The sequence below is a fragment of the Schistocerca gregaria genome, chromosome 8, assembly GCF_023897955.1.
Source record: "Schistocerca gregaria isolate iqSchGreg1 chromosome 8, iqSchGreg1.2, whole genome shotgun sequence".
Taxonomy (NCBI): Eukaryota; Metazoa; Arthropoda; class Insecta; order Orthoptera; family Acrididae; genus Schistocerca; species Schistocerca gregaria.
The window spans coordinates 264,714,814-265,003,171 of NC_064927.1; the positions used below are offsets into that span (position 1 = coordinate 264,714,814).

Sequence of the window (288,358 nt, forward strand, 5' to 3'; positions counted from 1 at the left end):
TGAAGGTGTAATGAATGCAGCCAGTGTCTGAAAGTAGTGCACAATTTTTAAGAGTAGGAGATGTTAATGATGAAGAGAGATAAGGGCTACCCTCCATTATCACAGATGGACTGAAACAAAACGTGGATCACATCATTCGAGAGATTTGACAATTCACACTTAGTGATATTCATGAACAATGTCAGGAAGTGTCTTGTACATTTGTGCACAAAATTGACACAGCACATAGGGTACCGCAAAATCTGTGCACAGGGGGTGCCATAAAGCATCAGAAAGCTGCAAGAATGGGTATTGCCTTAGCATTCTTTGAGCGTTACAAAAGGGACAGCAACATGTTCATTGACCAGACTGTTACAGCAGATGAAATGTGGGTTTCTAATAACACCCCCATAATGAAGTGACATTCTATGGAGTAGCATCATCCTAGTCAGCATAGAAGCCAATCAAGTTCAAATAAACTGCATCAACTTAAAAACTGATAGCTTATGTATTCTGGGACAGTGAAAGGGTCCTGCTTATCAATTTTATGCCCAACACAGCAATCAGTAGTGATCCACACTGTGCTACCCTTGGCTATCTTCATTGGTCTATCCAGAACCACTGAAGAGGCAAGCTCTCATGTGGAAGTGTTCTGTAGTACAACAATCCACATCTGCACACTACCTAGCAGACAGACTTTGCTGCATGAGAAATGCCAGTTTTACATCATCAAGCTTACTCCTTACAGTCTGAATCTGGCACCATTGGACTTTTTCCTCTTTCTGTAACTGAAGCAACACCTTGCTGGTAAAAGCTTCACAAATGATGGAGACTTGCAGGATATGGTTGAACAGCCAGGTGACCAAATGCTATGAAAAGGGCACACAAAAACTAGTGCCAAGGTATGAGAGGTGCTTCAATGTCAAAAGGTGACTGTGTAAAAGTCCACAAAGTTTGTGCCAAAACACGTATACTCAGCTTCCGTATTATTGTTGAAGAATATCCTGGTATTGTGAAACATTCTGTACTTTCTGGATGGCCTTTGAAGATCATTAAGGCATATCCTGGCACAACAGTTCTAAAAGATAACTTCAGAAGCCTTGAAAACTTGTGTTGAACAATTGTTTCCCCCTCAGATTTAGCTTTTTGTAAGTGAATAAGTGGTCAAAATTCATATTCCCTTGATTCTGAATTTGTTATTACCTTAGTCTATGGACTAAGGGACTGACCGGAGTTGTGTAGTGCTTCATTCATCAAAGTTAAATTCTTCCCTAGAATCTGATAGTGTGAATTCTTTGAAACATAATAGTTTTAAGAATGGTACCAAATTCATTTTTATGCTTGCAGCTCATCTTTTCTAATAGAGGCCATTATTCCACACTGGCTGTTCTAAAAAACACTTACTTCACTGTAACTGACAGTGAAGGCACATGTGATAAAGGAAACTCAAACTACTTGCCTTGAAATTCTCTCTCCTGTTATAAATCAAACTCACAGAGGAAATTGAAGGCAACAATTGTAATCAAAGAACTTTTATTAAGATGAAGTGGTACAACAACATTTATAAAACTGTCTAGTAATGCTGCTTTCATTTCACACCTTTAACATGAGTACAAAGTTAAAAATTTTCTCTACCAAGAAGGCAGTCAATAAAATTTATCATGCACACAATCTTGTCAGCCATTAGTAAAACAGCAGCAAGATATAAAATATTACTTTTTGTAAAAACATGTGAAAAATCTGCTAATCTTTAATACTGTTCACATAAAGTATACCTATATTGCACACATCAGTTCGTAAACAGCAATAAATATTGCCTCCTAGGTAAGCAATTATGTAAAGGAAACACACAGAGATATAAAATGATTGGTGGTAGAGGCACACAAACAATAGATTTCATTGTCCATGTATTTTTAAACATAACTCTTCATCAGAAGATGACTGATGTGTAGAGATTTACATCAGCAGGTGAAAAGCAGAGCGAATTGAGGGATTGGGAGAAAAAAAGGGAAATGGGGAGGGAGGGGGTATTAGATAGATATTTAATATTCATTTATTTTCTTCATGCCTTTTGAAGTTTCCAATAGTTTCATCTATAAAATAAATATATTCTGAAATAAATTTTTTTGAAGCTTTAGGTTTCCTCTCATAAGATCTCAGTCAGGCGGTCTCTGACAGCTGACAGTACCTTCTTTCTTGGGCCCATAGTCCTGAAATTGCACCAGATTTTCCAGATTTACAAAGTGAATAGTTTACATTCCAAAAATTTCTTTATATCTTTAGCTAAACATTGAATTCACAAGTAATTTACAATCTTCAAGAACTGAAATCAATTTTATAATTCACTTAATTGTTGAATCTTCCATTGCATACTGGGACATAAAACATCTGATCATGAATTCATATCTTTTTAATTTTTTCTCTGTACCTCAGAAGTGGCTCTCTCTCTCCATAGTTATCAACAATTGACACACTTAATCATTTTTGTTTTGGGAAATTTGACATTTCCATTTTTGTCTACAATACTTTACCTGAATTTTATTAAAATCTTGCCTGTCAGTGCTAGAGTATAACAAGTCGGTGTGAAAAGGCAACTTCACATAGAAATATGGGGTATGACACCAAGACCATCACACACATAACATTGTTCATGTAAAACATTACAAGATTAGTATTTGAAACACTGTGTGAAAAAATCAAATTGTCAGATCAGCTGGAGACACCATCAGCCATTTTGAGATAAATCACATGAATTTACAAAACCTGCCTTTGCTACATTATAGTATAGGTGTCAGAATTTGCATGACACACATTCAAACTTTCACATTCCAGTTGAGTGGGATCCATCTGTTGGGTACATCAGAGGAGATTGAAAGAGGAGATGTTGATGAAATAATGAGGACAAACATAATATATTGGTAAGTACTGTGCTAGTTTTGACCTGGAGATGATAAAAATACAAGCTCAGAAGTAAAGATGAACTGAGAACAAGAGAAATGAGAATTGTAATTAGTGCAATTTATGAGGAACTAAGAGGGGGTGGGGCATCACAGGGAGGGGGTTAACCTTTAATGGAGACAAAGACCATATATATGTGCTGGAGTATGTACTTATCTCCAGAACTGTTCAGGGAAATGTGCACTTGATGGGAGAATCCAAATGGTCAGTGTGGTGTGGCAGGCACTCAGTCCCTTGAGTTACACTTCAGACCAAGTTCAGCAACTTGGTGTCCCCAAGATGAACTGCTTTTCTCTATCCATTCATGTGCTCAACCAGTTTAGTGGTGCTCATTGCTACATAAGAATCCATGCATTGAACTCTTATCAGTTGAGAGGCAATGTGTGGCATATATGTTCATTCCACAGCTTATTATATTAGAAGACCACTAGTATACTAGCTAAATACATAAGTGAACACAAAAGAACTCTGCCTTGGGGACAAGTCAGTCAGTCCCTAGCAATGAAACATAACAGGTTGTAAATTCTACAGTTCCTATGTTAGGAAAGTTTATACAGAAATAAAAATGAACAAATATTTACCCATTATTTGCATTCAAAATTTGAACACAAAAGGAAATTAAAACCTAGACTTGTTTGTTATAAAGCACTGCACAACCATGACACACAAACAAAGGCAAACACACACACCTGATGAATGAAAGATAGAGCATAAGTCATGATGGGTGTGAGGAATGAACTATTCCTATCGGTAAGAAATAAAACACACATCTGTACTAACAATGTAAAGAAAATGCCATGGAAGTGAAAAAAATTCTTCTACTCATGTATATCTGAAGGTGCATTTTTGTTTCTTCTTCTAGGCATTAATATTCTAATTGCTCTGTGTCTTATATCTGTGCACTAAGAAGTAGTTGGACCAAATATAGAACTTATAAAGGCATTTAGCAGAAATATATTTAAAAAGGTAGAAGTAGTCAACATTAAGCAGGTACCATTTGCTCAAATTCACCAGTTTCGTATGTTATAAATTCTTCGTCGTCGTCGTCGTCGTCGTCGTCCAATTTGATCACTTGGTGATATGGCTTCTGAGTCTGAGTGTAATGTAGGATCCCTGCAGGTTCTTTCATTTCTGTCAATCTTGAGCTTCCCATTGCCAGTCCATTCTGCCTGGTTTTTTTTTTTTTTTTTTTTTTTTTTTAAGTCTTTGTCCCATCTGTCCGGTAATGTTCCCCTTTGTCTCTCTTGGTAAATTGGGCTCCAATCTAGTACTTGTTTGACCAAATGCCATCTTTTTGAAAGACATAACCAGCCCATTGCCACTTCAAAGTGTTCACTCTTCCATTATGACACTGTCTGATATCAACTGCTTTCTTCCCTTCCTTCCTTCATGTAGCCCAACATTGATCTTTTCATTCCTCTTGGACTACCATTAGTTTTCCAACAATGAACTCATTTAATTATCTGTGTCTCACGGCCATAATTTATTACAGGCAATATACATTGGTCAAAAATGGTTTTCATCAACTCAGCCAGCATCTTTGACTTCAAAACCAAGGCTTACCCTCCATAAGCTTGCCAGCCTAATTTAATATATCAAAATGTTTGTGGTTTTACGTTTCCTTTCATATTCAGAAGCTGACCAAGATAAACATTCTGTGGACCTTTGCCTACTTCCAACAGATGTATTACTCTCCAGTGTCCATTCATTCATAATTATCTTGGCTTTCTCATAGTTCAATTTTAGGCTAAATTCATAGCAGACTGATGCTGGTTCACTAATAAGTATTCGAAGTTCTTCTATACTATTTGCAAATGGTATGATACTGTCAGCAAACCACAGGTTATTTCATCTCTTTCCCAGTATTTGGATTCACTTTGTTTTCCTCTCTAAATTAGACACTTATTTTCCAAGGACTACTAAAAATAGTTTGAGAGACCTATAAAGTCACTTTGCTTGACACCCTTTTTGATAGGAAATTCATTGATATCTTCAACTACATTTGCAAATGCTATGGATGTTTTCTATATGTTCTTTGTAACTTTAATATAGGCCTGTTCTACTCCTCACTCTGTTAGAGCCTCAAACACAGTTGGATGACTCATCAAATCTAGTACCTTTTTGAAATCTATGAAGGCAAGACAGAGGTAGATGACACTCATTTGCTGTTCTAATTGTTTCGTGCCGAGTGAGGATATGATTGATTGTACTAAATTCTGTTTGGAACCCAGCTTGTTCAATGGGGTGGGCCAGGCCCAGTGTAGTGCCCAATCTGGTAGTCAAAATTCTAGTAGAAACTTCATGCAGTATGGACAGAAGACCAATAGTGTAGTAATTCTTTGTATCTTTAGTACTACCTTTGTTATGTATTATGATTATTTTGGCTTTATTCCCATCTCTTGGAAATTTACCACTGGGCACACAATTTGAAAATATTTTAGCTAAATGCTTTCTAGATTTGTCATCCATCAGCTTTAAAATATAAACCAAGAGGTCAACACTACCTGGAGTGGTTTCTTTTTTTCATCTTGTCAATAGCTTGTTTGACTTCTGAGGGTAGTATTTACGGGATTTGAGAAACAGTTTACCAGTTGTCTAGGATTAAGATATCAGCACAAACAAGGTTATTATACAAGTTCTCAATATATTCGAGCATTTCTTTCTTCTGTGATTTAGCTTGGTCTGTGTCCAATGCTATTAGCTGAGTTTTCCCAGTCATGAGCTTCTGCTTGGCTATATTTAAACCGTATTTATTTTTAAAACTGGCTTTTGGTTTATCTTATTTATACGTCATTATGTAATGTTTCATGCTCTTTCTCAGAGCCATGCACAGTTCTGTATACTCTGCCTTATCTTTATCCATTTATACTTTCATTTTTCTTCTCTTGTTCACCAAAGTAATCATTTTGTCAGCTACTTTAGTTGGTTTCGAGATTTACACAAGCCACCCAATTCCTCAGCTACTGTGATTAGTATTTTTGCTACTGTTCCTGCTTCACATTCATTTAATTACTCACTACAAAATAAAAGCACAAAGTTATCCATTAAGTGAGCACACAAACAATGCCCTATCTTTAGGAGAAATGCCTTTTAGGCGCCACTTAAAAAACTGATCACATGAAAGAACTTAAAGCAATAAATCATCAAAAATTGAACTTTTTCCATATCTTGTGAAAGTACAAGTTAAAACTAATACTGACTGTAGTTATTTTCAGCCAACTCAGGCCTTCTTCAAATTGGTAACAATGTGTACCAGTTGCAACGGCAGCAACTGACCACCTGTATTTCAGATCTAAAGATGATCTAATTTGGCCAAAACCAGTAATTACAGTTAAGGTTAAAAATATTTATCTAGGCTATTTTATTCTGAACACTGTCTGGCAGAGTAGGCAGGACTACACAGCAGCAGGATAAGGCTGCCAGGCACAGTGTTGGGTGGCTATGGGGGAGGGTGGGGGATGAGGAGCAGAGAAAGAGAGCATTAGAAGTAAGTGATGCACAATCAGGGTGAAGAGACGTGAATTGGGGAGGAGGTAACAGGACACAAGGTGAGAGTCTGGGAACACCAAATTACTGTAGGTTGAAATCAGTAAATATCAGTAACACAGAGTGTTTTGCAATGGTAGCTCCCATTTGTGGAGTAAGAAAAGCTGGTGTTGGAGGAAGGATCTAGATGGCATGGGTTGTGGAACAACTACTAAACTCTAGTTTGCTATTCCTAGGGTGGTCCACTTTGTTCTTGACCAGTCTGGCAGTGGCCATTCATCCTGATGGACAACTGGTTGTTTGTCATCCTAATATAAAAAGCTTAACAATGACTGCAGCAGAGCTGGTATATGACATGGCTGCCTTCAGAGGTAACCTGGCCTCTGATGAGGTATAAGCTTATGACAACTGGAAAAGGATGTGCTTGGTGGATGGATTTGGCAGGTCCTGCACCTGGGTCCTCCACAGGGGTATGTTACCTGTGCCAAGTATTTGGAATTTGGCGTGACGCAGGGACAGACTGTGATGCTTTGAAGGTTGGGTCAGTGATGGAACACCACTTCAGGCAGGGTGGGAAGGACCTTCACTATATCCTTCATATCAAAGCATGATGATAGATAATTAAAGACCTGATTAGGGATCTGGTACAGCTGTTCCACTCTGGGGTGTTATTAGGTCGGTTTGTTTTGTTTTATGCCACAATAACAATTAGGGTCATACGCACCCATGTCAGAACCATAGAACATAAACACAAAAAAGGAGTTAAAACAACTACACATTAAGCCCAGTCAACTGAAGGAAAGACAGCTAAAAACAGGGACTTGGTGAAAGGTCCATGAAATATGCCATAGACACAACAGAGGTCCTGATCGAAAGATTAAATGCCCTTCACCACATTGCTATGACAGATAAAAAATAAAAAGCAGTCAACAGCCCATGGGTCATTTGCTGAAACATCCAATAATTGAGATGACAAACATAAGTGGTTAAAAAAAGGGCATTCCATCATGAAAAGGCAAACCATCAAAAGTAAAGGACAATGAGCACAAAGTAGTGGAGGATCACAACTTAACAATTGGAGATGGTTAAAGAGACAGTGTCCGATACGCAACCTAGCTAAAATGGCCTCCTCAAAGCCGGAGAGCTGCCAGGTGGTCATCCAAGCCACTGGGAGACATTTAATTCCCCAGAGTTTGCTTCCATGAAGGTAAGACAAGTGGTGGCGCCAAAGTGACACCATCTGCTGACAGATGGCAACACAGAGCTCATCGGAGGGAATGCACAAACTAGTGGGCTGAGGTACAAGGACTGCAGCCTTGGCAGCAATGTCAGTAGCCTCGTTTCCAATAAGACTAACATGGCAAGAGACCCATATAAACATCACAGTGGCTCCATCACAAGTGAGTTGTGAGAGCTTTCCTGGACCCATTGCACTAATGGGTGGATGGTGAACAGCACACAGAGGCTCTGAGGGGCATACAGTGTCAGACAATTGGAAAGCCTGTGTCGCCAGATGTACTGCATGGCCTGATACAGGGCAAAGAGCTCCGCTGTAAATACTGAGCAGTGTTCTGAAGGCCAATACTGAAAAATGTTAGTGCCAATGATGAAGGCACACCCGACACCACAGTCAGTCCAAGAACCACCACTGTACGCAAAGGTACTGTCACGAAGTTTGGTGTGAAGTGTCCAGAAACTTGCGGAGATAGAGTGAGTCTGGAGTAGTGTCCTTAGGAAGTGAATGAAGTCCAAGGTGATCACAGGCCACCATGCAAAGCCAAGGTGATGATGGTTCACACACACTGAGAAAGTGGCAGGTAGAGTGAAATTAAGCTGCTAGGGCAATGGCCAAAAGTGAACTCCAGGAGCTAACAAAGAAGAGGGAGGTGCCCCATACTGGTGATCAAATAATTTATCACAGGAAGAGGCATAGGATGGATGTTCAGGCATGGCAGACAAATGGCATGTGTATCTGCTGAGGAAAAAACCGCAGTGGTAGTTCTGCAGCTTCTGTTTATGGACTTTCAACTGTGTAAAATGTGCCAGTGGCCAAACAAATGCCACAATGGTGGATTGTATTGAGACGGCATGAGATGGACGGATGTGCAGATGCATAAACGAAACATCCATAGTCTAGTTTCAGATGGACAAGGAACTGGTACAAACAGAGGAGGAAGGTCTGATCTGCTCCCCAGGAAGTACCGCTAAAGACATGTAGGACATTGAGGACATTGAGGGATCGCGTACAGTTGGCAGCCAGGTAAAGCAAATGGGAGTACCAAGAAAGTTTCCTATCAAGAATGAGCCCCAGGAATTTCACAGTTTCACCGAATGGAAGAGCAACAAGTCCAGGATGTAAAGATGGTGGATTAAACCAATCCACCACCAGAAATTCATATAAATAGTTTTTTCAGTGAAAAAGCAAAAGCCATTGTTGATACTTGATCAAGACAACACTGATGATGCCACCCAATGAGACAAGACCATGGACTTAGATGACAAAAATCATCAATGAAAAGTGAGCCGGAGATACTGGTGCGAGACAGGCCATAGTAGGATTAATGGTAACAGCAAAAAGGATTATGCTCAGGACAGAACCCTGAGGCACTCCGTTTTCCCGGATAAAAGTGTCTGACGAGGCAGAGGGTATGCAGCCTTCGAAGCACCATGTGTAGAGTGTATGGAGGATACCAGTCCTCCAGTAGGTGTTCTAGGCTTTTTCCAAATCAAAAAACATGGCCACAGTCTGGTTTCTGCAGAAAACAATTCATGACATGGGTTGAAAAAGTGTACGATGCTCAATTGCAGAACAGTGTGCTCTAAACCCACATTGTGCAGTGGTTAGTAAATTGAGACACTCGAGCCACCATATCAGCCATGCATGACTCGTACATTCCATCACCTTGCCCACACAGCTGGTGAGAGAAATGAGGCAGTAGCTATGTGGAAGGTGTTTATCCTTACCAGGCCTGGGTATGGGTCTCACAGTGGCTTCATGCCAGCTTCTGAGAAACATGTCTTCACAGGTCTTCTGCCCAGATGCAACTGTACCAGTGAAGGAGAAACTGCTTGTCCACAAGAGAAAGATTCTGCAGCATCTAAATGTGAACATCGTATGGTTCTGTGGAGCGGGATGAAGTGAGAAAATGATCTAGCTCCCTTACAGTAAAAGTGGCATTGTAGCACTCATGATTCTGAGAAGGGATTGGTATTTTCCAAGCCTCCCTCACTCATTTCCATTGGAGGAAGGCAGGGTGATAGTGGGCGGAGCTCAAAATCTCTGCAAAATAGCGGCCCAAGGTGTTGGAGATAGCAAGAGAGTCCACTATGACATCATCTGCTATTATCATGCCAAAAATTGGGGAATGGACCCCTGCCCCTTTCCCTTTCTGTGTCTCTTGTCCTCGATCTCTCATTGGTTGCAGATTTTAGTGTGTATTCGGATGGTTGACTCTTCCACTTTTTTTGTTCTCATCGTCAGTCAACCAGTCTCCGGCCCCCTTCTTTTCTTCCATTTCTTTCTGTCCAGTGTTCGTCTGTACTCTTCTTGTCTCTAGCGTTCGCTGCCACATTGGTGTTCTTTCAGTGACTGGGGGGAGGGGCATCTCCTCCCCCCTTAGGATTTTACCTGCTCCGTAAATTTTCACTCGCCTGTTTTTGGAATGGGGGACTGATGACCTTAGCTGTTTAGTCCCCCTTAAACATCCCACCAACCACCACCTCAGTCCCAGAGAGCTGTTGGAAGTTGGCCCACACAATGGAAGGGGGAGTGGAACTGTTTACTTAGTAAATGAAATCCACCTAGCTTTTTTGTTATCCCGAAGAATGCAGCAACAATGTGTATGTAACTGTTTGTAACTAATGCATTTTACCATGGTAGGATGTCAATTAAAAATGTAGAGATCATATCTCCATACACAAATTGTATCATGGCATACCTCAATCCACTAAGGGACTGGGACACATCGTGGTAAAGATGAAGAGTGAAGACTGGAATGTTTTGTGGTGGTAAGGATAATGTTCATAAGGTATTCTACCTGGTCATCACAAATGGGGAACTAACATGTGTCAAAGGTTGCCAGGGAGGAGTAAAGCCTCAAATCAGCCTTAGAAAGCTGCACATAAGTGGGATAGCAATCAGCAAACTGATATCACATGGGAAAAGATTGTATGAGTAAGTGTCAGAAAGAACAGACCACTCGAGACAACTGGCAAGCTGGTCAGTGCAAAAAAAGAGGCCCAAATGGGAACAGATGTGGGTGGAGTCTGAAAGGAATGTGGGTGCTTCCAAGTTAAGACAAAGAAGGTGAAGCTGACAGAGGGCTGGCCAAGAGAGAACCTCTCATAGGTCTCAGGAAAGCCTCAGAGGTGATGGTGTGCATAAAGTCATTGAGTAACAGAAAGGAGTGAGGGAGTTGCACAATAAGCTGGAGGGATGTAAATGGTACAAAGGGAAAAAGGTCACGTGAGGAAGGTAAAGATGAACTGCAACAGCTTGAAAGCAGGTATTCAGGGAGATGGGCTTATGTAAAAGCGAACCAGAAAGAAATGTGAGAGATCAAAGCGGTTGTGAGGACAATTTTGTTTCCTGGAGACAGAACAAGTGGGTGCTGAAATTCCTCTTTGTTGGATCTAAGGAAGCAAACATTCCGTTGGAGGACAGTTGTGAAGAGGAAAGTGGAAAAGGCAAAAAATGGAGGGGTACCACCTCAGCAGCTGCAGAGTGCCAGCCTTCGAAGACTCACTGCTACAGGTGCCAGAGGCTGGAGGATCCTGTTCCATCAGATCTTTAGAGGCATCATCATTTGCACTCTGTCAGTCTGCAGAGTCCAGGGCAGAAAACAGTTGGCAGTTCACACACGTGGATGTCAGCCACGTCACGTGACGACACCAGTGAAGAGGATCTATGAGTCAGTGAAGGAGAAGACTGTCTGCCTTTGTTTGATTTTTTGGAGCCTTTGTGGGTGGTAGATGATTCAGATGTTTGTTGGCTGGAGAGACATAACAAGTTTTCACACGAGTACTAGTCCTGTCCTTTCCAGACTGCTGGTTGTGTAGCAGGTGACTTTGCCTCGTGTAGGCAAAAGTTTGTTGGCATGTTGCACAGCATGAGGAGGCGGCAGAGATGCTACCATAACACTGGGTGAGTTTACAACAACAATGCTGAATTTGAGGTTGCACGTCTGCATGGCCATGTCCTTTGTGGAGCAAGATGTATCAAGAACAGTACCATAAGTGCTGGATGGTAAAACACAGAGTTTCTGACTAGCCAACAACTTGCAAGCAACACGGTAAGGCACTTTTCCTGTCACTTGGATCTCCTGGACAGCCTGCTCATTGAGAAACATGGGACAATCTTGAGAGAAGGTTGCATGGTCACCATTGCAATTGATAAAGTGGGGAGGAGGAGGCAGACAATCACCTTTGTGAGCATCCCTAACACAGGTTACACATTTGGCTGGGTGTCAACAGAACATTCAAGAGTGGTTGTAATAATGACACTGGTATCAATGTATCAGGTTTGGAATTTATGGTCAAAGTGTAATGACTTCACAGTCTGCTTTGACTTTTTTTTAATGGAAGACTACTCTATCAAACATGAAAAAAGAGTGGTGTGGGTATGAAGGATGCATCTGTCTTTCATCACCAGTGCAGCAGCATCTTGATCAGTGTGGTATGTTTGGATTTCTGCCTTGGTCAGGCCATCGAGCAGCCTAGTGTAAATAACACCATGTGAAGAGTTCAGTGTTCGATGGACCTCAACATAAACAGGATAGTCATGGAGGAGTGAAGCTGCAAGCACTTGTGCTTGGGAATCTGGCATAGTCTCCAAAAGCAAAGTGCCATTATGTAAACAAGAGCAGGATTTCACAGGGCCAGCAATTCCAGCAACACCTTTCTGAATAATAAACAGATTGACCATCTTCAGTATGTGAAACCACGAGGAACTGCGGTGCATTTGGGAGGATCTTTGAATCATTAGCCTTATTTTGTTTATGCTTAGTAGATGTACACTGAAGATGATGATTGGCTCATTGCAAGAAAATCCCCATGATCGTCCACATGTTCCATGACATGCTCCTTCCAACTGCGGACCCCTCTCAGAAGGGGCACACCTACTGAACACCTGACAGAGGGACCAATTGGCAATTTGGGAAAGTAACAGCTCAGGCAATCACCCTCGCTGGGCCTGGCCTGTACCAAGGGGAATGTGCGGGCCCTACCTGTCAACCCAGGGTTGGAAAATATGCATTACTCATTCACCTGTTATGTGTCAGTCACGTGGGCTGGCCTGCAGGAGTGCACAGGGAAGGAGAAGAAAGAGGAACCTCAAATGACGAAGTGGAGGAAGGATAGGCAAAAGGGAACAAAGAAAGAAAAAAGGGAACAAAGAAAGAAAAAAAGGAACAAAGAAAGAAAAAAAGGAACAAAGAAAGAAAAAAAGGAACAAAAAACAATGGAGATACTATTCTTGTAAGAGGCTACTTAAAATGCACAACACATTCCCAGACATCCTTCCCCAAGGGAGGGGGAAAAAGGATAGCAAGAGGACAGACATGCAGCAAAGGCTGGGGCCCCGTGGTAGTCAAGCACAAACCCACCAAAGAGCGGCGAGCCCCCTGTGGGAGTCGTATTGGCTGATGAAGGGGAAGCTTCTTTGTAGTTAGTTCTTGGTGGTGGTGGGTTGATTGGGGATGTGTGGAGATTTGGCACGGGAAAGCTGTATTGTGGATTAGGTCTGGGAGATACTTCTGGGCTGTGAAGGCCTTGGTGAGACCTTCACTATGCTGGACAATGAAGCGCTTGTCACTTAAGATATGCCATTCCCAGGTGGCCAGACTGTATGGGAGGTATTGTTTGGTGTGGAGGGGATGGCAGCTGTCAAAAAACATACTGATGAAACATGCATTTTTTATTTGAAAATGATATCTGTAAAAAGAACAGTTTCTCCACATGTTCTTTAATATACTCTTGGATGCATCTGGCAACAATAGTTCTCAGCACACATTAACTTTGCATCACACATGGTAATGTTTTTAAGCTTCCATACCTCAATCGGTAAAAACAGAATCTTGTCTGTCCAACTATTAACATCCCTTTTCATCATTAACAAGTAGATATATCAAATTCAAATTTATGTCCCATACTAAGGCCTATGGTTCCTTGGTGGTGTAAACATTTTAGATTCTATGTCAATACAATCAAAAAATATGGCCATTTATGTCAAAAACTATGATACTTGCAAACCTACTCATCAAAACCTAGAGGCGGTAACAGAAGTACGACTTCAAACAGCCATGATTGTTACTGTACAGCCTTTGTTATGATTATCACAAAGGCTGTACGATAGTGATATTGGGTGTTGTACTTTTGTTTCTGCATTAATCTAGATCACACACTAAAGTGACAATGTCAAGCATATACAAAACCTACAGGGTACTTCCCACAGACCAAGAATCATTAAATTTGACATGTATGAAAACAGAAAAAAAAAACAATGAAAATTGTTAATTTGTAATTATATAATATGAAAAAATATATATTTTTCATCATTTGTTATCAGATTTAAAATTAAAACATTCTCAGACTCACTGAATTCCCCAGACTGATATCTTGTCGATGCCAACATCGAAAATAGGCAAAAATCTTTGAGCTTCTTGATTCCTGTAATGGATGAATTATCTATACACACAATTATGTTTGTATGATACCCTCAGAGTGTCTGTCCAACTTACACTTGGCCTTTTTAATAGGGGTCAGATAGTTTACCAGTAAGGAGAATTCCAAACTTTTACAAAGTAAATGGCACTGCCACAGATGCTTCTCTTTCAAATTACAATTAACTGTAATTTAAAAACCTGATATCTACATCTACATTTCCAAACCACTTAAGTGCATGGCAAAGGGTATGTCCATTGTACTAGTTAATATGACTTTCTCCCATTCCATTCACATACGGTCTGTGGAAAGAAATGTGTGTGCATACTGTAATTAGTTTAACCTTGTCTGATAAGCTCAGCTTGCTTTGAATGAAATAGAAAAATCTCTGCTTGTAAGGCAGTGTCTCCTTAACAATCACAGTTATATGAAATTCATTTTTTTTAAGGATCTATTAACTGCTTTTTGTCTTAATTAAAAAAGAAAGACCTTCAGGATATTGAACATTGCAAAGGTTACTCAGGTAAGGGGAGGCACAGAGATGCATATACAGAGGAAAAACCTCTGATAGCATACATATGAAAGGCAACAGGGAGGGAAACACAACAGCATCTCAGATTTAAATAGCATTGTAACAGCTGTCTGTACAACAAAGTCTACTGAAGCTGATATGAATCTTGCAGGAGACACACTATGACAGTATCCATGATGTTGGCAACCTCTTCATCACCCAAGAGAGAAACTCTTCCTGTTTCAACAATGAATCTGAACTTCACAGCTGTGTAGTTTCTCTACAACCTGTTGGTTGTTCCAGAACCCATTGGAGCTTAACACCATTGTCTGCTTTAGGAATTATTTCTTTCATTCTTTGTTTTTTCCCCCTTACTGCTTTGACCATGCCACTTTCGCACTCAAATAAGCAATGAAATGTTAAAAAATACTGCCTTTCATAATCTAACCATCAGTTTTTGTTGGGGAGTCCATTCAAAGTAAACGAAACTTTAAATTTAAACACCCTATATGTCAATCAAAAATTTTGCACAAGATATACAATTAAGATCTGTATTGATACACACAAAACATATTCTTTATTTTATTTTTATTTCTATGTCATATTTATTCTATGACAAGTATTTATACATACAATATGACATTTGATTGATTTTAGAATTATTGTTGTGGAATGACATACTTCCCAATGAAAAAAGTGAAGCACCTGGAAGACACAGTTGGATGTCAGTGTACCCATGCATAGCATCAGAAGGTATGCAGATTGGTATATAGTAAGAGTGGCAATTCTCTGTAACAGAGTGGCCACCAGAGTGCTTCAGTGTTGGACATGAACAGCATCACATGTTGGCTGATCACTGAAGGACACAGATGCAGCATGCTCTTAGGAGAGCATTATCAGCACCTGACATGGCTTTAAAGGAGCTTCACTGTGAGTCTACATTTCTTTGGTTTGTTGAATTGTACAACATACTGATTTGTCGGGACTATGGCTATGATAGTTACCCAACATTTGACATCACGGGAATGAGAGGGGAAGCTTATCTTGGGTCTGGTCGACCACATCTGATTATCACACTGGAGTTTCACCATGTTGTGCACCAATCCCACCTTAATCCCATTCACACCTGCATCTGTAATCTGAGAAAAGGTAATGGACTCCCTGAAACATTCTGTATGACCCCATACTATCGATCAGAGAGTAGCTGCAGCCAAATTATGGAAATACCATCCTATGCATAGGCTGCCATTAATACAACAACACAAACAGCTGCATTTTGGAACAGGAAGCATGGAATGTTGATAAATGGCATCACATTGGGTTCAGCAATGAATCATGGTTCTGCACTGCCATGGATAACCACCAGAGAGTATGGTGGGGACATGGAAAGAGTCCAATTCTTTCCATGTTTTGGAGAGGCACAGTGGTGTTACTCCTGGCTTCATATTCTGTAGACATACTGGGTATGACTTCAAGTCAGAACTGGTAGCAATTGAGGGAAGTCTGATGGCATAACAATATGTCATGAACATACTGCTTCCTCATGAGTTACCTCTCATGTAACAGTACTGCAGTTCATTTTATTTAGCATAAGGCTACACCACTAAAAGTACTTATAATTGTCTCAAATTACAAACTAATATCCTGGCCACAAATGTAGTCTATTGATCTGTGGCACCAGCAGGAACTCTGCTGGATCACCAGGAAAGCTCTTAAGACATTCTTGAATTACATGGTGAAGAGTCAGGTTTTCAGTGCCACAGGCACAATGTGGGGAAGTCATTTTCTCGTACTTGTACAGAGAGTTGGCATGCCTTCCAGTGTTGGTTCCTATTAAGTTAATAACTGACCATATCCCACATGACAGTTCAAAGCCAGGTAGTATGATTGGTATGCAAGGCATCTTTAGTTGTTCGACAGTATTATTAATCTGGCATCTGTGTCTCTAGAAGTCATTAATATAGAAGCTGGTGAAATCCTTTCAATATCCAGGGGTATGTGATGAGACTGAAGCCTTCCTTTGCAAATGGTTGGAATGTCTGTGTGAATAGGGTGGGGTGGGGTGGGGAGTGCAAAGAGGGATTTTTCTTTTTCTTTGTTGTTGTTATTATGGTTTTAGGGCACAAGACTGCTATGGTCATTAGCACCCATTCTGTGGCTTAGGGAAGGGTAAAAAGAAAAAAAAAAACAAATTAGAAATCAGAAGCAATGGGAGTGAAACTCAGAAAGTGGGGAACCTAAAAAACAGTAGGAAAGCTTAGATAACCACTATAGGAGGGAGGGTTATTTTCCTGAAAAAGAACTTCAAATGACCGACATCATCTCTCACTGACACTGATAAACTCTAGGACGTGACTGGCTGAGCGCGTGTCATCTGCTAAAATGGAAGAGATATCAGGCGACAGCAGTAAACTGGCATGTAGCAGAGTAAAATATGGGCACTGAAGTAAAAGGTGTCTCACCGTCCACAGTTGAGAGCAGTGTGGACAAAGTGGAGAAGGATCACCACTTAAAAGATGTCTATGGATAAAAAGACAGTGCCCTATCTGAAGCCTAGTTAACATTACCTCCTCCTGATGATGTGTTCAGGAGGAAGAGGTCCAAGCACAGGGAAGAGCTTTCACGTCCCGCAATTTATTATCGGGAAGTGGGGACCAATGTGCATGTCATAAAAGGGCAACACAATGACATAAAACACTCTGTAGATCAGCGAAGGGAACCATGTAAACAGCAGGCTGAGGAAAAAAGAGAGACTGCAGCCTTGGCTGCTATATCGGCTGCCTCGTTTCCACAGATACCAACGTGTCCTAGAATCCAGAGGAATGCCACAGAGGCACCCAGCAAGTGGAGGCAGTCCTGAATCTGGTGGACCAGAGGGTGGACAGGGTAAAGAGCGTGGAGGCTGAGGAGATAGCTGAGTGAATCTCAGCATATAATATACTGTATCTGCTGAAGGCGATTGATGTATTGGACAGCCTGGAGAACAGTGTAAAGCTCTGCAGTAAAAACCGAACACTGGTCTGAAAGCCAAAATCTATTAGGGGTGACGCCAACAATATAGGCACTCCCAACACCAAATGATATTTTTGAGTCATCAGTGTAAATAAATGTGGCATCCTTCATTTGTGCGCATAGAGCACCAAATGCCTGATGATAAATGAGAGGAGGGGTACCATCCTTGGAAGCTGACAAAGGTCACGGAGCAGGCAGGTCCAGGGGTAAGGCCGAGGTGGTGCTGTACCCCCAGTTGTCAAGAAAGTGGAAGGAAAGAGAACATAGCAGTTGACAGAAGCGGCCTCCCTGTAGTAGTAGAGAGGAAGGGCGGCCTGCATACAATAAATCCAAGGTCATGGGCCTGATTTGCAGGCATGGAAGACACAAGGCTAGCTTAACGACTAAGGACAGCTCACCGATTGGACAGCAGAGGTTCAGCAGTCTCAGCATAAAGGCTTTCCACAGGGCTGGTGTAAAAAGCTCCAGACACTAAACACAATCCACGGTGGTGGACAGAGTCGAGACGCCAAAGAATAGATGGCCCAGCAGACGACTAAACTATGCTTCCATAGTCCAATTTTGAGTGTACTAAGGCACAATATAGGCAGAGGAGGACCACTGTCCGCTCCCCAGGAGGTACCATTCAGAACACAGAGTGTGTTGACAGATCACAACAGCGAGCTGAGAGATAGGAAACAAGGGTGGACAAGCACAGTTTTCTGTCAAACATAAGTCCCAAGAATTTAGCAACATCCGTGAACAGGAGGTCGGCAGGGCCTAGATGTAGGGCGGCAGAAACTCCATACAATGCTAAAAATTTACACAGATGATCTTATTGGGAGAAAAGCAGAAACTGGTTTCGGTGCTCCAAGAGTGGAGGCAAACAAGACATCCCTGAAGACGTCATTCAAGAAGGCTGGTCTGTTGAGAGCAGTAGTAGATCGCAAAATTGTTGACAAAGAGGGAGCCCGGGACATCGAGAAGGAGACAATCCATAATTGGATTTATGGCAATGGCAAGTAGTACAACACCTAAGCATGGAGCCCTGGGGCACCTTGTTTTCTTGGGAGAAAGTATGGGAGAGAGTAGTGTTCACCCGCACTGTAAATGTGCGCTCTGACAAATTCACAAATAAAAAGGGGGAGCTGACCTTGAAAGCCCCAAAATGCCTGTCCTCCAACAGGTATCGTACGCTCTCTCCAGATCAAAAAATATTGCTACCATTTGGCGTTTCCTGATAAAATTGTTCATGATATAAGTGGAGAGAGCAACAAGCTGGTCAACTGCAGAATGATGCTTTCGGAAACCACATTGGGTAAGTGTAAAAAGGCTTTGGGGCTCCAACCACCAGGCTAAACGGTAATTCACCATATGCTCCAAAACCTTACATACACTACTCATGTTCTTTCCAGGTTTCAGAACAGATACGATGATAGCTTCCCCCCACCTTTTGGGAAAGGAGGTACTTGTGGTCCATATTCGATTATAAAGGCGAAGGGGGTAACACAGACTATGGTATGATAAATACAACAACTTTTGGACGTGGACACCATCCGTTCCTGGGGAGGAAGAAGAGAGTGCATTTTGACATTCCTGCATGGAGGAAACAGTATTATAGCTTTCGCTATTTTGAGAGGAGAAAGCAAGAGGTCATACTTCCGCTGCACGTTTCTTTGGGAGAAAGGCTGGCAGGGAACTTTAAGAGCTCGAAATGTCAGCAAAGTGTTGACCCAATGAGTTAGAAATTGCGACTGGGTCCAGTAAGGTATCGTGTGACAGTGAGCCCAGAGATCGGGAAGAAACTAGACACACCAGATAACTGTCTAATTCGACTCCAAACCTCTAAGGGGGCAGTGAAGGTGTTAAAAGAGCTAGTAAAGAAGTCCCAGCTTGCCTTCTTACTATCATGAGTGATGTGATGGCATCATCCACGTAACTGCTTATAGCAGATACAGTTGGCCAAAGTAGGATCGTTGCGGAAAATGTGAAGAGCATGTATCCGCTAGTGTATCGTGCCACGGCATGTCTTGTTCCACCAAGGAACTGGGGGGTGCTGGGGAAGGTATTGAACGTTCTGCGGCTGTAAGAATAACTTCCGTAACATGAGTGACCTGGTCGTCGACACTAGGTAAGTGATGGTCATCGAATGTCACTAGAGAGGAAAAAAGTGTCCAATCAGCTTGGGCAAACTTCCAGTGTCTCAGGCGCATAGATGGCAGTTGTGGCCACAATGTAAGGACACATGGAAAATGGTCACTCGAGTGTGTATCAGCAAGAGCGAACCAATCAAAGCCCCAAGCTAGCTGCACAGTACCGACGGAAAGGTCCAAATGAGAAAAATTTGTCATGGAGCCAGATAAAAATGTAGGTTCCCAGTGTTGAGGTAAACAAGATCCGCTTGGTGGAAGAGGTCAATCAATAGAGATCCTCACGGACTAGGAAGCAGAGATCCCCAAAGCGGGTGGTGAGCATTGCAGAGTCCAACCAGCAAATAGAGGGGGAGGGAGCTGACCAAGTAGATGGAGATCAGCTCTTGCCATCTGTGTGGACAATGAAATGTATACAGTATAAAGAGGGAAGGTGTATCCAGAAAGGGGAAAGACTGACAGTGACAGCTTGGAGGGAACTATTTAAGGGGATTGGATGACAACGGACAGTATCATGGAAAAGAATCGTAAGTCCCCCATGTGCTGGAGTGCCATCAACAGAGGGGAGGTCAAAACCGGACTAACTGGAAATGAGGGGAAAACAAAGTGATTGTGGGGACGTAGCTTTGTTTCCAGAAGACAAAAGATGACCGGGGAGTAGGATCAACAATTCATCCCGATAGACTAATGCTGTGATATTGCAATGGATAATTGACATAAGATGGACAGAAAAGAGAAGAATCTTACCACAGTTACTCTCAACTCAACAACGGCTGAGAGCCGGCAGTCAACAGCACGGAATGGCATTCAGCCAAAGGCAGAAGATCCTGATCCATAGGTTGTTTGTGGGCTGCTCCTGCCACCAGTGATCGCAGGTTGATTGGCCGGCAGTAGTGTGCCTTGGCGACACGCAAGACTGCCTAGGGTGGTTACCGCCAGGTGGCACTGTAGATGAGAGGTGTTGTGGCGAAGGAGGAGAGGAACTTAGTTTCATTTAAGCCTTCTTGGAAACAGGATGTTGAGATGAGGGAGGAGTCGATGGTTGTGAAGTCAGGGTACATAAAAAAAATCTTTTGAAGTATGCTCTTTTTTTGGAAGTCCAGGTGTCTGATACTGGGGCTCATGATTTAGCAGGAGCCAATAAAGGGTAAGCCATAGAGTGAGCAGGTGATAGTGGGGAGGTTGAACGGGCAATCTTTGTGCTGGCCAATCAGACTACTGTGGCACTAAAGGTGAGATCACAAATCTCATGGGTGCCTCCTTAGTAGGCCGAGGAGATGCAAGGACAGTGCTACATTTACGTGCTGGGGTGGTGCAGTGTGCTTTCGACTAGCAAATAACTTAAGAGCAGCAAATGTAGAAACCTTTTCCTTCACTCTGATTTCCTGAATAAGTCATTCATCTTTGAAAATTGGGCAATCTGTAGAGGAAGCTGCGTGGTCAGCCACACAGTTGTAACGAGGGGTTGTAGGTGGACAAGCACACTCATGGACATTCTTGCCACATGTAATGCATTTGGCCAGATTGGAATACGAATGGGTGGTATGATTAAACCACTGACACTGATAGCAACGCATAGGGTTGAGGATGTAAGCGTGAACGGAAATTACCTCATATTCCACTTTAATGTTCAATAGAAGCTGAATCCTGTCAAATGTCAAGAAGATAGTATACAGCTGTTATGCCCTGGTCAGACAGGTAGTTTTGAATTTCCTCGTTGGACAATCCGTCGAGTGAGCATGTATAAACCACCCCACTTGATGAATTTAAAGTTTAGTGTGCTTCCACCCATCTGTGTAGCAGTGGAGTTCGCAGCAATTTTTGTGCCTGGAGGGCACCGACTGTTTCTAACAACAGGTGCCATTTTGTAAACACGCGATCTAGTGTCAGGGAAGCGTCCTGGGACCTCTACTGTTCCTCATCTATATAAATGACCTGGGTGACAATCTGAGCAGTTCTCTTAGGTTGTTCGCAGATGATGCTGTAATTTACCGTCTAGTAAGGTCATCCGAAGACCAGTATCAGCTGCAAAGCGATTTAGAAAAGATTGCTGTATGGTGTGTCAGGTGGCAGTTGACGCTAAATAACGAAAAGTGTGAGATGATCCACATGAGTTCCAAAAGAAATCCGTTGGAATTCGATTACTCGATAAATAGTACAATTCTCAAGGCTGTCAATTCAACTAAGTACCTGGGTGTTAAAATTACGAACAACTTCAGTTGGAAGGACCACATAGATAATATTGTCGGGAAGGCGAGCCAAAGGTTGCGTTTCATTGGCAGGACACTTAGAAGATGCAACAAGTCCACTAAAGAGACAGCTTACGCTACACTCGTTCGTCCTCTGTTAGAATATTGCTGCACGGTGTGGGATCCTTACCAGGTGGGATTGACGGAGGACATCGAGAGGGTGCAAAGAAGGGCAGCTCGTTTTGTATTATCGCGTTATAGGGGAGAGAGTGTGGCAGATATGATACACGAGTTGGGATGGAAGTCATTACAGCATAGACGTTTTTCGTCGCGGCGAGAGCTTTTTACGAAATTTCAGTCACCAACATTCTCTTCCGAATGCGAAAATATTTTGTTGAGCCCAACCTACATAGGTACGAATGATCATCAAAATAAAATAAGAGAAATCAGAGCTCGAACAGAAAGGTTTAGGTGTTCGTTTTTCCCGCTCGCTGTTCGGGAGTGGAATAGTAGAGAGATAGTATGATTGTGGTTCGATGAACCCTCTGCCAAGCACTTAAATGTGAATTGCAGAGTAGTCATGTAGATGTAGATGTAGATGAAGGTGCCATTTTGTAATTGAGAACAAGACTTTACAGGACCTCCAACTGCGTCGACACCTTTCTGAATAATGAAAGGGTTGACTGTGGAGAATTCTTGACCTTTGTCTGACCAAGAGACAACAAGGAACTGTGGCACTGATAGAAGAATTGTCCCGGACTGAGACTCGTCTAACTTTTGCTTGTGAGCAGAAACTGTAGATGTAGAGGAAACCATTGTGAAAGTATCCCCCATGATTACTGGCGTCTCTGATAGTGCACTCATTCCTTGTTCACATCTCAGGTCACATATCCTGAGAAATTGACGGAGGGACCAATCAGCAAGTTCAGAAGGTACCAGCTTGGGTAATAGCCCATCCCTGGGCCTGGCCATTACCAGGGGGTACGTATGAGTCCTACCTATCTACCCGGAGCGGGGAATTACATGCTACCCCGTCACCGGCTACGTGTGGGAATGTGTTGGTCAGCCTTCAGACATGCACAGGGAGGAAATAAAGAAGAGAATTCTTAAATGCCACTGTGGAAAAGAGGGTAAAAATGGGGTGACATGGGGGTGGGGGGAGAGAGGGTAAAAATGGGGGGGAGAGAGAACGACAATGGGGAGAGAGAGAGAGAGAGAGAGAGAGAGAGAGAGAGAGAGAGAGAGAGAGAGAGAGAGAGAGAGAGAGAGAGAGAGAGAGAGAGAGAGAGAGAGAGAGAGAGAGAGAGAGAGAGAGAGAGAACAACAATGGGGGCAGAGAGAGAGAGAAAGAACAACAATGGGGGCAGAGAGAGAGAGAGAGAGAGAGAACAACAATGGGGGCAGAGAGAGAGAGAGAGAGAGAGAGAGAACAACAATGGGGGCAGAGAGAGAGAGAGAGAGAGAGAGAGAGAACAACAATGGGGGCAGAGAGAGAGAGAGAGAACAACAATGGGGGCAGAGAGAGAGAGAGAGAACAACAATGGGGGCAGAGAGAGAGAGAGAGAACAACAATGGGGGCAGAGAGAGAGAGAGAGAACAACAATGGGGGCAGAGAGAGAGAGAGAGAGAGAGAGAGAGAGAGAACAACAATGGGGGGGGGAGAGAGAACAACAATGGGGGGAGAGAGAGAGAGAACAACAATGGGGGGAGAGAGAGAGAGAACAACAATGGGGGAGAGAGAACAACAACGGGGGGGGAGAGAACAACAACGGGGGGAGAGAGAACAACAACGGGGGGAGAGAGAACAACAATGGGGGGAGAGAGAACAACAATGGGGGGAGAGAGAACAACAATGGGGGGAGAGAGAACAACAATGGGGGGAGAGAGAACAACAATGGGGGGAGAGAGAACAACAATGGGGGGAGAGAGAACAACAATGGGGGGAGAGAGAACAACAATGGGGGGAGAGAGAACAACAATGGGGGGAGAGAGAACAACAATGGGGGGAGAGAGAACAACAATGGGGGGAGAGAGAACAACAATGGGGGGAGAGAGAACAACAATGGGGGGAGAGAGAACAACAATGGGGGGAGAGAGAACAACAATGGGGGGAGAGAGAACAACAATGGGGGGAGAGAGAACAACAATGGGGGGAGAGAGAACAACAATGGGGGGAGAGAGAACAACAATGGGGGGAGAGAGAACAACAATGGGGGGAGAGAGAACAACAATGGGGGGAGAGAGAACAACAATGGGGGGAGAGAGAACAACAATGGGGGGAGAGAACAACAATGGGGGAGAGAGAACAACAATGGGGGGAGAGAGAACAACAATGGGGGGAGAGAGAACAACAATGGGGGGAGAGAGAACAACAATGGGGGGAGAGAGAACAACAATGGGGGGAGAGAGAACAACAATGGGGGGAGAGAGAACAACAATGGGGGGAGAGAGAACAACAATGGGGGGAGGGTATAAAAGGGGAGAGGCAAGAAAAAGAGAGGACAAAGGGAGGTCAGACACTTTCCAGCATAGAGAGCAAAGAAGAGAGACTATGTCTTACAATTACAAATGCCCGTCTCTGGACGTAGGCACAAAACATACTCCCAAAGAGGGAGAAGAGGAAGAATGTGGAAAACGAAGGTAAAGAAAGGAAAGAGCCACACTAGTTCAGGTCCCCATACGCGCCACACACGTATCCATAAAGGAGTTGTGGACCTCTGGAGGGAGGGATTTTTTTGTAGTTTTTGTACTCTTGTCACAGATATGGATATGGTATGTGGCTAAGTATAGGTAGCCAGAAGGTAGTGCAGGTGTGATTGTACCAGTTATAAGATGCGTTGTATGATTCAGTGGCATGTCAGGAATGGAGAGAGTACTATTCATCCAACCCGGGGAGAAGTATCCCACAACTGTGTAACCCAATTTCAGAGCTAATGTATGGAGCATCAGTGCAGAGTACCCCAATGATGAGCCCCAGAGTTTCTGAAGAATGTCATATCAGGTTTTGATTTTGGCAGCAGATCGTAATACACTGAAGCACCAAAGAAACTGGTATAGGGATACATTTTCAAATACAGAGGCACGTAAACTGGATGAATATCATGCTGCGGTCGACAATGCCTATACAAGACAACAAGTGTCGGCACAGATATTATATTGGTTACTGCTTCTACAATGGCTGGTTATAAAGATTTAAGTGAGTTTAAATGTGGTTTTATAGTCAGCGCACAAACGATGGGACACAGTATTTCCGAGGTAATGATGTAGTGGGTATTTTCCTGTAAGACACTTTCACAAGAGTATTGTGAATATCAGGAATCTAGTAAAACATCAAGTCTCCAACTTCACTGCAACTGGAAAAAGATCCTGCAAGAACGGGAATAATGACAACTAAAGAGAATCACTCAACGTGACAGAAATGCAACCCTTCTGCAAATTGCTGCAGATTTCAATGCTGTGCCATCAACAAGTGTCAGTATGCAAACAATTCAACAAAACATCATCGATATGGGATTTTGGAGCTGAAGGCCCACTCGTGTACCCGTGATGACTGCACAACACAAAGTTTTACACCTCGCCTGGGCCCATCAACACTGACATTGGACTGTTGATGACTGGATACGGGTACAGAGACAGCCTGCATGTCAGCAGGAGACTGTTTAAGCTGTGAAGGCTCTGTAATGGTGTGGGGCATGTGCAATTGGAGTGATATGGGACCCCTGATACATCTAGATACGACTTACAGGTGACATGTACGTAATCCTCCTGTCTGATCGCCTGCATCCATTCATGTCCAATGTGTATTCCGATGGACTAGGGTAATTCAAGCATGACAATCCAACACCCCACACATCCACAAAGGCTACAGAGTGATCCCAGAAACACTCTTCTCAGTTTAAACACTTACACTGGCCAGGAAGCTCCCAAGACATGAACATTATTGAGCATATCTTGGATGCTTGCAATGTGCTGTTCAGAAGAGATCTCCACCCTCTCATAATCTTGCTTATTTATGGAGAGCCCTGCAGGCTTCATGGTGTCAATTCCCTCCAGCACTACTTCAGACATTAGTTGAATCCATACCACATTGTGCTGCGGCACTTTTGTGTACTCGCATGGGCCCTGCACAATATTAGATTGCTGTACCAGTTTCTTAGCTCTTCAGTGTACATGTCTTTTGTAACAGTGTTCTATCAAGTGTAACCCCTAGATATTCCTGGTGCCTGTTATGTTCTGAATAGCCTTCTTTCAAAGTAGAATGTGGTGCCATTTTTCAACAGGACAATGCTCTTTACCACACGACATTTGCCTTTACAGCCTGTATAGTACTGAGTTACTCCCATGGCCAGCAAAATCCCCAGATCTGTCCCCCAATAGAACATGAGTTGACTACCTTGGACAGACATCAATTCTGTCCCTCTGTGAATATGGAGGATCAGTCATGCATGTAGACCACAGGGGTATAAGATCACACTTTTAAACTGGCATGTTCTTTGTAAATCTAATTTGATATTTTAATCATTGAATTAACACTCAGTACACTGTCAACCTGTGAGGCCCCATTTTGTTTTCTCTTCCTCTCCGGGGGGGCCTTCACTTTTTTTTTTTTTTCCTTCTCAGACAGTGTATGTAGGCAGGATTGTGAAAGAGCAGTCATAGTTGAATCTAAACTGAGTAAAAGACCCATCCAAGAATAGAGAATTACGTGAATGAAGTATACTAAATAAGTGCCACAACTTAAGGGATGGTAAAAAATGAGCAAAATAACTTATCTATGTAACATAATATATTGGTAATTCAGTGTGGAAAAGAAAAATCAGTAACATGATAAGTCATTTACCTGTAGCTGACTGATATGAGGCAAATACACACAACAGTTTGGAGATATAACTGACCATTTTTGTTTAGTGATCACTGTAATTCTTTTCACTGAAATTTTAACTAATAGGCAATAATGAGACTTATGTGAATCATTTGATGGATCTACTACAGTAGTTTCTGGCTGAATGTTTAATTCAGTCTCTTTTTGGCAGCATTAATAATCCTCATAATAATATTGCAAACAGTTATTGTGTATGTACATTTGACGTCATTGAAGTATTTTTTCTGAAATTTTATGATTAATGTACAAAGAACATTCTTGTTTTCTTCCAAAAAGTGACTTACTGAACAATCATTCACATTTCTACACACTAAATTACCATGAAAATGTACTAAATAATTAGGAATAGCAGAATATACAAAGAGTTGGAGAGAAACATTAAATTCTCAGAGAAACAGCCATTATTAGAACACATGATACTTACGTCAAACCCAGATCACGAAGGTCATCCTCAGTCAGCTGATTGAACTTGTTTACATCAATGTTATGTTCAATAAAAGTTGGAATATACTTGCGGAGATCAAGACCAGCAAGTATGAGGATGACAGTGCGTAGACTCGCATTCTTTAACTTTGATCTGAACTCTAAAATAGAAATAAGCAGCCAGTTTGTTAATATTTTTGTGTACTTATTCTCAGCACAATGTAATGTGTACCCAGCAGTAATATTTTTCACAAAAGTGCAATTAACCTCTATTCTTTCAAGCATGTCATGCCTTTGCAGTGCATCAGAATTAGAATTTTATTGTCTTGTTACATACAAATTTAAATCATTGATACAATGTACAAAAACTCTTCATACAAAATGGCAAATTCCATATTGTATTTATGACATTTTTAACACAAGTGATACAACTAAGACATTAACCATAACCTCAAATACCAAAAATAATATTTAATTTATAACTTCCCATAAACTTTAAATATTACTGTACAAAGATAAGGTTAGCATCACTTAAGATAATTTTTAATGTATAATATCACTTCTGCACAATTATAGATGGTAATTTTCTTTTAATCAATACTAAATCCATGCTGTGGTGTCAGCGAGTAGTATCTTCATCAGAGAAATGACACTAAATTTGCTTCACATCTTACTGTACTTATATCTGAATAATGTTTCTTACAAATAATCCTAGAATATATGTAAGATATGTACCTCATAAACACAGAGTGAGGAAAAACCTGTAGGCCTCTAAACCAAAGGAAAGAAGATGAGATTTTTGTCCCATTAATGTCAAGATCATTACAGGGAAAAAAAGTACTATCAAGTAGGGAAAGGACACAAGCTGTGCTCTTTCATAGGAATAATCATGTCATTTGTCTTAAGTGTTTTACAGATCACAGAAAACCAAAGATTTAACTGCTACTCTCTCAAATACAAATCAGTGAACCATCTTACATTTTAAAATCCATATCTTAGACATATTACACCTACACTCAAACAGTGGCTTTTCAAAAATCCATGTGTTTTATTTTAAACAGTATTTCACTTTTCTTTAAAAGTTTTATATTCAATTTACAATATTTTTATTCCTCTAAAAAACTTCCAACCCTTAAATCAGAAAAGTGCCTAAGTTGAAGCTACATATGTTCAAAAATACAGGACTGTAGCTGACTGAGGTCTTCGGCGACCAGCAATATTTCACACCGTGTGTGTGTGTGTGTGTGTGTGTGTGTGTGTGTGTGTGTGTGTGTGTGTGTGTGTGTGTGTGTGTGTGTGTGTGCGCGCATCACAGAAATCACACAACCAAATACGATCAGCATCAGAAGTTATCGATAGTGAATATTAATTGTCAATGGGTGAGCAAATAGCATTAACTATGTCCTTCTGTATGACCAGAAAGACTGCAGTATTTCAAGCAGAAACCTCTGCATCCCTAACAAGGGCTGTTCAAAAAGTATCTGACCTTATTTTTTATGCATTAAATGTATTCGCAATTACTAATAATGGCTACCATCAGCTTTAGAATGGATTGAAGACAATGAAAATTCATGCCAGACAGTGACTTATGGAAGTTTGGGTCTAGCAACGAGTCGTGCAAGGATAGCCAAATGGTAAGGTGACCACTCGCTACAAGCAGGAAATTCGGGTTAGTGTCCTGGTCTGTCACAAATTTTCATTGTTATGCCATTCTACAGCTGATGGTAGTCCTTATTTGCTATTGTGAATACAATTAGTGTATTTCATAACAGCTGTAGTCGCCACAGTACCTGTTCCTTTTGATGTGCTCGCATGTCCAAAGGAACTTTGCATCGTAATCAGAACAAACAGACACAGACACTGCAATATTGTATTATTTTTTTATTGTTGAAACCAACAATGGCATCAGGACATGTGTGCTCTCTATGTTTGTAGGCCTATGCAGTGGGCAAGCACAATTCTTTCCATGGTTGCAAAAACAGTCAGTCGCTGGCTACCCATTGCCAAGTGAACATGTGTAAGTGGTAATAATCAGATTCTGAGTTGTGGACAAAATGACAAAAAAAGAGGAAGAAAGCTTGACAATCCTCAAGCTGAAACACACTTCAAGTTTCGACAAATATTTTAGGGAAAAGGAATCGGTACCACATTGATACATAACTGGTAGAACTGCTTCAAAGGTGGCCACTCATCAGTCAAAAGAAAATCACATTCAGATAGAGATAGACCCTCAACACACAAATGAGGTAGGTCGTTAATGATCACTTACGGATCCTGGTGATCCAGAATAGTTGAATTATGATCAGATAACATGCAGATCAGGTTAAAATTAGTGTTGGACCATTCGATCCATTTTAACAGAACATTTGGACCTATGGAGGATATTAGCAAAATTTGTACCAAAGTTGCTAACAAATCAGCAGAACAACTTCATTTGGAGATTGCACAAGAAATGCTGGATACTGTGAACAGTAATTCCAACTTTATTAACACAATTATCACTGGTGCTGACTCTTTGATTTTTGTGTATGACCAAGAAACAGTGTTACAGTTGTCGCAATGAAGGCATCCACCAACCCCGAGACCCAAAAAAGGGAAGCAGGTCCACAGCAATGGGAGTCATTGCTGACTGTGTTACTCCAACAGTGTGGCCCATCATAAGTATGGCCCAGAAGATACTGTTGTCATAAGGAGTTCTACCAACAAGTGCCGGCCGCAGTGGTCTCGTGGTTCTAGGCGCGCAGTCCGGAACCGTGCAACTGCTACGGTTGCAGGTTCGAATCCTGCCTCGGGAATGGATGTGTGTGATGTCCTTAGGTTAGTTAGGTTTAAGTAGTTCTAAGTTCTAGGGGACTGATGACCACAGCAGTTGAGTCCCATAGTGCTCAGAGACATTTGAACCATTTATACCAACAGGTTCTGTGTCACCTTCATAAGCAGTGCACCACAAACAGCTGGACTTGTGGGCAGCAGGCAGTTGGCACCTTCACTGAGATAATGCATCTGCTCATCTTTACCAGAGTTTTTTTTTGACCAAACAACTCAGCTGTGGTTTGTCAGCCTTCCTATTCCCCTGACCTAGCACTGACTGACTTTTGGATATTCCCTCAACTGAAAGAGACTCTGAAAGGGACCAGATTTCAGATCTGGGAAGACCTTATGCAGAATTTCATGGAGCAGCTGCACATTGTACCAAAGGAGAATTTCCAGCAATGCCCCCGGCAGTGGCTGCAACTATGGGAGAGATGTGTAGAAGTTGAAAGAGACTACTTTGAGGGTGACTATTGTCAAACAATTGTGTCTGAATAAAAATTGGTTTTATATATAAAAGCTGAATACTTTTTGAGTAGCCCTCAAAAGATCACATGTTAATTTAATGTTACTTGTTTTCTTAATAACACCATTCCAATAGCTGAAAGTGTGCCAATAACTCAGTTATATTGCACAACATGGCCAGTGCCAAGGCAATATTTCACAGCAACTGATTTGCTTGTCTGTTGTAAGCAAGTGTGATGAACTATTCCTCCATGACCCTGCAGCTCTGACCAATGTGTCACATGCCATATCTTCAGAGTATTACATCTGCCTTATGCAAACCAAGAGATGAAGATTGACAACATTCTGAAGAAAAGTATTTTGCCACAAGAGACTATCAAGAGTCTTAAACCTTATTGTGCTTTGTCTCTTTTGCCCCCATGCCCCTCTTACTTCCCTTCTCAGATTGTATGGCCTTCAAAACACCCACAAGGAAAGGTGTTTCTCACAGGTCTATTGTCAGTAGCATTGGTGCTCCAATGAACAGTTTAGAAGATCCCTTATCTCCAACAAGCAGTAGTTATTCAATGACCAGTTCTATGAAAGCCAGCTAGAACAGTGATAGGGAACCCTTTGCGACTACTGTGATGTATCTTTCCTTTCTAGTAGATATAGGAGAGAGACATTTAAATTTCAATAAAAATGTGCAATGGATGAATAAAGGTTTGCCTGGGGAAAGACACACTACAAATGTGATAGCACAATGTGGTTAGTAAATAGTAATATTACACACATCAAGATACAATCAAACGTTCTACTGTATGGAATTGCCCTCATTTAAGATTGTATGCCATCACACATGATCTTTTGAAGTATCTGACCCTGGTGGCTATCCAGTATCATTATCGTTTGGAGGCTCATTGACTTAAAATATCCTGACGTCTGTGTAAAATGCGGTAATGAATACTAATTTAGACATCATAAGATAGATCCACAGGTTCGACCTGTGGAAACCACAGGTTCGACCTGTGGAGAACAAAACACTTTAACAACATGATATGATAAACAATTGGTCAGTCTGCCTTCAAACAATGTGACAAAATTTCCTGATATATCTGCCTGAAAAATATAAGATCATCAAATAAAATTAATGTCATAGCAGCAATAGTTTTCTGCAATAATTGCAGATACCACTACTCAATATTAAAATTATTAGATACTACACAGAAATGACAACACCTGCCTCTTAATCTATCAAGTGACAGAACAAATGTGAGTAGCCAGAAGAGGAAACCTCAGCTTCCTAATATGTCATTTATTTCTAAGTAAAAAAGATGAAAGCAATGCAGATGTTACTTATTACACGTTACGCATATTGTTTGTGACTTACAATTAACATTCATTCTTCAATCATTGATACTACATACATTTTGTGATATAGTTTCTTACAGGTTGATGGTTTCTGTGTCAAAGTAGTAAGAAAAAAGCTTTTTATAGGATATGTTTCACTGGTCCCCTGAATTCTGAAGTTACAACTGAACAACATTTCACTTCCAGGATTCAGTTTAAATTAACTAAATGGAAATGGGGTATGTCCACTTGACATATTTACACAGTCTTTTGTTCACACATTTTCCCCAATTAACAAAATAGGACTTTCTGTGCAACAGATCTGAACATTTATTGATTTACTTGGGAAGTCTGGAATCATTTTTATGGTAGCCTGGGCAGATATTTTGTCTTGTTGACCTATCTTGGTGTGAGATTGAGGAAAATCAGATCTTAAAACCCCAATCTGATCCTTCAAATTACCTCCATATTTTCAATACCTTTTGATTACAATGTTTTCAACAACTACAATCCTTTATGCAACACCTGTATATGGACCATGGCACCAGGCCATCAGCATGCTACACTTCAAGTAGTCCACCAATGACAGCTGAGTAGACCAGCCACCAGAGGCCACCTATGGTGGGTCACAAGACTAGTTCACACTGCATGACATTTGCTGTGCTGCCTACCAGAGCCCTACTCTATACAAAGGCTATGCAGCTGGCTCTCCCTCTCAGATTGTGTTGTTCTACATATTTTACTGTTCCTAGGTTTGTAGTTTCCTTGAATGTGGATCAGTAAACTGTTGCCCTGCTTTACAATTATATTGGTGACAGGTGTGGCTTCCACTTCTGTGTGCTCAGTCTAATTGATTGTTCCCCTAGTTCTCATGTTCATGGAGGCAGTGCTCAAATCTCTTCTCAAACAGCAACAGGCTCCTGCAGTTGCTATCGCAAACTTTCATCCAGACTAACTTCACTGGCTCCCCTGCCATCAGCATTCCCGTCACCCTTTCCCATTTACAATTATGGGCCAAAGACTGGGAAGCTTACAAGAAGTGGCTGCAGCAACACTTCCTCACATTTGGTATCACTGATGCAAACATATGTAATGCTTTGCTCCTTTCTTTTATTTCTCCTCCAGTTTACCACTTGCACCAAAACGTTCTGCTCCAGGAACATGTGTTGCTTTCAATCAATGAAATGTGTAGGTTGTTGTCAAATTATAACTACAAATGCATGCATACCAGTGCAGTGTGTATAGAGTTATATCATTGTCAAACAGGCCCACCATTCCTATGACTTGGGAGGCTGAACTTCATACTCTCAGGCACAAATGTCATTTACCAATGTTGATTAGGATTCCTATGCTGATTATATAGTCCATGACAACATCATTCAATTAGTTGCTGACTAGGAGATGCACCAGCACACACTACAGTGAGAGAAACCATCTTTGGCTAAAGTGTTAAATACTGCTCAGTCTTTCAAGGTACCTTGTGCTGTTGGTGATCAATTGAGGCTTGGTGGAAGATTGCTATAGTGGCTCTTGCTCCTTTTTATGACGCATCAGTCATGGCTCAGAGAGGAAGATGATGTGGCAGCCATACAAACATGGCCCCCACACTGTACTGGACAGTGACATGACAAAGAGGAGGAGGAGGAGCAGCAGCAGCAGCAGCAGCAGCAGCAGCAGCAGCACTCCCATCTTACCCATACTGTTTCATGCAACATGATAGGGCTACATGCTCTATGCACTTGGCGACCTGCAAGAACAGGACTTGCAGCATCTGTTAAGTTCCTGGCTCTCTCCAGCAGATATGGAAATGGATGGTAATTGTGTGTCTTCATTGCTTATAAATAATAGCAACAGTTTATTGAAGTGCAAGTGATGGGCAAAGGGCTCTGACTACAAGTGGACAGAGGTGCCAAACGTATGTGAAATTGGGATCTCCAGCATTGTCTCCAGTTACTCAACACATGGTGAGTTATAACAGGCAGCACATTCCAATTCTGGGGATATTTACAGCTCCCACTGTGTATAAATCTGCAGTTCATGCCTTGACCTTTCTATATGATACTGGCACTGACAATTTGTTCACACTGGATGCTTTCAGTGCTTTTTGTTTTTCCATTGGGAACATATACACCTAGTGTTCAACTAGATCCCTGGATTCTGTGTGTTCTGAGTTCTTGTTTCTTGTTTCAGATGGGTCAGATTGTGTCATTAACTTTATGGCTGACATTATCCTCAAAGCTAGGGCCTTGTTGCACTATTTCAATGTATGACCTATTCCAGTGGCCTCACATAATCAGCTGAAATCAGAATTAGACAGGCTGACATCACTGGGGGTCATATGGCTTATTACATAAAGTGAGTGGTCCCCCCCTCCCCTTCATGACTGTTAGAAAACCAAACGGTTGGCTTCACCTTTGTGGTAGCTTTAAAGTTTACATTAATTCTATTATTCACACCTAACCTTTGCCCCTTCAGGGTGCGTTATCAGCCAAATTCTCTGTGGGCTAGTTTTTCTCTAAAATTGATTAATCTGAACAAATTTATATGTTCTCCTTGTGATTAACATGCCCTTTGTGCTTCATCAATATCAGCACCTCTCATTATGTGTTGGTAGTACCCCTGAAATTTTGAACAGTTTTTTTTAACAACTGACAATGTCTGTTCTGTGGTACATACACTATCTTGATGTTGTTGTTGTTGTTGTTGTTGTTGTGGTCTTCAGTCCTGAGACTGGTTTGATGCAGCCCTCCATGCTACTCTATCCTGTGCAAGCTTCTTCTTCTCACAGTACCTACTGCAACCTACATCCTTCTGAATCTGCTTAGTGTATTCATCTCTTGGTCTCCCTCTACGATTTTTACCCTCCACGCTGCCCTCCAATACTAAATTGGTGATCCCTTGATGCCTCAGAAGATGTCCTACCAACCGATCCCTTCTTCTGGTCAAGTTGTGCCACAAACTTCTCTTCTCCCCAATCCTATTCAATACTTCCTCATTATTTATGTGATCTACCCATCTAATCTTCAGCATTCTTCTGTAGCACCACATTTCGAAAGCTTCTATTCTCTTCTTGTCTAAACTATTTATTGTCCATGTTTCACTTCCATACATGGCCACACTCCATAAAAATACTTTCAGAAATGACTTCCTGACACTTAAATCTATACTCGATGTTAACAAATTTCTCTTCTTCAGAAACGCTTTCCTTGCTATTGCCAGTCTACATTTTATATCCTCTCTACTTCGACCATCATCAGTTAATTTGCTCCCCAAATAGCAAAAATCCTTTACTACTTTAAGTGTCTCATTTCCTAATCTAATTCCCTCAGCATCACCCGACTTAATTCGACTACATTCCATTATTCTCGTTTTGCTTTTGTTGATGTTCATCTTATATCCTCCCTTCAAGACACTGTCCATTCCGTTCAACTGCTCTTCCAAGTCCTTTGCTGTCTGACAGAATTACAATGTCATCGGCGAACCTCAAAGTTTTTATTTCTTCTCCATGGATTTTAATACCTACTCCAAAATTTTGTTTTGTTTCCTTTACTGCTTGCTCAATATACAGATTGAATAACATCGGGGAGAGGTTACAAACCTGTCTTACTCCCTTCCCAACAACTGCTTCCCTTTCATGTCCCTCGACTCTTATAACTGCCATCTGGTTTCTGTACAAATTGTAAATAGCCTTTTGCTCCCTGTATTTTACCCCTGCCACCTGTAGAATTTGAAAGAGTATTCCAGTCAACATTGTCAAAAGCTTTCTCTAAGTCTACAAATGCTAGAAATGTAGGTTTGCCTTTCCTTAATCTTTCTTCTAAAATAAGGCGTAAGGTCAGTATTGCCTCACGTGTTCCAGTATTTCTACGGAATCCAAACTGATCTTCCCCGAGGTCGGCTTCTACTAGTATTTCCATTCGTCTGTAAAGAACTCGTGTTAGTATTTTGCAGCTGCGGCTTATTAGACTGATTGTTAGGTAATTTTCACATCTGTCAACACCTGCTTTCTTTGGGATTGGAATTATGTTCTTCTTGAAGTCTGAGGGTATTTCGCCTGTTTCACACATCTTGCTCACCAGATGGTAGAGTTTTGTCATGACTGGCTCTCCCAAGGCCGTCAGTAGTTCCAATGGAATGTTGTCTACTCCGGGGGCCTTGTTTCGACTCAGGTCTTTCAATGCTCTGTCAAACTCTTCACGCAGTATCGCATCTCCCATCTCATCCTCACCCACATCCTCCTCCATTTCCATAATATTGTCCTCAAGTATATCGCCCTTGTATAAATCCTCTATATACTCCTTCCACCTTTCTGCTTTCCCTTCTTTGCTTAGAACTGGGTTTCCATCTGAGCTCTTGATGTTCATACAAGTGGTTCTCTTTTCTCCAAATGTCTCTTTAATTTTCCTGTAGGCAGTATCTATCTTACCCCTTGTGAGATAAGCCTCTACATTCTTACATTTGTCCTCTAGCCATCCCTGCTTAGGCATTTTGCATTTCCTGTCGATCTCATTTTTGAGGCATTTGTATTCCTTTTTGCCTGCTTCATTTACTGCATTTTTATATTTTCTCCTTTCATCAATTAAGTTAAATATTTCTTCTGCTACCCAAGGATTTCTACTAGCCCCCGTCTTTTTACCCAACTTGTTCCTCTGCTGCCTTCACTACTTCATCCCTCAAAGCTACCCATTCTTCTTCTACTGTATTTCTTTCCCCCCATTCCTGTCAATTGTTCCCTTATGCTCTTCCTGAAACACTGTACAACCTCTGGTTTAGTCAGTTTATCCAGGTCCCGTTTCCTTAAATTTCCACCTTTTTGCAGTTTCTTCAGTTTTAATCTACAGGTCATAAGCAATAGATTGTGGTCAGAGTCTACATCAGCCCCTGGAAATGTCTTACAATTTAAAACCTGGTTCCTAAATCTCTGTCTTACCATAGTATATAATCTATCTGATACCTTTTAGTATCTCCAGGGTTCTTCCATGTATACAGCCTTCTTTCATGATTCTTAAATCAAGTCATATTAATTGGTGCATCCATGGAAGAGTGTTTACACAATGTATGCTCCTTGTTTACAGTCTTGGGTACTGTGGGATTAGTGTGCAATTTGGCTACGCCACACTTCTTTCAGTGATCCATTGTCTATTTGTGGTTTGAGGTTTATCGGGATGGTGTAAATCGCTTACATCATCATGTCACCTCTATCACAGCTCTGCCTCACCCTTCCATCGCCAAATAACTCCAAGCAATTTTAGGTAAAATTGCATACTATCACAAATTCATTCTGGATACAGTCACATTGGTCCATTCTCTTCATGAATTCCTCCACAAGGATGTTCCTTTTTCGTGGGTCCAGTCTGTGAGCAATTGCTGATAGTACCACCTGGTCTTTGTTTCAGATGCCTCCATAGTGTTTTTTTTTTTTTTTGTTATGGTTTTAGGGCGCAAAACTGCTACAGTCATTAGCGGCCGGTCTGTGACTTAGGAAAAGGTAAAAAAACGAAACTGGAAACCAGCAGCAATGGGAACGAAACTCAAAACGGAAGGAAGCTTCAAAAACCACTATAGAAGGGGGTTGGTTGTCCCCAAAAAGAGCTTCAAATGACTGACGTCATCCCACTGGTACTAAAACTCGAGAACGCGATTGGCTAAATGCAAGTCATCTGCTAAAATGGAAGATATATCAGGCGACAGCTGTAGATGGGTGTGTAACAGAGCAAAATAGGGGCACTCAATTAAAAGGTGTCTTACCATCCACATATGAGAGCAGTGGGGGCAGAGTGGGGGAGGATTGCCACTTAAAAGATGTCAATGGCTAAAAAGACAATGCCCTATCGAGAGTCTAGTTAAAATTGCCTCCTCCCGACGCGTTCGGGAGGAAGAGGCCCAAGCACAGGGAAGAGCTTTCACGTCCTCCAATTTATTATTGGGAAGTGTCGACCAATGTGCGTGCCATAAAAGAACAACACAACAACATAAAACACTCCATAGACCGGCGAAGGGAATCATGCAAATAGCTGGCCGAAGAAGAGAGACTGCAGCTTTGGCCACTATATCGGCCGCCTCATTTCCACAGATACCAACATGTCCTGGGATCCAGAGGAACGCCACCATGACACCCCCCAAGTGGAGCAAGCGTAGGCAGTCATGAATCTGGTGGACCAGGGGGTGGACAGGGTAGAGAGCTTGGAGACTGAGGAGAGCGCTGAGAGAATCTGAACAGATAACATACTGTATCCGCTGATGGCGACGGATGTATTGGACAGCCTGGAGAACAGCGTAAAACTCCACAGTATAAACTGAACAATGGTCAGGAAGCTGAAATAGATTTGGGGTGTCGCCAATAATATAGGCACTCCCTACACCAAACGATGTTTTTGAGCCATCAGTGCAAATAAATGTGGCTTCCTTCATTTGTGCACATAGAGCAGAAAATGCCCTACGATAAACAAGTGAAGGGGTACCATACTTGGGAAACTGAAAGGTCACGGAGCAGGCAGGTCCGGGGATGGAGCCAAGGCGGTGCTGTACCCCAAGTTGTCAAGAAAGTTTTAGGAAAGTGGAAGGAAAGAGAATGGAGCAGTTGACAGAAGCGGACTCACGGTGGTAGTAGGGAGGAAGGGCAGCCTGCATACCCTAAATCCAAGGAGGCGTCAAAAAAATGTCATGGGCCGAATTAGCAGGCATGGAAGACAGATGGCTAGCAAAACGACTTAGAAGAACAGCTTGCCGATTGAACAGCGAAGGTTTAGCAGTCCAATAATCCACCGTGGTGGAGAGTGTCGAGACTCCGAAGAATGGACTGCCGATCAGAGGAGTAAACTATGCTTCCATAGTCCAATTTCGAGCGCACTTAGGTGCGATAGAGGCAGAGAAGGACCACTTGGTCCACTCCCCAGGAGGTACCCATTCAGTATACAGACGGTGTTGAGGGATTGCAGACAGCGAGCTGAAAGATAGGAAACGTGGGAGGACCAGCACGAAACTCCATACGACGCCAAAAATTAACACAAACGGTCTTACTGGGAGAAAAATGGAAGCCAGTTTCGATGCTCCAAGAGTGGAGGTAATCGAGACAGCTTTGAAGACATCGTTCAAGAAGGCTGGTCCGTTGAGAGCTGTAGTAGATCGCACAATGGCCCACAAAGAGGGAGCCCGAGACATCCGGAAGGAGACAATCCATAATTGGATTTATGGCAATAGCAAACAGTACAACACTTAGCACAGAGCCCTGGGGTACCCTGTTTTCTTGGGAGAAAGTACGGAAGAGAGTAGTGTTCAACCGCACTTTAAATGTGCACTCTGCCATAAATTCGTGAAGAAAAAGGGACAACCGACCACAAAAGCCCCAAGAGAACAGTGTGTGACGGATACTGTCCTCCAACATGTATCATATGCTCTCTCCAGATCAAAAAATATTACTACTGTTTGGCGTTTCTGGAGAAAATTGTTCATGATATAAGTGGAGAGAGCAACAAGATGTTCAACTGCAGAACGATGTTTTCGGAAACCGCATTGGGCAGGTGTTAAAAGACTGCGGGACTCCAGCCACCAGGCTAAATGGAAAGTTACCATACGCTCCAAAACCGTACATACACTACTCGTGAGAGAAATGGGGCGATAGCTAGAGGGAAGATGTTTGTCCTTTCCAGGTTTCGGAACAGGGATGACGATAGCTTCCCGCCATCGTCTGGGAAAAGTACTGTCAGTCTAAATTCGATTATAAAGGCGAAGGAGGTAACGCAGACTATGGTACGATAAATTCAGCAACATTTGAATGTGGATACCATCCAATCCTGTGGCAGATGAGCGAGAAGAAGAGAGTGCATGTTGTAGTTCCTGCATGGAGAAAACAGTATTGTAGCTTTCGTGATTTTGAGAGAAGAAAGAAAGAGGTCGCACTTCCGCTGCACGTTTCTTCGGGAGAAACTCTGGCGGGTAATTTGAAGAGCTCGAAATCTCAGCAAAGTGTTGACCCAATGAGTTAGAAATTGCGACAGGTTCCACTAATGTATCATGCGTGACTGTGAGCCCAGAGACCGGGGAGAAACTAGGCGCACCTGATAAACATCGAATCCATCTCCAAACTTCCGAGGAGGGAGTGAAGGTGTTAAATGAGCTCGTAAAGAAGTCCCAGCTTGCCTTCTTGCTATCACGGATGACGCGATGGCACCGTGCACGGAACTGCTTATAGCAGATACAGTTGGACAAAGTAGGATGGTGTCTGAAAATGCGAAGAGCACATTGCCACTCACGTATTGTGTCACAGCATGCTTCGCTCCACCAAGGAACTGGGGGCGCCGGGGCAATTCGGGGGTGCGAGGTATTTAACATTCCGCAGCTGTAAGAATAACATCTGTAATATGAGTGGCCTCATCGCCGACGCTAGGAAAGTGACTGTCATTGAATGTCACTAGAGACGAAAAAAGTGTCCATCGGCTTAGGCAAACTTCCAGTGTCTCGGGCGCATATATGGCAGTTGTGGCTGCAATCGAAGGACGCATGGAAAGTGGTCACTCGAGTGTGTATCAGCAAGGGTGAACCATTCGAAGCGCCGAGCTAGAAGAACAGTACCGACCAAAAGGTACAAATGAGAGTAATTTGTCCTGGAGGCAGACAGAAGTGTAGGGTCCCCAGTGTTGAGGCAAACAAGATCTGCTTGGTGGAAGATGTCTAGCAATAGTGCGCCACGCAGACAAGGACGTGGAGATCCGCAAAGCAGGTGGTGGGCATTGAAGTCCCTAACCAGCCAATAGGGGGGCGGAAGCTGACCTAGATGATGAAGGAGATCAGCTCGTGCCATTGGTGTGGACGATGGAATGTATACAGTACAAAGAGAGAAGGTGTATCCAGAAAGGGAAAGACAGACAGCAACTGCTTGGAAGGAAGTGTTTAAGGGGATTGGGTGATAATGGAGAGTATCATGGAGAAGAATCATGAGTCCTCCATGTGCTGGAGTGCCTTAAACAGAAGGGAGATCAAATTGGACTGACTGAAAATGGGGGAAAACAAAGCGGTCATGGGGACGCAGCTTTGTTTCCTGAAGACAGAAGACGACCAGCGAGTAGGATGGTAAGATCGTCGTCAGTTCATCCCAATTGGCTTGAATGCCGCGGATATTCCAATGGATAATGGACATAGGGTGGGCAGAAAATGGAAGAATGTGACCAAGGCTGCCGTCAACTCAACGACTGCTCAGAGCTTGCGACCGACAGCGTGGAATGGTACTCAGCCAAAGGCAGAAGATCCTGATCCATAGGTTGTTCAGGAGCAGCTCCTGCCACCAGCAATCTGCTGGTTGATCGGCCGCCAGAAGTGCACCTCGGCGACACAGAAGAGGGCCAAGGGCGGTTACCGCCAGGTGGTGCTGTCGACGAGACACGCCATGGCAGAGAAGGAGAGGAACTGGGTTTCTTACTAGCCTTCTTGGAAACATGATGTTTAGATGAAGGAGAAACCGATGGTTGTGAAGTTGGGGTATGTAAAAAATCTTCACGAGTATGCTCTTTTTTGGAAATCCGGGGGTGTGACTTTTGGGCTCGAGATTTAGCAGAACCCGATGAAGGGTGAGCAGGCAAAAGTGGGGAGGTTGAATGGGCGACCTTTGCGCTGGCCGATCTGACGACCATGTCACTAAAGGTGAGATTACAAGTCTGCATGGCCGCCTCCTTTGTTGGCCGAGGAGAGGCAAGGACAGTGCTGTATTTTCCTGTCTGAGGCACACTGGCCTTTCAACTGGCAAATAGTTTTCGAGCAGCAAAGGTTGACACCTTTTCCTTCACTCTGATTTCCTGAATGAGCTTTTAGTCTTTAAAAATGGGGCAATCTCGAGAGGAAGCAGCATGGTCACCCATACAGTTGATGCAACGAGGGGATGGAGAGTGGACAAGCACCCTCATGGACATCCTTGCCACACTAACACATTTGGCCGGGTTGGAACAGGACTGGCTGGTATGATTGAACTGCTGACACCGATAGCAACGCGTAGGGTTTGGAACATGGGGGTGAACGGAAGTTATCTCATGGCCCGCTTTTCTGTTCGATGGGAGTTGATCTCTGTTAAATGTCAAGAAGACAGTAAGGGTTGGAATGATGTTCGTGTCAACTCTTTTCATGATTCTATGAACAGCCGTTATGCCCTGGTCAGACAGGTAGTGTTGAATTTCCTTGTCGGACAATCCGTCGAGGGAGCGTGTATGAACGAGTCCACATGAGGAATTTAAAGTGCGGTGTGCTTCCACCTGGAAAGGGAAGGTGTGGAGCAGTGAAGTACGCAGCAATTTCTGTGCCTGGCGGGCACTGACTGTTCCTAACAACAAGGTGCCATTCCGTAATCTGGAGCAAGACTTTACAGGACCTGCAATTGTATCGACACCTTTCTGAATAATGAAAGGGTTGACCATGGAGAAGTCGTGACCTTCGTCAGACCGAGAAACAATGATGGATGAACTGTCTGTGGCTGAGACTCAGTGAACTTACATTGCGGAAGAATCTCCCATGATTATCGGCCTCTCCGATGACGCGCTCCTCCCTTGTGGGGGCCCTCTCTGAGGGCACTCCTGCCTTAGGTGATTGTTCACACCTCCCAAGAAACGGACGGAAGGACCAATCGGCACTTTTGGAAGGTATCAGCTTGGGTAATCACTCCTCCCAGGGCCTGACCGTTACCAGGGAGTACGCAAGTGTCCTACCTGTCTACCCGAGGCAGGGAATTACACGTTACCCCGTCACCGGCTACGCATGGTAATGCATGGGTCGGCCTTCAGACATGCACAGGGAGGAAAAAAGATAAAGGGAAAAACAAAGAAAGGGAAAAACAAAGAAAGGGAAAGGAAAGAAAGGGAAGGAAAGAAAGGGAAAGGAAAGAAGAGAGGTCTCAAACGGCGCAGTGGAGAAAAGGCTAAAGAGAAGAGGTAAGGAAAAGAGAAGGACAAATGAAGGATGAAGACTTTCAAGCAGAGAAAATGAAGAATGTGTTACATTCTCGAGCATCTGTCTACATACATAGGCATAAAACATACTCCCAGAGGGGGAGAAAGGGAAGGAAAGAGGTGGAGGTGAGATGGGGGGGGAGGGAGGGGGGCGAAGATGGGGGATGGGGAAGGATGCGGAAAAGGAAGGTATGCAGCCCGGAAAGGAAGGAGGGCCACATTAGCTCTGGGTCCCATGCTCGCTACGCACGTATCCACAAAAGAGTTGTGGACCCCCTGGAGGGATGCCTCTTAGTGTGGCTCAGGGCCATTCTTGCACATTGCTATGAGTATAGTTCTGAATGTCTGATAGCTTATGCACCTAAAATGCTTTAAGAATGTACTTGCTATCATCCATGCCCTCAAGAACTTTAATTTATTCTCATATGGGTCTAAATTTCATCTCAATACAGACCAAAAACCCTTGGTTTCATTGTTTAATATTTCTGCTTCATTGCCTGACAAAGCAGCACATTGCATCCTGTGTTGGGCCTTGTTCCTGTCTCAATACAACTATGAAATATATTTTTGGCCTCTGCACAGCATGCCAAGAATGATGATTCACTGTCCTGGCTTCCAATGGGGCTGGACCCTACTTTTGATCAGGATGAGCTCTTTTGTTTTCACTTAGATGTTGAGGTGCAATGTACATTGGAAGGGTTCCCTATTATGGGCTACCAGTTCACAGTTGCTGTTGCCCCTGCCAATTCAGTTTTGTACCAGGTTGTTTGGTATTGTCAGCAAGGTCAGCCTCCAGGCACGGCTTCTGAATCTTTATGAACAATTTCCACCTTGTGGATGTCTCCGTCGTCTGTTCTCCTCCAGGACCTAGCACTTTAACACATGCTGTTGGCCCTTCCCATGATGCTTTGCTGCCACCTGTGCTTCCACTGCTGTCTGGGCCAACACCCTCAGGTCCTTCACCAGTGACAACCCCAGCACCCCATCTGAGCAGCCAGTGCCAGCCCAGATATCAAGATGCTGACAGCATCCGTATCACCAGTCCTTCCTGATGGTATTTCGACGGAGGGCAGTTGCTGCGTGTCTCTGCAGATTTGCCATTTCTGACCGCGCTCATCAGTTCTGGTCTGGAAACTCACTCTGCCACCATCATCACTATCTGCAGTGCCCACTACAGCACCCACAGATGTGTCATTGTCATCAGTTGCTCTGATGCCTGCATCAGAGGAGTGTCCTTTCCAGAAGAGGGGAGGGGTACTATTGCAATGTACACAACACCTAAATACGCATTGTGACATCGGGCCAATGGCACTCTACACTTCAAATAGTTCGCCAATGGTAGCTGCACAGGCCAGCCATCAGAGGTTGCTTGTGGTGTGTTACAAGACTACTGTGCACAACTTGACATCTGCCACACAGCCTACCAGAGCTCTCTATATATAAAAACAGCACAGCTGGCACTATCTCAGAAACAGTACAATAATCAGTAGAAAACAAACTGTTGGTGGTTTACTTGAACGTGGCTCAATAAATTGTATTCCTTAGTGGCTGCACTATTGGCCATATCTAGCTTTATGATGAGTGCATTTACATCAAGTGAATAATAATAATAATAATAATAATAATAATAATAATAATAACAATAACAATAACCAAGTTCTTGATCTGTAAAAAGACAAAGAATAATTTTAATTCTCCACTTGCCAGGCAGCAAAAATTTAGCTTTTGCATGGGTTTTCTTGATATTTTGAAATAGTTCATTGGCATTTAATGTTTATTTATAGTGTGGTCATTAAGTTTATTACATTTTGAACCATGTCTTTCTGTTTTAACCTACCCATCTATTAAAAGTTAATGTTTCAATTTAAGTGTCTTATACAATTTTGATTTCATTTCATATTTATATGAGCATGGTTTACATAACAAGATTTTATCATTGTATTTCCATGTGGCATGCATGCACAGAATGCTGTGATGTCAGCAAGATGGGACAGCTGTCCAGCTGTCGCAGTTGCTAGTACTGCAGAGTCGTGGTCTGCTAACATCAGCATGCTTGGTCACTCTTCCCCATAGGATTAAATAGCCTCTCATCAGGATTGGTCACAAGCAACCGTTGTACAGCAGCACCAGTTTTCTGCAGCATATGATCTGTTTACCATACACTCAGACTCAATGGTGTTAATACACCAATTCTTTGCATTACAATATGTCACAATTCTTTCTTTTGTGTGTGCACCTCTCATCAAGTTAATGCTTCTGCTTTTCAGTGAGGAATCGTCTTTAATCTAAAGGCATTTACATTCAGTCCATCCACTGCATAACCTGCCATTGGATATGCTCTACACTTCACAGTTCGAGATCACAAAAGAAGGTGACCCCTTCACAAATTTTTCCATCAGTTCTCTGTGCAATTGCACATGCATTAACTTTCAATTGTCACTGACATGAGCCTCCACAATTGACCTATGTGCATTGACACAAATTCCTTCTCCATATTATCACATTCACAATGACTTTTTCCTGCCTCTGTTCTGACCCTGATGTTCTAAACACTTTTTGTGTTGTCAGTCCCTGTTTTTATCCCCAGTAAATCAGAATTTTACTTTTATTAACAATAAGTTTGAAGTTTTCTTATATATTTTAATACATAATAATTTTAACATTAATATTTACATGGAAATTTTGGTATCTGAATATTTATTTCTTTGTCTTTCATATATGACCAAGGACCAGATATACACAGATTGATTTTCATATTCCCTTTCTTTTACTTTTAACCTCCTTTTCATTGTACACACACCAAAAAAAAAAAAAAGTTTTGCACCACCCCAGTTCCCAGAGCTCCTGAAGATAGACATTGACTGTGGGTATTGTATCACAGACAGTCCCTTCGACGGTTCAGAGACATCACTAAACCTGCCCAAAAAGTAAACAACCGTGCATGAGCAGCACCTATTAGACGGAGGGGTCCAACAGCCAATCAGTTCCAGTCATTCCACCAGGCAGGAGGTACACAGTTTGTGTTTTCTGCAGCTCAACCATGCTGAGACAGCCAATACCACAGTTCGATCATACGCGCATTGTTACTTTGTGCCAGGAAGGGCTCTCAACAAGGGAAGTGTCCAGGCACCGCTGAGTAAACCAAAGCAATGTTGTTCGGACATGGAGGAGATACAGAGAGACAGGAACAGTCTATGACATGCCTCGCTCAGGCCGCCAAAGGGCTAATACTGCAGTGGAAGATCACTACCTATGCATTATGGCTGAGGAACCCTGACAGCATTGCCACCATATTGAATAATGCTTTTTGTGCAGCCACAAGATGTCTTGTTACGACTCAAACTGTGCACAATAGGCTGCATGATGCGCAACTTCACTCCGAACATTCATGGTGAGGTCCATTTTTGCAACCACGACACAATGCAGTGTTTTACAGATGGGCCAGAAACATGCTGAATGGACCGCTCAGGATTGGCATGTTCTCTTCACCGATGAGTGTCTATGTGCCTTCGACCAGAAAATCGTTGGATACGTGTTTGAAGGCAACCCAGTCAGGCTGAACGCCTTATACACAATGTCCAGTAAGTGCAGCAAGGTGATGGTTCTCTGCTGTTTTTGGGTGGCATTATGTGGGGGCCAACATACGCCACTGGTGGTCTTTGAAGGCACCGTTACAGCTGTACGATATGTGAATGCCATCCTCCGACCAATAATGCAACCATATTGGCAGTATATTAGTGAGGCATTTGTCTTCATGGATTACAATTCTCACCCCCATCAAGCATATCTTATGAATGACTTCCTTCAGGATAACAACATCACTTGACTAAAGAGGCCAGCCTGTTCTCCAGACATGAACCCTATCAAAAATGCCTGGGATAGATTGAAAAGGGCTGTTTATGGATCATGCGACCCACCAACTACTCTGAGGGAGTACACTGAATCACCATTAAGGAGTGGGAGAATCTGGACCTACAGTGCCTTGATGAACTTTTAGATAGTATGCCATGATGAATACAGGCATGCATCAATGCAAGAGATTATGCTACTGGGATTAGAGGTACCGATGTGTACAGCAATCTGGGCCACCACCTCTGAAGACTCGCTGTATGGTGGTACAGCATACAATTTGTTGTTTTCATGAGCAATAAAAATGGTGGAAATGATACTTATGTTGATCTCTATTCCAGTTTTCTGCACAGGTTCTGGAACTCTCTGAACTGAAGTGATGCAAAACTTCTTTTTATATGTGTGTATATACATAGTTATCCATACAGTTATATTACAATTCTATTGGAATATCCTTACTCATTGCCACAGGTAACAAACACTCTACTTCTGTGGGATTAATGCATATGATAAATGCAAAACAAACCACACATCGGAAGTTTCTGCAGTATCACAAAGGTGCTTGCCCTATTTGTAATTTGTCCCTGAATCTTCAAGCCCAAAAGAAGACCATCATAACCCATTTTGTTTGTGGAAATTTTAAATTACACAGACATGAAAATAAACTTAGAAAGTCACTAACTAGTTGTAAAATTTCCTCTCCCTCATGTATTTGTGTAGATTATGTACGTGTTCATTTATAGTTATCTACATTTGTTTGTTAATTTTCTGGAATTCTCTCGTTATTCCAGCCTTGTGATTTTACTCTTTTGAAAGTATTTAAAACGTTAAATTAAGCCCATGTCTTGAGATGCAGTTCATCAATTTCTGCTTTATACTCACAGAGTGACAAGGTCATGTCACATTACTGACAACTGTATATTACTACATTCACTCAGTTAGAAATCCATGTAAAATACAAAATTAGTGCAACCAATATTATTTTTACTTCTTGGTACTGTGCTGCTTGCACTGCATCTATAATCTTCTCTACACTTACATACTAAGACAAATTCTTACAATAAATTACACAAGAAACGTATCCTTAAATTTCAGAAAGTTCATCTATTCATTAATCTATTTGCAACATAAATTACTTAATATGGTTTAAATAAACATCATCCTCACAGGTCTTAAGTATTTGTACCTTAAATCACAGTGTTCAAGAAAACACGATCATCTGTTGTTGGTAACGTATTTACACATTGATGCATCTGTGTTTTGGTAGTCATTGGCATGTGAAATTCTGATATATACTCTATAAAGTTTCATCTCTAATCCTTGTAAATATTTACAATTACAAATAAAAAATAAAGAAATTATAAAATTTTGTCGGGACTACATAACTCCTTAGATCTTTATGAAGATATAATCCTTTTATTTTTTTAAGTCTGGATATGCTATCAGGTAACATCCTCTATGAGAGATTCTTGCCACTCTAAATTGACCATTATACATCAATTGCCATTTCTTATCCTCCTCCATCCTTAGTAAAGGTTTTGGAATAGTTCTAAGGAGCATGTTGTCCCATGGGTTAATCTCTCATGTTTTTTAAACTTTGTATCATAAGAATCTCTTCTTTTCACCCTCCACTGCACATCTTTCTATGGGATTTCTTTAAATCTTGGCACTTCATCCACAGCGTACGGTAAGTAGATAAACAGATTTCATTGGAAGCTACCTCCACATCTACATCTACATCTACATCTACATCTACATGACTACTCTGCAATTCACATTTAAGTGCTTGGCAGAGGGTTCATCGAACCACAATCATACTATCTCTCTACTATTCCACTCCCGAACAGCGAGCGGGAAAAACGAACACCTAAACCTTTCTGTTCGAGCTCTGATTTCTCTTATTTTATTTTGATGATCATTCCTACCTATGTAGGTTGGGCTCAACAAAATATTTTCGCATTCGGAAGAGAAAGTTGGTGACTGAAATTTCGTAAAAAGCTCTCGCCGCGACGAAAAACGTCTATGCTGTAATGACTTCCATCCCAACTCGTGTATCATATCTGCCACACTCTCTCCCCTATAACGCGATAATACAAAACGAGCTGCCCTTCTTTGCACCCTCTCGATGTCCTCCGTCAATCCCACCTGGTAAGGATCCCACACCGCGCAGCAATATTCTAACAGAGGACGAACGAGTGTAGTGTAAGCTGTCTCTCTAGTGGACTTGTTGCATCTTCTAAGTGTCCTGCCAATGAAACGCAACCCGTTATAATGTTAACCATTAATGATCCCAGATTTGTCATAAAAGACATTAATGTGTTTCATTTGCAGATCAGCCAATTTGGCTTCTTGTATAGCATTGAGGGATCATGATTGTGCACAATGGTCTGAATGTGATCCAGTTAGATTCCACAATGATGTTATAAGCCCATGATATTGATTTGCCAAAACAGTGTGACTGCGTGTCACTGATTTACTGTAGTTCCTTCTGTATAATGTTTATCCTGTTTCCTTGGCTGTATCTGTTGTGCTGTGCTTTAATTTCTAACAGATCTACAATGATTTCCTCTCCATCAATTGTCAAAATACATTTACCATGTGAGAGACCAATGGTACAGATCCTCTCACAAATTCAAACCCAATTATGCAGCTCACAATTAAGCCTTTGATGAGGAATGTGCATTTCTTTGCTCCATTACCTGTATTCAGTTTACCTGAACCTGCCATTTTATTTTACATTTGGCAATTTTGTGCCAATACATCCCAAAAACACGCAGTCCTGCAACATCAAAGTGGATATCCAGTGAGTCTCAGTGATTCTATTGAAAAAATTGCTACTATAACATCTACCGTAACTCCTGTGTGTATCACAATAACAGTGGAAACCTCCTTCATGATCACACTAACAGCTGCCTGGATCAAATCCCTTGTCTACTCTCTGCAAGCACAATGTCATTGCATAACTCTTCACAAATGTCCACGTCATCATATCTCAGCATACCTACGCTGCAATTACATCTGCTGCCTTCACTCCACCTCGTGACATATACCAGAGAGCCGAGTACAGTCACGTTTTGTTTGTGAAACCACTCGGGCTGAGTGGAGTGTAACGTTCTGACACCTCCACTATTCTAACTGATTGGTTTTGTGGTGATGACCTGTTTTGATTGTCTGGTTGTGACCATTTTGGTTTACCACCAGGATTAGGCATCTGTCTATCCCCTATGTTTGTGTTGCAGGGTGATCCAGTGTTATGTATCCTGTGATACCCCCACAAATTACCACTTGTTTTCTGAAAGTTCTGACTAATATTACCAAGTGGATTATTTGCATATCCCTGGTTAAACTGGTGATCATTTCTACTTTTTTGTTGAAATACAGAGTACTATTTTGATGCCGCTGCAGAACTGCAGTAGGTTGGCGCAGTATTGCTGCACCACTCAGCATCTCTACCATGATTGTTGTGACTGCTGCCTGCTGACCAACATCGTTGCCAGAGCAGCACTTTAATTTATCATGCACTAAATCCAGCAAATCAACAACAGACCAACTGCTCTAGATTCACTCCTGTGCATGGATTAATTTTTCCTTTATATGGGCTAGTACTTAGACTTTAAAAGTTTAATAACATCCTCTGTGACACATGACCATCTCAGTATTCATTTTTTTTTTAATATCACTCTAAATACTTTGATGAACACCCCTGTCTCATGTTATAGGACCCAGAATTTTACACCTCCTTCCAAAGTCACCCCAGCGTGGATGCAGAGCATTATTTGTTTAAGAAAGCTCTTTTAAATCCTTCATCACTGACACCTTTCAGCTGTTTCTATAGCCTAAAGGGCAGCATTCCCTTGTATGTAAGCTGTCACAAATTGTATTTTTTGCTGATTGACCCATGTTAGGGTAACACCTCTAAACCATTTTATAAATTCAACAGGCTTGGTGGTACTATTCTCCAGAAAAAAACATCTGAAACTGCCTATGTTTTAAAAGCCTCTCTTCTGCAGAATAGCGTCAAATGCCTCCTTAACTCTACATCTACATATATAGTCCGCTAGCCACCAAGCTGTGTGTAGTGGAGGGCACAATTAACACCAAAGTCATATTTCTCCCTCTGTTCCACTCGCAGATCGCGTGAGGGGAAAAAACAACTGTCTGAGCGCCTCAGTACGAGCTCTTATTTCCCATATCTTTGAATGATGATCGTTACACGATTTGAAAGTTGGTGGTAATAATATATGCTTTAAGTCCTCGGCAAAGATTGGATTTTGGAATTTAGTGAGCAAACCTTCTGTTTAGTGCGTCATCCATCTACAAGTGTGTCCCACTTCAAACTTTCTATGTGATGTGTAATGCTCTTGCGATGGCTAAATGTACTTGTCACAAATCTTGCCACTCTTCTTTGGACCTTCTCAATCTCTTTAATCAGACCCAACTGGTAAGGGTCCCATGCAGATGAACAATACTCTAAGCTATTTCCTTTGTTGAAGGACTGCATCGTTCAGGATTCTACTAATAAACCGTAATCTAGAAACATAGCATCAACCTGTGCACCTATGTCTACAGTGCTATGGATCTCATGGAGGAGCAAAGCAAGGTAAATATCGCAAGATCTCTGTTTGCAGAATCCATGTTGATTTTCATAGACGAGATTTTTGTTCTCTGAAAATGTTATAACATATGAGCTTATAAAATGTTCCACACTTCTAGAACAGATTAACATTAATCATATGGACCTATAATCACAGTACATGCATCTGTCTTATGATGCTTCTTGAAAATTGGAACGATCAGCACTTTTTTCCAGTTGCTAGGTACCTTCCATTGCTCCAGTGACGTACAGTAGTGCTTCAAGAATTTCCGGATAAATTCTAGAACCAATCATCCTTCTACCATCTCAAACAAATGATATTTAAAAATAACTGTGAGAGAACATTCATACTGCGCACACGGTCTTGCTTGCGTGCGTGCGTTTTGGAAGTAAGCGTTTGCCGCTCACGCCACAGAAGTCATATTGGAAGAACAAGGAATGTTTATGTATCTTATGATGTTTTATGTTGTTGACTATTGTAATGAGAAAAAAGAACAGTTGAAAAATTGTTAATTATACTTCATGTGTTGGACTTGCTAGAAGCAAGCCATGTTCGTAAATTATGTGGTTGTAAAAACAATGTTATTGTAAATCTATTTAATGAAGTCTAATGGTAGATGAATCTCTTGACTTGCAAACATTTGAATATTTATATGAGAAGTGATGAATTTGTTTTTGTGGAAGTTGAAATATACCAAGACTAAACTAAAAGTACTCTGCGAGTTTCCACTTTATTTTATGAGGGAGAAGGGGGGGGGGGGGGGGGGGGGGGGGGGGGGGGGGGGGAAGAGAGAGAGAGAGAGAGAGAGAGAGAGAGAGAGAGAGAGAGAGAGAGAGAGAGAGAGAGAGAGAGAGACTCTGATAAATTCCGCTAATCAGCAGCATTTTTGGATAAGAAGTTTTCTGAGATCGATGTAGCCGGCTATCCAGAGAAGAAAGTTGGCTGTGCAGATCAAGTCAGTTAACAGATGTGAGAGAGATGTGAATTTTGCTTGCAATCCAATGTCACATCGCTTCTTATTGTCACACAGCGTTAGAACGTGTCTACCAGTGAAAAGGACTCGAAAAAAATGGGAATTCTGAGAGGAAATCAAAGCATTGCAACCAGGTATAACAAGACAACAGAACTGTTTCATGGAATTGGATTTGGCCTAAAAGTTCAAATGACGAAAATCAATAAATGCAATAAAAGAGAAGACATAAGAAAGATATTATGGTAAAAGAAAAGAGAAGAGAAGATTCCAACATATTTGACTAAGAAGAAATATGACGAGAATAATTCATCAAAGAATATCTGTTGTGGGGAGTAAGTGGCTGTGTCTCATCGCAGGGACGCAGACATGGAAACCAGCCTATGTCCAACGACACCAGAACCAGTCTCTGATCACTGGTGTTGATTCCACGTATTCTCACCAACGCCGAAATCAACACTGAACACCACCGGCACCAGTGCTGTTCACTGGCGCTGATTACACATCCACTCACCAACGCAGCTCGAACTCTATGCTGGGTGAGCGCAAAACAATAATTGTTTGAGTGTGAAGTTAAAGAAACTGTTGGATAATAGACTGTTAGTATAGTTATTATGCTCAGTGTACATTTTTTTTATGATTACTAGATCTAAAACTAATAGGAATATGGATAATACACAAAGAATTTGGGGAGACTTCCAAACCAGCCATGGCTAAGGAAATTAATATAGCAGTGCCAGACTGGGTAATGGAGGAGGTGCGAAGGCGTTCAAAGCCCAGACTGAATTGTGTAATGCTTGTGAGAAAGATTTAGATGATCACTTTGCGATCTTGAGTAAAACATTAGACAATCATTTCAAAGCTCAGAATGAATTTTTTAATGCTTTTAGAAAAGATTTAGATGATCACTTCAAGAAAAACCTACACTTGATGAGCTCAATAAATTCTAAATTGAATGCTTGAGGTGAGATGTTAAATAAAAACCTAGACTTAATAAACTCAATGAATTCTAAATTAAAGGCTCAGAATGAAACTTTAAATATTCAAAACACAAGTATAGGTTTGTTGTACGTCAAAATAGATGCTCAAAGCAAAGAATCTAGTAGTTGATGCAAAGGCATAGTTACTTGTGAGACTGAATGTGATGTCAAATATAATAATAATAAAGAATCCAATCCTAATGAAAAGTTAGAATCTTTTGACAATATGTGTAATGTTAAATACAATAATAGTAATTTGAAAGAAAGTGTAGATAAGCCTAATAAATTATTGTCTATTTTTCAATTGCAAATTATACGTATCAGTACAAGAGTTGTCAGTACATGAATAAATAATGTAGGATGGAATTTCAAAGAGAATATATCCAACTTGGTATTATAAATGTATGTAATTTGGAGGAAACATTCAAACAAATTATAGATCAGAAAGTTAGTTACCAAGAGTATAACCTCCAAAAACGTTTCAACTATTGCTTCTTCCAAACTTAATAATACCAGCAAGGTTATTGGAGACTTGTGGAACGGATTCTAATTTATTCAGGATAGGGTAGAAAACAGAATAACTTTACCTGATGTCACGTTACCTAGTAAAGTGGTGATTATTTTGCCATAGGGAGACTTTCACACAAAATTTAACAAGAAGTATTGGTTTGCATTTGCTCATGTGAAGTTAATATCAAATCAATGGGATCCGGGCGGAGTCACATCTGTCCCCCAGGGATGTTAATATTCTGAGTTAATGGACAGATTTATGACCATAAGATCCTGAGTTATTTTGGGTGTTTCTTCCAAGATAGTTTTCCTGCACTGAATTCTCTTCAAATCTTAAACTATTCTATAATCTATTCCTAAAATCTTGAATTATCCTATAATTTATGACAGTCGAGTAGAAAACTTAAGCGAATCACAAATGAACAGTGATATCTAGACATGAAATGAAATTAATAGAATGTTATATTAGTGAAAAGTATAATTGGATGGTACTATTTAAACAGAGTAATGTCAAGACAACATAAAATGAATAGAAGATATTATGTGTGTATAAAAAATAATATAAAGTGACTGACTACACAGCTATTTTATCATAGTGTATAATTTTCTATTTGGTATAAAATATTTTATACCTTTTATGAAATGTGATGTAAATGGGAGGGTTTGTATAATTTCACAAACAAGTGTGACTGATTCTTCACCATTTGCCATTCCATAGGGTTTGCTAACATTTACTTCAGGGACCTCAAGGGTGAAAGTGAGAATGTCCGTTCTGTGGGAGACTATTTAATACCATACCTCCCTGGCTTCTCACACAGGTACTGGTGAGGTAGGGATCCTGGGGAAGGGGGATGGGAAGGGTTTCTTGTCTTTGGGTCTATCTTCTCTCTCTTTTTGATCTTAGTAAAAATTTCAATTTTTTTCCTTTCTAACTTCTTTTTTTTACTACCAGCCTATTTTTTCCCCTCTTTCCATATTCATCTACTTCTGTCGCAGAAGTCCTTCATATTCTCTGTGGTTTCCAATAACCTATAACTTATCTCCAGATAAGAAGGCCAAAGAATCAGGCTGCACAAACACACATCATCATACACACAAAGATATACAAGTATGCAAACAATGAAACAACTAACTAGAAACCTGTCAAGAGGTATGAACTAAGTTACAGCATCTTTGTTGATTGGAATGACTCTTTACTCTCTCCCTTAAAACCCACATCCTTTCATCTTTCCCTCTCCTTCCCTCTTTCCTGATGAAGCAACCGTGGGTTACGAAAGCTTGAATTCTGTGTGTGTGTGTTTGGTAGTGTCTCTATCAGAGGGAAACATTCCACATAGGAAAAATATATTTAAAAACAAAGAAGCTGTAACTTACCAAACAAAAGTGTTGGTATGTTGATAGAGACAATATAAACAATAAAAAACACACACAGAAATTTCAAACTTTCGCAACACATGGTTTCTTCATCAAGAAAGAGGGAAAGACTAAAGATTGTGGGTTTTAAGGGAGAGGGTAAGGAGTCACTCCAATCCTGGGAGTGGAAAGACTTAGCTTAGGGGGGGAAAAAGTACAGGTATACACTCGCGCACACGCTCACACACACACACACACACACACACACACACACACACACACACACACACACACACACACACCATATTTAAATGCAAAGAGGCTGGGCAGAGATGTCAGTCGAGGAGGAAGTACAGAGGCAAATATGATGTTGAATGACAGGTGAGGTACAAGTGGAGGCAACTTGAAATTAGTGGAGTTTGAGGCCTGGTGGGTAACTGGAAGAGAGAATATATTCAAGGGCAAGTTCCCACCTCCGGAGTTCTGATAGGTTGGTGTCAGTGGGAAGTATCCAGATAACCTGGACAATGTAACACTATGCCAAGATGTGCTTGCGGTGCACACCAACGCATGTTTAGCCATAGGGTGATCCTCATTACTAACAAACACTGTCTAGAGAGAGAGAGACAGAGAGAGAGAGAGAGAGAGAGAGAGAGAGAGAGAGAGAGAGAGAGAGAGAGAGAGAGAACTATGATGCTTTCATATCACATCTATACATACATAAGTGTATATAAACTATGGTAATTCTACATCAGGTATCTCTCTTCATCATACTGCCAGTCATATTGATGTGCATTTCTGAACATGTCACCCATGCATGTGCTTATTGGTGGTGATTCATGTCTGGCACCCTTTATCACTACTCTCTCTTGCTGCAGACTGTTGACATGATCATTTGCTTGTTCATGCCACAATGATATGTTGAGCTTTAACTCAGTTTTCATCTGCATCAATTCAATTTTTACTAAATCATTAGAGGCACTGTACACTTGCATCACTTATTTACCCATGCTTTGTGCAGCAGCACATAATTCAGTGTTGAGTGATTCATTAATTTGCATCTCTTGTATCCTTAACCAGGATGAAAAGACATTTGCAAGTTGTCTGTCAAGACTTACGTTGATCTTACCCTCTGGCTCCACAACTAAATTCTGAAACTGAGTTGAGGGTCATTGTACTGATGTTTCCATTGCAGTTTGCACTATCTTGAGCACACCCATATTGTTCGTTATTTCTTGCATTGGATCTGGTGTACCTTGATGCATATAGTAATGCTGATATTTCAGAAAGTATACTCACAAAATCCTCATTGATCTGATTTTATCTGATTGTCTTTGGCAACTTGATTAAAATTATCATTCACCTGTCCATCTAAACTTTTCACACACAGTCAAAATTATTTTCTAATTGTTTTGATCATCCCTTCACAACCTGTTCAAGTGTTTTGGTATTTTGTTTGATTATCCCTTCACAATATTGCTTAGTATGGCATTCATTATAGTTTCTAATTTTTTATATAACATCACAAATGGATTTAAAGATTTTTGCTGAATTCTCATTTGGAGGAGGTTGTACTAGTACTTCATTTTTGATGGCAGCTTTGTCTGGAATTCCTACCTTTGGCTCTGCCATATTTCTGTTTTTGACATTTTCTTGACTCTGTATTTCTTCTCCACAATTCATATTTTCTACCTTGCCAATTTTCATCATAACAGTTAATAATTCTGAGAACTAACTTAAACACTTTACTTATGTTTGCATGGATGTAAGTAACGCAGTTAACAACAAAATTCTTATTCAACTTTCAAGATGATTCACATGACATTACAATGCAAGATTGAGCCGATATCTTAACTACATGGAATGCAATAGTAGTCATCTTAATGTCTTGACGACTGAGAACCAAACAGTTAGTATAATTAAAATCTTAAAATTGTAAATTGAAAAATGTATCAAGGGATTTGATATGTCCACTGGGAAACCTCAGTATTCATCACATATGATAGGAACAGATGTCTTCACCTGATATTTTTGTTATTTTCTCTTATGACTATATAGTATTTTTAATTTCATATAATTATTATTATTATTTCCAAATAAATAAAACTAATATTCCTTTCCTAATCCTTTCTTCTCCTTTGACTCATTTCTTTGTACACTTCTCCTCCAGTTAGGCATTGGATCAGGCTATTACATTCAACAAGGAAATTATTTTTAACACCATGTTGAAATATTTCCTTGGTCTTTATTTCCCTAAAGGAGGTGTTAGGAATAGGCTGTTTAAACAGTCTGGTAGTTGATCTCTAACTTTTGTATCTTGCTTACGTTTCTTGCTTCTCTTACTTTTTCTTGTGGTCACCATACAATACCAATGCTGCAAGGGTCCTGCTCTTCAGCACCCTTTAACTGTGGCACAGCTTCTTCTCCATGGACTTCAATCCATTGTGCTGAACATGCTGAAAGAGACTTTTCTTGTTCCAGTGGAATAACATACTCAGAAATTAAACTCAGCATATTTCATATAATATACAACTCTAATGCCTCTTAATGACTCTTACTGCATATGCATTACATTCCAGCTACAATTTGTCATGTGTCCATTTCCCACCCAACTCAGAACAGTAGTACAGTACATTTGAACCAATGCTGCGATGTTTTCTTTGGCATTATGGAGGTCATGGGTGCTTCATGCCTCGCCTTCATGGCCTCATGGAGAAAATGACGCCACCTAACAGGTAGAAGTGCCAGCCATGGCCTGCATCGCCAATAGCACAGGATTGCTACAATTATGATCTGTACAAACTGTCTGCTAACCTCCCAAAAGTAGGATGCTTCCTACTTATTGAACTACCTTAACCCATGAACATCTTTCATTATCCAATGAATATCTATGACATGGAACATCTCATTCTACAAATGGTATGTTGCAACTAAATATACATTCATTAATTTTAATATTTTCACAAGAACCATCCCTGTTAAGGTTTCCACTTGTAATATAGCTTTCTATCTTTCCTTTCTGACAGGTAAAGTTGAAAAATATTTAAATTTTGATAAAAATATGCAATGCCTGGATGAAGGTTTGGCTTGGGGAAATACACCCTGCAAATTCAGTTGCACAGTGTGGTTAGTAATTAGTAATATTACACACATTGAGATACCATCACCCTTTTACTTTACTTAATTACCATCATTTAAATTCATAATCCATCATACAAGACCTTTTGATGGATTAGGCCCAGGTGGCTATTGAGTATCATTGTTTGAAGGCTTGTTGACCATGAAAATCATTACCGACTTCAACTTAAAAGTGGCAATGAATATTAATTTGGATTTCATAAAAAGCATATCAGCAGGTTTAACACAGGAAGGATAAGGTACTTAAAACATGCTGAGCGATAAACTCATTTTGTCTCCAAACACTGTGTGCACAATTTCCTGATATATCTACCATAAAAATATAAAATCCTCAAATAAAATTAACCTGGTAGCAGCAATAGGTTTCTACAATAACTGCAGGCACCACTATTAATTAACAAAATATTTTTTATAAAAAAGATATAACAAAGGAATGACAACACCTACATCCCAATCCAACAAATAATAAAAAAGAAGTGAGTATCCAGAAGAGGAAGTTTCAGTTCCTAACACAGTACTTTTTTTAAAAAAAAAAACAAGTTATGTATGATCAACATATGTTCTTCAATCACTGATGTTACATATACAGGGTGTTACAAAAAGGTACGGCCAAACTTTCAGGAAACATTCCTCACACACAAAGAAAGAAAATGTAATGTGGACATGTGTCCGGAAATGCTTACTTTTCACGTTAGAGCTCTTTTTATTACTTCTCTTCAAATCACATTAATCATGGAATGGAAACACACAGCAACAGAAGGCACCAGCGTGACTTCAAACACTTTGTTACAGGAAATGTTCAAAATGTCCTCCATTAGCAAGGATACACGCATCCACCCTCCATCGCATGGAATCCCTGATGATCTGATGCAGCCCTGGAGAATGGCGTATTGTACCACAGCCATCCACAATACGAGCACGAAGAGTCTCTACATTTGGTACCAGGAGCTTTCAAATGCCCCCATAAATGAAAGTAAAGAGGGTTGAGGTCAGAAGAGCATGGAGGCCATGGAATTGGTCCATCTCTACCAATCCATCAGTCACCGAATCTGTTGTTGAGAAGCGTACGAACACTTCGACTGAAGTGTGCAGGAGCTCCATCGTGCATGAACCACATGTTGTGTCATACTTGTAAAGGCACATCTTCTAGCAGCACAGGTAGAGTATCCCGTATGAAATCATGATAACGTGCTCCATTGAGCGTAGGTGGAAGAACATGGGGCCCAATCAAGACATCACCAACTCAAGACATCACCAACAATGCCTGCCCAAACGTTCGCAGCAATGAGTCGCATGTCAACACAAGCACTGAAGTCAACATTACCTTCCTTCAATTGGGCCAACTGGCGGTGAATCGAGGAAGTACAGTACATACTGACGAAACTAAAATGAGCTATAACATGGAAATTAAGCATTTCCGGACACATGGCCACATAACACCTTTTCTTTATTTGTGTGTGAGGAATGTTTCCTGAAAGTTTGGCCGTAACTTTTTGTCACACTCTGTATGTTTCATGCTATAAGAGTTTGATAGGTTGTTGGTTTCCTTGATAAAATAATTTAAAAGTAAAGTATCTTTTTATATGAAATACTTCACTATTATTGCCAGTCTGTTAATGGAAGATTTTGTAGTACATGCCATGGAGTCAGCAATACTGAAATCTGCATGCTTTTTTAGATAATCAGATGACACTTTTGTTGTTTGAACTCATGAAAGTTAGCAGTTAAACAGCTTTTTAGAACATCTGAATTCAACCCACATTAATTTTCAGTTTACTATGGAGAAGGAAAAAGGGTGGCTACCTTCCCTTCCTTGACGTGTTGGCCAGGAGGAAGACTGATGGTACATTGGGGCTTACTGATTTGTATCTTCAGGCTGTCAACTGTCACCATCCAGCATAGCATTGAAGGATACTTCATAATTTGGTTCATATAGCCCACTTTATCTCAGACCCTGAGAGTTTGTAAGCTGAGTTAGCCCAACCCATAACTATTATAGCGGAAGGCAGATCAGACACGTGTTGCACTATCAAACCACCCTGAATTGATGAATGATGAACAAAGTGGCACCATAGTCTACACCTTTTTGTCTTATGCAGGTAGCGTTTCCAACAGAATTGGTCACATCCTGCAAAAACATGATGTTAAGTAAGGTTTTTAACTATTAAGATAGGGCCTTTTTAGTGTTTGTAAAGTATGATCTCTTTTTGTGTAAGCTGGGTTTTTACATTATCCCTTGCAATTGTGGCATGTTATACATTGGCCTCACCATCAGGACTGTGGTGGACCATTGTGTTGAGCATAACAGATACAAACACTTACAACAGCCAAGGCAACCTGCTATTGCAGAGCAATGTCTTGGCACCAGTCATATTATGGAATAACACAGAGATTCTGGTGTGCACTTCCAGCTACTTGTGTAGACTGAGTAGCAAAAAAAGTTCTGCATTTTTTAACAAGGCAGGGCACTGTGTCAGCTGGGCAGACTCCCTGAAGTCGAGGGATGCAATGGTAAAGCCGTTCTCGCATCTGGCAAGAGTGATGAAGAAGAGTGATAGGTAGAGGAGGAAGTGAGGGGGTGGGGGAGGGGGGAGGGAGAAAGTTCCCCAGAAATTCTCTACAACTACAAACATGCATATATTCACATAATTATAAAAAAATTTTTCTCAAGATTATTAGATGTAGTTCCTGATGTTCAGCAAGGTTGATAATTTCATAATAAAACTCCAAAAATCAAATTCTCAAAGCTGATGCATTATATTTGAGTCCTCTGACTTACCTGCAGCAGCCTGCACCATATTAACAATGCCAGGATACCCATTATATACCTCAGCATAATCAACAGCTGTTCGACCTTTCTTTGTTTTAGAAGTTGGATTCGCACCAGAATTCAATAAAGTGAACACCATATCTTCTCGTGAACACTCTATTGCCACTATCAGAGGTGTCTTGCCAGTTATGTCACTGCACAACCAACAAATATTACACAAATGTATTATTTGTAGTATTATGATATTACAATTACAGTGGAACATCATTTATCTGAGCATCAGCTGATCAAATGATCACTTAACTGAACTATTATTCAAGTGTGCATGTTTTCATCCTCCTCTCCCATACCAACGCTGAGTTTCCAATAATAGTAACCATTCGCTGTGTCAACGTTTTCCTGTGTAAAGTAAACTTGTGGTATAGAATGCCTAAACGTAAATATTGTCCTTTCTATGAGAGAGAAATATGTGATTAATAAAAGTTTGGAGAAAGGTGAATCTGCAACCACATTATCTAATGATTAAAGGTTTGGCAAGTTAGATAAGTTGACAATTATGGATATAAGAAAACAAAAGGACCATATTTAAATTTGTTTAAACTGATGGATTGACATGTTGAAAGAGCTCACCACAAATACAGATCCAGATGATGCTGTTTACCAGTGGTTTGTATTAAAAGATCACAAGCAGAACCAATCTCTGGTCCAATTCAGTTTAAGAAAAATTTTGGAGGTCCATAAATTTTGAAGCAAACATGGGTTCATTAAAATACTTTAAGTCAAGACACAGCATTCATGAATTTCAGAAACAAGGAGGAAAACCTGTTTATCTGGTGATTATTCAGCAGCTGATTCTTTCACAACACATTAAGGGGTGTACTGATGGAAGAAGATTGTGCGCTCTAAAATTTTTACCATTCCGTTGAAACTGGGCTCAACAGGAAAGCTTTACAAAGAAAAATTCTTGTTTCATGTCACAAATAGCAGCAACCAGTTCTAAAACAAGCAAGGACCATATTACTGCTTTAGCTTGTCCTAAGGCTACTGGCAGCCACCAATTGTCTACACTCATCATTTGTAAAAGTAAGAAATCATATTGTTTAAAACACATTAATATATCTGTGATGCCACAAAAGAGTGCCTGAATGGATAGTTCAATATACACACAATAGTTTATGGAAGTTTTTGTACCTTCCGTAAAAGTTCATCAGTTAAAGAATGACAAAAGGGAGAAAACATTGTTCCTTGACAATGCACCAACTCATCCATATGTGATAACTTAAATGAAAAGGATGAGCTCATAGTAGTGATGTTTCATCCATACAAACTAAACTACTCATTCTTGCCCATGGATCAAGGATGAGACTTTAAAGCAGTATTACAGAAAAGATTTGTTACATAAGCTGCTATTAGAAAAAGAAGAGGGAGAGCAATGTCTGTTAAGAAATAATAAAAATATTTATTGTAAGATGCTTTCAACATGATCAGAACAGTATGGGATAGTGTAAAGGAACACAAACTGAAAAAAGCATCTAATAATGCATTGGGTATGGCACACAACTGTTAAAGTCTGACTGAAAACAATTAACAGAGGACATGTCAAACATGCTCAATATGTTAAAAGAACTTAATTGCCATGAATCTGATGAAGACATTCAAAAATGAATAAGCATCATCAATACAGGCCAGGACACCGAATCATCAGGACAGCAAAATTGTAAACCTCATCACTGATAAAGCTGACGTTCATCGACTACTAGTCTGGAAAATGAAGATGAAAATCTACTGGCTGCTTCTGAAAATTTACGTGTTTAGATACTGGCTTATAACAGGTTGAAGCTTAAGCTGAAATTGTGCATTTTTGTTGCTTTTAAGGGGATAGGCTTGCTTAGGCAGACCACAATTAGGGATTTTTAAATGTTAATTCTATACATATATGCTGCACATAGAAAATGCAAATTTATGGCATATTTTTGTTTACTAGGCTGTACTACATATGTTCCTACTATACTTGCCTTTCTAATAAGAGAGATTTGGTGTCGCAAATCTATGTAATTTTTATTGGTAAATGAAAGCATACAATTCAATTATCTGAATAAACTGATTTTTCCAACATCCATGTCTTCCAATTAGTTCAGACAATTGATGCTCTACCATACTTTTACTACTTCTCTAAAGCTAGGAATCCTCTCAGATAAAATTGCTTTAAAAAGGATAACATGCAAATGAATCTATTTTATATTAATTTTTTGAAAAAAAAAGCAGCAAACTATACTTATCACAAAATCTTGCCAATATAGGAGCTTAACAATTATCAAAAATTCAGGCCCATGGGGTCAAAACAGCAGAACAGAGTAAACTTCTATGTTAACACTGTGATGGTTTAAGGGTTTAGCTTCCATTCAAAAACAGATTTTACAAAAATCAGCACTTGTGACATTGTCAAGTGAATGAGACTAAGCTTATAATTTTTTTCATTTATTTATTCAATCTGTAATTTTATTTTTACTTAAGAAGTTCATTCACAAGACTTTTGTTTTTCTCCAAAAATTGGACACTGAAGGAAATATTCTTATATAATGTGTGGGCAGGTGATGAGTCATGCCTGAATGGCTCAGATGGTAGAGTTGGTGGTGTTGCATACCATTCCACAGGAATGATTTATATCCCACATTCTTATCAATTAATAATACTTATAAATGAAAATCATAAGTTATTGTAGAAGAGAGTACAAATATTGTGCATATCTCTTATTGGCATGTGGAGAATCATACCAAGGGATGACATCTTCAAGATGGGACAGTGACTGCAATAGCTTCTTGAGAGGAAGACAGAGATGAACTTCTTTCTCTGTGGTTTCTTCCCCCTCATAACAAAATTGTATTATGTCTGGAACATGTCATCTTCAACTCTCACTAATGAGTTGGTGAAACTAATGCTGACAAGGGGAAATGCCTCAAACACAGCCAAATGATTCGGCCCATAGTTATCAAATCACTTGCAAACAACCTAAAATTAAAGGCTAAGTTATTTTGCCTCAGCATAATTTCTCAAAAACTGTAGTATGTTAAACCAAAATATCTTACAGTCTTTCATTTTAAGTTATATACAATTGACTTGCCAAATATTAGCCAAATCTTTCGGTCATGCTCGAGGCCTTTCCCCTTGTGAGATATATCATAAGAATACTCACTTTTAAAAAATGTTTCCACAACACATGCATGGAGTTTGTATGACTAAAGCTCCATAACTATTGAAATCAAACAACAGAAAACCCAGGAAGGAATGTAACAGTATTATGAAAGGAAAGTTGCTACCCACCACTCATACACATCTGCAGTCTCAGGCAACTGAAACCACACTGCGAGCAGCCAGGACCAGTGAATGATAGGAGTGGTGACTGGGTGGGGGTAAGGAGGAGGCTGGAGCAGGGAGGGGAAGAGAGAGTATGGTGGGGATGGTGGACAGTGAAGTGCTGCAGATTAGGTGGAGGAAAGGGGGAGGTGAGGAGGGGGGGGGGGGGGGTATTAAGTAGTGGAAAATGAGTGTGATGGTGGAATGATGGCTGTGAAGTGCTGGAATGGAAACAGGGAGGGGGCTGCATGGGTGAGGATAGTGACAAATGAAGATTGAGGCCAGAAGGGTTATGGGAATGTAGGATGTATTGCAGGGGAAGTCCCCATCTGTACAATTCAGAAAAGTTGGTGTTTGTGGGAAGGATCTGTGTGGCACAGGCTGTGAAGCAGTCATTGAAATGAAGGATGTCATGTTTGGAGCATGTTCAGCAACAGGGTGGTCCACTTGTTTCTTGGCCGCAGTTTGTCAGGGGCCATTCATGTGGACAGACAGCTTGTTTGTTGTCATACCCACATAGAATGCAGCAATGTAGTTGCAGCTTAGCTTGCAGATCACATGACTGATTTCACATGTAGCCCTGCCTTTGATAGGATGTTGATATATGTGACCGGACTGGAGGAGGAGGAGGAGGAGGAGGAGGAGGTGGTGGTGGGAGGATGTATCAACAGGTCTTGCATCTATGTCTGTTACAGGGTAAGAAACATGAGAAACGTGGTTGGAAGCAGGGGTTGTGTAAGGATGGACAAGTATATTGTGTAGGTTCAGTGGATGGCAGAATACCACTGGGGGAGGGGTGGAAAGGACAGTGGGCAGCACATTTATCATTTCAGTGCATAACGAGAGGTAGAGAAATGTCCTGTCCACTATCCTTCCCACCCCTCCCACAGTGGTATTCCGCCATCCACCAAACCTACACAATACAAGGTCTGTCCAAAAGTATCTGACCCTTAATTTTCCCCCACAAAATAGAGATAACATGATGCCACTGTACACAGTAAAGGAAGAGATCTTTATGTGCAAGCATTAATTTTGTACCCACCTTCCAGTGCGCCAGTCTCTGCCTGTCGGTCACTAAATGAGGTGCTACACAACATGTTCTCACTCAAGTTGATTGAATGTTTTAAGGAAAGACACTGCATCAAGTTGTCTAAAGCTTGGTGACTCTCAAAGCGAAACAATTCGTAAGATTCAGCAGCTGTTTGGAGAAGATGCGATGGGTGTAACACAAATTAAGCAGAGGTTAAACCAATTCAAAAATGGCTCAGAGACTGACCAGCATTCTGGCAGGCTCCAAACTGCTCGGAGTGCAGCTGTTGTTGAGAGGGTGCAAATTTGGTGATGGCAGATCATCGTCTTACTGTGCAGGAGACTGCACAAGAGGCTGGAGTTAGCAAAGATTCTGCACATGCAATTTTGCATGATGATTTGAACATGCGCTGAGTGGGTGTGAAATTTGTGCCCAAGTTGTTGTCACAGGAACAAAAAGACCTGTGTTTTTACATTGCACAGGACCTTCTGGACACCAACAACACTGATCCTGGGTTTCTGAACACTGTGATAACTGGAGACGAGTCATGGGTGTACAGGTATGACCCAGAACCAAAAAGACAGTCATTGCAATGGAAACATCCTGAGTCTCCAAGGCCGAAGAAAGTGTGGCAGGTGCAAAGCAAAATCAAGCTGATTGTCAACTTTGATGTTTGTGGAATTGTGTATCACAGAAGGACAAACAGTGACAAAGGAGTACCATCATGATGTTCCATTGACTCCACGACACAGTTCGGTGCAAAAGATCAGACATGTGGACGGCAAAAAACTGGAAACTGCATCACAACAATGCCCCTGCACATTCATCCCACGTGATCCAAAATTTATTGGCCAAATATGGACTTACAGCTGTTCACCAACCTACCTACTATCCAGACATGGCTCCTTGTGACTTCTGGTTGTTTCTAAAATTGAAGATACCACTGAAAGGATCCAGTTTTGAGAGTAGATAAGAGATAATGTGGAACACAACGATGGAACTGAACACAATTCCAAAAGAAGATTCCAAAAGTGTTTTGGTGGGCTAAGTGTGTGCAAGCACAAGGGGTCTACTTTGAAGTGGATTAAGGTCCCAACCCCATCAAGCATTTGAAATATTTTTTTCTGGCCGAAGGTCTGATACTTTTTAGACTGGCCTTGTATACTCATCCATCCTTACACAATCCCTGCTTCCAACCCCTTACCTCATAGCTGTAATAGAGCTAGATGTAAGACCTGTCCCATACATCCTTCCACCACCACCACCACCACCACCACCACCACCACCACCACCACCACCAGACCAATCATGACCACCAAAGGCAGGGCTACCTGTGAAAGCAGTCTCGTGATCTACAAGCTAAGCTGCAACCACTGTGTTGCATTCTGTGTGGGCACAACAACAAACAAGCTGTCTGTCCACACAAATGACCTCAGACAAATTGTAGCTAAGAAATAAGTGGACCACCGTGTTGTTGAGCACATTGCCCAACACAACATCCTTCATTTCAATGACTGCTTCACAGCATGTGCCAAATGGATCCTTCCCACCAACACCAGCTTTTCTGAACTGCATAGGTGGAAAATTTCCCTGTGATACATTCTACATTCCCATAACCCTCCTGGCCTCAATCTTTGTTAGTCACTATCTTCACCCATCCAGCCCATTCCCTGTTTCTATTCCAGCACTATACAGCCATCATTCCACCATCACACACAGTATTTTTACTTATCTCCTTTTCTGCTATTTCCCCCACCCCCATCTCATCTATTGTTGACAAATGATTTAGTTGTGACAGTCTTTGTTGTGCCTATCTGCAACTCAGCATCTCCGCTATAGGGTGAGCAGCAACTTTCCTTTCTTTTGAACCATTAATTTTGGCAAAATATGCATTTTACAAAAGATTTAATTGTGGGGATATAAGAATATCATGATTGCTACCCTTGCCAGCAAGTCACCTATTAACAGGCTTAACTTCTATAGCTGCCTTTTCTGGCGAACAGTGCACTGTCATGTCACACTGACAATGTAACTTTAGTAGCAAGCATGAAAGTCAGTGGTGGAGTGAGGTTGTCATCATTTCAATAGTTATAATATTATGAAACCATATTAAATTTACAAACATCCTCTCTAGGCCAAAAGACAACACTAAACCCAAAATCTGTAGCTTTTCCATATTTTTCAGTAGAACCACAGTCCAACTCATTCACACTCTGAAAGTTTACAGCAATTTAGGGTTTGACTTGGCATGATTTTGGTTACTGATATCCAGGAAGCTACATTATTGTAAATATAAGTCAGGCTATCATGAAACACAAAACACACACAAATTGGCTGTATAACAAGCATGTAAAAAGATATAACATCTGTAAAAAGTCAGTAAATATACAGTAGTACATTAAGAAAATGAGAGGGTGTGTTCCATAAAATTTGGGTCGTGCAGCCACATAAATTTCACTTCTGGTATTTTGGATATATACTATGCAGCCACCTTCAGAGATAGCCAGGTGACTTGACAGTCAGGCACTTGCTCTGTCCTTTTAAACTTCCTGTCTGTGGGTTTACAAGCATGGAACAAGTGCTAGTGTGTTAGTCACTTGACTCATTCTGAAGGTGGCTGGAAGGCATACAGCCAAAATATCTGAAGAAGTGAAATTTATGTGGTTCCACACCTGAAATTTTATGGACCAATCATTGCACTGTGAAAATATGAAGATCTATATGAATTGAGGTGTGTGTGTGTGTGTGTGTGTGTGTGTCTGTAATTATGTTTAGTATTATCTGCACTCATAATATGTCAAGTGTAAATAAAGTAGTGTTCAAAGTCTGCTCAGCAAATTTTTAGAAGACACACAGTGTGTAAATAATCAAGAGTGGGACATTGTAAGCACAATGTATGTAGGTTGCAAACAAAAATACTGGTTTTAAAGCTACAATTTTTCAGGTGTTCAATGCCTAGAAACTATCCAAAACAAGATTAAATTTAGATTTTTCTTTCCCCAAATCATGTTAAAATATTCCCAACCAAAATACTATTAATAAACAAGATGTATATAAACCACAATAAATTAGTAAAAGTCTCTGCACTTGCATTCATTAGTTTTGTTTTAATGGGTGATATTAAGTAAGCGGTTGTCTGTGTGGTAATACGAGGGGCGGTCAAAAAGTAATGCCTCCCATTTTTTTTCTACTTAAACAAATTAAGTTAAGTGAAAAATTTGAATTTGGCGCCATTCCTCAAACCTTCTTCTGCAATCCACTGCAGTAGTAACTTTCTGTGTCAACAGGTGGCAGCACAGCAGAAGTTTGTAAGATGGCCGACATCGATGTTCGTTTGAGACAGCGTTGTGCGATTGAATTCTTGAATGCAGAAGGTGAAACGCCCATACGCATTCATGAAAGACTGAAGAAGGTGTATGGTGTTGTGACAGTGGATGTCAGCATTGTTAGACGATGGGTTCGTCGTCGTAAGGAAGCTGAAGGGCAAACACCGTTGACTGACGAAAAGCGGAGCGGCAGGCCGGTTAGTGCAGTGACTCCACACAACATTCAGCAAGTTGATGACATCATTCGTGGTGTACGTCGGGTGACTGCAGATGAAGTGTGTCGCATTATTTCTCTTAGTAAAGGCAGTGTGATCACGATTATTAAACAATTGGGGTACTCAAAAGTTTGTGCACGGTGGGTTCCAAGAATGTTAACCGATCAGAATAAAGAGGCAAGGAAAACAATAGCCTCCCAACACTTGCAGCGCTTCCGTTTGGAGGGAGATGAGTTTCTGAAAAAAATTGTGACCGGGGACGAAACATGGGTGCATTTTTTTGAACCCGAATCAAAGAGGCAGTCAATGGAGTGGCGTCACACAAGCTCGCTGAGGAAGAAAAAATTCAAAACTGTGCGATCGGCAGGAAAAGTTATGGCAACAGTTTTCTGGGATACAGAGGGTGTGATTCTGGTTGATTTTTTGGAGCTGGGATGCACAATAAATTCTGTTCAATACGTCACAACCCTCAAAAAACTTAAAGCACGTCTTCAGCGAGTTCGCCCAACAAAATCAATGGCAGATGTTCTTCTTTTGCATGACAATGCAAGACCACACACCAGTCGTCACACCTCTGACGAGATTGTCAAAATTGGATGGGAAGTTTTGCCTCATCCCCCATACAGCCCTGACCTGGCACCATCAGACTTCCATCTGTTCGGGCCACTAAAAGAAGCTCATCGTAGGATTCATTTTGAAGATGAGGAGGCCGTCAAAACATCCGTGCGTCAATGGCTTAGGAAGCAGAGCTGTGATTTTTACCGTGCTGGGATACATGCCCTTGTTCAAAGATGGACCAAAACTGTAGAGATGGGCGGAGATTACAATGAAAAATGAAAAAATGATCCTCAATGTTGTGGTTTTCAACCTATGTAATAGCATTTATATTTCCTGACAATTAAACGTAGAAAAAAAATAGGAGGCATTACTTTTTGACTGACCCTCGTATCAGCTGCCCTCACATGTCTGACTTGTTAGGGTTAGCATGTAACTTTATCTGCACTCTCCCAAGCTGTACCAACAGCATAATCAAGAAGGGATGTCTTGTTCATAGAAGTAAAACTCATCAGGTGATACTGAAAATAGTAACAGTCTTTCCAAAAGAGGTACAATCACATGATTTAAATTGATTTCTACTTAATATGGTTCATGGCTGGGTACCACTGCGATCATTGTGATTTCACGATACACATGATGTTAGATTAGATACCTAAAAATTCTCTTCTCCAAAGCAGCATCCTTTTATTAAAACACACTGAACTAGTCCATCTTTGTGTTTTTATTACTGGTGCAACACAAATACTGTAATTTAACAAAAATACACAGTAAACTTACGCTACATTGACGTTGCAACCATTCTCCACAAGCATTTTTACAATGTCAGGTGTTCCAAAGTAAACAGCATGCATCAGGGGAGTCCAACCATAAAAGTCCCAACTGTCAAGACCTAGATTCTGAAATTCACATCCATTTCATTAAATTAATTTTGCATAAAAATTGTACAGAAAAAATCAATTTTGGCCACTTGAAGTCCATATTCTAATATGTTTAAGGTACAGGAGTTTTGTTTCAGTATGTATCAGTCTCTTCATTTTACATTACAGTGCAGAGTTGATAAATTAAACTTATCATTTCTGTACCATAAATTCCGATGAAGTTATCTTAGATTTACTACAGGAGTGGAAAAAAAGCTACTAGTAAATTTCTATTCCAATTAAAATGTGGACTGAGAAACATTTCAGTATAAATTTCATTTCACGAAACTAATTCTTATAAACCATAAATTATTGTAATTGTAAGAATGATTACTATGTGTTTCTTAGATACTTCATTGTATTGTATGTACTTTGCATAAAATAGCATATCTTTGGAATGTGTGGTGAATGTTTGTTGCACAAGCAGAGTGGAAAGATTTGTTTAAAACATTTTTATGCTCAATAGATCGTGAGTAATCCCAAGACTTATGAACACTTGATGCAGTGCTTCATTCCTAAAATTTGAGGTACTGGAATGACCTCCTCAACACACTGAAATTTAGATTTTAAAACAATTTATTACAATCAAAACAATAAAACATAAGTTTTAATGTAAATAACATGTGCTGCTGTCTGTCCCCATAGCAGTGTCATTTTGCTCTCCAGTTCTGCTCAATATACAGGGTGTTACAAAAAGGTACAGGCAAACTTTCAGAAAACATTCCTCACACACGAAGAAAGAAAATATGTTATGTGGACATGTGTCCAGAAACGCTTACTTTCCATGTTAGAGCTCATTCTATTACTTCTCTTCAAATCACATTAATCATGGAATGGAAACACATAGCAACAGAGCGTGACTGCGTGACTTCAAACACTGTTACAGGAAATGTTCAAAATGTCCTCCATTAGCAAGGATACATGCATCCATCCTCCATCGCATGGAATCCCTAATGCACTGATGCAGCCCTGGAGAATGGCGTATTGTATCACAGCCATCCACAATACGAGCATGAACAGTCTACATTTGGTAGCAGGGTTGTGTAGACAAGAGCTTTCAAATGCCCCCATAAATGAAAGTCAAGAGAGTTGAGGTCAGGAGAGCGTGGAGGCGATGGAATTGGTCCGCCTCTACCAATCCATCGATCACTGAATCTGTTGTTGAGAAGCGCACGAATACTTCGACTGAAATGTGCAGGAGCTCCATCGTGCATGAACCACATGTGTCGTACTTGTTAAGGCACATGTTCTAGCAGCATAGGTAGAGTATCCCGTATGAAATCATAACGTACTCCATTGAGCGTAGGTGGAAGAACGAAACTAAAATGAGCTCTAACATGGAAATTAAGCATTTCCAGACACATGTCCACATAACATCTTTTCTTTATTTGTGTGTGAGGAATGTTTCCTGCCTTGTTGGAGAACTACTTAGGACATACAGTTTGGAAGCCCACTCATGATTGAACTACGTTAGATCTAATGGCAATGAATGGACCTGACCTCTCTGAAGCTGTATGTATTGAAACCAGTATCAGTAATCATGACAGGGTTGTAACAATGATTACTGAATTACAAAGATAAAGAGGCAGTAGGAAACTCTTAAACATTTAGCTTTGGAAGGAGAATGTAGAGGAACAGGGGCTCAAATTTGATATAACACCTAATCATGTGTTTTATACATATTACTAGGAATAATTCATGATGAGAGATACCCTCCTTGGTATACAGTCACTATAAAGAAACTTTTAACCAGATACTTCCGCATACTAGACATAAAACAAAGCATATGGCTATAGACAGAGGAAAACTGAATGAAACACACTTTACTGTCAAGAGGGCAATGTATGAAGAATTCAACAACTAAAGCAGTATTATCGAAAGAAAGAAAGAAAGAAAAACCTTCTGGTTGTATGCAATGGTTGTTAGTGGTACCAAAGTTGGTGTCCAGACCGTCCTGGACTGAGATAGAAAGTGAAACAATGTGACAAATCAAAAGCAGATGTGCTGAACATTTTCAAATTGCCCTTTACAAAGGAAAGTCCCAGTGTATCGCCTCAGTATAATTCCTGCACCTCTGCAAAGATGAGTGATACAGATATTAGTGTCAGTGGTGTTGAGAAGCAACTGAAATTGTTAAGACTGAATAAAGCCTCAGAAACATAATAAAACCCCTGTCAGATTCTGCACCAAATATGTTGCTGAATTTGCCTGTATGTCAACCATAATCTATCATTGGCCACTTTAACAAAAAATCATGCTAATGTAATTGGAAAAAAGCACAGGTCATACCTGTCTACAAGAAGGGTAGCAGAAGTGAGCCATAAAACTGCTATCTAATATCCCTGACATCTATTTCTTGTAGAATCTTAGAGAAGATCATTCTGTCAAGATCTCATTATGTTTGAACTCAGAATATATTCTAAGCCAACCAGTGGAGATTCAGAAAACCTCAGTCATTTGTAACTCAACCTGCACTTCTTTCACATGACAATGCAAATATTATGGATCAAGGCAGTTAGAGACAGTATTTTTTGATTTCTAAAAAGCATTTGGCACAGTTCATCTATGGTTATTATTGAAACTATGATCATATGGTGCATGAACTGAAATTTGTGACTGGACTGAACAAAGGGGGATGCCTTGGACAGAGAACTGACAGATGAAGTAACTCGAGGTGTGCCTCAGGGAAGTATGTTGAGATCTTTGTCATTCATGCTGTATGTTAATGAACTGGCAGGCAATAATAATAATAATAATAATAATAATAATAATAATAATTTGCAAACAACAACTGGAAACAGTAGATCACATCACAAGCGGATGTACAATACTAGCAAATACAGAATACACCAGAAGACAATGTAGGAAAAATAATACATCAACAACTTGCCATACAACATAAACTAATAAAACAACATGTTCCCACATACAAGTATACACCACAAAATGTACTGGAGAATGATGAATACAAATTATACTGGAACAGAACCATTATAACAGATAAAAACACCACATAAACCTGACATCATACTCACCAATAAAAAGAAGAAATTAACAAAACTAATTGAAATATCCATACCAAATACAACAAATATACAGAAGAAAACAGGAGAAAAAATTGAAAAATACATACAACTGGCTGAGGAAGTCGAGGGCATGTGGCATCAGGATAAATTTGACATTATACCAATTATACTATCAACTACAGGAGTCATACCATACAATATCCACCAGTACATCATCGCAATACATCTACATCCAAACGTATATATACAATTAAAGAAATCTCTAATTATTGATACATGTTCAGTTACCCAAAAGTTCCTAAATGCAATGTAACATATACTGCACAGTTAAAAGGAAGTCACTCTTGATCAAGATCCGCGTCGCTTTCCATTTTTAACCAGACAATGTCTGAGAAAGGAAAGAAATAATAATAATCTCATACTTTTTTTTTTGCAAATGATGCCATTATCTATTATACAGTACTGTCTAACTAAAGCTGCACAAATAATCAGCCATAAATCGATACGATTTCAAAGTGGTGCAAAGATTGGCAACTTACTTTAAATGTTCAGAACTCTACTACTGTGCACTTCACAAAATGAAAAGCATAGGATAATGCGACTACACTATCAACAAGTGACAGAATTGCTCAACTCATCCAAATACCTGAGTTAACAATGTGTAGGCATGTGAAATGGAACAACAACAACATGACTCAGTTGTTAAGTAAAGCATGTGGCAGACTTCAGTTCATTGGTAGAATACTACATTAATCCAATCAAAGAATGCTGCTCCAGTGCATGGGATTGATACCAAATAGGATTAAGAGGGCATATTCTAACATTTTTTGGACGACAAGAGACAGTGTGGTATTGAGTTGCAAGGCTCACATTCTCTCCAATCAGTTAACTTACACATTGTGTGTAGCTGATCCTTTTCTCTGGGTAATCAGCTACGTCGATCTCCCAAAAGCTACTTCTTTGAAGACCATAGCTGGTTAAAGGAATTTATTAAACTACTACTATATTCTTGAAATAATTTGGGTACTCGTAGAATACTTTTCAGTTCAATCACTTTATATTTTCAACTTTCACAGACAATAACTTTAGCAAGCTAACTTAGGCCTAAACATTAGACTCATTTATATGCATTCAAATAGCATACATGTGTCTTGCTTCATTCGTAGCTAAGACATGAAGTAGTTCCAAAGTCTCTAGTCTCAAGAGAGTCCAATAGATGAATGTACATAGAATCTATATTCAATTGTTCATTAGTCTTTTTACTATCAACACAGAATACTACATAAACATATTTTGTTGTTCTCTACCTGTACATGGAAACTCTGTGGACCATACAGCAGGTATCTGTCTGCTGCTGTTTAGCCACTGGGTCCATCGTTTTCTCTTAACTGTTTTTTGACCTGCATATACAAATAGGTGATGCGCAGTAGGGCATATCCATTTCTCCCACTCATCTCTAAAATAATGCGTGTTCAAAATGGTGGAAGGCCAAGTGGTTCTAGAATTTGCTCCAAAATTCTCTAAGCTGTACATATTCCGCCCTTAAATTGAACACACAATATTTTATATGATCATTATGTAAATTTATATCACACACTATTCTAACAGTATACATACCAACACAGCTCTTTGTACTCATTTAGAATGAACTCTAGCTAATCTTTCATTTATTCTACTCTCACTCTATTTTGACATCAAACTCGAATATTCAATGGTGACCTGGTAAGTTTTCCTAATATTTAGGATTCGTTAGGAAACATTCTCAGTTTCCAATTTTAAACTCCAGGTGTTCATGACACTTGAGTACTTTATTCTAAATCTCTGTACTGCTTCTTTAGTATGCAATGGTATCATTGTTCATAAGCTTTTTAGTCTGGAGGAACTCTGTCAATAGGAACACTTCTATTTTGTCCAAACATAATAATGCTATTGAAGTATAGAATTCAAACTTACCAGAATAATTTCTACAAAATTTTGTGACTTGTCACAATGCTGCCCTTTACCCTCTAGAAACAGTACCGATACCTCTCATACGGGGTGATCCTATGAGTACCATTTCTCCTTCTGTTTTGGTAGGTATGCCCCATTTTTAAAGCCCTTTTCCTATGGTACAGGTCAATCCCCTTCTTGGTACCCCTGTCCGCACAGTATAGGTCAGCCTTTCTTAGGTCTGCCTATCTGCCATTTTCATCCAGTACATGCTGGGTGTGCCTCCCCCTTATCCTCCTTGAGTAGGTCTCATGGTTCATTGCCCTAGTATACACCTTTGTGTAGACTACACTTAAATATTACCTGATAAAATTAAAATGTACATCACACTTCATGCTAACTTTTCACACTTCTCTTTTATGCTCTAGAGTCCTCCATTACTCATCCACTTCTACATTTCCGGTGTCTACTTCATCCCTACATACATTATTCAATATACAATATGCTTACTTAGGTTATAATTATAAGAGTCCCACTATCCTACAAGTCATCAGAATATTTGTTAGACTGACCTCTCTGGCTTATGATCTCTTTCCTTATTCACACTTCCTCCTAAGGTATACCTGATGTAAAATTATCATAGTTTTTATATCCTTATGTACCTATGCAATATAGAATCGTCACTGTTCTTATACATATATTTCCTATATATGCATATTAATAAATATTTACATGATAGTTTTTCCAAGTAATTCGGCAATGTAGAACCATCACAATAATCAAGCGTAAGTGCATATTTCTCTATGTGCACGTTCTTTCCACCTACAACACTTGACGGTTCTCACATCCTTTTAATCTGTACTTTCATTGTTTGAGTCTTTGTTTTATGGTGTGTTTATGTGGAAGTGTTTTTGTGTAGCCTGATTCTTCAGCCTACTTATATGAAATAAGTTGAAGGTTTTTTGAAACCACGGAAAAAATGAAGGACCTCAGCGATAAAAGTATATGCATATGGAAAGAAGGAAAGATAGACTGGTACTCAGATGAGAACTAAGAGAGGAAAAAGTAGAAATGGTTGCTAAGATCAAAGAATAGAGAGAAGATAGCCTCAAAGACAGGAAACCATTCCCACCCCCTTTCCTCAGGATCCGTACTTCTCCAGTACTTGAGTGAGAAGCTGGAGGAGGTATAATGTTAAATGTCTCCTACAGAACAGTCATTCTCACCTTCACCTTTGAAGTCCCCAAATAAAAATCTTAGCAACCCCTACGGAACAGCAAATGGTGAAGAACAAGTCACACTTACCTGTGAGGGTTGTCCGACAGGTGTGGTATGTGTTTAGTGTTAGTCATGCTTGTACTTGCACTACCCACCCCTTCCAAAACTAATATGAACCCTACCCTATACATCAGATCTCATAAAAGTTATAAAATGTTCTAAAAAAGATAGAAAATTATACCCTACCATAACATAGTCATTTGAAACTTCCTGGCAGATTAAAACTGTGTGCCAGACTGATTCACAAACTCAGGACCTATGCCTTTAGCAGGCAAGTGTTCTACCATCTGAGCTACCCAAGCATGACTCTCACCCTGTTCTCACAGATTTACTTCCACCAGTATCTTGTCTCCTACTTTCCAAACTTCAGAGAAGCTCTCTTACAAACCTTGCAGAACCAGCACTCATGGAAGAAAGGAGAAAGGTTCGCAGGAGAGCTTCTGTGAAGTTTGGAAAGTAGGAGACGAGGTACTGGCGGAAGTATAGCTGTGATGATGGGGCATGAGTCACGCTTGGGCAGCTCAGATGGTAGAGCTCTTGCCTGCGAAAGGTAAAGGTCCCGAGTTTGAGTCTCGGTCCGGCATGCAGTTTTAATCTGCCAGGCAGTTTCATATCAGCGCACACTCCGCTGCAGAGTGAAAATCTCAGTCTGGAAACAGTCATTTAGTCATTCAGTTTATACTATACTTTTATACACACTTAAAATCCTCTCTTCAGTTTATGTTGTCTCAACATCACTCAGTTTCAATAGTACCATCATATTATACTTTCCACCAATATAACATTCTATTCGTTTCACTTCATGTCTAGAGATCTCTGTTCATCTGTGATCCTCTTAAATTGGTCTCAATCTTGTAGTCATATACGGTTTCCTACATACTAAAATTATAGGATAGTTTGAGAATTCAAGAAGAGATTACAGAATAGTTTAAGATTTGAAGGAAATTCGGTGCAGGAAAACTTGCACAGAAGAAACACTGAAAACAACTAGGGATCCAACAGTCATCATTCTGCCTGTTAACACAGAACGTTAACATCCCTGGGAGACATATGTGACTCCGCCCACATCCCATGGATCTGACCTTAACCTCACTTGAGCAAGCGCAAACCAGTACTTCTCATTAAATTTTGCATAGAGTCTCCCCACAACAAGATCACCACTTTACTAGGTAACATAACATCAGGCAAAATTATTCTCTGTTCTACTCTATCCTGGATAAGTTTGAATCCTTTCAACAAGTCATCTATAACCTTGCTGGTATTACTAAGTTTGGAAGAAGTAATAGTCTAAACATTTATGGAGGTTACTCAAGTGGCAATCCCTCGATCTATCATTTCTTCAAATGGTTCTGCCAAACTACTTACATTTATAATGTCAAAGTTGACTATTTTTTATTTGAAATTTTGTTCTACATTATTTACTCGTGAACTGACAGTGTAGTAACAGCTCTTATACTAACACCCAGAATTTTTGATTGAATAATCGATATTAATTCTTTAGGCTGGTCTGTGCCACCTTCCAAAGTATTGATTTCCTGTCTTACAGAACTAAATTTAAAATTACACACATTCACCCAAGATCCTAATTTTCCATTAAATTCAGACTCTACACTATTACATTTACCTTCAATATCAAATTCTAGTTTCTTTGCCAAATCCTGAAATTGGCTACTCTGTGTCTGACTAAAGTCAGTGAACAGCTGATTGATGTGACTACTTAAAGGGCAAGTTAATTCGCCTTTCAAATCTATATTAAAATTTTCCATCTTAGTGGTTAAAATAGCAAGTTCAGTCTTCAAACTTCCCGTACCTTCATGCAACTGGCTAAATTCCTTATTTTGTTCGCCTGCTTTTGCACTTAACAATCCTAAAGGCTTATTCTGAACGTTCAATTTATTATTTATTTGAATATTCATTGTGTCTATTTCTCTACTTAAATTAGCACACTGTGCATCTAGCTTTTCGCTTAAAGTTACACTTTGTGCCTCTAGTTTTTCACTTAAATTTGCACTCTGTTCATCTCTCAAGGAAGCATTTAAATTTTTACTTCAAATAGTAATTTGAGCATTTGACTCTGTGCTTACTGATTCTAAATTTAGACTTAGTTCTTTCATTAAATTTGATACACTAACACAGTCAGGTGTTTCCTTAATCACTGTCATAGCCATGTCTGGTTCTGCTAATTGCTGTTCTTGATGCATAACTTTATTGATTTTAGAACTAGTAATCATCTAAAAGAAAATTCACCACTGAGTACAATAACTACACTAACAGTTTATCATTCAACAGTTCCTTCAGCTTTACCAAACAATTACTGTTTTTCACTCACCCAGCATAGAGCTCTAGCTGCATTGCTGAGCAGATGTGTAATCAGTGCCAGTGGACAGCACTGGCACCAGCAGTGTCGAATGTTGGTTCCAGCATCGTTGTCGGTGAGTGGACGTGGAGTCAGCACCGGTGAGCAGCAGCTGGTGCAGTCGGCATCGGTGGCTGTTTACTGCGTCAGCATTGGCACAATGTACATGTGTGAAAACTACTTTTCTCCACACCCAATCTTCTTAGTTGAAAAGGTGAGTTGTTCTCTCCTTTCTTTTTTTGGTCACTATTATTTTCTCATGCCTTTTACTGCATTGCACTCACAACTTTCTTTGATTGGTTTATTGGACTCAGTACAATTACTGGAAACAGTTCTCATATCTTGTTAGGCCTGTTTGCTATGGCAACTCCTAATTTCTGCTTCCCATTTCTGTCTTGAAATTCCCATTTTCCTCGGGTCCTGTCACTTGGGTTGCCACATTCTAATGCATTTTGCTAACAGAAAATAATATTTTCTAATTTCTGTAATCTATTGAGCACATATATGAACTTTAGTGTCAACATACTATATTAACGATGTACTAGAACTGCTATGCAGAACATAATTCTCTTCTTAGCCATATAAATATCTTCATTGTCTCACTTGTATCTCAAGCTTTAGAAATAATAAAGACATTGAGACATAAGACATGTGTCTTGACTTCTCCAAGACATGAGAGTCAGTTCAAAAGTCTCTAGTCTCAAGCGAGTCCAATATGGAATGTACACAGAAATCTACATTCAATTGTTCATTCACCTTTTTACAATCAACACAGACAGTAAAGAGCACAGAATACTACATAAACTTCTTGTTCTTCTCTACCTGTACACAGAAACACTGTGGACCATACAGCAGGTACTTGTCTGCCACCGTTCGGCCGCCGGGTCCATCTTTTTCTCTTAACTGTTTTTTTGACCTGTACATACAATTAGGTGATGTGCAGTAGGGCATATTCATTTCTCCCACTCACCTCTAAAATATCGGTTGTTCGAAATGGTGGAATGCCAAGTGGTTCTAGAATTTGCTCAAATTCTCGAAGTACTACAATATTGAATGTGTGCAGTGGGAATGCAACGCAAATGGTCACAGGTTTGTTTGACCCATGAAATTTTATTGGTACAGCTGACCAGCATCTTCAAGTGCAATGAACACACTGCTGAGCTATGACTGATGCCAGTCTGAAGGATGAGGTATCAATAAGAAATGACTCCCTGAGCCATATTCAAAGGCTGGTGAGGAGTAATGGAAACCAGAATGTCACCAAGATGGTCACAGGCATGATGGGCCGCAGATTGGGCAGCAGAAGTAATTTTGATCAACGGCAAAATCAATTTTATTAAAAAAATATTGTTCAGTGACTGAACATGTCCCTGCCAGTCTCAGTGCAGGCCAGGTGGTGGAGAAAGTATTTCACCCCAAGCCAGTGAGCCTTGCCCTCTTCCCACAGTGTAGCCAGGGAAGGGAAGGCTACACAGTCATAATAATCAGCATTAAGTGATCCGTTAGCAACTAAAGGGATCACCATGGAAGAACTGCGAGTTTTTTGGAGCTTAATATGTTTCATACGAATCCTGATACCACCCAGTCCAATCAGGTGCTCTCCCCATGGGCACCATCTAGCCATTGCAAGGGCCATTGCCAGGAGTTCCAATGCTCCAAAATGACAAGCAATCAATCCTAGGCAAACATGGGGAGGCAACAGCTCATGTATCTGAAGTGTAATCCCTATGTTGTCAACGGGCTCAGCCAGATGGGTACTTAACAGCCCCACCACACAGACCGGCTACTGGCTACATGTGTTAGTGACCTAGTGAGGGAGGGGGGAGGGCTATGGCAGATGAGGAAAGGGGGGGGGGGGAGGAAGGAAGGGGAGGAGAGGAATCCATAGGGAGGGAATTCGTCCCCAAATGAATAACACTATAGAGAGAAAATTTAGAAGTGGAGGTCAAATCCCAGAGGAGGACCAAAAATTCTAAAAAGGAAGGATGAAAAGGAAAGGGTGAGAAACAAAAAGTAATACAAGAAACCAGGTGGATAGGCAGGTTGACATAAGTAAGAACACAGAGTGGAGGGAGGGAGGGAGGGAGGGAGGGAGGGACACAAGAGAGGAACTGCACAGCCCAGGTATGCAAAATGGGCTGCAATAGCTCGGGGCCCCATGTGCACCACACACAAACTCCCGAAAGAACCTTGAGCTCTCTTTGGGGACAATAATACCTACAACCATAATCTTCTTAATTTGTATTGTTGATACCAATGATAAGTGTTCTGAATGGAACATTATTTCTTTAGCATAAAATTATAAGGAGAAAGTTGCAGAAATCTTACAGTAAACCGTAAAAAGATCAAAGAATTAACTTTTTCAAAATTAAAGTTGTTCATTCAATAGCGAAAAGGGTTTATTTTAAAAGGTGCATAAATTTCCATCTCCTCAAGGGTATTAAGTAGTAACCCCTTAGGTATGTGATGATGAATCCTCAAGGTACTGCCAGTGGAATCTTTTGAATGCTTATCCTACATCAAATATTGACTGAACAGTAATTTTTTGCAAGAGGTTCCTACTATAGTTTCCTTAAACCACAAAGGAAAACTTCGTTCAAATGCCCACAGAGGGCAATCTACACACAAAAACAATCAAATCATGTGTTATTTCATTTCCTTACTTTAAATTAATTATGGTAGAATTTGTTGAGAACTTTTATGCACATAATTCTTTTATATATTTGTACGTATATTTTGTTGTAAATTCAGCTACACCATTCAATGTAACATACATCATGTAGGAAATATGTGATTGGTTGTCGATGATATAATGCTATATGTGAAGGGCAAAGCATACAGCATATATTTTTGAGTAATACTGCCTTATTCAGCTATTGACATTCATGCTCTTACGGATATTGCTCCATCCACAGACACCATCTGTCACCACATATATGTTATTATTGTATTTTTATTTTACATATTTTCACTTAAATTATCCTCTCTTTGCAGAGAAGCCCCTCTGAATACAAATTACTATTGTACTGTAGTGCTTATTATCTGAAGAGGGTCTGAATAATCGACTGGAACCAGTAGCCAAATAAACATCTTTTGCAATTAAGACAGTTTTACTGTATTTTAACATTTTATACAGATCACTGTTTATGCTCCATTGATAGAATGCTTTCTAAAATTTTACAAAGTTAAGTGATTGTACAATATTCCACAGGGAAACAATCAAATACTAAGTTCAGAATTGCAGTCTTCCATATTCCATCTTAGTAAAAGTATGATCATTGAGGAACTAAACAGATGTTTTTTATCCGCTAACTGATTTCATGTATTAGTAACTCTTCACAGTATTCTTGACCAAATCTGTTTACAAAATTTTATTTTTGAATCCAATAAACAATCCCTATATTGCTCTCCTTGTGTTTATTTTGGTTTTGTTCACCTATCTATCTATAGGACTGGCTTCACTTAAATCTTTGCATTCATAGCAACTTTGTAACATGACTACTAAACTGCAGTGGGTCTTTCTTATCCACATACTCATGTATGGTCTATTGCGTAATGCTTTTGAGTGTTATCCATTTTTGCTCCACACCTTCATCCTTGGACCTGAATATTTGATGCTTACTACTTGGATGTACGAGGACAATGCATCCATGTCATCCAAGATTGTACTTTTTTGTATAAATTGTGTTATGATTTGCAACATTCCTGTTGATTCTCACAACCTATGCTGTCTACAACTTTTGGAACTAATTTATGGAAGAGATCTTACCTTCAAAGAAAATAAAATATTTCAAGCAAACAAGAAACAATTTTTTTTTCTAAAAGTGGAAATAAAACAGATTGGGGAAACATTTGATGTGCCTCTGAATGAAACTAACATTTACAGCAAATGAGATGTCGATGGAGAATTTAAAGTTCAATGTTTAACTAAAGATCTTAGAATTATTGAAGAGCACTGGAGGATATTTGTCTTGAGGATTATGTAGATTTCTGGACAAAACATATGGCCACTGTCTTCTTAAAAAAAATTACCCTGGTCACTTTCAAGATTCTTCTTAATCATCATCATCATCATCATCATCATCATCATCAATAAACTAGACCTTACAATGGTCAATCTGTTTAGCTATGAAAGTTCAGACAAAAATCCATTGTGTATTTTCTGAGAAATCTTGTTTCCACTCAAACATTTGAGCAATAACATTGTATTTCTGTAATACACAGACCCAAAAATAGGTTGGTAACTGCAGTATGACGTTGCTAGTCATTCCTTGGATAATGAATAGTTCATAAAACACTACACGTTTTGTAATCTTTTGTGAATACAATATGCAGAATACAGATCACAGTCAATGATTTCATAGCCTTGGCTACACATAAGCACTATAGTACATTTGTATTTGTGTAGTAAATGCCTTGCAGTAAATCAAAATAATTTTTGGCCTGATGCCGAAATTCACCACAATCTCTATACATATTATCTGTCAGACTTTTCCACAGCATGCACAACAGAGTACTTTATCACAAAGGTAAAGACAAAACCATTCTCACCTCATCTCCACATAAGCTTACAAGATCACGGGAAACTTTATCAAAGTCCCGTTGGAGCCAAGGCAGTATTTTCTGAAGTGACTCATCATTGGCTTCAGAAATCAGATTTGACGCAAATTTAAAACCAGCACCTTTCTTGAAAAATAGAAAAAGATGCAAATACATCATTACATCATTGGTCAGTAACTATTGCAGTCATAAGTGTAAATAATGAGATTTCACATAATGGGAAATCCAAGATGGAATAATGACAGTATTATGAGGAGGATAGATTGCTAATCATCATATAGAGGCCACTGTGAGCAACTGCACATGATAGGAGAAGCAACCTGAGTTGTGAGGGTAAGGTGGTGACTCAGTCAGGGAGTGAGAGGGATAACATAGTAGGGGTGGGAGATGATAAAGCACCACTTGTAGGGGCATGCTGGTACTTGGTGAGGGCGGAGTACAGCAGGGCAGCTAGGTCCAATTGGAAGGTTAACACATGGGAGCAGGGGGAAGGAGGATGGGGAAAATGAGAAAAGTAGATGAAGAGGAAAAAAGGCTGTGGGGGTATTGGTGGAATATAAGGCTGTGTAATGCTGCAATGGCAGCAGGGAAGGGGATGGGTGAGTGGAGGACAGGTGTTGCCAGAAAATAGGATATACTTTTCTGAATTGTGCAAGTGCGAACACTCTACAATATATACAACATTTCTGGAACACTCCCTCCCCCCCCCCCCCCCCCCCCCCGCCATAATTTTCATTATTCCCCATCCTTCATCCACCTATCACCTACCCTTCTCCAGTTCCAGCACTACACAAGCTTCTATCCCACCAACACACCCACAGTCCCCCCCCCCCCCACCCCCCACCCCCCCCAACACCTACTTCTCTCCTTTTTCATGCCTTTCCATGTAAGCTACTGACTGCTTCTAGCTGCCCACCCTGTCCCCATCACGCCCCTGCAAGCTCTTGATGGCTCCCAACTCTAACCTACCTTGCTATCCCTCCCTCTTCTCACCTTAGTCTCCTCCTTACCCCCTCCTCCCCATCACCACCCAGACTGATTCTCCCCTCATGCACAGTTGTTCACAGTATGGCCTCAGAGGCCAGAGGCCAGAGGCCAGAGAGAGACCTTTCGACCAAAAGCTTGTATGTTTAGCAGTCTTTTTGTTGCTCCTGTCTATGAATCATCCTCTCTATGGGGAGCAGCAATCTATCTTTCTTAATACTTACAAAATTTCACTTAAGTTTTTTAAGGCTGTAAAAAATTACTGTAGAGATTGTGTATGCAATAATGTGATGAAAAGAGAATTTGTAACATCAGAAACCACAAGTGAATATAAAACCAAAAATGTCAGTGCTCCTATATAACTGAGTATATCTGTATTGCATAGTGTAACTAAAATTTTACAGATACAACTCAGTCCTTAATTACTTTGAGTACAAGGTATTTACATACTGTTTCCATCACTAGGTTCACATACCTTTGTACTGTATACAGTTAAGCTTCATCAGACACAAAATTTAGCAATTTCAGGAATATAAAATTATGATAGTGAGGGAATAAGATATTTTGTTGTTGTTGTGGTCTTCAGTCCTGAGACTGGTTTGATGCAGCTCTCCGTGCTACTCTATCCTGTGCAAGCTTCTTCATCTCACAGTACCTACTGCAACCTACATCCTTCTGAATCTGCTTAGTGTATTCATCTCTTGGTCTCCCTCTACAATTTTTACCCTCCAATGCTAAATTTGTGATCCCTTGATGCCTCAGAACATTTCCTACCATATGGTCCCTTCTTCTAGTCAAGTTGTGCCACAAACTTCTCTTCTCCCCAACCCTATTCAATACTTCCTCATTAGTTATGTGATCTACCCATCTAATCTTCAGCATTCTTCTGTAGCACCACATTTCGAAAGCTTCTATTCTCTTCTTGTCCAAACTATTTATCGTCCATGTTTCACTTCCATACATGGCTACACTCCGTACAAATACTTTCAGAAACGACTTCCTCTTCTTCAGAAATGCTTTCCTTGCCAATGCCAGTCTACATTTTATATCCTCTCTACTTCGACCATCATCAGTTATTTTGCTCCCCAAATAGCAGAACTCCTTTACTACTTTAAGTGTCTCATTTCCTAATCTAATTCCCTCAGCATTACCCGACTTAATTCGACTACATTCCATTATCCTCATTTTGTTTTTGTTGATGATCATCTTATATCCTCCTTTCAAGATGCTATCCATTCCATTCAACTGCTCTTCCAAGTCCTTTGCTGTCTCTGACAGAATTACAATGTCATCGGCGAACCTCAAAGTTTTTATTTCTTCTCCATGGATTTTAATACCTACTACAAATTTTTCTTTTGTTTCCTTTACTGCTTGCTCAATATACAGACTGAATAACATCGGGGAGAGGCTGCAGCCCTGTCTCACTCCCTTCCCAACCACTGCTTCCCTTTCATGTCCCTCGACTCTTATAACTGCCATCTGGTTTCTGTACAAATTGTAAATAGCCTTTCGCTCCCTGTATTTTACCCCTGCCACCTTTAGAATTTGAAAGAGAGTATTCCAGTCGACATTGTCAAAAGCTTTCTCTAAGTCTACAAATGCTAGAAACATAGGTTTGCCTTTCCTTAATCTTTCTTCTAAGATAAGTCGTAAGGTCAGTATTGCCTCACGTGTCCCAGTATTTCTACGGAATCCAAACTGATCTTCCTCGAGGTCGGCTTCTACACTTGCTTTCTTTGGGACTGGAATTATTGTATTCTTCTTGAAGTCTGAGGGTATTTTGCCTGTCTCATACATCTTGAATAAGATATAGTTGTAGGTAAACAACTAGAATTCTCTCAGATACAGATTTATTAGCACTTTGCTTCTACACAGGTACAATTCTGGAGGCTAACTGCTGTTAGTGGCCAACATCCTCCCAAAGCCCTCTCCTCAATGATAGTACACTTATACACTGAACAAATATCGACATTTATGGCACACTACACCACAATAGCATTATATGAACTCCACCTTCAGCTGAACAGAAAGCATACAGTCAGCTACAAAATTACTTTTTTCCTTTATTTGTGAAAAACAAAATAGCGGCAGTTCTTCATAAGCGCAATCACAGCCAAACATCATATAGATTATTCATACAGTATTATGCAGCACCACACAAGAAGGTATATGAAGTACCAGAATTTTGATCTCATAATTTCAACTCCTGAAGTAGTTAATAAAAGGCAAGTCTTCCAGCCCATACTATGTCCCATTTAGGTTTCCTTCAGAGACTGCTAATCTAATAGCTCCAACCTCAGCAATAGTTACTGCCACTCGCTCAATGAAAAATCTGTACCAGAATACAGCAAAGTTCCTTGGGTCACACCAATACTCAGAAAAGGAGATAGGAGTAATCCACTGAATTACATACCCAAATCACTGACATTTATTTGTAATGGAATTTTGGAACATGCCTGTTCCAACACTATGAATTACTCTAAAGAACACTACTGACAAAGAGTCCCTATAGACTCAGAAAATATTCTTGTGAAACTCGTCTAACTCTTGTCATGAAGTAATCAGTGCTACTGACAGGGAGGGGGGTGGGGGGAGATCTCAAATTGATTCCATATTTCTATGCATCCAGAAAGCTTTGACATTGTTCCTCACAAGTGGCCTCTAACCAAATTGTATGTTCATCGAGTATCATCTTAGTTGTGTGACCGGATTCATAACTTCCTGTCAGAAAGGTTACAGTTATAGTAATCAATGGAGAGTCTTCTGTACATATAAAGAATGTGTGTGACAATTTGTGGATCCCTCTCAAATTGTTTCGAGATAATGCTGTCATTTGCCATCCAGGAAAGTCATCAGAAGATCAAAACCAACTGCAAAATTATTTAGACAAGAATCTGTATGGAGCAAAAAGGGGCAATTGACTAAAGAATGAAATGTGTTAGGTCATCCGCATCAGTACTAGATCAAATCCATTAAATTTTGGTTATACAATAAATCAAACAAATCTAAAGGGTGTCAACTCAGCCAACTGCCTAAGGATTACAATTAGGAACAACTTAAATTGGAACGATCACATTGAAAACGTTGTGGGGGAGGGAAACCAAAGATCGTATTTTATTGGGAGAACACGCAAAAAATATATTAAAGAGAATGGTTGCACTATAATTATCCATCCCCTTCTGGTGTATCACTGCGCATTGTGGCATATTTACCTGATAGGATTGATGAAGAACATCAGTAAAGTTCAAAAAGGGGAGCTCATTTTGTATCATTGCAAAATGGGAGATGAGTGTCATGGATACAATATGAGAGTTCAGATGGCAATCATTAAAACAAAGGCACTGTTTGTTGCAGTGAAATCTTTTCACAAAACTTTGGCCACCAACTTCCTCCTCTCAACATAAAAATGTTTTGTTGATGCCCACCTGTATAAGGAGAAATGAGTATCATAAGAGGAACCAGAGATTTAAGGGTTCATTTTTGCTGCATAATTTTTGAAAGTAGACCATTAGAGAAAAAGTCTGAAGGCAGTTTGAGGAACGTTCTCCAGACACTTAAGTATGAACTGCTGAGTAGCTCCAAACAGTGTAAACAATTTTTATATACATTCATTCATTCAACAACTATTCTGCTTCAGTTACAGTCAACACAGCTTTCATCATCCAGTCAACAACACTTTGCAAACAAATTAACAATTACTAACTGAAAGAATGTAATCAAAGTAGTTTTGTTGTGACTCGCTGATCATTCAAAGTGCCGCCACGCAATTACGCGCGTCCTCTACATGCGGTGCTGCCTGCCAGCCATGCAGCGGCCACACCTCCTAAGCGGCCAGCCAGCCAACAGCCACTAGACTTGGACTCGGTGCTCATTCGAATGTTACCATGTTCACATGTCTTGCTTTGTCCACTTGCTCAGTGACATATGTGTTGTGTTGTTTTGAAATGTGACATTCAACTTGATGTTATAACAATTGGCGACGAGGTAGTGGTTTTTTCCTTTTCATCATTGACCCACAGGTTTCCACAGCTACTGCCGAGCAACTACTGAAAGGTCTCATTGAACAGCAAACACTTCTAACATCAGCCATTCACGATTTCGTCATGGCATCAAATGCAAGGCGTTTCTTGTCATTGTCTATACCTCTTTTTCCTCCTTAGACGAGACGGCGGAAGATTGGTCTGATTATGAAAAACGTCTGACAGCACTTCTTGGCATTTCATGTCGTGGACGAACAAACCTGTAAGCCTCTGTTCCTTTCATGGATTTCACCTCAAATGTATTGATTGTTGTCACAATTGGCTCCTTTGAAAGATCCTGCATCTTTGTCCTTTGCTGAAATGTGCTCACTTCTGTCTGTCTATTTTCAAAAGCAAATGCATGTGGTAGCCTCACGTATTGCTTTTTATTGTTGTCAAAAACAACCGCATCAATCCTATCGCCCTTTGGCTGCTGAACTTACACGGCCTCAGTCGAAAGTGTCAATTTGTTACTGACATTCACAAAGAATCCTATGCCGATTCCATGGTACGGGACACAATTACCCGGTCAGCGCCCGACAAAGCAATGAGGCAATGTGCCCTTCAGTTGGCAAATCCAACTCTAGATTAAGTCCTATCCATCGTGCAGTCTTGAAATTTCTCACGCCTCTGGGGTGCAAATAGAGGCGTGGGGTGACGTCGGGGAAATACAACCTCTGTGGGCTGTTGACGATGCGTGTGGTGCGGTGGGTCCCTGCCAGACAACGTGGCTGCAATACGCTTCCACGTGCACCCTCGGCCTAACCGTAAACAACCCCCTCAGAAACTGCAGCAAAACCCCAGACAACTTCCTTCATGTCCGCAGTGTTTTACTAAACATTCACGGGAGGATTGTCCCCAACATTGGGCCGTGTATCACAATTGCAAAAAGAAGAGTCATGTGTCTGCTGTTAACAAAACCGACCGCATACATGATGTTCATGAACATGACGATGATTCTGATTCTGTGTTGTCTGTCAATTGCACTTCTTCCCTTTCAGAGAAGTTATTCCTCACTGTCCAAATCCTTGGTCGGGATGTTCGCATGCAGGTGGATACTGAAGATTTATCTTCAGTTGGGTTCTCCACTCCTATCACCTGTTACTCAGCAATTACAGTCATACAATAAACAGAAGATTTCTCTCTTGGGACAATTTAATGCTGAGGTATCTTACAAATCCGTCGTTAGCACTGTTCGCATATTTGTGGTCGACCAGAGTAATGCAGAGAATCTTTTTGGTTTCGATACCTTTCACGTTTTTGGGTTCTCCATAGATGACTGTCAATATCGTATCTGATGCTAGTCCCTATGCTCAATTGGATTCCTTGTATATGACATTTTTGTCCCTTTTTTCTCCTGGGTTAGGCCGTGCAAACGACTTTGAAGCTCATATCACACTCAAACCCACTGCTCGGCCTAAGTTTTTTCAGGCTCGGCCCATTCCTGTGGCCCTTTGTGATGGGTCAAATGGGAGCTGGATCGTCTCACTACTTCAGGGGGTCTTGCTTCCTGTCATTTCCAGCGAGTGGTCCTCTCCTGTCCTTGTCGTTGCTAAGCCCAATGGTGATACTCGTCTCTGTGGTGATTTTAAAGCCACTGTAAATGCGCAATGCCACATCGACACTTACCCTATGCCTCGACCTGAATAATTGTTCACTAAACTTGCTGGAGGCCAGTATTTTTCTAAACTTGACCTGTCAGAAGCTTATCATCAACTTCCTCTCGACACTGCTGCCTGGCAGTTTCTGGTCCTTAACACGCCTTTCGGCCACTATCAATACCAACAATTGCCATTCCAGGTTGCCAGTGGCCCTGCTCTCTTTCAGCGATTCTTGGAACAATTATTGCTCCCTGTCCCTGGGTGTATAATTTACATGGACAACTTTGTTGTCACTGGCTCCACCACTGAAAAACATCTTCAGAACCTCCGCACACTTTTTCATGTCTTACAGACTGCCGGTCTTAAGTGTAATCTTCACAAATCACTATTTTTTCTGACATCTATCACGTAGTTGGGGTTTCAACTCTCTCGGGATGGTATTCGTCCACTTCAGCAAACTGTCGCTGCAGTCGATGCCCTTCCTTGCCCTACATCTGTTAAAGAACTGCAGGCTTTCTTGGGGAAAATAGCATACTATCACAAGTTTTTACCATCTGCTGCTTCGGTGGCTCAGCCGTTGCATCACCTGTTGCATAAAAACGTGCCTTTTCACTGGTCCACGTCATGCGATGCGGCTTTCCAGAAATTGAAGACAATGCTGAAACAGACCCCATGCCTGGCTACTTATCAACCAGGCCAACATCTTGTTCTTGCCATGGACGCCTCAATATGGGATCGGCACAGTCCTTGTGCACCGTTTTTCTGATGGCTCAGAACAACACATTGCTTATGCCTCCAAAACGCTCATGGATGCCCAACAAAGGTATTCTCAAATTGAAAAAGAAGCTTTGGCCATTATTTATGCTCTTCATAAGTTTGGTGTTTTTCTCTGTGGATCCAAATTTCATCTTGTTATGGACCACAAACCACTTGTTTCCTTGTTTGATCCATCAGCGTCACTTCCCGACAAGACTGCACACCGCCTCCAGCGTTGGGCTCTTTACTTGTCTCATTTCAATTATGAGATTCATTTCCGGCTGACGGCTCAACATGCGAATGCTGATGCACTGTCTCGCCTTCCCATGGGTCCTGATCTGGCATTCGATAGGGACGAACCTTTGTGTTTCCACCTGGATGTTGCCGAGCAGTGGGTTATGGATGGATTCCCCATCACCGGGGACCAGCTGGCAGCTGCTACGGGTTCTGATCCTACCCTTTCCTGGGTTTTACGCTGTATTGAGAAGGGTTGGCCATATCGTCCATCCGCTAAAACTTCTGATCCATTGGGGAACTACTACGCTTTGCGCTACCATCTCACAGCTAGGAATGGTGTTATCCTCCTTTCCACTGACAATGCTTCACCGCGCATTGTGGTACCTGCGTCTTTGCACGCTTCGGTCTTGCACCTCCTTCATCAAGGGCATTGGGGTGTGCCTCACACAAAATCTCTGGCGTGCTGTCATGTGTACATGGTAGCTGCCTGCGGCCCTTGTGCATCACAGGCCGCCGCTTCAAAGTCATCTTTGTCACAGTGGCCTTCGCCTGACACGCCCTGGGAACACATTCATGCTGACTTTGCGGGACCTTTTAGGTACTTATTGGCTCCTCGTAATTGATGCCTACTGTAACTTTTTTTTCATTGTCCATTGCACATCGCCTACCACCTCAGCAACCACAAGTGCTCTCGCCCGCATTTTTTCTTTGGAAGGCCTTCCCTCTACTCTTGTTACTGATAATGGTTCGCAATTTGCCTCTTCCAGTTTTGTGGAGTTTTGTGCTCGTCATGGCATTATGCATGTCACGGCTCCTCCGTTCCATCCACAATCAAACGGTGAGGCTGAACGACTGGTTCACACATTTAAGGCTCAGATGCGGAAACTCCTGACTTCTTCTGCTGCTGCTGCTGCTGCTGATGCACTTCTCCAATTTCTGGATTCTTACTGTTTCGCCCCCATGGGCAACCATAGCCCGGCTGAGCTCTTACATGGCCGACAATCCCACACGCTACTTCATCTTCTGTGGCCTTCCACCTCATGGCCGCGGGTGCCTTCGCTTGGCCGGTTCACCGCCGACGACCTTGTCTGGGTACAGGCATATGGCAGGCAGGTAAAATGGAGTCTGGGCCACATCTTACGACACCGTGGCCAATGCCTGTATGAAATCCAGATGGACAGGGGTGTTGCAGTGCATCATTCGAACCAGCTTCGGCCTCAGGTGCCAGCAACGCCTGCTCCGAATGCCACTACACCACCTTCGGCTCTACCTGACGCTCGGGATCTTGACATCTCTCATTACTCACAACACAGCCCTCTTACCATCATCTCGCTGCCAGTACAAGAACAGAAGCCACTAGGAGACGTGCCCATGCAGGAATCAGATGACAAATCATCTGTCGGAGCCAATCTACTCGCCTCCTTCTCCTACGGACACTGACACATCGCCCACGTCTCCTGTTATATCAACTGGGCTTACCGCAATGGGCAGATTGCTGCACGGGGCCCCAGCAGATTTGACCCCTACGTCTCCTGTCATCTTGACCAGTTATCATCAGGGACACCTCCGTCTGTGCGGGAAGCCTCCTCCTCGAGACTTTACGGCCAGTCAAACAACGCCTATGGACGTTAGCAATCTACAGGCCACCTCCATCAACACCAGTGCAAAAATTTCAAACGGGGGAAAAGTGTTGTGACTCGCCGATCATTCAAATTGCCGCCGTGCAATTACACGCATCCTCTGCATGCGGCGCTGTCTGCCAGCCACGCAGCAGCCGCGCCACCTAAGCGGCCAGCCAGCCAGCCAGCGACCGCTAGACTTGAACTCAGTGCTCATTCGAATGTTACTGAGTTCATATATCTTGCTCTGTCCACTTGCTCAGTGACTTATGTGTTGTGTCATTTTGAAATGTGTGTGTTCAACTTGGCGTCATAACAAGTTTGAATTCTTATGTTGAAATTGAAATGTTATTTTTGCCTTTAAAATCTCCCTGCCTAAGATACTTATGCACCACAGTTGCATTTTTTTTTATCTTACTTTGGTGTAGCCCTCCTTTGTTTATTCATGGTCTGTCAATCGTTCAACACACTTTACTTTGTATTAAAACTTAATAAAAGTTGTTCCTACACATTCCCATGCCAGAATTCGAATTCCAGAAACATTTATAGGCCATGGGTGCAATTTATTTGAAAAAATTCAGCACAAATATTCATTATGAGTTTTATTTGATATGCAATTTGATTGCCTCATGTGCCATTTTTTGTGCAATGTCAGACGAAGGGATCTCAAGAAACACCACGAAATTCGACAGACTGAATTTCCAGCTACGTAAACTTCAAATTCAGGCTTTGTTCAACACCTACAGCATTCAAGATGTGGTGGACATCCAGAGAGCAAAACCTAAGGATTTGAAAATGTGTGCTAGAAAACTGGGTTAAGGCAATACTTCTGTCACATGTTGCATTTCAACTGGGACCGTGTAATTACAACTCTTATTTTTGATAACATGCACCCATGGTTCATGAACAAATATCCAGCATGAACAAATGCACTCTCATCAAAAATCCCCATGAGTATTGAATGGATGTGAATGTTTTAGTGTCACAGCATATCGCAAAAATCATTAACATTGTGATTCAGCTCATGGGCATGGGAGAAACCATGTCAGATGTAGCAATCGTGGCCAAGATCCTCATAAGCCCTCAGATGAAGTTCCACAGCCTAGTAATGGCCTGGAACACTGTGTCCAGCAATCAAAAAATGGTTCTAAAACGCCAGGATTGGCTCCTCTCAGAAGAAAAAGCAACTGAATTACTTGAAGATGGTGTCCACTTTCCTGGAAGTGACTTCATCTCAAGTCTCGAAGAAAGAGCATACAGATGCAATAAAGTAGAACCTGAATCACGTGAATTTAAAAGGAAATTTACTTGCTGGACCTGCAGGAAGGAAGACAATCTGTCAAGACATTGCCCTTCTGAGAAGAATGTAATCGATAATAATGAATCCATTTGTGTTACCTCTATTTTGGTTGCAAAATAGAGGTAACATAAATGCATTCATTGTTACTGACTGAGTGTCACATGAGAGAGTCCCACACAATAAAGTGATTTGTGAGAGTATGCCGAATGCTGATACAAGAGACATCTGGATTACAGGGCATTGCAGCACACCACTTTTTCGGTGAGAATTGTTCAGTCGAATCTGCGATGTCAACACATTGAAATTTCACTTGGAGGTAATGCAAAATGCAAAGTGAAGGGATAAGATCAATTAAAATAAAGAAAATTGGAAATGAGCATTGCAAAGATGGATAAATTTATCATGTACTGTACATCCCAAAAGTAAGGAAGAATTTGTTTTGTTAGAATTTACATGGCAAAAGGTTTTGAGGCAACCTTTGTAAATAAGTTTGTAAACATTTATCATGATGGATGTGTTGTCAACCAAGAATAAAGCAAGAAAACAAGATTTGTACAATGTTTTTGTTTATCAAACTCCCAAGTGAGGTGAATTTGTTACCCCTAAAGTGCCTCAAAACTTGACACAAAAGATTGAATCATATAAATGTCAAATTGGTTGTGACAGTATTATGAAAAGGAAATTTGGAGGTGCTAAGTCAACACCTCACCTGGTTCACATTCATTGACGACATCTTTGCAATCTGGATTTCCAGAACCTCAACAACTTCTCCCCCATTTGCTTCACCTAGTCCTACTCAACCCAACGAGTCATGTTCCTAGACATTGACCTCCAACTCAAAAATGGCTACATCAGAACCTCCATCCTTATCAAACCTACTAACCACCAGCAGTACCTCCACTTTGACAGCTGCCACCCGTTCCATACCAAGAAGTGTCTTCCTTACAGCCCAGTCACCCATGGTACTTGCATCTACAGTGACAGTCCCTCTAGAAATATACCAAATATCTCCCTGAAGCTGTCACAGACCATAACTATCCTCCCAACCTTGTACAAAAACAAATCTCCCATGCCTTATCTTTCCAGTCTCCGACCAACTCCCTAAGTTCTGCAGTCTGGTCACAGAGGAGCATTCTCCTCATTATTCAGTACCAACCAGGATGGAGCAACTGAATTACATTCTCTGCTAGGGTTTCTACTACCTTTTGTCATGCCCTGAAATAAGTAATGGCCTGCCAACTATCCTTCCCACCCCTCCCGCAGTGGTATTCTGCTGTTCACCGAACCTACACAATATACTCGACCATCCTTACACAACGCCTGCTCCCAACCCCTTACCTAGACCTAGATGCAGGACCTGTCCCATACAGCCTCCCACCACCACCACCACCACCACCACCACCACCTACTCCAGACTGATCATGATCACCACCTATCCCATTAAAGGCAGGGCTACCTGTTAACCAGTCATGTGATCTACAAGTTAAGCTGTAACCACTGTGCTGTGTTCTATGTGGATATGACAACCAACAAGCTGTCTGTCCGCATCAATGGCCACTGAAACTGTGGCCAAGCAGCAAGTGAACCACCCTGTTTGCTGAGCACATTGCTAAGAATGACAATATGGAAAGTCTCACCATTTACCTTTTGATAAGAAAACTGAAGTGAAAAATTCAGAAAGTGGTTATTTAATACAGAACAATGTATGTGGACCAATGAAGGTTGAATCACTTGATAGTTCAAAGAATTTTATAATGTTCACCGAGGATACATCTGCAGGTGCGTGCATAATGGTGAAACTACATGTCTGCCCTCTGTCAGAATGCATGCACTTGTTGCCAAAAATAAACGTCAGATGTCACCAGATGTGTCATTACGACTAAGATGTTCTATCTCTGAATGTACTAAAGAGATCACCGGGCGCCAAGCCAGAAAGCCACAGTCTCAATTTGTGCTAGACGAATTTCCACAGGTGCTTTAATTAATGAACCCCAAAAGGATTTAGCCAGGGCCAAGATTTTTACAGCAGAATAATCCATAGAGTGTTCTGTGGTAATACGGTAATAAAGTGCTCAGCTACAGCCAACATACTGGGCTGCAAAAGGTGAGTATGGCACTCATGTTCAATGCATCTTTCATGTACTGTGTGTAATATCTGGCCTAAATAAGCTTTGCCACACAGGCAAGTAATTTTGTAAATTTCGGCCTTCTGCTGACCCAGCTCATCTTTTGCAGAATTGAGAAGGGCACTAGTCTTCGCCAGTGGTCTGAAGATTACTTTAACTTACCTTTCCTTAACCTTTTAAGTGGGCATGATGGATATATCCGTCCATTCTCTGCTATTGCAGAGTGGGTTTGATGGATATATCCATCCACGCCATTCTGTGGCTAGTAGCTAGTGGGAATGATGAGTTATCGGCCTGCCTTTGACACTGTGGTATTAGTTGAGCTATGTCCACTAGATGGCAGTTCTTGCCATGCAACACACATGTTCTAGGCTATTTATAACATTGTCCACCTGAGCACGCGTCGAGAAAATGCATCCTGTGAAGCAGCCGCAAAAGTGCGCCTTTTTCGTCCATGTTTACCACAGCGTTAGTGAGTGATCTTTTGCAATGGCGAAAAGAAGTCATTTATCAGATTCAGAGATTGAGAAGCTGCTTTTAGAAAGTGATGATAATTTCAGTGACAGTTCTGAAAGTTTTCAAGATACAGATGTTGAGGCTAATGAAAGTGACTTTGATTCAGAAACATCTGACGACGAGACACTACTGTAGCAGATGGTACCTAGTGAATTTGTGCATGCTAGTTCAATTTGTACTCAATATTTGTTGTAATAGTGGTACAGTTGTGCCTCTAAAACAAAATGATGTGATGAGTTATTTTATGTGCTTTGAGGATGATGCTTTGTGTACAATGATAGCTGAACAGCCGAACTTATATTCAGAACAGTTCATAGCTTCTTATCCCAACTTAGCAGCATGCTCCAGGGTTCACAGCTGGAAGAATACTACACGTGACGAGGTAAAAACACTTATTAGAATGCTTGTACTTCAAGGAATTCTTCACAAACCAGACCACAAAATGTACTTTTCAAAGAGGGAATCAGTTGACACACCTTTCTTCAGGAAAGTGATGAGTAAAAAGTGGTTTCATCTTCTACTGAAATTCCTCCACTTTGCTGACAATACCTCATGTGATCCACTAGGCACTATCAGCAGAAAACTATTCCAAATTCATCCCATTATGGGGCATCTGTGGTGTAAATTCAGATCAGTGTACATGCCAGAAAGGAACATCACCGTTGACGAATCGTCATCGCTCTGGAAAGGGCGGCTTGGATGGAAGCAATATATTCCATCAAAGTGTAGCAGATTTGGCACCAAATTGTACGAACTCTGTGAAAGCAGTTCTGGGTATGTATGGGACTTTATTGTTTACACTGGAAAGGACACTAATTATGGTAGCCACTAGCCAGATTTAAAAATAACCTCTCCAATTGTTTTGGAGCTTCCACATGATCTACTCAGGAAAGGCCACTGTATTTATCTTGTCAACTGGTACACCAGTACAGATTTGGTGGACAAACTAACCAGCAATAACACCGATGTTGTCGGCACAATGTGGCAAGACAGGAAGTAGTTCCCTGACTTCGGAAAAAAGTAAAAACTAAAGAAAGGCGAGTACGTAACAGGGTACAAAGGCAAGCAGATGGTAACGAAATGGAAAGACAAAAGAGACGTTGTTATGGTCAGCACCTTCCGTGACAATACATTTGTAATGTAAACTCGAAGAAGGGAATCGTTCAAAAACCACAAGTTGTCGTTGACAACAACAAGAATGTGGGGGGTGTGGATAGGTGCGATTCTCAGTTACAAAGCTACCAGATGGCCAGAAGCAGGCTAAAAAAATGCTATCAGAAGCTTTTCCGCCACTTGTTGGACGTTGCATTCTACAATGCATACATTCTGTCCAAGAAGCCTGGTGGCAAACAAAGTAGAATGAGCTTTCTGATTAGTCTTGGTGAACAGCTGACCATATCTTCACCACATCAAGGGACATCAGTAGGACACCCACCTCTAACACCAATAGCAGGCATTTTCCAGACCTTCTGCCACCCACAACAAAGAAGAGACCAACAAGGAGGTGTGTGGTGTGTACGAGAAAAGGCCTTCGCAAAGAGACTTCATAGTGGTGCACAGAATGCAAAGTTCCCTTGTGTGCAGCATCTTGTTTTAAAATGTTTCACACTGAAAATGATATGTAATATCGTGAAAATACAGTTTTGTTAACTTCTGCAATATATTTTATTCATTTCCACCCAATATCAATTTAAATTCAACAATGAAAACGCAAAGGAAAACATGAGAACAGTGCGCAGCACCACCGCGAACGGGCGCGCTGGCGTATATTACCCAGTGTAGAAGAGGTGTGTGCATGCGCAAACTACCCACTTAACAGGTTAAGATGCTGCCGACTTTACACGAAAGGCTGCCGACGGATGGAAGGAATGCCATGGAACTGAACTGCTCCGTATCTTCTCTATGTTGTGGCTGGTCAAGTTTCTTCCTCTTTATCACTGTACCAATCTGATTCAGAGAGTAACCATTATCTTTGAACACCAACTGTAAATGTTCTGGCTCCTTTGTAAGGCCATCTCCATCATAAATAAGATTAGCATGGTACACCAAAGTTCTAAGGACACCAGTCGATTGTGAAGGGTGATGGCAGCTCAAAGCTTGCAGGTAAAGGTCCATATGTGTGGGCTAGAGGTAAAGAGAATGTCTTAATGACCCATCCACACACTTAGTAACCAAGATGTTCAAAAATGGTAAGCAACCATCATTCTCTATTTCCATTGTAAACTGGATGTTGTTTTGTATTGCAAGAAATATGACAGTTGTTCTTCACCATGGAGCCACAGGACAAAAGTGTCCTCTACATATTGCCTGAAGACACTTGGCTGAAGTACTGCCAAATCAAGAGTCCTCTCCTCAAAGTCTTCCATAAAAAAAAGTGTGCTACCAGAGGGGAGAGAGGACTGCCCATGGCAACACCATAAATCTGCTCAAAATATTCATTGTTAAATAAAAATTAGGTTGAAGAAAGTGTATGATGGAAAGTGCTGCTATATGGGCCATGAACCTATTGCTTATGAGTGACAAAGAGTCCATAGAGTCACCATAGTGAAAAGTGAAATTACATCGAAGCTCACTAGCACGTCAGTTTCACCGAGTTAATGTGACTTCAGCCTACTCAAAGTCAGCAGAGCTGTAAACATGATGCATGTGGTTCCCACAAAAGGTCTCAGTAGAGAGGCAAGGTGTATAGCCCAATCATACAGGGGGGAGCGGGTAGGGGTTGATATTACTGGCAATCAGCCATAATAGAACCTCTTTTTTATGAACCTTCAGAATATCATATAACCAGGGTGACAAAGAACTATGGCTTTTACACTTTTGGCCAGTTCTTGTGAAATAGAAGAATTCAGACGTGCTGATGTTTTCCTTTCCACTTTCTGTGTGAGGTCTTTGTCAGTCTTCCAATACAGTGGTCCACTCAGCAAGCTATAAATCTCCTGTCCATAAACCTCGTGTGGCAAGAGCACCATTGTGTTTTCCTTATCAGCTGATAAAACCACATTAGAGGATCTTCTGGTAGCTTTTGTAGTGTGGCCCTTTCCATGGCATAAATGTTGCTCTGAGGTGGATCTTTTGTGAGTAGATGGCATATTCTACATCTTATTTCTTCTGCAGCATCACTAGGCAGACACCCAAGGGTTTCCTCAACAGCACTATTAAAATCAGTCAGAGACGGGGTTCTTAATGTAGGGGTGAAGTTCAAGCCTTTCCCAAGCACAGAGTGTTACATTGTCCAAAGCCTTACCTGCTAAATTGGCCATGGAGTGTCAAAAAGCATCTTCTTATCATAATGTTGCTGACAGCTGGGTGAACTTCAAGAACTGTGTCAAAGTAGACTCCTTATGGAACCAGTCAACTTCACCCATGTCATGCTGTCGACTTATACCCAGGAAAGTAATGCAGACTGGATGCAATCTCCATATGCAGATGAAACAGCTGTTTCAATATGGTATCCAATTCATAGCAATATGATCTCACGTTTTACTCAAGTTCGTCTTATGGACTGTCACTCATCAAACAATAATTTCATGGTCGATATAATAGCACTTTTTCGTCCTGTCCTTCCCTCAACTTACTTTTAATTTAACAACATACATCTTGAGCAGATTGATGGTGTTACCATGGACAGTCCTCTCTCCCCTCTGGTATTAAACTCCATCTAAACAGACCATGAAGGCCCAATAGCACCGGCCAGCCACCGTGTCATCCTCAATCCACAGATGACACTGAATGTTGATATGGTGGAGCATGCGGTCAGCACACCACTGTCCCAGCTGTATGTCAATTTACAAGCCCAGAGCCACTACTTTTCAATCAAGTACAGCCCAGCCTGACAGCTCTCAACTTCGATGATCTGACGGGAAATAGTGTTATCACTGTAGCAAGACTGTTGGCTCTCTCCCCTCTGGTAGCAAACTTCTCTATGGAAGACTGAGGAGAGGACTCTTGATTTGGCAGTACTTAAACCAAGAGTATTCTGGCAATATGTAAATGACACTTTCCTCGTGTGGAACCGTGGTGAAGAAGAACTGTCATGTTTCTTGTAACATCTGAATGCAATCCACAAGAACATCCAGTTTACAATGGAAATAGAGACTGTTGGTTGCTTACCATTTTTGGACAGCTTTGTTACTAGGAGAGTGGATGGGTCATTACTGCATTCTCTTTACCATAAGCCCACCCATACATACCTTTACCAACAAACTTTGAGCTGCCATCAGTCAGCGTTCAGAGATAATGGTTACCCTCTGCATCAGATTAGTACAGCGCTGAAGAGGAACCAATCACAACATCAAGAAGATATGGAGCTGTTCAAGTCCAGGACATTCCTTCCATACATCAGCAGCATTTCATTTAAAGTCAGCAGGATCATAAGGAAACATCAAGTCAAAGTTCACAGTATTGCTGGCCACCAGCAAAGATTAGTGCACTTCTCACTTCGGTAAACAATGATCTGGGTTAGCAGAAGGCCAGAATTTACAAAATTCTGTGCCTGTGGGATCCAGTAATTAAAGAACTGGTGGAAATTCATCTAGCACAAAATCTTATTAATTGGGACAGCAGCTTTCAACTGGAAAAGGCTTGGGATCTGGTGATTTCTTTAATATCTTCTGAGAGAAAACATTTTATTCATAATGGCAAGTCTGGTGACATTTGATGTTTGCTTTTAGTGACATGAGCACGCATTTTGCAGACACGTTGTTTCACATTTTCAGATGTGCCCATGCACAAAGGGTGGAACAGTATTTGCAGAGGGATCAGATTTTGGCAGAGGTCACTCTTGTGATGGCCACCAATGCGCATGTGTTTCTGCACCAATTTTTGTTATAAAGCCAATATCATGAGCTAGCTGACACTAGTGATGGTCACTCAACTGAGGATGGCTGAACAACTGCCAGTCGAAATATTGTGGCAAGAAGTCAACATGATCTGGCTGCAATCATGAAATCTCAGAATATTCAATACACTGGGAAAACTTCAAGAATCACATATGTACACTGCCTTCCACCAAAATATTTTGAAGAGACAATTTTGGGTAAACACAAAGAAAAATGAAAACAAGCAACTGAAGAGGAAATCTAAGCACTTCACTTGAATAAAACTTTGGTGGTCATGCCAAAACAAAACCCAAAGGATTATAGAATCAAAGTGGGTTTCCAAAACCCAACCATCAAAAACGGAAAATGACAACATTATGAAGTCTGAGTTGTCACTCAAGGCTTTACTCAATACTCTGACTGGATTACAATGAAACGCACTCAGCAGTAGCGAGGTACAACTCATTACACATCTAGAGCTACATTTATACTCTGCAAGCCACCCAATGGTGTGTGGCGGAGGGCACTTTATGTGCCACTGTCATTACCTCCCTTTTCTGTTCCAGTCGCGTATGGTTCGCAGGAAGAACAACTGTCTGAAAGCCTCTGTGTGCGCTCGAAACACACTAATTTTACATACATTCGTGATCTCCTCTGGAGGTATAACTAGGGGGAAGCAATATATTCGATACCTCATCCAGAAACGCTCCCTCTTGAAACCTGGCGAGCAAGCTACACCGCGATGCAGAGTCTGCCACTTGAGTATGCTAAACATCTCGGTTACGCTATCACAGTTACCAAATAACCCTGTGACGAAACGCGCCGCTCTTCTATGGATCTTATCTATCTCCTCCGTCAACCAGATCTGGTACGGACCCTATACTGATGAGCAATACTCAAGTATAGGTCGAACGAGTGTTTTGTAATCCACCTCCTTTGTTGATGGACTACATTTTCTAAGTACTCTCCCAATGAATTTCAACCTGGCACCCGCCTTACCAACAATAAATTTTATATGATCATTCCACTTCAAATCATTCCGCACACATACTGCCAGATATTTTACAGAAGTAACTGCTACCAGTGTTTGTTCCGCTATCATATAATCATACAATAAAGGATCCTTCTTTCTATGTATTCGCAATACATTATATTTGTCTATGTTAAGGGTCAGTTGCCACTCCCAGCACCAAGTGCCTATTCGCTGCAGATCTTCCTGCATTTCGCTGCAACTTTCTAATACTGCAACTTCTCTATATACTACAGCATCATCCGCGAAAAGCCGCATGGAACTTCCGACTATCAACTAGGTCATTTATATATATTGTGTAAAGCAATGGTCCCACAACACTCCCCTGTGGCATGCCAGAGGTTACTTTAACGTCTGTAGACGTCTCTCCATTGATGATAACAACATGCTGTATTCTGTTTGCTAAAAACTCTTCAATCCAGCCACACAGCTGGTCTGATATTCCGTAGGCTCTTACTTTGTTTATCAGGCGACAGTGCGGAACTGTATCGAATGCCTTCCGGAAGTCAAGGAAAATAGCATCTACCCGGGAGCCTGTATCTAATATTTTCTGGGTCTCATGAACAAATAAAGCGAGTTGAGTCTCACACGATCACTGTTTCCGGAATCGATGTTGATTCCTACAGAGTAGATTCTGCGTTTCCAAAAACGACATGATATGCGAGCAAAAACCATGTTCTAAAATTTTACAACAGATCGACATCAGAGATATAGGTCTACAGTTTTGCGCATCTGCTCAACAACCCTTCTTGAAGACTGGGACTACCTGTGCTCTTTTCCAATCATTTGGAACCTTCCGTTCCTCTAGAGACTTGCAGTACACAGCTGTTAGAAGGGAGGCAAGTTCTTTCTTTTACTCTGTGTAGAATTGAATTGGTATCCCATCAGGTCCAGTGGACTTTCCTCTGTTGAGTGATTCCAGTTGCTTTTATATTCCTTGAACACTTATTTCGATGTCAGCCATTTTTTTCGTTTGTGCAACAATTTAGAGAAGGAACTGCAATGAAACAGCTTTGGAAAAAGGTGATTAGCATTTGAGCTTTATGCGTGTCATCCTCTGTTTCAATGCCATCATCATCCCGGAGTGTCTGGATATGCTGTTTCAAGCCACTTCCTGATTTAACGTAAGACCAGAACTTCCTAGGATTTTCTGTCAAGTCGGTACATAGAATTTTACTTTTGAATTCACTGAACCCTTCACGCATAGCCCTCCTTACGCTAACTTAGCATCGTTTAGCTTCTGTTTGTCTGAGAGGTTTTGGCTGCATTTAAACTTGGAGTGAAGCTCTCTTTGCTTTCGCAGTAGTTTCCTAACTTTGTTGTTGAACCACGGTGGGTTTTTCCCGTCCCTCACAGTTTTACTCGGCACGTACCTGTCTAAAACGCATTTTACGATTGCCTTCAACTTTTTCCATAATCACTCAACATTGTCAGTCAGAACAGAAATTTTTGTTTTTATCTGTTAGGTAGTCTGAAATCTGCCTTCTATTACTCTTGCTAAACAGATAAATATTCCTCCCTTTTTTTATATTCCTATTAACTTCCATATTCAGGGATTCTGCAATGGCCTTATGATCACTGATTCCCTGTTCTGCACATACAGAGTCGAAAAGTTCGGGTCTGTTTGTTATCAGTAGGTCCAAGATGTTATCTCCACGAGTCGGTTCTCTGTTTAATTGCTCAAGGTAATTTCCGGATAGTGCACTCAGTATAATGTCGCTCAATACTCTGTCCCTACCACCCGTCCTAAACATCTGAGTGTCCCAGTCTATATCTGGTAAATTGAAATCTCCACCTAAGACTATAACATGCTGAGAAAATGTATGTGAAATGTATTCCAAATTTTCTTTCTGTTGTTCTGCCACTAATGCTGCTGAGTCGGGAGGTCGGTAAAAGGAGCCAATTATCAACCTAGCTCGGTTGTTGAGTGTAACCTCCACCCATAATATTTCACAGGAACTATCCACTTCTACTTCACTACAGGATAAACTACTACTAACAGCGACAAACACGCCACCACCGGTTGCATGCAATCTATCCTTTCTAAACACCGTCTGTGCCTTTGTAAAAATTTCGGCAGAATTTATCTCTGGCTTCAGTCAGCTTTCTGTATCTATAACAATTTCAGCTTCGGTGCTTTCAATCAGCATTTGAAGTTCCGGTACTTTACCAATGCAGCTTCGACAGTTTACAATTACAATACCGATTGCTGCTTGGTCCCCGCATGTCCTGACTTTGCCACACACCCTTTGAGGCTGTTGCCCTTTCTGTACTTTCCCGAGGCCATCTAACCTAAAAAACTGCCCATTCCATGTCACACAACCCCTGCTACCCATGTAGCCACTTGCTTCATGTAGTGGACTCCTGACCTATCCAGCGGAACCCGAAACCCCACCACCCCATGGCGCAAGTCGAGGAATCTGCAGCTCACACAGTCGCAGAACCATCTCAGCCTCTGATTCAGACCCTCCACTTGGCTCTGTACCAAAGGCCTACAGTCATTCCTGTTGATGATACTCCAGATGGTGAGCTCTGCTTTCATCCCGCTAGCGAGACTGGCAGTCTTCACCAAATCAGATAGCCGCCGGAAGCCAGAGAGGATTTCCTCTAATCCATAGCGACACACATTGGTGCCGACATGAGCGACCACCTGCAGATGGGTGCACCCTGTATCCTTCATGGCATACGGAAGGACCCCTTTCCACATCTGGAATGACTCCCCCCGGTATGCACACGGAGTGCACATTGGTTTTCTTCCCCTCTGTTGCTGCCATATCCCTAAGGGGCCCCATCACGCACCTGATGTTGGAGCTCCCAACTACCAGTAAGCCCACCCTCTGCGACCCCCCAGATCTTGCAGACTGAGGGGCAACCTCTGGAACAGGACAAGCAGCCAAGTCCGGCCAAAGTTCAGTATCAGCCTGAGACAGAGCCTGGAACTGGTTCGTCAGACAAACTGGAGAGGCCTTCCATTCAGCCCTCCGAAATGTCTTTCACCCCCTGCCACACCTCGAGACGACCTCCCAATCTACCACAGGTGAGGTATCAGCCTCAATGTGGGCAGTATCCCGGACAGCCACAGTCTTAATCCGATCAGGGGATGCGTGGGACCAGCTGGCCGTCCCCGACAAACCCCCCATCTGGACCCCCACACTGATGCCCATTGGCAACAGCCTCAAACTGTGTGACCGAAGCCAACACTGCCTGAAGCTGGGAGCGAAGGGATGCCAACTCAGCCTGCATCCGAACACAGCAGTTGCAGTCCCTATCCATGCTAAAAACTGTTGCGCAAAGAACGTCTGAACTAATCTACAGAGAGCACAAACAAATCGACACAAAATTTAAACGGTTATTAAAATACAAGATTGCCTAGTAAATGCAGTAATGCTGTTACTTGCACACTGCTGACACACTGCTCAGCGGCAGAAGGAGACTATGCGATTTTACACTATTCAGGTACTAAAACGCGATGCTACAACTCTCAAATACTATAATACGTCCAAAAACACACAAAAACACACAAAGAAATTAAGAATTAAACTATGTAACAAATAAGTGAGCTAGGAGTATATCACTTTCTGCTGGCAGCTGCTTATCCAATGGTGGCAGGAAGCACACACTCACATTTTGCTTGCAATTCTGGCCTAAGAAGATTTTGAAATGTTACTATTTGATGTAAAAATTGCATTTTTGTATGGAATACTGGATGAAGAAATTCATATGTTGGTGCCGTGAGGTGTGATGCTGCAGGAGAACTAAGAAGTACAAAACATTTTAAAAGACCTCTTCCCATTGTTGGAATCAAACTTTCCTAAATTATTGAACTAGTTGAGTTTCGAAGAGAGCAACATAGATAAATGTATCCTCACTGCGAATGATGGAAATTATCTGGTCTTCTTGGCTTTGTTTGTAGACATCGAGTTAACGATTGGGAAAAGCAAAGATTCTATCATGCTCATTGTAAACGACATGGCAAAAAAATTTGTGACAACTATTTCCAAAGGGAAAGTATTTTGTGGAATGGAAATTGAACAAAACAGAGAAGAAAAAACATTGTTTGTACACCAAGTAGTATATGCAATGCGAATCCTGAAATGTTTGGAATTTGAAAACTTGAATCCTATATGCATTCTGGCACAGAAACATGTGAAACTGCACTGAGCAGATGAAAATGTGTCAATTGTAGAGAAATATCCATTCAAGGAAGCTGTTGGATCACTTATTTCTCATAACTTTTAGTACCAGACCTGGCTTTCACAGAGAATGCAGCAAGAAAATACTTTAACAGTTATGATGACAGTTATTGTCAAGCGCTTTTGTGCATTTATATATGTGGGCACAAAATTCTGATCTACTGTACAGAAAGACTGAAGACATGATGATTCTGTTTGAGTATAGTGATTCTGTTTATGCAGAGGATGTTGCAACAAGGTGGTTGACTTTCAGTTTTGCTTTTCTGTTATTGAATGGACTGAAAACATGGTCCTCTCTCCATTAAAGAATAGCCCTGAGCACCACACAAGGAAAATATATGGCAGCCAGCATGGCTGTAAAAGACTTAACATGGCTGCAAAATCTGTTAAGTAATTTTGGAAATCAGTGCAATCAAGCAACAACACACTATATGGATAACCAGAGCTTTATAAGACTCAAAAATTCTGAATCTTGTAAAAGATTGAAACACGCTGATACTGGATATCATTTCACGAGATAAAAGTGTGAAGAGGGAGCAATCATTATCAAATATGTTTTAAAAACAGTATGTGGACATTTTAAACACCCACTGATCAAAGGTAGGTTTGTGGTGATGTGCACAAGCTTTAACATTGTCAGAAACATATTTTAAAATGTTTACACAGTATGAGTGTTGAAACTGAAATGTTATTTTCACTTTTAAAATCTCCCCACCTAAGATACTGATGGCACCACAGCCACACTTCTTTTGATGTTCCTTGGCCATAGCCCTCTTGTTGATTCACTGTGCATTTGCCATTCAGTACACTTTGTCTTGAATTAATACATAATAAAAGTTGTTCCTTTATATACCTGTGTCTAAATTTGATGGTGGTGGTGGTTAGTGTTTAACATCCCGTCGACAACGAGGTCATTAGAGACGGAGCGCAAGCTCGGGTTAGGGAAGGATTGGGAAGGAAATCGGCCATGCCCTTTCACAGGAACCATCCCAGCATTTTCCTGAAACGATTTAGGGAAATCACGGAAAACCTAAATCAGGATGGCCGGAGACGGGACCGAACCGTCATCCTCCCGAATGAGAGTCCAGTCTGCTAACCACTGAGCCACCTCGCTCAGTCTAAATTTGAATTCCATAAAACAATAAACAGTCTAGTCACATTAATGTGGCCACCACCTATGGTTGATGCAATGTGCAAGAACTGCTATCAGACAGCAGGTGGGAGCACTAGCAGTGGAGGGTATATACAGTGTGATGGGGGATATGGAAGACTGTGCAATCATTATAATGTGGGAATAGAGTAATTTATATGATGTCCAAATGAGCATGATCATTGGCTTTCAAGGCCAAGAGTGAAAGCATTTCCAAAATGGCTAAGTCCATAAAACGTCTGCATGCCACCATAGTTAAAGTATACTGAGTCAGCTGTGGTGCACCATGGGCCACGCATGACAAGGGCAAGTGACAGTGGCACAGATATGTACAGCCAAATGGGCATGCAAATCTTTAGCAACTGACTGGCCACATGAACCACAAGGCTACCAACAATATCTCCTCAATTACTATTCAGCATATATTACTGCATATGGTGTTCTGTAGCAGGCACCCAGTTCATGCACCCATGCTGACTGCTGTTCATCGGTGATAAAGACTGGAATTTGCACACGAACACCACACCTCGACGACCAGTAAGTGGTGACAGGTGGCCTTTTCAGATGAATCACATTTTGCACTCCATTGGACAGATGGCTGTGGGTGCATATGGCATGACACATCTGATGGTAAATACCATGCAACAATCGTCTGAAGTATCCAAGCTGGAGGAGGGATTGTTATGGTCTGAAGTTTTTCTTATGACATTCTCTGGGTGATATAATCATAGAAGGCACAATGGATCAACACAAGTATGCCTCTATCATTGAAGACAATGTCCACCACTACAAGCAGTTTTTTTTTTTTTTTTTCTTCCACGGCACAATGGTATCTATCTGTTGGACAATGCCATGGGTCACAAAGCACAGAGTCTAAGGGCATGGTTCAAAGAACACTAGGATGAGCTTACCATACTCCCAAAGCCACAAAACACCCCAAATTTAAACCCAATCAAGAATCAGTGTGAGCGCCTCTATCAGGCCATAAGCACCAAAAAGCCTAGCATAGCTGTCCATAGCACAAGAGTCAGCATGGTACCACATCCCAATCAGTACTTTCCTAAACTTTGCCAAGACTCTTCATGGACATCTCTCAGCAGTCTGCACTTCAAAAGCTGGTTATTCAGTCTTTTGACAGGTGGTCACATTAATGTGACTGAACAGCGTACTTTGCAATACCTAAGAAATCTATGTCAGCTCTGAATATTGGTTTTGGAAATTAGCATTTTGTTTGCAGTTGACATTTTGTTTTCAGTTTAAAGAACAATGAAAGGACAAAGCATGTGATAAGTCTGCTACAGAAAGATAAATCTTTGTTCCCACATATTTAAATAGTCTTTTCCTGTCCTAGTACTCATCCAATGTGTTACTGTATCCATTTAGTTCACTACTGACTTTAAAGGCTTTTCATTTAATACCCACATTTTTATTATGTCAACAAGATGCTTACCTGCCTAAGTGTCTCGTCAGCTATTGCTGCAACTGTCTCACGGCTCCCTCCAGAAACTGCTAAAGCAAACGCTGTTCTGCCATCTTCTGTTGAATGAGTGCACACGTTTGCTCCCTTCACAATCAAATGTTTCACAGCAACTACGTGGTTTCGGCTAGCAGCAAACATTAGAGGTGTCCAACCAGAAAGGTGACTGCAGAAGTTGATATTCTCACCTCTGAAATGCAAACATGATTTTATTGGCGTTAAAGATCATAGAAATAAGCACAGTTACCAGATTAACTTGATTTTCTATAAATATAATATGCATGACAAGTGGGAAATAACTGAGAATAGATACTAACCTAACATAATACTTGTCACTTTATCACCTGATAATTTGCTCAGTTATTTTCATCGCTATCTGTGAAACTATTGCTAATGCTGGCTGATTGATTGTTATTGATTTTTATTCCCTTTAATGAATTTTACGAGTCTGCTTGATTGTGTTTGTGTGTCATATTGGTACCTACACTTTTTTTATTTGAAATAAACACTATTTCATTGTTCATTATTTCATAACCAGCAATTAACTGATTTCACTCCCTAAGGCACTGTCAAATTACAATACACCAGGAATTATGTTATGTTTATAGTCAATTATGATCCAAAAAATGCAAAGTAGGAAAAATCATGTGATGGCACCATTGTTAAGATTTTTGCATAATCATAAAAGGTATGGGCACAATCATCACAGATGTTAATTTCATATTTAAAATGAAAAAATGCAATGCATATGTCAGTTATGTCACTGAACACTAAAATTAGGGAAAAGATAAATTCAGGAAGGAAAACACGGGCAGCAACTGCTTGCAGGTGGGTGTGCAAGGGGATAGGACAATGACAAACATCATCTCGTAGAAGCAGCATGATCCCACCATGAGTAGGAATCCCCACTGTAAGGGCAAGGTCCATCCATAGCAAAGTAAAATGGGAAAGAGCAAAATGGTCATGAGGATGTAGCTTGGTTTCTTGGAGACAGACTACAAATGGACATTGCGATGCCAGGAGCCGCTGGAGGTCTGCCCTGTTAGACCGAAGGCCACAGATATTCCATTGTAAAAGGAATTTAGGAACACCAGAGAATGAATAAGACACACTCACATCGACAGCCACTTAGGGCAAGCTATTGAGGGAGGACGGCCACTGGAATCCACAGGTGGAGGATCTTTGTCCATCAACTCAGCAGGATTAATAGTGTTTCCCCGATGTCAGTCAGTTGACAAAGACCAACGAGTCTCAGAGGGGGAAGACTGTTTGCCTTTGGATGATTGTTTTGATTTTTTGGTGATTTGCAGAAGAGCCAGATGGCTGCGAACTCTAAGGACGCTAGAAATCTTCCCGGGAATAATTCTTTTTGAATCGACAGTTCGCTGGCTGCATTGCAATCGTCTTCACCGGTGAGGGCGAAGAGCAGGTAGCAGAATCTACAGCCCGGGAAGCAGGAGATGGAGTATCAGCTTTAAGGCAAAGCATCTTTGCCACCCTCAAACTGAAATGTAAGTCACAAGTTTGTGTAGCCATGTTTTTTGTGGGACGGGGAAAGGCTAACACAGCACTGTAGCTTCCAGACAAAGGGACATACAGTTTACAGCTTTCCAACAGTTTCCTTCTCCCTTATCTCCTGAACAGCCTGCTCATCATGATAGATGGGACAAGAATGAGAAGCAGCAGCATGGTCTCCATTACAATTGATGCAGAGGGGGAAGGAGGTGGACAGGCGCCCTCGTGTGCATCCCTGAAACAAGTAACACATTTGGCTGTGTTTCTACATGACGTGCTGGTACGATTGAACTGGTGGTATTTAAAACACCTCAGTGGATTGGAATGAAAGGGCGCACAGAGATGACTTCATAGCCTGCCTTTGTCTTGGTAGGAACTGTTATCCGATCAAACGTCACGAACAATGTGCGAGTGGACACCAGATTGGCAGCTTCCTTCTTCATAACTCTATAAACAGCAGTAAAGCCCTGATCTGACAGATAATTAGTTATTTCATCCTCCATCAAACCATCCAACAGCTGGGTGTAGATAACACTGTGGGATGAGTTAAGTGTCCTTTGAGCCTCCACTTTTATAGGATATTTGTGGGGGATTTGGGCCTCAAGTAGTTTCTGGGCCTGGAGAGCACTATCAATTTCCAAAAGCAGAGTTCCACTGTGGAGATGAGAGCATGACTTCACATGGCCAGTGATGCCATCCACACCTTTCTGTATAACAAAGGGGTAAACAGTAGCAAAAGTCTGGTTTTCACCTAAACATGAGACTACTAGATATCGAGGCGCAACAGGAAGAGACATTGAGACAGGAGCCTCATTCTACTTTCTTTTATATGAAACACACTGAGAAAGAGAAGGAAAAATCAGTCACTGGGAAAAAGCCCCATGACTGCCAGCATCTCCAATGGCATGTTCCTTCCAATCAGGGGCCCTCCAAAGGGGAGTGCCCTGCCTTAGGCAATTTTCCGCAGTTTAGGTAACACCTCCCAAATGACAGACAGAGGGACTACTCAGCAGAGGAGGAAGGTAACAGCTCAGGCAATCACCCCTCCCTGGGCCTGGCCTGTACCAGAGGCTACGTGCAGGTCTGACATGCCAACCTGAGGCTGGGAATTATCCGTTACCCAGTCTCCTGCTACACATCAAACATGTGGCTGGCCGTCAGGCACACACAGGGACGAGGAGAAAAGATAAGAAGGAAATGAAGAAAGAAAGAATGTCCTCAAACACCACAGTGGAGGGAAAAGGGGGCAGCACAGGGAAGGGAGCGGCACAAGAGAGAATATTCCAATAAGAAAATCAACACAAATGAGCTTCAAGAGCCCATGGAGGCACAAGACCTCTCCCCAAGAGAGGGGAAAAGAACAGGAGAAGAGAACAAACAGCACAGAAAAAAGTGCTATGAGGGCTGGCACCCCATGGTCACTAAGCACATACTCACAAGCGTTGAGCCCCTTGGTGGGGTGGGAGTGGAGGGGGTGCATCAGGCAAGGAATGGTGTTCAATATGTCCTCCATGTACATAAGTAAAGCCAATGTGAGCATCAGCCATTAAGATGGCAGTGTAAACCACTTTGTGACCTCGGTACACGTCAAGTATCTAGAGGAAGTGGCAGCAGAGAGCTGTGGGGTTAACTGAGTCCTTAGGGCCATGTGAATGGTCCAGGCAAAGCCGCGGACTAGGTGTACACCATGGAGGTGTACGTGAATGGACCTCAAGGATAGGTGGTTAACGCAAGGACTCCAGTTAGGAAAGAAGGGAGGGATCAGACACGAACTGCAATTGGAAGCCCTGACCTGGGCCGCCGATGTGGGAGATGAAGTGCCCTGGGTGGGAAAAGTAGATGGTGATTCAGATGTGCAGGAGAACGACAAATGTGTGCAGCATAACTGACCAGCAGTCGTGCACGCCTAACCTGCAATGGAGGGACTCTGGCTGCCACCAGGATGCTGGTCACTGGACTCGTCCTAAAAGGGAGTTGAATCAGTGCAGCCAATGCATTCAGGGGTACTGCACCTTCTGGAGGAAGATATTTGTTGCAGACAGTTATTTCCTGTGTCATCCTTATACTGACAGCCACAGATTCGAGAGGGGTTTGAAGGGGCACTGACTCACTACATACTGAGTTCAGGACATAGATGCAAACTCCACCTATTATATTTGCTATGATTCTTTTAATATCCCCTGTAGCTCTGAAGGGCAGGGGTCCACATTTCAGGGAACCACATTTCCTGGAAGGCAATGCAGAAAGCAGGTATAAAGCTTAACAATTGCTGTAGCTCAGCCAGGTGGTGCAAAAAAAAAAAAAAAAAAAAAAAAAACATGAGTGAAAAGTGTGGGCTCTCGTAGGTTTGTGAGTAGTGGATTATGGTGTGGGATTTGTTCAAAGTATTTTCATTGGGGGGGGGGGGGGGGAGGGGGGGTGCAGTGGGGAGGCCAGTGGTCATTTTAGGGAGATCCTCTCCTGGAAATGTAGAATCTGTAGTAGAAACAAGTTAATAGAGGAGCAGGAGTGTAAGATCTGTGCCCTTCAGGTGCAGTTAAAATGTGCAAAGGAGGAACTAGATAGGTTGAGGAGGGTGAAGGGTGGTGGGGAATGGGAACTGGCAGTTGACAAGAAGGTAGCTAGGAAGAGGTGGTATTCAGACAGTTTTACTTTGCATACATGCAATAGATACAACCAACTGTCAGTTGAGTGGAGAGGAGCCTCATGTAGCTGTAGATGTAGGTAACTTGCAGCAGTCCTCAGCAATTAGGCGGCCTAGGTTAGTTTCAAAGTCTAGCAGAAAGAAGATTCTGCTGCTAGGTAGTTCCCACAGTAGAGGTATGGGCCAGCAGTTGCAGGAAGTGTTGGGGAGTGAGTACCAGGTCACCAGCATTGTGAAGCCCAGTGCAGGGTTGGCTCAGGTGACAAAGCATAGGGGAGTTATGTAAGAATTTTACGAAGGAGGATTAGGTAGTGATAGTGGGAGGAGCAGGGAACAGTCTCGATAGGGACGGGGAATATGATTTCAGTGGAGACTTGGTTAAGATAGCTACTCAAACTGGTGGCACTAATGTGCATTTTGTGCAACTGTTTCAGGGTCATGAACGGCCTCACCTTAAAGTGGCTGTTAGGCGCGTTAACGGGGGGCTGGGGAGGGCACTGATGGCGGAGGGCATGGATCACATCTCAGTGGTGCCAGTTGGATCTATCAGTAGATGGGATGGTGGTGGTGGTGATGGTGGTGGTGGTGTCTCTCGTGGAAAAATTTCTGTAGTAGTTGGTGCTAGAGCTGCACCTTTTTTAGACTGAAGTCAGCTGATAGGTACACCTGCTTAAAGACAGTGCCTCTAACTAAGGGCTCACCTCCAGAGGATGTCATGTTTCCAAGTAGAGAAGGAATTAGCATATTTCATCAAAATATAAGAGGTATTAGAGATAAAGTTAGCGAACTGCTAATAGATGTTAACTCTGAAATTATTGTTATATCAGAGCACCACTTAAATAATTTGATAATTCAGAGGCTTCCTTTACCAGGCTACAGATTAGCTGGCTGTTTCTCAAGGAGTTCCTTGCGGGGTGGGGGAGTGGCTCTGTACCTAAAAAACAGTATATCATTTGAGTCCATAGACATATCACGGCACTGCACTGAACAGATATTTGAAAATTGTGCAGCATTAGTTCAATTCAGTGAAACTAAACTTCTAATTGTTGTTGTTTATAGGTCCCCTAACTCCGACTCAGCTTAAGCTAGAGAGGGTTCTTTATTCACTTTGCAGGAAGTACCAGAAAGTAGTTATGTGTGGTGACTTCAATATTAATTTTGTACATGATTGTGCAAGAAAAAGGATGTTGGTAGATCTCCTAAATTCATATGATCTGGTGCAAACTGTGTTTTTCCAACTAGGGTGCAGGGGAACAGTAGCACAGTCATAGACAATATTTTTATTCATTCTTCATTACTAGATGGGCATTCTGTTAGTAAAAGGGTGAATGGCCTTTCAGATCATGATGCACAAATTTTAACACTAAAAGGTTTTTGTACTCAAACCAATGTCATATTTAATTACAAACTACATAGGAAAGTTAATCCAACAGCAATAGAAAGCTTTTGTAAAAACTTGTCAAGGAACAAGAGTGGCAAGATGTTTATAGTGCCGATAATATAGATGATAAATACAATGCTTTCCATAACACATTTCTCACGCTCTTCGAGAGTTGCTTTCCATTAGAACATTCTAAACAGGGTACTAGCAGTAATGTACAGCCCGGTTGGCTGACTAGTGGGATAAGGATATCATGTAGAACAAAGCAGGAATTATATCAAAATGTTAGAAGTAGTCATAATCAAGCTACAGTAGCCCATTACAAACAGTATTGTAAGGTGCTTAAAATGTTATTAGCAAGGCAAAAAGTATGCAGTATGCAAATAGAATAGCTAATTCACAGGATAAAATTAAAGCCATATGGTCAGTTGTGAAGGAAGGAAGGTCGGTGATATAAAGTCAGTTCACAGTAATAATATTTCTGTTACTGATAGATCAGATGTATGTACAGTATTTAACAATCATTTTCTGAGCATTGCTGGTGAATTAAATAAAAATTTAGTTTCTACAGGAAATCTCAATTTCTTAGCAAATGCCTTTCCGAGATTGACATCTGAAATACTCCTCTGTGATACAGACAAGAGGGGGATTGAGTCAATAATTAAATCACTGAAGACTAAGGACTCTTATGGTTATGATGGAGTGCCTAGCAGAATATTAAAGTACTGTGCTGCACATGTTTGCCCTGTATTTAGCCATATTTGCAATTTTTCCTCCAGGAATAATCAGTTTCCTGAGCGGTTTAAGTTCTCAGTAGTAAAGCCACTTTATAAAAAGGGAGAAAGGGATAATGTAGATAATTTTAGACCTATTTCTATGCCATCAGTATTTGCAAAAGTTATCGAAAAGGCTGTATATGTAAGGTTATTTGATCATTTTATATCACACGATTTGCTATCAAATGTAGAGTTCGACTTTAGAAGTCATTTGACAACTGAAAATGCTATACTCTCTTTTCTCTGTGAGGTACTGGATGGGCTAAACAAAAAGTTTCGAACGCTTAGTGTATTTTTTGATTTAACAAAGGCATTTGACTGTGTTGATCTCTCATTGCTCCTGAAGTTGGACCATTACGGCATAAGGATAGTAGCTCATAATTGGTTCACCTCTTACTTTAGCAACAGGCAGCAAAAGGTCATTATTCACAATGTTGATAATGACTGTGATGTGGGATCTGAGTGGGATACTGTCAATTATGCCCTCTAGTATTATGAGTAACTCTAAAATATTTCTGTTTGATGATGACACTAGCTTGGTAGTAAAGAATGTTGTGTGCAACATTGACTTGGTTTCAAGTAATGCAGTACATGACCTCAGTTCATGGCTTGTAGAAAATAAACTAACATTAAATCACAGTAAGACTCAGTTTTTATAGTTTCTAACACACAATTCAACAAAACCTGACGTTTTAATCTCACAGAACAGCAATATGATTAGTAAAACTGAACAGTTCAAATTTCTAGGTGTTCAGATAGATAGTAAGCTGTCGTGGAAAGCCCACGTTCAGGATCTTGTTCAAAGACTTAATACTGCCATTTTCATTATTCGACACATAAATTAGTCTACTTTGCTTATTTTTATTCACTTATGGCATATGGTATTATGTTTTGGGATAACTCTTCCCATTCTAGAAGGATATTTTTGGCTCAAACAGGTGGTTTGGGCAATAAGTGGTGCAAGTTCACGAACCTCTTGTCGACCTCTGTTCACGAACCTGGGTATTTTGACATTGGCTTCTCAATATGTATATTCCTTATTGTCATTTCTTGTTACCAATATTAGTTTATTTCCAAGAATAAGCAGCTTTCACTCGGTTAACACTGAGCAGAAATCAAACCTCCATTTGGATCGGACTTCCTTAACTCTTGTGCAAAAAGGTGTGCAGTATACTGCTGCATCCATTTTCAATAAGCTGCCACTCGAACTCAAAAATCTTAGCAGTAATCCACGCACTTTCAAATTGAAACTGAAGAGTTTCCTTATGGGTCACTCCTCCTATTCTGTCGAGGAGTTCCTTGAATAATTCTTATTGTATTGCTGATAGTGTTTACTTAAACTTATGGACTGAGTTTTTTTTCAGGTTCATGAACATTTATTTTTATCTGTTATTACTTTTATGTTGTAAGTTCTTGTACTGACACGTTCCATGACCTTGGAGATTTGCTTCTCAATTTGGTCCTACAGAACATGACGTGTAAATAAATAAATAAATAAACAAACACCAGAATTTCCACCCCATCCTCAGATACAGAGCTTGTTGGTAGTGGCGGTGTAGGTTCCACTGCAATTCCCTTGTTCTTGGGGGTGGTCTTTTTAGGTTTCTCTCTCTTCTACTTGGGTTTCTCTGGCTTGGAGCTTCACTGATTCAGTCTCAGAGACTGAGGATGATCGTGAAGCCCTAGGACCAGCTGCTTTTGGACACTTCAGCCACTGGCGGGTGTCCTCTTTCCCACTAGCAGAAACCTGGGAAGGGAGTGATCCTTGGGATCCCTTCCTAGCAAGCGGACCTGAAGAAGACTTATGCTTCTCCAGCTAAGAAGTGGGGACTGGTGTCCTCAATGGTTGGGGGAGCAGTGCTCCCAAGGTAGGTGGTGCAGGAGCAACAGGAAGGGGAGTGTCCGCCACCATCAAGGGGGTAGGTGTAGTCTTCCGGCTCTGAGAGCTGACTGGAATTTGTGGAACTGATGAGGCTACAACTATTCTCATAGTGGTGGCATAAATAGCCACAGGATGGAGGCACTACAATTTCCTCTTAGCCTCAGTGTAGGTCAGTTGGTCCAGGGTCTTATATCCCATGATTTTCCTGTCTTGCTGTACAATCCTGCAAACTGGTGAGCAAGAGGAATGATGCTCTCCACAGTTGACACAGATGGGAGGCGAGGCACATGGAGCATTGGGATATGAAGGATGTCCACAATCTTGACATGTGACTCTGGAAGTAAAGAGGGACGACATATGGCCGAACTTCCGGCACTTACAGCTCCACATCAGGGGAGGGATATATGACTTGACATCACAGCAGCAGACCATCACCTTGACCTTCTCAGGCAATGTGTCACACTCAAAGGCCAAGATGAAGGCATTGGTGGCAACCTGATTATTCCTCGGACCCATATGGATGCACCAGATGAAATTAACACCTTGGCACTCTAAGTTCGCAGCTCATCATCAGACTGCAAAAGAAGGTCTCTGTGGAATATAATACAATGGATTATATTTAAGCTCTTACATGGTGTGATGATAACGGAAACAACCCCCAGCATGTCACAAGCAAGTAATGCCCGTGACTGGGCAGAGGATGCCGTTTTTATCAAGACTGACCCTGATGGCATTCTGGACAAGCCCTCCACCTCCCCATATTTGTCCTATAAATGCTCAACAAAAAACTGAGGCTTCATTGAAACAAAGGAGTCCCCATCAGCTTTCATACATACGAAATACCTGGGTGACTAAGGTTCGTTGCCATCCTTAACCGTGTGTTCCTTGTGGCCACGGAGGGGAATGATTTAGGGTCATACTTCCTTGCATTGTACTGAGACTTGGAATGCTTAGAGACCGCTGGTGTGTGTGATCACCAGCAAGTGGTGACATGGTATGCTTCACTGCACGTCATCCACCCTGATGCCACCCACTCTGACCAGGGTCCCTTCCCGCAGGTACCACCCAGCTGCAGAAAGGCCACCTGGCAGGATGGCTATTGCCGGGAGTCCCGATGCCCCAGGATGACAGGCGTCTACTCCTTGGCATACATGGGGAGTCAATGATGCAGGCATCACCGCAGCAATCCCTGTGTGGTCAGGGGGCTACAACCAAAAGGGTACATGGCAGCCCGACCACAACAGACTGTCTACTGTGCTGGATATCAGATGCAAATGAGCTAAGAAGTTCATTATCATCATCAGGGCAGAAAGAAATACTACTAAGTGGATGGAGGAAAACACATCCAGGAGGGCAACCTCGCTCAACCGCTGGAGAATGAGCGGAAGTGCAGTTCCACATCGACGAAGGATGCGAGAGGTCTCGGCACATGATGGGCATGATGCACCATGTAAGGTGCCATTCCCCAACTGGCTCTCTCTTGGACCATCACATAAAGGCTGAAACCTGTGAGACTCCTTTTAGTCACCTCTTATGACAGGCAGGAAAACCTCAAGCCTATTCTAACCCCCAGACCCGCAGGGAGGGAGGGGGGCAGATTTAGTAGTTTAGAAAGCATGATGTCCAAAGGTTGATTGATTGATTAATTGAGAGAGAGAGTATGGGACCAAACGGCGAGGTCATCAGTCCCACAATTCCAAAGGGGGTTAAATAAGGAAGAGTGCTAAAAGTGAACGGATTCAGTCAGAGGAGTCAAATTATAGAAGAATGAACATTAAACACACACAGTATAAGCATAAAATGTGAGACCAAATCTAAAAACTGGAAAAAGGCAGGGGCGGTCATGGTGTCACAAACCGTGAAGACTGCAGGAGTCGCAATCACAACCACAACCAACCCACCCCTGCTCCAAGATGAAAGGAGAACCTTATATATGGAAATAAAAACCACTTTCACAGTGGAAACTGAGGACCAGGTCTACCATCCGTGGATCATCCGCTAATATTAAATTTATGGAAGCAGGAAGACTATACTTAGCACAAAGGGTCAAAAGAAGGGGACATGCCACCAATGTCAAATATAGACAGCCTGGCACCACAACCACGTTGTGGGGGTGGGTTGTTATGCAGGAGGAAACAATAGTGTGCCAAGTATGGCCAATGCATAAATGACATAAAACAGTAGACTCCTTCTGAGAGGGGTGGAAAGAAGTGCCTCAACCTGCAGTAGACTCCCCTCCAGATGGCATTCCACTGCTGGGCAAAGAGAGATTTGATGTATATCCGCAGCTGGAATCGTGAAAGGGAAAGGGGGAGAGGGTGGGGGGTAAATATCCGCTGCTCTAGCCAAATGGTCAGCCAATTCATGTCCTGGAATTCCCACATGACTCAGGACCCAGAGAAAAACGACTGAATAGGCAGCACACTCAAGGACAGAGAGAAGATCATGGATAGCAGAGACCAAGGGGTGACGAGAGTAGCATCGATCGATAGACTAAAGGCTGCTCATGGATTTGGAACAAATTAAAACACACTGGAAAGAGGCCTGAGAAACAAAGGAGGGCCCTCTAAATGGCTAGAAGCTCTGCTGTAAATACACTACATGATCCTAGCAACAAATGGTGCTCAAAGCTGATAGGAGATGTGATAGTGTATTTCACCTTATCAGTAGTCTTAGAACTATCAGTGTAAAGGATGGTGGCACCTTGGAACTCTGCAAGGATGGCACATACAAGACGCTGGTAAACCATAACAGAGACCTTCGGACCCTGGAAGAGAGAGGCCCTAATTCGTGATCTAGGCACCATCCGAGAAGGGGTATGGAAGGAAAGACATTGGGCGCAGTCCAGTGAGTGCAGATGGGGATTCCGGCAAAGGGTAGCAAGACTCGTTCCATCCAGCAATCCCACCCACGGGCGGGTGTTAGGAGGGAGTCTTCCCTCATTGGCGAAGAGCACAGGATGGTCAGAAAATTGGCGAATGGCAACTGCATAAGTAACAAGGAGTTAACTCCTCCTAATGTGTAGATGGGGGGAATCCCTGCTTCTGTGAGGAGACTATCAACAGGACTAGTGCAGAAGGCACCAATAGCCAGACGTACCCCACAATTACGGACAGGGTCACGGAGTTTCAAAGTGGACAGAGCTGCTGAGCCATAAACGTGTCTACCATAATTGAGTCTGGAGAAGACCAGAGCACGGTAAAGATGGAGAAGAGTGGAATGGTCTGCACCCCAAGGCACGTGGGCCAGAAGGCAGAGAGCATTAAGCTTCCACATTCATGTAGTCTTTAGCTGACGAATGTGGGGCTGCCATGTCAGCTTGTTATCAAAAATAAGGCCCAAGAAATGGGACTTTCACAGCATCAAGGAGCTGGTTGCCTAAGTAAAGTTCTGGACCAGGGTTTACTGTGGGTCAATGAGAAAAATGCATACCGGTAACCCTCGTTTTGGAGGAGGACAACTGGATGCTGTGGGCTATGGCCCATGTAGAGGCCCGTTGGATGGCACCTCGGAGCTGGCACTCGGCAGACGCCATCAAGTGGAAGCTGCACCAGATGCATAAATCGTCAACGTGCAATGCCGAGGTAACCAGAGGCCCAACAGAGGTCAGAAGCCCATTTATGGCAATGAGGAAGAGTGTGACACTTAGCACAGAACCCTACGGGATACCATTCTCCTAAATCTGAGGGGTGCCGAGTGAAGTGCCAACTCGAACCTGGAAGAGCCGGTAAGATAAAAACTCTCGGGTAAAAACCTGAAGGCAACCACGGAAGCCCCAGTCATGGAGGGTAACTAAAATGTTATGGAGCCAAGCCATGTTGTACACCTTATGTAGGTAAAAAAAAACTGCGATAAGGTGAACAGCAGTGAGTAGAAGCCTTTCGATGACTGATTCCAGTCGGCGTAAATGGTCAGTTGGAAATCGCCCTGCCCAGAAACCACACTAATATGGTGACAAAAGGCCCCAAGATTCGAGAACCAAACATAATCTGGAGTTGACCATCCTTTCAAGCAGTTTACAAAGCACATTTGTAAGGCTAATGGGGCGGTGGCTGTTTAGAGATGTTGGGATTTTCCTGGGCTTAAGGTTGGGGATAACTATACTGTCATTGTGACAGAAAAGCACCTGTGAGCCAGATGTGATTGAAGACCCTGAGGAGCTGTTGCCTCTGGGGAACGTCCAAGTGTTGAATCTTCTGATTGTGAATGGAGTCTGGCCCTGTGGCTGTCTCGTGTGAAGAGCTAAGAGCCTGCACCAATTCCCATTCAGTGAAAGGAGCACTGTAGGGCTCAACTTGGTGCAGAATGAAACGGAGGAGGGTCTCTTCAACTCGGTGTTTCTGCTGGAGAATGGCCGGAGGATAGGAAGTGGAGGACAATTTCAATCACAAAGTGTGTTGCAAGGTGTTCTGCAAGGACCAATGGATCAGTGCACAGAGCTCCTTGGATGTTCAGACCCTGGACAGTTGACTGTTGCTGGTGGCCCAGAACGCTATGGACCTTCGACCAAACCTGCGACAAAGAAGCATAATGTCACCAGGGAGGAAACACACCACTCTCGGCATTTCTTTTCATTCCACTTAATAAAGTAACGAACCTTAGCACGAAGAAGCTTAAAAGTGAGGAGGTTGTTCTGGGAGGGGTGTCACTTAAATTGCTGCATCGCTCGTCAGTGGGCCTGCACAGCAACTGCGACATCCTTGGTCCACCACAGTACAGGCCAATGATGAGGGAGCCCTGTGGATAGGGGGACAGCAGATCCAGCAGCATGAAGAAGAGTGGCAGAGATGCCTTGCATGACTACATCAATGGAATTCGAGAGGAAGGTGTCAAAGCAGACAGCAGACACGTATAAAGGCCAATCGGCCCTGAAGAATGCCCAACATGGGGGCCTGTCTGCCTAGCAGAGAAAGGAAACGATACTGTCATTGGGATGTGGTCACTGTCACTAAGGTCATCATGGGATGACCAATATAGGGAAGCCACAAGGACAGGGGAGGAGATCACAAGATTGACAGCAGTGAAGGTGCCATGAGCAGCACTGAAGTGGGTAGGGGAAACATCAGTGAGGAGACACAAATCTAAGTCTGTGATAAGTTGGTTGATTAGGATACCACGAGCCATTGATGTAACACTCCCCCACGGAAGATGGCGGGCATTGAAATCACCAATGAGGAGAAATGGGGGCGGGAGTTGCTCAAGTAAGGTAGTATAAGGGGGTAGCTTGTGTTGCCCAGGATGACGATTACATGAATATTTTGTCAGGATTTGTAAGCAGTGAGTCCTTGAGGTACGGCAATACGCAAACACGAGAAGTAAGTTTAAACAGTTTTATTAAAGAAGGCAGATTATAAAACACACACACGCTACGTGCACCCATCATCACTTCGTCTGACATCCTAACACCGGCTAATTACTGTCGTATCTAAATGCTCCATGGTGAGCTAAGAAAAGAGATATATGTGCCTGAGTCTGTGCTAGTTAACACTGCACGGTGTGGACAGCAGCCAGAGGCGTTACTCTGTCACAGTGTGACTAGACGCGAGTCTACTGACAAAGCAAATTATCAGCACTCCAGATAGGTTGGATGGCGCGTGTGTTTGTGTGTGTGAATGTACTGTACAACTGCGTGCAATCCATAGACCCTTACAGTAGATAGCGCAACATAAGCAAGTGGGCTACCTGGAGGGAGGTAGACATTGCAAGTGCTCTGTACTCTAACCGCTATCACTTCCAAGGTGGTACGTAAGGGGATCCAGTCACTAAGGACATCGGAGCAAACCAAAGTGCAGACCCCACCAGATTTTATCCCAGGGCCAGCACAGTTCCGACAGAATGTCCGATAATGTAAAGTGGGAGAGTGGTCGTCACTTAAACGTGTTTCTTGGGGAACAAGACAGAACGCAGAATATGAGGAGCCAAGATGTTGCATTTCCGGCAGGTGATGATAGTAGCCGTTGCAGTTCCACTGGATGATTGTGTAGTGCGAGTCCAAGGTAGGCATGAAGGAGCTGAGGAGGAGGTCAGCTCACTTGGTCAGTAGTTGTCACTGACAAGGATGAGGTGACATCCATAAATAAGATGTCAGACTCAGGTTGCAAGAGGGGAGTTGGCACCTCTGGGGGCACCAGTGATGCCTTCTCTTGGGATTTATGTTTCTTCTTCTCTTTCTGAGGTGGAGGAGGACAGAATACAGGGGGAGTACAAGCGGCTGCAAGATCAGGAACTGAAAGAGAGCGGGCAACCTTAGGGCCCACAGGCGGTGCTCATCATGGCCGAGTTGTGGTAACAGTCTTCTGGTCTGAGAGATGCTGGGGAGAGGGTTCACAGGAGGGAGCCCGATCACTGACAGATGCTGAAGAAGGGGAGCACTTCTTCAGCTGGGGTGGGGGAGCCACTCCCTGATGGGAGGTCGTGGGAACGGCATGGGAGGTGGAGGGGAGAGGAGAGCAGGGTGGGGCTGGTGTAAGGTCGAGGAGGAGCAGGAGTAATAGTAAAGGAAGCAACAGAGGCAAAAGTTGAAGATAGTGACACAAAATGGAGTCTCTCATACCCTTGGCGAGCCTCAGTGTAAGACAGGCGATCCAGGGACTTATATTCTTGTATCTTCTTTTTTCTCTTGTAAGCCTGGCAACCTGGTGAGTGGGGGAATGGTGGTCAGCACAATTAACACGCACAGGCAGCAGAAGACAAGGGGTTCCCTCATGAATGGGGTGGCCACAGTCACCACACAAAGGGTCCGCTGTACAGCAGGAAGACATTTGCCCTAAACGCAAGCACCAAAAGCAGCAAATAGGTGGAGGGATGAACGGCTTCACGTCACATCTGTAGCACATAACCTTGACCTCCTCTGGGAGGGTATCCCCCTCGATAGCCAGGATGAAGAGGCCAGTATCGGTGCAGTTGTCTTTGCAACCCTTCTGCACACGTCAAACAAAATTAATGCTGTGCCATGCCAGATTAGTTCGGAGTTCCTCATCAGTGTGCAGGGTGAGGTCCCTATGAAAAATGACTCCGTGGACCATATTCAGAGATTGATGAGGAGTGATGGACACTGGGACATTGCCAAGACAATCACAGATATGAAGAGCTGTGGATTGGGTGGCAGAAGAAGCTTTGATCAACAGGGAGCCCGATCGAATCTTGTCCATGAAAAAAAAAAAAAAAAATGGCTTTGTGGTGGTGAACGTGTCCCCATCTGTCCTAATACAGACGAGGTAACGGGGAAAAGGTCTCAGCCCAAGATGGTGAGCCTGGCCCTCCTCCCATGGGGTAGCCAGGGAAGGGAAGGCTGACAGGTCGTATGAGACAGCATTTAAGGATCCTTCACCATTCAAAGAGACGACCGTGTGAGAACAGCCAGATTTTTGCAGCTTGATATGCTTCATGTGCCAAGTATCCATCCTGATACCACCCACTCTAACCAGGGGCTCTCCCCGTAGGTGCCAGCCAGCCATAGCAAGGGCCGTCTGGCACGGCGGTCATTTCTGGAAGTTCCAATTCTCCAAGAAGACAAGCAACCACTCTTTGGCATACACGGGGATAGGCTCAGGTATCACTAGTGTGATCCCTGTGTTGTCAGGTGGCTCAGCTATATAGGTACATAACAGCCCCACCACATGGACTGGCTACACGTGCTGGTGACTTAGCAAGGTGGAAGGGGGCTACAGTGAGAAAGGGAGAGGGGAGAGGAATCCACACCATAGATGCTAGGGAGGGAGTTATTCCCCATATGGAGGTCAAACCTCAAGTAGGAAAAAAAACATCAAAGGGTGAAAGAACCGGCAAAAGGAACAAAATTGCAAGCAATACAGGAAACCAGGGAAATAGCCAGGTTGACAAAGCAGAACACAGAGAGGGAAGGAGGTGGCAATGGGAAGGAGTGGGGATAGAGAGGGAGGGAGGGAGGGAGGAGGCAAAGAGAAGGAAAGGCAGCTAGGAAGTGAAGAAAGAGCTGCAATAGCTTGGGGTCCGTATGCGCCACACACGAACTTTGCGCCCCATGGATGGGTGTGGGGGGGGGAGGCCAAAAAGGTTAATGAAGCACAGTAAAAGGCCTACAATTTACTAAGAGTAGTGGTTTCAATGACGAACTTCATTACTGCTTATAACTGTTTTTATGTAAGTAAGTAATGCAAGGCTGTCACTTTCAATTTAATGACAAAGAGGAGAGTTTTTTAAAAAAAAGCTTTGGTGGAAGTTTTAGTTAAATAATTTTATTGTTAACACAAGTGCATGTCCAGATTGACCCAGTGACCATTATTAAAGTGCTTTAACTTACATGAGGGAAGCTGTTCTGCTCATTTTAAACACACTATACTTTCTTCTTTATTCTTCACTGTACTGAGCTTTCAAATCACTATTATAGTATAGTGATCATAGAGGAAATTATGTTAACATTATTACTAAGTATGATAACTTCTGCACATTTAACACTTTCATGGTCAACATTCCTCTAATTTTACTGAAAGTGGAAGGTTTAGTTTTCAGTAAATTTAACACATTTAGCTTTACTGTTGTATAACCTCACACTGACTTCTCTATGACAAAAAGATTTCCAAATACATGCAAGTATTGAGTGGTACCCTCTGTCCACTTATCTAGCCTCTTGGGCATTTGCAGAGTTGACGAACATGTGGTTACAAGACAGGGGGACAAGCAGAACATTAAAAATCATCCACACACAGAGCACATTCCACAAGACCTTGTAGTATGAAACTCTTAAAATACAACAGGAAAAGTAGCACTTAAAATACATCCCAGTGCACATCATTTTCCTGAATAAACTGATCTGAGAAGATGCATCCCACTTTGCACCTAAACTATCAATCACTTAGAAAGAATAATAAAATGATGAGCATTACAAACCCTCTGTTGCATAGTTGTCTTAAGATATTGTCCCTCCAAGTATAAGGGGCGATCAGAAAGTTTCGCTTGAGGGCACTGCTGCAGTGTATACGCAATGTACTGTGACTTCAGTGTGGGTATATAAGTGCCAACATGTAGGCATGGGAACTGCATGACATTCATTCATGTCTTTCTGGCACACGTGCAGTAAATGTTGAAATGTGAACCACTGCAATGTTATTAGCAAACGCATCCAAATAGGACCAATGTGCTGCCAAAAGACAAACACGCCAAAGGAGAATGTGTATAGGGCAGCATATCTGGTGGAAACCACCAAGTTTTGTGCTGGTCACAATTCGACACAAGACGCCGGTCAATCTTGCTTCATCCAACTCAAGTGGGAGACATTCACGCACCCACCCTATAGTGCTGATCTCTCCCTACATGATTTTCACATCTTTGGTCCCTTGTAAAAGACCTTGAGAGGTTGATAATTCGTGTCAGACAAGGATGAGCAGCAAGCAGTTGAATTGGTCAGGAAAACCAATGTAATACGGAATTTTGAAAAAATCTGTTTTAGAAGAAAAATAATAGGAATTAAGGAAGTCTGTTCATATGAACTAGTAGCATAGATGCCCCTTGATTGGTATATGCATTAATTATTACAAAAATACTAATAGATGCAGTGTTATGGATGTTTAAAATGTGAAAACATCCACCCCAAAAATAATTGTTTCATACGAAAAAGGCACAGAACAAAATGTTGATTTTCGCCACATTAGTGAATTAAATGTTACAAAAATGACCCTAAGCCACAGAAAATGAAAACAACACTTTTAAACTCATAAAAGAAACATGGATATATCAGAAAAGCTACATAAATGTGTTTTCACTTGTGATGAACTGTTTCTCAGTCATCATCATGTGCCGTGCTACTGTCAGTAGCGCAGCTCAAAAGTTCCTTGTAGAATTTCATATGCTCATTTGGAATGTAATGCTGTATCTTTTCTAAGTCTTAAATTTTTGTACTTTAATTGACACTTGCCTTGCTAGAGAGGCAGGGTTTTTTGGTGAAAGAACAGATTTTCTCTGATGCGCAACAAAGAATGTGTGGTTCACTGACCAATTAATACAATTGATCCCTTTTTAGGAACCCAGCTCTGGCAAGTACCCAAAGTGGAAGAAGCTGCTGATAGAGTTATAACTGTCAACTCTTTGCTTGTTCCTTGTTTCTTCAAAAACTGTCATCTTACAGTATTGTATCTACCAGCCTTTAAAGTCTATAATAACAGATTTGTCAAATTCTATAACTATAAATTTCCAGGTTTTGTTCTACATTTTAGAATGCGACTTATTTAATCAACAGTGAATATCCTGTCACTCTGTCCAAGCTTCTTTGAACTGACACCAGTCTTGATCGTATGGCATAAAGTTGTGTCCTCTTACTGGGAAATATGTTGAATAAGTCTGAAATGTCTAGAATCTATCAAACTAGGAATCTAGACAGTGTTTGGTTTTTGTTCTGTCCCTTGCAGTTATCATAGAACAGTCGAAGCTCTGATATTTTCGGGATAGCCTTCAGATAATCAAAAAGGAACAGACTTCACAGGCATCCTTTCAACCAGTTCCTTCAAAATAAATACACAAAGTGCTTGAGCCCTTATTTGCGTCCTGAATGTTTGCACTCACTGGACCACTGGCTACTGTTCAATTTCAAAAGGACGTATGTCAATGACTTATGCATATTTAAAACAAAATGTAATTTTCAGTTCCATGTTAGAAGGCAACCAAATATGTGAAAGATGCCCTTTAAAACACAAATGATAGATCTGTGCTTATAGTTCATGAATCACTATAAAACATGCTGTGGCCAAAGTTGTGACTTACACCCTTTTAAAAAAGACCAATTCAGTTACAGACTTCTTCACACAGCAGGACATGTGTTTTACCATATGGGTATATTCAATTTGCTATGTCAGTGGGACTGCCTCAATGCTCAAGGCAATTTCCCTGACTGGCATACTGATTCTGGGCTGTACAATCTTCAAATGGAAACTTTTTGATTGCCCCTTGCAGTAAAATGGTCGAAAAATGTATCAATGAGGAATCACAAAGGAAAGTCTTGTACGGTCACTTGCAGGTGAATGAGCTTAGTTTGTCAGCTACAGAGAGATACCTTCTTAATACACACTAGAAGTGTCTGAAGATTTGTTTTTCCCAGAGTTTAAAAGAGGATGCTGTTGATAATGTGTTCAAGCATTTTTCTGCTACAATTGGCGAGAAAAACACTTAGCACTTTGAGACATGATGCTTCTGATTTTATTAGAGGGATCATGATAGCTTCACTCCGCTAGTTGTGATACAGTCTTCACAATCTTAAAGGCTGCTACATTCTTTTTTGGTAGCCACGATGTTACCATTCACTTTGGCACAAATGCATCTAACTGTTGACATATTCATTATTTCCAGGAGACTGGCAGCCTCTTTGCTATTCTGAGGTCTGTGGGATGCATACTTCAGCAGTGCAATGGACAACACTTTCAATATTGTTAGATGTCTGTACATTGCCCAATTTTCAGTGCTTAACCATATTGGCAGTTTCCTTTCAGGAAACTGCCCTATGAGGTTTAACAAGATTGGTAAGTGGCCATTCAACTATAAATTTGTAAAAACTTACCACTCAGCTGTGGCCACATGGGCAAGTAAACAAATGGAAAGGTCTGTGGCAGAACAAGATTCTGTTGCATAGTTTAAGTGCATCGCTTGGTCTCTAAGATGCATATGTCCTCTGACCAGATGAGAACCAAGCATTTGGCCACTAGAATAAGTGCTTTGGAGTCCCAGAGATCAAAGAAATTAAATTCCCAGGGAGGAGGAATAGATGAGGTAGTTCTCTAATTTGCAGAGCCTCTGTCAAGTGGACTTGATTGTTATAGACTCACTGACTACACTGATCTCATCCAATGTGTGAATAGCTAATGGAAACAGATCGCCTGATGGCTCCCACAAGAGCCTCCAGCCAGTAAATCCACTATTACACCCAAGATTGTATTTCAGCTGGTCATTCCATGAAATACAATGAAACAGAAACTTTGGCCCATACTACTCTAACTTTTGCAACTCCTATCAATGAATCAGTGGAGATTCAACTGGATGTGGCCCTTGTCAATCAGGATGACCGTTTCTAATTGCATAATTTACGGAGTACTGTTACAGGAAAACATCATGCTCTGTGTAGTCAGCATCATTCTGCAATTTTACAATCTGAAGCAACTGATTCAATATTGACAAATCAAGCTTTCATCAAGGACAGCACTCAGCAGTGCACAGACTTTCAGCAGATGCACATGTGCTCTAACAAACTTACACAGTGATAGCTTTGTAAACCATAAATTTTAAGCAGGAGACCTCAGTACTCTTTCACCTGAAGATGACACAAAATCAAAGCACAAAATATTGAGGCAGCAAATTACCCCATCCTGCAGTGTGACCAAAATTTCATTTTACTATAAAGTTATTTTCACAGTCTGACAGCAAAAATGCTCTAATCCACCAGCTTTTAAGGGATGGTCTTTGTCTTTGCTGCAATTTAACTCCATATTCTTCTGATGCAATAGAAAAAAATTGCCTTGACTGTATGGTGTACATATCATTAGCTTTGGAACAGGTATGGGCAATGGTACATTTATTACCTTGCATATATTGGTATTTGTGCATTTCCTTGATCTCAGCAGAGACATTCTCTTACGTTGCCATTTCTTCAGGATTTCGATGAAAGATGCTATATAGGTTTTGAGACTGCATCGCCTGCAATGCTCACTTTATTTCACTGTAGTGGATTTCCTTTCAGCTGCTTGGCATATACCATGAATTCTCAGCTCCAAATGGATTACCTTACTGGTAATTAATATGGTTGACTGCTGCACACTTAATATGGATGTTTCACTGCCAGGCCAGGCACACAGCGTGAGTATCTGCTGTGGATGCCGGCAGCATTCAGTGTGTTAATATAGTTTAATTATGCAGGATTACATGGGGATTCTGTTTCGTGAATTGCTGATCCACATCCGTCATAGGTTAGGTCACATGTATATGAAGCAGTGCTGTGCCCAAATCTCTGGCATTTGAAGCATCTCTTTGGCTTTTAAATATAGGTCACAAACTTAACACATAGCTCCAGTATTTGTATGCCATGGAAATGTATCTGTTTTAAGTAATAAGTAAATGCCTCTGTTTTCCCCAGTATGACATTTTCTTTTCATACTTTTTTATTTCTGCAACATCCACTTCTGACCACTCTTCATGCAACTTTCACAGCTGTTTTGATGGTATCACAGCACAACACATTTGTAGGAATTAAAACTAGGAGTACCAATTTTGATTTCCAAGGGTAATCTAGTTTTGTAATTTATATTGAAAATTTTGAAAAAATTATTTATGATTTTTTACTTATTTCTAGAACTGTTTTAAGTTTTTTAGCTGAACTTAATCAAAAATTTTAATATAATAGAGGTGTTCAAAGTGACTTCCCTTGACTTCCCTCTTAGCAGATGAAATTTTTCACAACAAATCTCATACTCAGTATTTTCAGGTTCTGTGCCTTGCTTACCCATCACCAATTATCTAAAAAGTATCTCGTTAATAAAAGCCAACAACTATTGATAAAATTTATGTATTTTTTTTATTTTTGTGATGCTGATGATTTAAAACCCCACCTTCTAAAGGCTGTATATGTTTTTGAAAATGTGTTTGTATTGCTGAACTCAAGTGTCGTGCAATTCACAGTGGGATTGAGATCCAGCTTATTAGTTATTTGTAGCTTGTTGAACTGATGCAGAAGGGTGTCCTCACTACTTCCTGATTTTAAGAAAAGTCATGTCTTTTTTTAAAAAATGAAGAGGACTACTTTTTACCTAGTAACAGCAAATTTATGTTGCCAAAGATGTGCTCAGTTATTATTCATAGTTTTACTTCGTTTGAGACCTGATGAGATCGATATCACTCTTGAGTTCACTTGGTTGGGTGTTCAATGAAATTCCAGTAACTAGTTAAGAATATACAAGTTAACTCAAACAGAACCCCACTTGCCTGAGCAAGCCTTGTACAACTAAAGTGGAGATTGCCCAGAGACTGTCCATGAAAAATTATTTTGTCTCAAGTCATCCATCCCACTGGCATACAACACCATCTTGAGATTTTATTTAATGGAGGTTTGTTCAGTCCTCCTGGTCCAGGCCAACATTTCAGTGGTGCACCACATGATTGTTGCTGAAGAATGCCCATAGCTCAAGGTTACAGAAGAGACAACCACAGCCACACCGGTTCATCAGACCCATACCTGAACTAGACTTGCCAAGTTCCCCTGGGGTGCTCACCATTTAGTACAACTCAGGAGGCACCTGAAGCTTCCCGCGTATAATTCATATTGCATTATGGACTGCTCTTCTCATAAAACTCAGATTCCTAACCAAAGTAACATACCGGTACATTAAAAAACTGCCTGGCTACTTGTCACAAACTATAATCATTTAGTGAATATTTCATTCCGTTGAAAACAATGAGCATGTTCTGCCTTACTATTTCTCCAGAAACAATTCCAATATTTTACACTCTCAGTCTGTTATTTGTACATCCACACTCCCCGTTGTAGAATATAATTTTTTAGTTTTACTTTTAATTACTCCTCAGATGTTTAGCAATTTACAAAAAAGGATTGCAAAGACAAGGAGTCTACCGTGACATTACAAATGTCACGATGTTGCGCAATAATACACCATGCGCCCGAGTTGCCAATTCGTTTATTCCATCATTCAGTATAAGATTAACCACAGTTTACACAAGAGAATGGAAGCCAACACAAGTTGATGAGCGTCTGTGGGCAGTATACCAGTGTGCGCTGCCATTCGTTTCTACACTGTCGCCCATATAGACTATATAGGAGGCTAGTATTTAAATAAGATTATTTTGTATGGCGAACGTGCTGTTTTTCGTGAAACAAACAAAATAGCATACGAAAAGGGAATGTACCGTACTGCCGATTTGTACGTAAGCATAAAACGCGTGGAGACAGTGCACTTGATATTGAACTGTAGCTCCAGCAATATAATTCCAAAAACTTTGTACGTATTTCCGATGACGCTTCTTTTATTACATTTGAGGACGGAATTTAAAAGCATTACACTAATTTGCAACATAACCACAAGGACATATTAGATTTTCTTATAAATCGTAAGTTATGGCCACACGACGATCTCTCCCACGCGCGTACTGTATCAGCACAAGTTTGCCCACACGTTACGACATTGCTCAAGCCATCTGCTCTGGATTCCCATTTTTGCTTGTGCTGCGTTTATTGCGATGAAAAGGCGTCAGAAAACTAAAATCAAAAGCGACTGTAGGTAAAGAAGAGTCTAAATAACAGATGTACGAGACGAAGTGACGACGTTTAGTTTGCAAATTTCAGAAGGGTGCTACAGCGAGATTAAGATTTTCTACTGGGGAAACTGCAGCGATATGGCCAGCAACTAAATTTCTTTACTAATTGGCTACTTACATACAAGTTTAAACTATTTCTTTCAAAACAAAGCAAGCATTTCAATGATTAACCCTGAAACTAGGAAATACTTAAGGGAAGTTCTTAATCTTCATGTGAAGGTTAATTAACTTTAGACGAGTCTTTGCACTTCATAACAAATTTGTTTACACATATTTTATCATGAAATATATGAAGATTAACATCCTCGGATTCGACAAATTTGGGAGTTTCACAGACCGCGGAATCCACTAGAACGGAGGTTATGTTTCCCAATTTCGTATTTTTTTTTTTTTTTTTTTTTGTCATCAATGCTCTCCATTCCTGTTTCTAGCAGTTTGTTGAAGAGCTACACAAACCCTATAATTTCTTGTTCTCAGATGTCAAGCTCTTAAGTGGCTGTGCTATCAAGTCGCCAGAAGATAAATATTCGTCCACAGTTTTCATACAACCTCTTTATACAATTCTGGCTTAGTCCTTTTTTCCACTTAGAATCTTACGGTATCTTATACTTCACAGCAATACAGATACTTTTTATCTAATAATTGGCACCAAATCCCAAATTTTTATTTAAATTTTTAGAAGCGGTATGACAAAGCACGCTTTTCTTTGAAACTACAGACACTAGGCCAAACTGCTCATAAATCGCATTACAGCAATAACTTCACCACACTAGCCAGACAAACACCCAACAGGCCCTCTGCCTGTCTGCATCTAACTGGATACTTTTATGTAACTGTTTCGCTTTTCACTAGTTGCTACATCTCATAGTTTGTGTTTTCTATTGTGGCATATGCTATGCACTCAGTGATTAAAGTACGGTACCGGTATGTAATAAGGAAGGTGTCAAAGTACAATTAATGAAATGTGGAATGTACGTACAATTCCTTACAGGTTACTTGATAAAAATCTATTAAGTAGTTTCATAGACGGGCGTTAGCGTGGCTCGCTGGTACCTACCACAAAATACCTTTACAAGCCAATGATATTTCCATGTAATCACTGGCTACCATGGACGTAAGCAACGAGAATGATCAGGTGTTTTGTACTTTATTTTAATCAGCATAATATACATTCGTAATTTTACGTTTTTATTCTCATGGAAATGTATTATGCTGTTCCTTTCCAGTAAAAACCAGTGCAAAGCCTGAATTTATACGTTCCGCTTCTCCTTGATTGAACTACCTTATTGTCAATCACGTCCCTAGTTCAACCTTTTCAATGCTTTGGCAGCTAACTTTTTTGTATTTGTGCCCTGGATCTCTCTTCTCCCCAAAGCACATATGATATCTCATTCTTCTGCTGCCAATTCATCCTCATCCGGATCACTCCATTAGTCACTTAACTCTTGCTCGCTCTCTTCGATCCGTCGTAGCCCACTCCATCCGGCTATATTAAAGTGCGCGTTTCGCAGCTCTCCTTGAGGACCTACCATTCGGGACAGGTCGGCGTAGGGCTGCGCTGGCGTTGCCAATTGGCTAATGCTCATGATGTCAAGTAAGATGCAGTCTGCTCACTGGACCTATATGGTGCTGTGAGCCTTTGTATCTACAGTATTCAAAACTAATTTCGTAGCATAGTGTGTCAAGTGTTTCGCATGTTTTCAACCAAGTGACATACTGAATGAATCTACGAAACTCCTCATTGTCACGAGAGCATTGTTGTTGTTGTTGTTGTTTCCGTGGTGCATTTGATCAGAAAATTCAGGTTTTTTCGGTACACGAAGACAACGCCTGTGACAAAATCGTGCCCAATTTCCAGGTGCAAATTAAATATGGAAACCCTGTAGCATTGCGAGTTACAAGGGATTACTATACAGAGTTCGAAATTAGACACTGAAACCTTCTGAAAAATAGGGAAGACTAATTGGACGAAAAATTTTAGGATTGTAAAGTAGTGTGTATTGAAAGAATGCTTCTATAAAGGAGACTTACTTAGCAAACGCTCGTGCGTTCCGTCCTTTAATATTTCTCAAGCATGTGAGATTTACACCAATTAGTCTTAACAGACCGTACTAACTATAGACCTGCCCTATTCCAGTTTAGCGCAGACTCCTGTACCAGGGTCAAAGGGGCATTTGCCACGTTAACAAGTCGTTGTCAAAAGTAAAGGTGCCAATACATTTTTAAAAATCATGGCATCAATGTGGAACTCAACCCTAGAAAACGTGTTAGAAGAGACTTATTTACTGAGTGCCAACTAACCCAATAGGTACTACCCATTTAACACGCACAATCAGCCGTTTACAGGTTGGAGAACTTACTACTTAAAATAAAAATTAAAAGTAATTCGCGAGAATGACGTTTGCAGGTTCTGAGCTATGAAAGAAAAAAAAAAGCAGCAATACAGCCCAAAATTGCATTGAAAGTGTCACTTTAAGATATAAAGAGCTCTTTCCGTCATCTGCTAGAATAGCTACCATCGTGTAGGATCAGGGAGAAGTTATTCTAGATCACGGTAACTCGACTACAGACAGCTGTGCCTTCGATAGTCCAGGATACACAGTAAATCGCTACCGAACTGCTAGTTACCATGTTTGGTATAACCTTATATTTATCTCTTTAGTAGCATTAACTATATAAAAATTCCAGCAGAAAAAGTAAAACAACAGCAGTAGAGACAGGAAGTAAAATAGGAGTAGGCAAGTGTTGGACACACGTGAGCAGCTACTGCCACAATTTTAGAAATTGTAAGTAGTTCTCGGAAAGCGGGCGGGTGGATGTAGTCACGTGATAACTTCAAGGCCGAAAGCCAGCGCGGCTGGGGGGTTTTTACTGGCACGAAACACTCCTTTACGTGATACTAAGATAACTGGTACATCCACCACATTAAATAAATAAAAAGCCGTAATGCGCGGCAGACAGAGGATATCGTTATCGCCACAGAATAAACCACGTTCACTGAGCATGTGATTCGAACCAATATTTATTAAAGGAACAGGTAGTTACTGTTTTGTATTCTTAAAATATTCTAGAGTCATATTGAAGCAAGTTGTGACCGTTATCCTGTTTGCTGCTTTCAGCAGTGGCGGGGAAGAGGCTTATTTCCAGTCTTAACATTAGCAATGTACATGGAACGCCATCATCTAGATTTCCCCAAGGTTTACCTAAGAACTAGTCACCTATTATGTCACTTTTAATCGCAGAAAGGGATTTATGCACTATGCATTTATCCATGTATTCATGTCTAATAATAATAATAATTATTATTATTATAATAATAAACAGCTGGCAATTAACCAAAAACAGATCGAAATATGATGAAAGTCAAGAAGGAAAAATAAACCATCAAGGGAGTGAAAAATTCCCTTCAAAAATAGAAAACAAGCACCAGTAATTACGCATAATTTCCATGAATTCTGTTACGAAATCAGTTCTCAATAATCTGAAACTGTATGTTATATTTCAACGAGTAACAAATATCAATAAAATGCGACATGTTCTGGCACTGTTAGAGTAGCCCAATAACCATTTTACTTGTCTTATTACTGCCCCCAGGAATATCGCAGAACTTTTGTTATTCTTTGTTTTCAGAGTCGTGATTCAGTGGAATGGGTAATACTTTTTTCATGGATTAATTTTTATATAATATGGAGCCTCTTCGTGCAAAACATTCGTTTTAGGAAGTTAGGGCTTTAGTACTTTTCGCTGTAGAGTGTCTGCAGGTACTTTCAGAGCCGGCCTGTTTGATCACAGTGCGGCTAGGTTCACATTTTCTGACTATAAAACATTTATCAGCTTCTGACTTCAGCGCATTGTTAATTAATATATAAAAATCCAACTTTTACTCAACTGTAAACAAAATTCAAAACATTTTTGTTGAGCACCGATCACTTGGTAAATTCGGAAAGATATTACGCAAACAGGGTGCAAATTAGATAGTATAGCTGCAAATGTTTTAGTTTCTTTATGCTCAAGACGTCTATTTTACTCTCCAGCTTTTTTTTTAAAAAAAGGAAAGGCAAATAAAGAATTTTGTTGTTTCAGATAAGTACAGTATGTCACTTTTTAGTTTGTACAAGTAACCTACCAAATTTACATTTTCAATAACGCTAAAAATTCCAATGAATTGACCCAAATAATGCATATAGAGATGATTTTCGCACCAAGGAAAGGAGCTGTATAGTAAAAGATAACTAACACTGGTCGACGTTTTCACCCAGCAGAAAGTAGACTTCACAATTTCCTGATACAGGTTTTTGACGACCACCAGGGACTAAACTAGAGTCTTTGCCTCTGGCATACAATTTTAATCTGTCGAGATGAAATTCAACTGGTACAAAGTACACTCTGCACTCCACGGGTTTCTATATTGTTACTGATCACGTTAATCATTAGCGGTGCTAATACCTTTCTAAAGCTGCGTCAATCCCACCACAGTCACCAAGGCTGGCCGCTGTATGAATGTCCATCAAAACTACTTCTTCTGAAGCGAGCCAGTAGTTCTGAACACAGCATTTAAGCGCATTTGACATATCGCTGAAGAATTCCCTGCATATGTTTACATGAATGTCACGCCTATGTTCCTTTCTCTTCTCACTTGGCTGATCTTCCAACGATAAAATTCTTGGTAGATCATGAGACACTGTATCTGTTTCCTTCGATGTATTCAAGCTACTCACTTTTGTTCTCATATTATATCGTATCAAGTCTACATGAGAAATTTTTTTAACATTTGCAATCATAATCTGACAGATTATACGACCGGGCTGACGTAAATAAAGTTAAACTGGCACTAACTTGTCGGGCAATTTCTTCTACCGCGTAATCTCTTATTTTAACTGCCAAGTAGGACTACAACTCTAAACACTCGTAGACATTCATACAAAATTATCTATACTAAGCTGCAGCGAAGAGAGACTACTGCTTCAGATGTACTAGAGCCACTGAAATGGAACGGCCCATTGGTCTCCTCGGGCGTACAAATGTGTGGAAATGATGGATACTAAATTCTGAGAATCGATCGTTAATTAGTGTAAGAATATTAAAATTTCAGAAGTTTTGGGCATTTATTTAGCAATTCGTTATGAAATAGGTAATGAAAGATTCCATGTGAATAAAATTGTTTGCCTAATGACATTATTGACTCTATGGACTATGAGTATTGGGAATATTTTAGCACTTATTTGCTCTGGCTCAAATTGTCGATATGTGTTGATGTCGATATCCAGTGCTTACACAGTTCAAAATATGCAACGTGATTGTTAGAAACATGGCGACTGTAGCTGTGAAAGATGTTAGTAATTACTTATCAACCAAACAACGAGAAGAATCTAGTAAAGAAGTCGCGTCAGTTTGGGCTCAGCTTGAGGATTTATACAACAGAAGGTTAGAACCGACCTATACGAGTCTTAAATGTTGTTATTACTCAGTGACTTGGTTAGAATTTTTGATGCTTATCGATGCTACAGTGAGCTCTAATATTGAATGATGTTTTTTTGATGTCAGTGAGGGGAATGTAAAATTAACTGAATTTCAGATTATGGCATCAGATAACTCTTCTGCTGGAATCTTTTGTCACTCATGACTCCTTGCAAAAGAAGGACAGCCTAATTCAGCTGTACAACAACTTCATACAGGTGTTTGAGAATAAGTAAGTAAACGTATTGTGCATCTCTTGAACATATTTCAAGTCAGTCTGCTGTCATTGATGTATGCACTCTTACAGGATAAATCCACTGTCACTGGTAGAAATCGTTGCCCATGTTGTGGTACAGTTCGAAGATAAAAGAGAAGCGATTTCATTTTTGGAGAAAATCGAAGCCAAAGTAAAAAGTAACAATGAAGCTGTTGCGTTGTGTAAAGTGTTAGCAGGTCAGATACTACTTGACAAACTAAATGATCAAGATGGCACCAAGGTAAACAGAATTTTATACCATAGTAGTTGTAAGTAAAAGTTAATGAAAGATATGATTGATATTTATGGTGTGAACTTGTGTGTTAGTCAGTTCCTTTAGGAACAAGTGTATTGTGTTCAGCTTTCTAGGCGTTTTAAAGGATGCTATTTTTCAGTTCAGTGAATGACTTCAGTAAAAAAACGTTTTTTGGAAATGAGTTGAGGTTTCTGTGGCCCTGTCTGCAGCTAATATAGGCAAAGTTAAGTTTAAATGTTGTCTGTAGTCTCTAGAGTAAACTTGAATGCATGTAATTTATTTATATTTACTTTATTTTGTGCAGAAATTGATAGATGAAATTGAAAAGATGCTCGATGAAGAAGATGGCATAACAACAGTACACGGACGTTTTTACCTATTGGCTAGCCAGCTGTACAGATTGCAAGGGAAACATGCAGATTATTATCGCACAGCTTTACGTTACTTGGGCTGTATTGAGTTGTCTAAATTATCTAGGGAACAACAGGTGCAACATGCATTTTTTCTTGGACTAGCTGCTCTTCTCGGTGAAGGAGTGTACAATCTGGGAGAGCTGGTGAGTATACACAGTTGAAAGTTCAGTTCTGAATGTGTTATTGGAAAATTGTTTTTGTTATGCCTAAAATTTTACCCTAGACTGTTGGCAGCATAGTGTGCTTACGTTAATGAAGTAAATAATTAATGCAGTTCGTGCTCTTTCATTAACAGGTTGTTGTATGTGTCCTTGTGTGCATTAATATGAACATTACATAATTTGCAGCATTCAGCAATTCGTTGCTTACTACTTGTAAATTTTTATCCATTCATTCATTCATCTGTTTACCATTTCCATTGTGTAGATGTAATTGGGACAGGCACAAATTACACACATCCTGATTATGTCAAAACTATCACCCCTAAGATGTGGCCACATGATACATCTTTTCTGGTGCATAGTCATGGCTGCACAGGAACAAAAGAGCATGAAAATAATTAGTAGAAAAAATACATGCAGCCATGCATGTTCTCATGTTCATTTGTTACTTCATTGTTCAAGCAGTCTGCTGTGTCTTATTTCTTTGCTTTGTTGTTTGTGCTGCATTTATTGTGATGAAGGATAATAGTGGAAAAAAAGAAACAATGGCAATAATGAGTACAATAGTATCTAAATAATAGAGTTTTAATTAAATACAAAGTGACACAATGTTTTATTTACAAATTGCAGACAGAGCTTACATCGAGATTTTAGATTTACTCCTTCGGAGACTACTGCAGTAAAGCCGGGAATAACATTTTGTTAGGTGGCAACACACTTCTTTTATACCAATTTTAGCTTGTTATTTCATGTTTCAAAACATTATTATTCCTGCAACTGAGAAATTCTTAGAGGCGGTTCTTAGTAGTTACATGAGGGTTAATTTACTTCCAGTACATCATTTGTATTTAACTTTTTATAAAGTCATGTAAATAGATTGTCTAAAAAGATTGCATGCAAATGAATATCATTGCTCAAAAAATTTGGTAATGCCCCAGAATCTCATAGAGGTTGTATTCTCCTACTTATTATTTTCTCCATCGCTGATATACTTCATTTCAATTACTAGTAGTTGTTAAGGAGGTCTATCTATCCTAGCTTTTCATTTATTCAGTTTTCAAATACAACAATTGTGTTATTAAGTTGTTGTGACATCAATATTTATCCACTTTCGGAATACAGAAGTGTGACCCATGACATCACCAAATAGCAGAAATGGCCATTCTCAATGTCTCCACTATGGCGCCTATGACGTCATTACATAAACGGCAACAAACATGAAAATACATATAAAACCAACACACACCTGTCTCCAAAAAATATACTCAAACTAATGGGACCAGTGTGGGAAATGGGGATTTTTGGGTGGAGACAAACTAAATATAAACACATTCAGACACATGCCACAATCCCAAACCACAGAAAACGATGACATAAAAACACCACAAACTCCCAAGTTCCGCTACAGTTACAATATCAACAGAAATTGGTCACTTCCCTTCACCTACATAGCTCAAACGCAATTGTTGATACCACAAAATAAAAACAAACTATCTCAAACATTATAATCACACCACAACTGTTGATACCACAAAACCTACACCTAAAACAACAAAAGTTGGAGTCTGGCGCTACCCTTGACCTATATAGGTCAACAACAGCTCGCGATACCAAAACACACATAGCTACAATGACACATTGCAATCTGTCACTTCCCATGACCTATGGAACTATACATAAATAAGCCACTAGTGCCGCTACCAAAACATCAACCACCAACACGTGCAGTAAATAACACCGACCCAGCCGCACATAAAAACCCCACCGAACATCATAACACATGAACAACAGATCGAAAAAAAGACTGCTTACCATTACAAAGTTCTGGCGCTACATACTAACCCCCAGCTCACATATTCTGCTTGCATACGCCGCATGTCGCTATCCTCCTCATTTCGGCCCGTAGACCTGCGCTATTAAACTTAGAAGTCATATCCATACCTAACAAAAGAAGCCACATATTGAATTAATCGACTTACCGCACGACAAACAGAAAACCAATAACATCAAATGACACCACAATAACACCACAGAAATTTAATTCTTAACTCAGTGAAACTAATTTACATTCTACTATAACAGTCACAAGCGATAAATTGACACCTCAAGCACCGACATCCGGCCTCAACTTTACTAATCATGAATTTTATGTTGCCATTTCACTTCAAATTGCTCCACACACACTGATACTAAGGAGGACACAGCTCCCCTTACCAGGTGCCCAACACTTGCTGTAACAGACAAGGGAGATCCAAGGGTATTCATGTCTTAATTGCAAGTGCCAAGGAAGGAAATACCAGTTTTATAATTTTTTTTAGGTTTTGTTGAGTTGGCAGCTGGAATATAGTGTTTAGATTTTAATCAACATTCAAGAGTGCCAAATAATCATGGCAGGTTTTGACATAAGTCTGACCATTCTCATGTAATAATGCATGACAGCAATCCACATCAAATTCAGAATAATAGTAATGAGACTGCAGTAGCAGATTTCTCAGTTTTATTGTATTCATATAGACATTAAGGACCGAACTAGAACATATATGATGGGGAAACTGAAATTCATATTTCTAGGCAACATTTACCATGCATTGTATTATTTTGAGTATAGATATAAATGAATGTTTGTCAAAGCTATGCCAAAGGTAATGTTTTTTAGAAATAGAAATTTGACATCAATGGATTCAGTCTGAAAAATTAATTTCCCATAGAAAGGCTGTTAAAAAAAAATGGTGATAAATTAAGCATAAGGAGAGCCTTGCAAATACTGTCTTAATGTCAATAGCTTATTTCTTCTTGTTAGGAGAAGTTTATTCTTGTTACATTTCCATTCTGAGAGTATTTTCAGTATAGTGCTCATAAATTTTATTTTATATGCCTCCTTAAAAATGTGTGTGCTTGTGACTGAAAGCAAATATCTCCGTAACGATACTAGAGAAGGAAAGTTGCTACTCACTATATAGCAGAGATGCTGAGTCGCAATAGGCACAACAAAAAGATTCACACAGTTATAGCTTTCTATGCCATAGGTGTGTAGCAACTTTCCTTCTCTAGTATTGTTACATTCCATCCTGGATTTTCCATTGTTCATTATATCCATAACGAGTGTTTCAGTATGTTGTCTCTCCAATTTTTCAGTTGGCACATCCTGTACTTGAGACCTTAAGAGATACAGATAAGGCATGGCTAGCAGAATTGTTGTCTGCTTTCAATGCAGGTGACATTGCACAGTTTGAACGTATGAAGCCCCAGTGGTCTGCTGTCCCTGACCTGGCAGCTGAACAGTTACGCCTACGCCAGAAGATCTCATTGCTCTGTCTTATGGAGGTAAAGTCATTACATGGAAACATTTGGCTTATCTAAAATATGGTTAATACATAAATAGCAACCAGTGGCTGACTAAATCATCTATTAAAATCCAATACAGTATTAAACAGCTCCAGAATAGATAGAATTTTGCAGAACAAAACTGGTTTAAGCATTTGAACTTGTAGTTGCTCTGTTTTGTGCTTGAGTTTTTACATGGTTCTTAAAAAATCATATTGGTGTTTTAATTGTTGGCATAAATAAATTGAAGTGCCAAAGAAACTGGTGTAGGCATGCATATTCAAATACAGAGATATATACACAGACAGAATATGGCAGTGCCTATAAGCTGTTAGATTGGTTACTGTTGCTAAAATGACAAGTTATCAAGATTTTAAGTGATTTTGAACATGGTGTTGTAGTCGGCGCATGAGCGATGGGACACAGCATATCCGACATAGTGATGAAGTGGAGGTTTTCCCAAATGACCATTTCACAAGTGTACCATGAATATCAGAAATCTGGTAAAACATCGAATTTTTGACATCACTGTGGTAGGAAAAAGATCGTGCAAGCACAGGACCAACGAAGACTGAAAATAATAGTTCGGTGTGACAAAAATGCAACACTTCAGCAAATTGCTGCAGATTTCGATATGGCTTTCAGAACCAAAGGCCCACTTATGTACCACTGACGACTGCATGATACAAAGCTTCAAACCTCACCTGGGCCCATCAATACCGACGTCAAAATGTTGATGACTGGAAACATGTTGCCTGGTCAGACGAGTCCCGTTTCAAATTGTACTGAGTGGATGAACATGTATGGGTATGGAGACAACCTCATTAATCAGTGGCATGTCAGCATGGGTCTGTTCAAGCTGGTGGAGGCTCTGTAATTGCATGGGATATGTGTTGGTGGAGTGGTAGGAAACCACTGATACATCTAGATGGGACTCTGACAGGTGACACATATGTGAGCATTCTGTTGTTCATCTGCATTCTTTCATGTCCATTGTGCATTCCAATGACTTGTGCAATTCAAGTAGGACAGTGTGACATCCCACACATCCAGAATTGCTACAGATTGGCTCTAGGAACATTCTTCTCGGTTTAAACACTTCCACTGGCCATCAAACTCACCAGAACATTATTGAGCATACATGGAATGTCGTGCAACATGCTGTTCCCAAGAGCTCTCCCCTCCCCCATACTATTGTAGATTAATGGATAGTCTGCAGGATTCATGACAACTCCCTCCAGCATTACTACAGACATTAGTTGAGTCCATGCCAAATTGTGATGCGGTTCTTCTGCATTTGTAGGGGCCCTGCAGGATATTAGGTAGATGTACCAGTTTTTTTGGCTCTTCAGTGTATGTGAATAGTAACTAGTAAATCGTGTACTGTGGCAGTGTGTGATTAAACTTTTCTACTGACATCTGTATGAAGCTGGATTAAATCGCAAAACATTGGGCAGTGTGTGTGTTTCAGAAGTAGTTGGCAACCAGTTTTAAATTTAAAAATGGAAGAATACCTTCAATTTTTGCAGCTGCACAGATGAATGTAACCATGCTGAAATGTTGTCAATATTCTAATGTTAATCACCAGTTTGTTCTGTTTACATGTTTTATTAATAGTGCTATCTGTACCTGTATGTGCACAATCACCTGCAAATCTTATCGGTAGTGAAATAATGAATTTGGAAGCCATTAGTGAGCCACTCTCTTCACTGTCTGTAAATATGTGCTGCTACATTCAGTTAACTGAGTCTGTTCTCTTAAAACTGTACTACAAAAACAACGTCCACTGTTACAGAAAAAAATTTCTTTATTTACAAGGGGACATTGCTTTCCATGCATTATAGCCATGAGGGACGGTGTGTTGGGCAAACAATATACCACAAATAATGATGTCCAAGGGCAAGCTGAGTGATATGGTACTCATGTTCACTGGTCACAAGATAAAATACTGCCCAGTAACATTGGGCTACCAAAGATGATAAGAAATAATGGAATTTTATGTACCTATGGAATATCGTAGGACGATTGCATTATTAAATTTGTGTATGATTTGTGGTTGTGCAGAATGTGAAAGTTTGTACACAGAACTGATACCTCAGGGTGCAACAATGACTCTTAACACAAATAAACAGAATTGAACTGAGCTTGGATGACAGATACGGGTCTGTCACTCCATGCTTCGTGAAATGTATGCCAGACTTGATCAGTTGTAGTGTCAAGTGAATAGAATATTGTTGTGCCAATTCCTCTAAACCGCGCGCGCGTACACACACACACACACACACACACACACACACACACACACACACACACACACACACACACCTCTGCACATATACAGACATAGGCAGACATGTGTAAATCCAAAGAGGTTGGGCAGAGATGTCAGTCGAGGCGGAAGTACAGAGGCAAAGACGTTGTTGAATGACAGGTGAGGTACGAGCGGCGTCAACTTGAAATTAGTGGAGGTTGAGACCTGGTGGGTAGTGGGGGGAGAGAATATATTGAAGGGCAAGTTCCCATCTCCGGGAGTTCTGATAGGTTGGTGTCAGTGGGAAGTATCCAGATAACCCGGACGATGTAACACTGTGCCAAGATGTGCTGGCCATGCACCAAGGCATGTTTCACCACAGGGTGATCCTCATTACCAACAAACACTGTTGGTCTATGTCCGTCACGCGAATGGACAGTTTGTTGCTGGTCATTACCACATAGAAAGCATCACAGTGTAGGCATGTCAGTTGGTAAATCACGTGGGTGCTTTCTCACGTGGATCTGCCTTTGATTGTGTACACCTTCCGGGTTACAGGACTGGAGTAGGTGGTGGTGGGAGGGTGCGTGGGACAGGTCTTACACCGGGGACGGTTACAAGGGTGGGAGCCAGAGGGTAGGGAAGGTAGTTTGGGGATTTGATAGGGATGAACCAAGAGGTTACGAAGGTTAGGTGGACGGCGGAAAGACACTCTTGGTGGAGTGGGGATGATTTCATGAAGGAGGGATCCCATTTCAGGGCAAGATTTGAGGAAGTCGTATCCCTGCTGGAGAGCCATATTCAGAGTCTGATCCAGTCCCGGAAAGTATCTTGTCACAAGTGGGGCACTTTTGGGATTTTTCAGTGGGAAGTTCTGGGTTTGAGGGGATGAGGAAGGGGCTCTAGCTATTTGCTTCTGTACCAGGTCGGGACGGTAGTTGCGGGATGAGAAAGCTGTTTTCAGGTTATTGGTGTAATGGTTCAAAAATAAAGATGATATAACTTACCAAACGAAAGCGTTGGTATGTTGATCGAGACACTAACAAACACACACACAAAATTCGATGGAGCAACCATGGGTTGCGAAAGCTTGAATTGTGTGTGTGTGTGTGTGTGTGTGTGTGTGTGTGTGTGTGTGTGTGTGTGTGTGTGTGTGTGTGTGTGTATCAACATACCAATGCTTTCGTTTGGTAAGTTACATCATCTTTATTTTTAGATATATCCCCCCCCCCCCCCCCCCACACACACACACACACACACACACAGAGAGAGACATATTTAATCTGACGTATGTTCACCTAAGAACCGTCGTGGATAGATACATCAATGGTGTTACTGGCTGCACCACCATGGACATTTCTCCCTCTCCCACCCCCCTCCTCTGTCTCTCTTCCCCCTCCCCCACCCCTCCCTTCTGGTGTGCCAAGTGCTGCTTCTAAAAACCTCTCTATGGCTCCATACATCAGTACATTGCTGCAAAAAAAAAAAAAAAAGGGGGGGGGGGGGGAGGGCAGCACATTTCGTGGCTCAGGGTATGTGTTATCTGTTTGATCCTGTGCAACCAAGCAAACAATATCTCTCCTTTCAGTTGCTAGTCATGCAGGACTGTTTGGATCCTGCTTGGCATTGAGGATCCTCATAAACCCCTTGATTCTATGTTCACTTGACAGTCGGGGGATCCTGACCAACACAATCAGCAATATTGCAGAATGTGAAACTGTAGTCTTTGCAGGCTACAATCTTGGTGCTGTCTAATTCTGACAGGCTGGGCCATATTTTTCCACATTCCGAGGCATAACACACACACAAACATCATTCAGATGTGATTATTGAATAAGAAACTTTCAACATCTTTCCTCGCATACACACAATATAGATTGGATTACTCTTACCTACTTTAGGCTGAAATGCTAGTAATTTACATATCCAAGCATGCAGTAAACTTGACGCCAAATTGATGGTCTTTGCATACCAACATCAGTGGTTTCAACATTTCAAAACCCAGCAGTGTATTATATATACTGCTCGACAAGTAAGTGAAGCTCCTGAAAGTGGAGGATGAAACAAAATAAAACTTCACAAATTGAGAGAATATGTGATGGTAAGAGGGTTGAATGAAAAGTAATGCCTCCATCTTTACTAATTGGGTTTGGATGGGAATATTTTAATTAGTCAAATGCAGAAATAATCCTTATAATGTGATCTTTAGTTACCAATCTTCACTTTTCCACGTAATCACCAGCCAGTTGGATACATTTCTGCCAATGATGAAAACGTTTTTGGAAACCATTGCGGAAGAAGTCGACACTCTGTTTCTGCAACCACAATCTCACAGTTCTCTTAACGGCTTCATCAGAAGCATAATGATGTCCCCGCATATTGTCTTTTATTATCGGGAACAGATGGAAGTCTTTTTGTCGATATTCTATAGACTGAAGTTTTGTCTCCGGATCGTAATGGTGTACCCACATTATGTCATCTGTCACAATTGAATGGAGAAAGAAGTCACCTTCATTCTCATAACACGAAAGGAGTTCCTGGCAAATTTCAAGTCTGTGCGCTTCATTTCAGGAGTCAGCATCCGGGATATCCATCATGCACAGATCTTAAGATAGTCAAGCAAAGCAGTAATGTGACCCACATGTTCTTGTAAAATACTGATTGTGCTTGCAATTTCTCTCTTGAGTGATACGATGATCATCCTGAATCAATGTGTCACAAGACGTCCAGCTCTGTTTGTCACGAAGGTCAGATGTTTCCGCCTCAACATCTTTAACCTTACTTGCCCAACAATGCACAGTACTCACATCAACACAATCACCGTAAACTGCTTTCATTCTCTGATGAGTCTCCTTTGGGGGGACACCTGCTGTCAAGAATTCAGTGACTACGTTGCTTAAATCGCATTGCTTGACCGTCTATGCAGGATTCCATACTTTACAGTGTAACAATACAACAGTTCAATGCTAAGGCTTCCTGCCAACTGGAGTTGTAGAGAAGAGGCTACGGAACAAGCCATTACCTGCCACATACCAATGCTGCCAACTGTTGAACAGTTATGTAGGTGGAGGCATTACTTTTCAGTCAAGCCTCGTATTTTGGTGATAGCAAAATAGTAAGTCTTATAAAGAACTTAGCATTATGAGACCACTTATCAGTATGACATTGTGTGCTTTCCAATCTGGATGCACACACCGACTCAATGTGCACTTGTAGTTACGTAACAGTCAATCACTTCCCCCCCACCCCCACCCCACTTGTTGGATACTGTACAACAGAATTGTGAATTGTGCTGTTGTGTTAGAATGAGTACACATTGCACATCCTACATAATTCAGATAAAGTTCAATTGAATTAATCATTTGTATTAGAAATATTTGTATCCAAGTAAAATATCTGAAAAATGGTCTGCGAACAGAATATTTGACCCAAGTACGTGATATAGAGTAAGTGCTATTCCTTGTGAAACACCCATTATATAAAACTCAAAGTCAGTGTAAACTTGTATTACTGTGACACAGGAAGATTAGTTATTTTGAGTTTCCATTGATCTTTATAACAGTTTCTTTCCCAAGAAAACCATAAGATGTGATACTAATAAGGCATCGAAAGTGCCCTGAATTATGAAAGGGATCAAAATATCAAGTGTAAGGGGAAAGAAGATTGTTCAAAATGGTTAGGTCTAAATGAGAAGCAGGGCTTATTGCACATTACAAGAAATGCTGTGCTGTCTAAATTAAAGTGATTGAAACATCTGACATTAATAATTTAGAGAGTGATATTAAAATCTAAAGGCATTAATTAAAAGAGAAACCTGGAAATCAGTTACATAATGTGAGGTTTTTGCTGTGAAAGAAATGATAGCAGTCAAGTAGCCAATATATTTAGTAACAACTTTAAGTTACTCATAAGATTGACATGAACAGTTAAAGGAATGCAGCAATAGAATGCATGCAAGAAGCAGTGTCACATAGATTCAACCAAATCATAATTACTCCATGCTGTGCCAATAAAGGAAGTATGTTTAACACCTTCAAAAATATCAACTCCAAAAGAGTTGATAATATCTCAAGTATTGTATTAAAATCCTATTCCTGGCATATATTCATTGTATCCAGTCGCATACACAACACATCTGTCGCAAAGGGTATTTGTAGGCAGACAGAAATATGATGATGTCGGGCATCTTTCCAAGAGAAGTAGTAAGACTGTTCATTAGTGATCACCAACCAGTCCCACTACTTACTTCCTCCTCAAAAGGACTCTAAAAAATAAAATACTGAAATCTGTTCGGATTTCAAAGGGGACTCTTCTCAGAGCAAACTATTTTTCTATTCACAAACCAGTTATACGAAATTTAAATAGCAAAATAGTGGAAAATATTGTCAATAACATTCCATTTGTGCTATTTCATGTATTCCTTTGGAGAAGTTTGAATATTGTAATTTTAGAGACCGTGCAAGGTAACTTGGCCCTTGTGTAGAAACCGATTCTCAGTGCTGGACAAGTTCACCCCTCTGTTCCAAAGGGGCGGCCGCCTCATTTGCTTGTGGCCTACAGAGCCATGTGCTTTGTCAATTATGGTCAATTCGTTCTCTGCTCGCCACATCTACATTGCGGGAATGGAGGTGTGCACACGCCGGCTGCACTGCAACCTTACTCAATTGGTTTTAAAAGAAAGTATTTCATAAGTTGTTGACCTTGTCCTCAATTTAAGAGTAAATTGTTTCATGTTTTATAGTGATTGCAGCTACATAGGCATGTTAATGAGGTGAAATTGTGTAAACTCTGCTTTGTTTTGGGTAAAAAAGCAAATTTTAATATGGAAACCAGAGAAAGATAGTGTGTAAAAGGTGGATGGAAATAAATTGCTCTCGATGGTGCGGTTTCACCATAAATCTGTAGCCATAGTGTATTTTAATAATAAACAGTTGACTTTGTGAATTATTGGCTTTACTTTAATGGCCTGTTTAATATGCTTGTTTATAGATTCGCTTCCAATTTCCGCATGACAGGCACTTATGTGAAGGTTTCAGCTGTAGAGTTAAGTTTCCTGTATCATGCTGTGCTGTCCGCAAGGGAGCCCCTACCACCTCTGTTGTCCCTGCCCCTGTAGCGTCTTCTGCGCAGTTGAAAGCCAAGTAATATTGCATGCACTGTAAGTGGTTTTTGTCTTGTCTAAAAGGGTGCACAGCATTGCATTAAGAAATTCGGAGGAGTGTATAGTGAAATAGCATCTTCAGAATCAGTGCAGGTATACCACAGGGTCCACACTTCCAAGAAATTGAAGTCGTCATCTTTGCTGGCAATGCAAGTATCACAGTAAAGCCTAACGGAGAAACTTCAACATTTGCCAATGTAAATAATATTTTCATGAAAATTAACTGGTTCTCTGCAAAAGTACTTTCACTGAACTTGGATAAAGCACAGTACCTGTAATTAGGTACTGTATAAGGCCTGACGACAACATTAGAAATAATGAGGGTAAATCAGTAAATGATACAGGATATTCTAAATTCTTAACAGCAAATATTGATAAGATTCTGCATTGGAAATCACATGTTACAGATCTTATTAAACATCTAAGACTTGCAACTTTTGCATTGCAGATTTTAGTGTGGAAAATTCAGCAAGTTGACGAACTTTTCCTATTTTCTTTCAGTATTTTCAGTCATCATACTCTGGAGTAACTTGTCATTTAGGAGAAATGTGTTTGTTGCACAGAAGTGTTTGAGGAGGAAGGAGAAATGTTTGTTGCACAGAAGTGTTTGAGGAGGATGGTATACATTGTCCACTCCAGAACATCTTATATAGTCCCACATTGCACATACAGCATTGTTTCTTTGCAGTTTTCGTACATGCTGCTCATTTCTGTGTGTTTGAGATTTTGCAGATGTCAAAAGGAACACGAGTGTTTGAGAAGTAGTGAAAGACTTTTTGGGCGCCTTATTTTTAGTCAGATATTGGTATAGACATAGCAAGATATGTTCTGGCAACCACCCTTCTGTAATCCAGTAAGGAAATTTTAGTTTTTGAGACAAAATAGTACATGAGAGTTCACCAGTACGTCAATGGCATTGATAAGAAGATGGAAGTGCCACTTTGCCCCTTATTTTGATTCTATATTTTTGGACGGTCCAGTCCGTCTTGTGTACTACTCTTTAATGCTTGTGGTATCTGGTAGAATTGAACATTTATTTCCACGTAAAACGTGTCTATAAAGTATAGCTTGCAAGTGTAGAAGGCTGAACAATTAACATGAAATTGTCTATATCTCTAACATCAGAGAGTAACTATAGTGACGAATACTAGTCACATGGAATTTTTGTGCACCACCATACTATCGCATTTCCAGGGACATAATGAGATGTTCACGACTACTAATGTTAATGATATCGCAGATTGAACTTGACACGCTGCTGTGCACATGTTACCACTGCTTTTTTGAAATATGGCATTGTGCCACTGGAACCAGTGGTTCCAGCTGGATGTGAGGTACCAATTTTCGGCATCGTTTTCTTCTTAGAGACACCTGTCATCCGTAGTGTCTCGTCATGGCTGTGGGGTACGGGGACATTTTCTGTTGTTACATTCGTGTTTTCTCGGTCACCTCGTGCAGTCCTTGATGTGTTCAATCTGTCAGGAAATGTGGCTGGAGTCGGTCTAGTGGGATGGTGGTGGGCATCCCATTTACTCTAATCTGGAATGTGTGGCCAACCCTCGTTTTACAGAAAAGGCGTATGTTAGCAGCTTATGATCTGTATAAATAGTGGAACTATTACCCTCCTAGAAAGTGCGTGAATTTCTCGACTGATACATAAGGTGCATACAATTTGTGATCATAAGTTGCCCAACGCTGCTGTGAAGGTGACAACTTCTGACTGCAGAAGGCTGTGGGCTGCCAACAATTCTCGACCTGTTGTTGCAGTACAGTGCCAACGGCTGTAGACGAAGCATCAACCATAAGTGCAAGGGGAGCATTTGCGACGAGGTGTGCTAATTGTGCAGCTTCTGCATTTACTGTTTTTACAGCTTTGAAAGCATCCTCTGCGTCACTTGTCCAATGCAACTTGTCATTCGGCTTTGGTGTGCCCTTTAGGGGCGCCGTAATCGATGCGTAATTTATACAAATCTTTTGTAAAAACTTATGACCTCGTAAAAACTGGTGTAGCTCTCTGATTGTAAAGGGTCGAGGAAACTGGTTTATGGCTTCCACACTATCTTGGGAGTACCATGTGCACCTACTGTGTAACCCAAAAATTGCACTTCCCTTGCTCCAAAAGTACACTTTGAAGGATTAATTACTAAGCCTTGTGTGCTTAAAAGACTAAATATCTGAGCCAGATGACGTAAATGTTCTTCTTCAGCTGCAGACAACGCCAGAATATCATCTATGTAAACATAACAGAAGTCCAAGTCCTTATTACCTCATCCATGAAACATGGACTAGATCAATAGTTTTACCATGAATGTTGGCAGAGCAGTCTAGAAGACTTGTGGCACCAGGTACCAATCCAGGATGGTCATTGCATTGAGCTGTCGGCAATGACCACATAGACATCATCTGTTCTTCTTTGGTCCCACATGGATAAGGACTGCCCAACTGCTAATCAAAACTCTGCAAATGCTCATTGACAGCATGCTTCGGATTTCCTGCTTCTCTGGCATCGAACGTCTAGGCCTAGTGTGAGATGGCGTATCTGGCATGGTCAAAATGTGATGTAGCATTGTATGTTTAACCATTGGGAGAGTAGGCGACTGCTGCATGATATTGGGAAATCCTTTTCGAAATCATGTGTTCGGTGTATCTCTTGTTACCGTATGTACTGCAGTCGAATGTTACCGTATGTACTGCAGTCGAATTGAGGCAACACACCTTCCCTCCCTGGAGTATGCAGGTTTGTAATGGAATTGATCAGCTGCATGCATTGGAGGTCGGGAATCGGATCATAAAAGGATAAAAAAAATCAGCTCTTATGATAGGCCTCAATATATCTGCTACTGTGAAGTGCCATTCAAATGTACAGCATAGTCAAAGGTTAAGCAAAAATTGGACCTCACTGTATATTTTAATCTTAAGAGCTGTAGGCCACAAACAGACAAGAATTGTCGCAGCTCTGGCGCAATACTTGAGTTACAGACACTTCTGACCCTTTGTCCACTGGGTATTGTACTTCCGTGTTGCAATCTGTGGCAAAAAGACAACATGCATTACAAGGGTGAGGAGTTGTTACTGCTATGCCTTACACTTCATTTCCACTTGCCTGGTGTTGTACGCTTTCGCACATCATTACCAAATTTCTTGTGGTACCAACACAGATTTTGTGCCAATGGTGAGTGGTTAAGACTTCTTGACGACTGGCGGTGTGATCTATGATGTGTGTGCATCGTCTGTAATGTGGCCACTTGCATGGTAAGCTCTGCTAATTGTCATTGAAGGCTTATTCTCTTGCCATGGTGCCAGTGTTGACATGTTTGTTTTGGGGTGCGGCTTGACGATCCTGTGTGCTGTTTGCGCTAGTGCATTTAAATCACCCGCGCACACTGTCAGAATTTTTCAAGTGTCAGAAGGTAATCGGGACAAAGAAATATTGTGCATCATGTCATCACTGACAGTGTTGCATGCCAGAGAGCGCGAATGGCGTAAGTTTTTATAGGGTTCAATCGCCGAGCTCCTCAGTCCGTAAAAGTTGTCTAGTCATTTCGCTTCCAGTTGTGTTAGGTGCGTCACTAGCATGTTCTTAATTAGCGCATACCGTTCAGCGTTGGATTATGTATCAAGTGTATGTTGTACGTCAGCAGCTAAGTTTTCTGTTAGTGTTACGACTACATAGATATACTTCACTTCATCTGCTGATATCTGTGCACGGATGAACTGGCTTTCGAGCTGTGCAAATCACAACACCAGGTTATGTTGCCAGAATGTCTGGGGTTTAATTGTAACCCTGTTAACTGTGCTGATGGTGGCTGGCTCTGTATTGACTGCCGGATTGTCCGTTTTCATGTGAGAACTAGAGCAGTGCAACTGATGTGGACATAAGGAACATTCATGTTACTTTACAATGCGAAACGGAATGCTACAGCCGACGCTATCATGTTGTGTTATTGTCAGGGTCACCAAATATGTGGTATTTTGTAAAGTTGAACATTTCTGCATAAAACACATGTATACAGGATAGCTTGCAAGCGTGGAAGGCTGAACAGTTGCCTGTTAAGCGCTGCATAGAATTGTCTATCACTAACATCAAAGAGTAACTATAATGACAAATACTAGTCATATGGAATGTTTATGCACCACTGTACACTTGCGTATGTGGGAACAGAATAAGGTGCTACATACTTAATCAAAGAATGGAAAGTCCAGGATGGAACAACAACAATATTATGAAAAGGAAAGATTGCTACTCATCTTATAGAGGCAACACTGAGTTGCAGGCGGGCACTACGAGAAAGCTGCTGTACATTGTAGCTTCTGGCCAGAAGGCCTCCTTCTGAAACAGAAAACACATGCTTACGCACACACGTGTAGGCACACACATTTTTTCCCTTCCAATGGTTCTGGCCATTGTGGCCATTCTACTAGTTATACTCTGGGATCAGCGTAGGCTGGAGGATGTATTTCATCATGCTCCATCTCTTCACTTCTGGTTTCATGGTTGGATAATAGCTTCATGTTGTTGTTGTTGTTGTTGTTGTTGTTGTAAGTGTCAGCCAAAATTTCATTTTGTAAATCAAATCTGTTGTCAGATGTACCACACTGTTCTTCATCTCCTTGTCTGTTGAAATGGAACACCCATTCATTCTGTTGAATTGAACAGTTCATATTGTTCTGACATCAATATCTTGGAAATGTTTCATCACAGAGAACCTTGTGAAGAAATTGTCAAAGTGAAGTTTGTCAGTCTTTAGTGTCTGTAAAATAGAAAACAGCAGCAGCAACAGATGTCCTGTCAGACTGGCATCATCATCTCGAGGTTCCATTGACTTGCGTGCATCTCATAACAAAAACCTATTTCTAAGCAGCTGGTTTTCCATTGTTCAAAGCCAAACCTGACAAGCTTACTATGTTTAAACTGCTTAAGGTACTTGTGCGCATAATATCGAACCATTTGTTCATCAGTGCACAAATATTAAGAGAACATGGCAAATTTCAGAAAGTTTTCTTTTAGTTTATCAAGGGGCAAATATTGGAAAGTTTGTTTTGGAATAAGACTGTGTTCAGAATTGTTGTTGAGAGGAAGAAACCACTTGATTTCAGGATACCTGTGTCAGCTCTTGCACTTCCTCATGCACTGAATATCCATGTTATCATCTTCACACCAATCTAAATCATCTTGGGGAATGATAACCAGTGAAAAGAGTAATTTACATTTCTTGGTGCAGTTGTTTGAAGGAGGAAAGTGGTAGGCATTGCACTCGTGGCATTGGTCGTATTCTGCCGGACAACATGTCCTTTTTCCTTGGAGTTTACTAATGAGATCATTCCCCTTGTCATTGCAGCACTTTAATTTATGTAAACCTTTGAGTAATTGAGTTAGTTTTTTTGTGGACTTCGAATTCAATGACAATTCTCTCATTTTAGCAGGTTATGGGGATGCAACATCACCTCTTGGTATTCTTAGATCGTACAGTCGATGTCCACCATAGGGGGTTCATCGCTCCCTGTCACAAATGAATTTCAACATGTTCAGGGACGTCTGCTGGTTTTTCGTTATTGTTAATATCATCGTCAGTATCTTTACATTGTCAGAAACTGTATTAGACCCATTATGGAGGAAGTTCCACAATGTCTACAGAACAATTGTTGCCATCATCTTCATTGTCAGAAACCCAAAAGTTTGTTGAGGAATTCATAGCTTTCACCAAGCTATGTCATGTAAAATGCAACTTACAAACTGTTGGCTGAAATTCTGGTCAGTATCAGATGTGATCCCCAAATAGGGCGTTGGGTCTGTTGTCCCCGTGTAAATTATACCGACATGAAAAAGTGCTGTTACCTTAATCAGCACTCACCAACAACCAATAAAAAATCAAGACGACCAAAATTAGCCTTGCTTTGCCGTCAGAACTCGCATTTCAAATTTATGGTAATGCAAGGTGTTTGGAGGAGGGAAAATGAGCAAATGTTCACAATACAAAGTACGCACATAATTGCTTTAGGTTTGCTGCTATACGATATCCTGTGGAAGAAGTGTACATGCTAGTTTTCTCATATGTGGTCCCTGAAAGGGTACCATGGCAGCTAATAAGTTAATGCATCCTTGCAGTCACATTGTGGTTTACAGTATAGTTGGATGGAGAAATGAGTAGTGATGATCTGCAGTTGGAATGGTTCCGTGCCCCCCACTGGGCTATCTTACCATGAAATAGGGGGGGGGGGTGGGTTCAATTGGGAGTTTCCCTTAGAAATTCATGAGATGTGTAGATTTTTCCTTAAATCGCACATTTTACAATACATTTGGAACAATTTGAGAGTATGGTGGAATGTGCCTTATTAATGTAATGATGAGGTAGTGAATTTTGCAGGCTGGCAAAGGATGTTAGCCAAAAAATGTCAGAGTACTTTGCTTGAACAACCTGTAAATGGTGTACTTTTGCTAAACAATTGCTATGGAGAGTGCTTGGAACTTGTTTTATCAGCATCAAAGTTTTCAACCTCATTTTCTCAAAATGGGAGTTGGATTTTGTATTGTCTGCAGCAAAATGCACCAAAGTAGTGTGTGTCACCTCACAGGAAATTGTAATGGAATACACCATACTGTTTTAATTTTAATGGAATACACCATACAGTTTTAATCTGCCAGGAAGTTTCATATCAGCGCACACTCCGCTGCAGAATGAAAATCTCATTCTGGGAACATCCCACAGGCTGTGGCTAAGCCATGTCTCCGCAGTATCCTTTCTTTCGGGAGTGCTAGTTCTGCAAGTTTCGCAGGAGAGCTTCTGTAAAGTTTGGAAGGTAGGAGACGAGATACTGGCAGAAGTAAAGCTGTGAGTACCGGGCGTGAGTCGTGCTTAGGTAGCTCAGTTGGTAGAGCACTTGCCCGTGAAAGGCAAAGGTCCCGGTCGAGCACACAGTTTTAATCTGCCAGGAAGTTTCAATCCTTTCTTTGTTGCAACGTTATAAGAACAGGGACCAAACAATGAAATTATATCTTTTTTGATTCATCATAATTAATTTGCATGACAGGGAAGACTAATTGTCACTGTTATCAGTTCCTTGGCTGGAAATCTGAAATTAGCTATGGCCCACAATTTGCTAGGAGAATATTCGTTTAGCAGTTCTTTTACTGTGAAGAGAGATAACGTTTTTTAATCAGAAAGTTTTACCTAGAAAGATTCTTGGGCTTTGTGAAATAAATATGATTGCAGATTCTAATGAGTGTAACAGTTAATTGATATTCACACATAAGATGCTGCATAAAAAGATCACGAACCAAATGAAAAGTTTTCATATTTAAATGTTTCACTTTTTCACTGGTATGCTTTTACTGTATTTTCCATTGACAGGATGATTAAATAATGAAGTCTGTATGTTAAAATAATTTTTTTTACGTTTTTTTAATGCCAGTCACCTTCACAACCTTAATACAGCCCAGTGTTGATCTTGTATCGGCAATGATAACGGAGACAGTAGCATGTGAGAAAAGAGAAAATAAGATAGCAGGAGATTTTTTCACACTAGTATTCATCTTTAATACAGTACGTGAAGATTTTTTTATTTTATTTTATTTTTTTAAAGGGAAGAATTACGAAGTTCATGCTTCACCACATTATAAAGATGCTTGTCAGAATACAATTAAATGTTATTTCACTTAAGCATACTACATGCTGTCATGTAATGATTCTTTCTCTTGATATGGGGAAAAAGTCTTGCGACACTGGCTGTGATGTCACAGCCCCATTGTCTTTTCCCCTGCTCTCAATGCATATGTGTTATCTTTTCCACTGCTGTGCTATTAACTTTACAGGCTCTTTCCATTTTCTTGTGTTACAGTTCTTAATTTTTTCTCTAATCTCAGGTGCCAGTTTTTGCACAATGTCTTAAACCTGTTTAGTGAGTGTTTGAAAAAATAGATTTTTAAATATTCATTGGTGCTTTATTATACTTATTGTTCTTACAGATGACTTTTAAGCGAGCTGCTACGGACAGACAACTCACTTTCGAAGAAATAGCACGAGAAACTCGCCTTCCTATTGGAGAAGTGGAACTTCTAGTAATGAAGGCCCTTGCCCAAGGATTGGTCCGAGGTGCCATAGACCAGGTTGCAGCCACCGTCCACATGACATGGGTCCAGCCCCGTGTACTTGATAAGCAACAGGTTCTGTCAATATTATAATTGCACAGCTCTGTAATAGTAGAGAGAGATTGGAGAGGAAACATATCCAGTAAGCACAGTCAGTTATGAGTGAGGTGAGGCCAGTCCTCCCTACAGCACTCGCCTTCTCACATGCAACCGCTAGTGTCTGCAATTTGTACCAGTCACTTATTTTAGCATAAACAGTTTCAATATAGCACTCAAAAACTAGAGAGACAAGGCACCAAGAAAAATAAGCCCATCATTCTTAGCTGTGACAAACTCTAAAAAAGTATATTCTGATTCATGTTCATTTACAAGCATTAAATTGTTACATTGTATTGAATGTACTCCATCCCCGTGGGAACAAAGATACCCAGTAGAAATGTAGAAGATTTAATTGAGAAGAACATAGGTGCATGCTGTTGAAAATTTATGTTATTGTTATTAATCCTCTGACAATTGCATTTCACAGGTAGCATGTCAGCCCAAGGAAAAGGGAAGTACCAATATATATAGCTGACGACAAATAAATATTCTGCCTAAGAAATCTCTTGTAAAATAACAACATCAAAGACTGCATTTTATTGGCAAAAGGTGCCAATAAGCACAGTTACTTTAACAATAAAGTTTATTGCAGTCAAGTGCTCACATAAATAATTTACTAGTGAAACTGGTTTTGACCTACTGTAACTTTCATTAGCTCATAAAAACTTCCGTTTGAAGCCTCCACCCCTCATGTATAATGTCTCAATTTCATCATCTGTAATACCTTGCTATTGGAAATATTTCAGAAGTCACAGTTGAATGTTGTGAATATAAATTCTAAGTAAGTGTGAAACTAATGATAGAGGTATTACATACAAAGTGGTACAGTCTTGCACTTAATGTGCCTTTCAGGCAACAAAAGTGTCAGCAGTATAAATGTGTCAATGTGCTGAATAGTCTAAAATGAGATTTAAGCATAAAAATTTGTGTAGTGGGCATTAGACAAGTGTACATATAGATTTGTAAATGAGTACAAACATGACAAATGAGATACTAAACAAACATCAATAGTGCTGTTGGACTAAGGAATGTTCGTGGAACCTGAGTGACCACCCATAACAGCCTACATGAGTGGAGGAACATATGACAGAATACATCACATATCAGACTAAAAACTTAGAAAGCAAACAACCTACCAAGATATAACAGTCTAAGCTACAATCAGTTAAAAGGACACAGGGATGAAGTGATGTTTGCTGCTTTGTGTCATAAAATGTACTGTATTTACTCAGTTATAAGATGAGCTTTTCTTCCCGAATTAGTCATTCGAAAATTACAGGTCTTATATTCACAGAGTAAACTATTGTTGCTGAGGTTAACATTTTTATGATTTAATAGACCATATAGGAGTTATCTTACATTTACAGATGAAGTTTTGGCAACTGAGGTCATATGCAGATTTATTTTGAAGAATTCAGAAGGGCGGAGCTGAGCAAAACAATATTTACGTTGGACGAGGTCAAAGATTTCCCAGCACACCAAAGTATCAATCTCACTCAGTAGTCACATAACGTCTGACTAGTATTACACCAGCCACTGAACTAGCAACTTCAATGATCTATTGCTGTGCTTAAAATTTGACGATTTTGTGAAACACAATAGGAAATAGCACAAAATCCTATCATCGTACTAATTCTTTTCTGTGGATGCCGACTTAATTTTAGTTTAGATATTAATGATTCGTTTGATCATGGTAACGGATGGTTTACTGTAGCCATTGTCCGTGGAGGCTCTGGAGTACCCAATGTTGGTGGACTCGAAAGTTTCGTTGACAGAGACATTATTGCCTTTCGCACCTATCATATGGTGGAACTTGCTAATAAAGACTTTGGTAAATCTGCTTATATGTCGCCTTCTGCTTTGTCTTTATATACTCGTAATAGGCAAAAATTATCTGTATATGAATCTGTATTCGTTTGGGTAAAAGGTAAAGGAGTATGTGAATATGTAAAGTTCGTTGGTGACTGTACTTTATATTTTCATAAATAAAGTTATATTTCTTTAAAATGATCTGTAACATCAGCCATTAACCGAACAAGGGTACATCTAGAACCGGGGGGGGCTCAAGGATGTAACAGCATGTTGCGCCTACAAAGGCGGGTAACGCAATCCGCCGAACCTCTTACGCAATCTTGGCAGCGGGCCAGCGGGGTATCTCTCATACATGTATTGGTACCTTATACAACCATTTTTAAGTAAAGGTAATATTCAAAAGTGGAAATGTTGTCCTTCAAAAACCATTACTTGATCTGAAACAAGATCAACATTTTATTTGACTATGAGAGACTGTAATGAATTACTAACTGGGTTCCAAATGAGAAATTCAATCACTGTTCATCACGGTTCACATAGCGGAATACCATGTAAAAATGTTGCAGCTTTTCATCAGCTTTAGAACTTGATGGCTACCTTTAGATGAAACGAGGATGAAAATTAATCCAGAATGATAGGGTTAACAGATGAAATAGATAATATTAAACTGAGTGCACTTGTTGTCATGAGAATAAATTATGGCAGCTAGACGTGTCACAGAGATAGTACCAAAGGACATCAGTAGATCGTAGGAAGAATAAAGTTTAGTAACTGGACTGAATCATGTATGTATTATTTGCTGTTGTAACTTACACACTAAAAGATACTGCAATCTTTGTTTCACCGTTGCTTAAGCACAGCACTAGAGAAGGGTTCGAGGGGGAACAGTGATACCAGCTAGGCTGAGAAGTAGATGAGTGTGGGGAGGGGAGTAGTGAGTGGGCAGCAACTTACATCACATTGTCAACCATGGGAATCTGTACCGCATACTTTGGCTTTTTAGGAACATTTACCATGTTTAAACTGCAGTTTGCGTGAATATATTTGTATTTGGAACTGAATTTATTTAAAAATTGGTCAAATACTCAACAATGGTATTCATTTCTGAGGGAGACAGTAAAAGTCTAGATAGGGGCCAGTGGTGTACTTGTGTGTTTCATGCTGCAATGTTGTCGACACTTGCCGTGATGTATGACAGGAATGGGAGGGTTTGTGTCAGCGGCTGGTTATACACAGCCAATGAGAGAGTGGTGGGCAGACAGTAGGTTTGGAAGCAAGAGATATTGTAACATTCTCATGTCAGTATAGAAGCAAAATTTGATTTGTTTTCAGGTGTTCTCAGGTCTCACAGTAACCACAACCTCTGGAGCAACATATTCTAAAGAAACAGCCAAATATTTGTGACGACAGAAATATAAATTTCATAGCTGTGCTATTATGATAACGATGATTTTAAAAATTGTGATACCACAGACAACTGAGCTGGTACACAGAAAATGTAGAAAAGAAAACAAAATAAATTTTTCTTGAGAAGCCTCTAGGGAAAGAAAAGAAGAGGGTGTCTTATGCTCAGAATTGTCTTATTCTCAGGTAAAGCAGTAGGTCTTGGCGTCATAAAAAATTACAATTAAAGTAATAAGACCTAAGAAAGTGTTTTGGACATAAAGGAATGACTAATTAGTATCATTATAATACATTCACACTTGTGTTCAACTGAAAAAAGGTTGCGAGTGGTTAGAAGGGCATAATTGCTGATGTCAACTAATAAAACACCATTCTATTCTAGGGTGCCTACAGAAATAGAAAAATCTATATATAAATTTGGAATGTTCCATTTTAGAAGATACAGGTTGAAAATAAGTGACACTCACTTCACACAAGATACATGTGAACATCACACACACTGCATTACTTCAGGTCTGCAAAGACAATTTAATTGGAGTTAAACAATGCAATATGGTTACCAGTAAAATGCCAATAAACACTTTGGGTGAAGGAAAGAAAGAGCAAAAGCTCTCAAACTCACCCCAAGAGCCCTTGTAATAACTACAGTAAAACATCATATTAATGAACTAGCTTTCAAGAAATTGCTGTATTTAATGAATATTTCCATCAGTACCAGTACAACTACTGTGAGTACAGCATTACTGTTACACCTTTTAGATAAAAATGCCCTTTTAGGGAGTAAATATGAAACAGTTTGCAAAAAGACCAATTTTTATAAAATCCTTAACATGGCTTATTGTTTTTTCCTGATCACTTATTGCTAAAAATTGAATCAACAGTAATTTAAAACTGCTTCTTTGTCGTCAGGTAGAGCACAAGTTTTTTGGTCAGTAATTTCATACTCCACAGTGAGTGCACTGTGAAGCAAAAAGACCACAACAAACAGTCAAATAATCATTAGGATGTGAAGTGCTTTTTTGTAGCTCAGTCATGTCGTTGTTTTGATTTGAAATGTGTGCTTTCTTAGAATGTAGATGTGTTGGAAAAAACGTACCAAAAGTCAATTTTTTCTGTTGGCAAAAATCTCCTGAAAAAGGAAAGCATGGTCCAACTGAGGATGACAAATGTTTAGAATACAAGCATTTATGTAATAATTTTCTTCTGCATGTGCCATGTAACATAGGTCAAGCGATATGATGCTGCAGACATTGCCTTGAAATCTAATAGTGGAACAGAACTTGTAGTTTCCTTTTGAAAACTCATGTTTAAATCTGTAACTATAAACAGTGGTTGGTTTTTTTTTTCCAAATGCCAAAAGATATCTGACAGCTGATCATGATTTTAATTTAATACAGTCGGTGCATGAATTACCACCTAAAGTATGTTCTTCATTAAATTATAATTGTCAGTCCTCGCTGTTTGAGATTTGTGACGTATTGCACCAAACTGCCTTCACTGTAATGCAAGCAAGCAAAAAATGGTAGAATTTCTGTTTCGTGTTTCATAGTATCTGTGGGGCATGGGGTGTCAGTAAGTATAAATTTTTACATGTTTAGATTATAGTGAAGTTTCCACTATCATGCAGGCTGTTGACACATTGAACATGTCATTCAACTGTCTGTAATATATTAAAAATAACTAATGTGTAAGAGAAATTAAAAATCATTTTCCAGTAACAAAACATTTTTATGGTAAAAAGGAAATCTTAATCAGATCCCATTTATTGAAATGTCGAATATTGTTGCTGTCTCTCCCTCTTCCCCCCCCCCCTCCCTACCCCCCATCCCTTTTTTTTCTTATATATATATATATATATATATATAGAGAGAGAGAGAGAGAGAGAGAGAGAGAGAGAGAGAGAGAACATTCCATTCTGTTCAACAGCAGTTGACCTATTATTGACAAAATCAGACAAAAATAATACAGGATGTTTTCAAAAAGGACTGTACATCTTTGATAATTTGTATAAATTAGTTCAGAGTACCTACAGAGGTGACTGTAGTGTCAATTTGTAGGGAAATATATCAAGTTTTGTCTAGCGTAGTTAGCTAGTGACGGTCGCACCATAAGGAACGCTAGCAGCAGTTGCATTAAAGATGACTGCCTTCACTGGGCCTGAGCATGCTAGTTGTATGTTTTGGTTTGAACAATTGAAGTCAGCGACAACAGTTAAGCGTAATTTTCATATCATGTACACTAAATATCCTTCTAGTAGGTGTACAATTTGAGTGGTATAAATAACCAATAAGACGTTGCAAATAATCAGGTTGTCCAAGCACATGCATGGCCCAAGCATTCCCCATACCTGACACCATTCGAAATTATTATTATAATTTTTTTTTTTGGGGGGGGGGGGGGGGGATTCATTAAGGATATTGTTTGGACCTCCTGTGGCGGCTTCTCTGCCTAGGCTTAGATCAAGAATTTACACCACCATTGAGCAAGTTATACCCACAATGTTACAGTGAGTTTGGGAAGAAATTGACTTCCGATGGGATTGGTGCAGGATAACCAACGGAAGCCACATACATCATCTCTAGTTTGGGGGGAGAGGGGCAGAACTTGTATTTCCCCACAAAGTAACATTAAACCCAGCTCTATATCTTCTTTCAATAAACTTACATGAATTTTAAAGTTGTGTAGTCCTTTTTGAAACACCCTGTATTAAACGGAAGATTTTGCATTAACTTCTTTTTGCCATCTATTGAAAAACCCCTTCCAAATACTGAATCTAAATGCTCTTCTACACTGAATATGAAAAAAATATTGTGTGTGTTCATTTTGAGATTTCTATCCTCCTAAAATGTTTCCGTCGAATGAGGTGGGGAAATACTTCTTCATATGGGAACGTCTTCAGAGAGAAGTAGCAAGAAATCACACTGCACATTGGGATTGAAGAGTGAGCATACCAAACATCTGTGTAGATTGATTTAAAAAGTGTTTTAAATGTGAGTGGAGAAATAAGGCTGTGGAATACTGGAAGAACAACAATTTGTTCGGCCTGATATATCTTAATCTAAAAACATTCTCTGTTTCAGTGGCATCAATATCTTCTACAGTTTAGTCATAAATGTAATCTTGCCAAAGAGAAAATATATTGGAAGCAAAAAGTACAAAGAAATTAAATATTGTTGTGTGATAATATTGATGCAAATGAGAAGTTAACACCATTTTCAATTGGATAATGTAAAATTATATGTTTTAAGAGCATATAAACACTAATTTACATTTAGACTTAAATAGCAGTGCTTGGATGATGGCAAAATATCTATGATTTACTTAGTAGTTCAACAATACGAATTAATGAAGATTGTTACTCACCACATAGGAAGGCATTGAGCAGTGAACAGGCTCCTATTGTTTAAGCTGTGAAACAAAGCCCTTCATCTGATTCATGTGCACGTGCATGTTTCCATACGTAAGTGTGTTGTGATCTCGGCAGGAGTGGGTAAGTGTGGTACAGAAGAGGTGTAGGGTGTGGAGGGGAAGGATACCTGGGTAGTGATGGATGAAGTGCTGCCTGTGGGAGTATGTAGAGATGTGGGCTGCTCAGTGCAGCATCAGGGATCTTTGCTATGGATAATAAGGTGAAAGGAGAGAACCAGAGAAGGGGAAAGGACTATGTAAGTGCACTGGGGGTTTCATGCATGTGAGAGGCTGGAGTGGGAGGGCACAGAGTCAGTTCGATAGAGATTGCTAAAGTTTGGAGGGGGCGGGGGTCGTGTACAGAAACAGTGTGTTGTTTATAAAGTTCTCGGCTGCTCAGTTCAGAATATATAGTGTTTGCGGGAACAGTTCATATGGCACAGGCTGTGAAGCAGTCTTGAAGTCAGTACACCACAGTGTGACATTTTGCGGCATACTTGGCAATTGGTGGGTCTAACTGTCTCGTGGTCACATTTTGCCAGATGCTATTTGTATTGGCAGACAGCTTGTCTGGAATGTGGCACAGTGATTGCAGCTAAGTTGATAGACTACATGGTTGCTTTGGGGCGATGGGAAATGACCATGGCAGGACTGGAATAGGTGGCAGTGGGAGGATGTATGGGATAGGTCTTCCATCTAGGTAAACTACAGGGATATGACCCATGTGGAAGAGGGGCAGGAATAGGGGTGAATACAGAATACAGATAATGCATAGGTTGGGTGAGTGTGGGATACTATTGTTGTGGAAAGGGTAAGGTAGCTATTTCCCACCTTCGGACACAAGGGGAGGTAATCAAAACTTTGGAGAATGTGATTCATTTCGTCGTGTTCTGGGTGATACTAAGTGGGGGGAGGGGGGGGGGGGGGCAGCAGGTAGGGTGTGGCCAGTCAGTGGGTACGTATGAGATAGTAGAGGTGTACACGATGGGGAGGGTAGTTTGTGTGCAAAGACCTCAGTGAGATACACTTGCTTATTCAGAGAGGGACTACTCATCAATGCAGATGACTAAAGGTTGCTAGGGTGTATGTAAGAGGCTTAATTTGGTGTGGAAAGAGTGACAGCTGTTGAAATAGAGATGTTTTCAGTTAGTAGGTTTGATGTGGATAGAGATACTAAAGGTCCCATGTGTGAGTTGAACCTGATATTGAGAAAGTTGGTGTGGGGAGGACTGAGTGCAACTAATGGGGAGGAATGCGGATCAGAGGTCCTTATTGATTGATTACTTTTTACTTTTGATGCAGTAGTTGGTGTGGAGATAGGATTGTTCTTATTACTGGTAGGTGACCCCTACATCCAGAGGAAACTTGATTTCAAAGGAATATTAACATTCTGTTTTCCCTGGTAACTGTAAAAGTCAGACACTCCTGGACCTAGGCATAACTTACTCTGTGAAAGCAGAATACAGAGCAGATCTTGTGCAGAGGTAATTTTTCACTCCACTAGCAAGAAGCATTATTGAAAGAGAAAATTTGCAGGATACATTCCATGGTGTGACTTGATTGACAGCTTCAATTGTTTTTCAAGTTCTGACTGTGGTAAATCATCAATTGTAATTGAAGCTGATTTATGCACTAAGAATGACTGGAAATCCATCACAAGTGTTTTAGTAATTTAGATACTTCAGGATTTTCTCTTGTAGTCAGATTTCTATTCCCCAGGTGGATGTAAGTGAGGTGTGTGATGATTTTGTGAAGGAACGCAGAAAAATAGATCATTATGGAGGTAGTGACAGTGGTGAAAGTGACAGTGGTGATGGTGACAATGAGGAGAATTCACCTGCAGTAAGGGTTGCTGTAGTTGTGCAAGGACTTCATACTCTTAGCTCTTTTCAGTCGAATTCTTGCAGTGTAAACCAGTTGGAGTGATGACTCTTTGTTAGTACATTATCATAAAAGAAACAAAGATCTTAGTTTAATTCTGTCACAGAAGATGATGGGTTTTAGGAAATTTTTCTTAACTTCTGTGACATTTTGTGGGTGAAGTAATGTTTCAATACAAACAATGTTATCTTCATTTTGAAAACTTACTTTAATTCACCAGCAGCTGATTTAACATATGACCCGAAAGTGAAAACATATTGTTCATTTAAACTATTTTTGTTTCTAACTCGTGATAGCTAGTAATTAATAAATAGTTACATTATATAAGAAGTTCGAATTCATGTTCTGTTGCAGTCAGTTGCTTTTGTAGACATTTATTTTTAGATTATGACATTTCTAAATGCCTGCCATTCCATCTTCAGCTGTGCACATTTGCTTACGTATCATGAATGTTGTTTCTTTACCAACAACATTGTGAAATTTTGCAAAAGTAGTTTTTAAGACAGTTGTTGTTGTTGTTGTTGTTGTTGTTGTTTTCTTCAGTCCTGAGACTGGTTTGATGCAGCTCTCCATGCTACTCTATCCTGTGCAAGCTGCTTCATCTCCCAGTACCTACTGCAACCTACATCCTTCTGAATCTGCTTAGTGTACTCATCTCTCGGTCTCCCTCTACGATTTTTACCCTCCACGCTGCTCTCCAATGCTAAATTTGTGATCCCTTGATGCCTCAAAACATGTCCTACCAACCGATCCCTTCTTCTAGTCAAGTTGTGCCACAAACTTCTCTTCTCCCCAATCCTATTCAATACCTCCTCATTAGTTACGTGATCTATCCACCTTATCTTCAGTATTCTTCTGTAGCACCACATTTCGAAAGCTTCTATTCTCTTCTTGTCCAAACTAGTTATCGTCCATGTTTCACTTCCATACATGGCTACACTCCAAACAAATACTTTCAGAAACGACTTCCTGATACATAAATTTATATTCGATGTTAACAAATTTCTCTTCTTCAGAAACGCTTTCCTTGCCATTGCCAGTCTACATTTTATATCCTCTCTACTTCGACCATCATCAGTTATTTTACTTCCTAAATAGCAAAACTCTTTTACTACTTTAAGTGTCTCATTTCCTAATCTAATTCCCTCAGCATCACCCGATTTAATTTGACTACATTCCATTATCCTCGTTTTGCTTTTGTTAATGTTCATCTTATATCCTCCTTTCAAGACACTGTCCATTCCGTTCAACTGCTCTTCCAAGTCCTTTGCCGTCTCTGACAGAATTACAATGTCATCGGCGAACCTCAAAGTTTTTACTTCGTCTCCATGAATTTTAATACCTACTCCAAATTTTTCTTTTGTTTCCTTTACTGCTTGCTCAATATACAGATTGAACAACATCGGGGAGAGGCTACAACCCTGTCTCGCTCCTTTCCCAACCACTGCTTCCCTTTCATGCCCCTCGACTCTTATTACTGCCATCTGGTTTCTGTACAAATTATAAATAGCCTTTCGCTCCCTGTATTTTACCCCTGCCACCTTTAGAATTTGAAAAAGAGTATTCCAGTCAACATTGTCAAAGCTTTCTCTAAGTCTACAAATGCTAGAAACGTAGGTTTGCCTTTTCTTAATCTTTCTTCTAAGATAAGTCGTAACGTCAGTATTGCCTCACATGTTCCAACATTTAAGACAGCTATTGTAAAAATAGTTAGTAGAGAAACAATGTTCATGGAACAAATGTAAACATTTGAAGATGTAATGAGTGCAAAATGAATGTACTCCCTAAAATACATTTTTTGAGGCACAATGCATACCGTGTCAGGAAATTAGTGTTTTTCATATCATTGCATTTCCCCATTGTATTAACGTCACTGACTATAGTTTTGACTTTACACACTAGGAACACTTCTGTCATGTTGTGTGAGAAGATGGCCCATGAGTTAAGCAAGTAGGTGAATCAGGCCTGTGGGTTACGAAAGGTTGCTCATGTCTGACCTGTAGCAATCCCTCATTATGGTGAAAAATATTTACTACTGAAGTAGTTCAAGAGATCATATAAAGTCCAGTAAATCAACGAGCTCATTCCACACTCTAGCAGTAACCTTTTGGATTTCAAGCAAATTTTGTTTAGTAATATTAATAGCATCTATGATTAGAGAGTTAGTCAATAAATTAACAATGTCACATAATACAAATTTATCATATATATTTTGATCAAAGTTGTTACATATGTTGAATTATTCACTGTGTAGGCAGTTCCATACACACTATATACTGAAAATTATACTTCAGTTCATTTATGACCTTATAGATGGGGCTGTCTGTATATTTAATGATACTTAAAATTTTAGTAGGAGTGCCAATCTTAAGAATTTTAGGTTGTCCCACAAGTTTGGAGTGTGAAGATTTGTAACCATTTTACTTATTTTTGTGATGGTGATTATTTTTTACTGCTTTCTTAATTAGGGTATTAAACATGTCAGACCTTTAATCAATTTTATAACACCTTGGCAGATAAGAAATCCCAAATTTTAGTGGCATAACCATTTTGATTGAAAACAGACATATCCTGTTAGTTTGGAGGATGAAAGTGTTGCCATTGGCTAGATACTTGTTAATTTTTTAATTGTACAATAAATTTAACTGTGGAGTTGTTTCTTTCACTATTCTGACCTACTGATTCTGCTTCGATCTTCGTGATCTAAGCTGTTCTCTTCAAGGTATGCTAACGGCGTCAGTTTTGTGTTTACATTTATGCTCTTTACCACTTTCATGGTTGGCAGTGAAGACCATTAGTTAAGGTGCAACTATTTTGGAACATTTAAAATTTCTGTTGCTTCTATTTTGTTCAGGTGCACAAATTTCTGGCTGTATGTTCAACTTAACATTTCATTGAAACACTATATTGAATGCTAGCCAGCAGCATTTTGAATTAACACGTGCACTTTCGAACCAGGCTTGACTCCACTTTAGTTATTTTGTTTCTATTTCATAGTAAAGTTTTTCGTTTCATCAGATCTATTTATTCATTCCCTTCTCCCTTTGAATCTAAACTTACACATGTTCACAGGTGTGCTGGTTTCTACTGGTGACTATTCTACATTTACATCTACATCTACATTTATACTCCACAAGCCACCCAACGGTGTGTGGAGGAGGGCACTTTACGTGCCACTGTCATTACCTCCCTTTTCTGTTCGTCGCGTATGGTTCGCGGGAAGAATGACTGTCTGAAAGCCTCTGTGCGTGCTTGAATCTCTCTAATTTTACATTTGTGGTTTCCTCGGGAGGTAAGTAGGGGGAAGCAATATATTCGATACCTCATCCAGAAACGCACCCTCTTGAAACCTGGCAAGCAAGCTACATCGCGATGCAGAGCACCTCTCTTGCAGAGTCTGCCACTTGAGTTTGCTAAACATCTCCGTGACGCTATCACGGTTACCAAATAACCCTGTGACGAAACGCGCCACTCTTCTTTGGATCTTCTCTATCTCTTCCGTCAACACAATCTGGTATGGATCCCACATTGATGAGCAATACTCAAGTATAGGTCGAACGAGTGTTTTCTAAGCCACCTCCTTTGTTGATGGACTACATTTTCTAAGGCCTCTCCCAATGAATCTGAACCTGGTACCCGCCTTACCAACAATAAATTTTATATGATCATTCCACTTCAAATCGTTCCGCACGCATACTCCCAGATATTTTACAGAAGTAACTGCTACCAGTGTTAGTTCCGCTATCATATAATCATACAATAAAGGATCCATCTTTCTATGTATTCTCAATACATTACATTTGTCTATGTTAAGAGTCAGTTGCCACTCCCTGCACCAAGTGCCTATTCGCTGCAGATGTTCCTGCATTTCGCTACATTTATATATATTGTGAAAAGCAATGGTCCCATAACACTCCCCTGTGGCATGCCAGTGGTTACTTTAACGTCTGTGGACGTCCCTCCATTGGTAACATCATGCTGTGTTCTGTTTGCTAAAAACTCTTGAATCCAGCCACACAGCTGGTCTGATATTCCGTAGGCTCTTACTTTGTTTATCAGGCGACAGTGCGGAACTGTATCGAATGCCTTCTGGAAGTCAAGGAAAATAGCATCTACCCGGGAGCCTGTATCTAATATTTTCTGGGTCTCATGAACAAATAAAGCGAGTTGAGTCTCACACGATCACTGTTTCCGGAATCGATGTTGATTCCTACAGAGTAGATTCTGGGTTTCCAAAAACGACATGATATGCGAGCAAAAACCATGTTCTAAAATTCTACAACAGATCGACATCAGAGATATAGGTCTACAGTTTTGCGCATCTGCTCAACAACCCTTCTTGAAGACTGGGACTACCTGTGCTCTTTTCCAATCATTTGGAACCTTCCGTTCCTCTAGAGACTTGCAGTACACAGCTGTTAGAAGGGAGGCAAGTTCTTTCTTTTACTCTGTGTAGAATTGAATTGGTATCCCATCAGGTCCAGTGGACTTTCCTCTGTTGAGTGATTCCAGTTGCTTTTCTATTCCTTGGACACTTATTTCGATGTCAGCCATTTTTTTCGTTTGTGCGACAATTTAGAGAAGGAACTGCAGTGCGGTCTTCCTCTGTGAAACAGCTTTGGAAAAAGGTGATTAGCATTTGAGCTTTATGCGTGTCATCCTCTGTTTCAATGCCATCATCATCCCGGAGCGTCTGGATATGCTGTTTCAAGCCACTTCCTGATTTAACGTAAGACCAGAACTTCCTAGGATTTTCTGTCAAGGCGGTACATAGAATTTTACTATCAGATTCACTGAACTCTTCACGCATAGCCCTCCTTACGCTAACTTTAACATCGTTTAGCTTCTCTTTGTCTGAGAGGTTTTGGCTGCATTTAAACTTGGAGTGAAGCTCTCTTTGCTTTCGCAGTAGTTTCCTAACTTTGTTGTTGAACCACGGTGGGTTTTTCCCGTCCCTCACAGTTTTACTCGGCACGTACCTGTCTAAAACGCATTTTACGATTGCCTTGAAAGTTTTCCATAAACACTCAACATTGTCAGTGTTGGAACAGATATTTTCGTTTTGATCTGTTAGGTAATCTGAAATCTGCCTTCTATTACTCTTGTTAAACAGATAAACCTTCCTCCCTTTTTTATATTCCTATTAACTTCCATATTCAGGGATTCTGCAATGGCCTTATGATCACTGATTCCCTGTTCTGCACATACAGAGTCGAAAAGTTCAGGTCTGTTTTTTATCAGTAGGTCCAAGATGTTATCTCCACGAGTCGGTTCTCTGTTTAATTGCTCAAGGTAATTTTCGGATAGTGCACTCAGTACTATCCGAAAATTACCTCGAACTATATGAAAAAAGAATGTAAATTAATAACTAACTATGGTGTGCACACACTTTATTCAACATGTAAATATCACTACAGATATTTGGACTTAGGTTATGATGTGTTTGATATGCCTACCATCACTGACAATGATGTGGTGCAGAAGATTTGCGAAATTCTGCATGACCCGCTGGAGTGCCAGAACACTGATGCTGTCGATGACCTCCTGAATGGCTGTTTACAGCTCAGAAATGGTTTTGGGGTAATTGCTGTACATATTGTCTTTAATATAGCCCCACAAAAAGGAGTAGCATGTGTTCAGATTTGGAGAATATGGCAGCCAATTGAGGCCGATGTCAGTGGCCTCCGGGTACTCCAGAGCCAGAAAGGGGTCTCCAAAGTGCTCCGCTAGAACATCAAACACTCTCAAGCTTCAATAGGGTCAAGCTCCATTATGGGTGAACTTGATTTAGTCGAAATCACGATGACTTTGGCCAATGGGGACGAAATCATCTTCCGAAACCTTCACGTACCGTTTAGTAGTCACCGTGCCATCAAGGAATATCACACCGATTACTCTGTGATGGGACATTGCACACCACAGAGTCACTAGTTGAAGGGTGAAGAGACTTGTTGATTGTAAAATGCAGATTCTCAGTCCTTCAAATGTGTCAATCTTGCTTATTGACGAACCCATCCAAATGAGTGGTCTTCATCGCTAAACCAAACCATACCATGCGCATACTAATTCCCATCATGCCCTGCAGCCAACCGTGCAAACCATTCAGCAGTTACGACGATTTTCTTTCATACAGTCATATTTTTTTTTCATTCATTCATTCATTCATTCGTTCATTCATGTCTTCCACTGTGTTTTCTTTATGCTGCTGGTACTCGTTTGTGGTTTGGAATTACAGATATGTTTAGCATTATATTTTAATTTAGGCCACCATCAGCTGTAATTTGGTTCACATAGTTAACAAACTATGTTAGAAGTTGCGCTATAGCATCCTATTTGTAAGTACTGTGTTTTCTATAATTTGAGTCTTGTTGAAGATTAATGTTTCTTGCTTCGATTTCTTTTTATAACCATCACTCACATAGATAATGCCTTCAGATAAACAGTAATGACAATTTGTTGAGATTGGAACAGCAGTCAGTAAAATCTGTTGGGAGCCATATGCATAAATAATTTTGAAGAACTAAATGTGACATTTTCTAATTTTTGCATAAAGAAAGTGGTCACTGGTTGTGAGAATCATTGATTATGCCAGAAGTCATTAATAATCTATTATACATCATAGTGCCAATAAAGCTTTTTTGATTTTAGAAAGCAAGTTGTGGGAGACTCACTGCAAATCATCTGAAGTGCTTCAAATGCATTAAAGAGACTGACGAAATTGCAGTTCATAGTGAAAACTTTAATTGGCATTGAAGGAAGTGGCAGTGTATGGACATTAGTATTCTGAACTTATTCTAAATTATTTATTGTGCTCTACATCTAGTATTAACACCACCCACAATATTTCACGTGTACATTCTTACAAATATGACACAAGGATATCAATGCCATAAACATTTCTACTGCTTATCATTAACAACTGCTGTGTTTCTGTGATATCTTTTTGCCATATAAATACTAGAAATGCTTCAACCTAGGAATCCTCAAGGTGTATATTCAGTACTTGAGAGCAAGGAAATGGCATTAAAGGCTTCAATTTAATATAAAAAATTGTATTTTCTCCTTGAATTTAATTGTAAGAATAATTAATGTTGATTCTCATAAAGTTCGTGTAGCCATTGTAGTAAATAACACCATAACAATTCAATAACCTGCCATATTAAGATGTAATGTGTGTGTGTGTGTGTGTGTGTGTGTGTGTGTGTGTGTGTGTGTGTGTGTGTTTGTGTGGTTTAGTCATTTATACATCTTTCTCCTTCATTTCATCTATTTCAATTCTAAATTAATTAGTGTTAATGCTTTAAGAGAAATTGTGAATAATGTTGTACTAACCTAAGTTTTCCTTCTGCTTCACAGATCTCCTCCATGGTTCAACGCCTCGATGTTTGGTGCAATGATGTTAGTGCAATGGAAACACTCTTGGAAACACGTGCTCATGAATTTCTTACTTTGTAACAGCAGTGTTAATTGTTTTATAACAGTTTTGATTTAATTTGCTGAAATGTGTGTATGAATGAGAAGTGGAAATGTGTGATAAATCATCCATCTGTAACATTTTTCATAGAGTTTTAATGATTTTCTCCTCTGTCACTCCACCTGTATACTAAAATACTGCTCCAATACATGTCATAATCTTTCTTGTGATAAGTTTCTCAGAAAATTAACTGTTGCTGACAAAGATAGTTAGTAAATTTGTATATTGAACTAGTTATTTTCCAGAAGGCCTCATAGTAAACACTAAAATTCCTTCTTCATGAGAATACATTTTACAAATTCTTACAATGTAAACATTTTAGGAAGAGCAGGTTACTAATAACAGGGATTGAATTATTCCATAAGGTACCATCTTACTGTAAACACCATCATAAGCTAACTTTTTGAGTTCAGGGTAAACTGTCAAAACCTCACAGGGTAAACCTTTAAAAATTCATTGGATTGTTCTCTAAAATTGTCACCTTGCATCACATGAATACATGTACTTATTGCTTTCTGTATGTGTTACAAAACTTTGGTAAACTATTAGGTTATAATTGAAACTTTCCTGTATGGTGGCATCCATGAGATGAAACTTAGGAGTTGGCATCATAGTTAGCATTTTGGCAAATATTTTATTTGTTCACCCATAATTGGTGAAATCAGTTTGTTCTGTGCCCATGTTCAAAACATAAATTGTAAGCTCTTCACTATTATTTATTTTGTGTGTAATTCCTTGATTGGGTTGGAAGTATGTGGGTACTATATTAGTGAAATCATTGCCCTTTCACAAACATATAAAAATAAACTAGGCATTTTTAATTGTTTGCTAAAATCTTTTGCCTAGCCATAACTGGAATATTACAAACATTGTCCAAATTTATGCCCATTCCTTGTCACCAACAAGACAATAAATATAGTCATTTGTACAGTAAGCTTTGTTACATTAAGTTGCACAAAGTCAAATTAATTTGTCACATTCATCTACTGAAACATTATTAAATTAAAACTCATACCATAAAAAATGGCACTTTGTATTGATCCAAATTGATTCTTTTCGCAATTTGGATGTGTTGTGTGTCTTTCATTTTGATGTGATTATAATCTATACACACATAGTGGCATCATGACAACACTATAGGTAATAATTACAAAAGTGCACTCATGTAATAGAGGCTGATTCTGAGGTGAGGCCACCGCACAATAAAATACTTTAGGAAAGAAGGATTTTTTGATTCCCCATTTTTTTACTCTGATTCTCAGGTGAGGCCACCACACAATAAAATGCTTTAGGAAATAAGGATTCTTTGATTCCCCTTCTTTCTTCCTTTTTTTCTCCCCCCCCCCCCCCCCTTCTTATTGCTACACTCTCATGCACTAAAGGAAATTTCAGAAATACAAATATCCCAAAGGAATAGATTTTTAATTATTTGTTTGGGTTAATCTTAAGAGGCGTTAGGCATTGTGAAGCAGGACCTTGACCATCTTCTGTCGCATCACCACCACTCCCCGCAGCTGCCACAGTTTCTCAAGAAGCAGTCACAGAGGACAGTCAACAAAGGGGTGGACAGAAGTGTGACCAAATTGGATGACTTACATATTTTACCACAAGAAGAAAAGGATGACTTGGTAATGTTACTGTGACTCCTGAAAAGGAAGAAGAAGAAAGATAATAGATTTTTTTCTGTTCATGATTATGAAGGTTGTCATAACATTTAGAAGAATAAGCACTATCTACATGATGACCCAAAGTTCAGGCTTTATGTTAACTGCCAGTAAGTTTGTGAGCTAAAACTATTAAAAATAAGTTTTCCTTTTGGCACAGTTGTAATGGTCTAATAACTCAGTATTTTTACACATCATGGAACTTTACATTATTTGTCATATCTTATTAAGAGTGAATGTTTTCATATGGTAATTGAGCCCCATTCTGTTATGTGCTGCCATATTGCTCATTAAAAGTGAAGACAGTGAAACATTTGAAAGATAGCTATTTATTGATACTTTTGCATATTATTTAAGTAATAAGTTATGCATAGTACTGAATCACTGTGATTAAAGTCCTTATTTTTTCTTCTACAATGGACAGATAATATAAACAGTATTGATTAAAAGGCATGGCTGCTTTTAAGAAACATACAAACTGCAGTACAAAATTAACCAACTCTTCAATTCTGTATTGAAAGGAAATACATTGTAATCTTAGGATCATGAGTCTCAAATAATCTCTGTCCTCACCACTGGTATCAGGACCATCTTTTATCCGCATGGAATTTGTTTGTTCATCAGAAATAATCTCTTATAGATCAAGTGACATGGGTTCAACTTTTGTCTTGCCTCTGGTATTTGTCAAAGTTTGAAACAAAACTGTAGGTATTTTCTTCCGACTGTATGCATCACAATTAATGATGGAAATTGACACAGGTGAAAGTGTAAGAGACAGAAGGGGGGGGGGGGGGCTGCCAAATAAGGAGATCATGTGAAAAAATTTCTTCAACCAGCCCTGACCCTGCTGGGAGACATGCCTTTGATAGTACAAAGGGTAATGCAGCTACTGCATGATGATGCTGTAGCTTACTGTCATCTTGAGTGTGCAGCTGAAACACTAGCAAAGAGAGAACATTTCCCCTTGCCTGTTGTGTTCTTATGTTTGCTTTCAGTCATTAAAATCTACACCATCAAAGATCTTGTAGTTCCACATTCAATTGGGTGTACCTCCCTTGGAACATATAGGATCTTTTGTGCTCCATATCCTCTCAGGGATTGTTACTTGCAGTTTGTCTCTATTTAGTGTATCATTCTGTGTAGAATTAAACAATCGAATATGATTCTAGTGCTCATGTAGGAGACCATGCATTATAAAATTAAAACTTACTCTTGATAGTAATAAAACTATGGCACTATAAAATTAAAACTTCCAGTTGACAATAGTAGAACTGTAAATATACATAAGAAATTCATACAGCACTGTCTGTGATTTTGATATAGTTTCTTAATGTTTCATTTACTGTCAGATAGAATTTTTAGCTATACGTAAAAACCCCGCAGAAAATTGTGAGGGAGTGTTCATGCTGTTGAAGCCCAAGGCGTGCTGTGCCTGGTGTTGACCTGCCAAGATATCAAACCTGTTGTTTTCCATTGTGGTCTTCACACCGAACCAGGCCAGGCTGTGCCGATGATATACAGGATGTTTAATATTTTGGCAGGAGCGAAATGGCATTATCTCAAGAATTTTTGCCTGTCATTCAGTGCTTGCCACAAGATGACCATTATGAGATGTCATAATTTTCTCCAGTCAGTGAACCATTGCCACTACGAAGCATCACATTGATAAGAAAAAATTACTGGAAAATACGTTGAGAAGAAGAGCAAAGTACCTTTAATGAAGGCACAGCAAGATCTTACTGACGACTACATTAATTAATTTTCTTGTGTGTCTCAGGAGTCCACCAAAGGAAAACGTGTAAAATGTTATGTATAAGAACTTGACGATAATGAATTGGAGAGTTCTTTAAAGGTCTACCTCAAAACAATGATTGGCACTAATTTATATTTCCTTATCTTTATGCACAATATTTCTTCTGCTGTTATACTCCTACGTAAATTTGCTTTTTTATCAAAAATTTTGTCTCAAATCTTCTGCAGCACATACTGAAATTTATCATGATTCATTCTGTAAAATTTTTCAGGAAAGTGTTTTGTTCATGTAAAGAAAAAAAAAAGTCTGTAAGATAGTGTCTTCAGTGCTTTAAAACTTGTTGAGCCATTACACTGTTGAAACAATACCAAAAAAATAATACGATAACACGGATTGGCTGGCGACCTGCTTATGCGAGCTTTCAAAGAATGGGAATTCCCTTACTGATGGGACTCAGCTGCCAAAGAAAAAAAACACAAACACACACACACACCTGCTGTAATCAATACTAATTCGTAATTTTTACAGTGTTCAAAGGTATGCTGAACCTGCCCATTCTGTTAACCTTCTCTAATGATCTCAATATTGACGAGAGGTTAAATCTTAATCTTCCAATCTTCCTTCCGTCTTTCTTTCTGTTAAAATAGAACAAGTGAAATGGAAACTCCTTAGAGACAGCAGAAAATTCAAAATTGGCAAGTTGAGCTTAAGCGATTCGGGGAAAAGTACAGTGAAATGCAGTTCCACTTCCCTTTGGTTTCCATCTATGTACAATTGCCCGCCTTCATACCGTAGCTGTAGTGTTACCACCTACCAAACCGGGGGCCCAGCAGGGGACTGGGTGTTGTGTGTCCATCATCATCATTGACTCGCAAGTCTCCGAAGTGGTGTCAATTAAAAAGGACTCGCAATACGGCGGCCGAACTTACCTGAATGGGGGCACCCAGCCGACAATGCCATATGATGATTTCCATTTTAGTACAATTCTTTGAAGTGGAGATAACGTTGATCTAAAGCAGATAACAATTCGCAACTTGTTATACTACAATCTCACAGAAATATGAGAGAGAAATTCAGTAACGACTGTCTTGCATAAATGTGGAAGTAGAAACAGCTATGAATGTGTAGTGATTCCAACGTTGGGTGGGGGGGGGGGGGATGATGGGATGATGCTAACAGAATACCAGTACTTGCAATTAATACACACTTTGTTACTGACTGGATGTGCAGCAGAAATGCATGTGCACAGGACCCTTGTTCATTGTGAACTGAGCAGGCTAGTGTGTGAACGATATTCTTCCCTCTGTGAAGATTAAACACTGCCATGAAATCTTATTTATTTTATGGCACTGATGATGAGATCCACACAAAGCAATCCCCCACCCCATAGTGTAGGGCACTGCAGAAAGAGGTTGACAAAGGTCGCGGCTGCTGACATGTTCTTCATGCAGTTGCACATGACCAGCCATGCCTTAGTCACCTGCGAGAAAGGACAAGACTGGACTGTTTTTTCATGAAGAAGTGCAGTGATGGTGCCAACCCCAGTTCATGGCTCATGGTGGCAGAAAGGTTGGTGTTGATGGTGACGAAAGTGGTTGTGCAGTATTATCCTCCTTTTCATGTGTGCTTGCTGGAGGCAATTGTTTCCAGAAGCTGTGATTGTTAGGAAACTGTAGGCTGGATAATTTCACCTCTGGTTCAATGCCATTTGGTAGCTTATAGCGGCAAGTGAACTGTCTGAAACTAAAATCATTCTCAACCTGTCATTCCTCATGCAGTCCTTCAACAATGATTGAATTTTCCACCAATGTTACAGTTATTTTGTTTGGCTTTGAATTGATGCACATTGAGGTTCACCTTGAATGTGTTATTAGTGTTCTGAATATTGGATGTTATATTGTGCCCCATGGCAAAATGAGTGTTGTCTTCTGTCTGAACAGGCCCTGCATCAACTGTGCTGGATGCATCTCCCAAAATTGAGGCAGGTTTGAGGCAATGTATGGATACAATGACTGGCTTACCATGTAGTGGTATGTTGAATGTATTGTCTCCTTGTTTTAGTATCCTGATGCAATCCATAACATCGTTGCTGCTTTGTTGGTCTGATTGTATTGTCTCATAAGTGACATACTTGCAGTGTGCTAGAGCAGTGGTTCTTAACCTATCTCAGCCCATTACCCCTGAACAAGATTGTGCAGAGACCATTACGCCAATAAAGTTTAGTGTCTAAATAAAATTTACATTGGAAAAAAAAAGTTTGAAGATATCTATTTTTAAAATTACAAGAAAAGTTCTACAAATAAAATTCTAATTTTTTGGTTGGTGTTATGCCAAATCAAGATATAATGGATGTCAGTGAGCTGGTCAGTATTGCTTATTTTTAATTTCCCCCACCCTACCCTCTTCCCTACACTGTAAATTGTGTTCAAAATTCAGTTGGTTCCTTGCTTTAGTCTTCATTGCCACCATAGTCTCAAATGCAGTTTCACACCTGTAAGTTGTGCCAAATGGAATCCGTATTATTAAGGCTTTTTTCTGGTAACAACAGGTACTCACCACCAATCTTTCTCCATAATGTTGCTAGTTCTGCTTTTGAGAAATCTGTTTTGAGTGTGTCGTCTTCATTTAGCCCAAGAAATTCTGCTTTGGGTTGAACTCCACTAACTTGGGGGGGGGGGGGGGGGGGGAAATCTTTCATTTGCAAAAGATGGTCTTGAAACCCAAGTATTTACCACCTGCTGATTCTCCAGTTCAGGAAAAGTTACTCATAAAATTTATTACTGTGATAAGTGCTGACTTATTTGAAGTGTTGCTTAATGTTATTTGCTATTGACATTGAATCACTATCAGTTTGGGGACAATTAAAGTGCATTGAACTTCTGTCCTGTATTGTGAAAGCTCCAGTCCGCAAGGAAATCTCACAACTTTGTCTTCCGCTGTCAAAATATTTACTATATTTCCTGACAAATCAAGATTAATCGTCCGAGAAATCTCAAAGGTATGCCACTTTGCAAATAAGTATGTTATCTGTTATTTTGGTATGTTAAGTCTTTCTCCTTTTTTATCTTCACACTTTCCAGAAACATAGCACTTTTTTGTTGAATCTCAAGTGGTCTGAGACCCTGCAAAGTTAGATTCATCATACTTCTATGTGGAACAAGATCACTTCAAATTTGACTCTAGCCTCTTTGCATAACTTTGAGAACTGCATTTGTTGCACTACCTCAGACGTAGTATAAAATCTTCACTGCATGAGTTAGTACATTTAACACATTAAGTGGAAGTGTTTTCCAAGTCAAAGCATGGAAGGTGCTTTGTCAGTGCATACATCTACCAACTTTGACTCATGCATTTTATTGTCCCCAGGAAAATCCTTCACTGATTACAAACCATGTTCACCATGTGTAGTAGTGTCCAGTGATTCTGAGAACAAGTGTTATTGTTTCAGGCTGTCATCTTTTATGTACTTCACATTGACAAGCAGCTGGAAACAAGATGCAATGTCGGTTGATTCAACCAACTGCAGTGCAAAAACTTGATTTAATCTTATTTCATTGACTATTATGCCCCAATATCTAACCTCATGTCACTGATACTATTTCTGATAATGATGTTAGAAATGAATATCTTATTTACCTGTTTCACATGTTACTCTCGTTGAACTAGCTTTCCCGTATCTAATAAGCGAGGCTTGATGAGATCCTCTCATGATGTACGAGGTTCCTCAGTTACAAATAATTTGGTATGAAGCTTCAGCACCAGCCTCTGTTGATTGGGGAAAACAACCTGCTGAATCTATATGTGAACCCTTCAGTGCAGTTTCTTCCAGTTTGAAAAATTCAATGTTTTTTTCCAGTGAATTCTGCATAATTTCTTCGAAAGTGGTATTTTAATTTGCTGGTTTTCAAACTTTCTGCAGTTAGCACTTTACTGCCAATCTTTTTTTTCTTTTTTCAAATGGCATATCTTCTGAAAGAAGAAAAAATTGCCTAAATGGAAATATTTAAGAACAACACACACTCCATGAAGCATTTTTGAGGGGAAAAAAAGCTATAAAAATTGTTAGCAAAGTACATAATGCAACTGATGTTTGCTATATCAATGAGTTTGGAGTTAACTGTTTTCAGCTGCATTAATGCAATTTATATTTTACCATAAATGTTTCACCTCAGTTTGTTATTAAGTACCTCCAGCCTGAAGTAAATAGGTATATGAGGGCCAATCAAATGAAAGAAGACAGATATTATATAATGAGCATGGCTCGAATGTTGGTAAGGCAGGTGTGTGTGTTTGTGTTTGTTTTCACTATGGAGGCCAGGGAGGAGGAACAGAAAAGTGCAGTTTGCGACTGCAGAAGGGGTGTCTGGAATGCTGTTTAAGGTGAACACAGTATATCATGCATGTAGGTGTCTCCATGGATTAAACAATTTTGAGGTCAGGTGAATTGAAAGGCGGCAGTTGACTAGGACAGGCTCATTGTGTCATAACCCCCTTTGTGGTGGATCTTGCCATCTAGGCAGAGCATTTGAAGTTTAAGAAAATCTGTGTGCTGTGGGTTTTCCAAAGCTTGACGAAGAAGCAGAAGTTGAACAGAACACCAACATCACTGCAACGCCTGACATGCTGCCGTCATGAAGAATACTGTTTCCTGTCCATTGTGGGAGATGAAACATGGTGTCATCATTTTTAGCCAGAGAGTAAGCATCAGAGCCAACAATGGAAGCACGTGGATTCACCACCACTAAAAAAATCCAGGGACATGCACACCAGTTCCAGAAAAGTCATGATGACCTTTCTCTTCAACTGAAATGGTCTTCTGCTCAGTGGCTTCCTGAAACATGGTACCACAGTTAATACACTGAGGTATATGGACAGTTTGCAAAAACCGAGGCAGACCACTAAGTCCAAACTTTCAGGAATGTTGACATACTGAATCATCGTGTTGCAGGAAATGCCCACCCACATTTTCCCAAAGATGTGTCAAATACAATGCAGAAGTATTGCTGGGGATCCCTTACATACAGTCCCGATCCCTCCGCTCGTGATTCCCACATTTTTTTAGCTCTGACAAAAGGCATTCTTGGTCATCAGTTTGCTTTGGATGAAGAGGTGCATGTCTGGATACAATCATGCTTCTGTAGGCAACCTAAAACATTTTTCCATGATGGCATTGACAGTCTTGTCTCTCAGGGCTATAAATGTATTAACAGTTATGGCGATAACTTTTCCATATGTCCCATTATCATTTGACTGCCTCTTACAAATAAATGCTGCTCATGCCACATATTAGACAATGGAAAACCCAGGTTATTTCAGAGAAGCTAGTATTGATCAGGAGGATCAATTTGGTGCAGGCTGTGAAGCAGTCATTGAAATGAAGAATGTTATGTTGGGTGGTGTGATCAGAAACAGAGTGGTCTACCTGTTTTTTGGCCACATTTTGTCGGTAGCCATTCATTAGGATACAGCTTGTTGGCTGTCATGCCTTTATAAACAACAACAGAGTCATTGCAGCTTAACTTGTGGGGTCACTTGACTGGTTTCACAGGTCGCCCTGAATTTCATGGAAGTATTAATCCTATATCTTCAAACTGATCATTCGCGTGTTATTTCCCGTACCTTTCCTGTGCCACATGAACTTGTACCTCATCCGACCAACCCCTCCCCACCTTCCAATGCCCCACTCTTCCTCGTCCTCTCTGTTCCAGTTACTACTATCTTCAGCTAATCTTGTCATATCTGCTGTCCCCCGTCTTCAAACTTATCCACCTACAGACCCGCAGCGCACATTAAAACCTTTTTATTAATTTTATCTTTGATCTCATTGTGCCTCCACGCCTATTACAGTTGGTTTTAGCCTTTCACTATGGCCTACTCCCTCAGATTTCATCTTGTTTTCCCTTATTTCATTCTTTCCGTGATTTTTCCCACATGTTTGGGTGTATCTTAATGATTTTTTTTGGACATAATTCTACATTATTTACGTATGCATTTTTATCCACCACTATGGACTCTTGGTCCCTCTATCTGCATAAAAAGAGCTTCCTTATTCCTAGCCAGAACTCAGCCTCATATACTGTTCTCATATTGTTGGTTGGCTCATGGAAATTCCCCCAAATGGCCTTACCAACAAATTACCCGTCTCCGGCAGCCACCTTTCCTTCCACCATCTGTTCAGATTCTGCCAATTCTTAACCCACACCAACATAGTCCTGCAAAACCATATCAAACAGGCCCAGACCTCGTCGCAATACCTTCTTTCCATCTGTAAAATTCATCTGCTATGCAATCCCAAATTCCTGGATCCCAGAACGCATTGAAATTCATGTCCTCCAGGAACTAGAGCATCACGCAGAATGCCAACTCAAAAAATTCTCCATCCTGTTCACTACCTATTCCCGCCTTGGACTACCACTTCTACAACCACCTCCAAACCTTCCCCACTTCCCCTCATAGCTGACAAATCCTGTCTCAGAAACCTTCTATGCTTACCCCACCCTCAAAATCCCACCACCACACATCTACATCTACATCTACTCTGCAATTCACATTTAAGTGCTTGGCAGAGGGTTCATCGAACCACAATCATACTATCTCTCTACTATTCCACTCCCGAACAGCGAGCGGGAAAAACGAACACCTAAACCTTTCTGTTCGAGCTCTGATTTCTCTTATTTTATTTTGATGATCATTCCTACCTATGTAGGTTGGGCTCAACAAAATATTTTCGCATTCGGAAGAGAAAGTTGGTGACTGAAATTTCGTAAAAAGGTCTCGCCGCGACGAAAAACGTCTATGCTGTAATGACTTCCATCCCAACTCGTGTATCATATCTGCCACACTCTCTCCCCTATAACGCGATAATACAAAACGAGCTGCCCTTCTTTGCACCCTCTCGATGTCCTCCGTCAATCCCACCTGGTAAGGATCCCACACCGCGCAGCAATATTCTAACAGAGGACGAACGAGTGTAGTGTAAGCTGTCTCTTTAGTGGACTTGTTGCATCTTCTAAGTGTCCTGCCAATGAAACGCAACCTTTGGCTCGCCTTCCCCACAATATTGTCTATGTGGTCCTTCCAACTGAAGTTGTTTGTAATTTTAACACCCAGGTACTTAGTTGAGTTGACAGCCTTGAGAATTGTACTATTTATCGAGTAATCGAATTCCAACGGATTTCTTTTGGAACTCATGTGGATCATCTCACACTTTTCGTTATTTAGCGTCAACTGCCACCTGACACACCATACAGCAATCTTTTCTAAATCGCTTTGCAGCTGATACTGGTCTTCGGATGACCTTACTAGACGGTAAATTACAGCATCATCTGCGAACAACCTAAGAGAACTGCTCAGATTGTCACCCAGGTCATTTATATAGATCAGGAACAGTAGAGGTCCCAGGACGCTTCCCTGGGGAACACCTGATATCACTTCAGTTTTACTCGATGATTTGCCGTCTATTACTACGAACTGCGACCTTCCTGACAGGAAATCACGAATCCAGTCGCACAACTGAGACGATACCCCATAGCTCCGCAGCTTGATTAGAAGTCGCTTGTGAGGAACGGTGTCAAAAGCTTTCCAGAACCTAAACACACCTGAAACACAGTCATGAACCGCTCCTCCGCCTTTACCTCGCAGAAGTATCGGTCCTTTCTAAAGGCCTCACCTTTCGTCCCACTCCCAAATTCAATCATGCAGGACTTGTTAAAAGTGGAAACACTTTTTCACCACCAACCCTACCCATCAGACTCAACCAAAGACCAATGTTGAACCCTACCTGGCTCAGTTCACTCTGCCAACCAACCATGATCCACCCCCATTGCCCCAATTTACCCCCTGTTAACTATCCAGAATTTCTTAACCTCAAACCTTGCCCCACCATCATTCCCCAAATCCCTCAACATGAAAACTAACCTTACATCTACAGAAAGAACTGCAATCCACTGCGTAAAGACTGGCCCTGACCATATAATCCTATCTGCAGACAAAGGGTGCACCATTGTTGCTTTGAAAGGCAAGGATTATCTGGCAGAAGGACTCCACCACCTTTCAGATTCATCCACCTAAAAATCCTGCCACAGTGACCCAATTCCAGGAATCAAGCAGGATCTCTCCTCAAATCCTTAGGCCCATCCCAGAACCTCTTCCCATAATCCACCTCCCTCCTCACCCCTTGCACTCCCTGCACTTCTATTGTCTACTTGCTTTCTAAAATCTGTAAACCCAACCACACACAATGCCCCATTGTGAACGGGTACTGTGGCTCAATTGAGAGTATCTCTGCTCTCATAGACCGACACCTTCAATCTGTTACCCAAAACCTACCCTACTATACAAAATATATCAACCATTTCCTCCTCTGACTCTCCACAGTTCCTGTTCCTGTTCCTTTACCACATGGTGCACTGTTCATCACTGTTAATGCCACTTCCCTTTACTACTAACATCCCTAATGCCCACGGCCTTTCAGCTGTTGAATCCTGCTTTACCCAATGCCTGACAGGTTCCGGACTAACAACCGCTTTCCTAGTCATGATGCCCAACTATATCCTAACCCACAATTACTTTTCCTTTGAAGGCATTACCTACAAACAAACCTGGCATAAAGCTATAAGCACAAACATGGCACTATCCTATGCCAACATATTCATGGACCATCTCGAGGAATCCTTCCTAACACCCAGAACCCCACATCTGTCACCTGGTTCAGATGATACTTTCATGATCTGGATTGAAGGTGAGGACACCCTATCCACATTCCTGCAGAATCTCAACACATCTTCCCCAGTTGCTTCACCTGATCCTACTCAATCCAACAAGCAGCCTTCCTCAGTGTTGACCCCACTTCAAAGATGGCTACATCAGTACCTCTGTCCATATCACACCTACCAACCACCAGCAATACTCCACTTTGACAGATACCATCCATTCCATACCAAGCAGTCCCTTCCACACAGTCTAGTCACTTTGGCTGTTGCATCTGTAGTGACGAGCAGTCCCTCTTAAAATATACTGGGTGTCTCAGTAGTGCCTTCATGGACCGTAATCACCCTTCCAACATGGTACAAACACAGATCTCCCATGTCTTATCTTTCCAGTCACCCACAATCTTCTGAAGTCCTACCATGCAGCCACAGAGGAGCACTCCCCTCATGCCTTTGTACTACCTAGGACTGGAGCAACTGAACTGCATTCCTTGCCATGACCTGAAATGAGAAATGTCCCACCCACTATCCTTCGCACCCCTCCCGCAGTGGTATTCTGCTGCCCACTGAATCTACATAATATCCTCACCAATCTGTGCATAACCCCTGCTCTCAACTGCTTGCCTCATGGCTCATATCCCTGTAACAGGCCTAGATGGAAGACCTGTCCCATACATCCTCTCACCAACAACTATTCCAGTCCAGTCACAAACATCATCTATACCATCAGGGCTACCTGTGAAACTAGTCATGTGAACCACAAGTCAAGCTGCATCCCCTGTGCTGCATTTTATGTGGGTGTGAAAACTAACAAGCTGCCTGTTCTAATGAATGGCCACCGAAAAACTGAGGCCAAGAAACAGCTGGACCACGCTGTTGCTGAGCACACCGCCGGACACAACATTTTTCATTTTGATGACTACTTCACAGCCCATACAATGTGAATCCTTCTGGCCAAACCAGCTTTTTTGAACTGTGCAGATGGGAACTCTCTCTGCAATATATCCTATGTTGCTGTAGCTCTCCTGGCCTCAACTTTTCCCTGTTCCCATTCAAGCCCTACACAGCCCTCTATTTTACCAATGCACCCAATCTTTTTACTTCTCTCCTTTTCCGCAACCCCTCTCCTCTCCTCCACCCTCTGTCTAACCTCTCTACTGCACCTAACTGAACTACCCTCTCTCCATCTCATCCCTGCTCACTCCTACAAACAGCACTTTACTGCCTCCCACCCCTACCCTGCTATCCCTCCGCCTCCCTAACCCAGCCTTCTTCTTAATCCCACCGACTGGTTGCCTCTCCCATCATGCACTGCTGCTCGCAGTCTGTTTCCAGAGACTGTGGTATATGTATATGTGTGTTGGCTATTTTCGACAGAGGCCTTGGTGACTGAAAGCTCACTTTCCAACAGTCATTTTATTTTCCCTATCTGTGACTCACCATCTCCACTATATCATGAGTAGCAATTACCCATTTCATATATTTGTATGCATATGGACATAATCGTAAAATCTTCCATATAGCATTGCTCTACTTTGTTCATCGTAAATGTAACACTGATTTAACATTTAAGTCAATTAAATAAAAATTTAAAATTGCACAGTGTGTTACCCGTCAAAAGAAAGATAAGACTACATCGAGGTAGCTTCATGATGATGATGTCTGAGAAACAGAGAGAGAGAGAATAATGGAAGTGTATGTTGCAGTGGCATTAAGTCTGATAGGCACTGGAATGCAAAGGTGCAGCTCATGTCACAGAACTGTGCCTGGACTGCAACTCGAGTGAGCCCACAACATTGTGATTTGAGTCCATGACGCGGCATACTGAATCCGGTGCTTGCAGGACAGTAATCCTACTTGAAATGAGATTCTCAGACTAAAAAATGTTGCAGAACATTGCTAGTGTGGATGTGTGCCAGCGACAGGAGAACAAGTTTGAAAGGATAGATCTGTTTGAGCAACATTTATTTTGGTTTGAAGCATATGTGGAATTCATTTCTGTTCTTACTGTACAGTAACTTTTAGATTGTAACTTCTATATTTTTTTACCCATTAGTTGGTACTAAAATAGTAAACATTTAGCTACCCTTCTTCTGGAGGCACCAACAGTGCATTCCATTCATTTGTCCATCGACTTAGTTGGTGAGTGAACTATTGATGAAACAAGAACAGTGAGTAAGCCGGTAACTCAGTGGAACCAGTGATGGATGTGCCTTACCAAGGCTGTAGCCAACTGTGGCTAGTTCTCATAAGTGACAGTGCACAAATTTCAAATAATGTTGTTAAAACATTTCACGTATCCTCTGCTGCATCCTCGGGCATTAGTGCTTATACTTGACAGTTTTAGAATTAATTACCTATCTAAAAATTACAAGTTGAACAAGTTAATAAAAATGAACTTTTAAAACAATTTAGTTTTGTAACTAAACAACATTGAACCCTTCCTTTGTTTACTACCAGAAAATTTTATTTCGCCCCTCAGGGAGTAAATACTATCAGATAGCGAATGATTGTTCTGGAGCCTCCTGCAAAAAATTGTTTGGTGAGCTGCATGTCGGGGGCAGCAGTATTCTTATTCATGCAACATGTTGTTTCCCTCTCCAGATTACAGCTAGTAGCACCATAGTTGCCTGTGGTTGTACTTGGGAGATAAAATTTGAAGGTAAAAAGTTGTTTGGTGAGCTGCATGTCGGGGGCAGCAGTATTCTTATTCATGCAACATGTTGTTTCCCCTCTCCAGATTACAGCTAGTAGCACCATAGTTGCCTGTGATTGTACTTGGGAGATAAAATTTGAAGGTAAAAAGTTGAGCAGCTCGCCATATAAAATCTCTGCCAAAGAGGCTGCAAAATCTTCCCTTAATGCAGAACAAACCGAGAGTAAGTACTCTGTCAATTGGTCTCCATGACATGTAAGTCCTGTCCCGAGTGTTCGATGCCAGTGTTGCACCAGTCCTTTGCTCTGCGGATTGTAGGCTGTTGTGCAGTAGCACTGAACACCGCAAAGGTTACATAGTTCAGAAAACAGTATGGGGTCAAAGTGGTGCCCCTGGTCAGTAGAGATGGATGCTGGGTTGCCAGAATGTGATGTCCACTGGTGTACCCCTGCCAGTGCAATCTATCAAAGATAGGCATCCTCATGTTTAGCAGGACTAGTGGGTTTAAGCATTGTTGTGAAATGTCACAGCACAGTTACAGGATGGTGCGCCACTGTAGTTTCAAACCGCGGTGTCTGTCACGGGTGGCAATTTCAGGGGCCACCAAATCCATGTTCTTGACGAAAATAACCCTGTTTCGCGCCTAGCCTACAGCGCATGAGGTCTATCAATTATTCATATCCTTTTACACTCATCCTAGTTGGTTTTGATCATTTTTGAACACGTTCTAAGTTTATTTCTGAATGACTCAAGTTTATTTTTGTATGCGTGCATAGTGTATGTGATGTGTCTGCCAGGGGAATTCCCGTCCCATCAAGAAATGAAAAACCTTCCCGCAGACAAAAAGGGTGGGGCTACAAGAGCTGAGCCGAATAAACCTGATCAGGTGAATGCCAATTGATGTTTGTTTATGTGATTGGTTGGGTGTGCAAAATGATCATTATTATAATTACTACTGAAATCCATAGATTCAGATCACCAGAGTGGAACTAAATGACTAACAGGTAAGAAAGATTACACATAATCTTCTCAGTGTATCAAAGAAAATTAAATTTTGAAAGGAAATTTTTGCCAGAACTTCTATTTTCGGAATAACATGGAAAATGCATTGTACAAACATGTAATAATGCCTAACTGGAGAATAAATGCAGGATAACTGAACTGGTGATTCTGCTGGGTTATCAAAGTTAACTGGAGAGTAAGTTTTGACAATGGCAGGAACAGTTACAGAATTAGTGATGACAAGATTGTTTGTTAGAATGGGGAAGGAGAAGAAATGGGGACGTCACACAACTTATATGGAAGGATATGACAATTCCAAATTTACATAAAAATTTTGTACTACTGATTCTCGGTCTCATGCTTGAGACACTGGAGTATAAGAATGAAATTTGAAACTATTTCCTAACATAACACTTTTTGTTTGCAGTAGGCCTAATAGGCATTTATATTGGAACTTCGTGAATTGTGTACTGTCGTATTATTTATGTTAATGAGGTACATAAAAATGACCATTTCAAAACAGTCTCTTTTATTTGGCGTGTTACAATTGCTGCAATACTAGAAAGGCCGATTCATTTTACCTAGCAGACAGTGGAAAAAACAGGCGTAATCAAACTGAGAAACCACACCAGTCTTTAGTACTACTCATATTCACGGCATCTCAGTATCAGACACAGTGTGTATACGGTACGGGTGATCCGGGAAAAACCCCGGATTTTTTTTGTTTTAGTTTTCAGTAAAATTTTTGTAAGTTTCACTGGTAAGAAACAATACTGTAATAAAGGATATTACTGTATCCTGTCACTGCATAAAAATGCCGTAGCAATAAAACATGAACGAGAGAAAGAACGAAATTAAAACTTAAGTTGCAAAGGAAATGCGCCATATACAATAACAAAACGCAATCCTCATACAAACGTCTGCCAACAGCTAATGTGTGTAAGGATTAGGAAGATTATGCAATGCTTCATAACTACAAATTGTCGCCGTGAGTGTCAATCATAACTGTTTACATTAGATGTGTTTGAGCAGTTGCGAGCGAGCTCATCGACATGCGCAGTTGAGTCGCGTATGTGTACCGTCTCCCGCTTCTGGCTACAGAAGTGTGGCTGTAAGCTGTATAAGCAGCAAGCAGCTAATTCATATCCTTGAGGAAAAAAACCTTATTTCACAAAGCGCACGTCGGTCTATCGATTACTCATATGATTTTGAAACGCATCCCTGTTAGTTTTTGGACATATTCTAAGTTGATATCTCAATAAATCATAAGCTGATTTTTGAATGTGTGCATCGTGTACGTTATGTGTCTACCAGGGGAATCCCCGTTGCATCTAGAAATAAACTTTCCAGCAGACAGAAGGGGACGGGGCTATACGACCTGACCGGAATAAAGCCAAATGGGTCAATGCCAATCGCTGTTAGTTTTTGTGGTTGACTGGGTTTGCGAATGATCAGCGTTGTTACTTGTTATAACTGCAAGCGAAATCCATAGATTCAGACTACCAGAGTGAAAAAAACGACTAACAGGAATAACAGGTAAGAAATATTACGTATTATCTTCTCGGCGTATCCAAGGAAATGAAATTTTGACAGAAAATTTTTGGCCAGACCGCTACACCAGGTAGGGCCAGTTGTACAGTCCCCGGTAACAGCCGCCTAAATTCTACTCTGGGAGTAGCGCGGAAAATGCGTTGTACGAACACGAAATAACGCCTAACCGGAAGATAAACGCGGGATAACTAAACTGTTGATTGTGGCTGGGTTAGTGAAGTTAACTGGAGAATAAGTTTTGACACTGGCAGGAATAGTTACAGAGTTACTGATGACAAGATTGTTTGTTAGAACGAGGAAGGAGAAGAAAAGGGGAAATTATGGAAGAATATGACGATTCCAAATTTATATGAAGATTTCGTGCTACTACTTTTCAATCCCATGCTTGAGAAGCTGGGGTGTGGGGACGAAATGTAAAACTATTTCCGAATTTAAAGCTTTTTGCTTTTAGTATGCCTAATAGACATTTGATATTGGTACTTCGTGAATTATATTCCGTCGTGTTATAAAAATGACCATTTGTGCCAAAACAGTCTCGTTTATTTGGTGTGTGTTACAATTCCAGCAATATTAGACAGATCTATTTCGTTTTATCTAGCAGACAGTGACAAAATGCACGTAATCAGATCGAGAAACCACATCAGTTTTAGATACGATTTGTACCTACTGGCCATTAAAATCGCTACACCAAGAAGAAATGCAGATGATAAACGGTTATTCATTGGACAAATATACTGTATTAGAACTGACATGTGATTACATTTTCACGCAATTTGGGTGCATAGATCCTGGGAAATCAGTACCCAGAACAACCACCTCTGGCCGTAATCATGGCCTTGATACGCCTGGGCATTGAGTGAAACAGAGCTTGGATGTCGTACACAGGTAGAGCTGCCCATGCAGCTTCAACACGATACCACAGTTCGTGAAGAGTAGTGATTGGCATATTGTGACGAGCCAGTTGCTCGGCCACCATTGACCACACGTTTTCAATTGGTGAGAGATCTGGAGAATGTGCTGGCCAGGGCAGCAGTCGAACAATTTCTGTATCCAGAAAGGCCCGTACAGGACCTGCAACATGCGGTCGTGAATTACCCTGCTGAAATGTAGTGTTTCATAGGGATCGAATGAAGGGTAGAGTCACGGGTCGTAACACATCTGAAATGTAACAACCACAGTTCAAAGTGCCGCCAATGCGAAAGAGGTGACCGAAACATGTAACCAATGGCACCCCGTACTATCACGCTGGGTGATACGTCAGTATGGCGATGACGAATACACGCTTCCAATGTGCGTTCACCGCGATGTCGCCAAACACGGATGTGACCATCACGATGCTGTAAGCAGAACCTTTTTTTTTTTTTTGCCATTCGTCAAGGGTAACCGCAGCCATGGTCTCCGAGCTGTATCCATCTCTTGGTCTCCCTCTACGATTTTTACCCTCCACACTGCCCTCCAATACTAAATTGGTGATCCCTTGATGCCTCAAAACATGTCCTACCAACCGGTCCCTTCTTCTTCTAAAGTTGTGCCACAAACTCCTCTTCTCCCCAATTCTATTCAATACCTCCTCATTAGTTATGTGATCTACCCATCTAATCTTCAGCATTCTTCTGTACCACCATATTTGGAAAGCTTCTATTCTATTTTTGTCCAAACTAGTTATCGTCCATGTTTCACTTCCATACATGGATACACTCCATACAAATACTTTCAGAAACGACTTCCTGACACTTAAATCTATATTCGATGTTAACAAATTTCTCTTCTTCCGAAACGCTTTCCTTCTCTACTTTGACCATCATCAGTTATTTTGCTCCCAAAATAGCAAAACTCCTTTATTACTTTAAGTGTCTCATTTCCTAATCTAATTCCTTCAGCATTACCTGACTTAATTCGACTACATTCCATTATCCTCGTTTTGCTTTTGTTGATGTTCATCTTATATCCTCCTTTCAAGACACTGTCCATTCCATTCAAATGCTCTTCCAAATCCTTTACTGTCTTGGACAGAATTACAATGTCATGGGCGAACCTCAAAGTTTTTATTTCTTCTCCATGGATTTTAATACCTACTCCGAATTTTTCTTTTGTTTCCCTTACTGCTTGCTCAATATACAGATTGAATAACATTGGGGACAGACTACAACCCTGTCTCACTCCCTTCCCAACCACTGCTTCCCTTTCTTGCCCCTCGACTGTTATAACTGCCATCTGGTGTCTGTACAAATTGTAAATAGCCTTTCGCTCCCTGTATTTTATCCCTGCCACCTTTAGAATTTGAAAGAGAGTATTCCAGTCAACATTGTCAAAAGCTTTCTCTAAGTCTACCAATGCTAGAAACGTACGTTTGCCTTTCCTTAATCTTTCTTCTAAGATAAGTCGTAGGGTCAATATTGCCTCAAGTGTTCCAATATTTTTATGGAATCCAAGCTGATTTTCCCCGAGCTCGGCTTCTACCAGTTTTTCCATTTGTCTTTATAGAATTTGTGTTAGTATTATGCAGCTGTGACTTATTAAACTGATAGTTCGGTAATTTTCACATCTGTCGATGCCTGCTTTCTTTGGGATTGGAATTATTATATTGATCTTGAAGTCTGAGGGTATTTTGCTTGTCTCGTGCATCTTGCTCACTAGTTGGTAGAGTTTTGTCAGGACTGGCTCTCCCAAGGTCGTCAGTAGTTCTAATGGAATGTTGTCTACTCCCGGGGCCTTTTTCGACTCAGGCTGACTACATCACGAAAATATGCAGTGTACATATTGCTGCACTTCAAAGATCGTTCCCAAATGTGTTTTATTATTTTTATTGAGTTTCGTTTTTTAAGGGCTGGGAGATTCTACCTTTGCTGTATAAAACCATAACGATTCAAAGGATTGATAAATTTACAGTTCGGAGGAAAAGTATACTGTCACTTAACACGGAAACTATATTTTCATCTGGGAGAAAATGTATTTTTAACCGGGAAATCCTGGAAAAATTCGGGAATTTTTTTTCTTGTTCGCGTATACACCCTGAGACAGAGATATCTTGATTTTTCATGTAGCAAAATGTTTGGCGACCTTTGGTGAGGCAATAGATTCTTTCACAAGAAGGAAAGCACACCATGTAAAGCTGTAGCAAGATTAGAGAGCGAAAAATGCCGGAAGCTAAGGATTAAAGAAATATCTCTAGTCTTTGCTCATTTTATGTTTCCTACATTTAATTTTATATCACACAAAAGAAAAGATACTAGCTAATAGACAATAAAGAGTGCAAGTTTTCTGAAGAGTTCTAATTCTCCTGAATAACCCCCCACCCAGTATTAACTGTGAGTCTTTTTAATGAGAATAGGACGTCAAACCGGTTGACTGGGAGCAGGAAAGGCACCACTGTTCTAAACATAGGGTTGATGGCTTCCATTACAAAATACGCATGTCTAATTCCAAAGAGTGAAATAAAGGTGGTGGTTGTTGGGAGGTTTAAGGGGGACTAAACAGCTAAGGTCATCAGTCTCCCAGTGAAATAAAGTGGCCGGCCAGTGTGGCCTAGCGGTTCTAGGCACTTCAGTCTGGAACCGCGCGACCGCTACGGTGACGTGTGGTAGAAGAATGCTGCTTGAAGAGGCAGGGCACTGCACTTTGGCACACATAAGTCCAAATAACATTCTTACATTGGTCCGCCTGCTTAGCTGGGTGGTAACTGGCTTCCCTCCCATGCTCTCGGCCCAGGATTGATTCCCGGCCAAGATGGAGATTTTCTCCACTCGGGGACTGGGTGTTGTGTTGTCCTCATCATCATTTCATCCTCATCACTGGCCACAAGTCGCCCAATGTGGCGCCAATTGAAATAAGACTTGCACTTGGCAGCCAAACCCTACTGGGACATCCCAGCCAACAATGCCATATGACAATTTCCTTTTTTTTTATTCTTGCATTTTCTCAAACATATACCGGGTGATCAAAAAGTCAGTATAAATTTGAAAACTGACTAAATCATGGAATAATGTAGATAGAAGTTACAAATTAACACACATGCTTGGAATTACATGGGGTTTTATTAGAACCAAAAAAATACAGAAGTTCAAAAAATGTCCGACAGATGGCACTTCATCTGATCAGAATAGCAATAATTAGCATAACAAAGTAAGACAAAGCAAAGATGGTGTCCTTTACAGGAAATGCTCAATATGTCCACCATAATTCCTCATCAATAACTGTAGTCAAAGAATAATGTTGTGAACAGCACTGTAAAGCATGACCGGAGTTATGGTGAGGCATTGCCGTCAGATGTTGTCTTTCAGCATCCCTAGAGATGTTGGTCGATCACGATACACTTGCAACTTCAGGTAACCCCAAAGCCAATAATCGCACGGACTGAGGTCTGGGGACTGAGGCCAAGCATGACGAAAGTGGCGGCTGAGCACACGATCATCAAACGATGCGCGCAGGAGATCTTCCATGCATCTAGCGATATGGGGTGGGGCGCCATCCTGCATAAACATCGTATGCTGCAGCAGGTGTTTATCAGCCAGGCTGGGTTCAAAAATGGTTCAAATGGCTCTGTGCACTATGGGATTTAACATCTGAGGTCATCAGTCCCCTAGACTTAGAACTACTTAAACCTAACTAACCTAAGGACATCACACACACCCATGCCCGAGGCAGAATTCGAACCTGTGACCGTAGCAGAAGCGCGGTTCTGGACTGAAGCGCCTAGAACCGCTCGGCCACAACCGCCGGCCCAGGCTGGGATGATGCAATTCTGTAACATATCGGCGTACCTCTCACCCGTCACGGTAGCAGTTACAAAACCAGAATCACGCATTTCCTCGAAGAAGAAAGGCCCGATAACGGTAGACATTGTAAATACAACCCATACCATGACTTTCTCGTCGTGCAATGGAATTTCCACGACAGTTCTAGGATTTTTGGTAACCAAAATTCTGCAGTTGTGGGCGTTGACAGACCCTCGGAGAGTGAAATGAGCTTCGTCGGTCCACAACACGTTACTCAACCAATCGTCATCTTCCGTCATCTTTTGAAACGCCCACACCGCAAATGCCCTCTGCTTCACTAAATCGCCAGTTAACAGTTTATGATGCCGGTGGATTTTGTACGGATAGCACCGGAGGGTACGCCGAAATGCCAACCAAACAGTAGTGCATGGAATGCCGGAGCGACGTGCGACTGCACGAGCGATGACTTCCGCGTGCATAGACGAACCCGCTACAGTCTCCATTTCTTCCCGAACTGTCTCAGCAGCATTACGCCTTGTGCTCTGTCGGCCACTACGGGTCTATCGTCTGAACAACCCGTCGCTACGAACTTCGAAATCATTCTCGCCACAACTGCATTTGTCAATGGACCTTTACCTGTTTGAATCCCCATCCTATGGCGATAGGATCGTAACGCTGAACTAGCACATTCCCCATTCTGATAATACAGCTTCACTAAAAGCGCCTTTTCAGGTAACGACAACATGCTGCGACTGCTGGCGCATCTGATTCTCTCTCTCATGACAGCTCCTTTTATACACGATTGCCAGTCACTGACTTTTGCTGTCCAGCGCCGTCTGTCGGACACTTTGTGAACTATGTTTTTTTTTTGTTCTAATAAAACCCCATGTCATTCCAAACATGTGTGTCAATTTGTACCTCTCTATCTATATTATTCCATGATTTATTCAGTTTTCAAATTTATACTGACTTTTTGATCACCCGGTATGTTTCATATAAGAAACTCTTCAGAAAGATGTGCACTACAAAATGAACCTACTTTTGGAAAGTCGATTTTTTCAAATTTTTAATAACTCACCTCAAATGCTTAATTGGAGATGGGGGGGGGGGGAATAAAGGGATTACCGCTATCAAGTTTTTGCCCTGGTTCAGAAATACCCTACAGCCAGGGCTGCTGACAGTCTGCATATGATCTGTATGTTCTGTCTTTCTTAGGGACTAAATATATGGAGAAACCCATGGGCTATCCAGTGCCCAGACTATGCTTACATGTAGTAATTTGTCAGCAGCAGTTTTAGCTGCTCACAATCTGTCTGGTGCCAGTCTGCATGGTTCGTGGTAGATGGGCGGACCTGGCAGAGTTAATTTTGTGCACATTGTCATGACTAATGCCTCTGTGTTTATAAAGTGCACATGTATTAGTAGTAGTAGTAGTTTATTCATCCAGAGACGACGTAAATTGCATGGATTTCGTCAAAAAATACATAGTATATATATACACACATGTAGGGTGAGCAATACTATACAAAATACAGATGTGCATAGTAGACTACATAACATCAGACCACATTGAAATAGCATGTACAACTGTGATTATTTACGTTGATGTATGAGAAAGACTTCTTACATGGAATACACAGTTGATATTTAGATATAACACATACAATTCTAGCACTTTTGTACATATTATTTATTTAGATCATAGCAACAGTCAGATAAAAATTACTATTGGCAAAGAGTACATAAATATAATTGTTTAGTATGAAGCTATTCCAGGTATTCTTTTACACTTTAATAGCAGTTGGTCATTAAAAATTTGAATACTGCTTCTTTAAATGAAGACAATTTTTTTTATTTCTTTTATCTTTACCGGTAGTTTGTTATACAATCTGCTTCCTTGTATGTTTGTTTGTTCTGCACCAAAGCCTTGTTAACTCGTTTTATATGAGTGTCATTGCACCTACTTGTGTTGTAAGTATGTAGATCCGAGTTGGATTGGAAATTGTTAATATTTCTTTTTACATTAATTACGCTTTTCTGTATATAGAGGCACAGTAGGGGTAGAATATTCAGCTGTTTAAATAATTGCTTTGAAGGAGTTAGCCTTGAACTGTTGGTAATTATTGTAATAGCTCGTTTTTGTAGAGTGAAGATGGTTTTGAAGTTTTTCTTACTATGACCCCAGAAGGTGAGGCTATAGGTAATAGCAGAATGTATATAAGCAAAGTAAACAGTTCTGCTACATTCCCTACTACATACAAAGCTAATAACACCTAAAGCAAAGCAAACAGAGCTTAACTTATGCGAGAGATACAGGATATGGGATATCCAGTCTAAATTTTCGTCTATGTACACCTAAGAATTTTGTGGTAGCAACTCTCACAATTTCTTTATTTTGTGCACATGTGGGGAGAGCATGCACACTAATCTTTATCTGTGATGGGTAGTGCAGTGCGGTATGCTTCGATTGTCTGTGTTTGGGCTTTCTGCCTGTTGGGTGCTGTCTCATTTACGCTTGCAGACAGTGGTAATACAACACCTGTAGGTAGGATCATGTGGCACCCAGCTCCTTTCCTAATGAAAGTATTTGAGTTTTCAATCAAAAATTCTCATTGTGTAACGCAATCTTCTCCTTTTTGCGTCTTCACAGCTCTGTCACTGTTTATAATTTAGATTTCAAAGGCTAACAGACATTAAGTAGCTAACGGTCATTGAGTAGTTGCAGACTGAAAAGGATTATACCAGAATAGTCCCTTTTGAAGATGCCTGTGAATGTTCTGGCGAACTGCCAGTGATACAAAGTACTAACTCTGCAGTCCTGGTTTGCCTGAGGATATCTCACGTCAGGAGAGATGTGAAATCGATGGAGAAAATCCGCACTCAAGATCAGTTCATGAACATCTGTGACCCCAAACTGCCACGGAAATTTCTCATACAACCATGATGTGCATGACAGATTCAAATAGATTGATATGAGTGCCTTTTGTTGTGCACATTTGCACTGTAGATATTGTAAGTTCCATTCGTAGTTGTTCTCCAGGATTTTTGCTCACTACAGAGACAGTGTTGATAAGGAAGTATTGATTCGTTGAGTTTTCTAACATGACAATCTACTACTGTCACTTGTAAATGGGGCATAAGTAATTTTATCCATGTGCTTGAGCTGTAGGGGACTTTGTTGAGTGTAGTGATCCAGAGGACCTATTGCATACCATGTCTTGTGTTTGGACGGTTGCTCAGCGTGGAGCAGTTGCCAAAGGGGACGTGAAACCAACGCAACTGCAGCCATCCCAAATCGCTACTGTGAGGAATGTTCGTTGTCAGGTGTACGTGCGACAGTCACAAAAAGCCGAAGGACATTGTCCACATGTTGGGTGTTAGTGTTGTCACTCTCGTGGTGCAGCAGGGCGGGGTTTATTAAAAAGTTTTATTCTTTCATCGTAATGTTCACCTGCCTCAGCACGGCGGCAGATAACTAGCCCGTTCCTCTGCACACATATGTGCTGCGCTGACGTAAAAGCAGCGTTGAAGAAAACGCAGTCACTACCTACGTTGCAAAGTCCGTGTACACTCTGGTAGCTAACATGTAAATTCTTATAACACTTTTCAGGCGCAGAGTGGTTGCTTCGTTCTCTCTGTAAAATGTCAAAATTTTGAAACGAGTCTTTTATTCCATTTCAGTTACCTGCCACCAGCACACAGCGAACAACCTGAAGAATTACGCGATTTCACAGTCAATACTCCGCTACGATACCTGAGTTTCACAGTCAGTCCTTTTCAGTGGATTTTTATTAAAGAAATTGCTCGCGAAATGTTCCATATACGGATACGAAACATGCTACTCGGAATTTTACACAGGCCGAAGTTCACACGCGTTTATCTTTCCAACAAAACAATTCTAGAGATTCCAAACTTCACAAAACTGTCCGTAAATGCAACTGCTTGTACGGCAACACAATATGGACGCGAAATTCCAATAACTTCTTCATTTTACACATTATGCAAATGGCCACGTTCAGCATGACCTGCACGTTCAATAGCCACCTAGCGACTTTTGAATGCTGCTCCTTCCACAGCCTATAGCTTACCTCGCCAATCACTCTTCCCAGTTGCATTCACGTCATTTCAATATACGAATATTAATATAACGTTTAACAAAACCAAGCGAAAGGAAAACTAATCTGGGAATTTATTTAATAAGCTATTACTCTGCAAACGGCTATTCTGGCTGCCTTCTTACAAAAGCAAGTACTCTTAGACATACGTCATCTGCAATGAGGGGGAAACACAACTTTCCCACTACACAGTTACGTAATGTGGTACAATATACAATATTGAATTTTAACGTATGTCCCACATACACGCTCTCATTTATTCCCACAACAATGTAAGACACAAATAAAATTTTGTGTGAATTTTATATTACGAAAATGAAAAATAATTTAAGTTTTGTAATTAAATCTTAATTAAATAATTCTGCACACTGAAAGTTCTGGTTATGTTTTCAAATGATACCAAAAGATAAACTGTTATAGTTCCTAACTGAATTTAATTTCCTAAGTGTCGGTTTTTGACTTTTTAAGTAATTTTCTCTATCTCCAAAACTATGACAAAAGGCTGAAATTTTTACACAGTCTTCTCCTGAATAACTAAACCTAGAGTTTGAACAAGATTGAATTATATTTAATATAGTTTAGTTAGATTCATAGGGGGTTTGAATATAACCTTCTGATAAATGACACGCTGGCACGTTCACACGCTCCAGTAGCAACAGGTGCACATGGCATTGCTGGGACAACTTGCCGTCTCCTTCACAGCCTCCGGCTCCAATACTGCAGGCTGTACTGCAATGTAACTTACTGCAATAATTGTTATAGCGTATTAACTCGCGATGACACAATGGGTGTATGTAATCACTTTGGTATCATTAGCTCTTCATGGTTGTGGGTGGCAAGTTGTACTAGGACCATGCTGATGGTGGTCATTGGTGTCCCTCACAGCCTAGTATTGTTGTTGCTGTAGGATGCCAAAAAATCTGTCAGTTGGTAATAGTTTGTGTTTGCTCATTTCGTTTTTGTGTGGAATCATCCCTGACTCTGTCTGAGGTGGTAATATGATTTACCAGATTGTGCTGTCTGGCATGAGAGTCAAGTTGATAGATGCACGCTCAGGATGGCGTCCTACTGCCTAATCTTCCCTTGTAAATTACTTATTGCGCCTTTCTTGGCAAGGCGGTAGAGAAACGCTGCCTGTTTTGGTGTCGAATTTGCGTTCAGCTAGAGATGCGTTTATCATGTTTCTATGTACATTGGCAGGGAGAGGGAGGGGGGAAAGGTTAGTCAGTTTTACTTACGACGAGCATGTGCAGGAAGACAAGCAATCAGGAGTTGTGAGTAGGCATCTGGGGTTGACATTAAATGACAGAACAAGCATTTAGGCTCTTACCACTATGGGACTCAACTTCAAGCATTTAGGCAAAATAAAGAGAATATATTTCAGTGTACAGCATGCAAAGTGCGCACTTAGGGTCAGAAAGTACCAGGTTTAGGCCAATGTAGGAGGTCGAACAATTAGCTGAAGTGCGCAACAGAAGGGAAGGTGGTTCATGTTAACTGATGTCGGTGGCCGGTCATGGAACGCTAAGCTAGAGGCTCTGCCTCCTAAGAAAGGCGTCTGTTCTGCTCCAGGTTTGGATCACCAGAGAGTGAAGCAACCATGTTCTGCACTGCAGAGTCCTCCTGAGTCCACAGTCGTGACCTTTATCCGATGCACACCGTTGGCTAAAACCGATGGCATGAATTTGCTAGCAGTTTCAGCAGAGGGCTAAAGGCATCTCTTGTCAGCAGCTTTAACCGGACAGAACTGCCTCAGTTCTGACAGTCAGGCAACTTGTGTCATATAGGCACATCCGAAGTTGTTATGGGAGAAAATTTTTAAAGATTTGAGTGGGCATTTGAAATAAACTTTTTTGAACCAATTTCCTAAAATATTCCTTGACTGGCTGCCACCATGTACAGCTGATGATGTAAGCATGATACCCTATCTTGGTTCGTACATCCATGAACTTGAAAGTATCATCAAAGATCCCATAGTGAATTTGATGATAATGAAACATGTTGCCTGGTGTTATGGTTGAAAAGTTGGCAATTTAAGATGGAAACTCGGTCATATATATGCACAGAACCCATATTCCTGATGCGCTGTAATATGTAGTGTGAGTACAATAGCAGATGAGAGTCCTCGGATCACATGCGGCATAGATGCCAAACTAAGAGTTTATCATGGCTGGGCCCTGCTTGGGGTTACAAACAAATTGAACTGGATCATTCCCACCATAGATAGACTAGTAAAACTGTACAGGTATTGTCGTGTAAACGTAAATTAGCTGGTGGAATATTGTCTTGTTGGTTTGAGGAAAGATTGGCCCCCTGTACTGAAATCAGAGGGGCTAGAAAATTGATAAACTTTGTTCATGCACAAGATCACAGCTGTTATTGTTCACAGTAGGACACAGCAGAGAGTCACTTTCATTTTTCACATGAGCCAAAGATAGATCTGAGTGGCAGAAAGCATTACATGAATCATTTTGAAACTCGCCACTTTGTCCATGTTGTTGGAAAAGATGACGATCATGAAACTGTTCCATTACTGAAGTGGAAATAATCTTATGAAGTACTCTTGTCACTTTCAAGTAGATGCATCATCGTGGCGTCATCATGTAGTGACTTCAGAGGGGAATGCTCTCAGAATGAAACAGAATGCTAGTAATTGCAGTTAACACTCTCTCTCTTTATTACCTACAATGGCTGCCAGCTTCCATCTTCCACTAGAATGTTCCAACCTTTTATTGTAGTCCATCCACAATCAAGTTGCATCTTAGATTAATTTATTATTCTCTTCTAGTTCCAGATATGAAATATGCATTCCACTAATTGTGGGATGTTGACAAGATATAATTTCTCGTCTCTTATAACGTAAAGTGTGGCCTGTTGTGAAGCCATGATATGATTATTCATTGTAACTGGTTGACATCGAGGGAAAATGTACACGTATATTTAGAGTTTTTGAACACAAATAATTAAAATAACATGGTGGTCCAATACTAGGCCTGCATTGGTTACTAGTAGTTCATATTTCTACCCTGTAGTATTTGACAGTATGTTAAAGACACAGACAATCCATAGACTTGTGACTGTGTTGGACTGGTCCATCCCAAGCCAGTTCAACCAAAATCTACTATTGGCTCAAGCTGCTGTCCAGGATGCATGGTGTACACACTCTGGAAAAACGCTGGACATAGTATAAAAGGCTACACCACATCACTTGGGGCACTTATATTTTTCTTAAAAGCTTTATTTTCCTTGTGAAAAAAGAAAAATGCCTATTTTCACATTTTACAGGATTGTTTTGTTCTGTAATGCCTCTCAATCATTTTGAAGAAAGTGTGCATTTAAAAATCTGATATTTGTACAGCATCTTAGCTTCTTTGTAGGCCATTAGACTTTCTATAATTTATAAGAGTCATTCTGAAATGATACTATTTGTCAGGCCAAATAGACTTGATTTAAAAGTCTTGTGGTGAAAAATTGTGATAACGTGTAATTTGCATTCAATACATTTTAAGCCATACATTACTGCAAGTGAAATATAGCTAAAAGTACAAACAAGTTATTGAAATGATAGTTACACTGATATCTGTCTTCTTGCACAAGTAAAAACACGTTCTTGAGTAGAGTCAATGCCACAATTACAGACTGAGTTCACAGGGAATTAGCATTATGTCAAATACTGCAGGAAAGAAAAATAGTTCTTAAAAATTTCCTTTCATTTCTTCAGCATTTATTTTTTTCAATTTTAATGTGATTGGCTTAGAATGAATAACATCTTCAGTTTAAAAAAATTCTGTTGACCAGTCTGCTGTATATTATTTTTTAAAATTCTTTTTAACTCACATATTCTGCACATATTCTTAATTTATCACCAATTTTATAATTAGCATTAGTATCTAATAAATTTGATACATAAGCAGTTTTTGCAGTTTCTTTGTTAATCTCTTTTTGTTTCATTTTTATTGATGAATGTTTTGTGATATTTCAATCATAAATTAATTTAGAAATAAAATAACCCATTTATGATTTCCTGGTAATCAAATTATTTCCATATTTGTTCTTTTAATGTCCATCTTTCTACCCCCCCATGAACCATGGACCTTGCCGTTGGTGGGGAGGCTTGCGTGCCTCAGCGATACAGATGGCCGTACCGTAGGTGCAACCACAACGGAGGGGTATCTGTTGAGAGGCCAGACAAACGTGTGGTTCCTGAAAAGGGGCAGCAGCCTTTTCAGTAGTTGCAGGGGCAACAGTCTGGATGATTGACTGATCTGGCCTTGCAACATTAACCAAAACGGCCTTGCTGTGCTGGTACTGCGAACGGCTGAAAGCAAGGGGAAACTACAGCCGTAATTTTTCCCGAGGACATGCAGCTTTACTATATGATTAAATGATGATGGCATCCTCTTGGGTAAAATATTCCGGAGGTAAAATAGTCCCCCATTCGGATCTCCGGGCGGGGACTACTCAGGAGGATGTCGTTATCAGGAGAAAGAAAACTGGCGTTCTACGGATCGGAGCGTGGAATGTCAGATCCCTTAATCGGGCAGGTAGGTTAGAAAATTTAAAAAGGGAAATGGATAGGTTAAAGTTAGATATAGTGGGAATTAGTGAAGTTCGGTGGCAGGAGGAACAAGACTTCTGGTCAGGTGACTACAGGGTTATAAACACACAATCAAATAGGGGTAATGCAGGAGTAGGTTTAATAATGAATAGGAAAATAGGAATGTGGGTAAGCTACTACAAACAGCATAGTGAACGCATTATTGTGGCCAAGATAGATACGAAGCCCACACCTACTACAGTAGTACAAGTTTATATGCCAACTAGCTCTGCAGATGATGAAGAAATTGAAGAAATGTACGATGAAATAAAAGAAATTATTCAGATAGTGAAGGGAGACGAAAATTTAATAGTAATGGGTGACTGGAATTCGAGTGTAGGAAAAGGGAGAGAAGGAAACATAGTAGGTGAATATGGATTGGGGCTAAGAAATGAAAGAGGAAGCCGCCTAGTAGAATTTTGCACAGAGCACAACTTAATCATAGCTAACACTTGGTTTAAGAATCATGAAAGAAGGTTGTATACGTGGAAGAACCCTGGAGATACTAAAAGGTATCAGATAGATTATATAATGGTAAGACAGAGATTTAGGAACCAGGTTTTAAGTTGTAAGACATTTCCAGGGGCAGATGTGGACTCTGACCACAATCTATTGGTTATGACCTGTAGATTAAAACTGAAGAAACTGCAAAAATGTGGGAAATTAAGGAGATGGGACCTGGATAAACTGAAAGAACCAGAGGTTGTACAGAGTTTCAGGGAGAGCATAAGGGAACAATTGACAGGAATAGGGGAAAGAAATACAGTAGAAGAAGAATGGGTAGCTCTGAGGGATGTAGTAGTGAAGGCAGCAGAGGATAAAGTAGGTACAAAGACGAGGGCTGCTAGAAATCCTTGGGTAACAGAAGAAATATTGAATTTAATTGATGAAAGGAGAAAATATAAAAATGCAGTAAATGAAGCAGGCAAAAAGGAATACAAACGTCTCAAAAATGAGATCGACAGGAAGTGCAAAATGGCTAAACAGGGATGGCTAGAGGACAAATGTAAGGATGTAGAAGCTTATCACACTAGGGGTAAGATAGATACTGCCGACAGGAAAATTAAAGAGACCTTTGGAGAGAAGAGAACCAAGTGTATGAATATCAAGAGCTCAGATGGCAGCCCAGTTCTAAGCAAAGAAGGGAAGGCAGAAAGGTGGAAGGAGTATATAGAAGGTTTATACTAGGGTGATGTACTTGGGGACAATATTATGGAAATGGAAGAGGATGTAGATGAAGACGAAATGGGAGATACGATACTGCGTGAACAGTTTGACAGAGCACTGAAAGACCTGAGTCGAAACAAGGCCCCCAGAGTAGACAACATTCCATTAGAACTACTGACGGCCTTGGGACAACCAGTCCTGAGAAAACTCTACCAGCTGGTGAGCAAGATGTATGAGACTGGCGAAATACCCTCAGACTTCAAGAAGAATATAATAATTCCAATCCCAAAGAAAGCAGGTGCTGACAGATGTGAAAATTACCGAACTATCAGTTTAATAAGCCACGGCTGCAAAATACTAACGCGAATTATTTACAGACGAATGGAAAAACTGGTAGATGCAGACCTCGGGGAGGATCAGTTTGGATTCCGTCGAAATGTTGGAACACGTGAGGCAATACTGACCTTACGACTTATCTTAGAAGAAAGATTAAGAAAAGGCAAACGTACGTTTCTAGCATTTGTAGACTTAGAGAAAGCTTTTGACAATGTTGACTGGAATACTCTCTTTCAAATTCTAAAGGGGGCAGGGGTAAAATACAGGGAGCGAAAGGCTATTTATAATTTTTACAGAAACCAGATGGCAGTCATAAGGGTCGAGGGGCATGAAAGGGAAGCAGTGGTTGGGAAAGGAGTGAGACAGGGTTGTAGCCTCTCCCCGATGTTATTCAATCTGTATATTGAGCAAGCAGTAAAGGAAACAAAAGAAAAATTTGGAGTAGGTATTAAAATTCATGGAGACGAAGTAAAAACTTTGAGGTTCGCCGATGACATTGTAATTCTGTCAGAGACGGCAAAGGACTTGGAAGAGCAGTTGAACGGAATGGACAGTGTCTTGAAAGGAGGATATAAGATGAACATTAACAAAAGCAAAACGAGGATAATGGAATGTAGTCAAATTAAATCGGGTGATGCTGAGGGAATTAGATTAGGAAATGAGACACTTAAAGTAGTAAAGGAGTTTTGCTATTTAGGAAGTAAAATAACTGATGATGGTCCAAGTAGAGAGGATATAAAATGTAGACTGTCAATGGCAAGGAAAGCGTTTCTGAAGAAGAGAAATTTGTTAACATCGAATATAGATTTATGTATCAGGAAGTCGTTTCTGAAAGTATTTGTTTTTGGAGTGTAGCCATGTATGGAAGTGAAACATGGACGATAACTAGTTTGGACAAGAAGAGAATAGAAGCTTTCGAAATGTGGTGCTACAGAAGAATACTGAAGATAAGGTGGATAGAGCACGTAACTAATGAGGAGGTATTGAATAGGATTGGGGAGAAGAGAAGTTTGTGGCACAACTTGACTAGAAGTAGGGATCGGTTGGTAGGACATGTTTTGAGGCATCAAGGGATCACAAATTTAGCATTGGAGGGCAGCGTGGAGGGTAAAAATCGTAGAGGGAGACCGAGAGATGAGTACACTAAGCAGATTCAGAAGGATGTAGGTTGCAGTAGGTACTGGGAGATGAAGCAGCTTGCACAGGATAGAGTAGCATGGAGAGCTGCATCAAACCAGTCTCAGGACTGAAGACAACAACAACAACATCTTTGTACAACAGTTGCTTTTAATTCACTAAAAGTGGAATACTTATATATATATTAAAGTTTTATTAATACTTGAAATTCTTTATTATAAATTTCTTTACCATTATTTGTTCGTGAATATTTTGATTTTCTCAAATCTAATACTTTTTCAAAATAGTTTTACCTGTTTTATCTTTAACTCGAATAGCCAAGACAAATTTTGAAAAAACAGTTAATAAATATTCATATTCTTTATTTATTTTTTTAATTCTTCTGAATTTACCAGAAGCCATTTTGATTAAATCAGCTTGCCATAAAACATCTATTTCAAAGGAAATTACATTTTTTCTTTTTAGTTTTTCTCAGTGTTTCATGTCATTCATTAATAATTTGCTCACAAATACTTCATCCATTCCATGCAATATTTTTAACAAATTTACTTTTGTATGAGGATTATGTCTGTTCAGTAAGATTTTCATACTTCACACAGTAGATATCATTATGATACTCCACTTATATTGAATAAAAAATAATTATTTCACCATATATAATTAACTTCACATTAACTGAAACAATTTAACAGCAACTTTTAATCTTACATTCAGCAAATTTGATTTATGTTTATTGATTGGATAGAATTAATTATTTTGTAAAGTTTGTCAAAAACACTCATCAAAATCATTAATTGGTAAATATCTTTATACTTTTATGAACAACAACAACGACGTTATTAAGAATAAAATCATATACACAGAAACTGTGGTTTTTTGTTCATCTACAGTCATAAACCTCCCCATGAACCACAGACCTTGCCATTGGTGGGGAGGCTTGCGTGCCTCAGCGATACAGATAGCCGTACCGTAGGTGCAACCACAACGGAGGGGTATCTGTTGAGAGGCCAGACAAGCGTGTGGTTCCTGAAGAGGGGCAGCAGCCTTTTCAGTAGTTGCAGTGGCAACAGTCTGGATGACTGACTGATCTGGCCTTGTAACACAAACCAAAACGGCCTTGCTGTGCTCGTACTGTGAACGGCTGAAAGCAAGGAGAAACTACAGCTGTGATTTTTCCTGAGGGCATGCAGCTTTACTGTATGGATACATGATGATGGCGTCCTCTTGGGTAAAATATTCTGGAGGTAAAATAGTCCCCCATTCGGATCTCTGGGCGGGGACTACTCAAGAGGACATCGTTATCAGGAGAAAGAAAATGGGCGTTCTACGGATCAGAGTGTGGAATGTCAGATCCCTTAATCGGGCACGTAGGTAAAGAGACGAAGGCTAGTAGTAATCCTTGGGTGACAGAAGAAATATTGAATTTAATTGATGTAAGAAGAAAATATAAAATGCAGTAAATGAAGCAGGCAAAAAGGAATACAAACGTCTCAAAAATGAGATAGACAGGAAGTGCAAACTGGCTAAGCAGGAATGGCTAGTGGACAAATGTAAGGATATAGAGGCTTATATCACTAGAGATAAGATAGATACTGCCTACAGGAAAATTAAAAAGACCTGTGGAGAAAACAGAACGACTTACATGAATATCAAGAGCTCAGATGAAAACCCAGTTCTAACCAAAGAAGTGAAAGCAGATAGGTGGAAAGTGTATGTAGACGGCCTATACAAGGGTGATGTACTTGAGGACAATATTATGGAAATAGAAGAGGATGTAGATGAAGATGAAATGGGAGATATGATACTGCATGAAGAGTTTGACAGAGCAATGAAAGACCTGGTCCCAGGAGTAGACAACATTCCATTAGAACTACTGACAGCCTTGGGAGAGCCAGTCCTGGAAAAACTCTACCATCTGGTGAGCAAAATGTATGAGACAGGCGAAATACCCTCAGACTTCAAGAAGAATATAATAATTGCAATCCCAAAGAAAGCAGGTGTTGACAGATGTGAAAATTACCGAACTATCAGTTTAATACTAATGCGAATTCTTTACAGACAAATGGAAAAACTGGTAGAAGCTGACTTTGGGGAAAATCAGTTTGGATTCTGTAGAAATATGGGGACACGTGAGGCAATATTGACCCTACGGCTTATCTGAGAAGAAAGATTAACGAAAGGCAAACCTAAGCTTCTAGTATTTGTAGACTTAGAGAAAGCTTTTGGCAATGTTGACTGGAATACTCTCTTTCAAGTTCTGAATATGGCCGGAGTAAAATACAGGGAGCGAAAGGCTATTTACAATTTGTACAGAAACCAGATGGCAGTTATAAGAGTCGAGGGACATGAAAGGGAAGCAGTGTTTGGGAAGGGAGTGAGACAGGTTTGTAGCCTGTCCCAATGTTATTCAATCTGTATACCTAGCAAGCAGTAAAGGAAACAAAAGAAAAATTCGGAGTAGGTATTAAAATCCATGGAGAAGAAATAAAAACTTTAAGGTTCGCCGATGACATTGTAATTCTGTCAGAGACAGCAAAGGACTTGGAAGAGCAGTTGAACGTAGTGGAATGTAGTCGAATTAAGTCGGGTGATGCTGAGGGAATTAGATTAGGAAATGAGACACTTAAAGCAGTAAAGGAGATTTGCTATTTGGGGAGCAAATTAACTGATGATGGTCGAAGTAGAGAGGACCTAAAATGTAGACTGGCAATGGCAAGGAAAGCGTTTCTGAAGAAGAGAAATTTGTTAACATCAGGTATAGATTTAAGTGTCAGGAAGTCGTTTCTCAAAGTATATGTATGGAGTGTAGCCATGTAAGGAAGTGAAACATGGACGATAACTAGTTTGGACAAGAAGAGAGTAGAAGCTTCCGAAATGTGGTGCTACAGAATAGATGGGTAGATCACATAACTAATGAGGAGGTACTGAATAGGATTGTGGAGAAGAGGAGTTTGTGGCACAACTTGACTAGAAGTAGGGATCGGTTGGTAGGACATGTTCTGAGACATCAAGGGATCAAAAATTTAGTATTGGAGGGCAGCGTGGAGGCTAAAAATCGTAGACGGAGACCAAGAGATGAATACACTAAGCAGATTCAGAAGGATGTAGGTTGCAGTAGGTACTGGGAGATGAAGAAGCTTGCACAGGGTAGAGTAGCATGCAGAGCTGCATCAAACCAGTCTGAGGACTGAAGACCACAACAACAACAACAACAACAACACTCATAAAAGTAAATTCAGTTATTTATCATATACATTACCTTTCAGAGTAATTAAATTGTATAAGCATGGAGTTAAGACTGTTTTTCAGAAATAGTCTGAAAGAGATAAATTCTGTTTTATTTTCAGTAAATGAGTTTTATTAAGTTGATTAAAAATTCATTTTACTTATATAACTATTCAATGGTGTTAAAAAATTGTATATTCAGGTTTTGTGATATATGATTTTTCTAAGTATTGTTTAGTAACAGCATCATAATCATTTGCTATATCTTTTATATCCACTATTCTTCTAACTTTAAAATAAACATAACCTTGCTTTAAAAATGTTACATATGTTCTTATGAAATTGTTTAATTATGTTTTCTATTTTTGAATTAATTAATGTTTTTATATTAACTGCTACAACATTTTTTAATTCTCCATTAATTAGTTAATTTCCCCCCCCCCCAAAATATCCATTTATTAAACAGAACTGTTATTTTACTTATAATTTGTATAATTAAATTTAATAACAAATAAACATAAATGCCTTCAAATGAATTCACTTAAAATTTGTATCCATTCAACGTTATAATATTAGTCATTTTTTCCCAAATATTTTACTGGATGTTCTGGTATTTTTCCTCCAAATGAATCCAAAACAAATTTTATATCTTTATACTTTTAATAACAAATCCAACAAGTACCAATAGATATATCTAATTTTAATATTTCACATTCTAATTTTTTCGGTTTATCAATATGTAAATGCTACAAAAATATTTAATAATTAACTGTCTAACTAATTCTTCTGTGTAAACATCAGATAAACGGTTATTATATATTTTTATTATTGCTTTGATTTTTTTACTTTTTTATACCTGGTATTCACCATTGCTTGATTATGTCGCTTTTTTCTAATTCTTTATCAGCTTTTTTCTTGTTTGTAACTGATTTTGCAATAGATGCCACTGTTGAAGTAACACCAAATAAAAAAGCTGAAGCTGACAATCAGATAAACGGTTATTATATATTTTTATTATTTCTTTTAATATTTTTACTTTTTTTATATCTGGCATTCTCCATAGCTTGATTATGTCGTTTTTGTTTTTCTAATTCTTTATCAGCTTTTTTCTTGTTTCTAACTGAATTTGCAGTAGATGCAGCTGTTGAAGTAGCACCAAATAAATATGCTGAGGGTGCAATAATAATGGTAAAAATCCAACTTCATGTTTTGTTGCTTTCTTATTCATTAAATACTCAACACATTTTTTCACAGCAGGAGTACTGAATGTAATAGGCAAATTTCCACCACTTTTTTTATCATTTCCTTTTAGTGCATCATTTAAAATTGCTCATTATTTAATTTAACTTTAATTGATTTTGGTCTCATTACACTATTTGGAAGTTTATTATCATTTATATGTACTAAAAATTAATAAGATTTTTTTATAATCCCCATCCATTTTCATCAACATTTAATCCAACTTTAATTTTCGTTTTCCATACATTATTCCTCAACTGCAGTTGCAGCCAATTTTTCGCCAATTGAAACATCTGAAGAGTACATTCTTTCTTTTACTCGTAAATGACGTTTATGAAGTTTTTTGTCAGCTTATGTCTTTTTTCTAACTCTTTATTATCTCTATAAAAATATCATGTTCTTTACATACCTCATCTAATGGATTTATGCCTTTATCTCCATGTATGCTACTCCCAGGGTCACACCATTTGTAAGCAGGTAAATGCGTTTCAAAAGCTAAATTATTAATTGGATCATTAACTAAGGTTTTCCATATTCACTTTCCCAAAATCCATGTGGTAAATTACTCAAAGTTCAAACAAAATAAGGAATTTCTTTTGGATTATTAATTATAAAATCATTAATTTATCGGTAAACATTTTTGTTATCCCAACTTCTTTGTAATAATAATTTTTATTTCCAGCTAATTCTACAGTATACATAACTGTTAATCTATCAATTAACTGATGGAGTTCTATCATCCAAATAAGTTCAACTGGTCTTTCTGGATATTATTTTAGTAAAACTTCACCAAGATTTTGGAATTAATCATTAAGATTCCTTTCAGAAATGACAGGAAAATAATCTTCAACAATCGTTTTTATCAAATTATTATATTTCTTTCTTGCACCTGATTTAAATTTATTTGGATTGTTATGAGCATGTACAGCATTTGTGTAGAATAAAATTCTAGCTCAATTTGGTAAATGAAGATAACGAAATTCGTTACCTCAATCACCCATAATAATTTGTTTTTAATTAAGATTCATTGATCCATCAGTACCTTTATATTGTTTTCAACAATTTCTCATTTAGCACCATTGAATCGAACTGGATATTTACCAATATATTAAAAATTTAGAATTGGTCTGAATCCAAAAACAGTATCTTCACCATGACATAAATTTACCATTCTTGCAAATATATATATATATATATATATATATATATATATATATATATATATATATATATATATATATATATAACCGTATTTGTATTGTAATTTGTTCCTTTCTTTATCATAAATCTCTAATAATTTATTTTTTCTGTTTGACTTAATGTATTACCTCTTTTATCACTTTCCTTTTTGATATAATTGTTGGATCTCATTAAATTCTTATAAATAATGTCGATTGTAAGGAATATAATTTCTTCAATTGCTTTTAATACATTATCGCCTGACCCTTTGATTCCTTGTTTAACTTGTTCAATTGTATCAATAACTAAATGTTCTTTTTAAATTGCTCATAATATGTCCTAGTTTTTTCTTAATTCTTAAACTCTTCTTTTAATTGTTCTTCTTGCAAACATTTATCATCGATAAAAGTAAAATAAGTATTTATGTATATTCTTCAAACTTTATGTTTAATGTTTATATTCAGTGCTTTTATGGCAAATGTTTTCTTGTTTAAATTTTGTTTACTGTTTAAAAAATTCTTAACCTTTTCCCTGTATTTACCATCATTAATTTTTTTTCTCATATCAATTGTAATAATACCAAATTCATCTTTATTCCAACATCTACTTCACATTTCTTTAAAATAGCCTAATTTTAAATCAGCACCAACAAATTCATGGTGAATAAGATTAGAGTTCAGATTTTACATATCATTTTTTTATGGTGCCTGGTGTATCTTTATGGATTATGATATATTTGAAGTACTGGGATACTTTAAATTCAAATATAAAATACATATATTTGCATATTTTAAGCGTTTGAGCAGACTATTGTCATATTTAGAGGAAATGGCCGTAAAGATACATATCTTTGACATTTATATGTCATATCGAGGTTCATTTCATGCCCTGACAACACAAGAACCTCCCATAATATTAGGCCAATAAATTTCCAAAATGAGACAATTCAGGACGAGCCATCAGAGTAAAAGCCTTTCAGGTAAATGTGGGTAGCTTTCCTCTTAGGTAGTCTCTTGCATAAGGATGCTAAAGACTTGTGATGGTTCATTGTTGCAAGATGGATTATTGGAGTAGAAACATGCTTTGGTATTGGTTGCCCGCAGTTAATGTGTGATCGGGTCACTCACCTGATCTCAGCACTGCGCCAACAATGCCCTACTAGTTATTGTTGGAATTTCAGTCTATAAATCATTACTGCGTGTTTTTCCATCCTGTTCACATCGACACCTTCCTACCATCTTCAAGTTACAAATATGCCCAGGCCAAAAATAAATAATTTATGGAAATTGATGGGGAGCGATTTTGCTTAGACAACAGACGGATAAATAATATTCTGTCAACTAGGTGCAAAAGAGGTAAGATTAATTTTTTTTCTTTCTCGGTAATTTTTCCAAGAAATTAAATAATTTTTAAGTTCATTGGTAATTTGCGTGCATGTTTTCTATGTACAAATGGCAAGGAACAAAAAAACTTTAGGAATTACCTTTGGCGTTCTTGAAAATTAAAAAAATGCGGTATGTTGAAATGGGCTCGAAGTTCTAATTTTTAGAAACTTATTTGTAGTCTTAAATTACTATTTTGAGTAACCATCTCGAAAGTACACACTGTCCTCATACATTTTTGTACAATTGTATGTACTTATTGGTATTTATTCGCTTCTCCAACGCTTTAGGTCAGCATTGAGAAAAAATTTCAACTGGATCAGCATAAAAAGACATCTCAGCAGCAGAATAACGTAACCAAGGCATGGTTAGAAACGTCACAGCAACCATGGATCTTCTCATTTTCGGACTATTTGGACGCTAAAAATGAGTTCAATGAAGACCTGTGCAGGCTATAATAAAAGCAAACATCCTCTTGAATAAACTGGAGAATGAAGTATTAAGGACCTTCTTGAAAAAATTTGCAGGAAAAAATATTCCTCACATGTCAATGCTTAGAAAGAACTATGTGGACTCATTGTATGAAAAGGTAAGGTTTTTCGGTATGTAAAAGTCAATGGATATAATTTGGTATATACATGGTCCAAAATAATAGTTGTTCAATTTAAAAAAAACTCAAGACATAAATTTAAATTATGTCTGAATGTTTACTTTTGTAAGGACTTGAGAAGGAGACAGTCTGTCTCGAAACGTCCACTGCAAAAAAGAAAGTAAATTAATTTTTAAAGAATATAGTTTTTTGTGCAAACTAAACAAGTATTATTTTGGTCAATGTATATACATAAGGAAACAGTCAAAATATGGGTAAGTGCTAAAACGTCTCTTACATAGTGTTCTCATTTTTCTGTGTATTTTTTAATTTAGTTCCCCTATTACAGACATTGTAGAATATTAGGAAAGACATTAGCTATTCTCCAGTTTGGCTAACTGTTGACAATACCACTGATTCTTGCAGTTGGTATATGGTGCACGTCGTAGTTGAAAAACTCTCTGCTGATGAGGTTGGACGAGGACACCTCATACAACGCAAGGAAGTGGAATGAACAACACATGTCATGACTGCACGCACAGTGTGGGAAGCATTGTGTAAGTTCCGCCAATATTGAATAGTATAAAATAAATTATAGGTAATATAAGAGTGCAGTTTTCCACTTCATATCCGGTGCCAAAAATATTTTTCAAATCATGTCCCAAGCCAATAATAAAATAATAAAAACGATTTAAAATTTTCGGTATGTGAATTTTTTTATTTTCTTTCAGGCATGCTATGGAGAAGTGAAGATCAGGATCATGGGGAGTAAAAGGTTTTAGCCACTGTGATGGATAGTGCTGCATATATACTGAAGGCTGCAGAGTGTCTCTGGGTGTTTTACCTTAAAATTATTTACCTCATGTGTCTGGCTCACAGCAACCATTGAGTCTCTGAAGAGGTCAGAGCCACATTGCCAGAGATCAACAACAAAGAAGGTTTTCATCAAGGCACCAAGTCGAGTGAGTGTTTCCCCTGACTGTATACTGCAACCTGAACCAGTCTTGACGATGTGGGGAATATTGCTTTCAGCTGAAAACTAATATGCAGAAAGCCACAGGAAAGTTCTAGAGATATGGATGTGTATATAGATCTGGATAAATTGAATAAGCAAAGAAAATGAGCACAACGTAGATTTCCAATATTAAGCTTATTTCTCTATACAACAGTTTTAAGCTTGAAATCGACATTCACTAGATTACTACATTCTTGTTCCTGGTCCCAAACGGATTTGAAGATAGTGAAAATTTAGCCACAGCAAAAGCCAAGGACACCATAAAAAAATTCGAGCGTGTTACACAGCCTACCTTTCATCTGAGCACACTTGGATGGCCTTCCAGACCTAATTGACAAACTTGAGACTCGTAACATGGAAGTTATGAACGCAGTGGCTCTCGTCGAAGGACTCAGGTTACAGAGCAAGAGCTGGTGAGAGACTGATAAGGAAAATGGATGCAGTTCTGCATAGAAATCCTGTTTGGTCTACGATTCGGAAGATTGCTCAGTTACTAGAAGGTGAGAAACACTCTGAGAATCTAGATGTTTGTATGTCGTTTGTCACTGCTCTTAAATGTTTTGCCTGTAGTGTCATGTGATGTTGCTCAATCAATTTCAAGATTGAGAATATTATTATCTGACCATAAGAGAAATTTTCATGTAGAAATAATGGAAAAAGTGTTGGTAGTTCAAACAAGCTGTAATATTTAGAATTTACCAAACTTATCATGGAAGTAGCTACGTTATACTTCATTTTATTCATTGAATTATAGCCATTATTGAAAAATATTTGATGGTTATTCAGTAAGTTTCCCAAGTAAGATGCATATTCTAAAGAATTTATCTAAGAAAAATGTATAATTAAAGAATTTTAGCTGTATATTTGAAGGATTATACTGGCAGTAAGAGCATATTTTAACTGCATATGTCGACACGTTTTGGCGCATATTTCGTGAGTTTTAAGTGCATGTCAATCCAAACACTAGATATGATTTAAATTTATGTCTTCTTCTCACAAAATATTTTAAAAATTTAGATTATCTCTAACTAATTGTTCTGGTATTTTTTTTATAAGACTGAGTTAAGTAAAAACAATTTATACTTTTGTGTCTAGCTGCAATAAAATGATCTCATACTATAACTTGATTTTCAAGAATGAAAAAGTCCAAAACAACAACTGAATTATTTTCATATTCATCTAATGAAATAATTTCAACATTATCTTCAATAATTTTATCTTCAATTCCATCACGTCTTTTTATAAATTCTTGATAAATTTTTTGTTCTAAACTTTTAGAATAAACATACAATTGATTAATTTTTTTTCTAGTTGAACCATCTTGGAGGTAGATTATAATTATCAAACATTAATGTAATGAAATTTAGTAAAAGTTTACCACATTTGGTCTTTAATTTCTGTCAACATTTCTTATTTTTGGGTCACAATTTGTTATTAATTTATATAATTATACTAATATAAATGAGCAGATTATTGTAACTGAGTTATAGTTCACCTATACTTTAAAAAATTAACTGTTCCAATAAAAGAAAATTATGAAAATGTTTCACTATCTGGTTTTTGAAACAAGTCTTTTAACTCCAAATATTAAATTGAAAAATATTAAATTTAACATTGATGGAGAAACAATAGAAATACTTGTTGCTCAATATAATTTAAAAAACTTAGGAAAATTTATTCATTCGAAAAATCCAAAAATTCATACTGAAGGGGATGAAATTTTAAGTAGAGTTGCTATTGAAAATGAATTAAAATTACACATTTATGTACAAAATAGTATTTGTAGTATATTAGTATTTAATAATCAAATTACTGAAGCTAATAAAAAACTGTTGTTAAAGATGCTCCTAAAATTATTCCATTTGAATTAATTAATACAAATTTTAATTTGGCTGATGGAATGTTTGTTAAACATAATGATGATTTTCATAGAGAAACTAATATTAATGCTTCATTTTAACCAAATACTGAATTTGGAAGACCAATAATTTATGAACCATATTATCCTGTAGATATTCCTATTTTTGATCCTATTCAAGATTTAGAAATTACTGCAACCAATGAAATTGATAATTTGATTGACTTTAATGGTGCTTATGTATCAGTTACTTTAAAAATGTCTAAATAAATTTTTCCTTAATGGAAACGAAATGAGCATACTGCATTTTTGGCCACGAGGCCCCATCTGGGGAAGTTCACCCACCAAGTGCAAGTCTTATTTCTGTCGATACCACATTGGGTGACTTGTGTGCCAGTGATGAGGATGAGATGATGATGATGAAGACAAACAACACCCATTCCACAAGTGGAGAAAATCTCCATGGTGGCCAGGAATCGAACCTGAGCCCACAGTCTGGTAGGTAAGCACATTACCACTCAGCCAAGTAGGCAGACTTATCCTTAATAAACCATAAATAAAATCGGGAATTATCAGTTCTACTCATTCACTGTGAACGAGAAAACAAAAATTGGAAATGCATGGCATCATCCAAATTAAGCACAATTATACATGAAGTTAAGAACTCTTATAGCCAATCCAGATTCTTCAGAATCATATTATCCAACACATGACACAAAAATCCAATAAAAATTAATCAATAATTATGTACCAAAACTGTTTGATTTTGTGACTGTAAAGAAGGGAAATAATACTTTAACTAGATTCGGACATCCTTTTATTTCATCAACAGCTATGTTATATTTGATGTCATCTTATACTGATAAAATAAGTTTGGAGGGCCATATTCTTAATAATGGAAAAATAACGAATAAGAAAAATGAAGTACTTTATCCGTTATCAATGCTTCGTGAATTCTTTGGATTATAAAGAAATTATGTGGGAAGTAATTTTTACTAGATCTTCTATATCTGCAGATGCAATTCTTTGATGGCCTGATGATAATGATTCTGGGACTGAAATTAAAGATACACTTCCTAAGGAAGGAAAAATTGTGGTAGACTCGTTGGAAATTCGTGTACCAATTGTTAAAACGAGAAAACAGTCTGAAAAATCCAAAAAATTGCAATATCTTTTTATGAACAACAAACTGTAAAAGTTGCAGGGTGGATCTGCAAAAAAAATTTTAACTAGAAATCAGAAATTGCTATAGTTCAGTGGAATTTAATATGCCGAATTTCGTATTTGTTACATTTCAGACAAATTGTAAAAATTATGAGTTACTTACTCTGCATAATTCGACTACGTTATTATATAGAACTTATTCCTAAAAATGGAAGAAAAGAAATTTTTCCACAGGAAATGTCGAATTTTAATCCTCCAAATAATTTTCTCAAAGCATACATTGCATTTCTAGATTTTAAACGAGTAACACTACTTAAATCAGACACTGACTAATTCCATTTTATTTCATAATGAACTATCCTATCTATGTGTTTAACATGACTCATGGGAATATTGTGTCTTCACATAAAACGACTATGAAACTTAGTACATCTTTTAAAGAAAAAGTCCTGCAGATGCTTTAGCGTATACAGGGTGTTACAAAAAGGTACGGCCAAACCTTCAGGAAACATTCCTCATACACAAAGAAAGAAAATATGTTATGTGAACATGTCTCCAGAAACGCTTACTTTCCATGTTAGAGCTCATTTTATTACTTCTCTTCAAATCACATTAATCATGGAAAGGAAACACACAGCAAAAGAACGTACCAGAGTGACTTCAAACACTTTGTTACAGGAACTGTTCAAAATGTCCTCCGTTAGCGAGGATACATGCATCCAACCTCCGTCACATGGAATCCCTGATGCGCTGATGCAGCCCTGGAGAATGGCGTATTGTATCATAGCCGTCCACAGTACGAGCACGAACAGTCTCTACATTTGGTACCGGGGTTGCGTAGACAAGAGCTTTCAAATGCCCCAATAAATGAAAGTCAAGAGGGTTGAGGTCAGGAGAGCGTGGAGGCCATGGAATTGGTCCGCCTCTACCTATCCATCGATCACCGAATCTGTTGTGGAGATGCGTACGAACATTTCGACTGAAACGTGCAGGAGCTCCATTGTGCATGAACCACATGTTGTGCTGTACTTGTAAAGGCACATGTTCTAGCAGCACAGGTAGAGTATCCTGCATGCAATCATGATAACGTGCTCCATTGAGCATAGGTGGAAGAACATGGGGCCCAATCAAGACATCACCAACAATGCCTGCCGTAACGTTCACAGAAAATCTGTGTTGATGACGTGATTACACAATTGCGTGCAGATTCTCGTCAGCCCACACATGTTGATTGTGAAAATTTACAATTTGATAACGTTGGAAGGACTTGATACGCACAAAAATTCGTTATTATTATTATTTTTAAGTAAGTGGATTGTTCAGTGGGTTCTGGGTAAGTTTTTGTTTTCTAGTGAAAAGAACGAGTGCTGTGGCTTAGCAAGGCACCTTGTGCAGAAGTTCAAACAAATTACTTTTACTGTCAGGAGCCAAAATTTGTCTCTTCTTGTATTACTTCTTTCTGACACTGAAATAGTTTCAATTGCGCCAACAACGTCCTTTTTCCTTCTAAAAGTCCCACGGCCACATCCAACATACATTTTTTTCTGTCTCAGAATCCGAAAATGGTGTTTGGCGTTTATTAAGCATCCAACACACACACATTGCTGCTACTGCGTGTTTTTCTTGTGAAGTAGGAAGTAGGAAGGCACACATTTTTTGTACAAAGCTAGATATGCCTGGAGCTTTTCCTTGACAAGCTTCACTACCCAGAGTAAAATTTTTATGGAATAGCTGATATCTTGTTTTGTAGTGTCGCCTTAAATTGGCACTTTTAACAATAGTAACACTTCTCTTGCATATGAGGCAAACTGGAACAGCTCCTGGCCTATCAGGCAGCGTAAAACAATATTGTTCAGTCTTTTCAGTGAAAAACTTAGTATGTTCACAATAGATTTCACCCTCTTTTAGGATCCATTGATGCAAATGGAACGTTATAAGCCTCGGTAATAACTAAATGCTCCGTTCAAGTGACTGCTGACAACCTGGTGGTAAAATTTGTGCACTTTATTTAGATAGATTCCTTTTAAAATTATCAGCGCCCAAGACACAGCACGTGTAGAGCCACAGCAGAAGATCTACTTCCATGTCAAAGCGCATGCTGCCACTCACCAAAGGCACTGCACTGCAACGTAAGCGCTTCGTTATCAAAGATCGATGCCACAGAGTGAACTTCCCTGAAGTTTCATACACTATACTCCATTCATCAGAATCAACCTGAAGTAGATACACACAAACGCGATGATTGGTCAGCAGCGGTAACTTCAAATGGTTCAAATAGCTCTGAGCACTATGGGACTTAACATCTGAGGTCATCAGTCCTCTAGAATTACTTAAACCTAAGAAACCTAAGGACATCACACACATCCATGCCCGAGGCAGGATTCGAACCTGCCACCTTAGCGGTCGCGAGGTTCTAGACTGAAGTGTCTAGAACTGCTCAGCCACACTGGCCGGCCAGCCATAACAAAGTCCCTGTAAGAGCTACTTGTGCTCTGATTGCTTCACTGTCCATATGTGCCTCGAAAATGGATGACACTGCTTCCTGTTTCATAATTTAACAGGTCATGCAACACCATTAATGGCTAGAAACAATTTGTTCTTAATGTTGTTCACAACATTACAGATAAAAATCAGCTTTCATGTTTCTCGAGAAATATCATGTAAAAAATATATGAGATAGTTGTTAACTATATTCATAGCGTTATCGGGAGAGTCGTAGGTTTACAATCGAATGACCAAGTGAGCAGCAGTTCGAAACGTGCTGGCATTTTATCTCAACGTGTTCAGTCAGAGGGTTAATGGATCAACAATGAACTTGAACATGTGTCATGGGACGTCCGCCCCGAACAAACATAATAAAACAATAACAAACTAAATGCGATAAAAAACCGTTATGATCTACAATTTCTTTTTGTTCAGTTTTAATACCTAAATGCCTTAAATGTGAAATTTATGAAATGTGTGGTAATTTACTCATGCTTAACCATCAGTTTTTCAAGAAAAACCATATGGTCAGTTGTGAAGGAAGTGTCTGGTCAGCAGCACACGAAGTCAACAATATAAAGTCAGTTCATAGTAAAAATATTTCTGTTACTGGTAAATCAGATATATGTACAGTATTTAACAATCATTTTCTGAGCATTGCCGGCCAATTAAATAAAAATTTCGTTTCTACAGGGAATCATATAATGCTCTTGTCAAATGTCTTTCTGAGATTGATGTCTGAAATACTGTAAGTACTGTGTTGCACATGTTAGCCCTGTATTTAGCCGTATTTGTAATTTTTCCTTTAGGAATTGTCAGTTTCCAGAATGATTAAAGTACTCATTAGTAAACCCGCTTTATAAAAAGTGAGGAAGGGATAATGTAGACAATTTTAGACCAATTTCTATGCCATCAGAGTTTGCCAAAATTATTTTCTATTAAATGTACACTTCGGCTTTAGAAGTCGCTTAACAACTGGAAATGCTATATTATCTTTTCTCTGTGAGGTACTGGATGGGTTAAACAAAAGGTTTCGAACACTAGGCACATTTTTTATTTAACTTAGGCGTTTGATTGTATAGGTCACAAAATATTGTTCCAGAACTTGGACAATTACGGACTGCAGGGAGTAGCTCACAATTGGTCCACCTCTTACTTCAGCAACAGACAGCAAAATACCATTATTCATAATAGGTCTGAGTGGAGTGCAGTCAAGTGGGGGGGGGGGGGGTGCCCCAGGGATCAGTGTTGGGGCCACTTCTGTTGCCTATTTATATTAATGATATTCGCTCTAATATTACGGGTACTCTAAAATATTTCTGTTTGCTGATGACACTAGCTTGGTAGTAAAGGATGTTGTGTGCAAGATTGGCTCAGTTTCAAATAGTGCAGTTCATGACCTAAGCTTATAGCTTGTAGGAAATGAACTAACGCTAAATCACAGCAAGACTCAGTTCTAACACACAATTCAACAAAAACCTGACGTTTTAATTTTACAGAATGGGCATGTGATTAGTGAAACTGAACAGTTCAAATATCTAGGTGTTCACATAGATAGTAAACAGTTGTGGAAAGCCCACGTTCAGGATCTTGTTCAAAGACTTAACTATGCCATTTGTGCTATTTGAATGGTATCTGAAGTGGTGATCGTTCGACACGAAAATTAGTCTACTTTTCATATTTTCATTCGCTTATGTCGTATGGTATTATAATCTGGGGTAACTCCCTTCATTCTAAAACGATGTGTTTGACTCACAAACGGTTGGTTCGGGCAATAAGTTATTTTGACACTGATCTCTCAATATATATATTCCTTACTGTCACTTCCTTTTAACAATATTAGCTTATTCCCAAGAATAAGCAGCTTCCACTCAGTTAATACTCGGCAGAAATCAAACCTACATCTGGATTGGACTTCCTGAACTCTTGTACAGAAAGGTGTGTAGTATATTGCTGCATCCATTTTCAATAAGCTACTACTTGATTTCAAAAATCTTAACAGTAATCCATGCGCTTTGAAATCGAAATTGAAGAGTTTCCTGAAGGGTTACTCCTCCTATTCTGTCGAGGAGATCCTTGAAAAAGTAAGCTGATTCTTGCTGTATTGTTGACTGCATTTACTAAAACTTATGGAGTGACTTTTTTCGGGTTCATAAACATTTTATTTTTATCTGTTATTATTTTTCTGTTGCAATTTCATGTGCTGATACGTTCTGTGATCTTGGTGATTTGCTCCACAATTTGGTCCTACTGAACTTGATGTGTAAATAAAAAATAAATAGAACAGAAATGACGTGATGTCTTCAGGATTTCTATCAGCAGGAGTGGTGCAGATGGGGGGAAAGGGGGGCGAAGGTGCGATTACAAGAACAAGCTGAAACTCAGCATTGCATTGACAAGTTAAAGAAGGAAATGCATAAAGGGAATAAAGATTTTTTTAATTTTTGAACTGGCATCACACAACTGACTTCTAAAATAATTTTCTATAGAGCTCTTGGATTTTTTCTTGGTTGCATCTGGCTCTCAAGTTGATCCCACACCTTTCAGTTCTGTTAGTAATCCATGATTCTCTAGTTTTTCATTACACTTTCTTTTTTATCTCTCACATTCTTGAAGAAATTGCACATACATGATTGACTTGTACGATTCACTTTCAAAACAATAACAAAACTGTTTATGCACTACTCACATAAAGAAAGCAATCTTGCAAGCGAAAGATTTTCTCAGTCGACAGAGACTATCGGTGGCGTGTGAAAAGTATTGATCGTTTCACGTCAGAACCATTGGGAACACATTGTGGCGACTGGGCTCTGACTCACTGCTGCTAAAGACGTCGATTCAGCAGTTGTGGCACTGTAGTTGTGTGACAAAGAATAATCCTGTTGTTGCGTGGTGTTTTCATTATTAATGGGCAAGAGCTTAAGAAATATCTACAGGATTAGCAGTATTTGCAAAAACATTACGAATCATTCACCGTCAACTCTTGGTAAGAAGAAATTAGTTTTGTCTCACATCCATTGAAAGATCCACACTTCACCCTAATGCCTTGTTGAATATGCCTTGCACTACTGTGAAAGCAGATAATATGTAAGTACAGCTGTATATGTTAATGATTATGGGCCGGTTGTAAAATCTGTGGACAAATTAAGGAATAACTAACCAAGGAATAGGTCAACCAGGAGTTAACTTGTAGTGCGCGTTGCACGACGCCACTTTATTCCCCCATTAGTTATCCCCGAAATAGCGTTCGTGTTCAGTTAAGTTGGGAACGACGAAGAGCACTCTGGGTATTTTCGCGTACGTCATTTCAAATTTACTTAGTCGTCGTCTGCAGAAATAGCCTGTCGGAAGTTAGTGGTTAGCGTTCCAGATCGCAAAACTAATACCTTGACGATACTTTGAGGCTGGTAGACACTATAAATGAGTTCAAGAGTGTAGCGGAAATCACTAAAACTGTTGCAGTCTCATATTAGTGCAAAACATGCAACTAAGTCGGTAGGGTATTTATACTAACGATCTGTTTGGAAATTACTTAAAGTATCTGGTATTTACTGTTTGACCATTAAGAAATATGTTTAGATTTCCGAATAAAGGATTGGAAAAAATCTTCAGCAGTTTCCACTCAGAAACAACTTCATATAGATCGACAGGGTAGCTATAATAGATGTAAGATATTTTTTTTTCCTTTGTAAGGAAGAAACACATAAATATTATATCCAGAAAACGTAGCAGAGGCTACAGATTTACGGTGTCCCAAACTTGAAATGTTAATTCCAGATTGTGTACAATGAAATAGACGATTAGATAAGTTGTCGACAGGAGGACACCACAGTGATTTTGATCCAGGTGTAACATTTCTGCTTAAAATAGTATTCCACTAGATGTAGCTGTGCAGTAGATGGTGAATTGTAAGTAGGCACATTATGTAGAAGCAACTGTGAAATGTGGTATCCTTTGTGAAATACTTGGTGTTTTCGGTCTCTCCAATAAACAGTGACTTCATGGAGACTGATTTAACTGAAAATTCTGAGAAATGTTGCTGGCTAACTTGGTGATGTATTCACGTCAGATGATTAATTCATCACAGCAGCAATGTGTGCTCTACAGAAAATACCTTTGCTGAATTTCTTAACAATATTTGTGCATCCACTTCGCAGTTCTTTGAAATGTATAAATTCTGTTTCTATGATGTGGTATTTATTTGACGGTTTTTATGAAGAATAAGATGCCAGCATTTACAATAAGCAACCATTATATTTTTTATAATCCTGGAGTAGAAATGTACCTATGGCACACATCAGACTGAAGGCAGTTGTTATTGTATCTCACCCTAATTGTTTGAGGAGTAGTGACAATTTCATACATAATTTTGGCTTGTGCTGTCTTCTCTAGCACTTATAGTAATCTGATGGTTTTGGTTCCAAACCAGCATGACAAGAACCAGAGAATGGAGGAAGAACTGTATTGGTTAAAAAGCTCAAAAATTTGGATCAGAAAATAAAAATTGAAACAAATGATTTCACAATAAAAATATATGAATCCATATGCATTGGTTTATTTTATGTTCATTTAATTGCATCAGAGAAGTGAAATAATTTTAAAAAAACTGTCTCTCATGCACGTTATCCAGTGTCTCATGATTCCTCTTAATAAAGCTGCTGGCTGCTCCCTTACCAATACCAATGAAGTCTCCAGTGGACAGAAGGAAATCACCAGAGGCCTAATATCTGAGTGTCAGTAGTAGTTGGTTCATTGGTGGAACAGAGTCAGTTCTCAAAGAAAGAAAAGAATGACATGAGACAGTTCAAGAGAAATTTAAAAACATAGCTATCCAGCCACACTTTCCACTGTTCTGCTTCTACAGAGTCAAAAACACTTAAGGTAACAATTACTTTATGATAAAAATGTATGTAGTTATGTGGATAACACTAATAACTGAGAAGTATAACAGCTAAAAAACTGACTTTCCTATTAATTTTATTGTGTTAAACTTAGCTTGAGTAAGTGCAAATAATTTACGTGTTTATGGGAATAAAGCCAGATGGTAGACAATTTTGTTGCTCTGAAGCATTCATTAAAAGATGGAAAAGTGGTATCAAACTTTTTGTTACATTAAACAATTATAATAAGCCATGAAGTTCAGAAAAATGGTATTTCACACAAGTACAATATAAGGTATTTTAATTTAAGTTACCTTCAACTAGCTACAATTTGACATAAAGGAGGACACTGAAAATAACTTGACATATAAGGAAAGTTATAAACGTAGCATTCCATGCACTCCTCCTACATGCTACAACTATGCAGATTCAATAACTGGATTCCTGTTCTGCTCTTATAACATACATAATATATAGCTGCTGTCTTGTGAAAACGTGGATGGGCATCTGTGGATAATACTAATAACTGAAAAACACAGTACCTGTGTTCTATTGTGCAGAAGCATCACTTTTTATAAAAAAGAAGGTAATTTTCCTCTTAATCTTACTATGTCAAACTTAGCATGAGTATGCCCAAATAGTTAATAAGCTTCAGTGAATAATGGTAGATGGAAGACAATATTGTTGCTTTGAAGGGGTAATGGACCTGTAATCCCAATATTTTTACTAAAAGGCCGAAAGTTGCTGTGACACTGCTGTAGTGTTTGCGAATAGGAGCATTTCCAATAGAAAACTGAGTGTAACAATATTTTCTGCTATTGACGTAATACGGATGTGTGAAACTGGGACACTATTGTTTCATCAAAGCGTTTTGCAGCACCAAAATCGATGTTTTGTCTAAAACGGAAAAAGCTGTTATAACAGATAGTACGCATAACTGGGGTGGTTTCTCGAGTTGTTTAAGTCTATTATGACACTATCTGCTAAATAAAACGAAATCCTTTCCACTACTGCAGCTATTGTAACACACATCAATAAACAAAAATATTTTTGCACGAATAGTCATTTTATTGTGTATGATTTACATAAATCACATGGCGGAATTAACGCAGTACTGAAATCAGATGCATATTATAATAAATAAGCGGTATTATTGAAGAAAACAGAGAAATAGTCTCACCTATCCTTCATATCCTCCATTTTCTTACGTACGAGATTGAAAACACGAAGTATGGCTTCCTCTGATAAGCGAAATCTGAATATAAATTCGGAATCGGCGTCGTCTCATTTTCTTCTCCTTCCTCGTGCTCATGAACACCTCGGCCAAAACATCGTCATCGTTTTTGCATCTGTCAGTACTCCTGCCATCTTGAAAACTTATCCCCCAGTTAAGCTCGCTAAACGGCCAGAACTGGCCGGTTAAGTCATCTCGAGTTTATTCTCAGGTTGGGCGTTATTCTTGTTTCGTATAACGCGTTTCTCGCGATAGTCCCAGACGAGCGCTTCACCAGCTGCTAACCGGAGATCTTACAACCGTCATGATTAAGTTGAATAATTCTTTAACCAACTTTTCTACTGTCTGTCTATTGCTGTAACATTTACAGGTGAAATATAGCTTAGTCACTGAAATTCAAGAAACGTGTGAAGTATTTTTGTGTAATGTGGGATCAGCGAAAATGTCAAATACCAGTACCTCCTGTGAGTAGTGGCGGATTTATATATAGGCTCACTAAGGACAGATATAGGGGCGGCCCGTTAACGGGGACGGCATTTTTTGCTCTGTACTCATTTTAATCTTTTACATTTTAAAACAACTCCACTTACAAACGACAAAAATTTTTAATCTTGTTAAACAACTTGCTAGTTTAAATAAGCCTTAAGAACGAAATTCGACAATACAAGCTTGGATATATACATAGTTTATTTGGTAACTGAATACAAATTTATCATTGTGTTCCTGCCTGGTAGCATCTTCGTGACTGTTCAAAATATTTTGAAGTAAGCAGTCGGGACGGCAATGGCTCTGAGCACTATGGGACTTAACATCTATTGTCATCAGTCCCCTAGAACTTAGAACTACTTAAACCTAACTAACCTAAGGACATCACACAACACCCAGTCATCACGAGGCAAAGAAAATCCCTGACCCTGCCGGGACAGGACGGCAATCTACAATACAATGCTTGAAACATTATTACTCCGAGAATGTTGTCGGCTTCTGCTTAAGCCTACCATACTTTCCCTGTGAAAACACTGGACCCCTGAGAAGCTGTGATAAAGTAATCAGCAGTTTCTTAAATACTGTAACATGTGTGGGCCTCAGTATGTAATACCCAATGCTATCTAAATTTATTGTAGAAATTACAGGGAAGTATCAAGTCAGTCCTCCATTATTGTAATTAATATGAAAGCTCTGTGGTCTACAAAATCTGAGCTACGATTTAATGACACATGTTTAACAAAACAAATAATAATGTGTGAAAAACACTTCACAATAGTTTAAATATTTTATTTATTTATTTAGTTACCTTTTTGGTGAAAACAGAAGAAGAAATCAACTTTCATTTATCTCATTTATTGTGCTGCAGCCTGCGTGATATCAATGTCCCAACTCTGTGCAATCGAATAGTACGTGGCTCCGCAAAATTTATATCAAACTTCTTAACTTCGAGGACAGGTTATTTTTATTTTATATTGGGACAAAAGGTGCATTTGTGTTAGACATGCAGTGTCCACACAAATGACAACACACCACATCAACTGCCAACAACACTACTTAAACTTTGTAGTCTGCCTTCTCTGCCCACAGAAACGGCTAAAATGTTATAAGAATAAGTGGGATAAGAGTCGATCCAGCACACCACACTGCAAGAAATTGCAAAAATTATTTGCTTTTTAAATTAGAAAGACAGTGTCAAGAATATTCAGAATATATATGCGGCACAGCTGAAATTCCGGAAACAGAAGCCAAAAAAGGGACTGTCCCATTTTCTTTGCGAGACGAATTCCAGCTGGCAGGTGGCAGGTGTGCATCTACTGTTCACAAACAACAGAGAAACAGATCATAATGAAATTAAATTATTCTGCGTTGTCGTTCTTTCATAGCACAGTTACAAGTAATCCGATTTGGTCAGTTCATTGTTCCATGTTGAAAAAAACAAACTTTGTGCTCAAACAAACTTTGCAGGAAAAAGGTTTGTGCTCATGTGCGGTGTAGCACGATTGGAACTGGATAGTCTTTCTTTCTTTCCTTTTACAATTTTTTAAATTTCGTTTTGACTGTTGGTTGACAATTGTGTACATGCCATAACATGAATAACAACGAAAAAAGCAAACGTGCAAAATTAAGTGGGGCGGCATGTCGGAAATTATCGAAAGAAAGGCGAGAACGAGAAGCCAATGTTCTAAAAATTGGCAGAGTAGATAAATTTTTCGCAAAAAATGGTGCTGGTTCGACTGCGAGTTCAAGTAGTACGGATGATATTTCTGGCACGGCAGCTGTTGTAAAAGAGTTAAATACAGGCGAAATGAAAGTTAAAAATGAGGGAAAGCAAATTGTTCCTGATTTCGAGTTTCACGAAAAACTAAGTGTCGAATCAGACATAACAAAAAAAAATAACCTTGTTAGCGATGATCCTGCAGAATGGTGTGTCAATGAATCAACAATCGACATTCTTTTACAACATGGCATTCATCAAAATTGTAACAGTAATTTTTCTAATTCCACAAGATCCATAGGCAATAAAACCAGATTGTCGTCGTTGTTCGTGTTGTGGTCTTCAGCCCTGAGACTGGTTTGATGCAGCTCTCCATGCTACTATATCGTATGCAAGCTGCTTCATCTCTGTGCACGTACTGCATCCTACATCCTTCTGAATCTGCTAAGTGTATTCATTTCTTGGTCTCCCTCTACGATTTTTACCCTCCACGCTGCCCTCCAATACTAAATTGGTGATCCCTTGATGCCTCAGAACATGTCCTACCAACCGATCCCTTCTTCCAGTCTAGTTGTGCCACAAACTCCTCTTCTCCCCAATCCTATTCAATACTTCCTCATTAGTTATGTGATCTACCCATCTAATCTTCAGCATTCTTCTGTAGCACCACATTTCGAAAGCTTCTATTCTCTTTTTGTCTAAACTATTTATCGTCCACGTTTCACTTCCACACATGGCTACACTCCATATAAATACTCTCAGAAACGACTTCCTGACACTTAAATCTATACGCGATGTTAACAAATTTCTCTTCTTCAGAAACGCTTTCCTTGCCATTGCCAGTCTACAGTTTATATCCTCTCTACTTCGACCATCATCAGTTATTTTGCTCCCCAAATAGCAAAACTCCTTTACTACTTTAAGTGTCTCATTTCCTAATCTAATTTCCTCAGCATCACCCTAGTTAACTCGACTACATTCCATTATCCTCCTTTTGCTTTTGTTGATGTCCATCTTATACCCTCCTTTCAAGACACTGTCCATTCCGCTGAACTGCTCTTCGAAGTCCTTTGCTGTCGCTGACAGAATTACAATGTCATCGACAAACCTTGAAGTTTTTATGTCTTCTCCATGGATTAAAATACCTACTCCGAATTTTTTTTGTTTGCTTCATTGCTTGGTCAATATACAGATTGAATAACATTGGGGAGAGGCTACAACCCTGTCTCTCTCCCTTTCCACCCACTGCTTCCCTTTCATGTCCCTCGACTCTTACAACTACCATCTGGTTTCTCTACAAATTGTAAATAGCCTTTCGCTCCCTGTATTTTACCCCTGCCACCTTTAGAATTTGAAAGAGAATATTCCAGGCAACATTGTCAAAAGCTTTCTCTAAGTTTACAAATGCTACAAACGTAGGTTTGCCTTTTTCTTAATCTTTCTTCTAAGATAAGTCGTAGGCTCAGTATTGCCTCACGTGTTTCAATATTTCTACGGAATGCAAACTGATCTTCCCCAAGGTCGGCTTCTACCAGTTTTTCCATTTGTCTGTAAAGAATTTGCTTTAGTATTTTGCAGCCGAGTCAAATTAAACCGATAGTTCGGTAAATTTTCACATCTGTCAACACCTGCTTTCTTTGGGATTGGAATTATATTCTTCTTGAAGTCTCAGGGTATTTCGCCTGTCTCATACATCTTGCTCACCAGATGGTAGAGTTTTGTCAGGACTGCCTCTCCCAAGGCCGTCAGTAATTCTAATGGAATGTTGTCTACTCCCAGGGCATTGTTCAGCTTAGGTCTTTCAGTGCTCTGTCAAACACTTCAGGCAGTATCATATCTTCCATTTCATCTTCATCTACATCCTCTTCCATTACAATTATATTGCCCTCAAGTACATCGCCCTTGTATAGACCTTTCTGCTTTCCCTTCTTTGCTTAGAACTGGGTTTCCATCTGAGCTCTTGATATTCATACAAGTGGTTCCCTTTTCTCCAAAGGTCTCTTTAATTTTCCTGTAGGCAGTATCTATTTTACCCCTAGTGAGATAAGCTTCTACGTCCCTACATTTCTCCTCTAGCCATCCCTGCTTAGCCAGTTTGCACTTTCCGTCGATCTCAGTTTTGAGACGTTTGTATTCTTTTTTGCCTGCTTCATTTACTGCATTTTTATATTTTTTTTCTTACATCAATTAAATTCAATATTTCTTATGTCACCCAAGGATTTTTACTATCCCTCGTCTTTTAACCTACTTGATCCACGGCTGCCTTCACTGTTTCGTCCCTCAGAACTACTCATTCTTCTTCTACTGTATTTCTTTCCCACATTCCTGTCAACTGTTCCCTTATGCTCTCCCTGAAACTCTGTACAACCTCTCGTTCTTTCAGTTTATCCCAGGCCCCATCTCCTTAAAGTACCGCCTTTTTGCAGTTTCTTCAGTTTTAATGTACAGTTCATAGCCAATAGATTGCGGTGAGAGTCCACATCTGCCCCTGGAAATGTCTTACAATTTAAAACCTGAGTCCTAAATCTCTGTCTTACCATTGTATAATCTATCTGAAACCTGTCAGTATCTCCAGACTTCTTCCATGTATACAACCTTCTTTTATGTTTCTTGAATCAAGTGTTAGCTATGATTAAGTTATGCTCTATTCAAAATTCTACCAGGCGACTTCCTCTTTCATTTCTCACCCTCAATCCATATTCAACTACTATATTTCCTTCTCTTCCTTTTACTAGCATCGAATTCCAGTCACCCATGATTATTAAATTTTCGTCTCCCTTCACCATCTGAATAATTTCTTTCAACATTTCTCCAATATCTTCGTCATCTGCAGAGCTAGTTGGCACATAAACTTGTCCTACTGTAGTAGGCGTGGGCTGCATGTCCATCTTGGCCACAGTAATGTGTTCACTATGCTGTTTGTAGTAGCTTACCCGCAATCCTATTTTTTTTTATTCATTATTAAACCTACTCCTGCATCACCCCTATTAGATTTTGTATTTATAACCCTGTATTCAACTGACCAAAAGTCTTGTTCCTCCTGCCACCAAAGTTCACTAATTCTCATTATATCTAACTTTAACCTATCCATTTGCCTTTTTAAATTTTAAAACCTACCTGCCCAATTAAGGGATGTGACATTCCACACTTTGATGCGTAGAATGCGAGTTTTCTTTCTCCTGATAAAGACGTCCTCTTGTGTAGTCTGGAGTCCGAATGGAGGACTATTTTACCTCCGGAATATTTTACTCAAGGGGACGTCTTCTTCATTTAACCATACAGTATATCTGCATGCTCTCGGGAAAAACTATGGTTCTAGTTTCCCCTTGCTTTCAGTCATTCACAGTACCAGCACATCAAGGCCGTTTTGGTTAGTGTTACTAGCCAGATCAGTCAATCATCCAGACTGTTGCCCCTGCAACTACTGAAGAGGCTGCCGCTCCTCTTCATGAATCACACGTTTGTCTGGCCTCACAAGAGATACCCCTCTGTTGTGGTTGTACGTATAGTATGGCTATTTGTATCGCTGAGGCACGCAAGCCTCCCCACCAACGTCAAGGTCCATGGTTCATGGGGGGGGGGGGGGGGCTGTAATATTAATGTTGGAATTGGCCAGCTCATACAAATCGCAGGGTGCAAGACTCTGTAGGCATATGCAATGGAATGATCACATTGGTTCAGTCATGGATAAAGCAGATGGTAGGCTTTGGTTTATTGGTGCAATATAGGGGGAGTGCAATTAATTTGCATTGGAGATTGCTTACAAATCTCCTGAGCGACTAGTTCTAGAACACTGCTGAAATGTATTGGATCTGTACCAGATAGGCCTAACAGGGGATATTTAACGTATACAGAGAAGGGCAGCACAAATGGTCGCAGATTTGTTTAATCCATGGGGGAGTGTCATGGAGATATTAAAGGAACTGAAATGACAAACTCTTGAAGGCAAATGTAAACTATCACAAAAAAGTATACTAACAAAGTTTCAGGAACCAGCTTTAAATGATTAATCTAGGAATATACTATCTCCAATGGTATCGAACACACTGGGTTTGTGAGAATAAAATTAGAATAATTACTGCATGCACAGAGGCATTCAAACAATCTGTTAGATATTGACTCTAATTAGCCTTATGTGAGATTATGAAGTTGACCTTTCCATCAAATATGCAATTCACCATATTGCCAGGAACACTCATTTTCAGAGATAATTTATTCAGCGACGTACATAACGAAGATCAGCGAGAAAACATATGCTACCATACATATAACACATCAAAGAGTAAAATATGAATGTTCCCAACAGTGTAGTAACTTGAATATTAAGCAATTATGCCAGACTTTGTCGAGCGCTTTCTTGATGTTGAGAAATACCACTACTGTGCTTTGTTTTATATCTGTCTCCTTGCACATGTGTTCCACCAGACGCAGGGATTGATGGACAGTGCTATGTTCCCGGCGGAAGCCAAACTGCTCAGTGGTGATTATGTTAATGTCTCTCGGGAATTGGGTAAGGGCTCTGTGGATAAGGCATTCCAGTACTTTCCTTAGAAAGCACAGGGGTGAAATGGGTCTCTAGCTCTCGGTCAGGATGGGCTTTTTATCGGGCTTGGGTAGGATTACAGCTTGATCTGTTTTCCACATGGTTGGGAAGTAGGTTAGAGAAAGGCCCTGGTCATATATGGCGGTGAGGTGAGTGACTGCGGTAGCAGGAATGGGTTTTCGATAAGGGAAACAAACCTTGTCAGACTGGGGGATTTTTGTTCCCTAGTTGTCTGATGTAAGCACATATAAGGCGATTAGTAACTGGCGTAAATTCTGTTTCTATCCTCTCTTGCGTCCGCTGAGCCACTCGTCCGATTATTATTTCTGCCTGCCTGTCACTCACGTCATCGTCGATGACGTGAGTTCGGAATTGTGACTCCAGCGATGTTGCTACCACTTCTGCCTTCCCCTCGTTGCCATAAACTAATCCGTTTTCTCCTCGGAGTGGTCTTTCTAACCTGGGTGTAGCCTTCAGCTCTTTCATGGTCTTCCACACTTCTCTTTCATCCTGTTCTACCTCTCTGAGCCTTTCTTCCCAGCTGAGGCCTCTGTGCTCCTGTAATCTTCGCTTTACCTGAGTTTCTAGTCGTTTAAGCAAGCGACGATCGGCGGGATAGCGAAAAGTCTGCCAGTCCCTCCTCACGCCCCGTTTTCGACTACTAGGTCCCAGATATCAGGGGGAAAGTACCTGGCACAGGGTTCTGCGGTTTGCCTGGTGTTCGTCTCTCGAGCACAAGTCTGGAGGATGTTCGCAAAATACTGTATCAGTGTATCCGCCTCTGCTCCATTCCGCATTTGCTGTGTGTCCACCAGATGATATTCTACCAGGACATTATATTGTTCCCAGTTAGTAACTATGTTTGTTTTTGCCATCCTCCGCATTTGGTCTTTGACATGGCACATGCCGGGACAGCCACACTGAATCCAACTTGTAGTGAACTGTTGCTGCAGCCCTCCATGGCAGGCCCTTACACAGGAAGATATCCAGGATATCTGGCCTCTGCTGGGTTTGGGATGAGATATGAGTCGGCTCATAGGGAGCGATCACCCCCAGAGAGGGATCGCTCTCGATAATCGTCTGTCTCCGCCCATTGCCGTTTTCGGCAGTGCAGAACCAGACCCCATGCTTGGAGTTCATGTCCCCCATTACTATGACTCACTTGTCGTTGTCGAACAAGGCCTAAAGATCTCTGACGTTTATGGTTGGTCGTGGGGGCTTATAGGCCGATATTATTTTTAATAATTGCTTGCCTTTGTTTAATTCTAGCCCACCAGCCTTGAACATGACAAAGTTTGGTATTTCGATTGTTCAGTGGCAAATACTCTGCCACACAAGGTCTGCGACTCCTGTGGACCGAATAATTGCACACCTTAAATTGATTGGCCCCCGCTATGAACCATGGACCTTGCCGTTGGTGTGGAGGCTTGCGGGCCTCAGTGATACAGATGGCCATACTGTAGGTGCACCACAACGGAGGGGTATCTGTTGAGAGGCCAGACAAACGTGTGGCTCCTGAAGAAGGGCAGCAGCCTCTTCAGTAGTTGCAGGGGCAACAGTCTGGATGATTGACTGATCTGGCCTTCTAACACTAACGAAAACGGTCTTGCTGTGCTGGTACTGTGAATGGCTGAAAGCAAGGGGAAACTACAACCGTAATTCTTCCAGAGGGCATGCAGCTTTACTGTATGGTTAAATAATGATGGCGTCCTCTTGGGTAACATATTCTGGAGGTAAAATAGTCCCCCATTCAGATCTCAGGGCGGGGACTACTCAAGAGAACGTCGTTATCAGGAGAACGAAAACTGGCGTTCTATGGATCGGAGCGTGGAATCTCAGATCCCTTAATCGGGCAGGTAGGTCAGAAAATTTAAAACGGGGAAATGAATACGTTAAAGTTAGATACAGTGGGAATTAGTGAAGTTTGTGGCAGGAGGAACAAGACTTTTGGTAAGTTGAATACAGGGTTATGAATACAAAAGCAAATAGCGGTAATGCAGGTGTAGGTTTAATAATGAATAAAAAAATAGGAGTGTGGGTAAGCTACTACAAACGGCATAGTGAACGCATTGTTGTGGCCAAGATAGACACGAAGCCCATGCCTACTACAGTAGTACAAGTTTATATGCCAACTAGTTCTGCAGATGATGAAGAAATTGATGAAATGTATGATGAGATAAAAGAAATTATTCAGATAGTGACGGGAGACGAAAATTTAATAGTCATGGGTGACTGGAATTCGAGAGTAGGAAAAGAGAGAGAAGGAAATACAGTAGGTGAATATGGATTGGGGGTAAGAAATGAAAGAGGAAGCTGTATAGTAGAATTCTGCACAGCGAATAACTTAATAGATTATAAAATGGTAAGACACAAATTTAGGACCCAGGTTTTAAATTGTAAGACGTTTCCAGGGGCAGATGTGGACTCTGACCACAATCTATTGGTTATGAACTGCAGATTAAAACTAAATAAACTGCAAAAAGGTGGTAATTTAAGGAGAAGGGGCCTGGGATAAACCGAAAGAACCAAAGGTTGTACAGAGTTTCAGGGAGAGCATAAGGGAACAGTTGACAGGAATGTGGGAAAGAAATACAGTAGAAGAAGAATGAGTAGCTCTGAGGGATGAAACAGTGAAGGCAGCCGTGGATCAAGTAGGTTAAAAGACGAGGGCTAGTAAAAATCCTTGAGTAACAGAAGAAATATTGAATTTAATTGATGAAAGGAGAAAATACAAAAATGCAGTAAATGAAGCAGGCAAAAAGGAATACAAACGTCTCAAAAATGAGATCGACAGGAAGGGCAAAATGGCTAAGCAGGGTAGGCTAGAGGAGAAATGTAAGGATATAGAGGCTTATCTCACTAGGGGTAAGATAGATACTACCTACAGGAAAATTAAAGAGACTTTTGGATAAAAGAGAGCCACTTGTATGAATATCAAGAGCTCAGATGGAAACCCAGTTCTAAGCGAAGAAGGGGAAGCAGAAAGGTGGAAGGAGTATACACAGGGTCTATACAAGGGCGATGTACTTGAGGGCAATATAATTGTAATGGAAGAGGATGTAGATGAAAATGAAATGGGAGATATGATACTGCGTGAAGAGTTTGACAGAGCATTGAAAGATCTGAGTAGAAACAAGGCCCCGGGAGTAGACAACATTCCATCATTCCATTAGAACTACTGACGGCCTTGGGAGAGGCAGTCCTGACAAAACTCTACCATCTGGTGAGCAAGATGTATGAGACAAGCGAAATACCCTCAGACTTCAAGAAGAATATAATAATTCCAATCCCAAAGAAAGCAGGTGTTGACAGATGTGAAAATTACCGAATTATCAATTTAATAAGTCACGGCTGCAAAATACTAAAGCAAATTCTTAACAGATGAATGGAAAAACTGGTAGAAGCCAACCTCGGGGAAAATCACTTTGGATTCCGTAGAAATGTTGGAACACGTGAGGCAATACTGACCTTAGGACTTATCTTAGAAGAAAGATTAAGAAAAAGGAAAACCTACGTTTGTAGCATTTGTAAACTTAGAGAAAGCTTTTGACAATGTTGACTGGAATATTCTCTTTCAAATTCTAAAGGTGGCAGGGGTAAAATACAGGGAGCGAAAGGCTATTTACAATTTTTAGAGAAACCAGATGGCAGTTATAAGAGTGTAGGGGCATGAAAGGGAAGCAGTGGTTGGAATGGAGTGAGACAGGGTTGTAGCCTGTCCCCAATGTTATTCAATCTGTATGTTGAGCAAGCAATGAAGCAAACAAAAAAAATTCGGAGTAGGTATAAAAATCCATGCAGAAGGAATAAAAATGTCGAGGTTCACCGATGACATTGTAATTCTGTCAGAGACAACAAAGGACTTGGAAGAGCAGTTGAACGGAATGGACAGTGTCTGGAAAGGAGTATATAAGATGAACATCAAGAAAAGCAAAAGGAGGATAATGGAATGTAGTCGAATTGAGTCGGGTGATGCTGAGGAAATTAGATTAGGAAATGAGACACTTAAAGTAGTAAAGAAGTTTTGCTATTTGGGGAGCATAATAACTGACGATGGTGGAAGTAGAGAGGATATAAAATGCAGACTGGCAATGGCAAGGAAAGCGTTTCTGAAGAAGAGAAATTTGTTAACATCGAGTATAGATTTAAGTGGCAGGAAGTCGCTTCTGAAAGTATTTGTATGGAGTGTAGCCATGTATGGAAGTGAAACATGGACGATAAATAGTTTGTACAAGAAGAGAATAGAAGCTTTCGAAATGTGGTGCTACAGAAGAATGCTGAAGATTAGATGGGTAGATCACATAACTAATGAGGAGGTATTGAATAGAATTGGGGAGAAGAGGAGTTTGTGGCACAACGTGCCTGGAAGAAGGGATCGGTTGGTAGGACATGTTCTGAGGCATCAAGGGATCACCAATTTAGTATTGAAGGCCAGTGTGGAGGGTAAAAATCGTAGAGGGAGACCATGAGATGAATACACTTAGCAGATTCAGAAGGATGTAGGTTGCAGTAAGTACTGGGAGATGAAGAAGCTTGCACAGGATAGAATAGCATGATGAGCTGCATCAAACCAGTCTCAGGACTGAAGACCACAACAACAATAATAACAAATCGATAGGTCGGCTGTAGACCCATCTCTGTGGTGCAGGCAACATCTTTGGCGTGCCAGTCAAGAGAGGAATGTAGCTGCACGGTTCTATCTGTCATGCCATGAGCATTCCAAATTAAATTCGAAAGAATCTTCTACTATCAACGTCCATAGGCAAATAATGTCATAGCTTCTTTTACTATTACCAACATCTTGGAAAATCTATCTGTTTCCACTCGGACCTTTGCCAGTCTTTCTTTAGCTTTTTGCAACGTTGTGCTCAGGTTCAGTCCTGCAAACAGCGCCTTTATTTCCCTGAATTCTTTCAATAAACTAAAGAGATCGCCACTAATGCTTTGCGTCGCCTGATGTGCCTCTGGTGAGGGTTGTGGAGCAGTTCTGATATTTTCTGTGCCAGGTGCAGCTCGCTGCATTGCCGGAGGATCTGGTGTTGCAGCTACTTTGCTAAGTGCAACCGGCTGGGCTGCTGGTGGATGCGGGGTGCAGCAGGGGTGGCGTGCTCGCCTCTGTGACCATTGGAGGCCTTCGCAGTGATAGGGCCGTGCTCGCTTGTGGCACCGCTGACGTTGGGGGGGGGGGGGGGGGGGGTATTTCGGCGTTGGTAGTGGCCACGCTTTCTGTACGGGCTTCAGTACCGGGCTGTTGCCGAGTTTGGTTGTCAGAAACAGCTGGGGCTGCAGTGGTAGGCATGTTTTCCCTCTGGTTTTGAATTAATTTTTGATAAAATTCGCAACCGCGGTAATTTGCCAGGTGGGGGACATTACAATTTGCGCACACTGGGCTTTGTGTTCTCCCGAGGCTCCAAAGACTCTTTTTGTGTGGACCTGTGCATTTCATGCATGTTGGCTATAGTTCGCAGTTTATGCTCGTATGGTTGCACGTCTGGCAGCGATGGTGCTGACCTGGACCTTCAGTCTTGTTGTATTTTTCTACTGTTATTTTAAGGCTTAGCTCATAGCGAAGACTACAGACTTTTTGCATCCTCATTTTTATCTGGCAGCGCCAAGATGTTTGTCTCCTTCTTGCGGCTTCTTGTTCCTTCCCCTGGCTTCGAGAACTGTTGCACTTCTGCCACTACAAAGCCTTCGCCTATGAGTTCCTCCTTCGCATCCTTCGGTTCCGCATCAATTGGAAGATGTTTCAGAACTATCCTCAAAGCCTGCTTGGGTTGTACAGAGTATGTGTGGAACTCTACACTCCTCTTCTTCAGTTCCTCTTTTCGGAATGTGTATTCGTCGATCGATTCTGCCTGTATTTTTGTAGTGTTGGCTCGGTATACCGTCGTTAACTTGCCTTTTGTGCCTCCATGCAGTTCTTTTATGAGAGCTGAAATGCCTTGGGTAACGTACACAATAAAAGGCATAACTCTCTCCTTCTTCCGCCTGATTGTTTGCATTTGGCCCTCGGCTTCTGGATGTGTTGGAACAAAGTAGCCCCGCTTTGTGATATCTTTATGATAAAACACCCCAACATACTATAATTTTTATGGCAGAGAAAATTTATATTTTGTATTAATATACGCTTAAGAGATCAAAAAACTGTAAGTTACGCCACCGTAATTGTACTTTTGTCACTCACTATGCTACAAAACAGCTCCATCTATTTCTAAAGTTTCTGTAACATCTAATGGTAAACCAGCAGGACAATGAAAAAACGTGAAGAAAGCAAATGTGGCGCCCATAGACCATGCTTTAATTTTTTTAAGAATAAAAAATTTAATTCGTATTTTTTTGTTATATACGATAATTTTAAGGTTCTGAACACAGAACTTCGCTTCTTCGTGCTGCCAATAGTGATGATAAACATACCTATCCCTTTTAACTATTATTTAGGATATCTGGGGGGAAAATACCAAAACGGTATCTTTTGGGGAAAATTACAAAACTCAAACTGGAAACATTGGTTTCCAGAAATGTGTTACAAGGGTGGACGCAGTGGTAACGAAGAGTCGGAAACTTTTAACAATGGACTGGTTATCGGTGCTGCCATCGCGTGCAGAATTGCTACAGTGGACAAAATCCCAGCCATATTCAAGTGCTGTAATCATGCTATTCGTACCATTAATCCACACACAACGTGGACTAGTTGATGCTCTACGGCGCATTTGTCGTTTGAAGGAACTACTTGAAAACAAGCGCCATTCGAATAACTTCATCCATATGGGATAGGTGGCTCTGCTACGAGAATTTGACGTATGTCAAATTTGGTTGTGTTTACCTGTCCATGGGATGTGTACGATGTTCTCTTCGGGTACAGAAACAAGGGAAATTGACAGAAGTACATAGGTGACAAGCATTTAAGGAAAACACAAAGTGTAAACTGTGTTCACCTGAAAATTCGTAAATTTGCGTTGTAATAGCCTGATTGTGAGTACCGTTATTTACAGCGAGTTCGTGAGACGTGTCATAACCTGCTTATTTAAGATAGTACGATACCATTGTGTGACACAGAAAAGTGTCAGAATGTCTGATTAATAGTGGTGCCTTACAAGTGTCTGTGAAGTGTGTACCGGCAAATTTACGCTCTGTAAATCCAGATAGTTACAGTACTTGACATGTATGTGGATAACTTTGGTTTCAAGAAGATGATGTCCGTATTTATTCATTTGTTTGGCCTCCAACAAATATCAACTATGTAGTCAAGATTTCATTTATAAAATGTGAGATCGTATAGTGGCGGCAAATTTTGTTTTTATAAATTTCTGTACCGGCACATCATTCTGGTACGATAGACGTCTTAAACAATTAGACTTGGCATTCAGATATCGTCTCCCTACAACAGGAACCACCACTTCTTAGCCCACAAGGCATTTTAAGTGTGTTTTTTCGCTGGATTTTTATATTTTCCAACGTCATCCTACTAGCATTTTTACTATATATCAGTGTTTCATACAACTCTTTGCACATCCTGTGAGAAAGTGCTAAGATAGTTTTCAGACCCATATAACTGTCTTTTTAAATTTTATTCTACTAGATTGTGGTATTCATTAAATAAATCCTATTTGTTAAATGTGCTTGTGTTTCAGAATACTCAAAATGTCACAGTTACTATCAGCTGTACGTCGAACACAGTCAAATTATCAAGACTTGGATAAGTCATCATCAGGAGAGCCTCCTATTATACCTGAAGAGATTGAAATGACTTCTGTCTCAGTAATACCAGATGGTACTATACTTACATTTCCTATACACCACTTTTATACATATCATTGTAATCCTAATTTAGACTGGACTTCTTTGCAGCTGTTGTTAGTTACCACAATATATTTTGAGTATGAGTGGGTTATTTTATGTTCTTTGGTGTTCTGCTGTCTTTCTCAGTACCTCTATTGAATTCTTCTTCCTTGTGCTTATTTTGCATGCAATCTTCTAAAAAGTGTAAGGAAGAAGCACTTCCCTTGATACCAAATCATGAAACCCAAAACTACCACCACATACACAACCATCACTGCACCGAGCGAGGTGGCGCAGTGGTTAGCACACTGGACTCGCATTCGGGAGGACGACGGTTCAATCCTGCGTTTAGCCATCCTGATTTAGGTTTTCAGTGATTTCCCTAAATCTCCCCAGGCAAATGCCGGGATGGTTCCTTTGAAAGGGCACGGCCGACTTCCTTCCCCATCCTTCCTAGTCTCTTCCCGCAAACAACCAACCAACCAATCATCACTATCTCAAAAAACACAACAAAACAGCAAAATTGGAATCAAACACTCCCCTTGACCTGTGTAGGTCAACATCAACTATCGATACCACACTACAAACCTCAAAACTTTCACCACTACTACACTTAATACTATCACAAAAAACCTAGAAAATCAAAATTGGAATCCAACACTTACCTGTTATCCTTATGACATCTCCACATATAGCCATCCCAGGTCTGAGATGCCGGAATTTTAGTAAGCCTCATTTCTTCATGACACACTAAACATTTCACAACTTCATCCAACAATCCAAATAGTTGAAGAAATTTTATTAAAGACAACGCACTGTCTGCCATCTTTGCGAACAACTGAAAACTGTTGACCTTGTCAGTCATATCCACTGGTCTCGCAGTTCTAGGCACGCAGTCCGGAACCGTGCGACTGCTACAGTCACAGGTTCGAATCCTGCCTCGGGCATGGATGTGTGTGATGTCTTTAGGTTAGTTAAGTTTAAGTAGTTCTCTAAGTTCTAGGGGACTAATGACCACAGCAGTTGAGTCCCATAGTGCTCAGAGCCATTTGAACCAAGTCATATCCACACGTACCAAAGACATAAACAAAGCAATTTACCAAAATTCACACATGATGAGCAGAAAAAAACTACAATAACATCGACATAGCAAAACCTAAATCGTTAACTCACTGAAAAATATTCCGCTGAAAACACAGTCGCTACCGATACCACACACGTACAATGCTAGCATACAAATGAACCCCATACGCCACACTACACGCTACCCATAAACATCACCAGAGGGAACCACCAACTGCAACAATACGCCACCTATAAACACGCCACACACGCAAACTAAACCAAAAACATCACCTAACATGCAGCACATAAGCACATCACCAGAGAGCACCACCGATCACATCAAAACGATACCTACAAACACGCCACTCTCACAAACTATATTTCGCGCCTTCGTGACGTCACACACAACAGCCTTACGTCAACTTGTCAAAACTGACGGGTTGAATCGGACACTTCCATTGACCCAAATATTGTGTGTGTTGTGGTAATTACACACATATCTGTGTTTATTATTTGCAGTGTATTTCTTTTCTTTGCACCTCGTTGGAGTATTTTAGGAAAGCTCTTTTTTCGCATGTGATTTCCTTTGCCCCCACAGTAGAAGTGTCCTACTGTTGGAGATGTTTGAGTTAATGTGCAAGAATCCTTGATTGTTGAACTTAATAAACAGAGTGAAGCCCTTGTAAACTGTTCTTGTGTAAGAGTCACTCACTTGAGTAGAGAATTGTTTTTGAATTGTTTGGCCATGAACCATTAGTTATTTAATGACCGCCTCACTCCCTTATTTTCAAATTTGTGCCACGATGCAAATAATTGGTCATCTGTTGCGGATTTGTTTAACAATCTGCATTTATCAGGTAATGGAAATGTGAAATAACCATTTCTTTGTTGGTCGCTCATGAGAGGGCATTGTGTTTATGTGGGTAATAAAGTATAATCCATGTGAAAATGAATTTCAGACAGTTAGGCCGACCACCTGACTGTGTTTAACTTTCATCCAGTCTTCCATAAAAAACTAGATAATTGCAGCTTGCTATGGTTTAGATGTTCTGCTTCCCAAATATAACATGAGTGATGTTGCTATAATTGTGTGCCATATTTTATCTGAAAGCTGAGAAGATGGCATTGAATGTTTTGACTGAACGCACACCCTTTATTTTTAAGAAACAACTGGACACCTGTAGCACAAGTACTCCTCCGCAAGTTGTTATCGAACAAATTGTAATGGTTGTGTGTCTGGCTCCATTCTTTTTTCTTTTCTTTACTTTTTTCTTTTCTTTTTGTAATTTTTTACTATACTGGTTGTCATCCAGTGAGATGTAATTGGGGGGGAAGTGTTAGTGTTCTTATGGAGTTAAACTTAATTTCATGAAGTAGTATTTTGTGTTAAGATTATTATAATGTTATCCAACTATGAGGAAGTGATATTCTTGTATGGAGTGAAAGGGGTTGTCAGGCAGAGAAGATTTCAGTTTGTGTTTGAAGTTAATTTTATCAGTTCCTTACATGACTCTGTAGGTGGATAAATTTATACCTCTCTTTTATCTGTGCTACACTAAAGGTGACTGATGGACTGAGTAAATCATTTCTCCTTCCAGTATTCTATTTATGAATGTTACTGCTGTTTTCAATCTGTAATTGATTGTTGATAACAAACTTCTTAAAGGACGAAACATACTATGATGATGTCAGGATGCCAACTTGTTTAAGGAACTGTATATAAGAGGTTCTAGAATGTACAGCACAAATTATTCTTATTGTGCTATGCTTCTGTGCAATAAACAAGTTTTCCTCAGTGATGAGTTATGTAACATATTATACCATTGGGTATTAGTGAATGAAACTAGGAAAAATCAAACAATGGACATAACCCAAGCTGCTGGAGTTGGCTGTCGCGTGTGCATGCATGGGTGCAAGTGCCAAAAACGAGACTTTTTCATCTGCAAAATCTGATATTATTTGTAACCCGAAAGTTGCGGAGTTTAGACCCTTAGAATGACTGTAATATTTGACATCCACTTGAAGTTCTTATCAATATAAACACCTTAGAATTTAGAATATTTTGTGTTTTTTGGCTGCGCTCGTGCATTATTTATCATGGTGTACTGAGGCCTTGTACAATATTGAATTGCATGTATGTGTTTCATTTAAAGTCAGTGACAGTCCATTTGCAGCAAACCAGTCATTAATTGTCAAGAAAATATTACAGGGAAATCCCTGTTTTATGTTTTTGTGCAGCCTAGACTTAAAAACTGCAAAGCCGAGAAAAATGTTAAGACTCCCTAAAATATGAGCAACACATGTAATTAGCATGTATGATTAAAAATTGCAATCCTCTCCAATACTTTGTATAAAATCTACCTAACCGACATAAATTAATGTACACTACAATGTTTATACAGTAATTTGTGGTAATGAATTTCATCAGTTCTTTAAAAATCCCAGATGTGTAACAGCAAGTAAAAAGTCATCAAAAAATTGAAATTGGTATCTGCATACAAGGTAATCAGGCTGTTTTTCGACATTCTGTGAACACGAATTATATGTTCAAAATGCAAGTTTTTGAGAGATCATCCTTTGTGCTCACCCAGAAGAAAGCCAAAAATTGAACATGGGGAATTAAACCGAAATCATCACAGCAGCTAAGTGCTTAAACCATAAGCATGAATGTGGACATCTGCTAAATGACATACTTTATCACCATTGCTGTTATTGTTTAATACTTTTCTTACGAGCTGCACTTCATGTGTTGACTACCATTAAAGTGTTATTTTAAGCTTGATGAGAGAAACAGACACATGTAAAAAGAGATTTTCACCTGTTGACATTACAAGCTCATTAGAAGTCAGCTTAGTGAATTTCTGTTCACTCTGTAAAATGTAAATTTGAAAGAAAGCTCAGGTGCTACAGTTTCACTTCATGCCCTCTATCACTGCTACCAATCTTTACAATCTGCAGTGTATGCAGTGCAAAGTATATACGTGAGCAGTGTATGTAGTTGTTGCAACTGCATCGTGCCAGATTTGAACACAAAAGTCTTTAAACTGTGCTATCACAAAAAACTTGTTCTATTTACATGTAACATCTCTGTCATAGAACATCATCTGCACAAGAAGTATGTTTTCAGCACTTCTCAAGATGCTTTCACCCCAGCCTGCACTCCCGTCATTGAGGGGCCACTCACCCTCCCCACGCATCCAGTAGGCAAGCTCATTTTCCGTGTGTTAGTGTTGTGTGGTGAGGTGACTACGCTGGATATTGGTTGACCTTACAAGTCGCCACCCAAAAAGAGTTCGCTGGTCGGAAATGGGCAACATTTCCTCGATTATGACAGAACATGTTCTTTAAGACTGAGTGTTTGAATTTAAAATGTTGATGATTGATATTGTTGCTGAACCCAATACATTGGAAATACATGCAAAAGCTCCCTGCGGGTTCGAGGGTAAGAATAGGCCCGCGGTATTCCTGCCTGTCGTAAGAGGTGACTAAAAGGAGTCTCAAACGTTTCGGTCTTATGTGATGGTCCCCTCTCAGGTTTGTCCTCCATCTTTCTAAATTCTTCCGAAGAGCGAGCCAATTGGGGAAGGGCGCCTTACATGCTGCACTGTATCCATCATGCAATGAGACCTTTAGCCGACTTTCTCGTCGTCACAATGCTGCCCCGCTCATTTTCCACCTCTTGGGGGGAGAATACATTCCTGGGTGCAATTACACCTATGCCCCGTGCAGTGTTGCTTTTTGCTGAGACGATGAAATATGGTTCAAATGGCTCTGAGCACTATGGGACTTAACTTCTAAGGTCATCAGTCCCCTAGAACTTAGAACTACTTAAACCTAACTAACCTAAGGACATCCATGCCCGAGACAGGATTCGAACCTGCGACCGTAGCGGTCGCACTGTTCCAGACTGTAGTGCCTTGGACATTTTAGCACCTAAGATCCAACACGGTAACCAGTCCGTTGTGGTGGGACCGCCATGTACCCTGTTGGTTGTAGCCTCTTGACAACACAGGGATCGCTCTACTGATGCCTGTGCCATTAACTGCCCACGTATGCCAAGGAGTAGATGCTTATTCTCCTGGGGTATCGGGACTCCCGGCAATGGCCATCCTGCCAGGTGGCCTTTTCTGCAGCTGAGTGGTGTACGTGGGGAGGGCCCTTGGTCGGAGTACGTGGCATCAGGGCGCATGACCCGCAATGAAGCTTGGTACATCGTCTCATGCTGGTGGCCAGCCACCAGCAGTCTCTAAGCGTTCTTGGGCTCAATTTAATGCTCAGAAGTATGATCCGAAAACGTTCCCCTCCGTGGCCACACCATGGGAGGAACGTAAGTCTCAGGATGGCAGTAACAGTTATTCGCCCCGATTCTTAGTTTGTATGAGAGCTGATGGGGAGTCTTTTCTCTCCAAAAAGCCTCAGTTCTTTGTCGAGCATTTAGAGGTTAAGTTTGGGGAGATGGAGGGCTTGTCCAAAATGCGCTCTGGGTCAGCCCTGATACAAATGGTACCCTCTGCCCAGTCACGGCGGTTACTTGCTTGTGAAAAGTTGGGGGATGTTGCCGTTACGATCACACCCCATAAGAGTTTAAATATGGTCCAGTGAGTTATTTACCATAGGGACCTTCTTTTGCAGTCTGATGACGAGCTGCGCGCCAATTTAGAACGCCGAGGTGTCCATTTCGTCCGGCGCGTTCATCGGGATCCGAAGCTAAGTGGATTGCTACTGGTGCCTTCATCTTGGCCTTCGAGGGTGATACATTACCGGAGAAGCTCAAGGTGATGGTCTACCGATGTGATGTCAAGCCCTATATCCCTCCCCCGATGCGGTGCTTTAAGTGCTGGAAGTTCGGCTATATGTCTTCCTGCTGCACATCCAGCCTCAAATGTCGATATTGCAGATGCCCATCACATCCCCATACTCCATGTGCCCCACCTCCCATCTGTGTCAACTGCGGAGAACATCATTCACCTTGCTCTCCAGACTGCAGAATCTTGCAGAAAAAGTGCAAAACCATGGAATAGAAGACCCTGGACCGACTGACCTGTACTGTGGCCAAAAGGAAATATGACCGACTACATTCTGTGAGAATGACATCTTCCTATGCCGCTGCTACAACGCCTGTGCTAGCCCCATCAGTTTCGCGAATTCCGGCCGGATCAACGAGTAGTACAACTCCTCCTGCCCCTTTGCCAGTGGGGGGCTCTACCCATCGGGTTGCTCCTCTGCCACCTACCTCAGGTGCTACACCATCCCACCCATCGGGGACGTCTGTCCCCACTTCTAAGCTAGAGAAGTGTCCAACTTCTTCAGCTTCTCACGCTCGCAAGGGGTCCCCCCCTTCCCAGGTTTCCACAAGCGGGACGACTGACGACCAACAGTGGCGTAAGTGCCCACAATCAACTGGTCGTAGGTCTTCGCAATCTTCCTCCGTCCCGGAGACTGAATTAGTGAAGCCCTCCCAGCCAGTGAAACCAAAGGAACAGCATGAGAAATCCAAGAAGAAGAGCTCTAAGCCCAAGGAACTTGCGGTGGCACCCACCCCACCTCAACCTTCCAGCTCTGCATCTGAGGACGAGGTGGAGATTCTGGTGTGTGCTGAGGACCTCGATCTCGCCAGTCCCTCCGACACCATGGATATCACTAGCACAGGTGCTCAATTGGCGGCAGCAGGTGACCCAGCGGCATAATCTGCCTTCCCAGTCTCTTCAAGCCTTTCTCAACCATGGACAATATCATCCTCCAGTGGAACTGCAGCGGTTTCTTCCACCATCTAGCTGAGCTCCGACAACTTACCAGACTTCACCCTTTCTTCTGCATTGCTCTTCAGAAAACTTGGTTCCCAGCAATGCAAACCCCCACCCTTCATGGCTATCGGGGTTATTATAAGAACCGGGCAGCTTATAAAAGGGTGTCCGGTGGCGTCTTCATCTATGTCCTTCACTCTCTTCACAGCGAGTCTGTCCCTCTACAAACACCTTTAGAGGATGTCACTGTTCGGATGTGGACGCCACAGGCTGTTACCGTCTGTAGTCTTTACCTTCCACCGGATGGTGATGTCATGCAGCATGTCCTGGCTGTGCTGATAGCCCAATTGCCGCCACCGTTCTTGTTGCTGGGCGACTTCAATGGCCATAACCATCTGTGGGGTGGGTCAGTGGCAACAAGTCGAGGCACCATCGTTGAGCATGTATTGGCACAGCTCGATCTTTCCATTTTAACTGATGGTGCCTTCACACATTTCAGTGTGGCGCATGGCACGTACTCCGTCATCGACCTTTCGATCTAGCCTCTTACCGTCTGCCCAATGGAGTGTGCATGACGACGTGTGTGGCAGTGGCCACTTTCCGATCTTTCTGTCACTGCCTCAACGTCACTCTTCTGGGCGCCCTTGCAGATGGGCTATGAATAAGGCTGACTGGGACTTGTTCTCCTCCATTGCCGCTATTGAGCCTCTTTCTAATGATGCCATTGATGCGGTGGTTCACTCGGTCACCACCGGCATCATTTCTGCTGCAGAATCTGCCATTCCCCATTCTTCTGGGTCCCCTCGGCGACGGACTGTGCCTTGGTGGTCGCCAGCAATCGCCAAGGTGATTAAAGATCGCCGGTGGGCGCTCCAGCGTCACAAGCGACATCCCTCCATAGAACACCTCATCGCCTTCAAAGGGCTGCGTGTGTGGGCCCGCCGCCTTATCTGCCAATGCAAGCAGGAGTGCTGGGAACGGTATGTCTCTACCATTGGCTTCCATGTCTCTCCATCGTAGTTCTGGGCCAAGATTAGACAACTCTATGGCTATCGGACCCCTGTCAGTGTCCCTGCGCTCACTGAATGGAGCAGTTTGTACTGACTCCGACGTAATTGCAATCCACTTGGCAGAGCATTTTGCTCTGGGTTCCACTTCTGCAAATTACCCTTTGGCCTTCCGCTCCATTAAAGAGCAGATGGAACGTCGGAGCCTTTCATTCTGCACTCACCATCCTTAATCCTACAATGTTCCATTCAGTGAGTGGGAATTTCACAGTGCCCTAGCTGCTTGCCATGATACAGCTCCTGGGCCAGATCACATCCACTGTCAGATGCTGAAACACCTTTCAGTGGACCACCAGCAGCGCCTCCTCGACTTTTGCAACCGTATTTGGGTTGAGGGTGAGTTTCTGTCGCAATGGTGGGAAAGCATTGTTATCCCCGTTTTGAAACCTGGTAAGAACCCTTTGGAGGTGGACAGCTACCGTCCCATTAGCCTCAACAACGTTCTTTGCAAATTGCTTGAACAGATGGTGAGCCGGCGATTGAATTGGGTACTCAAGTCTCGGGGCCTTCTGGCTCCGTCTCAGGGTGGGTTCCGTAAAGGCCGCTCTGCCGCCGACAATCTGGTGAGCCTGGAGTCAGGCATCCGTACAGCCTTTGCCCGCCGTCAGCACCTGGTTGCTGTCTTTTTTGACATGCGGAAGGCATACGATACAACATGGCGTCATCACATCCTCTCTATGTTTCACGGTTGGGGTCTTCGTGGTCTCCTGCTGATTTTCATCCGAAATTTTCTGTCACATTGTACCTTCTGCATGCAAGTCGCGGCCTCTCATAGTTCCTCCCAAGTTCAGGAGAACGGGGTGCCACAGGGATCTGTTTTAAGTGTCTGCCTGGTTTTAATAGCAATTAACGGGCTCGCTGCGGCGGTGGGAATGTCTGTCTGAGCGTCTTTGTATGCTGACGACTTCTGCCTTTACTATAGCTCTATTGGCATTGCAGCTGCTGAACGTCAGCTGCAGGGCGCTATCCGCAAGGTGCAGTCTTGGGCTGTAGCGCATGGTTTTCAGTTTTCGGCACCCCAGACCTGCGTTATGCATTTCTGCCGGCAATGCACTGTTCACCCGTAGCCGCGGCTTTATCTTGCCGGCGAACTTCTTGCTGTGATGGAGACACACAGGTTTTTGGGATTGGTTTTTGATGCCCAGTTGACTTGGCTGCCTCATATTCGGCAGCTTAAACAGATGTGTTGGCAGCATCTAAATGCTCTGCAATGCTTGGGCCACACCAGCTGGGGCGCCGACCAATCTACCCTCTTACGGCTCTAAATCCAGTCTCGTCTGGATTATGGGAGCCTGCCTTATGGTTCAGCATCCCCTTCGGCGTTGTGGGTGCTGGACCCAGTCCTTCACAGCGGGATACGTCTTGGCACTGGACCAGTCATGTGAGCAGCTTACTTGTGGAGCCAGGTGTCCCTCCACTGCAGTTATGGTGCCAACGTTTACTGGCTGCTTATGCTGCCCATTATTTTTAGCTTGCCCGGGCATCCAAATTATCATGCTCTGTTCCCACAATCAGTCGTCCATCTGCCAGAACGTCAGCCCCGGTCAGGTTGTACGATCGTGGTCCGCGTCAAAGAGCTTCTCTCCGGGCTTGGGGTTTTCCCTGTTCCACCTCCTTTCTGGGTCCCTTTGCGTACACCCCCGTGGTATGTTCCTCGCCCTTGCCTTCAGCTCAAATTGGCACAGGGCCCGAAGGACTCAGTCCCTCTGGAGGCCTTCCGCCACCGCTTTTATTCCATCCTAGCCATGTATCAGGGCTCTGGCATTGTATACACTGATGGTTCGATGGTTGCTGGTCGGGTTGGTTATGCTCTAACTCTAGGGGACCATTACGAACAATGATCCTTGCCGGCTGGCTGCAGCGTTTTCACTGCTGAGCTGGTCGCCATCTTTCGTGCCCCAAAGTATATCCGCTCCTGCTCAGGTGAGTCCTTTGTTATCTGTAGCAACTCCCTGAGCAGTTTACGAGCTATCGACCAGCGTTTCCTTTGCTCTCGTCTGGTGATGGCTATCCAGGAGTCCCTGCATGCTCTTGCCCGTTGCGGCCGCTCTATGATCTTTGTGTGGACTCCTGGTCATGTCGGTATCCCGGGCAACGAACATGTTGACCACCTGGCCAATCAGGCCACCAGTGAACCAACCCTGGACATTGGCCTCCCGGAGATTGATTTGCGAGTGGTCTTATGCCATAAAGTTTTCACTCTATGGGACGCTGAATGGCGCGGTCTGAACACCCCTAACAAACTCTGTGCCATCAAGGAAACAATGACTGTGTGGCGGTCATCCCTGCGGGCCACTTGCAGGGACTCGGTAGTCCTTTGCCGGCTCCGCATTGGCCACACCCACTTGACACACAGCCATTTACTGTGGCCTGAGGACCCGCCTCTCTGTGGATGCGGGTTGGCTTTGACGGTGGTCCACATTTTGTTGGCCTGTCCACTTTTAACTATCCTCAGGCAGACATTTGCACTGCCTGATATGCTCCCTGCCCTTTTAACTGATCTCACTGCCATGGCAGGCTTAGTTTTGCGTTTTATTCGGGCAGGTTTTTTTTTATCATTTAATCTGAGTGGGTGTTATGTTCTTTTGTGTTGACTCTGGCCTTTGGCCTACGATTTTAGACTGAGTTTTTATGTTTCTCAGTGGTTGGCTTTTCCTTTTTTTTTTTCTCTATGGTCAGCCAACCACCGTCACACTGTGTGTGATTTTAATTTGTTTTGTCTGATCTCTGTCTAAGTCTCTCTTGTCCTGTGTCGTCTGCCGTCTTTTCTGTTGTTCGTTTTTTATTCTCTGTGGGTGATTTTAGTTTCTTGGAAAAAGGGACCGATGACCATCGCAGTCTGGTTCCTTTAACCCCCTCAAACCAACCAACCTACATGCAAAACGATGAGACTGATTTATAAGTGGCACAAGAAAACGTGGTGACTGGCCCCCTTCATCACATATTGGCTTGGTCTGTAACACTTTGCATTGACTGTCTTGTTTTTCCATTACTGCTGCAACCTAGCCATAGTTGTATCATAATTGTGCAGTGAAGCTAAATGTTGCAAGTTGTGTTGGCAACACCGATTGCAGATTATGTCAGCATTTCCTCTCCTACATCTCCCCTCTCCACGCCAGCCTACAATATTCCCTTAACTCCACCACCACCACCACCCATGGTGCGAGTTGTGTCTTTTGTGCCACTTATAACTTGTTCATGGGTTTTTCACATGATCTCCGAATTTATGGTGTAGAATCATGAAAAACATAAAATTGGTGAAGGTAAAATTGAAGTTACACTATATTTACATTTTCAGGTGCTGAAGTTATTCAGTTAGGCTTAACTACAATAGCTGAATGGCCGGCAAAGATAACTATTTCTAATTCTTGGGTGTAACACACTTTGGACGTAAAACACATACATGAGGTCATCAATATATAACAAGTGCAAACCAAATAGCCATCCCTGGGGTACACCTATAGTGATTCTAAAAATAGTTTCATTTTGTACACTCCCAAAGTTTCTTAATGAAACAATGTGTATCCTTTTAGGTAAGTGGGATGAAAATCTGTTACCAGCAACATGTCTGATATCGTAGTACAGTATTTGAGCTTATCTGGGAGAGTACTGTGATCTGCATATTCAGTTGCTTTTGAAAAGTCACAGAATTTACCATTTGGAAATATCTTGTTATTTGTATTCAATGTCATTTCTAATCTGTGTCTCAAATTCTTATTAATTGTGTCCACCTTACTGTCTTGCACAGCTGAATGTGTGTAATCCCCTTAAAAAATATGAGTATCTATTTTTGCCCCTTTCGTGATACCTTGTTGCGTATTCCATTCCTCCACCCCCCACCCCCCCACCCCTCCTCCCTCAAGTGGCTCTAATTCAGTTTTTGTGAGCTCAATCTCTGCCTTCAACTCATGTTGTGTAATCTGTCTTTTTACGTACAATCTATATATCCATAGGACAGCCTCACTATGAATTTCATTTTCTGCAACATTCCATTGGCCTTAGTCACACCACAATTCGCAGCCCTCATACATCACTGCAAACTTATCAAATAAGCTGTGACAGTATGTCTACTTTTTACCCGTGGTTGTGTTGTTATAAATAATTACACCAATGTGTTTTTGTGTGTATATATTGGTGATTCATTACAGTTGTTTTTAGTTCTAGTTATGCATAAACAAATTAGGCATACTGGTCATGACTGAACACTGAATATTCTTTTATAAACTAAACTAAAATCAACCCTGCCTTAATTTCTACATATAAACAGCAAGTAATATGATCTCTGATCTCAGAAAATCAAGTAGCAGGGATGGAGGTTTTAATTTTAATAATGCTTGGGGTCCAGCACTCAGTTTATTAAGACCTCAAAGATCATCACAGCTATCAGCATTGGAAACTGCAGAGGGAATTTACTTTTCACGGAGTATTAGTGTGTGCTCTGTAAAACAAAAGAGCATCAGAGAGTGCAGTGGATGTTATGAATCAAACTCGGTGTGAAATGCCACCATATTGAGACTTAGGACAGACTTTTGATGTTGGGAGGGAGGCAGATTCAACTTTCCCCATGGGTTTAGCCCATATGGGCAGCCCTAGACGCCTGTCTAGGTTATGGCAGTGTCACACATTTATACATTCTCAAGAAAGCTGTTAATATAGTTTCATATGGCAGTAACATTTCTTGTTAGAAAAGAGTTCTTACCTCAGCTAACAAAATGCTTAGAAGGCAGCTGAGTTGGTCGTTGAAATATTGTGTAGGAAATGGAAACAGCAGCTTGGCTGAATACCTGGAAGATCTCAATTAAACATGAAGTACTGGGATACCTAATATAAAATGCAAACTGGTAAGTCCAAATGAAGCTTATCCTGTGTTTATCATAAATAAATTTAAACCTGAACTTATTTCCTTTGTTAAATGACTAACATTGGGAATGTTTTAATGACCTCCTTTGTTTCACACATTGGATGACTGTTAATTGTAATAATTGTTCATGGAATTAAAATACTGTTGGTTGGGTCTAGTGGTAGTTTTAAAGAAATAATACTCACCTTGTTTCTTGAGGATCTCCTTACATCTACATCTACATCTACACCTACATGACTACTCTGCAATTCACATTTAAGTGCTTGGCAGAGGGTTCATCGAACCACAATCATACTATCTCTCTACTATTCCACTCCCGAACAGCGAGCGGGAAAAACGAACACCTAAACCTTTCTGTTCGAGCTCTGATTTCTCTTATTTTATTTTGATGATCATTCCTACCTATGTAGGTTGGGCTCAACAAAATATTTTCGCATTCGGAAGAGAAAGTTGGTGACTGAAATTTCGTAAGAAGGTCTCGCCGCGACGAAAAACGTCTATGCTGTAATGACTTCCATCCCAACTCGCTTACCATATCTGCCACACTCTCTCCCCTATAATGCGATAATACAAAACGAGCTGCCCTTTTTTGCACCCTTTCGATGTCCTCCGTCAATCCCACCTGGTAAGGAACCCACACCGCGCAGCAATATTCTAACAGAGGACGAACGAGTGTAGTGTAAGCTGTCTCTTTAGTGGACTTGTTGCATCTGCTAAGTGTCCTGCCAATGAAACGCAACCTTTGGCTCGCCTTCCCGACAATATTATCTGTGTGGTCCTTCCAACTGAAGTTGTTCGTAATTTTAACACCCAGGTACTTAGTTGAATTGACAGCCTTGAGAATTGTACTATTTATCGAGTAATCGAATTCCAACGGATTTCTTTTGGAACTCATGTGGATCATCTCACACTTTTCGTTATTTAGCGTCAACTGCCACCTGACACACCATACAGCAATCTTTTCTAAATCGCTTTGCAGCTGATACTGGTCTTCGGATGACCTTACTAGACGGTAAATTACAGCATCATCTGCGAACAGTCTAAGAGAACTGCTCAGATTGTCACCCAGGTCATTTATATAGATCAGGAACAGTAGAGGTCCCAGGACGCTTCCCTGGGGAACACCTGATATCACTTCAGTTTTACTCGATGATTTGCCGTCTATTACTACGAACTGCGACCTTCCTGACAGGAAATCACGAATCCAGTCGCACAACTGAGACGATACCCCATAGCTCCGCAGCTTGATTAGAAGTCGCTTGTGAGGAACGGTGTCAAAAGCTTTCCGGAAATCTAGAAATACGGAATCAACTTGAGATCCCCTGTCGATAGCGGCCATTACTTCGTGCGAATAAAGAGCTAGCTGCGTTGCACAAGAGCGATGTTTTCTGAAGCCATGCTGATTACGTGTCAATAGATCGTTCCCTTCGAGGTGGTTCATAATGTTTGAATACAGTATATGTTCCAAAACCCTACTGCAAACCGACGTCAATGATATAGGTCTGTAGTTAAATGGATTACTCCTACTACCCTTCTTAAACACTGGTGCGACCTGCGCAATTTTCCAATCTGTAGGTACAGATCTATCGGTGAGCGAGTGGTTGTATATGAGTGCTAAGTAGGGAGCTATAGTATCAGCGTAATCTGAAAGGAACCTAATCGGTATACAATCTGGACCTGAAGACTTGCCCGTATTAAGCGATTTGAGTTGCTTCGCAACCCCTAAGGTATCTACTTCTAAGAAACTCATGCTAGCAGATGTTCGTGTTTCAAATTCTGGAATATTCCATTCGTCTTCCTTGGTGAAGGAATTTCGGAAAACTGCGTTCAATAACTCCGCTTTAGCGGCACAGTCGTCGATAACAGTACCATCGGCACTGCGCAGCGAAGGTATTGACTGCGTCTTGCCGCTTGTGTATTTTACATACGACCAGAATTTCTTCGGATTTTCTACCAAATTTCGAGACAATGTTTCGTTGTGGAACCTATTAAAGGCATCTCGCATCGAAGTACGTGCCAAATTTCGCGCGTCTGTAAATTTTAGCCCATCTTCGGGATTTCGCGTTCTTCTGAACTTCGCATGCTTTTTCCGTTGCCTCTGCAACAGCGTTCGGACCTTTTTTGTGTACCACGGGGGATCCGTTCCATCTCTTACCAATTTATGAGGTATGAATCTCTCAATTGCTGCTGCTACTATATCTTTGAATTTGAGCCACATCTCGTCTACATTCGCATAGTCAGTTCGGAAGGAATGGAAATTGTCTTTTAGGAAGGCTTCTAGTGGCACTTTATCCGCTTTTTTAAATAAAATTATTTTGCGTTTGTTTCTGATGGGTTTGGAAGAAATGGTATTGAGCCTAGCTACAATGACCTTGTGATCACTAATCCCTGTATCAGTCATGATGCTCTCTATCAGCTCTGGATTGTTTGTGGCCAAGAGGTCAAGTGTGTTTTCGCAACCATTTACAATTCGCGTGGGTTCGTGGACTAACTGCTCGAAATAATTTTCGGAGAATGCATTTAGGACAATCTCGGAAGACGTTTTCTGCCTACCACCGGTTTTGAACAAGTATTTTTGCCAACATACCGAGGGTAGGTTGAAGTCCCCACCAACTATAACCGTATGAGTGGCGTATTTATTTGTTACGAGACTCAAACTTTCTCTGAACTGTTCCGCAACTGTATCATCGGAGTCTGGGGGTCGGTAGAAGGAGCCAATTATTAACTTAATTCGGCTGTTAAGTATAACCTCCACCCACACCAATTCGCACGGAGTATCTACTTCGACTTCACTACAAGATAAACCACTACTGACAGACACAAACACTCCACCACCAATTCTGCCTAATCTATCTTTCCTGAACACCGTCTGAGACTTCGTAAAAATTTCTGCAGAACTTATTTCAGGCTTTAGCCAGCTTTCTGTACCTATAACGATATCAGCTTCTGTGCTTTCTATTAGCGCTTGAAGCTCAGGGACTTTTCCAGCGCAACTACAACAATTTACAACTATAATTCCGACTGTTCCTTGATCCAAGCACGTCCTGTAATTGCCAAGCACCCTTTGACATTGCAGCCCATCCCGCACTTTCCCGAGGCCTTCTAACCTAAAAAACCGCCCAGTCCACGCCACACAGCCTCCGCTACCCGTGTAGCCGCCAGCTGAGTGTAGTGAACTCCTGACCTATTCAGCGGAACCCGAAACCCCACCACCCTATGGCGCAAGTCAAGGAATCTGCAGCCAATACGGTTAATTATTAGCCTGTTTACTGTTTAAGATTTGTGGTTGCTTGAATTTCTTCTGTCTGGAAACCCTATAGGTTGATGTGTTTCTTCAAATAACATTGACGACAAACTGATTCGTATGTAATTTTCATTTTTAATAATTCTAGATGCCTTGCTGCCATAAATTTACAATATTCACTCAGTGAAATACATTCCATTTGTACGCAACTCCAAAAAACTTTACATTTCTCCTTCTTTCCTTCCCACCACACACACATAACATACAATCCACTGGCACACAGTATCATCATTCCACATTACATCAGTAAAGATATAGTCATATTAAGATCGAAACATAGAACTTTAAATCGAAAATAATTTACAAAAAAATGAAATTCACACAACAGTACAATACAACAATTATGATAATATATATCCTATAAACAAAAAATATATATCTTTTCATGATACAGTAATTTTATGAAATTTGTTTTTAATCACAGGGGTTAATTGTATTTGCATGACATATTATTCAGTCGGAGTTTAAAACATTTCAAATAAGACTTAAGTAAGGATCATAATGTAAATTTGTGAAAATATATGGTCCAAACTGCTTATTGCATGTTGCAATGTGAAACTTATGTTTGTGAACTGGAACAGCCAGTAGTAAATTTTGTTGACTATGTAATACTGATGAAATTGCCTGTTCAAACCCAATTAACAACTTAACTTATAGGACAAAGTGAAATGACACCATGTTCTTGTTCATGAATTGTACATCATACTTCTTTCACTGTTAGCTTACTAGTGATAGAGAAGAATGGTGTGAAGTGTTAATGTTGGGGAGGGGAATTGGGAAGGGGGAGGGGGAGGAGTGGAAGGAGAGAAATTGAACTTTCCCCGTGGGTTTAGCTCATATGGGCAACCCCTCATGCCCACGTAGGTGATGACATTGACATTGTCACTTGTTTATACATTCTCAAGAAAGCTCTTAATATATTTTCAAGGGACACTGTTACATTAACATATCTTGTTATGAAAGAGTTCTTAGCTCAGTTCACAAAATGCCTTGGTTCATATTCAGCAAGGCATGTTAATAATTTTTATGTCTGGCAACAGAGACCATAATCTTTTTGTAATACATGAGCTTTTTCTTAACCTACTGATCATTTTAGTTTCACAACTATCTTTCCAGTATTAATGTGTTACAATTTCTGTCCAGATACTTTCACCGTGACACAGGCTGTGAACGCACTGGGCTTTGGGAAATTCCAAGTTCGTCTGTCTTTGCTGACAGGCCTGTGTTGGATGGCAGACAGCATGGAGATGACTATTCTCAGTGTGCTTTCGCCAGCACTGCACTGTGAGTGGCACATCTCACGCTACCAACAGGCTCTCACTACAACAGTTAGTATTGTTAATTATTAGCCTGTTTACTGTTTAAGATTTGTGGTTGCCAGTAGTGTAGTTGTAACACTAATTGAGAGAGTTATTGTTGATTCTTTTCTAACAGTTGTAGGGGAAAGGCACCAGTACACACACATTTTCTTTGCCACACAGCACATTCTCAAGAGCCACATTTCACATAATGTACATAGAGTAGAGATACTTTTTATCCATGCTAGCACTATTTTGCAGCACTTTCTTTTCTTCATTGGTTATTCCAGTCATGTGAAACAACAGAGAAAAAAATTGTTGCTGAAAATAATTGTTTGAATTAATTTTGAGACTGGGAACTTACACTGAGATGACAAGTCATGAGATAGCGATATGCAGTTATACAGATGGTAGTTGGAGCTAGATGCTTGGGACGTTCTGTTTTGGAAATAGATATCGAATTCAGTATTCCAAGATTCACAGTGTCAGGAGTGTGCCAAGAACATCAAATTTCAGGTATTAGCTCTCGCCATGAAAAATTCAGTGGCTGATGGCTCTCACTTAATGACAGAGAGCAGCATAGTTCACATAGGGTTGTCAGTGCTAACAGATAAGCTACACTGCATGAAATAACCATGGAAATAAATTTGAGACATACGACAAATGTATCCATTAGAACAATGTGGTGAAATCTTGCTTTAGTGCTTCTTTTGGGCCCGTAACCATATCAGTTGGACTGTAGATGGTTCCTCTGGTCCAACTGAGCCGATCATTGTCTGGAAATACAGTAGTTATGGTTGGCTACTTGGAGACCATTTGCGGCTGTTTTACGGACTTCGTTTTCTAAAAAATGATGGAATTTTTATGATGACAGGTTCCCATGTCACTTGACCACAATTGTTCGCAATTGATTTGAAGAACATTCTGGACAATTCAAACTAATGATTTGGCCATCCAGATTGGCTGATGTGAATTCCATTGAACATTTGTGGGATTTAAATGAGAGGTAAATTTGTGCCACAAAATTCTGCACCGGCACCACTTTTGCAGTTATGGGCAGCTATAGAAGCAGCATGGCTCAGTATTTCTGCAGGGGCTTCCAACAACTAGCTGTGTTCATACCACACTGAGCTGCTGCACTACACTGAGTGAGAGGAGGTTCGACTCAATATTAGGAGGTATTCCATGGACTTTTGTCATCTCAGTGTACTTTGTAACTAGAGGGGGTGGGATGCTCCTATTGGCTCAAAATTAAAAAGCAAGCTGATTTGCCTCTGGAGTGTTTGAAATCTCCCCTCTCCCCCTCTCCCCCCTCCTCCCCCCTCTCCCCTCTCCCCCCTCTCCCCCTCTCCCCTCTCCCCCTCTCCCCCTCTCCCCCTCTCCCTCTCCCTCCCCTCTCCCCCTCTCACCCTCTCCCCCTCTCCCTGTCCCCTGTCCCCTCTGTCCCCCTCTCCCCCTCCCTCCCTCCCCCTCCCCCCCCCTCTCTCCTCTCTCTCTCTCTCTCTCTCTCTCTCTCTCTCCTCTCTCTCTCTCTCTCTCTCTCTCTCACACACACCACACACACACACACACACACACACACACACACACACACACACACACACACACACACACGCCGCACACACACAGAGAGAGAGAGAGAGAGAGAGCGGGGAGGGGGGAGTCTGTTAATGTCTTTCTTATGTTTTCTAGCTAATACCAGTTTGGATTAAAATATTTTCAATTTCTGCAATTAAGAACTGTAAATCTGAATATCCCATTTCACATTCAGTGTTGACGACTTGAAATGACATGCTTCCCACTTCTCAGTGTGTTACCAAATTATTGTTAATCATATTGCAGAAAGATTGTATACAAAGACATGTACAAATATACTGTCATAATGTGTGTGGAAATTTACAGGTGGTTTTCTTGGGGATGATGTTAAGTTCGACTTTTTGGGGCAATTTGAGTGATAGATATGGACGCAAAACAGTAAGTACTTACGTTTTTATGAGGTTTCATACCCTCAAAATTTGTTATTTAAAATGTTTCTTTGCATAGCTATTTTCTGTAGCAGCTGTTGTATATCAATCCAGGGTCCTTCAAAAACACATTGGTCTTGATGTATTGAATTATGAATTTTACTTTTTAAAATAGATAAACATATGCATTGCAGGTATGGAAAATGGTGTCTGGTGAATGACCATCGCTACTGCTCTGGTGTGCAAGAACTGTCTGTGAAATTTACTGTAACTGCCTGATAAGACCCCATTTGCATTTCGCCACTTGCAAGTTGAATTTCCTCCGTTAACTTGTAGATGTTTTGGGGTTTATTGGCATAGAATAATGGTTTAACATGAGCCCAAGAAAAAAATTGGAAAGGGGTTAGGTCATATTATCTTGATGACCATCATTGGCACCTACTGCATGAGATGAGCCAAAGTGGTAACTACTTGTGGAACAACACACTTGTTGTGCGGTTTGTATGACAGGTGGCAAGAACCTTCTGAAACAACTACTCTCAAAGGTCCGGTTCACTTAGGAGGCTGTATAGAACCTCTTATCATTTCACATTATCAGTTTCTATTAACTGCCACAGCTCGTCCTGCTGATGATGCTGAGCCACCCAAAAGTCACACCCAAATGGCACTTGCTGTCGGTTCATTTCCCATTCTTGAGCCATGCAAGGATTACTGGCCTCTGGATCCAGTACTTATGTTTATTCACAAATCCATTAATGTGGAAGTGATCCTCATCACTAATGATGATGATACTTGCAGAACTGTCATCTTCCCGTTGTCTTCTCCGAAACCAGTCAACAAAATGTTGTCTTTTCTCATGGTCAGCTTCTTTCAGCTGCTGCATTAACTGAATTCTGTAAGGGTGGTAACTGAGATCGTACTGGAGATTTCAGTGCACTGAGGAATACCCTATGCCCAGTTCTTTGGAATGGTGAAGAATCAACTTCACTGAACTAACTACAAAGAACTGTTGCAATATCTTACACACATCAGCTCGAATGAGGGTGCTGAGAACTCTTTAATGTTCACTGTTAGCCCGTTTCATTGAAGTTCACAATATGTCTGCAAACTGTGCTTCATTGCACCCTAAAATCACACTAAGGCATCTCAAGAGTTGCCGCATAACTTTCTCCATTCCAATATTATTTTTTTCACTAATTGCACATACTGTATGATGGTAAGCTGCTTCCAGGGTCACCACACATAGAAGAAATGCAAAAAATCCAGGCTGAAGCAACAGTTGGGATGTTAATGGAAATTGAAATGATGCACAAAAATGTGGTCAACCGACAAGGAAGGAAAAAAAATACACAATTCAAAATGAGCATGCTTTTTGAGGGGCCCTTTATTTTCTGTGTTAACTGGTTAACTACAATGTTTCACTTTAATTTGAAAAGTATCTTCAGTGGCCATTCCTAAAATATGGATACAAAGTGTTCATGTGTTTATAGATTGAAAACAGTTTTTCTGTTTAAGTTTGGCATACAATTTACTTATGATATTTCTCTTCCTTTTTTTATACATATCTTGAAATCCACTACTTTTCTCACATTTATGTCTATTTGGTACTGCTAACCTTGTCGATGGTGTTTCTTTACTCTTTTTTTTTTCTTTGTGTGTGTGTGTGTGTGTGTGTGTGTGTGTGTGTGTGTGTGTGTGTGTGTGTGTGCATCAGAGAGGATGTGTTCAGCAGAGATGTAGATACGAGATAGGAGTGGGGGTGGGGATCGGCAAAATAGTTTGGGAGGAGTGGTAAGTGATTACAGAGAAAGCATAAGGGAGGAAGTGAGAAGGTAGTAAAGGGAATTGGGAACTGGAAGGTAGGGGGGCCGGGGTGAGGAGGATTGTGGTGAGTGGGAGACCTCAGTAGTGTTGGGGTGATATATATTTGATATTATACTATGTGGCCTATTAATTTAAAAAGCTGTTTCTCTTATTAGGTTTTATGAATGTGATAGTTTTCTTGTAGAATCAGAAGGTGCCTTTCAGTTTTACTCTTATGATTTCCAAATCTGTGTCTCAGGAGTTTGTGTAGGTGTTCGGTAAAAATTGAGTTATTTGTTGTGTGGTCTGTTGCATTCTTCAATGTTTTTTATGCTCTTTTTATTGGGTGTCAAATGTTCTCTTGGTTTTTTATATGGTACGCATGGACAAAGTGCAATACAGTTAAAGGACACAAGAGTACATCACAAAAAATAAAATTACAGTACTAAATTCAGACCCAACCGATGTGTACCAGACAAAGTAGAGACACGCCGAAAGATACTGAATGTACACTAAAAGACAAAGAAAAAAATGGAAAATGTTACAAGCAAATCCCAGTACACATTCCCACTGATATCAAGCAAAGTTGCACAGGAAAGACATCCATATCAAACCGATTGTGAACAAGTGGGAATCCTTCCACATACTCACTTGCAAGAAACATGTTGCAAATGTCACAAACTATGAGGGCTATTCAGAAAGTAGGGAATGTTTCTGTGTGACGCCGCTAGGCGTACGCTGATTGCATGTATTTTGGTATGTGAGTGCTCGGCAGCTCTGTCAGCATCCATCCGGGACAGCGTGAATGTCTCTACGTGTCTGGTTTTTTCGATATTCGAATTTGAAATGTGTCCTGAAGTCAAAAATCCCACCAGTTGTGAGGTGCGGTCTGTGATACAGTTTTTGTTGGCAAAAAACCTATGGAAATTAATCGTAAACTGTGCAAAGGGTATGGAAACAACGTAATGAGTGAATGTTCCATCCAGAAATAGTGCATTCAGTTTAAAAATGGCTGAACCAACGTTCATGATGAAGAGAACAGTGGATGCTCAAGCATTGTGACTGATGATCTTGTCGCTAAAGTTGATGAAATGATTTGTGAAAACTGTCGCTTCACTATAACAGAGCTTTTGCTTTCTTTTCCACAAGTTTCACAGATTTGTTGTTTGAAATTGTCACTTAAAGGCTAGGCTACAACAAATTTTGTGCAGATGGGTGTCCAAAATGCTTATAGAGCACCATAGAGAATAGTGAAGGGGGGCAACGTTGACATTTTTGGAGGCTTACCACAAACGTGATTCAGTACTGGATCGAATAGTAACTGGTGATGGTGACAAGATCTGAGTGAAACACGTCAAATGTGAGACAAAATTACAGTCCATAGAGTGGGGGCACACAAGGTCCCTCCAAAAACCAATAAAATATTTGCAAATCTTGTCAGCAAGGAAGATGATGGCGACAGTGCTTTGGGATAGGCAAGGTGTGCTTCTTACTGATTTTCTCGAACATGGAGCAACCATAAATTGTGCCCAATACTGTCAAACTTTGCACAGCTTTAGAAGAGCAGTTTAAAACGAACGCCGAGGAAAGCTGACGTCCAAAATTTTGTTTTTTCACGACAATGCCTGACCTTACATGGCAAAACCCACTAAAGAACTCCTTAATCATTCAAACTGGAAATTTTCCCTCATCCACCCTATAGCCCCGATCTTGCACCAGGCAACTTCCACTTGTTTCCCAAGATAAAGAACTAGCTTGCAATGCAGCACTTCGATGACAACGCAGAACTCCAGGTGGGCGTAACTCACTGGCTGAAGTCTCAGGCGGCAGAATTTTACAACAAAGGTCTTTCAAAGCTTGTCCACCACTATGATAAGTGTGTCAATGTGTTTGGTGACTATGTGGAAAAGTAATGTGTCTGTCGCTCTTTCAGATGTATGTAATAAACTATATTTCTTGTACTTAGTTTTTTTTTTAATGCCAAAATGTTCCCTACTCTCTGAGTAGCCATTATACAAATTACAAGAGGATAGAAATATAAGAAACACTACACAATTCAGTAATTATGACAAACTGATTTAGACACAGCCACCCTCCTCTCATTTGATGTAGAGAACTTGTATTCTAATTAGACAATAACAGAAAAGATAAACATCATAGAAGAAAATCTTAACACAGTACACTTCCACATGAATTCATTTAAGAAACATTCAACTTGTTAGAGCTGATAAGAGAACAGAACTATTTCCATTTCAACAATATTTTCTGTTTACAAAGTGAAGGATTACCGGTGGGATCCCCAATTTCTGAAGCCACAGCATACACATCATGGACGCTGTAGACCATGTCCTTTTTAATAGGTACAACATCCTGTATTGAATTCAATAGAATGACATTTTGTGCCCAAATGATAAACCGAGCACAACAGACATCAATTCTGTTAGTAGTGAGATAAGGTTTGCAGTAGAGAGAGAGAGAAAAAAAAAGTAGTTAAATTTCTTGGACGTTATCATAGAGACTGAGGACAGTCAACACATATTCAACATGTATTGGAAACTCACAACAGATATAATAATACATTAGATACCAAGTCATCCCAACCACACAAGAAAGCAGCACTCACATTCCTACTGCACAGATTAAACTAGTGCAAGTAGACACAGATAACTCTCAAACAGAAATTAATAACATAGTACAATTAGCTCTCAACAGTGCATAAAAGTAAAACCCAGCAACAAAACTGAAACTAAAATCAAGAAACAGAAAGCAGTATCATCTGGTTAACACCAGCACGAGGACAATGTGCCACACAAATAAATGTACAAAGCACAGGAATAGGAACAACATAGAGTGAGAAAGAAAAGCAAAAGAAAAGATGGCACACAGTGACATACAACCACAAATACACATACAGAATATTTAAATATTGTTAGAAAACTATGCATAAAATAGCTCACCTAATCAAAGTGAAATTCAAAAATACTTCTCAAAAGCAACAGAAAAACAGACCTTTATCAGAATCAGAAATCTACCAACAAGAATGTAAAATGTGACAGAAAATATATAGGATAGACCATGACAACATTTGACACCAGATACAAAGTGCATATAGGAACTTGGAAGTACAGGACAATCATTCACCTTTTTCCAAAAACTTACACCAGCATAAACATAATACTAGTGCTAGACACACATGAAAATCACAGGGATAATCAACAAACACACCTTTTCATCCTACAAGAAAACTACAACATTACTAAGACCATAACAGAAAAGAAGCATTTCAAATCACACCAACTTGGCAGACCAAACACTTTTTATATTAATGAAACACATAATATAATATAGACATATGACCTCCAACCCTATACAGGTCATAGTTCTCGTTCTCAGGTATCACCACCTTTGTTTCTTTCCCTATATTCATCCCCTCCTCCCCACCCCTGACCCATACACCAGACATATATCCCACAATGTTTGCTGTATTCTCATCTTAGACAAAAAAAAGTGGTGGTACTGATTGTGGAATGGGTGAAACCAACATAATTATTCTGTGACAAGTTTTGTATAGTTTTACAAAAGTGAAGTACAAAAGAAGTGGACTTCAGAACATGAATAAAAGAGCAGAAACATCATAAGTAAATTAAATTGTACACTAAATTAAAAAAAAAAAAAAACTGTTGGTAGTCTATAAATAGGAAAATGCAGGAACATATTATGTATACTATATTTTCAGAAAAACCACTGAAGATGGTTTGTAAATAAAAATGAAAGTGTCTGGTGAAATATATTCTTAAATTTCTGTAAGCTTAAGATTAAAAAGACTGAGTTTTATGTACAGTCTGTAATATTTTTTAAGTCAAATCTTCATGCCAAGAGTTGCAGTGTAATCCAGTACTGATGATGTGTTTGAAGATTTGCAGAGAGAACTAATGTTTTGGTATCAGTTAGGTTACTGATTTATTTGACTGAACTATTGCTTGTTATGATGACCGACTTAAGACTAAGCACACACGATTATGATGAACAAAGAGTAAATGTGTGCACATCTCTGAATCTAAGAACTTGATCCTCCAGTAAACTGAAACTAAATGCATGCACACAAAACTTTTTCAGCACTTCAAAGGACATATGGTTGGATTCCATTAGGAAACATGTGCTCATTGACAATGAAATTATTATAATCAGGGAACACAGGGAACAGTTGTGCATCAGTATGTAATTTTATTGCAGACCTAGCTAGATTTCAGCTACAGTATAGCCGTCATTTCACCTAGAGAAACACAACAGTTTAGAATTATGAATCCATGTATGTTTACACTTAGGTCACAAATTAAGATACATAAAAAAGAAATGCCGATTAGGTCTATTGTTAATGGCAGAGGTGACCTAGCAGCACACTTGAAATTTATTTCATTTGTCTAGTAAATTTATACACCCATAGAAAACACTGTCAAAATTATTAGGAGAACTTGAACCGAATGGAATGGTTGTCTGGAAGTGAGGTTAGTGACTTTACTGATCCACTGTCAGTAATGTTGAATTAGAATTATTTTAAATTTGATGGTGAAATGTACCATCAAAATGATGGACTGAGTATGGGAAGTTCCATCTCAGTGAGCTGGCAAGTGTTTTCATAAATTCCCTTGAAAACAAGTTTTTTTCCCTGAAAATCCTAAATTGGCAGAGAGAATGGTCCATTATTTCATGTACATTGCTGACATACTAGTTTCAATGGAAGGCAATGGCAATATTTTTTCATTTGTTAGCAAGTTTAATAGTTTACATGAAAAACTCAAATTTACTTATGAGCTTGAAGCTAATAGCTCTATCAACTTCTTGGATTTAAATTTTAGGATGAAAATGGGAAATGTGTTCCAGGTTGTCAGAAAAAAAAACTTGCACTGACGGTGTTATAGATTACCGTTCAGACCACCCTAGTCAGCAAAAAGTGAGATGCATGAATCCATCATCTTCCAGGGGAACAGCTCTGACACCACTGTTGCAGGACAGAGACAGGCTGCCGGTGGCTCCATTATGCTCTGGGGGACATTCACATAGGTAATCATTGGCATTGGTCTAGTGGAGCTTGTGCAAGGTACCATGACAGCAAAGGAGTATCATAACAGTTTTCAGACCATGTACAAAGTGTCATGTTTCCCAATGACAGTGGCATGTTTCATCAAGATAATGCACCATGTCACGAGGCAAGGAGTATGATAGAGTGGTTCAAGGAACACAGTGGCAAGATCCAGTTGATATGCTGGTTCCCAAACTTGCCAAATCTGAACACGATCGAACACACCTGGGATGTGATTGAATGTGGTGTCAGAGCTCATTGCCCCATCCCTGGAATTTATGGGAATTAGGGGACGTGTGAGTGTGTGTGTGTGCAGAAGTGTTGCTAACTCTTTCCAGCAAGGTACAAAGGCCCCATTGCTTCCATACCACAGTGCGCTGTCACAGTTATCCTTGTCAAAGGTGAACATACCGGCTATTAGGTAGGTGCTCATAATGTTCTGGCTGATCAGTGTATTTGTTTATCATGCTATGGCAAAATCAGTACTATAGGAGCATCAGTTTTTTTTTTAACAAAATAAAAGCTTAGTTTCTTTTTCAATTACGAATAGCCTTGGTCGTATCTTGATTAATTATGTGCACCAAAGTAGTGTTTACCTTGAAGCAGGTGTTTACACAATAGATCGCCCTGATTGCGGTTCTTCTTACGTGGCACAGACAGCAAGGTGTCTCAAAATTGTGTTCGGTGAACAAGTTATTGTGGAAAGGAAAGACTTGGATGAAAACCCAACTTCGCCGTTGATTTAATTGAAAATGTGGATAGCATACCAGACATGACTTCACAAATGAAGATGCTTCATTGAGGGAGAAGGGTGGATGTATGGACTTGGTGGAGAAGATGGAAGTTTTTTATCATCTTAAGTCCTTTTGATCTAATTTCTTAAATGAGCAGAAGCTACCAGTTTAGGGGGCTATTTAAAAACCACCTTGTTGTTGACAGATGAAGCATGACCTGGCAGGAATGTGGATCCACCTATTATTTTCCTCTATGTATGAATAATGCTTGAGAGGTCCTCAGGCAAGAAAAAATTTGATGACAGATATTTTTATGTTTTACCCTAACTCTTCGCAATAACTTCAGCTACAGTGTAAATAACATTAAATTAGGCCATTACTTATTTAATAAAATTGTCGGTGAACTCTAGCATATGTCTCATTATCTCATTAGCCGTGATGATTTTATTACAGATTTTATTAACATTTATTTTTCTAATATATACAAAAATATATAACTATTATGAAAAGGAAAGTTTCTACTCACACAAGCATGGAGATGCTGAGTCGCAGGTAGGCACAACAAAAAGACTCACACAATTAAAGCTTTCGGCCATTAAAGCCTTCAGCCTTCGTCAACAACACCCCCCCCCCCCCCCCCCCCCACACACACACAAAATTTCAGTCTAGGGCAACTGAAACCATAATGGTTAGTGGCTGAAAGCTTTAACTGTGAGAGTCTTATTGACCAAAAGCTTTAACTGTGAGAGTCTTTTTGTTGTGCCTATTTGCGATTCAACATGTGTGCTATATGCTGAGTAGCAACTTTCCTTCTCATAATATTGTTACATTCAATCCTGGATTTTCCATTATTTGTACAAAAAGATATATGTAATTAGATATGTTTTCTTTTAATTGTAGCCTAATATAGCAAAAAAAAAAAAATAGATGAGCTCAATTCACATTATTTCTTATTAGCTTTGGTAAGCCTGAATTATTTTTTATTACTTTTATTATCAAAACACCTTCATTCATTTCTAATGGATATTGATTAATACAACATTGTTGGATTTTTAGCAATTAACCTTGTAGCTTGCATGTAACAGGCTGTCCTTCTGGAAGAATGTCAGGTTTATGATTGTATTGTGATAAAAAATTCTAGGTTACAAAAGAAGAAAAGTGAAAGGGCAAATCAGATTTTATGCGCATTGTTGTAGCTTTTTTTACTAAACATTCTGCAACTTGGATACCTCTTTTCCTTCGCTTTTTGTTCACTTGCAAATCAGCAGTGTAGTGTTCTTGACCATCATACATTCTATTGACTTAGGTCTCCCCTTGCAAGTGGTAGAATAACTATTGCTACTCTACAATGAGACTTGAGGTGTCTATACAGAAGCCATGCCTTTTCAAAAGCTACAATGATTAGCTGAGCATTTATGGAAAAAAAATATAATTTTTCGCCCCTTATTTTTGTCTCTTACAGATGTGCGATAAAGGGATATGTTTTGAACAACGTGATCAGTACCTCCCACATGGCTGTTGTAAGCTTGAAAAACTTTCATTTGAGGCACTGACACCCTCTGTTTCTAAAATCCAACTTGTCTGTGAGACCAAACTTGATCATAGTTTATGGCAATGATAAAAATATTGTTCCACTGGCCAATTGAAATACCTGAAACAGTGTAAGAAAACAGGTTACACATTTGTATACATTTGTAAAGTAACAAATTTTCTGAATACCATTATATTTACCTGACTTTCTTCCTGAACAGGATTTGTGGTCCCCTGGCCATGGGAGTGTGCATTTGGTGGGTGGCTGTGTGTGTGAATGTGTACCTTATCTAGAAAAAGAGCTAATGCTGGAAAAGTAGTGAGAGTCCTGTTTTCCATTCTGTGTTTCTGTGCTCCACACATCGATCTGCTATGGGTCAGTGGTTGCGTTTCCCTTATTTTTTGCAAATCAAAGTTTATAAATATATATTATGATTTTTAGATTAATATTTTATATTTTATTTCTATGTTTATATTTTATGTGGAACTGACATAAATTACATTTTTAAGTAAAAGGTAACTAGTATACGGGGCCATTTACTATCTATGATGCATACTGTGGCTAAATGTGTAGGCTTGTATACAGGAGCCTTATTTTGAATTGAGCTATGGATGGCTGAAGGTCATTTTAACATCATGTGCGTATACGAGTAAAAACTTCATAGGTCCATATGACCCGCTACCAAATTGAATATTTGTCTTCCTGTACAATCGTCAAACTTACACCTTCTAAATGATTCTTGATATAATCCTTCAATTGTCTGAATCCTACGTTTTCTTATTCCTTTTAGCACTGATGATGGTTGTTCTGTAGCTGACTCCTAGCTAGATCTGCCATAAATTTACAGATTGATGCACGGCTGTATGCTGTGTTCATCCCTGATATTAAAGGATGTTACTTTGTTCCTCTCTGCAGATCTTAAAATATCTCATCAGGTTGTTGGCACTTGCTTCACAACATAAACGTAAACGTCAAGGACAATGAAGAATGAGAATTTGTCAATCATGACAAGCAAGCTCACATCAGGTCATTACAAGTACAGAAAGAGACAGAGCCTCCACAAAACAAGGGTAGCACAACAGCTAATGGAAAAGCAGCATATAGCACAGCAGTTAATGGAAGAGCTATGAGACTTCAGGATTGCTTCATTGTTCCCAAGTGTGGTGCAAAGCTGATTGATTGCATCCAGTATTATGCTTGTTATAGTTTCAAGGACGTTATTTCCAGTCTTGACTTCAAACACTGGAGAAAGGCGATTGCAGAGGAATTGGAGGCTCATGAGAATAACAAATGGTGGAAGATTATTCCGGTAACAACAGCTTGTAAGACATTGGTTCAAAGTGGGTCTTCACGGTCTTGTCTTCATATCATCATTTAATACAAAGCTTGGCTTTGTCAAGGGGCATCAAACAGTAGTATAGAGTTAACTACAATGAGACTTTTCTGCCAGTTATGTGGTGTGCCTCATTAAAGGTTTTCCAACTGTCACATATGAAATCTAGAGATGCTGCAGTTTGATATTTGCACTCCAGTTTTACATGGCAATGTTGAAGGGGAAATCAATACGGAAATACCTGAGGGGCTAGTGATTGACACAAAGAATCGTGGAATCTGCAAGCATGAAAAGACTCTGAATAGGCTGAAGCAGGCTTCTCATTGCTGTAACACGAAATTTCTGGAGTTTCTTTTGCAGTTTAATTTTCAAGCAAATGATACTGATGTATGTTTATTCCATGGCACGGTCACTGGTGAAGCAATTATGTTAGAATTGTTAGTAGATGATGGAATTATCCCATCAAAGTCGAAGAAAGTTATTTGTAAAGTTGTTGCAGCACTTGTATTACAACCAGAGATGGTAATTCTATTGTGGGAGTTGAAATTAGACAAAATCTTGCAGGTTAAAAAATGTAAACACATCAGAGCACTTACATGAGAAGAATAATTGATAAATTTGAAGTGGATGATATAAATAGTTTGTCAGGGGGTGTCCAGCCTGCTAATGAAGTTAATTTATGGAAATACAAGGAAATTGTGCACTTGTTTTTCACTGTATTTCTGATCACTAAAAGTTGGTAGAAGTTAAAAATCTTCATGTGAATATCCATTACTACCTATGCTTGCCATCTGGTAGTCCCGTAACTCTGTTATAACAGGTTCAGTGTGATATATCCATCGCTACAAATGAGAACCACATTTGATCGTGAACGTCTCTATACTGGGCTTTCATGAAATATTTTTACTTTTGTGTGTAATTCGTATCATAGTAGATGATTGGTCCAATATAACTCATTTCAGTTCTTCATTAACAGCTTATGGATTAGCTTCCTAAGAGACTGAGTCATCATCAGTTCCAGAAATTCCGCAGAAATTTGAATGCTGAGTATGAGAATATCGTAAATTTCACAGAAACAAGGTGGCTCAGTTAAGGCCAGATATTAAAAATATTTTATAGCACAATTAATAAAATCAAATCACTCATATCATCAGCAAAATCTGTGCCAGAACTTGACACTGCCAATTGGATTGCAGAATTAGTATTTTTGGTAGATTTAACTGGTCATGTAGGTGACTTAAACAGGCATCTTAAAGGTAGAAACCTACTTATCAGTACAGTGTTTCAAACAGTAAATGTGGTCCAAGTGAAAATGAAATTATGACAAGCACAAGTAAATGCAAACTTTTTTTTGATTGCAACACATTGGCCAAGCACAATCCTAAAGACAGGATGAAATGCCCAGCCATACTTTTCAATTTGAAAATAGAGTTTAGGATTTTTGAAAAAAATGAAAAATTTTGTATGTATGTGACTCCCTGTAAAAACATTAGAGATATACTACCAAATGATTTTCATATGGAAAGCATAGAGTTGCTGTCTGGCATACAACTAATAGAAAAATTTGATCATGTATTGTTGTTGGACTTTTGCAAATCCCACCAGCCCAGAGACAAGTATCGCTTGCTGCACAATCATGTATTATGTATGTCACCTTTGTCTGGCAGCACATATGTTTCTGAACAGTTATTTTCAAGAGTAAAGCACACAAATAGTAGAAACAGAACCAAAATCACAGATGAGCACCTTGAGAAGACCCAGAGAATTGCATCCATTTTGATCGAACCTGTTATTAATACATTAGTTTCCTGAAATCTTGTATATAAAATTTGATATATAAAACTAAACCCATCATGATTTTTTTGGAATAAAGAACCATAAATTAATAAATTCTAAATTACTTGTTATGTGTTAATTGTATACCCCCTACCATTGCTTCTTCTTCTTCTTCTTCTTCTTCTTCTGCAGTTAGTGTCAAGTATATTATGAGCAGCCCGAAAATACAAGTAGTCTTCTTCCAACATGTCCCAGTTAAGTTGAGAAGTTGGACACCCTTGGCTTAAGTGCTCCAGTCAATCTTCAAGTACATTAATTACCCATTGAAAAATGAGGTTTTAGAAATATTGTATTGCGAAGCAATGGGGTCACTTATGTTTTTATCTGTCATTTCACAGCCAGGTGTTTAGTTTACAGTGTACAGTTCGAGTGGGTGTTTTAATGATCATAACAATGTACATTGATGAGTGGTAAAGAGAATTTTCCAGTATTTGATTAAAACAACTACTAGTAGGTTTTCCTAATGCTAATTGTGCAGGTGGTCAAGTATCATGAAAATAAGCAACGAGATTTGTATTTCTTTTGGCACGTGGACTGATAAGCTGAGTTTCACAGACACAATAAATTGTTGCTTTGAGCACAACTTGATTCGGATATGTAGCTGCTTCTCCTGCTACAAAAGAAGCAGTCTGGCTGAGGAAACTAGTTAGTTATCTAGAGTTAAAGTCTGATAGGTTTACCACATCAAATAATGGCAATCAGAGCCCAGTTCAATTACCAAAGTTCATAACACTGTAAGCTTGTGTGAAAACGTTTTAAGTGGAGAGGTGCCAAAGAACAACTGGCTGATGTTCACCAAAGCATGAACCAAAGAGAGGAATATTAATTTGCATGCAAAACTTAATATTGTAAAAGGACAAATGCAACCAGTAAAAAGCAGTGAGAATGTTGAAAAAGTTCAGAGATTCACTGCATTGACTGTTTGTTCATCATTGTGTGTTCTTAGTTTTAAGTAAGTCATTGTAAAGGACACTAGTTCAGTCAAATAAATGGGTAATGTAGTTGATACAAAAACATTAAGTCTCTCTGCAAATCTTCAAACACCTTATTGAGTATAATATTTGTAATGCTATAGTTATATTATTGTCATTAAGAATAGTGTCCTTTGTTCATTGAATCAAAATTGATGCTAATTAATGAATAACTCCTTGTATTGTTACTCAGTTTTTGCTAAATCACACGATAATGTACATTGTAGGCACTGACTTTGTGTGGAGCGCTGCTGTCGTGTTATGGCCTCTTGTCCTCACAGGCACCGAACTTCCTTTGGATGTTACTGCTGAGGGGCCTGGTTGGTTTTGCCATAGGATGTGTGCCACAGTCGTAAGTTTCACTTCTATGAAAAAGATTTGTTAATTTTTTTCTGAACTAATTTTTTGAAATGTTTTTGACATTAGTTCATTAATAAGCTGAATACTATGGTATTATTACTGTGATTGTTCACTATTGTAAAGAAACATACTTTCCCCAAGCTCTATTTGGATTGATGCATTATAGTAACAATGAACGATAATTTTCCATTTATAATTCATAATTTTGTAATTTTTATTTGTTCTCTTTTTACTTTACGTACACTTTTCTTTTATTAGATTAAGTAAGGTGCTCAAAAAATGAGACAAATCTGGCATTGTAATTTGAAGCAAAGGGTTTATATAAATGTGTGTTCTGCTTCAGATGGTTCCTGAAGCAAAGACTTGTAGTTAATTGTTTGTAGTACATTCCTGAGTTCACAGTAAATTAATAGCAGCAGAACATGTTGTGCTGTTTGTTAGTTTATCTTTATGTTCCCCTAATATTTGCAAGACTATCCATGATGAGAGAAAGCAGTTCATGTTATACACCCATCTACCTTCTTGGGAGGTATGTCTTCACGAACAAAAATGGGGTGGGTATGGAGATGTTGATGGTCTGATAATGATGCTATGCTGATCCACCAATCAGAGAAATTGTGGTTGAGATATTGCTTCACATATCTGTATCACTAAAACAGTCCAGTTGCAGCGTAGAGGTAACAAAAATTCAATTATCAATTTTTGCATAGTTGTTGACCGTATTCAAAAATTTACAATGCTGACAAAATTTAATCATTTAGATGTGTAATCTTATGTTAAAAGTTTAACAAAATAAGGCAAGTATTACAGTTAGAAGCTGTGTATTTGTCTTGAGGCAGCATAACTGATGGAGCAGAAATACCTGGACTTCATTCAGCCAGTATTTGAGAATGGGAGACCTAGCGATTTCCAACGAACTTTACACCTATTTTCAAACCTTAAAGAAACTTTTTCTTGCTGACACCCACAGCTAAATGATGAAAGGAAATATGTTTATCTCTTACTTCTTTTCACTATTCTTGCAATCAAACTTCAGCATCGGACACGATGTTTTAATTTATTGCTTCTTTACTACTAACTCTATTCACAGTACATTTTGCAGTTTGGGATATATGACATAGACATTTAAGTACTTGAAAAACTAGCTTTTCTTAAAATAGTACGTAATAAAACTTCATCTAGGATAACATCTTAATTTATTACTTCTTTACTACTAAATCTTTGGAACCCCCTTTGCAGACAGTATCTACATATATCACTGAATGTGTGTGCAAAATTGTATCATTGTGCAACACACAGATCAGTAGATATGTGTGGAAAACTGGTGTATGCTTAAAATGGAGCACAAATTCCCAGGCTATGTTCATGCAGAGTTTCATAATGAGAGCACTTAATAACTTCCAACTAACTGTAAGCTTAATTTCAAATATTTCCCAAACTTTTTTCTCTTATATGCTTAAAGGCAAATATTTAACACTGTAATTCATTTGTAAGGTAATTGGATGTTTAAAGCTCCTTCACAAACGGGAATTCGATTCTTTAAAGAACTGCGTGTCTACTGGTGTGGTAGAATGTGCATGGGTTACACTGTGTTATGTATTCTAGAAGTAGCATCTTCTGGTTGTTCAGTAAACTGGTTTTCAAAAATGCAAGCAATTGTGCCCTGTTAAGATTCCTTCAAAATAATGACACCTAGAAATATACAGGAATTGGGCAAAAATGTGGGAAGAATGTGGTGCTGTTGTATTTGAACGAGAATTGCACCTGTACAATGTCCTCAGTACGTTGCAAGTGTCGGTTGTAGTCAGGACAATGTTCTCTGTAGTTATGTCGGAAATGTGAATTTGAACATCGGCAAATTGTTGGTGTTCCTGTGGAGGATGCTTCTTTAACCAAAGTAGCCAAAGTGTTTGGTGTTTCAGGTGGCACTGTATCAAAGATTTATACCACAGAGAGAGCAGAAATTATCATCCACTAAATCGCAACTTGGTCAAAAGTGTTTGTTGAGTGATCATGACAGATGGTCATTGAAGAGCAAAGTGATGGGAAAATAAGTGGGAAGTAGGTGCAAAAGTTACTGTAGAACTGAATGTCGTGCTCATGAACCCTGTCAGCACCAAAACAACATGAAGGGAGCTCCAGAAGCAGGGAGTTGTGGGGTGGGCTGAATATCCAAAACCATTCATCAGTGATGCAAATGCCCTTACCAGGAAAATGTGGTGCTGATGCAATAAAATCTAGACTGTAGAGCAATGGAAGAAAGTAATTTGTTCTGTGCTTCACAGTTTTTACAACTTCCTGTTGGCTTTAAATCCCAAGAGTGAAACATGGCAGAGGTTCAGCGATGATTTGGACAGCTGTACCGTACCATTCAATGGGCCCCACTTTTACTCTGTAAGATCCCATCACTGCCAAGGGTTTTGTGACTATTTTGGCTGATCCCATAGTAAAGTATTTACTTCCCAATTGTAATGTTGTGCTGAAAGATAATAGAGCCCCCGTTCATACGTCTTGCATTGTCCAGGACACCTCATTGTAAATGGGCCTTTGTGGTCTACTTTAGAGAGAAGGGTGCCTGATCACTATCCACCTCCATTGTCATTACCTATTTTGCGGGGAGAATGGGTTGAGGTACCCTTGAAAACTATACTGGACCTTGTATTTATCCATTCTGAAATGAGTGGAACCTGTTTTGAATGCCAACAGGTTTCCTACACCATATTAGGTGTGGTAATGTGTTTTGTGTGTCCATATTTTCGTCCAATCTCTGTATAAAATGCCGCAGCACAGTAATATAGGAATGAACTTGGAAATTTGTTTCTACTACAATGATCAGTAATTTTTGTGCGTGTTATTTATTCCATCCCATACTAGTGAGATTGCCAATAAATAGTAATAATGGAACCACACTGCAACCAGCATTTAACAAGTAATAAAATTCAAGTCATGTGCACTGCCCCCCATGAATATGTGCAGGCATAAGAGAAATATTTGCAGAACAGACCCATTTGTAAGTCAGTAGTGAACAATGTTGTGTGTCACTGTTCCTGCACATTTTTTTTAACTGTTCATTCTAATGAAAGATGCACAAGATAACCTACCTCTTCACACCATCTGTTAAAAACTCTAAAAAAAATTGGATTATCCAGATGTGATATGTCTGAAAGCTCCATTGCTATTCGTCTACATGATCAGAAGCAGTAAACAGATCATATTTGCGTAGTCTACTTTAGTGCAAACATATAGCATTTTTGATGTTCACTTGGACAGCAAAATATTTTATGCTTCACACAGTTGTAATTGCAATCACTTGCGCTTTTATATTTACTGTAGTAAACAAGCAACTGTAAGCCCAGTGATACTGTTTTGTAATGGTAAAGATATTCTAAACAAAACTTTTGGAGCAAAGTGGGGATGTGATCAAGATAAAAATGTTATGAAAAAACAAAGAACTAGTGTGTGTGTGTTTGTATATAATGTGTTCTATCACACAAATTATTTTGATAAAAGTATACCTTATGTAAACTCTTTTGCTTCAAATGACCATTTTTGTCTCTGGCAGGACTATTTCCCTTTCTCCCTAAGAGGACCTATTAAATATGTCCTGTATACATGATGCTTGCAAAATGCACTTCTGAATCCCATTGCTGGTATATTGTTTTGTGTTATTTTCAGCCCGTTATGTGAAGTTAATTCCTTTTATACTCCTTTTTAAGATGTGATGTGCAGATTGGAATTTTGCCTATATTTGACTCTAAATTAATTGTGTGTGTGTGTGTATGTGTGTGTGTGTGTGTGTGTGTGTGTGTGTGTGTGTGAAGAATACACTGAATTTTTTTGCAAAACATTTTATATGTGGAAGGCAAAAGGACAATCTCTACTTTATCTGATACTAAAGTGACAAATCATTTGTAATACCTATGCTGGCTTCATTGATCTTGATATTTAACACATTCCATTTGTTTTCTTCCACAAGCCTTCTGCTGCAACCATTACTTTTTTCAAGAGTTCTCAAATTCCATTCAATAAAAGATACCTTGTCTTCACTGTATTAATAGGAAAAATTAAAAGCATTGACTATGAAGAAAATGCAAGTATCTGTGTGTAATCACACAATGGAAAATCCAGGATGGAATGTAACAATATGAGAGAAGGAAGTTGTTACTCACCATATAGCGAAGATTCACACAATCATAGCTTTCGGCCATTAAGGTCTTTGTCAGCAGCACACACACACACACACACACACACACACACACACACACACACACGAAAGTGAACGTGCACACACATCTGCAGTCTCAGAGAGCTGAAACTACACTGCGAGCGGCAGCACCTGTGCATGAGGAGAGTGGCGACTGGGTGGGGGTAAGGATGTGGCTGGGGCGGGGAGGGTGAGGGATAGTATGATGGGAGTGGTGGACAGTGAAGTGTTGCAGTTCAGACGGAGAGCAGGAGAGAAGGTATGGAGGGAGGAGAGGGTAAGTAGTGGAAAGGAGAGAAATAAAAATAAAAATAAATTAAAAGACTGAATATGGTGGTGAAATGACGACTGTGCAGTGCTGGAATGGGAACAGGGAGGAGGCTGGATGGGTGAGGACAGTGACTAATGAAGGTTGAGGCCAGGAGGGTTACGGGACGTAGGACGTATTGCAGGGAAAGTTCCCACGTGCGCAATTCAGAAAAGCCGGTGTTGGTGGTAAGGATCCATATGGCACAGGCTGTGAAGCATTCATTGAGATGAGGGGTATCATGTTTGGCAGCGTGTTCAGCTACAGGGTGGTCCACTTGTTTTTTGGCCACACATGTGATTTACAAGCTTAGCTGCAACCACTGTGCTGCATTCTATGTAGACATGACAACCAACAAGCTGTCTGTCCACATGAATGGCCACCAACAAACTGTGGCCAAAAAGCAAGTGGACCACTCTGTAGCTGAACACGCTGCCAAACATGAAACCTGTCATCTCTATGAATGCTTCACAGCTTGTGCCATATGAATCCTTCCCACCAACACCAGCTTTTCTGAATTGCACAGGTGGGAACTTTCCCTGCAATACATCCTATGTCCCCGTAACCCTCCTGGCCTCAACCTTCGTTAGTCACTGTCCTCACTTAACCAGGCCCTTCCCTGTTCCCATTCCCGCACTGCACAGCAATCATTTTACTGCCACACCCAGTCTTTTAATTTATTTTTGTTTCTCTCCTTTCCACTACTTACCCCCTCCCCCCTCCACTCCTTCTCTCCTGCCCTCCATCTAAATTGCAACACTTCACTGTCCACCACTCCCACCATACTATCCCTCCCCCTCCCTGCCCCAGCCTCATCCTTAACCCCATTCACAGCATGAATGACAGCATGAGTGTGAAAGGCTAGTTTTCTTTACAGACAGAGAGTTAAAAAGGAGGAGATTTACGAACCTATTTACTGGTTTTACATGAATTTTAACAGATTACTGTTAATATTTGTGAATTAATTTTTAAATAAATAACATTTTGCAACAAGTTACAAATTTTGTTGTATTGTATAATTTCAGAGTGACATTGTATGCAGAATTCCTACCAACAAAACAAAGGGCAAAGTGTGTTGTTCTTCTGGATGTAAGTACTAGCCAAGCAATTTTTCATCTGTTTAATGTTATGATAAACCATAAAAAACACTGTCAGAATTTCTTTTCATTCTAGGAGTGTCACATACTTAAAATCAAAAGTCTATTTGTTCTTACTATTATTAATCAAATAGAGAACTCTTTCTCAAAGCATTCTCTCCCCACAAAAGAGCGATAATATTCATTTATAGAGTACGTTAAGAATCTGTGTTGGAAATTGTTTAGACAGTTGGGGATTTGATTTGATTTGATTTGATTTATATTTTATTTTGAGAGGAAAGCTAAAACAGCTTAGGTCTAACCCACCACTGCCCGTACCGAAACTGAGTTTATTGTGCAGTATCGCTCCCTGTATATCTAGTAAAGCCAACCAATGCTCTTAAATAGTTCAAGGAGTCCCTTTACCAGTTTTTTGTTAGACACAATTTCTTCAGGTCTAGTTATCCCAAAGATTCTGTATCTTTTGCTCTCCAATGCCATGCATTTGAAGATTAGGTTTGATGTAGTTTCTTCACCCCAGGGTTACAGAGCTTCTTTTAAAACATGGCTTGGGCATCATTAGTTTACCATGTTTTTGTTTATGGACCTCGGTTCAATATTCTATGTGCTGTCTACGTGTCTTAGGAGACAGTTCAGTAGTTCTAGATCGATCATAGCCTTGGTGAGTGTCAGGACAGGTTCTGGTCCAATAAATGGAGTTGTTGGCCCCCCATCCTGGCCATTCTGTTGGCTTGTTCATTGCCACAGATCCCTGAGTGGCCAGGGTCCCACACTAGATGTACCCTGTTGCTTTGCTCTAGCTCCACCCGAGCCCTGTGGCATTCTGCAACACTCTTAGATCTCACTCCAGGAGCTGCCAATGATTTCAGGGCTGCCTGGCTGTTTGAATATATTTACCTCACTCACTACCTTAGTGTATGATTCTGGATATCCCGATGAGATCCAGTTTTTACCAGTTTTAAGACTGTATGCCCCGCTGCTGCCTCCATTTTGACCTAAAGGTGTGGTGAAGGCATGTCCAGCATGGCTTCCATCCCAGCAGTTGGTGTGCTGCTAATTCCACCTGTTATGGCTAAGCAGGCCAGTCTCAGCAAGCTCCTTAGCTGCAACCTGCTGTTCTACCTTCTTCTACTACATTATGGCCCAGTAGGAAATCCTAGGTGGCTGGCCACTGGTGGCTGAGAGGGTCTAGGCACTTCAGTCTGGAACCACGCAACCACTACGGTCACAGGTTCGAATCCTGTCTCGGGCACGGATGTTTGTGATGTCCTTAGGTTAGTTAGGTTTAAGTACTTCTAAGTTCTAGGGGACTGATGACCTCAGATGTTAAGTCCCATAGGGCTCAGAGCCATTTGAACCAAATCCTAGGTCTAACCACCATGGGGTATATCCAGTGCGTACCTCTGGGGCTTTCTCCCAGCGAGCGGATGGAGAGCTGTCTCACATGATTTAGCTGGTTGATGTGTGTGTTGCTTTGAATGTAGAGGGGTCCTTATTACCCTCCTCTCCCCGACGTATACATTAACTAGGTTTTCCAGTGTTTTGAGAATGGAGGAGGACAGACTGATTGGTCTCATATCCTTGGCCTTGGTGTGATCAATTCTCTCTGGGTTTGGAATGAAGGCAACCTTCAGTGCCCTCCAAGCATTGGGAATGATTCATACCGCTAGGCTAACCCTGAATAACCTGCCTAGTACTAGTATGAGATTCTGTCCTGCCTGTTGCAGGAGAGCTGGAAAGATTCCATCTGGGCCAGCTGACTTGAACAGTTGGAATTTTACCACTGCCCATTTGATTTTATTAAAGTCCACACAATCCTTGGCTGATTCCCAGTCCTCTCTTCGAGTACCTGAGAACCTTTGTCTCTCTGGGATCACATTGTGGTCTGTGTTGTCTGGCAGAGCATATTGAGGAAAGTGGGTTTTGAGGAGCAGTTACAGTGACTCATGTGTTATCTTTGTATATTCCCCATACTCTTCCTCAGTGTACCTCCTGGATTGGTTGGTACTCTAGTGAGGATTCTGTGAAGTCTGGCTTGAGCAGCCGTGATCTCCACTTCCTCACAGAATGCCTTGCAGGATGCCTCCTTTGCTTGTCTGATTGCAAGGTTGTAGTTGACAAGGAGCTCACGATATTTTGCCCATTGTCCTTTGTCTTGCACAATTAAACACTCTTTGTAACTGCTTTCTTTGCATTTCCAAGTTATTACTCCACCAAGGCATACTCCTGTTTGTGCACTTCTTGGCGATTGTGCAGTTGTCCTGATATGAGGTCACTATGGCAGAGGTAACAGCCTCTGCTACTTCCTCAAACTCTACTGGATTTCTTAATGAGGTTTTAATTTACGATAAGCCTAAGTCAAGTTCCCTCCTATATGTCTCCCAGTCTGTTTTCCTGGGATTCCTATAGGTAATGGTCTGTCTGATTCCCATTTCAATCTTTACTTTAATGTACATGTGGTCTGATGAGGATGGCTCTAATGCCACATGTCATTGTTTGACATAGCTGCCTGTCATCATGGAACCAAAGGGTATGGCAATTACTTCTTCCCTTCTGCTATTCCTAAGTCTAGGCTCATTGCCCCTATTCAGGACCTCCAAGTTGTTAGCTGAAAGAAATGCAAGAAGGTACTCACCTCTACGGTTTGTATCCTTGCTGCCCCACACTAGGTTGTGGGTATTGGCATTACATCCCCCCAAAAGTTGGTCACCTTCCCGATGGCTTCTAACGGTCTCCTCACCTCCAAAGGAGGAGGAAGGCTGTCTTCGTAAGGAAGGTATGCTGAGGCCAAAACAATTTCCTTTGTGATAACCTTCCTCACATTGCTGCATTCTAATGGTCACTAAGTCCCTGGAGCAGAAATCCATCATTTGCATGAAAGAAATTCCATTTCTTACATAGATGCATGTTTTGGAGTTTCTTAGATTTCTAGCATAAATCAGCTTACCTCCAGTGCCACCGAGGCCCACTACGCCCCTTTTATACAAGTAGGGATCTTGTATTAGGGCCATGTCCAATTCCTGCCTCCACAGGCAGTGGCTCAGGTCAGCAGAGGCCCCTATGCTGTGCTGCAGTTTAATCTGCAGCTCCTCCAGTCTCCGTCTTGCCTCCATAATTGCTTTTGAGGTCTTTGATAACCCTGACAGTGACCTGTGAGAACCCTAAAAACAATTTCAGGTCTTGCTCTCACATCGCCTTCAGGGACTTCTCTCTGACCTCCACCACCAGGGTTTGTCCTTCCAGTAAAACCTTCTCGTTGATCACTTTCCAGTCTTCTGTCAAGACATTTGGGTTCTGGGCCTCTATTTTCTTGAACAGAGTCTTACGGGAGACATCCTTAAGGTTCTTTGGTACCCATATTGATACCTTTGTGGTCTTGAGAAGCTCTGCTGCCATCTTGACCAGCAGCTTTGCCTCTTCACGTGGGGATATCATGGGCACTTTGTCCTTATGCCCTTCCACCGTGTGCACCCCCTCACAGACAAAAATGAAGGCACCGCGATCTAGGTAGACCCTCCTAAAGTTGTGTCCTCAACCAGCATCCCTCCCCCCCCCCCCCCCCCCTCCCAATCTTATCAAAGAGGGCCATCTGTACAATTTCCTCCTGCTGGGAGGTGATGGCTACCAGTGGATAGCCTTCCTGGATAACTGCCATCTTTAAAACCAAGACTGCAGTACTATAGGTCTGTTTCGCATTTCTTGCCTAAGTTTTTTCTGGGCTCGCTTATCCAGGGAGGAGGGAGTTTTAGATTCCTCCCTTATCCTCTTACTGCCTGTCTTCGACATCATGGGGGTCTGCGTATCCACTTCAACCTGAGACAGTTTTTTCTTGGGGGTCTTAGGTTCTAGACCCTTTAATTCTTTCCACTTGTCTTTAGGAATTCATTCTTTCCCTACATTTTTTCTCTGTTCCCTGAGTAATTTCCTCCTCTTGGCCCCAGACAAGGCTTTAATCTTGATCTGGTCCAACTTCCCGGTTACAGTTCGCACTTCTGGCTCAGGTCTAGACCCTGATTCAGTAGTGGGAATGCCTTCCATCACTCCTGACCCTGATGTTTGGGTGTCTGAGGTCTCAGTTTGCTTTAATTTATTTTCTTTAGTCGTGCCCATATTGGCCCCATGATATTTTGGGATCTACACAGTCCACACCACGAATACCCCGTGTGGTGTAAGGCTACTTGCTCTGAGAGGTTGCCCGGTATCCCTGAGGCTCCAATAGCGACACATCTTCCCATGTGCCACGCACCCCTCAGCACAAGATCGCACCACACATTGGTCTGGGAAAGGGATTTGGGTAAGGACTGGGAGTGGATAAGGAAGTTGGGACGGGTGGGACAGACACTCTTAGTCTGCTCCACCAGCCGATACCTTTCCGTCAGTAGGTCAGCTACCTTTCGCATAGCCCTCAGCTTCATGCGGATACGCAAGCCTCTCCACCCGCATGGACAGTGCTTCTTCAAAGTGGCGTCCCCCAGAGAGGCAGTTGGGAACACTCACCACTGCTTCCCAAAGCACATTTTCTGTTATGTGGTTCAGTGTAAAGAATCCAACTCTCTGTGAATGCAACACACTCTTGTGTTGTATGTTTAGTTCAATTGGATAAACTGAAATATCGTATCAGAAAATAATTTATTTTTGGGGTTTTGCGCCAGCTCAAAACTGCGAACATCAATGAAAATATTGACAGAGTGGATGTTGCAGTATTGGATAACAGGTGATGAAAATTGTATGAAATAACTGTAAATGTTCAGTACATTTTACTTCAAAAATTAAGTAAGAGATGAATATTGATAATTAGCAGTTCAGAACACTAATTTTTTATAGATGCTTGAATTACTTTAAAATACTTCAAATGGACTGTGCGTATAAATTTGTTACTGTGGTAGAGACGCAAGTCTACCACTATAGCCTAGAAACAAAACAGCAATCAAAACAGTGGCTGCCATTGGCCATAAATAAAAAAGTCAGTTTAATTTGCTGATAATGTTATGGCCAGTGTTGTCTAGGAAACAAAATTGATTCTTTTAATGGGTTACCTTTCAGAGGGTAAAACAATGATTGGCAGTTGATGCGTCTGCTCTGGAATCTAAATTAACATGGCTAGTGTAGAGGTTTAATTAAGCTCCTTTGTAATGATAGTATGTCTTGCAGCAGTGTCACCTCTATCTGGTTAATTATCCTCTAGGCTCTTCCGATTTATCAGTTAAGTTTTTTTCCTATATCACAGCATGACCCTCACAACTCACTTCTTTTACTCACTGATTAATTAGTGTATTTACCTCGTTGTTTATTATGCCTGTGTTTTGTACACCAAGGAGTGGCAACAGGAAAAAAATTGTTGTGTTTGATGGCCAATTTTGGTGTTATTTTATACAGATTTTGATGTTATATCCTGCTGTCGTGTTTCTCTTAGCATTTATATATTTTCATTGTAGTGAATCATTTGTCAATGTTATGTTGAAAATAAAACTATACCTATCAGTTGTTATTTGTATTACATCATAACATCACATTTATTTACATAATACTGAATTTAGAAGAAAAAAAGGAAATGTGTGTTATACTTCCTGTTGTTGTTGTTGTTGTTGTTGTTGTGCTCTTCAGTCCAGAGACTGATTTGATGCAGCTCTCTGTGCTACTTTATCCTGTGCAAGCCTCATAATCTCTGAGTAACTACTGCAACCTACTTCCTTCTGAATCTGCTTACTGTATTCATCTCTTGGTCTCCTCCTACAATTTTTACCCCCACCCTTCCTCCAGTACTAAATTGGTGATCTCGATACCTCAGAATGTGTCGTACCAACTGCTCCCTTCTTCTATTCAGGTTGTACCACAAATTTCTCTTCTCCCCAAGTTCAGTATCTCATCATCAGTTATGTGATTTACCCATTTACTCTTCAATATTCTCCTGCAGCACCACAGTTCAAAAGCTTATTTTCTCTTCTTGTCTAAACCGTTTATTGTCCATGTTACACTTTTATATATGGCTAATCTCCATACAAACACTTTCAGAAAGGACTTCCTGACACTTAAATCTGTACTCAATGTCAGCAAATTTCTCTTCTTCAGAAATGCTTTTCTTACCATTGCCTGTCTCCCTACTTTGACCATCATCACTTATTTTGGTTCCCAAATAGTGAACCTCATGTACTACTTTCCTCATTTCCTAATCTAATTCCCTCAGCATCCCCTGATTTAATTCGACTGCATTCCATTATCCTCGTTTTGCTTTTTTTTATGTTCACCTTATACACTTCTTTCAAGACACTGTCCATTCCATTCAGCTGCTCTTCCAAGTCCTTTTCTGTCTCTGACAGAATTACAATGTCATGGGCAAACCTCAAAGTTTCATTTCTTCTCCATGGACATAATTCCTATTGCAAATTTTTCTTTGGTTTTCTTTATTGCTTGCTCAATGTGAAGATTGAATGATATCAGGGATAAGCTACAACCCTGTCTCACTCCCTTCTCAACCACTGCTTCCCTTTCATGCTCCTGCCATCTGGTTTCTGCGCAAATTGTAAATGGCTTTTAGATCCCTGTATTTCACCCCTGCACAGCTCAGTGACAACAAACTGTGTGTCGCTTAACAATTACTCTCTTTAAAGCACATGCTAATATCTGATGTTTGTGTGCTTGCCTCTCTACAGTGAAATGTTCCTTTCGACAAGTAAGAATTAAACTGCTTCAAAGTGTTCAAAAATTTCATTCTTCTCATTATTTTACAGAGATTCTTGCAAAAGATACAACGTTTTGGGGGAGAAAACGATCTGTTACTATAAAAAACTTTATCTTCGTGAATTGAAGGGAACAAAGACTATTGAACAAATTAGTGCATCATATTGATTTGCTATGGAAACTGTTGGTATGATTATCTTGGAATGTACTTCATCCTTACCTCATTAGAAATAACTTTCTCACAACAAAAATTTTTAAACATTCATAATTTAATTACATTACTTCACTTCTTCCTTCCCCATTAGAATATTTAATTAACAATCAAACTGAGCAAACACTATGCAAAGACCATGATATAACTGTGTTTTATGTGGTTACAGTTGCGATCACTCATATAACCTTCTAACAAAGAGAGTAACGTTACTTCTTTTTATACTTACGGTACAATTACAATTTTGTAACACAAACGACGTCCATACAGGATTCACGTTATGATTTTGCTTGACAATATAGATTAATACAATTTTCCTCTTTGATCAAATTACCAGTCTTCCTCATTTGACTAAGTTTAAAATATTTTCGTATTTACTTTGAGGTTTAATATTTGCTCATAAAAATTATAATATTAATCTTTCCTGTAAATACACAAAACTTTACATTTTTATAAGGAAATTATATGAATTACATAATGTTAACTATACAGTGTTCTATGTATCCCAG

General features: G+C 40.3%; 3 protein-coding genes across 8 annotated transcripts in view; 2 read left to right on the forward strand and 1 right to left on the reverse strand.

Annotated features, from left to right (window-relative positions):
- Positions 1 to 1,462: 1,462 nt before the first annotated feature.
- On the reverse strand, positions 1,463 to 137,763 carry LOC126284289 (ankyrin repeat domain-containing protein 50-like). 4 transcript variants are annotated; one of them, XM_049983115.1, is made up of 7 exons: positions 137,227 to 137,561; positions 109,274 to 109,490; positions 83,467 to 83,601; positions 70,187 to 70,305; positions 60,936 to 61,120; positions 27,230 to 27,389; positions 1,496 to 2,189 (listed from the first exon to the last, which is right to left on the reverse strand). In XM_049983115.1, the coding sequence occupies exons 1-7, from the start codon at positions 137,559 to 137,561 to the stop codon at positions 2,126 to 2,128; spliced, it is 1,215 nt and encodes a 404-aa protein (XP_049839072.1). In that variant the 3' UTR covers positions 1,496 to 2,125. The 4 variants fall into 4 exon arrangements, with proteins under 4 accessions (XP_049839073.1, XP_049839072.1, XP_049839074.1 ...); XM_049983117.1 differs by lacking the exon at positions 137,227 to 137,561 and adding an exon at positions 137,617 to 137,683 and having other exon boundaries at positions 1,530 to 2,189; XM_049983118.1 differs by lacking the exon at positions 137,227 to 137,561 and adding an exon at positions 132,899 to 132,932 and having other exon boundaries at positions 1,530 to 2,189.
- Positions 137,764 to 137,849: 86 nt separating this feature from the next.
- On the forward strand, positions 137,850 to 174,306 carry LOC126284290 (26S proteasome non-ATPase regulatory subunit 13). Its single transcript, XM_049983120.1, has 7 exons — positions 137,850 to 138,204; positions 138,356 to 138,469; positions 138,545 to 138,734; positions 139,054 to 139,305; positions 142,459 to 142,647; positions 158,023 to 158,220; positions 174,106 to 174,306. The coding sequence occupies exons 1-7, from the start codon at positions 138,089 to 138,091 to the stop codon at positions 174,202 to 174,204; spliced, it is 1,158 nt and encodes a 385-aa protein (XP_049839077.1). The 5' UTR covers positions 137,850 to 138,088; the 3' UTR covers positions 174,205 to 174,306.
- A 67,086-nt stretch (positions 174,307 to 241,392) lies between these two features.
- The window catches only part of LOC126284489 (synaptic vesicle 2-related protein), a 105,633-nt gene continuing 58,667 nt past the window's right edge, over positions 241,393 to 288,358 (forward strand). Inside the window, exons 1-6 of one of the 3 annotated variants that reach the window (XM_049983451.1) lie at positions 241,393 to 241,594; positions 242,254 to 242,393; positions 259,586 to 259,770; positions 261,643 to 261,714; positions 275,220 to 275,344; positions 280,889 to 280,952. In XM_049983451.1, coding sequence (XP_049839408.1) covers positions 242,264 to 242,393; positions 259,586 to 259,770; positions 261,643 to 261,714; positions 275,220 to 275,344; positions 280,889 to 280,952 — 576 coding nt within the window. In that variant the 5' untranslated portion in view covers positions 241,393 to 241,594; positions 242,254 to 242,263. The other 2 variants (XM_049983450.1, XM_049983452.1) reach the window with 2 other exon arrangements.

Coding starts and splice junctions, on each gene's coding strand:
- LOC126284289 (XM_049983115.1), bottom strand. CDS start 137,561: ATGATTGCAAATGTTAAAAAAATTTCTCATGTAGACTTGATACGATAT. Junction 61,121..70,186: donor GGTTGCAACGTCAATGTAGC/GTAAGTTTACTG, acceptor TTGGTTGTGCAG/TGACATAACTGGCAAGACAC. Junction 2,190..27,229: donor CTTCGTGATCTGGGTTTGAC/GTAAGTATCATG, acceptor GTGCAATTTCAG/GACTATGGGCCCAAGAAAGA.
- LOC126284290 (XM_049983120.1), top strand. CDS start 138,089: ATGGCGACTGTAGCTGTGAAAGATGTTAGTAATTACTTATCAACCAAA. Junction 138,470..138,544: donor ATACAGGTGTTTGAGAATAA/GTAAGTAAACGT, acceptor GCACTCTTACAG/GATAAATCCACTGTCACTGG. Junction 158,221..174,105: donor GTGTACTTGATAAGCAACAG/GTTCTGTCAATA, acceptor TCTGCTTCACAG/ATCTCCTCCATGGTTCAACG.